The sequence below is a fragment of the Oenanthe melanoleuca genome, chromosome 18, assembly GCF_029582105.1.
Source record: "Oenanthe melanoleuca isolate GR-GAL-2019-014 chromosome 18, OMel1.0, whole genome shotgun sequence".
Classification (NCBI taxonomy): domain Eukaryota; kingdom Metazoa; phylum Chordata; class Aves; order Passeriformes; family Muscicapidae; genus Oenanthe; species Oenanthe melanoleuca.
Window position 1 is genome coordinate 7,173,082 of NC_079351.1, and position 279,008 is coordinate 7,452,089.

The 279,008-nt window shown below is 50.2% G+C and overlaps 11 protein-coding genes, 3 long non-coding RNA genes and 1 other non-coding gene across 29 annotated transcripts; 6 read left to right on the plus strand and 9 right to left on the minus strand.

The window, feature by feature from the left end:
* Positions 1 to 1,377: 1,377 nt before the first annotated feature.
* Positions 1,378 to 63,007, minus strand: UBE2O (ubiquitin conjugating enzyme E2 O). The gene is made up of 18 exons (XM_056505885.1): positions 62,585 to 63,007; positions 30,200 to 30,259; positions 25,041 to 25,151; positions 24,257 to 24,354; positions 22,743 to 22,806; positions 20,910 to 21,053; positions 20,182 to 20,291; positions 19,221 to 19,371; positions 17,950 to 18,452; positions 15,121 to 15,275; positions 14,124 to 14,236; positions 12,918 to 13,043; positions 11,816 to 11,905; positions 8,899 to 9,556; positions 7,878 to 8,014; positions 7,187 to 7,390; positions 6,482 to 6,539; positions 1,378 to 5,089 (listed from the first exon to the last, which is right to left on the minus strand). Exons 1-18 carry the CDS (start codon positions 62,960 to 62,962, stop codon positions 4,344 to 4,346), a joined length of 3,906 nt encoding a protein of 1,301 aa, XP_056361860.1. The 5' UTR covers positions 62,963 to 63,007; the 3' UTR covers positions 1,378 to 4,343.
* Positions 63,008 to 63,039: 32 nt separating this feature from the next.
* On the plus strand, positions 63,040 to 75,818 carry AANAT (aralkylamine N-acetyltransferase). Of its 2 annotated transcripts, XM_056505887.1 has the most exons (4): positions 63,040 to 63,087; positions 73,074 to 73,362; positions 74,117 to 74,271; positions 74,870 to 75,818. In XM_056505887.1, exons 2-4 carry the CDS (start codon positions 73,206 to 73,208, stop codon positions 75,173 to 75,175), a joined length of 618 nt encoding a protein of 205 aa, XP_056361862.1. In that variant the 5' UTR covers positions 63,040 to 63,087; positions 73,074 to 73,205; the 3' UTR covers positions 75,176 to 75,818. The 2 variants fall into 2 exon arrangements, with proteins under 2 accessions (XP_056361862.1, XP_056361861.1); XM_056505886.1 differs by lacking the exon at positions 63,040 to 63,087 and having other exon boundaries at positions 72,946 to 73,362.
* A 406-nt stretch (positions 75,819 to 76,224) lies between these two features.
* On the minus strand, positions 76,225 to 94,828 carry RHBDF2 (rhomboid 5 homolog 2). Of its 4 annotated transcripts, none has more exons than XM_056505890.1 (19): positions 94,750 to 94,828; positions 85,793 to 85,899; positions 84,087 to 84,236; positions 83,896 to 84,002; positions 83,454 to 83,646; positions 83,169 to 83,381; positions 82,517 to 82,642; positions 82,157 to 82,290; positions 81,727 to 81,939; positions 81,503 to 81,614; positions 81,097 to 81,171; positions 80,626 to 80,787; positions 80,386 to 80,486; positions 79,865 to 79,928; positions 79,646 to 79,740; positions 79,377 to 79,452; positions 78,938 to 79,038; positions 78,581 to 78,734; positions 76,225 to 78,030 (listed from the first exon to the last, which is right to left on the minus strand). In XM_056505890.1, the coding sequence occupies exons 3-19, from the start codon at positions 84,210 to 84,212 to the stop codon at positions 77,611 to 77,613; spliced, it is 2,472 nt and encodes an 823-aa protein (XP_056361865.1). In that variant the 5' UTR covers positions 84,213 to 84,236; positions 85,793 to 85,899; positions 94,750 to 94,828; the 3' UTR covers positions 76,225 to 77,610. The 4 variants fall into 4 exon arrangements, with proteins under 4 accessions (XP_056361865.1, XP_056361864.1, XP_056361866.1 ...); XM_056505889.1 differs by lacking the exon at positions 94,750 to 94,828 and adding an exon at positions 94,233 to 94,336; XM_056505891.1 differs by having other exon boundaries at positions 83,896 to 84,236.
* A 9,375-nt stretch (positions 94,829 to 104,203) lies between these two features.
* On the minus strand, positions 104,204 to 120,209 carry CYGB (cytoglobin). The gene is made up of 3 exons (XM_056505892.1): positions 119,575 to 120,209; positions 109,378 to 109,609; positions 104,204 to 108,808 (listed from the first exon to the last, which is right to left on the minus strand). Exons 1-3 carry the CDS (start codon positions 119,715 to 119,717, stop codon positions 108,644 to 108,646), a joined length of 540 nt encoding a protein of 179 aa, XP_056361867.1. The 5' UTR covers positions 119,718 to 120,209; the 3' UTR covers positions 104,204 to 108,643.
* Positions 120,210 to 129,629: 9,420 nt separating this feature from the next.
* Positions 129,630 to 145,486, minus strand: LOC130260452 (uncharacterized). The gene is made up of 3 exons (XR_008841778.1): positions 145,234 to 145,486; positions 143,525 to 143,652; positions 129,630 to 129,698 (listed from the first exon to the last, which is right to left on the minus strand). It is a non-coding gene; the product is annotated as an uncharacterized LOC130260452 (long non-coding RNA).
* Positions 145,487 to 150,545: 5,059 nt separating this feature from the next.
* Positions 150,546 to 153,708, plus strand: LOC130260454 (uncharacterized). Of its 3 annotated transcripts, none has more exons than XR_008841781.1 (6): positions 150,546 to 150,633; positions 151,207 to 151,311; positions 152,333 to 152,420; positions 152,995 to 153,082; positions 153,357 to 153,468; positions 153,631 to 153,708. It is a non-coding gene; the product is annotated as an uncharacterized LOC130260454 (long non-coding RNA). The 3 variants fall into 3 exon arrangements; XR_008841779.1 differs by having other exon boundaries at positions 153,014 to 153,082; XR_008841780.1 differs by having other exon boundaries at positions 151,207 to 151,286; positions 153,014 to 153,082.
* On the plus strand, positions 151,061 to 151,136 carry LOC130260695 (small nucleolar RNA R38). Its single transcript, XR_008841828.1, has one exon. It is a non-coding gene; the product is annotated as a small nucleolar RNA R38 (small nucleolar RNA).
* Positions 153,709 to 154,784: 1,076 nt separating the features above from the next.
* Positions 154,785 to 165,293, minus strand: ST6GALNAC2 (ST6 N-acetylgalactosaminide alpha-2,6-sialyltransferase 2). 2 transcript variants are annotated; one of them, XM_056505894.1, is made up of 10 exons: positions 164,788 to 165,293; positions 159,921 to 160,013; positions 159,754 to 159,811; positions 159,098 to 159,272; positions 157,853 to 158,018; positions 157,624 to 157,762; positions 157,356 to 157,459; positions 157,126 to 157,209; positions 156,499 to 156,598; positions 154,785 to 155,928 (listed from the first exon to the last, which is right to left on the minus strand). In XM_056505894.1, the coding sequence occupies exons 1-10, from the start codon at positions 164,910 to 164,912 to the stop codon at positions 155,761 to 155,763; spliced, it is 1,212 nt and encodes a 403-aa protein (XP_056361869.1). In that variant the 5' UTR covers positions 164,913 to 165,293; the 3' UTR covers positions 154,785 to 155,760. The 2 variants fall into 2 exon arrangements, with proteins under 2 accessions (XP_056361869.1, XP_056361870.1); XM_056505895.1 differs by having other exon boundaries at positions 159,948 to 160,013; positions 164,788 to 165,212.
* Positions 165,294 to 173,231: 7,938 nt separating this feature from the next.
* ST6GALNAC1 (ST6 N-acetylgalactosaminide alpha-2,6-sialyltransferase 1) lies at positions 173,232 to 185,271 on the minus strand. Of its 2 annotated transcripts, none has more exons than XM_056505897.1 (9): positions 185,133 to 185,271; positions 179,770 to 180,403; positions 178,069 to 178,237; positions 177,704 to 177,875; positions 177,201 to 177,339; positions 176,748 to 176,848; positions 176,113 to 176,202; positions 174,814 to 174,913; positions 173,232 to 174,409 (listed from the first exon to the last, which is right to left on the minus strand). In XM_056505897.1, exons 2-9 carry the CDS (start codon positions 180,274 to 180,276, stop codon positions 174,239 to 174,241), a joined length of 1,449 nt encoding a protein of 482 aa, XP_056361872.1. In that variant the 5' UTR covers positions 180,277 to 180,403; positions 185,133 to 185,271; the 3' UTR covers positions 173,232 to 174,238. The 2 variants fall into 2 exon arrangements, with proteins under 2 accessions (XP_056361872.1, XP_056361871.1); XM_056505896.1 differs by lacking the exon at positions 185,133 to 185,271 and adding an exon at positions 183,364 to 183,642.
* An 8,777-nt stretch (positions 185,272 to 194,048) lies between these two features.
* LOC130260456 (uncharacterized) lies at positions 194,049 to 195,923 on the plus strand. Its single transcript, XR_008841782.1, has 3 exons — positions 194,049 to 194,201; positions 194,299 to 194,388; positions 195,859 to 195,923. It is a non-coding gene; the product is annotated as an uncharacterized LOC130260456 (long non-coding RNA).
* A 2,247-nt stretch (positions 195,924 to 198,170) lies between these two features.
* MXRA7 (matrix remodeling associated 7) lies at positions 198,171 to 226,506 on the minus strand. 3 transcript variants are annotated; one of them, XM_056505900.1, is made up of 6 exons: positions 225,943 to 226,505; positions 219,357 to 219,452; positions 217,381 to 217,441; positions 213,540 to 213,639; positions 211,487 to 211,567; positions 204,795 to 204,812 (listed from the first exon to the last, which is right to left on the minus strand). In XM_056505900.1, the coding sequence occupies exons 1-5, from the start codon at positions 226,396 to 226,398 to the stop codon at positions 211,534 to 211,536; spliced, it is 747 nt and encodes a 248-aa protein (XP_056361875.1). In that variant the 5' UTR covers positions 226,399 to 226,505; the 3' UTR covers positions 204,795 to 204,812; positions 211,487 to 211,533. The 3 variants fall into 3 exon arrangements, with proteins under 3 accessions (XP_056361873.1, XP_056361874.1, XP_056361875.1); XM_056505898.1 differs by lacking the exons at positions 204,795 to 204,812; positions 211,487 to 211,567 and adding an exon at positions 198,171 to 200,177 and having other exon boundaries at positions 225,943 to 226,506; XM_056505899.1 differs by lacking the exon at positions 211,487 to 211,567 and having other exon boundaries at positions 203,134 to 204,812; positions 225,943 to 226,500.
* Positions 226,507 to 232,753: 6,247 nt separating this feature from the next.
* On the minus strand, positions 232,754 to 246,783 carry JMJD6 (jumonji domain containing 6, arginine demethylase and lysine hydroxylase). The gene is made up of 7 exons (XM_056505901.1): positions 246,510 to 246,783; positions 245,378 to 245,766; positions 242,275 to 242,561; positions 240,862 to 240,997; positions 240,606 to 240,744; positions 239,879 to 240,006; positions 232,754 to 238,297 (listed from the first exon to the last, which is right to left on the minus strand). Exons 1-7 carry the CDS (start codon positions 246,636 to 246,638, stop codon positions 238,261 to 238,263), a joined length of 1,245 nt encoding a protein of 414 aa, XP_056361876.1. The 5' UTR covers positions 246,639 to 246,783; the 3' UTR covers positions 232,754 to 238,260.
* An 89-nt stretch (positions 246,784 to 246,872) lies between these two features.
* Positions 246,873 to 248,880, plus strand: METTL23 (methyltransferase 23, arginine). The gene is made up of 5 exons (XM_056505902.1): positions 246,873 to 247,348; positions 247,428 to 247,532; positions 247,610 to 247,847; positions 248,160 to 248,244; positions 248,547 to 248,880. The coding sequence occupies exons 1-5, from the start codon at positions 247,268 to 247,270 to the stop codon at positions 248,713 to 248,715; spliced, it is 678 nt and encodes a 225-aa protein (XP_056361877.1). The 5' UTR covers positions 246,873 to 247,267; the 3' UTR covers positions 248,716 to 248,880.
* SRSF2 (serine and arginine rich splicing factor 2) lies at positions 248,701 to 253,570 on the minus strand. Of its 5 annotated transcripts, XR_008841785.1 has the most exons (6): positions 253,263 to 253,390; positions 252,715 to 253,123; positions 251,850 to 252,160; positions 251,390 to 251,493; positions 250,627 to 250,736; positions 249,677 to 250,113 (listed from the first exon to the last, which is right to left on the minus strand). XR_008841785.1 is itself a non-coding variant. In XM_056505905.1 (4 exons), the coding sequence occupies exons 2-3, from the start codon at positions 253,074 to 253,076 to the stop codon at positions 251,857 to 251,859; spliced, it is 666 nt and encodes a 221-aa protein (XP_056361880.1). In that variant the 5' UTR covers positions 253,077 to 253,123; positions 253,263 to 253,390; the 3' UTR covers positions 248,701 to 250,736; positions 251,850 to 251,856. The 5 variants fall into 5 exon arrangements, 2 of the variants coding, with proteins under 2 accessions (XP_056361880.1, XP_056361879.1); XR_008841783.1 differs by having other exon boundaries at positions 248,701 to 250,736; positions 253,263 to 253,550; XR_008841784.1 differs by lacking the exon at positions 251,390 to 251,493 and having other exon boundaries at positions 253,263 to 253,525.
* A 3,443-nt stretch (positions 253,571 to 257,013) lies between these two features.
* Positions 257,014 to 276,047, plus strand: MFSD11 (major facilitator superfamily domain containing 11). The gene is made up of 14 exons (XM_056505906.1): positions 257,014 to 257,236; positions 257,421 to 257,591; positions 259,064 to 259,119; positions 260,088 to 260,195; positions 260,605 to 260,684; positions 260,783 to 260,879; positions 262,579 to 262,637; positions 264,614 to 264,755; positions 265,537 to 265,577; positions 266,333 to 266,398; positions 268,356 to 268,481; positions 269,347 to 269,521; positions 270,508 to 270,643; positions 271,164 to 276,047. Exons 2-14 carry the CDS (start codon positions 257,496 to 257,498, stop codon positions 271,329 to 271,331), a joined length of 1,350 nt encoding a protein of 449 aa, XP_056361881.1. The 5' UTR covers positions 257,014 to 257,236; positions 257,421 to 257,495; the 3' UTR covers positions 271,332 to 276,047.
* Positions 276,048 to 279,008: the final 2,961 nt, after the last annotated feature.

Sequence of the window (279,008 nt, forward strand, 5' to 3'; positions counted from 1 at the left end):
CTGAGCGATAGCAGGGAAGGGCTCGTGGAAGAGGTTCAAGGAAGGGGTCGTTGGAGCTGAAGGGTTTGGCTTTCTGCCTGCAGCAGGGGCCCTTCGGGGGGCTCTTACATCCCTTTTCTTGGGCTGCCCGGGGCCAGCTAGAGCCCTGCTACAGGTCCCTGTCCTGGGGCTTGCCTGGGGGGGGGATTACTCAGCCTCTTTGGTATAAAATTGCAGTAATTAAAGCTCATTTTCAGCGCTCAAGTACAAAGCAGAAGAGTAAACAGTGGTGGCTGTTTGCATTTATTCAACTGCAAACTATGCAATTAGGATGGCAGATCCGGGAAAGAAGAGCACGATTGTCCTCCCCCCATGGCCTCACTTGCTCATGGAGAGGAGCCCTGTTCCTGAGCCAGCAGGGCAGGCAGCAGCTGGGAACCACCTCTCAAAATAAAGTTATTTCCCCCGTGGCATCGGGCCAGGTGTAAAAACAGGCTAAGCAATAACTCTCTAACCCTGCTGAGCTGCTGGAGGGAGAGCCCATGGCAGGGGATGAGCTCTCGCTGTCTCTGTCGAGGGACACGGATCAGCAGAGCGGAGCCGTTCGGGCTCACAGCGCCTGAAGGGCTCCCTGCAGGCTCCTCCCGGCTCCCAGCAGCAGGTTGGCCGGGATCGCCCTCGCCGCCCTTTGCTGGTTTCGCTGCACGGCTCTGCCATCACCCATCTGCTTCCAAAACCTGTTGGACTGCAGCGCAGCCGCGAGTCCCGCGCACCCAGACACTGCCCGTGGCGCGCTGGCACCTCGAGCTGCTCCTGCAGGCTGGGGGGACCAGGGAGGGTCCTCGGGCGGACAAAATCTAAGTCAGGGGTCCCAACTCCACATCGCTGCTCGATTCCAGCAGCACCGAGGTGCGGGACGCCCTTGGCCCCCAGCGGCTCGGACACGGTTGTGTCCAGCCCCACCCATCACACACTTACCTGTGTGCTGAGGTGAGGGGCAGGGCAGGGCAGGGCAGGGCAGAGCTCCCTGTGACCTTCCAGGCTGGGGGGCTACAAAAGGGTTTTTATTTTTTGCCTGAGTGTGGCCATGATCACCGAGGCTGCCAGGAAGCAGCCCCCTGCAAGGACCACAGAAAAAAAAACAAAACAAAACAAAACAAAACAAAAAAAAAAAAAAAAACAACCCAGCCTGACAGATGCCCTGTGTAAAGCAGGGTCTTGGGGAACAGTTCATAGAGAGGCACAGAGGCAGCCTCTCCCTGCCAGACCCGCCTGGATCCCTCCAGACTCCATTTCAGCCAGCGGGAGCCTGTCCAGCCCCGAGGCTGGAGAGGGAAAAGTGCCAGAAGCGTGACAGGGGGTGGTGGGGGAAAAGAAAGAGACAACTCACCGAACCACTCACAGAGGCAAAATTTAATGGCAAGTCATCTTCCCTCCTTTATTACACCTTGGTTAGCCAAACAAAAAAAATCTGCAGGTAAAAAAAGTTTTAATGGTCACACAGCACTTTATACATATAAGCAACCAAGCATCCACATCTGCACGTGAACGACACACCTTTAAGCATGGCCTCAATAGTCAGGTTTGTTTTTTTATTCATTAAATACTGTACAGAATCAAGGCTACAAACTGATTTTGTAATGCTTCTTCCCCCTCCCCAGCACTTAAAACAGTTACAGGCTGCTCTCATTTGTACATCACACAGTCGTGTAGCCAGTTTTAAGGCTAACAATATGCATCATGCTTTGGCTTTTTTTGTGTGTTTTTTTTTTTTTTTTTAAGGTTTTAGCCTTTTAAATTTTGTTACCCTTAAATATTACATACATACACAAAAATTACATAGCTGCAGTGTGCTCACCACCAACCTCATCACCCCGGAGCTTCACATTATCAAAAGCTTTAGAAAATTTGTAAACCTCTGTGCACGCTTGGGTTTGGGACAGCTGCAGAGAGCGAGCAGTGCTGGGGGGAGCAGTGTCCCCTTCCAGAAGGCCAACATCCACCTCCCCGGAGGGAGCCCAGCCTGTGCAAAAGCTCTTGTGTAGGATCAGAGACTTTTTGGGCAAAGGGGAGGACGTGGTGTCTGCCCGACCTCTGCCCTGTGAGATGAGAGCTGCAGAGTAAAGGAGGGGAAAAGGGGAACCCTACAGCTCCTCCATCCCCAGTGGGTTTCTCCCTCCCTCTGTCCCTGCTCCTGTGGGTCTAGGGGGAGCCACAGCCCGGCTTTGGGGACAGAGGGTGTCAGTGTCTGCATCACTAACCGTGGTTGTCTGGAATCAGCCTCTGCCTGTTCCTCCCCTGCCCTGGAGCAGGGGCCTCACCCCTTGCCCCCAGCCCCCGCAGCCTCTCCGTGCTCCGCTCAAAGGGATCCATTCTCTCCCGTAGCCATGGTTACAGCTCCACTCGCCCTGCCCCGCCCACAGCTCCCGGCACCTCTCTGCACCCCAAACAGGCATCTCTGCCCGACCTCCCATCTGCCAGGCAGGGACAGCTCCTGGAGCAGGGCTGGGGCTGCTGCACACATGATCCACCCACAGAGCAGTGTCTGGAAAGCTCTGCAGCTCAGGTCTTCATCACAGGCAAGCCCTGCATCCTCCAGAGCACCGGGAGAAGGACGCGTCTTCCAAAATCCCAGTGGAGGATGGGGACACGAGAAGGGTTTTGTGTAGCCAGCCCCTGGCTCAGGAGCATCACATGGGGACAGCATGAAAGCAGAGAGCTGGGCGGGGAGGGGTGGATTTGGGCTGGTGGGTGCAGCCCTCGGTGTTTCTGGGAGCAAAGAGCAGCGTGACAACGTGCTGGGACTCTCCTGCTGTTCTGCTTCTAACCACAGCCATACTGACTAAGAGCAAAAGCAAAGGAGAGCTTTGGCTCCATCCTTACCTCTGGCAGAGCCATCTGCTCAGCCTGACTCCTCCCCAGGAAGCCTGGCACCACTGCCTCCCTGTGCAGCTGCAAGGACTCTCCTGACAGACTGTGCTCCCTGTGGGTGCCTCTCCAATGCCTGAGCACTGGGCAAAGGCAGCAGGGCTGGAGTGTGACTGCCCAGCTCCAGGTGAAGTGTGTGCAGACAGTACCAGAGGCCTCAGGAAGGGGACTTGACCAGGAGACTCTGGCAAGTCACTGCTTCAAAGTGCTCACTGTCACCAGCTCAGGCTGTGACACACAGGCCCTCACCAGGTGTTTCCCAGAATGTCCAGCAGCACTGTGGTTAGGATTAGGGATGGAAGTGCTGTGCCCACAGTGCTGCTGGCCCAGCAGATGGCAAGGGAAGGAGCTGATAACAGCCCAAAACAGTGCTGCTGTAACAGTGCAGGAACCAGCACAAGCTGGTGCTGCCAACAGGACCTCGCCATGACACAGCTTCCCTGGGGTGACCCTGGCTCCCAGGGCTCCTGAACACCTGTGCACAGCTGGATGAGGGAGCAGCAGCCACACCAGGTTCATCCAGATCACAACAGGATCACTGGCTGCTGCCTGCCCGGGTGAGGCAGGGACCCAGGGTGGGTGTAGTGCTGTGTGACAGCCAGGATGGCTGGGAACAAAAGACACAGATACCTAAGCAAGAAACGAGGGCAGAACCCTGAATCCCATGTATTTCTAGAATACAGGCATGCATGGTGGGGAAAGGGAAGTTTGCCTCACTCTGGAGAAAAAGAAGTGGGGATGGCTAGACTTGCCTCCAGGAGACAAGCTGGAAGTAGCAGAAGTGGATGGAAAGTCTGCAGCACTCCCAGGGCAGCACAAGTGCCAGTGCAGAGCTCTGGCCCTGCCTACCAATCCTGACTGGAAGAACCTTGTAGCTATGGTGAACAACTAAGACTTGAGCAACTCCGTATGGTGTAGACAACTCCAATGCAAACACAATCCAATGTCTAAGTACAGATAAGCTGGGATAGACTTCATAGAACCCAAACAGAAGATTGGGAGGGCATGGCCCTTCATTTCCAGAAACTACAGTAATCCCTTCTCCTGGCTGAAACCCCACCAGAACAAACTGCTGGGTGTAGCTGGGTGGGAAGAGTCCTTGTGTGGAAAGGTGCCCCAAGATGAAAGTGCAGAGGGAACGTGGCTGCAAGACTGCTTCTGTGCAGGTCTCAAATCTTACCATTGCAGGGTCAAACTTGCAAGAAGAGCACGTACACGGGACAGGGGGAAGGAAGAGGGGTTGGGGGCAAAGAGTTATTCATGCTTAAACAACCTTTCCTCAGAGGAGCAATCAGGCCTACCACCTTCTTTGGAACAAACCAAGCTGAGGAAGAAAAGCTGGAAGGAGAAGCCGGTTGATTGGTAACAGCATTTGCCAATTTACTTTCTGCTGCTTTCCCTTCTCCCCTGCACCTGCCTGTCCCTAACCTGATGGTTTATTTGTCCTCTGTCCACTCTGGGATGTTGGCCCCTGCTAAGGCAGCCCGGTACTGCTGCAAGACACCGCGGATGCTTTTAATGAACCCCTTGGACAAAGGGAAGAGGGGAAACCCTATATCAGGGTAACCGCTCTTCTCCGGCAGGAAACTCCTGTAGCTCTTTCTCCTTTTCTTTGGTTTCACGCTGGGCTGCGAGGCAGAGTCCTGGGCAGCCTTCCCCTCGTCCGTTCGGTCTCTGGCCAGCTCCCCCCTGGCCTGGCCTGCGCTCTCCGAGTCCGAGTACTGTTGGAGCTCGCTGGCGCTGGGCGCCGCGCTGGGGAACTCCGGCTCGTCCAGCTCCTCCCTCCCGTCCAGCGCCGAGTCGGACAGTTCAGCAGCCAGGCCGTGCTCCGAGCCGCACTCCGCCAGCGCCGCCGCGTCCCCGGGGCTCTCGGCCGCGCCGGCGCACGGCAGCGCAGCAGCATCCGCCCCGTTGGCCTGTTCGTGGCTGCGCTCCACCAGCTCGTTGGTCTCCAGCCAGGACTCGATGCGGGACACCAGGCGCCAGCCGTGGCAGCGGAAGTGCTCGCGGATCTCGTGCTCGAACACCTCCACGGGCCGGCGCAGCAGCTGCATCATGGACTGCACCACGCGGATCAGCGTCATCTCGTTGTAGCAGCGGCTGTTCTCGTAGCCCTCCTGCAGCCCCCGGTCGCTGTCGAAGCCTGCCTCGTTGTAGTAGGGCTCGTTCACCAGGATGAGACCTGCCGGGGAACGGGACACCCAGGGGTTAGGGCAGGACAGCAGCAATCGCCATCCCCTGCCAGGCCACGCCTGCCAAGAGGGCCAAGCACAGGCTGAACCCCCAGAACCTGCAGGATGCAAAGGACTGCTGTTACAAGGGACCTCAGACTCTGCAGGGAGTGGCACCCAGTTCCCTTGGCTGGCAAGCACAATGCAGAGGGCACACAATAGCAGAGGAGGTGAAAAGGGCAGGAAGGGAGAGGTTTCACAGCTCCTTTCACTTCCCTCCTGCAAAAAACCCCACAGACACAACAAAAGCTTTTATTTTCCTCTTTCTCTTAACCAGAACAAAGGCCAGACTGCAGCAACAGGCTTTGAGTGGCTAGGTTCTGCTCTATCCAGTAGAGTCCCATCAGACAGTGCAGTTCTGAGACAAAGAAGACTGTGACAAATCACCTTTACCAAGATTTCTCCTGCTTACTTCTGGTCTATTAATGAAATTACGGGTATGTAGCAACAGCACCAGCAGTGCCAGCCTGCTGGCAGCCTGCCAGAAGTTGCATTAGAGCTGGGGAGATCATGAGTCTCTCAAAACCCAGGCAGCAGGAGAGGAGATTTTCCCCTAACACCAAGTTGCTCCAGTAAAACATTTAGTGTTTCATTTTCTAAATTTGGATCCATGGCTTTGGACACAAGGGAAGGCTTTTATTGTGGTGTCCTTCCCCCATAGGAAAATACAGGTGGACTGTGGGAGTTCAGAGGTGCAGGTTGCCTCCAGTCAGCAGGAACTCTTGCCCTGTGTCAAAGGTTTCTCATCACATGCCTGAGCTCCCTGCACAGAAAGCTGTCCATGAGGAAGTTATGTGATTTAGTCTGTCTGCTCCCAAACTGGATGGGGCAGAGCAAAGCCCCATGGCAGGAAGCCCTGGGGCCCATCTAGGCACACCCCTGATTATTCTCTGCTTTGGTAGGAGCATAAACACCAGCATCATGTGCAAAACATCCCCATGAAGGATGGGCGGGTGACTCAGTGGGGATAAAAAAAAAGTCCTGCAAACGAGGCCCAGTTTAGCAACTTCAACTAACTTTGGTAACAGGCTGAGGACACAGTGGTTCACCTCTGTCAGCTCAGAGTAACAAGCAGACAACTCTGTGCTTGGCTGCTACAGTGAGAAGAAGGGAAAGCATTGTGTCAGAGCCCTGGGAAGCAGCCAGAACTCTGGGCATGAGAAAAGCTGGCACCTGCTTCCACTAAAGCAGAAGATAAGGACACTGCTTTGTCCAGCAAGGTGAGAGCAAAAGGCAGCACTAACCCAAATGGGGTGGCAGATCCCAATTGTGTGCCCCCATAAGCCAACAGCCCTTTGTCCCTCAGCCTTTTCCTGCCCCACAGGCTTGGCAGGAGCATTTACCTTGGATGGAGATGAGTACTTGAAGGAGACTGGATTTACTGGTCCACCTTTCTGTCCCCTGAAATGCACACATAAATATGTTAAAGGGCTGAAGCACCACCAGTTTGCTCTGTGACTATTGTCAGATGAAGTGAGGCCCCAGTTGCTCTGCATTCCTGTTGCTGACATCCTGTGGCTCACAGCAGGAACAAGGAACTGACTCCACAAGCACGTGATGTGCTGGTGTCCCATCTCAACAAGACATCTCCGTTATTTTTTTACCAGCACCACACCCCCTCAGGCCAGTTCTGTCTGGAACTGTGTAACCTTACACACCAGCCCCTCCCCAGCTGTCCTGTCCTGCTCAAAACGCATTTCCCCGTCTCTGCTTATTCCAAGTCTCCAGCTGGACTTTGTACCATGGCACATGATTTGTGCACAGTGTGGAAAACAGACCTAACCCATAGGCACACCCCATGCTGGTGTTGGCATCTCTGCTATGGCTGGTCTGACCACAGACTTCTCATTGAGGAAAGACGGTTGAGCCAAATACAGACCCAGAAAAAGCCAAACTACACCAATTATCTACTCCAGACACCTAAACCAAAGCCCAAAGCCCAAGCCACCCCAAAAGAGAAGTCACCCAGGTCTGGTAGGAAGTGACTTGTTCCAAAAGCAGCCCAGCATGATCCCTGCTCCCCAGGGGCAGGCGGATGATGGCAGTACCTTGCCTATCCAGGTGCCCAGGAGGCTGACACAGACTTTGCCATTGTCGTACAGGTTGGGGTTCAGCCTCCCACTGCACTGGGAGAGGTAGCGGAAGAGAGGCGGGACCGCGGGGTAGATGTTGGGCAGCTGGATGTCGAAGAGGAAGAGGCCATCTTCATAGGGTGTGCGTGTGGGCCCTTTGATAAGTGCTGAGAAGAGATCCTGTGGGGAGAGGCAGGAGGTCAGGCACTGGCAAACACTCTCTTACCCTGGCAGAGCTGTATTTACACAGAGGGAGAGTGGGGATCTGATTGACTCAGCCCTCTCAAGCAACACATCTCAGGGCACCTTCCCCCACCAGAAGCTGCACCCTGAGAGCAAAGTGAACCTTTGCATCTGAAACATGGTTTTGAGGAGGGCAAACCCCCCAAATTTACTCCCTGCTAACACAGCCCCTCGCTGGCTGCCACCTGTCTTCCCACTCAGCACCCAGAACAGGCTTCCCTGCAATCAGCAGCTCCTTTTTTGCCACCCTGACTCAGGGAATGCAAAAGCAGCCATTCTGGGTAATTACAGCCCTGTTTCACATGCTGCACACATTCCTGCAGCTCTAATGCAAAGGATTAGGGCTAAGCAGGGAATTCCAAAGACAGGGATCTGGATGGTGAGCCCAGCACTAGCACAGAGGCATGTGAGAGCAGGCACTTGCCATTCGATCCTCGAAGGTTTTCACCATGATGCCATCAGGCAGGGAGGTGGCCAGCAGAGCCATCTCCTTCCGCACAGTGCTAAAGAACTTCTTGGCTTCTGGGGGCTGGAACTCCATTTTCTTGAAGGCATGGGAATCTGTGGGACAAGAAAGACAAGAGGATTACAGCCTGCCTTTGGGAACTGACACAAGCTCCTCGTGAAGGCAAATCTACCCATGTGTAATATGCATCATGTGGAAGAGAGGAGTTAACTTGCTTTGGTGCTGAGCCAGGAGGCAGGAGAGATTATTTCCCACGCAGCACAGCAACCACAACTTGCATCTCCTGTTTCACTGTCCCACACAACACTGTCCCCTGTGGCCCAGCCAAGAGCCTTGTTCCACAGCTGGGATAATCCCACAGAGCAATGGCCCTTTCTCTGCCAAACCTAAGCATAGCTCCCCACTTCTTGCCCACACCTACAGCTTCCCAACAGTTTGGTCACCTTTCTCTCCCATGTCTGGCTCATGAGCACCTTGGGCTCCACTGTCACCAGTGCTCCACACAGCCAGATGCTCTTTTTTATTTCTGGCCACTAACACTGGTGCCAGTGAATAAGGACACTCACTCACCAAGGACACCCAGCACAAGAACACTGTTTTTGCTCTGCTCTGCTTCTCAACCAATTCAGCCCAGAAAAAAAGCCCGAACAAACCCTGCAACTTGCAAGAAAATGTCTGCAATGGAAAGCAACTGATGTATGCAGCCCTTCAACGTTAGTCACCACCCTGGGAAAGAAAGAAGCATGCTTCTGAGGCTTGGGAAGGTGCAAGAGTGCTGAGAGATGCTATCTAAAAGCTATGCTTAGGTCCCAGAACATACTGTGCTACAGAAGTTGGCTTAATTTCTCCTTTCCAGTTAATGGGCTATGAAAGGGGCTAAGAAGAAGAGAGGATACAGAATCCAAAAGGTTTGAGGCAAAGGTTTTGGGTAAAGAAGCACTGCAGGACAGCAGTGAAGGACTGAGTATCCCACACTCACCTGGAGCATACTCCAATACAGAGAACACTTCTCCCTTGGCACTGGTGAAGGTGACTCCAGGCTTCCCTCCACTCTGCTGGCAGAGCACTGGTGTCTCACTGGGCCACTCTGACCTCACTGGTGTCTGTGCCTCTGCTTTTTCTTCCTTCTTCTCTGTCTCGACCATGGCTTCCATCTTTTCCTCCTCAGCAATAGCCACATTATCCAAGGTCTTCTTTAGATTTTCCTGCAGTTTTTTAATATCGTCCAAGAACTTCTTCTCCCGAGTGGGTTTTTCCAGTTCCACAGTTGGGGAGGTGGGAGAGCCAGTCAGCAGCTGCTCCACAGTCATATTTTTCAGGCTTTCCAAGATCTTGATGGCCTCCTTTAGCTCCCGGAAGCTCTTTGGGGCTCCATCTTTGCCAGCTTTCTCTGTAGCAAGATCTGCAACTGCCATAGCCACAGCTCCCTGGACTTGTTCTTCTACTTTTTTCACCTCCTCTGCTGCTGGTTCCTCAGGCTCAAAGTCCTCAATTTTTGGGTGGTCATCTTCCATGAGGCCATTATCTGTCTCCCAGCTGTCACTTTCATCCTCCCACTCTGAGGACGCCCCGCTGGTGCTGCCGTCAACAGAATCATAGTCTGACTCCTCAATTTCTGATTCAATATTGTACAAGTGCTGAAGGAGAGCAGAGTTACATGAGATTTAGGCTGAAGCAAAGTTTCAGTTGTTTTTAAAAGTAAGTCACGAGAAAGGAGCTTCCATTTGGAATTGGTTGGGCTGTTTAAACCCATTCCACCTATACTGGCACAGAATATGAAACCACACAGCCCCATCCTCCACTTTTCCAACAATGGTATTGGGGGTAAAACTAGGGCAAGTTCTGGATGGGCTGCAGTCCTCCCAGTGTCTGAGACCCAGCCCTGGAGAGCAGGCAGGTGCCCCACAGCTACCTGGATGCCCCAGGATTTCTGAACACAGAGCTCAGAAGGTGTTTGGTATCATGTGAGGAGTTGGTATTTCTGGTCCTGCACCAGCAACTGTGTTGGCACAGAGCCCTGGTTTGGCTGCCTCCCCACTCTGTCCTTCCAGAGACAATGCTGGAACCAGGAACATATTCCCAGAGCAGCTCTCCTCTCCTGTGGCACGAAATACTTGCCAAGAGAGCACTGCTAGGCTGCTTTAGCTGTTATATGTGGCTACTGCTTAAAATTCAGCTAGGACAATGGAGCCTCACCCAAGTTGCTGAATAAGTTCTTACATAAAATGCTCTCTTCCCTCTCACTACTGGAAGCTGAACACATCCCCACTCCATCTAGCCTCACCTCCTACAACTTGCTTTTGCACATGTTACATCTCAAGAGGTCTCTCTGCAGAGGTTTAGAGACCTCCTCCAGCTTTAAGCACCAACACAGGGGAGCAACCTTTATAGGGCTGTGTTTGTAGTTACAGGAGAGGAGCATTTTCTCCACATGCTTCTGACAGCTGAGTGACAGCCCAAGAATCCTCTTTATCTTGTAAGATATGACCCCAGAGGCTAAAGCACAGGGACCCTCAGTCATCTTGTCAAAGCCTTGAACTGAACCAGTCCTGTTGAGCCAGTCCTATGCCACCCAGAGACAGGCAGCCAGCAGAGGTTAGCTGGGTTCAACACAAGTGACTGCAGGCAGGAAAAGTCATCAAAACTCACTGCCCTTAAAGCTAATCCAAATCTGAGTTGGGAAGTTAATTAGCCTGTTATGCCATCTTTATTTTTAGAGCTGTGAAAAAGCACCCAGACAGCTTGTCTCTGGGCACACGGTCAGGCATTGATAAATCATGGTTTTACCAACTGATAATTCATGCTCCTGACATTTCCCTAACTCCCATAATTACGCAGAGGAGCAGAATGGAAGGGACTGGCGTGACACAGCAGGAGCTGCTGCAGAGCCCTGGCACTGCAGAGTGAGAACAGCCCTTTGTGGGGCACGCATCAGACCTCTGATTGTGCCTGTGATCCAAGCACATGTGACAACAGGGGGAAGGGAGACAGCAGCCTGCTTTGTACACCCCAGTCCACTGCCATAGTGCAGGCATTGACTATTCTACTGTAATTAATGCAGAGCTGCTTGGTTTAAAAAGGAATCTTACTCAAGTACTTTGTACTTGCTAAGGCATCTCTGCAGTGGAGGCAGTGGCTGTTCTGCCAGTGACAGAATGGAACTCTACAGATGTAGGTTGTCTTGTATCTTTAGCTGTCTGCCTTCATTCCAGGCAATAAGGAGAGAAGACATGGGATGAAATTGTATGGGGAGTAGCAAGTATGAGTACAAGACAGTATAAAAAAAGCCTTAAAAGAACCCCAGACAAACCAGTGCAGCTGTATCTGTAGTTTTCAGCTTGCACTCAGCCCTTTCCCTCCCTGCCCTGGGATAAGATTTGAGTCTGATCCCTAGGTTAGCTAAGGTGACAATTCGTGGCTCTGGCCCAGTTCTGGAGGAGTTTCTTTAGCCAAAAACCCCACTATGGTGGCATTTCACAAGAGAGACAGAACATGCAATCGTCTTGTGGCAGTACCCTGGTTGGGCAATGCCCTAACCCAGGCTCCAGTGAGAACCAAGGATCCCTGAGCTCTGCAAAGCACCACATGCTGGAGGCCAGGAGCAGTGCTGTGGGCAGAGCTGGGAGCATGCAGTGAACTTGTGAAGAAAAAACAGCCTATCCAGGCTTTCCTACTCACTAGATTAGAGGGCAGTTATAACCAACCAGTTGTCCAAACCTCCTGACAAAAAGATTTTCCTGTGCTAACAGAATTAGGAAGCCACCTTATCCTAAAGGACTGCACCAATCAACAAAGCAAGAGTCCCTTACCCAGTGAATCTCTCTACACACAGGATTTAAATCTAAGTCTTGTCACTAAGAATTACAGTAATACTGGGAGCTGGAACAGGACCTCACCTGAGGCAGAATAATAGTCTTGGAATTGTCAGCCCACACCACTTCCACCTTACTGCTGACATCCACACGAGCCACCTGTCCAACTGAAGGCTGTGGAAACAAAAGTGGTTTGTCAGTCCCTTTTCTTCCCCAGGCACTTCACTGCAGAGCAGGAAGGATTTCAGAAACACATTCCCCAGCTGGAGAACCACCTAGAGCAACAGCTGCATCCTACATACTGAAACCACACAACTCTGCCATGAAGGTGGGGACAACTCCTCTCCCCAAGGAGTAGGAGGGCTGGTTTGGCCTTGATCTTTGGCCCTGAGATCCTGAGGACCAGTGGCTTTTCAGTGCCAGCAAGGGACAGGTCCTTCATGGAATGGGGGTGCCCTCTAGTGGGGTGCCCTCAGCCCCCCCAACAGCCAGCACCAGGGGCTCCCCAGAGAGCACAGACAAGAACAAACAAGCACAGTTGTGCAGGGTGTGCAGGCAAGGAGCACCTTGCCCTGCAGCAGGTTATTTAGGTCAGCTGAGCAGGCTGGAATGTGTTTTGTGCTGTAAGAGCCACCCTACACCTTTTAACACTTTTTTAGGGCAGCAGGCTGAAAAGCTGGAGGTCTCTCCAGGGGTGTTTCTGCTACAATAGAAACTGTTCCTTCTTCCCCCAGTGAGATCAATCAGCTCAACAAAATTAACATGAACATAGCTCAGTCACCATAGCTGAACCCCAGTCTTGTGTTGCCACGTGAAACCAGTTTCATGACAAATCCACCTTCATGGTTGCTCAGGAGCTCACAGAATATCCTTTTATTACACGTTACTCTGAAATCCTAAGCAAGAGTCTTATGAAAAGCCCTCAGGCATATGTTCAGCTCTTGTCTCAGCTTCACTCTTGCTCTGCTGCAGACTGTCATCAAGGTCAAAGGATTTTAAGGTTACATCCCCACCAGACAGAGATCTGATGTGTTACTCATGACAGCAGGGGACACCGATACAAACTCATTTGGAACTAGGGAGCTTAGGATGCCCATGTGGGGCCTAAAGCCGTCCTATCGACTCTTCCAAGTGTCTCCACCAACAGCTGGTGACAATGTGGTCACAGCAGGTGCCCAGGACCCACCTCATCCTCCTTGGCTGCGGCCCCGTCCGAGTTGCCGATGCGGATGACGATGTCGGTGGTGCGGAAGCGGAAGTCGGGGTGATCGGCGATGTCGTACACGCTCACATCCTCCTCCTCCCCGATCAGCTGCACCAAGACAGTGCAACACATCAGCCCAGAGGCTGCACTGACCCCCCAAAACACACCTTCAGCACTCCAAAGCACCCAGTGTTTTATTTTGTCCCTATTTAGCTGCTCCAACAGCCTGCAAGGGGCTGCTGCTGTCCCTCTTTGTCACCTCATCCAGCAGCACGTGGATCAAGGCACAACAATGAAAGGAAGCAGATATTCTGTCTCATCTGCTCACCCTCACCTTTACTTCAGGATTCATGTCAGCATGACAAGGAGATGTGCAACCAGTATTTTATTCCCTTATGAACACCTGGATTTATCAAAGCAGTTCACTGGGGCCCAAAGGCTGAGAGTTTACTTTTGAAATTATCCAAGGCAACAGGAAGTGTATGACAAAAAAACCTTGTCATTTAATGAAAAGCATCTTTCTTTTGATTTCTCCTGGAGAAAGAGAGCTAGGAACTCACAAATTAAGAGAAATGAGTGGAGCACAACCCCAGGCCAGACTCATGTTCTGCTTCTGCATGTGAAGGGCTCTGTTCAGTTAGGACAATGTGGTCTGGCAGACTAAAACAAAGCAGTGTCAAGGACTCCCTCTCATCTCCAAGTATACTGCAGCCTATCAAGACTCTGGAAAATACAGCATTCCTACAAATCCCAAGAAAAAAAGCACTAGGGTAGCTATGGGCAATAGTACCTGGCAGAGGCAAGCACAACAATGTGCAATAGATTGATTCTCTTTCTATGAACCATGCAAAGATATGGGGAGGAAAAATTCTTTTAATGGACTGAAGAAATCAATTGTCTGTGACAACTTTAGCAAAAATTTTCATCCATACCATCATCCAACCTGATGATACCATGGGATGTAAATTATCTGTCTGGTCTTTGCTACCTCACAGGCATCTACAAATATGAAGTGACATCACCTCTAGCTAAGTCCCCCAGGCCCATAAGCACTGTTCCCTTCCTCAAGGACACACAATCAATACAGAGCTGATTTCCAGGCTTATCTATGTTTATCTGTGAGGCTTGTGTGATTTTGTGGCTGCTTTCTTTCAGCTGGTTGCAGTAGGCACTGCCTCCTGCACTTACCTCCACATCATCTCCACTGGGTTTCAGCTTGAACCACTTCACCACACAGGTACGGCCAATGTGGTCCCCAGACTGCACCACTCCATACAATCCAGGATCCTGGGAGCTCTGAGCTTTTGGTCACAATGGTAGGGAAGAAAACACACAAATCAGGCAAAGGAGCACAGACTCTGCTCAGTGACTGAGACTCTCAGCTCTTGGGCTCTCATGGCTGAAGCCTTTCACTTGTGAATGGCATGAGGAAAAACACTTCTTCCTACACAGTGAAAATTGTTGCCAAACTAGAATGGTAGAGCTGGAGCTGAGGGATAACTTTAGTTTCCACAGACTACATGTAACCCAGAAGACCAGTCAGACTATTACTCATCAGAAATGGCTACATAAAACAGCCTCTTATTTATGAATATTTCCTGCTTCCCAATCTGAGTGTCTTCTGGTCCCCACTGCTGAGGGTCTACCCTTGCTAGAAAAGGAGCTGAGAGCCAGATGGTGCCATCAATATTTCATATCCAAAAGCTGTAAGTGTCCTTGAACTTATCCTGTGGCCCTCACTAGCATCACCAATTGGTTTGGTGAAGAAAAGGGATTCAAGATGCCTCTGGATCCCAAAACTCTCCATGAAAAAAATGTCAGGGTCATGATAGAATAGCTATACAGAGAAAACTGCCTGAGGTAAGCTGTTTGTTTCTCCTCTCATTTGGGGACAGAGCTCAGAGCTGCTGGCCCTTTCAAGGTGGGCAACCCCTGTTCTGCAGAAATACTGAAAATTCTAGTTTGGTTCCTTGGTATTTATTCTTTCCACAGTCTTACTGTTGTCATAGCTCAACTTTGGTATGTAAATAATAGTTCTCTGCTGCCATTCTCCCCAGGTTAGCTGAATCACTGCTGTTCCTGTCAGGTGCCCACCTCAAGTGAGCACTAACAGCTACAGAGCAAATTAGGGGATCCAAACTGAACAATACTTAGCAATTAAGAGCATTGCTCTGGCACCCAATACCTCTTTTGTCCACCACAAAATCGCCGGGGCAGAACTCGTTGTTGTCCAGGTGATGGACAGGGATCAGCTCATTGGAGCGGATGTTTGTCTCCACCGTGCCATCCTGCCACATCACATCAGCTGAAGTCATTGTGGTCACCACTTCCACAGCAACCCTGGAGGCACAGAAAGGCAATGAGCTACTGAAGGGAACATCAGGGATCAAGATGGACCTCAGCAACACAAAGGTGCATGGATCAGCAGGCTGGGAAGCAAATGAGGAAACCCTGTGTAAAGCCCATGGACACAGCTACACAGGAGGCTTTGTTGTGATGGGTTCTCAGCCCCTGCAGGTGTTACACTGCTCAAGGAGGACTGACTTTCAGGGGAGCTCCTGCTGAGTTCATTTTAATTCCTATGGAGGCAAATTAACATCTACCACCACCCACTTTCTGCCCCTGACAGAAACATGACAGGAGCTTCAAATAGTTTGAAACCTGAGACCTTCTCCACTGGAGCACCTTCCAGCCTGACAGCTTTGAGGAGTCTTTGAAACTAGAAGAATACATGACTGGAAAGATAAATCACCACAACCCTTCCAGAGAGAAAAAAAATAAAACAAAAAGAAAAGAGGCAACACATTGAATGTGGGTAAAGCAAAAGGACTTTGTTTAAAAGAGAAAAATGTCCTTCCCAGCTGTTCAAACACATGCATGTCTCTGCAGCTCAGAAATTAAATCCAAACACGCCACAATGGACCACATGCTGGTCCTCTCCTGTGAGGCTTGACAGGGATGCTTGAAAAGGCAAAGTCCTTGGGACAGGAGGGACAGCCTAGCTGGACACTCTTCTAATGAGCCCTCCACTAATTTCATCTCCTATGGCACAGAACAAACCAAATCCCATGCTGGCTTTAAATCCTCCCTTTACTTTGCTGGCCAGGCCTTCCAGAATAACACAAGTGCTGGCTTTATGTTGGCTTCAGAACCAAATCAGAAAGAAGATACAATAGGCAAATACAGCTGTTTGCCACCAGCCCTGTTTTTACAAATGTTTCCACTTAAAAATATTTCTTTGACAAGATGAAGTTTTTAGTAGGGCCAGCACTCAACAGCAGAAATTATCAGAGGAGGGTCTCTAACAAGCCAAGCGTGTGTGTGATATGCAAAAAGATGATTTCTGGGGGACATAGGACATGTGCAGCTGAGGATGGGAGTGGAAAGGCTGTGCAAGGAAATGAGGACCTTGTCTGCAGAAGTGGCTTCAAATAAAAATCAAAACTTAATGTTAATAAAAATCCCTGCATACCCTCACTAAAAGATATCCAGAGGTCTGCGTGCTGCACAGAGAGCTGCAGCAGGTCACTCACTGATGGCAAAGCCACATACTGAGCTGGGTCCTGCAGCCAGACTGCCCAGGAGCTGACACATCACATGTGGTGACTAAGTGCAGGCAGCCCAAGCACTCTGCACTTCTCAGCAGTGCCTGGCAGAACATCTCTGATGGCCTCATCCCCGCAGAGGAATATTCAACAGCACTGGCCCCTCACACTGAGCTGTGCCCAGCTGCCACATGTACCCTTCACAGCATCAGCTAAAAGCCTCTATCTCCTGCTCTCTGTGCCATGTTTGCCTCTGCATCTCCTTGCATGCCCTGATCCAGCACTGGAAATTCTGGGGGCTGCCACAGGGATTTCTCCCCACTGCCTATATGGTGCAGGGAGCCACCAGGTGCCCTAGCTAAGCTCTCTTTACCAAAACCTTCAGTGAAACAGAGACACTCAGCACGGGAGTTAGACACGAAAAGTGAACTAAGAATCTGTTCCCAGGAACTCTATCACACACTCCCATATTTTCTCACACTTGGATACTGCTCTGCTGGGCTTTGTGACCTTCAAATCTAATTTCTCAGAACTCACAAGGAGAACAAGAACCACTCACAGGCAAGGCTAAATAACTACCAAAAATGCAAATGAAGTTCATGACATTCTCAAATTACTGGATCTCTTGAATAACCCCTGATAATGTCACTTTCCTGGGAGAATTCTCGCATGTTTGCTTGTACCTGTTGATGCAGAATCTGTACACAACTAGGCAAACCAGGGAAGCCAGCAGACAGGCAGACAGTTGTCAGATGTCCTTGCATCCCATGAAAACAGTTTAAACACTCCTAAGTTAAAGGCAAAAGCTGCTGAGATCCAGTTTTATCTAGAAATGGGCAGACACATGCAGTGCTCCCTCGCCACATCTACTGAAATAAATTCCTCCAAGGCTCTCAAGGAGTGAGTGCAATTTATTCATTAATAAAATTCTAATACTAAGAAGTATACTGCTGGCAAAAACTGCAGATCTCTGCAGAGCAGGGCGAGGATAACAGAGACCATGGCAGCATTACCACCTGCCAGCTCAGAGCTCTGTGCTGCTCTGGAGACAGCTCTCTAGGATAAGCTGTCCATTCCTAGCGTGGTCTGTCCCCAGCCTCTCTGCAGAAGCTGCCAATAAGGTAACCAATTAGTGTCATGTTTAAGCTGTGTGATCTTTATTCACCTCTTTCCCTGCACACAGAGTCCAGCACAGCACAGATATGCTGTCAATGCCTGAGGCACAGCTGAAATGGAATAGCATCAGTGTCAGGTCACATGGCCCCAGTTTCATCAGAAGCTGGACTGAGATCAAGCTGATTCCACACAGGCCACTGCACAGTCATCACAAGATAATTGCTGTCAGTTACTACCAAGGTGTGCCCAAACCCCCCATCATCCTGCACCTGACTTCAGGTGGTGCTTTACAGCTGGGCACTTGGGTAAGGGAGATTTTGGCATTTACACGTGGGTGTAGAAATCCAGCTCACCTGTCTCCTGGCTTAAACTCTCGTGAAACCTTGGTCTTCTTCTTCTTGTGCTTCCGCTTCAAGTTTTTGATGGAAAGGGGGATGCTCTTCTTGCGGCAGGTGCCACTTCCACTCTGGGATGAAGCAGTGGAGCTAGCAGAAGAGGTGACAGAACTGGTGTCATCAGTGTCATCAGCTGCCTCATCATCAGCATCCTGCTCCATGGACTGGAGCCGGTAGTCAGGCAGCCCTTCATCCTTCAGGAGAAAGGGAGGCTGCTGCTGCCGCGCTGCTCCTCCGCCTTTCTCCTTCCCTGGCTCTTCAGGCTGCTCCTCCTTCCTCTCCCCAGGACTTGGTGCATTGTTGGAAGAGTCATCCAGCTCACACTTGGATTCAGGCTTAAGCTCTTCTGATTTTTGGTCAGCAGCAGCAGCCGACTCTTTGTCAGCAGCTTCACCGGTGCCCTGAGACTCTGGGGAGCACGACATGATCTTCACAATCTGCTTCTTCAGCAGCCGTCTCACCTGGAGAGCAGACATGGGTCAGACCTGTGCCTGGACACTCAGCAGGCTGCCAGCCAGCCTGGGGAATGCTCAGCTTTGTGCAGGGAAAAACAGCACCCATGGGGCTCTGCACCAGACTACTCTGCAAACCAGCATCTTACAGGGCTTTGTTCAGGAGCAGCACTGTAAAGTGAGCTTTACTCCTAGCCCAAGTAAAGTGAGCTTTGCTCCTTCAGCTTGTTTTAAGCATGTTTTGAACTGTTTTGTCATGGACGGTCACAAGAAGCTGCACAAAGTAATCCATGTAACAGGCACAGACTTGCAGAGAGGTCACCATCTACACACTGATGACATCCTGTTATTCTAGGAACACCAGGGCTCTACAGCCAGCAGGTACAGACCATTGCATGACTCACTTGGCTTAGGAAGCAAAAACAACTTCCTTGTTTCACTGTAGCAAGGATTTAACCGAACATTTCAGCTCTGTGAGAATGGTAAGGAAAACAACATGTTTTTAAATCCCAGCTGTCAGAGCACAGTTGATCCCTGTAATGTGACACTTTTGTGTTGAGACCATGTTCATGTTCTCTCAAGGTGTAGCTGCATGCTTCACCCAGAGCAGTCAGACTGCTCTACAAGGTGACTTCCCTGCTGGCAACAACAAGCCATTACTCTTCACAACCATTTCAGGAGTCACATTTCAGACCACATGACTACCAGGAAGATCTCTGCTTTAAAAGCCACAGTGACCACAAATGCTTAGGGCAGTCAATGCCTCCCTCAACTCACCTTTTTGGCAACTGATCCTTCACCCAGGACACAGTTCCTCTCTGGACATTCACAGGTGATTTTTGCAGGCTCCACTTTGTCTGGGAACACGTAGAGGCACCTTTCCCCAAGCTGCCTTTGGGCATGGTCAAAGCACCCCAGACGCTTTACCCTGGTAGAACAGGAGAGCCATGAGCACAGAACAGTAACAGAACCCAGCAGTGCCCAGGGCCTTCACAAGGCTGGCACAGCCTCACAGCAACAGTGCTGCTTCAGGGAGGACAGAGCACCACACCAAATCATTTCCAGGCACACAGTTCTAAAGGAGAAGTGGGAATCTCACCAGGGCCTGGGTGAGGATACAAAGGGTTTGGGGGGGACATAAGTCACTCCTTCCTTCCCCCCAGAGAGAGCTGCCAAGAGACATTTGGGTTTTTCTGCTGTAATTTGAGAGCTGCTCCCCTCCAGCACATGAGCTCCAGGTAGGACCCATGCTGACAGTGCTGCTGCTCATCTGACTTGTCTTTTGAGCTTTCCCAGCTCTCTGCGGCAGCTGCAGCCTGCAGAGGGCACCAGTTACTGCCTCAGCACCAGCCCGGGCTGCAGCCGCACCCCTGAGCCCCACCCCAGCCACACACGGAGCTGCAGCCTGCTCCAGGCAGGAGCCAAAGGACAAGGGAAGAAGGGAGCTGCTGACAGACACCACTCTGTGCACCTGTCAGCTGGAGAGAACTTGGCATTAGCAGGATGCTTGCCCTCGTGCTGGTAACTCAAGTGTCTGCTAAACTAATTTGGAAGTTGTCTCTTATTTCTGAAGCTCTGGGATATGCAGGCATGCAACACGGAGAAAAAAAAAAAAACAAAAAACAAAACAACTCCGCTGGAAACAGCAGCATTGTGTCTCTTCACTTGGTAGTCCTGTCACCCACAGTCTGCAGGGCCTGAGTGCTGGGAGGGAAAAGGGGTTTTCAAGGGATCTTACCTGGACAGCTTCTCCTGGCTGATTATCGAGGGAGGAGGGCTCACACTGTCAGTACCTCCAGGACAGAAGCTTTTAGTGATCCAAGTAACCTTTAGTTCTACCACCTGTACCTACAATGGAGTGATAACAAAGACAATTTAACATTCCAGAGACTTTCCCAGACCAATGTCTCAGATCTGAAAGTTTACACACAGGAAAGTGGCAAACCTGCTTTTATCATTTAATATGGGCAAGTGCAGTTTCACCACATGCAGGACAATCACAATGCCCCCATAGCCTGAACCCTGACAATGGAGATTCTACAGATTTTAACTTCAAGCAAAGACAAGTGGCTTGGGAAGGAAGATATGGTGCACATATATCAGCAGTCCAATGTCACAAAGAGATATGCTAATGGACTTGGAGCTGCTCCTTTAAGCAAAAAATCAGCAATATTTTTCCCTTTTTGGACAGCATGCAACATTAAGTTTCAATAGATGTGCTCCTCCTGCCCTAATGATCAATAGTACTGCCCTCTGAGTGATCACTTTACAGAGTGCCAGCAGGGACCCTTGCTAGGGCGTTCAAAAGTCCTGCCAGTCCCCAATGAGAAATTTGTCACCTCAGAAAATCACAGCCACAGCACATTTCTCTTGGGAGGTTACCATGGCAAGCTGACTCTGCTCCAAACAGCCAGCCAGAGACCATGCAAGCAGAAGGTGGGCATGTGTCAGGGTGTCAGTCCTTACCTCTTCCACCACCACTCTGAACTTGCTCTTTGTGCTCAGAACAGGCTTCACACCTGAGAGCCACTGTACGCTGGAGAACACTTTAGATGGCCCAATGAGGACTTGTCCAGGATAAAAACCATATGAATCATCAAAGAAGAGACCCTGTGGAAGAAATGGAGGGGAGAAAAACAACATAAAGGACTCTAAGATTTAATATTCCAGCATTTCCCTTCCATCTTTTGTGATCAGTAAAATTAAATATAAAGGTAAAGTCTGCAAGATGCCCCTCTCCTGTAGCTTGTCCTCTCCTGAAGGCATCCCAACAGCTCCTACAGCAACCTGCTCTGTCACACATCCAAACAGGACCAGGACTTGGTGCAGGAGAAGCAAAGGTACTTGCAAGAAATAAAAGATATGCATTTCCACATAGGTTCTCAGTAACAAGGTAGTCAAGGTCAGCTGGGCAAGGACATCTCTCTCTTTTCCATGCTCTAATTCAAGCACATCTTTCAGAGGCAGAGGATGTGGGCCTTTACTCCTCTGCTTGTCAAATTAAGTGTTTAAGTATTATTCCTCTCTCAGGTGGATTAGTTAATATGACAGTTCTTTGAAAACAAAAACAGGACAGTAAACACAATTGCTTTCCTAGAGCTCTTCCCACTGATAGTGAGATTCAGAGTGTGGGGGCGGACAGAGCAGTTTAGGGTAGATAAAATACTGAGCACAAAACTGCATCACGTCTTGTAATTTGTCAGAAGGGATAAGAGCAGCATGACAAGATCTAAGTCAGGTAAGCATCTAACACACAGCGATTTTGAGTACAGGATCAAGAGTAACACTGGAGACAGTGATTCAGCCCAAACTGTGATTCCCCAGAGGGCTCTGTACACTTTAAAGGCAGCCTGACTCAAAACAAGACATCTCAAAATCGGGTAACCAGAATCTGAATGTTGCCACAACATCCATTTAGCGAGCAGAAAGCACACAGCACAACCCAAAATAGCAGAGACTGAGGTACTGGAGAATATCGAGTGGCAGACCACTCCTTTTCTGTACTGAACCAGAAAACCACAGCAGCACATCCTATTGAACTGATATCCCATTTACTCTTCAACAAGCTGGCATCAAGTTTTAGCAGAAGTGCAGTTTTAGATCAAAGGGACCTTTGCTTTGAAGGCTGGGAAGGATAAGAGCTCAGTGCTTTGCTAGTTCCTGAGAATCTCACGTCATCAATCCTCTGTCATCTCCCAACACTGCTGCCAGAGGAGTGCAGCAAGGCCTTTTGGAAGAGCAAGCAAGCTGTCATCAGCCTTTGAAGGTGAGAGAGGTTAGATCCCATCACACAGCAAACTGTTTTACCCAAAAGCCAGCAAAACCTTCCCTGCCATGTGATTTGGAAAATGCCAGTATGGTGGCAGGTCTCCATTCAAAAAACCACCATGGACTGCAGTAATGAGATGTTATTTTACATGACCTGAAAACCTGCTTCTAGCAGAACACCTATTAAACAAAACACCTTTTTCCAGAAGAAGAACAGTTTTTAAAAGCAGTAAATGGAGTAAGAGCCTTTAAAGCATGTGCAGATAGAAGGAGTAATGAGTGAACTGTTTGACATCAGCCATCTGACAGCGTGTTACACAAGTTGTTTACAAAGAAACCAGTTGGATGTATCAACTGTAATACTTCCTCAAACCCTGCTCAATACTAACATTACCTTTAAACTGTTACTGTAAGTGATACATTCCTATGATTAATAAATGCCTGTGAATTTTCTCTTCTCCCTTCCTCCTGCACAAAAAGTTTCCAAGACAAAGTTGACCAAAAGGACACTCAAGAGAACCAGCAGCTCACCGAGTCACTGACGTGGGGACAAACGTCATACAGCTTGGCTCCATCTTCTGTGCTCATGGAACACCTGGAAAGCAGACAGGAGACACATGGTCACATTTCCAGAGCCATCCACCCCAAAAGCAAACAGTGCCCAAGGAACTGAACTGCCTGAGCACTTCTGGCCATGCACCCAGCAGTGTATCACTGAGCTTTTATGGTCAAGAGAAAAACTGGTTACAGACAAGCTGTAAAAGCATTAAGAGGCATCTAAAGGTTCCATTCAACATGTGAAAAAACCAAGCTAAGTAACAGGCTGGGTGCTGGACAAGATCTGTCTGCTGCAAAGGTCCCATTTGTTACTCATGCCATACTAGGACCTAAAGGCAATTTGGGCATATTTCCTTCAGTAATAACTTTACTTCCAGAGTAAGTTCTGGTGGCATTTCACATGATTCATTAGGAAGAGGTTTTGCAAGCAGTACCTCACTTTACATAGCTGTGCAGGAGCTGATACAAGATTCCAAGCAAAGTTTTAAATTGCACCAGTAACCACAGGCATTACAGATAGAGATGTGTGACTGTTTTTCAGTCCTAGTTTAATGTACACCTGAGAACCCTCCAGCCTGGGTTAACTGCACAGTAACACAGTCAAACTCTCAGATGCATCCACCAGTCATCTGCTACAACTCCCACATTACTCACTTCTCTCAGACAGACTCAGACCTGGCTGCAGGATTGGGGATTTGATTGTTGTGTTTTAAACATCAACACTCAATTTAAATGACACATGGGTTACTTCCCAGCTGCCAGGCCCATATGCCTCTTGGCCCTCCACTGGTTCCTTCCTTCCCTTCCATCAAGAGTTTGCTGGCCAAGACAGACCTCAGGAACAGTGAATGTAGTGTATTCATAAGGGTTAGCACACAAGTCACTGTTTCACATGGAAGAGGAACAGAATTCAGACCCTTCCACTGTCTTTGCAGAAATTTCACCATATATTTCTTTCAACATCTCTGGTTAAATCTTTCTCTAGACTTTGGACTGTTTTCATTTATGAAAAAACAGTGAAAAAGACAGCTGTTATATCTTGGGCTGCTTTAAAATCTTTGATAAAAAACATTAGCCTGCAAATTTCAACCATTTCAAAGACCCTTTTTAAAGGTAGGAATTCTCCCTGCAGCTTGGTGAAGTTATGCTCTCCTACTGAGAAATGGTCTGGAACAACCACCCCTCTTAAACAGCTACTTTTGCAGAGGAGAAGCACAGTTTAAAGACCAGTGTGCTTTAGCTCTGGAGCACTGATCTGATGGGATTGAAAAAAATTGCCACCTTTCAAACTACAGCTTTTCCAGAGGGTTGTCAATGAATCCCAATGTTTTCAGAGAAAATGTATGCTTTTGCTCTACATCTGAAGATATGCAAGGAGATAACTTATCACTATGTAAATGAAGCCCAAACTGTTTCTAGTTCTCATAAAACAGATCAGGATTGTGAAAGGCAGGGAGGACAGTCTTCCACAGGAAGGAGAGAAGTACCTGGCTCCATTGGAGAGCTTGAGGATGACCTGGTTCTTCAAGTCATAGACCTTGCCCAGCCAGCAGTCATAGGCTATATAGTCACCATACATGAAAGGCTGTGATGAAAACAGGAAACAAAACTTCATAAATAATTGTTGTAGCTGGAGTCAATTTTTATCACAAAGACTAATTTTTCATCCCAGAAGAGGTCATATCCTACAGTCTTCCTGCAGGCTGCAACTTGGGATGAGTTCTGACATTCCTGCTCTTCACTCCCAAATTACCTTTATTTCAGAGGAGAAAGAATGATGAAATCCTAACCCATCTGGCCCCTGGAAATCACCTATCCACTCAAAAAGAGACAGATATGTTTGAGACTGTTCCAGCTCCACAGAAACATGCTTGCTTGACTCATCTCAGCGTTTTTATAGCCTGTTTAAAGGGCAGTGGTATCACAGCTCAGCAGCTCTGGGCCATGGCCATGGGCTGTCCTGGTCAGGTTGCCACACCAGCTTTCCACACTCAGTCCAGGAATTCTCACATAATTCAATGTCAGTCTAGCCCTTCAAGACAATTCGGTCTCAGCAATGTGATGAGAAACACAGAACAGATGGGGAGATGAGGAGATGCTGTATCATCTTCTGCTAGGGAGGTTGCTTGCAGTAAGTTTAAAATAAAACCAAACTGCAGATGCATCTTGCACAACATGGATGCCTTGCCTTCAAGAGAGACTTGAAGTACAGCAGCATCCCTCCAAATCACCAGGCCCTGGCTCCCATGTGTATTTTGGCTGTGCTCTCACCCAGATATGCTGCAGGTCTTTGCTGTTGACAGGGTAAAGGATGCAGTTGGTTCCCACCAGCTTCACAGCACACTCGATGTTGACGTCAATTACAGTTCCACACTGACTGTCCTGAAAACACAAAAGGGAAAAAAGGTTTGTTACCTAGGGAAGGTCCTACATACAGATGGCATGTGTTCTGTGCACATTGTAAGTTCAGAGACAAATAAACTTTAAATCCCCTCTTACTCTTCAGGTCCTTGCTGCAGGGGCATTTCACACAACACTGTGAGAGTCAGAAGGTGAGATCACTATTACAGACCTGTCATGTTTTCTTCCCAGTTAGAATCTGAAATAGCTGCTGAAGCAGAGACTCCTGCACCTGGTCAAATAAGACCATACTATATCAGGTGATTATTATTTACTTGCTTTAAAATCTGCCTGGCTCCCAGCTCTGCAGGACCACTATGCAGGTACTGACTTGAATCAGGCAAAGGCAGGTGTAGATCAGCAACAGAACAAATTCTTTAAAGCTGTTGTGACTTGAACTCACATAATTTTTCAGGACATTAAAAATGGTTCTTATTTTGTATCATACTGGAAAAATAATCTGGCACCTGTGGTCAAATGTCAAGGTTTACAGCCAGACAATTTACAGCCTGGTCTAATTATAAGATGGTCTGTCATTATCTCACTCACTTTTTACAAAGTTTTAATCTTTTTCGTCCCCAAGAAAAGAAGGAATGTTGTCAGGAGCCCTCTGGGGGCAGCTTGGCAGGGAGCACACAATGTGCATGTTGCTCACACATATGGTGGAGGCCTGCAAGGAAAGGCTGCTAACCCAAACACTGTCAAAGGCAGCAGCTGCCCTGGCCCCCTGACAGCTGGGACAATCGATATTCTTATTTATTAAAGACCACAAGTCCATTATCAAAGCTGACTGAAGGCCAGCATGACAAATGCCCTGGTATGAGCTGTCCTTATCTCAAACATCAAGGTCTCTGCTCCAGCAGGACTCTAGCACAACACTCAAAGGGCTTATACCCTGTAAGTGGATTTGTTTGCTCAGTTCTCTTCTTTCAACCACGAGAAATGTTTAGTCAAGGCTTTCACTCAGAGCCCTGGGCAGCCCTTGTGGGAGTTCAGGAGTTTGCTGGTGCTCAGCTCATTCAGTTTCATCTCGAGGACTGGCACTTGGAGTAAAGACAGTCCAGGGTAATTCCTGGACAGACTGCTCAGCCCTTTTGGCTGGCTTGCTTTCCACCTTCCTGCTGCTAGTTCTCTGCTCACACCACACCAGCCCAGTGCCCTGCAGCCCTGAGGCTCCCAAGGCAATGGGATCAGGAGAGCGGGACTGCCCCAGGCAGAGCTGTGCCAGTACAGCCTGGAGGGCTGGGAGAGCCAGGCTGGCAGACCCCAAAGCAGCAGGACCTCATTCCCTCCAGCTGCTCCACATATCACTCCCATTCCTTTCCAGAAGGGTTGGGAAGCAAAGGGAGCCTTTCCCAGCTTCAGCTCCATCACAACAGACTGCAGCTAAGCTTGTTGCCTGCACAGGCTGCCAGAAAAGAGCCCAGCAGAGCTGTATCATCACTCTCACCTGAAAAAAAAAGGGTTGGCCAGAATTACATTGGCTTCACAACAGCTGCTGCCAGCATGATTCGAGCTGTGGGATGAGTGAGGCCTGCTCAGAAGTGGCACCTGCTCAACAAACCCACAGTTTCTGCAGGCTACAGCACAGCCACCTGCCCTGCTCTTCCTCCAGAGGAAGCTAAAACAAGGATACCCACACCATCCTCTGGCTGTGCTCTGCAGTTCAGGCCCTGTGTTTTAGACTGTTTGTTAGTCAGAACCAAAAAACCCTCCAGAAACAAATTCCTTGCCCTACACTGCGCATTTCAGAATTAATTTTTCCTTTATCAGCAGCCAACATGACAGCAGCTCTGAGACATGATACAATCCAACACCTGTGATTTCTGGGGATCATCATGTCTCCTGGTCTAAAATCCCTTTAATGGTTGCTGAAAGTATAGCAAGCAATAATACCAGGACTGGAGTGACTGATGTGCTGCAGCACCCTCTGCCTGTTCTCTAAGTGAGTTTCCCCATGGAGAAGGTACCTGCACCACCCTAAAGGTGCCTCCCACCTAACACAGTTGGGTGCTATCAGTCATGGTCAAGAGCAACAGGTTTAGCTCAGCTTGCTTCTCCTTCAGTTATAAAATAGTTTGAATAAGTGCAGAGCCCTGTCTGTGATTAAAAAAGCAGAGATCAGTGAGCTTGGTCTGGGGTTGTGAGCAGCCCCAGCACCTACAAGGTGTGGAATCACAGCTCTCCCTAACCTGCCACTGAACCTTCCTTCACTGAGTTTACTTATTTCCCTGTCACATGAAACATTAGCCTGTGACAGAGGATGCAGATTTGCAGGCTGAGGAGTTCTGCTGAATCACTCTGAGTTGATAGCAGTGCAGTCCCATAAAGAGATGTTGCCAACTTGTCTCATCTTTCAGGGCAGGTCCTCAGCTGGGCACAGCTCAAACACATCCACCCTTTCATTAGCTGATGCCATTAAAGGAAGGGCCAAATGAAACAAGCTGACATTTCACAGTTTGGTTACAAAAATCAGTTTTCATCAATCCCAACGGGACAACTGGAAAAGGAAGGTGACTGAACTGAGTGAGGAGAGCTGATGGCTTCAAGCCCCACTCACTCCACAACTGAGAGCACTCCCTACACCTTGGTCCTGGTGTAGGTCCTTCTTCTGGTACCCTGACATCATGAACCACTCTGGAGATAACGAATATTTAAGCAGTGAATGGATTCCTTCCCCATCAGACAAGGCTTTAAGGCAGATCAGCAAACTCCCATCCAAGAAGTGCTGCATCTCAGCAAACACAGCCTTCAACCCCCTATCTTCTACCTCCCATCCTTTCCCTTTGCACTCTCTTTTCGAGTAAGAGGATCTTTACATCACCCCTATTCCTTTGTTTAAAAGGGATAGCATAGCCCAGCATCCTTTGAAGCAACAAAATCCAGGTATCTGACAGATTACAAACCCAACTTCTTATCTTTTCCCAAATTAGCATATCACCTGGAAAAATTAACTCTGCCACTTTTCCTGCTTCTCTTCCAGCTGGATTAGACTTTCAGGCCCAACTGCATTCAGTGAAAATGATCTCATTTTATGCATTTCCCCCTGAAGCAGTCTTTTCCCACACACAGTGCTCAATGAGAAGCACATGGATTTGAGTCAGCTCTCCTCTCTTGAGGAACAGAGGATTTTGAGTCCTTCCCTGCTCAAGGTTAAAAACAAGCCCTAAGAGAGTGTGTTGAATACAGAATAAGTTCCACATTCTCCATTTGCCAGGCCAACTGGCGCAGGGCAACCATCCCACATCCTGAATTTGGCAGGCTGACACCTGCAGGTTTTCCTATTTTAAATGCTCCTGTAATTTTTGGAATATATCTGTTAGCAAGTGAAGCTTTTCTTTGGGAATAAAGGAGGTTTATTGTTTAATTTACCACTAAGATTTAAAAACATTTGAGGTTGAGGAAAGGTAAGTCATCCTCAGGTTTGTTGTGCTTTTTAACAGAGAGAAGAAATGGAGTTATAATCTCACTGTTCCATTAATTAAAAAATTAAAGTTAGTAGGAATAATGGTCAAGCAAATACCATTATTTAAACATGCAAACTGACAAAAATGAATGTGCAAGACAACTGCTGTGTACATGTCTACCAAAATACCTACAGCAAGCCAGGGGAGCCAATTTCTGCTCAAATGGGAATGGAAATTGCAAACAAAAGCAGCACATCCATGTTTGCCAAGAGGAGAACAACCTGCTGTCCTGAAAGCTTAAAATGACTTTAAGAAGCACTGGATAACAAACAGTTGAGACAGGACTCAAAGCATCTCCCCTGAGAGAAAAGAATATACTGATGGCTCCAGCTGTGCCAGGTACAACACTGAACAGCTGATAATTCCAGTTTCTACCTGTGCATTGTTTCAGAAGAGAACTCTTTCATAAAGCTGCCGTTTTAGAAAACTGTTGACTTCAAATTTCCATTTCAAACAATAATTAAATTTCTTAAAGAAATACTTTGCTTCAGCAATTTTCAAATTACCATTTGAGCTTAGTTCCTTTTTTTTTGCTTTGTAATATTCTGTGAAAAAGGGGGTGGGTTTACTTGTATTAATTGACAAAAAAAGGCTTTATTTAAAAATAACAAAAACCCAAACAAGCCAGGCAGGTCAGAGAATAGTCCTCTCTATCCCTGCACCAGGCTGCACACCATGTGGTGCAACTGCAGCAGTTAGTGGCCAGCTGCTTCCTTCATCACAGCCTTGGTAGCCACATTGCTGGAAGCAAGTCAAGAGAAGATAGAGGCAAGCACATGGCAGGGCCATATGGCTCAGGGTTAGAGGTTAGCTCTGAGGCACAGCAAGAAACTGCCAACCTTGCTGAGCTCCTAAAGAGAGCACATCCCATCTGATCATCAATACTCAACTCTCTCCCCAGTATTCCCTACACAAAACCCAAATCCACATCTCTGATAGGCACAAGTGCCATATAACTAGAACAGAGTGGCTGGGACACAGAACAGCACTCAGAGCAAAGGGAACAATTATCAGCTGCTGTTTAAGAACCAGCTTGCTTTCTGTCAACCTAGCTGTGTTGGATGTTCCAGCCATTGGGTTTGCTGCATTTCTGGGAAAAGCTGGATAAGATGCTGCTTACTGTAGACTGAGAGGTGTGTCTGAAAATATTGCCTCCAAATTCTCTACCAGAGCACACAAAGAGGCAAAGGCAAGCAGTGGAACTGGGACCTGCCCCCACTCCAACTTTCTTGTTACGTCTGGGAGAGCAGGTCCACAGTCCCCACCTGTCAGAATGGATTAACGTAAAACTTTAAGAATGGCAGGGTAGACAGGCTTCTTGTCTCCTTCCCTGACCATGACCAGGATTGCTTGCTCAGGAGACTTTTCCAGATATGCAACTGCAGGGAGGCAGCCTTAGCAGAATTCCATTTTCACTGGATGCAGCTAAGTCTATCCAACACACTAAAAATAGAAGGTGCTCAAAGCATTACTGTCCAGATCCATTCAGGCAATTTGGCAAGTCCTAGAAATCCATGCAGCAGTATCTCAGTCAAAAAGGGACAAAGAAAAAAAAGCACTTACACTGGAGCTCATATGTCTGACCACATCTCGAGGGACCACTGAGCGATCTTCAAGCTTCAGCTAAGGAGAGAGAAGAGAGATTGGCTTTAGTGATGACCTCAGTTGATACTCAGTCAGAAATAACATGACAAGTACAAATGCACAGCATCCCAACCCTCCAGACTGAGGAGGATTGCAGCAGAGGATGCTGAGGTACTGCCATACACAGAGTTAATCCCCTTGGCACACTCGCAAAATCCAGTTGACAGATCTGACATCAACAACCAGGGGATCCATCCATGACTGTGCTCTAAGTCAGCAGACACATCAAAAAGGGTGCAGACATTGACTCATTCATCCCCTCAAGTCTTCCTCTCCTCTTCCTCTGCCTGCACCACGCATCATTTCCTACCTACATCCAGTCTATGTACACACACAAAGCAGCACATCACACCACAGTTCTGTGTCTCATCCTGCACACTTTTCACCCAAGATACTCCAAAGATCTGTGGAAAGCCTGTTTAACCTGGGACACATAAAGCAAGGTCCTGTACAGTAAAAGTCTTGGCTGGCAGGGGAATAGGTGACAAATCCACTGCAGCAAGCACTTGCCTTAAAAAATAAAAATAAAAATAAAAAAAAAAAAAAAAAAAAAAAAAAAAAAAAAAAAGGAAAAGAAATGGCTGTTTCTTCCTTTAGAAGCTCTCAGGTAATGCAGGTAACAAAACATCAATAAGATCACGGATAAAGTCAAAGCACTGCTTATTGCAGCTCCTGCTAAAGCACTTGCTGACAAAGAGCTCATTCTGGCAACAAAGGATGTGGTTGGACCATCCTTATGTACCCTACAGCAGCTCACACAGGCCTGTGGGCATCAAGAGTGCTCCTGGAAAGGGAATGTATCACTTCATCAATCTCTAGTGATTAACCAAGTGATGTCCTTCCTTCATCCGGCTGTTTCAGTGACCTCAAGACTACTTGCAAGCTACTTCATTAAATGTTTTCAACAAGCTTAAAACTACAAAATGCAGCTGCCATTGAACACACTGCAATGCTACATGAGGGATGATGTCCTACTGGAGGCCACAAGACTGAACTCCAATTTCAGGCTTGCTCAGCCTCCCAGTAACTCAGCTAAAATCTCCCTCTGCTGAGCAGGGAAAAGACTCATTTGCATTTCAGTGGTCCAGAAGTGATTTGTATTGGTACATCACACTGAGCCCTGCAAACACACTAATTACACACCCCATGCTCTGGGAAGTGCCACATGAATGCACCATCAGCGACAGAGCCTCTCTCACGTGTCACTTTCAGAACCAACCGTGCCACTGCTGCTGCATTCCTGGCTTTTCCTTGTTCATCCCCAGCCTGAACTCCACTGTGCTTTGTCAGCATTTCATCCTAACCCACTCCCTGGCTTACAGCCTGCTTTACTAAATTAGACAAATCTATAATCCAAGAACAGGATCTGAAATCAGACCAAAGTACCTGAGTATTTATCATCTTCTTCACTGCATGTTTCAGTAAGAGAGGAAGAGACCCAGCCAGGCAGGCTTTTAGACCCAACTTCTGGGGTCAGAACCACACCAGAGTGGGAAACTTGAAGCCCACAGCACATTTCCACATTGTAGAAGTGTTTCCACTGCCTCCCACATCCCACTGTAGTATATAGATAGACATCAATTTTATACAGCTTTCTAAAATTATTGTTAAAGTAAGTACTGTATAGGCAGCCTTTTAAAATCCAGAATCAGGCTGCAACATTCCAGTAAGTACTCAAGCATGAGCAGCAGTTTGGGTATTGTAACTGAAGTATTCTCACTACACAGCTCCAAGTGTATGATGATACTTTCATTTCAAAATGCATTATGGGCTTAAATTGATGCATTATGTTTCAACACATCACTGAGCCATACTGTTCCCTATGATGCAGCCTCTGAGGAACCCAAGATCATCAAGATGATTCGATGTTACCCAGCAGCAGCAGCAATATCTTCGGGTTAGTCAATGCTGCTAAATCACAGAAACTCTAAACCAGCAGCATTCCCATTCTGTGATCCTTCCTCAAGAATATAAAAATAAAAATTCTTCCCAAAGCAATACATAAAATCTTCTCTCTAGGGGGACTATATTTAACCTATTTTCAGGTCTCCTGGCTTTTAAAGGCAGCACTATTTTCAGATTCATGTGCCAGACCCACCTGTCTCAGTCGCAAGGAAAAGCAAGAAAAGGAGCAGGCAGAATGCCAGCATCAACAATAAATACTTCACAGGTCTGTCATGTCATAAAAGACTCAAAACCCACAAGAAACCCAACCAGAGTAAGCTGGAATGGCTGTTGATGAACAACAGTTTAATAATTCCTCCTGTCCTCGTCAAAACCAGAGCAATGTGATTATCAGCCGATGGACAGCCCCTTCCCTCAGCACTGAGGGAATTCTGTTGCAGAAGCACTTTTAAAATAGGTCCTCACAGCTCAGTTGGTATATTTACCTCCATGAAAGTCAGTATTAACATGTCCAGTTCTAGGCATGTGCCTCAGTAATAGCCTCAAGAATGAGAAATAGCAATTTCCCAGAGATGCTCTGAGGAATCCTAGGCTCCTGTATGCCAAGCTGACCTCCCTCTTCAAATGCAAGATATCTTGTGTGTTGTTTTTTAAAAAACAAATTCACTATTACAGATATTAAATAAGACAAACCAAAGACACTCATCACTACACACATTTTACCCTGATGAAGAGGGATGACACACCCAGCCTGGGGTCACTTATGTTCCTTAGGGCCTTGACTGCAAAAACAAGTGGCAGAATAGCTTTGGCCCCCATTTCTTTCTTTTGCTATTCAGATGCTCTCTTGGTGCTCAGCACTGAATCACTGCCTGAGCTCCACAGCAAATTTACTCATCAAAAGGCAGCAGCTGCAATCTGAAGAACACCTGATACTTTAGCAGGGCTGATGATGCTCTTAAACCACACACAGCAGGAGAGGTACACAAATTCTGATTTTATGCATAGAGAACAAGCACCAACAGGACCACTTTCCCCTTCTCAGCTGAGTCATCTTACCACAAATGAAATAAGGGAGCCATGAGGGCTCACACCTGGAACTGGGCAGACTGGGAGAGGACAGACATTTCCACTGAGCATTTATTCATTAAGCCTTGGGAGCTTTCTGCTTTCATCCACTTTCCTAATTTGCTATTACAAACTTGTCATTTGAAACAAAATCTTTGTGGTTTGAGTTTTGTTTGTTTAAACTAACAGCAGAGGTTGAGAGAGATGTCTGACAGAAAACTAGATCCTCACTTTAGCAAGCAATTTGGCAGTGAGGTGCAAACATCCCCAGGCACAGGTGGGCTAAACTCCTACTGTGACTCTCTGGGTTTAATCTCTCAACTCCATTGAACAAATGCAAGACATGGCACCACTTTTCCTCTCCAACAGCTCCCTGCTGACAAGAACTCAAAACCAGAGCAATTGACTTTGATGATCTGGACTAGCCACAAATGCCAAGTATTATGGCACGTAAATAAGCAACAAACATTTCTCAAGTTCAGTGGCAAATACAGGAGTTGCTGGGATTGATATAGGGACAATAAGCCCTGGGTGGTGTGTATCCAGATAAACTGAGTACTGGAGATACTAAGTAGTGGCATAAACCCTAGGTCTCTCTCTGCATACCTAAAGCAGATCTCAAATTCACTAATTAGCAGTCTAGGTTTGCTTGTAACATCATTGGTACCCAACAGTGGACAAAACCACTTCCACACAGGCTCCAGCTACCCGTGTCAGCATCCCTCAGAATGTTTTATCTAACAAAGGAGAAAGGACAACTCATTCATGCTTACTGCCAGCACATCCCTTCCTTTCCTATTCCCACACAGTTTCTTTTCTGCATGGGGCAGGAGTATTTCACTTGAGAGTAACAGAAGGTGGTAATTCTGCATGCAAATAGCATTTTGGTTTGCTACTGCCACACTGCACTCCAGGTAGACAATATTGTCACAGGAGGTAGGAATGAAAATACTGTCCCCTTATCCAAACATCCCACGAACAGAAGCTGGGGACAAGTTTAAACACAGATGGGAACCTGAATGCATCAAAACACAGTCTTAAATATGCTGGGACACACCTTCCTTCAGAGGAGCTGACTTCTGAGCTGCAGCAGGTTCAACCCACACTGGGACATCAGGGAGGACAGGAGACCTTGGCACTGACACTCAACACTCAGCTACACACAGATTTGGGAGCACACCTTTCACCTGGATCAGCTATGGCTTTACAGCTGCAATTCTGCTCAGCTGCCCAGCAACAGAGAGCACCCTGGCTGTGGGAGAGGGCACCTGATCCACTGTACTGCCTGCCAATGCCAACTCCCCATGTTAAAGTTCATGCTCAGCCACTGCTGTCTCAGATTCTGGAGCAGCTGAGGGAGCTGGAGAGGCTCAGCCTCAAGAAAAGCAGGCTCAGGAAGGAACCTCTTCCTTTTTTGCAACTCCCTGATAGAAGCTGTAGCCAAGTGGGGGTCAGGCTCTTCTCCCAAGTAACAAGAGGATTACATTTGCTCAAGGGAGATAGTGTGATCCCACAGCCTCTACCTCCAACACAATCACTGTGGTGACAACATCACTTTCTATTCCAGACACATTCTGAATTTCATCCTCCAAAACAAGAGCTCTAGAAATAAGCTCGTACAGATGGAGGAGAAAAAGCAGCACACACACATTGGTTTTTGCTTATAAAAATGAAAATACAAGGCACCACAAGAAAAAAATGGAGGAAAGCACAATGCTGGATATGAAACTCTGTAGATTGACCTGAACTGCTGTATGATGGTTGAGATGTTTATCACTTCAGCTGACTCAGAAGGGAATTATCTACTATGAAAGCTGCTTCTGCCTCTTGACTTAAACAAGGACTTGGACAGCAGTGGCTACCACAAGGGTAGAGAGGTCAGGCTGTGACCTGCACAGACCTGTCACTTTTCAGTCTGGACTACTTGTCCATCTCACAGGTCCCAACCCTTCCCTTGCACATCTTGTGTAACTTATCTCACCTAAAGCACTGCTCCCAGCCTCTGCATCTACAACTGTAAACAAAAAGGTTAAAAAAAAAAAAAAAAAAAAAAGAAATTACTTGCAATTTTGTGAAGCCTATTTTGAATTCTCTCAATGGGACTAAGAAAGTGTGAGGAAAAAATAATATTGCCTTTTTCAGATATATTATAATTTTCTGGCCTCCTTTTTAGTCAAGTCAAGGTTTTATCCATAAAAAACATGCCACAGTTGTCTTTTTGTGACAATGGAGAAACATTGTGATGGAGGAGACATGAATTAGGTACCCGATTTCTGTCCACAATCAACAGTTAGAACTTTAGACTTACACATATGGAGGGTTTAAGTGGCATTGGAGAGTTCTCCTGGAAAGTCAGTATCTGAATACGCTCTGGAGTTAAAAATTAATCCACTCCCTGGGACATTCCTCCAGAGTCACCAGGACTGTCAGTGTCCTACAATCACCACATTGGCTTTCTGTTTTGAATGGACAACACCTACTTGAGAGCCTGGAAGCTGTCATGGAAATTTGTAACACCAATGCTCAGAAGATGAAGAAAACCCACAAGTTAAGAGCAAACCACAGGGAAAGCAACTCCTGCAGCAACAGGCAACAAGGTACAACAGACCTCTCCAAACCTCAGGAACACACCAGTTAAAGCTAAATCCAAATGCCTGGTGCTGGGAAAAGGTAAAACCTTGCTTCACTGAGATGACACACAGGCTCCTTGGAGGTATTTTGAAAGACATGGACAGCCTCTCAGCACCTGAAACAGGACATGGTGTACCACAGGTCCCATGCCTGGTTTCTAAACCCAAAAGCTAATAGATGCTGCTCTCCAGTCCTGAAGCTGTGACTTGGAAACCTCCACCAGATGCACTGGTTTGTGACTGGGACCACTGCCAGGCTCTTACTGGAGGTTAAGAGGAAACCTCCTTACTACATGAGGCAGCTCTTGGCCACCACCAGCTCCAGCCCCAGGCAGGAGGAGAAAACAAAGCAGCTCCAGAGCTGCCTTGGGACTGGAATGGCTGTGGGATGGGTGCTCATGGAAATGGGCAGGAGGGAGCACAACTGGCAGCAACCAACCCAACTCAGCATCCCCCAGTTCTTACTTTTTAACTCTAAGGTCTGATTACACACCCAATTTCACTTCAGCTAAACCAGTAGTATAGCAATCAACTCAACACAAGCTGTTTTTATTTTAAATCTAGATGAGGTGTCTAAAAAAGCAAGTCAGCTGTCTAAATATAGCATGGATACACCAAGTTAGATGACAAAGGTTCAGAAATTTGATGACCCAGAAGATCTGAAGCCAAGATATTTTAATATCTTTTCAGTATCAACACATTACCAATGGCATCACATACTACTCTTGGAAAAATATGTTCCACATCCAAAGTTCACTTCCCGTGAAAGATTTGTGTTGCAGATTGTGTTGCACATGAGCAGTTGTAAAAAGCAACAGCAGAGAATCCCCTGGAAGCCCAGAGTTGATTCACACTGTGACATTTGAAGTGGCACATGTTGCTTCACTTCTTAGTAGAGTTTTCCAGCCCTGCTGGGTTTTTATGGAAAAGAAAAATGGGTAAATGGCACAGAAGACAGACTACTAGAAACTTAAGACTCCTGAGAACTAAAATTCTACTACCCAGAAGAGCTGAACAATGAGCTACACAATACAAAGGGTTTTAAAAATAACCCTTGAGGGATGCAGCTGCAAAAATATGAGAATAAATCATCTGCACTGGTTGGTGCAAAAGTTCTGCCTATGACACCTCCTGGCTACTCCTACACAGCAAACACAAGTAGTCTGTGGCTCTTCCAGACAAAAAATTCACAATCTGCTGGAGACAGGAGGCTGTGGAGACTCCTGCATTACTTACAGAAGAACTATACCCTTCTGGGGCAAGATCTAAACTTTTGCCTGCATAAGTATTAAATCTCAGAGTAGTATGTGGCTTTCTACAGCAGCACAGAACTGAGTTGATCACTGTTCTGCTCATACCTTCAATTCATGAAACAGTTTGGGCTGGAAGGGACTGGAAAACCATCTCAATTCACCCCTGCCATGGGCAGGGACACCTTCCACTATCCTGAGTTACTTGAAGCCCTGTCCAACCTGGCCATAAGAACTTCCAGGAATGGGGCAGCCACAGCTTCTCTGGGCAACCTGTAGACACATGGAGATTTTCACCCATTTTACTCTAGCATCATTCTGCATTTTCATAATACGGTATTGCTCAGCATCTGAAAGCACTCAATCACAAAAGGAGAAAACACTTAAGTTCAAAATTTAAGTATATTAAAAATATTTAAGCATCAAATAAAAATTTGTTCAATATGAACAATTGAACTAACTCTCAAGAACCCTAAGTGACTCAGGAACACACAGTTCCATTTGGTTTGGTCAAAGGAAGGACAATGAGCAGGATCTTTGTTTCCTGTATTCTGTGCAAGAGTCCAAAAGCTTGTTTGTGAGGCTGCTTTGGCCAGTGCAAAACACCCCTCTGTGAAAGGTCAGATTGATGATTAACTTCAGCTACAGAAGGACAGAAGAGGGGTAGGCAGTGAGGGTGCTAAACTGCTCCCCTGAGCTCAATAAATGCTTTAGAACACTTCACAGAGGCGAAGATGAAATCAAGACAGCTTTGCATTGAAGCAGCTCTACCTGCAGGCAGTCACCTGATCAGATTACAATTCTTTTGTTCACACAACCAGCAGCTCTGAATCTGCCAATCATCCAACATTCAGCACATCCACTCACCACTAAACCAACCCAAGCAGTGCCTGTTACCTGCAAACTACTGTGAATTGATTGTACAGTTTGAACATAATATTTTTTTCAGAAAACAAGAAAAAGGCATGGCCTAAAGCAGAATTTCCTAATTAGCTGATGAAGATTCCATCAATGGCAAGGAAGAACACAGCAGTTTCCAGCCCCAGGCCAGCACACACTGCTATAAAACACACGTGTCTGTCACCAGCTGAATGCCTACAAATCTCCAAACCTTCTGTACTAAGGGAACATGATTTTTATCTAATTACACACAAATTGTATCCAGGGCTGCCAGAGCCAGGCAGCACTTGCCATCACGTAGAGTGAACAACAAGTGAGTTCGTGGCAGGCAGCAAAGAAGTCTCTGCAACACCCACAGGAGCCCAGGCAATCTGAAAAATGAGAGCCAGATCACTGCCTGCACATCACTATTCCCTTTTGACACTGCTACAGGTACAAGGAGCTTCAAAATCCAGCTGTGTCATTAGCTCTGATAATCTCCCAATGCTGCAAAGCCTCCCTGGGGACCTGAAGCTCTCGTAAGACAAAGTGACAGCTCTGTAATTTGTCTTTATGACACATTATGGAGACAGAAACCTGAAGTCACTCAGCTGAGTCCCTTCCAGCTTCAGGCTGAAGCTTCCTGAGTCTCCCCTATTTTCACATTGCTCTGCAATGGACTTGTAGCTACTTTTGTTCCTGCTCATATTTCTGAACACACAACCTACTGTTTTTTATTTTTGTCTTCCACATTATTTTTGGGTAATAAAGTACAAAACTCCTTCCACAGCAAAATCCTGGTCTTTCAGTCACAGCCAAACAATGCAGGATCTTCCCCTCCTCCTGACAAATATTATCTCTGAGCCTCCTGGCAGAATGACACTGAAAGATTCTGCTTTCCTTTTCCAAGAGGTAGAATTTGGTTAAAAAGTCTGAATAAATCACTGGATGAAACAAAAGTTCACTGTAATTATAACGTGGGTAAATACTGTGCTTTGGAGCAGAAGAATCTGGCTTTAACAGAAATCTTTTGGTAAGCAAAAGTAAACCTTCTGCTTGGATTTCCCTTGTCTAAGAAGTATTATTTATTTTTCTGGCAACAAATCACTTCTGTGGCTCTGCACATTTACATGACATTTTGCAAAACACTACACAGATTCCCCGGCCCAGTGACTGCACCACTCTGAAAACAAAACAAAGTACAAAGCAATAATTCAAAGGAAGGAAGATAAGACAACAGGAAGGTTACTGAGTTATTACTTAAAGGAAAATAAGTAGGTTTGGGAGCATTTCCCAGAAGAGAGAATGTGGTTGGGAAAGAGGAGGACCCTGGAAGTAGACAAGCAAAGCTGCATAAACAACAGCCACTCTCAGCTTTTTAATATCCTCAGCCTCACTCTTCTATCTGGTGTGTAAATGCTCAACACCACCACACACCCACGTGTCAGCCTGGGTTGGATGCCTGAAGAAAGGGGTAAAGCAGCAAAGACAACTGGTATCTAAAGAAAAAAATTACAGCAGTTTAAATTTTGCCAACCTTGTCATCAAGTGCTGTTTGTTCAAACTACATTTCATATACTCACTCTAATCAACTAGGACATTCATCTGGGAACACAATCAAACCATGTGTCTGCAAAAAGGTTTACAAAACTTTGAAGAAAATGAAATTAATAAAATAAAATAATAAAGTAAAAATAATTCAGAAAGCATGAACATAATGATGCTCAGCATAAAGATACAGAAGGATAAAGTTTAAAACTACACGGCTATGACTAGAAAATATGTAAAGATCTTTCAAGAGAAGATTTAATGATAGGAAGACACTTAAGAGTACTACAGGGAATCTTTCAAAGATGTTCCCAAACAAAGGATTTAATCTGAATGTTGGATTTCAGTTCTTAGCAGCAGTTTATAGTAAAAAATTATCTCACTTCTCAGTGTTTATAGTTCTTGCCTCATGTACTCAGTCTTCTGGGTACAGCAACTGTTAAACAGAAAAGACAAAAGGATCATCTCCAGGTGCAATGTCCCAAAACCACAGATTATTACAGGATACTCCCTCCCATCTTCTCTTACACTAAGATGGCAGAGTAAAAGCAATCCTACTCCTGTCACCTCTGCCTAAGTATTTGAGGAAAGCTTGACCAAGAGCAGTGCTCCAGCACCAGATGGCACTGTTACCTGAGGAAACCCGCAGGAGACCAGAGATACAGGCACAGGGGAAGCTGGCTGAGAGCAGTAAGCAGGAAAGTGGACAACATTTTGCCTATACATCAGCCAACACTGCTCACAGAGGCTGCCTCAACACTCCTGCAGTAAAGCCTCACCCAAAGTACAGATCAGAGCCTGCAATCCCCAGGAAGAAACTGCTGTGAGGAACCCAGCAGCTCCACAGAGCCCCATGGCCAGTGTGTCAAGAGATGCCCAGTTCCAACAGGACCTAAGGAATGGCTACAGAGATCTGGTGAACATCTGACCATGCAGGTGAATGCAGTGGCTCTGCTGCTCCTGTGGCAGCATCTGATAAGCTCTAAGGGAGATGCATTTGACTGCTACAAGAAACTCCCCTGAAGAGCTCAAACAAATGCTGACACCATCCAGTGTGATAGGAAGAAGAGATTCCCATTTCAGCCTCCAGTCTGGATTCCCAGGATTCCCAACAGCTCACTGTTTTAACTTGCCAATGAAGCTGTGTTCCTCCTTGTGAGCAAACACAGTCTGTCCAGTAACTCTTTCATTCACCTGAAGCAAAAGAATTCCTCAAATTGTTGCTTTGGGAGGGAAATGGCAGTTGTTATGCAACAGGTTTTCCAGGTTCTTGCTGGACCTGGATGGATGGGAATGCCATCTGCACAGCATCAGCAGCACAGAAACTAGTCACTGGCCACTCTGAGCTGCATTTGGGGCGTACTGCCAGGTCTAGAAGAAAGAGTGGGGAGGACAAAAAGCATGTTGTGAGGCTGTGTGACTGTTGTGGGCCAGTTCACTCCCAAGGCACAACAGGTGTACCTCACCTTTTTACATCTTTGAGAGTTGAAGTAAAGAGTGCATCCATGAAGAATATTCCTTTGCTCCACATTTCTGGAGCAAAGCAGGTGGGCTCTTTTGCTGAGCTAAACTGGACTCTGCTGAGTTGGTGGTAACTCTGGGCACAAAGCATCCTCTTTCCCCTTTGCAATCTGGTCAGCAGCGTGCAGGAGAAACTCCTTAGTAGCAAAAAATCCACCTTGCAAAAACTGCCGGGGAACAACAAGAGGGAGACATATCAACAGAAAATAACCGTGTCTGCTTTCCAGCTGGTTAGCTCATTTGCTGCTGCCGTGAATACAAACCAGCCATTTAAATTAGCTTCTAATTGTTCACAATTATTCAGACACAGCATAACCTGCAAGCTGGAAGACGTCAGGCAAGTAGGAGAGAAAGAATGGTTTCAGATGCCTTGACAAGATTCACATATTCATGCCTTGCAAGTCTCACAGCCTGCCATCTCCAGCAACACAGCCTCTCTCACAGACCCCCCAGATGTATGGTTGGCATTGCAGAGGAAGGAGATAATCCATGGGTGTTTCTACACTTCAGGTTTCTACTCTTTCTTGCTCCCATTTTTGGACTGGTTCAAAAATTAAACCAATAATATTTTGGTCTACCCCAGTCGTTCACAGTCTCTGCACACACAGGCTGTTTGAGCAACACTATTTATAAAGCTGCTTAAAATTCTGGACACAGCCAGAGCTCTTTGATGGGATGTCAGCCATGCGACACCCGAACGTAGGAGGTTGACACAGGATGGTTAGTGTAATACAGCCCACTCTCCTTTCCTTTTCTTTCACCCAGAGCCTCCACTACCACCCTCACAGGAGTCCCTTCCCCCACAAACAGCAATGTTTCACAATTGCTGCAATTTTCTCTCCGAGGGAAGAGGAAAGATATTAGTGTGTTATCCTTAAATCCCTAGTGTGCCTGTTTTAGTTCACACAGGAGGCTCAATGCAAGTCCAGGCTGCAGGTCAAATTACTTTAGGGAACTGAATCCAGGCATATCTTAAAGAAAAAATTCCCTCACATTCAGCCCTGTTTGAATCCAGAGCTACAGCACTGCCACAGAGCCAAAATACTCAAATAGGTCTAGGAACTTCAACAAATTCAATAAACTTGAGCAAGAATATTTTATCAAGTACAGAATCTCCTAGAGGAGACAAAATAACCCTGAAAAGCAATGTATAAATAGCTGTAGCTGAAAGCACAGCAAATGCTGTGTCATGCCACATTCCCAATCAATCCCAGGCAGCAAGTGCATGAAGCTGCCCAGCCTCCCTTGTACCTTCTCTGAGTTTCATGCCTGCTCTGGAATCAGAGCATCCCCCTGGAGGAATATTCCTGGTTGATCTCACATGCAGAACACTCCCCCCAAACACACTGCAGAGCCTTAGTGTTCTGTTACATAGGAGGAATGCTGCATGGACAGCCAGGCTGCCTGCAGCCTGAGGAGAAGAGGGCAGTAGATTCCAGAGGCAGATCAGGACCTGGCCAGCTTAGCAAAGAAATACAGGATGCTCAGGCTGGCCTTGGGAGCACTTTCCACAGTCAGTGATTAAGAGCACTCTGGGGACACTCAAATTTAGCTGACAAGGACCAGTGGTCTGTCTCCTCGTGAGGACACAGCCAGGGGTCAGGGATCACAGGTCTGGGGTCACCTCACTCCCTCCTGGCACAGAGCAAAGGTGAACACTGCTTTAAGAGGTACAATGGCCAATGCTTGCTCCAAGGCAGGGCAAGCATTCTTCCTGTTAAATAACACACCTTCTGAGCCAGCTGTATCCACAGTTAAGTCAGACATTGCTTAAAAGAATAAAACATTTACATTCAGCTGAAGCAACCTCTGGAATGCTAGAGAGAATCCACCCAAAATTCAGTGACAGCGTGGGTACCCTGTGCATTTCTGATAAACAGCAAAGCCACTCCCCCAGCTCACACTGCAGAAGAGTATGTGAATGCTACTGGGACAATGCAGCACAATTGCATCATTGCCCAAAAAACCTCAGCTGCATTTTCTATTCACTGACAGTTTCAGTTATCCCCCACATACGTAAATGCTGTATTGGCCATTACAAAAGGAGGAACAGCCCCTACTGAATCCATACACCAAGCTACAGAAGCCCAGATATTTAATGACTGGATTTGTGCAACCCCTGCACTGTGACATCCCTTTCTGTGAGGGGTGGATCCACCACCTGAGGAATGGCTGGGGGAAGACTAAAACATCTCCCAGCCACCGCAGTTTAATTCACTGCCTTCTGCTTACACACTCTGTAATACAAAAGCAACCAACTTTCAATTCCTTTCAATAAATCTGAGAAAAATCTCAACAAGAAATGGTGACAGTTATGATACAATAGACACAGAAATATAAAAGTCCTGCAGAGTCTGACTTATCACCCCTTGCACAGGTAAGTCTATTGGACTGAATTTTTCCTCCTTCCCATCTCAGCCAGAGCACAAGGCTTTCAACACTATATTTAAAACTCATCAATGTCATCATACAACACTCCTGTATAATTTTGCCTTTGGGTGTTTTCTTGGCTGACTTCTAAACCATTCACTTAAGCTCTCCAGATTCTGCCAGCAGCCTGAGACAACACAGCATTTGCCCAGCAGAACATCCAGCATCCACATGGAAACACCACTCTGCTTTCCACATTACTCTGCAGGTTCAGTTATTCAGCAGCATATTTGATGTGACAATAATTCAAGGTTATAGCTTGGGGAATCTTCTTTTCTCCCCATCTCTTCCTTAGGAACTAAGCAACCAAGCAGCACATCCAGAGATGGCTCACAGAACTCACTGAGCCCCTGGTGTATGTAAACACTTGCAGCAATGGCACAGGAACCACAGGAGCAATCAAGCCAGATGTTCCCTGGTTTTGTACAAGGTACACACCATTCCCATTCCAAAGGGTAGGTTGCTCAAAGGTAGATTATTAAGTTCTCATCTACACATCTTTTAAGGCAAAATCCTTTCTATGTGCATTAATCCTTGCCAGTGTGGTTTTCTTCTGGACATAACATACAGAGAGCTACAAAATTCCTGTAGGAATACATCTTTATGCTCCTCTGGTCTGCACAGGCTCTACAGCCCAACAGCTATAGAGCAATCACAAACTACTGGGAAAAAATATCTCCCAAGATACTCAAATCCAGTTTTCCAGGCAGGCTTACATGTTTAGGAGACTCAGCATCTGAAGAGTCCTCCACAGGGGAGTAACATACTTCTAGACCGACCAAGAAGCTGTGAAATATTCCATTTTTAACAAGAGGAGTGTTTCTGAGAGACCTGGAACTGCCCCTTCACTAAAAACATTTCTGAAAGGTACCACTTACAGGCAAGCAAGGCGAGATTGATTGTTAGCAGAACTCACCTCAGAGCTGACAATTTCCCCGTAAATGTCAGACTAAAGCTGCAGAATTTTCCAAACTGGGGTTTAAAACTGTTTTAAGGGATGCTTTGCTGCATCTTTTACCTTACATACAGATCAGGAAGCTGCTCTGAGCAGGCAAATTTCTTTAGTGTCTTCTTGGCCCAATGTCACAAATATCACACAGTAACATCACCTGTAAGGTACTTCACTGCAGAGCTGGTTAGAGAAGATGCTAAAATAGCACTGGGACAAACAGCATCCTGTTTGACTTGGAAACTGTCAAATGTTCCACATTTACAAAGTGCATTTGTTCCCCTCCTGTCCTTCCCACCCCTCCTTCAGACATGCCAGCTCAGCCTAAGGTCTGAGATGAGCCAAGGTCTTTCACCTAAAGCACCTTCACTGCCTCTGTGGACTCTCTCAGGTGTAACCCTATTGGATGTAAGCAGCTCTAATGACATGTCCTTAGAGAATAAGTGCTCACTCTAGGCAGCACAAACAAAAATCAGTAAAAGCCTCTTTGCAAAAGTCAGCAGCACTGCCTCCAAATGGCCACATGGCCATGCAGTGAGAGGCTGTTTTTTCCCCTCTAAAAAAGCAGCCAGAGCACCTTTCAGAGCAGAAAGGTACCAGGTCCTAGCAGAGATGCAATACAGAGCCTTGCACTGTACTTGGTCTAATAGCAAGTAATCTTAACCAAGAAGAAAAAAAGACTAAGGACAAATGATAAAGCAAATCCATTACAAAGCCACTGATCCCTGTCCCTGCAGTGGCTTGACTCCAAATGCATGCTTTGTACATCTGGATGCCTTTGCATCTACACATCAAACAATAAAAACAGTCTGGTGAACAACTAATCAATAGTCTCCTCCGCAAAATAAATGTTACCTTCTTAAGCCAAGTCTGTTATCCTTGACAGCGAACCCCATATTTCCTGGAACTATAATTCACTTGATGCCTACTTCCTTTAAAAGTACCTTTTTTGAGGATATGTTGCTATGCACATATACAGCAGGTAAGTGGGTATTTTGCTTTAACACCAGATTCTGTTATGTGCTGTACATACATAACACACATAATACATCCTTTGCTTTTATGACTTCAGCTATAAGAGAGGGATTTCAGCTCATCATAACCCCAGTGAAACACTGAGCCATAAACACAGAGCAGATTTGCAAACACTATAAAAATACCCTTGCAAGATGATTGAGAGGGCTCTGCTCCCGTGACAGCTGGAGCAGTGCTCTGCCTCTTCCTCTTCTGAAAAACTGAGGTTAACTGAACTCTGCCTTCACCCAGCACTGACAAAATGTCACAGTGAGGACTGTTCTGAAAAAGCCTTGAAACAGGGACAAAGCTGCAGGCCTGTGACCGAGGAAAGGAATGACTGGACAGCAGATTTCAGAGTTGCTGCAAAGTCACATGGCATGAACTGAACAGCGTTAGCACAACCGTAAGCAGAACTGCTCCGAGGTGCTGAGCCCCAGCCATGTTCTGGGAAGGATCCATGGGTTGATAAGCCTTAGGCTGCATTATATGACCTGTCAGTCCTAATTAAACACACAAACTAAGTTCCTCTTTAAAACTGCCCCTGCTCATTAACTGCCACTCTACACTACTCAGATGTGGCAGGCTCCTGAACAGGAGATGTAACCCCCAGCAGCAACTCCAACCAAGTCACATAGGGCACTGCCAGGACACTCCTATGCTTACAATAGTGATTTCTACTTTAAAAAGGTTGCTCAGCTTTGCAAGCATATGCAGGGTATTGTGCCATCAGCCACTGAAATGCAGCAGCACTGGAGTTGAACATGGTACCTATGAAAAACCAGGTGCACTGTTAAACTGGGGACAGTAATACACCAATAAAATGGCAGTTCCCCATGCAAAGGTGAACACTCTGCATATACTCAAGTATCTACTCATGTACTCAAGATACTGTCAAGATTAAAAAGTATGTTGAGTATACAAAAAAAAAATAAAATAAAAGGAATACTTTTGCTAGGAATATGAAATTACCCACATAATCCAGAAAGCACCTGATGCAGTAGAATCTTTACTGAGAAGTCCCCAGCCATGAATATCTGCATAACAAACACTAGCCTGAGGCTTGCTGCTGACAGGCATTCCTCACCCTCCTGTCAGAACTTTTTGGGGTTCTTATCAGGTGTGCAATAGGCGGTCCTGTACATGCTACAACACACACCTTTGCAACAAAGTAAGCACAGAGTACCTCCTTCTCTCCACACAGCCAGCTTCCATCCCACTAATTCCTGCATTTGGATTCATTTCTGGGATTCATTTTTTCATTCATTACCCTGCAGCTCTGTACCTGTCTCAGACTGCCATGGATGCACTGTTACCTTTATCCTATCAGACACTTAACAGGGCCTCAAACATCACTGCTCTCCTTTACCCTGGCTGTGGGCTCTGACATCTGAAAACGGATTTGGACAGCGAAAACATGGCACACAGGAGGATGGACTGGCCAGGATGCCAACACTAAATCCTTAAGGATTGTATGTGCCATGCCATTCAGTAAGGCTGAAGCTGCTGTTTAATTAGGCTTGCTTAATGAGTCATATTGAATAGCATATATATAAGAGCAGGTTTTCTAGCAGTGCAAGGACCTCACTGGATTATTGTGGTGAAATGCTGTCACTACAATGGAGTAGTTTTTCATTTTATATACTTAACCATGACCTACATTCCTTTGCCCAAAGGAGCTCCATCTCCAGAGGGAATGTGCCTCTTTAATCAGCTCCAGCATTTTTTCAGGGTTCAGCAAGGATGGATGCAGTGGCCTTATGTCTCTTCAGATAACATAGCTCACAAAAGCTCCACAAGAGAGTGGTAAAAAAGCCATCAGGTTCAAATAATGGCAGAAACACCTGCAACCTGATCTGATGGGCACCCTCTGCTCCAGAGACCACTGGGACTGATGAACACTAATAAAGCTTTCACAAACCCCCAGTGAGCCTGGCCAGCTGCTTTACCTTGGACAAAGGCTTGTCTCCTGGAGAAACTGCAGTCAAGATCAGATTTGAGTAGGAAGACAAAGTCAGGAGCCAGCTTTGGAACACTCAGCAAGCTCAACTCGTCTCCACAGGAAAAGAGCCTGTGAGCCATTAGTGAAACAAAGACAAGCAGACTCATGGGCTGCATAAAAATAAATAAAAAGAGCAGCAACTCACATGTAAGGATTACACCTAACCCTTGTGTTCCAAAAGTTCTGGGAAATTCAAATTGCTTTCAAGATCCAGCCTCTACTAATGCAGAGCTAGCAAAAGCCAACTATCCAAAACACACCCAACCTACCCTAAGAAAGTCCCCAAGAAACCAAAAATGAAACACAGAAAATTCAAAAATAAGGAATTTGTGTAAAGCTGCTCTGGGGCAGCATATCCAGGGAACTGGGCCCATCCCTTAAAGCTGCAGTCTGAGCTGCTCAGAGCTTTCTCTGGGCACACCAGGGCCATGGACCCAGTCTGTCAGCAGGGCATCAGGGACAACAGCTCACACTGAGCTCATCAGAATGCAACAGGAACTGAAAAAAGGCAGAAGAGGCACTGACAGAATAACACACCTCACTGTCACAGCCTTTGGAAAATACACATTTGAACAGCGCATTCTCCCCACTGGAATTGTTTCAGATATGTTTTTCAATCCCATATCAATTTTAGACATTCAAAAACCCAACTGTTTTTACAGGCTGAACCTCATCATTTTTCTGCCCTCTCCATCACCAGCAGCAGTACAAGGCCCTTATCCCTCTGAAGGCTGCTTGCTTTGTGGATGCAGAACCAGGATACGCCCAGTGCTGCAAAGCTCAACACCACTGACAGCAGTAAAAATAACTCCTGCTTTGGTACACACTAAGCAGTTAAGAGCAGGAGATGCACAAAGAATGTGCACACAATAAGCTGTCACAAAACAACAAGGATTGTGTTGCACAGAAACAGGTCTCAGATTTAAACAGATATGAGATCACCAGGGGCGGGGTAAGAAAAATCACACATGAAGAAAATCCCACGATTTTTCCACTGGTTCATATCACTCCAAACTGAACAAACTAAGGAAAGATCAAGCTTAAAGTTCCCTGTAACTGGAAGGAAACAAGCACATCCTCTCCTTTTTCATGGTATATACTCCTTCCTTTTTTTCAGGCAGCTCTTCTGAGACACTGATTGGGAAATGTCAGTGAAAAGAACTTTGCACTAAGACAGTGGTCAGGCAGGTCTGGCAGCCAGAGCCCATCCAAATCCAGGCTCCCTAAGGCAGGACAGACCTGAGTCTCTCTCTGCAGCAGCAACCAGCACCACAGACACCATTTCTATGACATCCACCCCCTCACTGCAGCACCAGCACTTCTCAGGTTCCTGGTGCTATTCCAGCACTGCATCTACTCTAAAACTTCTCCATCCTGCGGGCCAAACTTGGGGAAATGAAACAAATCTCCCAAACCCAGTTGTGTGCAAGCAGTCACCCTCACTCTGTACAACATACATGCTGCTTCAGCCCCAAATTCAGAGCTCTTGATAGCTTTCAGTCTGGTCAGCAGCCCAGGCTAAGATAGATGGCAAAATAAAAAAAGGAACTCCTAAAAATCATTTATACAGAGGTGTGGTACTCTCTTGCCCATCAGTGCTTGAGTCTGCCACCACAGCTGTGCTCCAGATCCTTTTCAGGACTACACTGTCACCACAATCCATCACCCACAGGCTTCTGCACTAAAATCCTCCTTGACAAACTAAAGCAGAGCAACACAGGGATAACTTCCATGGGCTTTGAGTGTCCAAGTTCTCCAGCCAGGTGCTCAGAAGCCTCAGTGTTTAAGCATTTAAGTATCACACACCTTTTGAACTGGAACAGCCTGAAGATCTGAAGTCTGCTTAAAATCAAAGCCTGTAATTTAAAAGTCCCAAATCTATTTCATCTAACAAGGATGTTTTTCATAAAGTAGCTTTCAAAAAAAGACATCAATTAAGTTTAAAAAGAAGCTGCTGCTGTCATCTCAAGAACAAGTGATGAGTAGTAGAGTTCATCTCAGTAAGTGACTAATAATAGTAATTTGCAACTAAATCCTACTTTTCTTCCACCACATGTACCCACCTCAGACCCTTCCACAAAGTTCAAGAAACACTCCAGGGCTGGATGGATAGATCAAGACAAACTAATTTTCCTCTTGTAGGAACCGTAAGTGTCAGAAGTACAGTCCCACAACAACACTGCAGAGACAGCATGTGACAGATAAATATTCCATTGGGAAAGTCACCATGGCTCTTTCAGAGGACAATTATAAAAACAGAACTGTGAAGATACTTAGCAGTCCACCAAAAAGCAGCCTGCCAGATGTTACCAACTGTCTGGGCACTCAAACAACACTTCTTTTGATAACAATGGGGAGAAAATAACCCCTTGTGATGTGCACAAAAGTAGGGAACTGAAAAGCAGTTTCCTGGGGGAAAAAATCCCTTATGGTGGCAGAATAAGGTGGGATAAAACCAAGACCTACCTAACAAGCAACAATTTAACAACAGCAGCTTTTGTGAATGGAGCACCGAGATGATTCAAGGAAGTATTAGAGTTTCAAAACACTTCAAGAGTAGCTCTGATCGATATCTATCTCACCATTACAACATCTCTTGGCAGAGAAATGAACGTTTCAATACATCCGACAAAGACAATGCCTCTCTCGGCTCTGAGACACACACTCAACATGTCACTCAGATTTCACCCAAGTGACATTTCAGTAGCACCTGCCCCCAGTGAAAACAGCTATTTATAGCAAGGTGGGTGTTGAGAAGGGTGATTTCACCCATCACTTGAGGCCTGGGTGTAAATCACAGACTGCATGTTGTCATTTCTGATTAAAAGCTCTTCCTGGTCTCTAATGAAGATTTGCCACTTTGCTAAATCACACTGTGGCTGAACGAGGCAGGTGCCTGGTTTTTTTGAAAGCAGAAGATAAACTCAAAGGCACTGTTTGGATGAGACTAAGCTTAAATAGCTGCACTAGGTATGCACACAGCACATGCTAACCTTGCAGTGCTCCTCCCAGAGCCTCATTTCCATGAGAACAGAAGAAACATCCTTTGTTTTATTCTTCTTCAGAACACGGATAATCCTGCTTCATTTTATACACCCTAAAGCAATTTAGTGGGGAGCAAAATGCCCTTTTAGCTCACGTGTCAGTTCACTAGCAGGAAAACCTAAAAGCTCAGCTCAACATCACTCCTCAGTTTAGATACAACATTCCCAGGCTAAAGGTCAATATTAGTCAGTTAAGCATTCTGAGACTATCTAGGGATCTTTTTTTGATGAAACTGGAAAATTGAGAGGGCAAATGGATGCCCTGCTAGCCATCCAGACCAGGGTAGGGACTGCACTCAAAAGCAATGAACTTGCTATTGCCCTGAATAACTTAGTTCCCAGAGAACAATGGAAATAGCAAAGATAAGAGATGTGAAGAGAAAGGGTCTTTGAGACTCTCCCGGTGTGGAGAGAAAACTAAACCTAATCAAAAGGCACGAATGCTTCAGGAGCTCTGAAGAAGCCAAACGGTATCAAAATCAAAGAGCTATGAAAAAACAACCTGCTACAACAACACACTTTTGTGTACAGCAGCAGTACCTGATCCTCTTACAGCACAGCAGAGGAACCAGCTGAACCAAGAGTCCAGTAGCAAATACTTAAGGACTACAATTTGGTGTCTTTTCTACCATGCTCAGTTGAATACAGGTTGGACAATGATGCTGTGAATATCATTTTGCCTCTAATCCTTGATTTTTTGTTTTAAGGCTTTATTCAAGCGTTGCCAGCACTGCAGATCAGAGATGAGCAACCTGAACTGTGCTAAAGCTGGGCTAAGTTAGCAGTGCTAACAAGAACACCTGGCACTTCATAAAGACTCCTTAGGCTGCTTTCCAGAACAAGTATCGAGGACTCCTTAGCTCCTGGGGTGTTCAGTTTGCTGCCACCATCACAAATTCTTCCAGCACCAAGAAGAAGCAGAAAAGAGACACACAGCAGAGCTAAAATTGCTCATAAATGCTTTTACAGAATAGCTTGCTAGCCCAAACAGTACCAAGCAGCTACAAAGATCCCAGTTCTGGGAAAGAACTCTCTACCCTGAGTTTGTTGCCCTCTCAGTAGTACAAGAGCAAACCACTCATTCAGAGACCCAGGTACAGAGATGGGAATTTGCCCTACAAACACCACCTTCAAAGCTGATTTTTCAGTCCCTTCATTTCTCATCACAGCTCCCCTGACAGCAAGCACTTATCACTGCCAGATTAGAAGAGATTATCACAAGAGAAAGTTAAGGTTCTTGTCAGTCACCAGGAGTAAAGTGCACTCAGTGGTTACTATCAGAGGTAGGGTGGGTGATGAGACCTCTCTACCCAATTGACCATGGCCAAAGTCAAACACTGTTTGTCAAATCCAACAGGCTGGGTTTCCAGCACTGCCAGTTTCCAATCTGCCACAACCACTAAAGAGGAAAAATCACTTTTGCAGCTTTGGGAGTTCTCAGATAAGAGCATTTCCTCCAGAGCTGCCCTGCATGGCTCTACACGGGCTAATCAAAGACTGCTGGAGCTCAAGAGAAAGTAACTGCATGGAGCACTAACAAAAGAAACCAAAGCATCCCTGGGAGGGGACACGAGGTGTGAATACACATGGTGTGTTTGCACCCAGTGTCAATTAAGCAGCAGAGTACAAGGAATTAGTGCAACACACACACTTGGGCTGCATTCACTATACTAAGCACAAGGAAATTCAAACCACAATTATTTTAACCATTGTGCACAAGCAGATAAATTTCAAACGGTAACCAATACACATGGATGGCAATTTGGTACTAAATTATGTTACTGAGAATAGAAAAATAATGCACACAGCACAATTAAGAGGAAGCCAAGAATTCAGCCTGGATTTCTTCCAAAGTTCAGAATGTCAACACTGAAAAAAACCAGGAAGACTCTTCTAACTAAAAAGTTTACACACTCACTGAAATGATCAGAGCAATTACCATATTGGTGATTTTATTTTCCATAAATTATATTTTCTTTAAGCTCCACAACAGAACAAGAAACACAAGAGCAGATAACATAATATTCCTGTGAAATTACAAGGAGTGCTTGGTGTGGGAATTGTTTTCATCTACCACTTGGGCTCAGGAAAGAAACACTAATAGCATTCAACAAGGCACTTGAGGCTGATCAGGCCACCTCTGCTGAAGAAAGCACGGTGTGAGCTGGAGTAAGTGTGGACAAGAGTTGCAGGAATAGTGGGGAAAGAGCCTCTCCAGGAAGGAAGATAGTGATATATAGTCTGAGGGTGAAAAGGGAGAAAATAATTTGGCTTCAGCACATAATAGCACATTTATAAAGACAAGCAGCTATTTAGGAGTTAGATTTGCTTTCTCCTAGAGGAGATGGGTGTAAACTGTTTGCATGTTTATGCTAGAAATTACAACTTTTCTCATCCAGACTGGGACAGGTTCCTAATTCAAGGAATCAAAGCAGAGAGTTAACTCTTTAATAGAACTTCTCTGAGAGACAGAGCAGGCTGCTCCTGCAGTGATGCCCCCAGCAGCACCACCCTAGAATGCTCACAGGGAGTTCCTGCCCAGCACACATTTTGTTACAATAAAGTCACCCTGCACTTTGCTTTATCATTACAGGGCAGATTTCATTTGTGAACCAAATGACATTTTTCTCCATCATGTACCAGCACAATCCCCACCACCAAACACAACTAAACAGAGGAATTTTCTGGCCCCAGAGTCAGAAGCTTCAAAAAGCCGAATCAGCTATACAGGTCAGATGTTGTGGGTGAAAAAGTAGTTACTGAGTCAATGACACACTCTGAATCTGCTTGTCCAATTTGAATATAAAGTGAGATCCCACAACATTGACATTAGGATGATAAAAATATCACTTAACGAATTAAGAAAGCCATCGTGGAGTTTTTTTCCTAAACTAAGCAGCCAGGAATGCTGGTGTTTCCTGTACAGTGTCACCTTCCCTGCTGTGGCATTCCACAGGGTGCTCTCTTCTTTCTTGTATTTCAAGAATGTACAGAGATGCACAGTCAAGGAAGTACTGTGATTATGTAGTACTACAATGAGGAAGAGCTTCCCAAGCTCTTTGGAATACACTTGAAACGTTGGCTAGAACATCCCTTACAGGAAGCAAATGAATCATCCACATGTGCAGACTTCAAGAAACAAAAAAAAACAAAAGCAAGTTTTAAACAAAGGATGGAGATTCCTCCTTCTTCCCTGCTCCCACTTTCTACTTAAAATAAACCCAAGGACAGTTCACTAAGACAAGGGATGGGAAATCATAGCAACTTCAATAACCTGCAGCACAAATACAGAGAAAAGACTTCTGACAGAAGTTGCATGTGCTAAGGACAAAACAAATCTGAAGAGGCAGTTCATGATGTATCATTTCCAGCCAGTTATCCAACTGTGTAGTAACTCTAAATTTAGAAAATGTGGCTATTTTGTCTCAAGACTAATGTTGATTCAAGGAACTTGGACTCACAGGCTGAATGGAAGCATAAATATTACTTGCAATAGTCATGAGATTTATTCACTTGGATTAGATACATAACCCACCTTCCAAGAGGAAAAAAACAACTTTCATCTTCAAAAGCAGACAGATGGGCAAAGCCAAAGCACAAGCAGGGCCTTGCTGGAAATCCCATCAACTCTCAACAAAAATATTAAGCAGTGCTCCATGCACACTCACTCCAAATACTGAAAAGCAAAGATGTGAGGGCAGAGAGCAGAGGCAGCACTGGACACCTGGGATGGGCAGCAGCCCCTCACACTGTTGACACCTCCAGCCCCGCTCCAGCAGCAGGTAAAGCAGAAGAGCTGTTTTAGTGCCATGAGGGTAAAGGAAAATGCTAAGGTTCCTTGGTGATCAGTACTACTAAAGTTCCAACTATTTCAGTATAGCTGCTGCCAACAATTTCACTGAGGACTGAGATCTAGGACCAGTTCTCTAACAACAGATCTTGAGCCAAGAGGTCTGAAACACCCACTTGAAGCACACTATGAACTAACTTAAGAGTTAATCTCGGCTGCTCTTCACCGACTACACTTCTCACCCAGCTTGCAAACCCCCAGCTCACTAGATTTACACCTAAACTAACTTTTAAAACACTGGGTTACTCAGTTTAGCTCCTCACATAAGTGAAACCAAATCAAACTTGAGTTACTCAATGCCAGGTGGTGAGTTTCCAAGCATCCCATTTCCCACATATGCCAAATAACCAATGTATTGTGGCTCTGCCTGAGAGTAATTTTCCCAGACAAATCTCTAGCTGTAACTGCACAGAAGAATGTCAAAAAGTAGAACATTTTTTTCCACTGAGCAGCCAACTCAAGCTCTTGAGCCCTGAAAATGGTCAAATAGAGAAAGCACTGAGCACACACCAGGAAAACACCACCTGGCAGCACTAATGCTGGCTGTCTTACCCAGAGTCACCTGAGGGGAGAGTTTTTGTCACCTTTCCAACACCCACTGCCACATCAGAGCCCAGGAAATGCTTTGAAGATGAAAAGTGCTACTTATTTGCTAAGTATCCTTTATCAGCAGAAAAGCAGCACTATTTCTTACATCCAAATGATTCATAAGCAAAGTTCTTTTATTCTCAAAGAAGTTACAGACTTTCAAAAGTAGGAAAAAAATAAATCAGTCATGATGGAACTAATTCCAGCTCAGCGTATTAATGTATTTTACTAAGCAGAAGACTCATCATCCACTGACAAATGACAATTGTACCCAGTCACTTCCACAGGAATAAAGTACCACAACTCCCAGCTCCAGGCTAAGAAAAATAGTTAAAAGCTTTAAGCTCCTCATCTTTTCAGCTGCTGATTAAATAGCCCTCTTCACCTGTCTCCAAACCCCCTCCTCACAAGCAGAAAAGCTAAAGGGTTTACAGGCAGCAGTAAGAGCAAATCACACAGACTGTGTCTGATGTGTGCTGAATACAGAACCACACAGTACCACTGCTGCAGTTTTATTGTACAAAACCAATCCTGCTTAATGGACCAAGGGTATGGCTGTGCAGTTTCTCTTCACCTCAAGAGGCTGTAACCAGAGGCTGTGAAGTGATACCATTGCAAATGCAAGCTGAGCATGGTTTCCTCGTTCCTAATGTACTCCTGTGAATTTAATTTTTTCTGGCCTGGAAGCTACAAGTAAGACACCAAGTGCTCCTGTCCTCTCCTGGCCCGCTCTGCTGCTAGTCCTTGGTCTCACCTCCTGCCAACAGCCTTCACACTGCCCCTTCTTTCAGCACCAGCTGTTGAGGAAAGAAACAGAGGTCATGATTTTAAAGACAGTGGCAAAAGCATGGAAAAAACCCAGCTTTGCAATCCCAAAGAAGCCTACCCACCTAGAGCATTCAACATACATCATCAGGGAGCTGGTTGTTCAAACCCTTTGAAAAACTGGGCAGATTATTTATGGTATAGCTTGATGTGTCCCACTTTCAAGATCTCAGCCTATGTGCATAAAAAGCACTTTGTACCTTGGCTTCCACTATGTATATCCAAGCAACCTCATATACCAGCCAGCAGCTCACACAGCAAGCAAATCCAAAAACCCACCAAAATTACAGAGGCACATTGAGATACTGGCCTAAGACACCACTTCTACACATTAACTACTCATTTGTTAAATTTTAGACCAGCAGGTCAGCAGGCACACAGTTCACACTCTTACCTCACAGCATAGAAGCATCAATGCTATTTAGCTTAATTCTTCCCAGTAACCTGAACTGAACCACAGCTCCTTGCAGTTAGAGCTTCTCTGGTATAACCTGCACTTGACTGAGAAGGCTGAGCAAAGCATAAAAGTGATGCCATTTCTTTAAAAAGCAATCCAAAACATGCACAGAGGTACTGATTTCTTAGTCTTCAAATCTGCCCACTCTCAACCTGTGGTTTTGGAGGTGATCTACAGGTCATTCTGGGGGAGGAAGAAATTCCATCTGCAGGTACTTCCTGGATCTGTCTCTCCATTAAGTTACTCTAAACCCTAATACAATTAAGGGCCGAAAACAAAGATAACATCACCTGTACTTCCCCTTACCTCTCCTGCACATGCACATATCCTACATAGTTATCAAACCCACATCCAGCACCACCATATTTTTTTCCATCTACACCACACACTGAAGATTTGAGCCCAATAAACGTCCACAATTTCCTGTTGTGTCTCTTCCATAGCCTGGTCCAAGTGCTCCACAGGGCAGAAAGCACAGCAGACATGACTCCATCCCTTTCTTTTGGCCAGATGTGCAGCCAAACACACATGGGAGGTAACAATAACCTTGAAATGCACAGGAAGAGATATTATCTACCCAGAAATGCATCCAAGCCTTGAAATCTCCAACTGCACCAAGCTGGGCTGTGTGTCCTCTGCACCACCACAGGCACAGGATCTTCCGAAATTCAGGCAGCACAGACATTCAATTTAACATTAAAGCTAAAAAGACAGCTGTCAACTTGAAACTCAGACACATCTGAAAATGCTGCAGCTATTACAGTAATCAACAATCCCTAGCATCTTTACTGTCAAAACCACATGCTGCTCATAGTATTTAATGTTTTTAATCACCTCTAACAATCACTACCCCTCAAAGTTTCCTGCTCCCTTCACAGAAATATTTGACATTCAGAAAGAAAAAACCCTATCCCAGTCCTGAGACATCATCCTCAAGAGAAACCCACTTTTGCTTAACTTCACAAATTCAACTTAGCAGAATATTTTTGATTCAGATATAAACATGCACATTTCAATGTAGCAGCCTATAAGCAAATGGCAGAAAGCCCAAACATTACCATGGAGTTTCCCCTCAGGTTTTTCCCCCCTAAGAGTTAGCATTCTCATACCTTCCACCGGTCTAAAGGTCTCAGCAATGGGACACACCAGCTACACAAGGTAGAGCCTGAGCTGAGTCAAGTACTCTGGAGAACTATGCAAAATGCAGAAGCCAAGCCATCATCTCGTATGTCTCAGTTCCAGGAAAGTCAACCAACCTCAAAAGCAAGTGCAAGGATTTCAGCTCAAATGATCAGCTCCTGTACTTAGGATGACCTAAACACAGGTCCCTTTGGGCAAAGACCCTGCACATGGTGGGAGGTAACAGCAGTACAGAAAAAATGAGACAGGGTTTTCCTAAGTAGCATTTAGGAAGGTGTCATCACCTTCTGAGCCTTTGAAATCCCCCAAGCAATTAAACAGTCAAAGGAGAAGAGGCTTTTAGCTTTCCAAACACCAATTATTTCCCACACCAACACAGATGTTGAACATTAAAAATAATGTCTTTGCTCTGAAGAGAGGAGCTGAGGATAGCTGCCATAGGCAAGCAAGACCTTGTCCCAAAAAGCATCTGTCAAAGCTGCTGCTATTTAACTTCAATAAAGAATCTTCAGCCAAAAAAGAGACTTTATAAAATTGCCTGAAGTCCCTTTTTGCCAAAGTCTGCATTGGAGCTGCATCGCATCAGCAAATAAACTAGTATGAGAAAGCTGCAGCAAAATGTCTCAGCCACACAGGTATTTCAAAGCCTGTCATGGGCATTGATTGATTCCTTCTAAGGCTTTTAGTGCACATTAGTTTGTTTACTAGTCCTAAATGCATTACTAATTTAGTTTGGGGTTTCTTTAAGCTATAGCAGCACATTGAAAGGGAGCACACCTTGGAAGAGAGCGTATCACAAACACTGCTTGCTTGAGGACAGGCTTCGTCCATTTTAAAAATAACACTCCTGTCTACATTTGGAATAATTATAATAAATGGCTTAGCCCAGATGGCCACTTTCAACTCCTGAATTACCAATTCACTCTGCACACAGTACACAAAGCGCTAACAGTGTACAATATTTAGTACTCCTGAGACTTCCACACTGTGAATTGTGCCGGATTCCACTTTTGCAGTAAAATATTAATGATTTTCCCCAAGTCTGTATCACAAGAGCCAAACAAATCAAAGTAAAGCAGGGAATTGACCCAAGGGTACCTAACCTTGCAATGGATACTTACAGGATGGAAAGGTCACACATTAATTGGTTCTATATTATGCAGAACTGCAAAAATTCCAGTAAGCCATTTCTGTCTCTAACAGCTACAAACATCAGGTGGTTTCAAAGAACCCCCCCGGGAGACTCACTGAAATGTCAGATGCAAGAAGAGGGTTAGATACAGCTCCCTCATGCAGTAAAACCCACTATTAATAGTTTATGGGCATGGAATTTGTGTGCAGCAACAGAACCAGAGTTTGGCACTGTGGCCAGCATTTCCTCACGGCCCCGAAAAGGATCTGCTGTCTCTCTTCACCTGCCCAACGTACCCACACTGCATCACTGCACTTCCAGATGGCCAACACCTCCCAGGTTTGAAGATGGAAGATTTTTAGGGTTGTTTTCATGCCTCAGTTGTAAATAAGTTGCAGAGTCACTAGCTAGGATTAAAATCTGAAGGGCACATGCTGGTGAGCTGGAATCCCAGCAGTGAGGGCTCAGAGTGGCTGTGAATGGACCTCCAGAAACTCCTCCTGTGACCTTGTAGTAGACCTATGACCCAATATCCGAGGTCAGGAAATTACAGGAGCAAAGGCTGGAAAAGAACAGAAGGTTTGTGTGGGATTAAGCAGAGCTAAACTCAGGGAGAGCCTTTTGGAGATAACATCAGAAAATTTCCAGGTTTATCAGCCACCAGTTTATGTCTGAGGACTCTGATCGTTTGAATCTGTTTCCAAAGCAAAGTTGAATGAGGTTAAGAGACTCATTCAAACTAAATCTTATTCTGGACCTTACAAAAAAGGCTGCTAAAAACTTCCTTTAAATTGCACCTGGACTCTCAGGGCAAACCTGGGGTCTTGCAATGGCCCCTACACATATATCAGTTGTCTGTGTATCACAGCATCACACCAAACCTTCACTCCCAGAGGCAGCACAGGGAGCTCTGGAGGCCTGGCTGGCTGAAGGCCTTCAGATAAGGTGCTGAAACACAACACCTGCACTTTCCATTTCCCCCAGCTGCACAAGAGGCCCAGGATTTGTGAAAATGAAAGGTGGCAGAGAGCTCTGAGGCTTTCAGTGAAGAGGCAGAAGGAAGGGCAGCAGCATTTTCAAGTCCCCAGAGCCTGACTAATACCTAGTATGTTCAAGTATTTCCATAAGGTTCCCAAAACCAACTCTAGTGAGCAGTAGGAATGCTGAACTACAGCAGAGAGATCCTGAAATTAAAATTCAGCTGGGTCCCAAGTACTTCTGTTATTTGTTAGAATTTGTTAGAAAACACATCTGGTGTTCACAGAACTTCCAAATTACATACAGAGATACTGCTCTAGCCAACCAGAGGAACAGCTCTGCAGATTTGTTGGGTCAGGCAAGATCTGGATGGCAAATACACTTGGGAAGGGAAGTTTTCTCCTTCCAGGTCTGCTTAGGTTTTACAATCCTCAGCAACAGTGATTTCCCAGTGTCTTAAGAGGGTGATATGGCCATGGAAAGCAGAAAAGGAGCACTTGAAGCCAGAGAGAAAGAAATCCTGGCTCTTCTTTTATTCACATCATTGTTATGCTGCTAATGACTGTCAACAGGGGAACCAAAGGCTGGAATGTGCTCAAATATACAATTCTTGGAGGAGCTGGTGGGGCTTTGCACCAACTGCTAAAGCTCTATCTCCAGAGAAAGTTTCTATTAGTGATTAACATCAGTAGTTGTCTGCCTGGGTTTAAGTGGCATTCTGCCTACCATTCCCAACAGGAAAGAGCAACAGCAAGTGCTGAACTTCCAGAAGCAACAGCAAAAATGACTAGACAACCTACATAAAAAAAACCTCCCAAACTGTCCAAGAAAAGAAGAATGCTCAAGGATTGTAACTGGGTACATAAAGTTGCTTTTGACCTTTGCACTGGAACCCAAAGGTGCTGTTTCACTGGACTCAAAATTTCCAACAACTTTATTTCTCCCTTGGTTACAGCACTCACTCTATCCAATTCACAAACCAGGATTCCCAGATCCTGACAAACAGGAGGTAGACAGTCAGCCAGCCTTCTGTGTGGAATCAGGGTCTGATACACTAAATAGATTCAGAAAAGCCTTGGCCCCAAGAGCACCTTTACCCTCTGCCCATTTCAGATTTAAGAGAAATAAAAGAGTGTAACAAGCATCCTCTGGAGTCCAGGGTTTAGCAGTCACCAGGACTGGTTAATAACCTGGACATCAAACAAGACTCTCATAGCCAAAGATGCTAGAGCCAGACATAGTCAAAAGATGTAACAGCACCAAAAAGCCAACAAACTTTAGACCCAGAATAACCATATAATGCCTATTGTTTGTACCCCTCCCAGCACAGACAATGACAAGCATGTCAGGCTTACCTGGCTGGTTCTCACACATGAGTGCAACCCAAAGGGGGCTGGGTCAGCAAACAGCTAAAAAACCCGATTATAACCACAAAACCATGATCAATCCCACTGCATGTTTCCAGTGGTGTCAGGTTTGTTTTCAGCAACCCCAAACTGCAGTGCAGACTGTACACAATGCCTCTCAATTTGGCTAGTGGGCAGCTTTCCAAAAAAAAAAAAAAAAAAAGAAAAAAAAAAATCAATAGAAATACACCTAAATTTCTCAAGCACTCAGGAAACTTTTCCCCAGGGTCCATTACCAGAGTGGTAATGGCACCTACACCAGGGCAGCAGCACTAAAAGGGAAGACAAACAGACTGTTTATTTACATAACTGTCTTTGATTTCTGATCCTCCCCAGTCCAGCTTTTTTTAACACTGCAATGAGTGCAGTTACCAAGTGACTGAAGTCAGAGCTAACACTTCTGGATTTGGGAACCCAACAGCACAACTAAATCCATGTTTACTTACGCAAAAGGAGGTGGCTTTGTTTAGATACTGAAAACCAAACTCAACTTGGGACAAATTTTTGCTGCAACAACACACAAAGATTTTACTGGAAGGCTGTAGTGATTGAATTATGGTGTTTTTCTAGAGAAAAGAGGTTCCTTTTTTTGAAGACATAAATACATAACGTGGCAGTATCTTTCAGAATACCTGTTTTCATTTTCCTTATCTCCAAGCAGTCACGTGTCTAATGACACTACCAACTAAATTTAGCTCATTCTGTAGCACTGGCAATCCTAGCGATGCCTTTAGGACTGCAACACACCTTTCTTCCTCTCAGTCTCCCCTCTCTCCTGCGGTGTGTAGGGCCATTTCTGCAACAGCAAAGCAGACGGTTCTCCAGAAGCCTCCTGCTTCTCACTGCCAGCCCACAGGAGCTGGGGGACCCTGCAGGGACAGTGCAGGCACCGTTCTGCTCAGTGCAACGCCCATCCCTGGCAGCCCCTTTGTGCTCTATTACAGTGCACCCCTCGCCCGCTTTTGTCTCTGAACTGTCAGTCAGCCTGGGCTAAAACCCCAGGCCAGACCAACTTTGGGAAGTGGGAATATTCCAATGCAGATCTACACCTTGCGCCTCGTCAGATATAATTAAGATGCCACAGATTTACGTGCGCCTCATTAGCAAGGGGTAAATGCTCACGTAAAGAAGGGCAGATCCAAATCATGTTTGCTTCCTGCTGAAACCTTTATCCAGGGGAGGTTTCCCTGCTCGACTGCTGATTCCCCTACAACAGGCGATGACGACACTGTGCAATAAAGGCTGAGACACCGGCCTACAACTCCAGCAAGTGAGAGATGTCTGGAAGTTCGCTCAAATCACCTTCACAGGCACGCTTCTCCTTACGCCAGCAAGCCCCACCGCCTCAGCAGAGCAGCCTTGCTCTGCCACCAGCGCAAGGCAGCAGCAGCATCCACGCTGGGCTGCCAGAAGGAGCGCGATCAAGGGAGGGAACGGGATTTCACAAGCTGGAGAACACCGTCCGCCTTCCCCGCTCCGGCTGCACGGGCAGACAAGGACGGGCTGAAACGGGGCACCAACCTCCTGCTCGGGAGCCTCCAGCACACCCGACCCCGCAGCCCCGCAGGCCGTGCAGGCCCTGCCCCGGGAGGCCTCCAAGGCGGCGCCCCGGTCCTGCAACCGGCGCCAGCCACCCGGGGAGAGAGCCGGGCCCGCGCAGGCCGCGGGCCGCCCCCCGCCCCGCTTACCTTGGTCTCCTTGACGTGCTGCTTGATGCCCTCCGGGTACCACTGCACCCGCACGTAGCCCCGCCGCAGCGGGCTGGCGCGGCCCTCCTCCCCGCCGCCGCCGCCAGGGCCTCCCGACTCGGAGCCGCCCGAGCTGGCGGTGCCGCCGGTGGCGGCCCCGCGCCCGCCCTCCTCAGAGTCCTCCTCCGAGTCCTCGCCGTGGATGAGGCGCACCAGGCCGAAGCGCACGGAGCCGCGGTAGCGGCCCGACACCAGGTCGTGAGAGAAGAGGAGGCGCTGGGAGCCGCCCGGCGGGGCGGAGAGGGGCAGCGCGGAGGGGGGAGCCGGGGGTGCCGGTGCCGGCGGTGCCGGTGCCCCCTCCTCGGGCTGGTCCGCCATGGCGCCGGTGAGCGGGAGCGCGCGGCCGGCAGGAGGGGGAGGGCAGGGGAGGGGCGGCAAGTAACGGCCCAGGGGCGGGGCCAGCGGGGACCACGCCCAGAGCGGCAGCAGGCCACGCCCACAGCGTGAGGGGAGAGCGTGAGGGGAGAGCGTGAGGGGAGGGCCCGGGGCGGGGGCCGCGCTGCGTTACCGGCCCCGGGAACGGGGGGGGCTGCGCCGTCTGCTGATCGCCGGGAATCAGGGCATTGCATCATCGTCCCCGGGCGTGCGGGACTGCATCGTCCCCAGGGATGGGGGGCCGCGCTGCGCCATTGGCTCCGGGGATGGGGGGTGTGTGGGGGGGCTGGATCGTCCTCTAATCCCCAGGGATAGGGGGATTGCATCATCGTCTCCAAGAATGGGGGGGGGCTGCATGCTCCTCTGACCCACAGGGATGTGGGGCTGCTCTGCATCATCCCCAAGGATGGAGGGGGGCAGCATCACCATCATCCCCAGGGGTGGGGGGGAGGTTGCATTGCATCATCCCCAGGGAGGGGGGGCTGCACTACATCATCCCCTGGTGCCCAGGGATGGGGGGGCTGCACTGCATCATCCCCTGGTGCCCAGGGGATGGGGGGCTGCACTGCATTGTCCCTGAGCCCCACTGCACTGCATCATCCCCCAGTTCTCAGTCACTGTGGGCTGCAATGCATCATCTCCCACTCCCCAGTGATGGGGCTGTGCTGTTTTCAGATCCATCTGCCCAGGCACAGGGGGGCTCCACCCTGGCACTTGGCACTGCTCTATGCTGGGAGGTGCTCTCCAGCTGACATCAAAGCCTGGTCTTGCTTTTCATGGCTCCTGGAAACCTCATTAGGGTGTGCAAATGAGCCAAATATTTGGCTTCATTGACTCTAAGGATTTTTCCCCTCTGTCTGCAGAGATTTTGTAAATAGAAAAGTTTTTTTAAGCAGGTCCTGCTGCTCTGGCAGGCAAAGGACTAAAGGAATCCAAAATAGCCTTCATTGCTTATCTTTTACCACAACACATCCTGCCTCTTCTCTCCCTAAACCTTCCTGCCTGTGCAGCATTGGCTTGAATATCAAGAAAATGCCTGAAATCCTCAGCCTAATTTGTTCTCTTGCAGAAAAGACCCCAGGGGCAGCAGAGCAGTGTTTTCCCTCTTGCCCTCTCCCTCCCAGACTGCTCTGCCTTGGCTGCATCAACCAGCTGGCTTTCAGTCCAAGGTTTCTCCTTTTAGAAAAAACAACCAGGATAAAAGTCTGCCCATGCTCACCTCCTAAATTCTGGAACCCTCTCCTCAAGAATGGGATTTTCCAATCTTGCAAAAAGCCCTGAAGCCCTGGGAAGCAGCTGAGAAGAGGCTGGGGAAGGCAGTGTGTGGGTGATAGTGCATGGGGAGCTCTGCCCAGCTCCTCACTACCCCTGGGTTTGGGAGGCAGGGCAGCAGGATGCTCGAAGGGATGGAGAAGTACAAACAATTCCTGTCCTGCCTCCAAATCAGGGAGCTGCAGGCAGTGAAGCCTTCCAGCCCATCTTCTCCCAGGCCACCCCAGCATTTAATCATTCCTCACAGCATCCTGTTAATCACAAAGGCAGTGTGTTGATGTGATTCCTTGCTGGAGCATTTTTTTCTTCAGCTCCAGGGATAAGAAGCAGAATAGAGCTAAAAGGGACCATTCAGTGGCTTAATAGCAGTATGCCCCATAGGAAAAGGCAGTTTAAATATCCAGTCAGTGTCACTGTGGGTTTACAGATGTTTCTAGGGATATTCTCCTGAGAATACAGACCTGTGCTCCTGGGAGTACAGACCTGCATCCACATGCCCTGACCTCTGAAGTGGATAAGGTGTAGGGTTGATAGACAGCATTCAGAACTTCTAGAGCTCATGAGTGCCTCTGCCATGAGGATTTCACCCTCTGACCATCGCTGTGCTGGAGTGGGGAGTATGACACATCTCCCCAGGGTGTTCATCCAGCCCATCTGGAGCTGTGGACAAGGCACCAACCCTTCTCCCTCTGTAGTCAGGGAGAATTGTGCTTTTATGGAAGCAGAATCAGGCCTTTGAGAAAGGCAGAAGGTGCCCTTTGACTTCATTTAATCTGATGCCACGTCTCCTCGAGGTTTCAAAGCAGAGCTTTATCCAGCACAGTGATGCTCCTCATCATCTCCTTAATGTACATTGCAACAGCCACTAATAAAATATAGATACAGTAATGTGCCACAATCATGTGTGGAGATGGAAGCTGTCCCTCTTCAGGGCAATTATGTGCTGAAGAGCAGTGGTGGGATTTCAGGTAGCCACAAATAGCCATGAAAACAATCACATTATACCCCTGACCAAGCTCACGGCAGGGGGATTATAATGGGGACAAGCCAGGGCTTTTTGCTCGTTAGCAGGAGTCGAGCTGGGTGTGTTTTTGTACTCTGATCCCAGCTGGAGCTCTGATATGCTTCCATCAGGAAGTGGCACTGAAGGACGACTGATTGCTTTTTTAGGACACAACAGCCCAGGGCCTGGGCTGTCACAATATTGCTGTCCTTCAGATTTTACTGTGCCTGGGTGTCAAGATGAGCATCTCCTATTTAATATCACTATTCAGGGTGTCCACTGAGGCACCTCTGCAAGTCCACAGCACCCAGCAAAACACACAGGACTTCTGCAAAGTGACACGTGTCAAGCAGCCTCCCTGCCCAGTTTAGGGACAATTCTTGCTGGTAAGGCTGTTTTGAGTAGGGATGGCCTTTACTCTGCAGGAGAACATCCTCCCTGGAACCAAGCTGTCCCTGTGATCTAACCACCTTATGGCACTTAGGTTAGATCACCAGCATCTCCCTGCTAAGATACTGCTGCTCAGAGGGTGTGTCAGAATGCCTGGAGGGTGCCAGAATACCCAGAGGGTGCCAAGATGCCCAGCAGGTGCTGTAATACCCAGGACACCCTTTATCTCCCTGTAGAGAAAGTGGTGAAAATCAAGCCCTGTCCTTCCTCCTTGATTCTCTCACAGGGCATCTTTGCAGAGGCTCTGCAGGTTTTAAGGGGCAGGTGCTGGGGAGCCTGCCAGGTACTGGGGATACCCACAGGATACAAGGAGGCATGGCAGGTGCCAAGGGTGCCAGCAGGGTAGCAGGATGTCTGTTGGGTGTGTCAGGCTCTGGGATGTCCATAGGGACTGGAATGATCGGGATGTTCACTGGGGATTCCCGGAGGGTGCCGAGTGCCCAAGGGTACCGCGATGCCGGTAGGTGCTCAGAGTCCCGCGATGCGCTCTCGGTGCCGGTGCCAATGCCGGGCTGTCACGGGGCTCTGGTGCCACCTCGTGGGCTGTCGCCTCCCGGCGGCTCCGGTCTGGCGGAGGGTGCGGGCGACACCGGCCCGTGGCTCCGCAGGGGCAGCAGCTCCGCTCGGGGCCCCGGGGCTGCAGCCGGACTGAGCGCTCCACCTCCCTCTGCTCCGCTCTGCAGCCGCTCCTTGGCCAATCTTCCCAGTATTTGCCTCTTTTGCTGCTTCGCAGAGGCACAGAGTCCCTGTGCTTTTCCTGCTGGGAAGAGCTGGTGCCTTCAGGAAAGGTCTTTCAGAGCAGCTCGTGTCAAAGGGAATGCCTCCAGATCCTCCCACAGGGAGAGTTGGGGGTTTATTTTCATCATCACGCAGACAAACAGCTCAGCAGGAGTCCCTGTGTCCCCATTAACATCAGGGAACAGAAACATGAGCAAGTGATGCAGCATATGGCAATCCTTCATCCTGTCTCTGTGATCCCAGAGAGCCTCCCGAGGCTGGGTGGGCAGGGAATGAGATGGCCTGTGAGATCCCTTCAAGCCATTCTGTGATCCTGCAGGAATCCTGATTTCCCAGCCCTTCCCCTCTCTGTTGTGCTGCCCTGACCAAACACTGCTGGCTCTCCTACAAAAACCTCAGAGCAGCATCATCTTCTACATGAACAACTCCATGTGAGCACAATCCTCCTCTGCTCCCTCCTTTCACCCTTTTCACTGACACCAAGATCTCAGAACACCCTTAAAGGGGCTGGTCCAGGCTCAGCCTTGCTCTCCAGGATTTTTCTTCCCCGTGGGTGGCATCTGGTCCCCACCATCTCACCTGCTCTCAGTACAGTGTGCCAGGGTCAGGGCTGGATCGAGGGCAGCACAGCTCCTATAAGCAGCAGGATGCCCCAACAATTGCCAGACTGCTGGAATCTCCTCTTTCCAAAGCCAGACTGGCTCTAAACTGCTTAGAGGTATGGATCTGGAGGGTGGGGCTGCCTTTGCTGAGCTCCTTGCCACCTGCCTGGCCCTCTCCTCCCAGAGAAGCTCCTCAGCCCCCACTGACCCCCTTCCCCCCAAGGACTGTGCCATGAGTGGCTGTGACCTAGTTACAAACCCCAGACCACAGAGAGGAGAGGAGGTTAATCACCAGCAGTGCTGTGCTCCACGCAGGGGACAAAAGAGGTCCTGGCTGGGTCCTGGCACCCAATCTGCTGCTTTTGGCTGAGGTTGCCATGGCCAAGCAGACATGGCTGAAACTGTCTGGCAGACTTGTTTGTTCTCCTTTCTCAAAGGTAGAAGAGCAGCAAGATGCACCAGCCCTGCAAAGGCATGTGTTTATCTACTGCAGGTCAGAGCCAGAGTTCAAAGCCTTTTCCCCTAACCATTGCAGAGAACCCAAACAAGCTGTGAAGTAGCATCCTTTTATCCTTTCATCCCTTCCCCAGCTCCCTGAGAGAGTCTGTGGAAAGAATCAGTCCCGCCACTGGTGAGCCAAAGGGAATATGCCAGAGGAAAGACATATACATGTATATTTGCATGTTATTCATATTATATATATACATATATAAACACTTCAGAGCACAGAGCAGAACTAACCCCTCCAGGGCCTGTTCATAGCGTGGAGCTGGGAGCTGGCCACCCTCCATAGCAGCCTTGTATTTCTATTTTGAAAGAGCAGCAGCTGGCAGGTTCCTAAACCACAATGTCCTGCTCCAGAGGAAAGGCTGGAAGCACGCCGGCTTCTCAGGGGCTGCTGGTGAATTAAAACCACTCCTGGCAGCTTGAGAGGGAGAACTGGGGGATAGAAGCAGCAGGTGGGCAACCGGGCAAGTGCTGAGAATAACTAGTGTGTCCAGAGAGCCACATCCTGCTGGGAAGTTAGAGCAACAAGCACCAGCACGAGTGATGAAAAGGAAGGAGGTGAGGGAGAAGGAAATCAGAGCCCACAGCTGACCTTGCAGTAATGCCAAACTGCAGAGCCCTGCTGTTAGGTCATTGTCAGGAGAAAAGCATCACCCTCCTGGAAATGTGGGTCCCTATGGCTAAGCCAGAGGAAGGTGCTAAACAGGGATGTAAACAACGTCCAGCTTGGGAATTATGCAATTACGTGAGCCTGAGAGAGAGACCTCTCCAACGGCGTCACACAGGGAAGGATCCCGATGCCATCTGAATCCCGTGATGGCAGACCCTGCCTCAAAGCCGGGGCTGCAGACACCACAAGCAGCTTAATCCGCTGAGCACCGGGATAATGGGGCACGGCGGGGCTGGAGGCACAGCAGGGCGCAGCTGAGGAGCCCCCGAGCTGCCTGTGCGTGGCTTCATTCCCAAGCCCCGGCAGAGGGGGGGCCAAGCCGTGATTCATCTGCCTCCCACATGTCGCCCCTCGCTGCAAATCCTCCCCGGAGATAATTGCTGTCTTCCTGAGTGGGTACTCCAACAGAGGGACCAGCCCGGCTGCGGGGCCGCCGTGACAGCTCGGGGCTCTTTGAAGATGCTGAGAGAGCTGCTAAATATGCAAATCTAGGCGCACTGCTGTGGCTCTAATTTAATGGAGTTGTTGACCCTCTGCAGCTGTGTGGGAGCAGGAAGAGACAGACCCAGCTAAAACTGTGGAATGCGGCATCCCTGATTGACTATTCTAGACAGGGGATTGACTATTCCAACCTCTGCTCTGCTGGGCTGTTTTAATGGCTAGGAGTTGCTCCAAAATGCCATTTCTTAAGAGCAAAAAGCTGCTGGGTCATATTTTTGTTTCGATTCCATGAAAAAACTTAAAAGAGAGAGATAAGGGCATAGCTCCAGGTCATTTTTGCCCATGGCTGGAAGCTAAAGCAGGTCCAGAGCTGCCCTGGAAATGTCTCCAGTGGAGCAAAGCCAGCTCTGCCTCCTGCTCCAGGCTTCTTTCAGGGCTGCATCTGGTTCCCAATGATAATGATTATGCCAACATCATGCTCCTGCCTGGGATAATCTCCCTTTTATTACACGTGTCCTGGTGGGGACAAACATTACTGGTTCTGCCTGTCCAGTTTCTTATGTAACAGCACCCAGGGACAGAGGGCTGCATGGGGGAGAGATGCTTGATTTTTGGAATAAGCTTCTTGGACAAGAAACCTTAGGTCTGACTCCCCATCCTACAAGGAGTCAGCTGATTCCCTTGAGAATCTGCTCCCTGCTCAAGCCCAAGCACTGATCATGCCTGGCACAACCAGCAGCCTCCCCATCCTTCCCCAAATGAAGCTCATCCACTCTGGGCAGGGCTGCCTTTGGCTTCCTATGGGCTTCTGATGCTGTTGGAGAGGTCAGGATGAGGCACAGGACAGTGCTCCCTTTTCTGGCTAAGTCCCTTGCTCGCAGAGCAGAGCAATCAGCTAAATGCTCTAAACGCTTTATCCCTCTGCAGCCAGGGAAAAAAAAAAACAACAAAAAACCCACCAAACCCTGAAGTGATCCCTTTGCTGGCCTGATACCTTAAAGCCTCTCACCTCTCCCTGTCTTTCATCGGAGTTTAAACTCCTTAGAATGTCATCACGTGCACCATGAATAACAAATATATATAAGCAGGGGCTGTGGAGGATACAGCAGACAGAGGAGGGGAGGCAAAACCCCAGATCCTCCTCTCCTGCCAGCACAGAGACGGCAGCCCCGGAGGCAGGCGGGCAGGGAGCGGCTCGGGTCCCGGCTGGTAAGCACCCACATTCCTGACACATCCCGGGGGTACTGACTGCCTCGGGGACAGCTGCGGGACCCCTGGCCACTGCGACTTGCTCCTGTATCCCAGACGGCAGGGTGGGAGGTTGGGAGCTTAGCTTGCTGAGAAGTGGTTTTGGCACAGGGAAGGGTGTGACTCTCGTCTCAGTCCCTGTCTCACCCCTACACTTCCAACACGTGCTCCAAAACCCAGCTGCAGGGACTCTTCTCCCTGAAACCCTCCGTGTTCTGGATGTGGGAAGAACTTGAGCTCTTTTGCACAGAGCATTTGACTTTAAGACTGGGTGAATAACTCTGCGCTGTCAACTAATTTAAAAAATCCAGCTCCAGACCCAGGCAGACAATGCATAATTTGATAAAAGATGCACCTGCCTATTTACCTGTGAACATCTCTCTGGACTATGGGGATGCTCTGATTTCTGGTGCACAAACACAAGTGATGGCAGGAAAAATTTACAGAGCAAGCTCTTAGTTCACTGCTATGACACACAAACAGAGTGGGCTCATCTCAGGCAGGTCTGGCAAGGAGTCACAGCACAAAACTCAGCCTGGAGTATAAGTGACCTGAATGAATACAGGAGGCTTTGCTGGAGCATCAGAGGACAGATGGGCCATGGAGAGACAATTTTCCTCATCACTGTTTCTCACTTACTCTGGGACTTGGGCAGAATTTCCTTCACTTCTGAAGGTTTGATGCTTCCCATGGTACCCCCATGGCTGTACAGGGCTCGTGGTTTCCTCCAGAGGTGAGGATCACTTTTGTTTCCTCTGTGCTCTTCAGGTTCTATGCACCCCCCCTCCCCAGAAGACCTTCCACTCTATAGGGAGCTGAGAAGCAAAGCAAGAAGTTAATTTCCAGAAAACAAACATAAATATATCATCCCTTCAGCTGTATAACCTGGGTTGCCAGGAATAACGTGCTGGAGGAGAAAAAAATACAAGGAAAACAAGCAAGGAGTGACCTTTTCCCTTCCCTGACTACTGCTCCAGGGTGATATTAGCTGGGGTCTCAGGCAATTTCTAAAAATAGCTGGAGGGATCTGATTGCCCTTTCCCAGTTTTACCTAATGGGATTGGAGCAGCCACTTAAACACAAAGTTTTGAACCCTTCAGCTCTGTGGATGTCCCTGTAGAGACTTCCTGTGACTCAGTAGATTCCAGCCTTCATATGCTTCATTGCTCCTGGACAGGGAGCACTGAATGGTGGCTGTTGGAAAGCCAGCACCCCTGAGCAATGTGAGCTGGTGGAAGATGTCTCTTCTCACTGCAGGGGGGGAACTACTTTTAACAGCCCTTTCCAACCCAAACTATTCTATGATTCCACAATCTAGCTCCATAATTCCCATGGCAACTGAAATGCTGGCCCTGCCTGAGGCCATATTCAATGGCCCTCCTGCCCTGCCATCCCTGCACAGCCTGATCCAGCAGCATCTCCCCAGCATCACCCCCAGAACTCACCCCAGGCACTCAGCACCCCCCAGGATCATACCACCACTGCATTTTCAAGGTCCCCTGAGCTTACCCTCTTGCCTACTCCGGGATTTATTCATGTAGATGAGTCCCTAATCCAATTAATAGGATGAGGAGTTCCAGAAGATTTTATAATAAGGTCTACAAACACTACACACACCCCCTACTCTCTCAGCACCCCACTTTCCCTGCCAGCTCACCCAGTTTCACTTCCCTCCTGCAGGAGCATGAGCCACCCATTCCCAGCATGAGTTCAGTCAGCTCTTGGTGACTGGAATGAGCACTGGGATACTAAATAATTCTCCTGACAAGGAAACCCTCTCTCCCTGATGGATCTGATCCCTCAGATGTATAAACCAGCAATTCATTGAAAATAAATCCCAAGACCACCCTGACTCACCTCAGACTGGATAAGACTGGCATTTCAAGCATCCAGTCCTTGGCATTTTGGGATGGAAAATTCCCAGCTTGCGCCAGTTGTGCCCGGTGCAATGTTTGTGCTGGTAATGCTTTTGTTTCCATAAATCCTATTAGCTGGAGGCAAGCCTATAATTAGCAGGGAAAGCCAGCACCTCTGAAACAATAATCAAAAATGACCCAGCTTTACTCTGGCCTCCCTGGAAATTGCTTGCATATTGGTCTGAGTTTGGCTGGATGGTTGAATGGATGGCTCTGATAGCCATCCCCACTATTTCTGTCTGCAGGATGCATGTGCTTAGTGAAGTTATTCACTAGTTATAGAACCAGTTTGTGGTTCTCTCTGGGTTTATTAACTCAGTTCACTCACATGTGAAAGCAGAGGCAGATTGAAGCTACAGGCTCTGATCCAGGTCAAGGGATTTGTCTGGGCTGTGCAGAACGGGTGCTGCCAGATGACCTTGGTGACCCTCTTGGGGGAACCTGTGTTGAAGGTGGAATGTCCTGACCTGGGCTGTGTTTGGTGGGATCAGGCTACCCAAAGCTCCTGGGGCAGGGGGCAAAACCTGAGGGCACCTCACAGGAAGGACACCCTAGGCTTTCAGCCTCAGTCACCTGCTCAGCCCTGCCAGGGACCCCTCTGTGGGCGTGGACATGACCTAAGAAGCCAAGACAGGTTGAGCTGTGTCACTCACCTGTTCAGTGAGTCAGAGAAGGGGGTAAATCCTGCAGCTTGTGCCTGCCAGGTGTGTCCCTGCCAGGGCACCTCTGTGGCCTGGCACTGACCTCTTTCTGCAGCACAGCTGTGCTGTTCCAAGAACACTAGAGCACTAGAGGGAACTTTCACACAGATAATACTTGTTTTACAGCTCTTGGCTTCCCGCAGGCACATCCCACCCTGCCTGTCCCCGGGGCAGCAGCTGGACTTGCTCCAGGGCTCTCTTGCCCATCCCACTGCCTGTGGCTATCACGGGCTGGGCTGTGCTGGGCAGGATGCTCAGCCCCCCACCTGCTCCAGCTCTAACAGCTCTGACCCTTCTCCCTGCCCTGTCCCACCACCTGGATCACTGTGCTTGTGTCTCCCTGGCCCTGGGGTTTGCTCAGCTCCCAGCCGGTGCCACCCTCCTGTGCTCCCCAGCTCCCAGCCAGGGCAGCAGGGGTCACTGTGGGCGGGTGTTTGCTGTGTGCACACACACACAGATCCACAGGAAAGGGGGACAAGCACCCTAATGCTGTCTGTGACCAACAGATACTTCTGCTGGCCGAGAGTGCTGGAGGAGCTCGGCTGGAATAAAGGGTGCGGGAGCCGGCAGAGGCTGCCCCGAGCAGAGGGAGCGGTGGGAAGCCAGGCAGGAGGAAGAAGAGGAGGAGGAGGAGGAGGATGTCGGCGCTCAGCGCGTTGCCCTTCCTGAAGCCGGTGCACCTGCGCTCGCCCCGCAGCTCGCCCGGGGGCCAGCGCCGGCACACGCTGCCCGCCAGCGAGTTCCGCTGCCTCAGCCCCGAGGACGCCGTCAGCGTGTTCGAGATCGAGCGCGAAGGTAAGGGGCACCGGGGAGACCTCTGGAGGCATCAGCTGGAGCCCTTTGCATCTGTTTCCAGCTCTGTTTCCAGTCTCTTGTGCTCCTTGCAATGGCGAATTCCCCTCTGTGCCCTCGCGGGTGGGATGCTGTGGCTGTGACTTGTGGCCAGGCCACCACGGGCTCCCTAGTGAGGTGGAGGGACTGCGGTTATTGAGCTGGAGAGCCACGGCCTCAGCTCACCCTGGGATGGGGATGGTGGGAGGTGATGCTGAGGAGGACCAGGGGGGTGAGGGGCAGCTCTCCCAAAACAAACCTGTGAAACACGGTAGGAAAAAGGGAAGTGGGAGGAAGGACACCATGCTCTGCCCCTACTGAACAGGGGCTCTTTGAGGTGTCACCCTGGCCACCTTTCCCATTTCCTTCACTATAGGATCCCTCACCCAGACTCACCCAGCCTATTTCTCCGTCCTCTGCAAGGACAGGGGCAGCCAGGGAGATGCTGAGACAGAGGGTTCAATTCAGCATCCACTTCTGTAGCTCTGGAATCAGCAGAGTGAGGTCACTGGGCCATGGGGGTAACTGCTTTTGGAGAAGCAGAACTGCTCCCTGGAACCATCTGTGTCCCTCAGAACTCCTTTAGACCAGCAGGCAGCAGGACACATGCCATCTCTCCCCATCACATCTCACTTTCCCTCCCATACATCAGTGCTGGGAGTTTTTCTGGTTGGGTGTGCTGTGTCTCTCTCACTGTGATCACCACTGCCCCCTCCAGCCTTTATATCTGTTTCTGGGGACTGTCCCCTGCACCTGGATGAGATCCGCCACTTCCTGAACCTGTGCCCGGAGCTGTCCCTCGGCTGGTTTGAGGAAGGGCGGCTCGTGGCATTCATCATCGGCTCCCTCTGGGACCAGGAGAGGCTCAGCCAGGTACGACCCAGTCCCTCCCACTTTGTGCACTGCCACACACTCAAAGTGAATGGGATGGCAAGTAGTGCAGGGAAATGGACCAAAACTTGATAAAATTACTCCTAAAAACATCCTGAAATCACGGAGGAAAGGAAATAAAAGAGCCTGTTGAGAGATTGCTAAAAAAATAATGGAAAATTCTGAAACCTAGTGAAAACACTAAAAGCGAATGGGATGACAAGAAGTGCAGGGGTATGGACCAAAGCTTGCCCAAATGATGCTCATTGAAATCGCAGGATTTCATTCCCATTCCTGAAAGGAAGAATTTCCTAGCCTGGGGACTAGGAGAAGCTCCCTGGGGCCCTGAGGCTACTCCCAAAATCTTCTCCCAGGACTAACTGCTACAGGGCTGCTCTGGTGGAAATCAACCTCCTCATTAATTAATTTAAACGGCGCTGTTAAAAAATATGCCAAGTAATTCCCCTCAACATCCATTTTAAAATGAAAAACTTCCGAGCACGATGGGGGGAGGTGAACAGAGATGGGGGGAGGTGTGCACCCTGATTTTTTGGGGTGCAAAGAAGCAGGATGGGACTGCTAACCGCTGTCCCCCCGGCAGGCAGCGCTGACCCTGCACAAGCCGCAGGGCTCGGCCGTGCACATCCACGTGCTGGCCGTGCACCGCACCGTGCGCCAGCAGGGCAAGGGCTCCATCCTGATGTGGCGCTACCTGCAGCACCTGCGCTGCCTGCCCTTCGCCCGCCGCGCCCTGCTCATGTGCCAGCACTTCCTCGTGCCCTTCTACCAGAAGTGCGGCTTCCAGGCGCTGGGGCCGTGCCAGGTGAGCGTGGGGGAGCTGGCCTTCGTGGAGATGCAGCACGCCGTGCGGGGACACGCCTTCATGCGCAGGAACAGCGGCTGCTGAGGGCCCTCGGCTCCGGCCTGCCCGGGGGATGAGAGGCTGCAGCCCCTCTGCAGCCCCTCTGCTGTGATCCACCTTCCCCGGCTGGCCCTGGCCACAGCTACTCCCTCTGCCACATCAACCCGGCCCCATCCCATCCCTGCAGGGCTGGGCACAGAAATTCCTGCTGGGAACACAAAATCCCTGGGCTCTGCTTTAGCCAGGGCTGTGCTGGCAGGTCTGGGTGGGCTGCAGGGCCATGAGCCCCCTGGGATGGAAAGGCTTTGCCCTGGGAATGGCTGGGGGCTCTGCTGGTTTGTGGGCACTGCAGTTTGCTGAGATACACTGCAAACACGTGCCCCAGCCTGGCACCCTCCCACCATCACCACCGCGAGTGGAGCACACCACGGCCAAGCCCTCCCTGAGCAGCCCCCAGAGCAGGCAGGGGCCCTGGCAGCCACCCCCTGCCCGCAGACATCCTTCCAGACCCCTTGGAGCACATTCCCAGCCCACAGCCATCCTCAGCAGCACACTGCAGAGCCTCCCCAGGGAACCAGTCCAAACCATTTGGTCCTCCTTGTCACAGAATCACAACCAGTTCAGGACAAGCCTTCTGCAAACAACTCAGGTTGTTGGAAAGCAACCAATAAAGATGTGGTAATTTTCTACACAGCCTGTGTGTGTTCCTGCCCTGCTCTGATCATGACCTCACCACAATGGCCAGAGGGAGGGCACCAGCTGGTATGAGGGGAGCAATCCAGGACCGCCTGGAGACCTCAGCCTCTAGGGAGAAGGAGCAAATCCAGCCTCAGGTCATTCAGTGAAGGGTGGGGATAAAGGCAGGGGTGACTCTGCCCTCAGGCAGGATCAGCAGGTTCTACAGATCCAAGTGTTTTTCTTCTTCTGCTTGAGACCCTCCAAACCCTGTCTCCTCCCAGGGAGGGGCTTGAGTGGCCCATCAGGGCACCAGCCCCAGCTTGCCCTCCTTCCCTGCCACACCAGCCATCACCAAAACCCCACAAAAGTGCTGCGTCCCCAGGCCCAGGAAGGGAGAAGAGGCTTCATGCATCTCATTAAATACAAGTAGAAATTTATTAAGGGGGCAGGGAAACCCACAGCTTTTAAAAAAAGTATCAAAAAGAGACAAATGAGGTGAAGTGTCTTGTCTTTGGCTGGAGCAGCAACTGGAGGGACAGAGGGGGGCTGAAAACTGGCCCAGGGTGGAGGGAGGGATGCAGGGATGGATGCAGATGCTCCTGGACTCACTCAGCAAGTGGTTGTGGAGAGGGAGCCAGGCTCTCAGCCCTTGAATATTCATCCTAGGACACCCTAACTGGGGCATTCCCACCTGCCCCCACTTAAAAGCACTGAGGCCTCCAGCACCAAAGCAACACATCTCAGGGGAGAGAGAGCCTGGCACCAGCCTGGGTCCAAACCAGCCCAGAGGGGTCACCTGGACCCCAGGAAGGACCTGCCTTCGTGCCATGGCTGGTGGGAAGCAGGAGGAGATGCTGGGGAGAGCAGCCCAGGGCTGGGGGTAGGTGGGAATGTGCAGCCTTGGGCAGGGAAGAGGGAAGGTGACTGCCCCATCCTGGACCTCTCCATCTGACCAGCACCACTGCAGGAAGGGCTCCCTGGGTCTCCATGCTTTGAAAAAGGGAAAGGGGAAACAGCAGGGACTCAAGGCAGAAGGTGGGAGCACCAACAGCTTCCTGAGAGGTCTGTGGGCTCCAGAAGCAGCCACATGAGACCCCCAGAGGGTTTTTCTCCATGTCTGCCTCCCACCATGGCACTACAAACCTGGTCCTTGCCACCTCTCACCTTCCAAAAAGAGAATTTCACTGAAATAAGGAAAAGAAAAGCCCCCTGTCCCAAGTCCTGCCTCTCCATCCAGTGAGGAGCCAGGTGGGAAGGCACAAGCCTCCTTGGGGGCCTCAGGGGGAACAGGACTGAAAAATGTCTTTGAAGCTCAGCTCTGAACATCTTGGAGCCACGACAGAGACTCCAGGGAGCCCAAAATGGGGAAACCCTGGGCCTAAAGAGCTGTGGATAAAAAAAAGTGCCCCTGCAAAAAGGGGGTTGTGTTCACAGTATGAGCTGCAGGGCACTGAGGTGGGATGGGACCCCAGGCAGGAAGGGGCACAGGCTGGAGACTTCAGCAACTTCACCCCAGGACTGGGAACCCAGCCTGGCCATGGATACACCAAAATCCCACTTCCCTCAGCCCTTTCCCCACACAGGCAGCAGCCAGAGTCAGTCCCCAAACCAGTTACAGCTTTCCAGCATCAGGAGGGAACCCCAAAGGGGTTCAAGGCTGGGCTGCATCCCCAGCATTGAGCTAGGGGTACCCCAAACCATCCCTGAGGATGGAGCCATGCCCCATCCTGGAGCAGCCACCACCATCTCCCACAGGCTGGGGAGGACCCACCCCACGGAAAACATCACTCCTGCCGGCAGGGTCAGTGCAGGACCTGCTCCAGCCCGTACTTCTCGCAGAACTTGCTGGTGAAGGGCAGGCAGGTGAGGTACTCCACCCAGCGCCAGTTCACGGGGTACACGTAGAGCCACACCACCAGCGAGGCAAAGAGCCCCAGGAAGACCAGCAGGGACACGATGATCATGGCGCGCTTGCGGTACTTGTCCAGCGTGCCGAAGGTGATGTAGGGCAGGAAGGCGAAGGACAGCAGCAGCCCGCTGAGGAAGCCAAACAGGTGAGCGATGTTGTCGATCCAGGGCAACAGGCCACAGATGAAGAGGAAGAGGACGATGCCGAAGAGGTTGAGGAAGGCTTTCCAGGGTTTCTCCAGCACTTGCCAGCTTTGGAAGAGCTCCACGAAGAGGCAGGCCAGCAAGCCGAACTGGGACCCGGCGGGGCCCACCTGCAGGGATGGGCACTGTGTCACCTCAGACACACCCCCTGTCCCCCAGGGATCACCCCCTCCCCTAGAAAAGTGCATTTGGCTCCTGCAGGCCTGTGCAGGATGTCTCAGGGGCTCAGGAGGATAAGGAGGGGAGCAGGGTGGTGCTGTTTTGGCAGAGATGATACTTTGTGTGACTCAGCACCTAGACAGCATCACCCCCTCCCAGACCACAGCCCATTCCTGGCACACCCTGGGGGAATTAGGGCCCTTGGCATGATCTCATTTAAAGGCTGACAGGGTTTGGCTGGCAGCAGATTAGCCATCTGCCTGCCCAGGGACCCCGCACGCTCACGGACACGTGGTGACATGTGACACACATGGCATGTGCCAACACCACACGTGGGGCAGGGATACCCCCTCCCCCTCTCCCTGCAGCAAACCCTGCCAGGGGGTGAGAATCTGTGCTCCAGCCCCTTCCCCAAACCTCTGCTCAGAATGGGGATGGAGAGGGGTGCCCTTTGGTCCCTGGGAGCTGACAGGATTTGGGACAGAGCTCCCAAACCCTCACCTCTGCCCTGTAGGGCAGGAAGATGGCACTGGCCAGGTTGCCCGTGATGCCACTGAGGATGAAGATGATGGAGATGCGATGCCAGCCTGCCAGCTTCTCCAGGTCCCGCAGCACCGTCATCTGGAACGTCACCGACACCAGGCAGTGGATGATGCTGGGGGAGAGGCTCTGTGTTAGTGACCCCTGCCCAGCCCTCCCACCCAGCACCCCAGGGCACGAGACAGTTCACAAAACACCCACTGAAGGTACCTATCACTGTAGTCTGGGAGTGCCCTTCCCTCTTTTCTCCCACCCCATCCCAAGGGACACTCCAATCCCGTTCCCCCATCCCTGGGGACATGGGGGGCTGTGGCTCACCCAGCATGCAGGAACAGGGACAGCCACAGGCGGTAGAACTGGTCAGGAACCTCTGGGTTCAGGAAGGGCAGGAGCCCACATACCTCGTCCAGGCAGTGCACCTGCAAAGGCAGCAGGGTCGTCCACAGAGCCACAGGGAGCAAAGGATGGGTCACAGGGATGGGTTGCCAAAATGTCATGTGGCAGCTGTGAGGGGATTCTGGATGGTGTGGGGCACCCACACTGCTGTGGTGCTGGAAAAGATGCCTCCAGCAAGGTGGGCACAGCAGTAGGAGCCCAGCCAATAGCTGGGCAAGCCCCTGCACTTTGCATCACCCCTTCTCATACCCATCCCAACCATGTCCCACTCCTGGTAGGATACTCTAGAGCCCCTTGGCACCAGCATGGCTGCTAGCATTGCATCCCACACGCCCTGCCACGCCTCCCTGGCCCTGCTCACCTGCGAGCAGAGCGTTGCCTCCTCGTGGAAGTAGCCGTGCATGAAGTCGCAGTACTCGCGCGTGGTGATCTCGCAGCTGCCAGGGGGCAGGAGGGGGCTCGCTGGGGGCAGGGCACACTCAGGATGCTCCTGAGTATCCCCCTCTGCTCCCAGCCTGCTGCCACGGTGCTTCCCACCCCTCAAGGCTCTGTGACCTCCCTCTCCCTCTGGACACTGATGGGACAACACAAGGCAGAGCCAAGCCAGGTGCTCCCTTTGGCACGACCCACCTGCCCTTGGTGCCGATGCAGCAGGGCCTGCCCTTGATCTCACAGTCCAGGTGGGCAAAACCTGTGTGGTTGGTTTTGGTCTCGTAGGTGCAGATCTAGAAGCAGGAGGCAAAGGAGCCCTGGTCAGAGCCCAGCCCAGGCTGTCCCTGCAGCCCCATGCCAGGCTCATTGCCACTGCCACCATGGAGTCACCAGCTGACGGTGGCACCAGGCTCTTACCGGCCACTTGGTGATGTCATCTGGCCACACATGGGGTGGGTTGGATGCTGGCTCCTCACATGTCCTGGCAGGAGGAAGGGGGTGAATCAGGTGGGTTCCCCCAACATGTCCCCCCTGCAGACCAGGAGCCCCCTCAGGCACTGACATCTCTGAGACCTGCCTCGGTCTTGCCCAGCAGTGGGTGCCCTAAAACACCCCACGGCAGCTCCTTCTGCTGGTGAACTCTGCAGAACTCAGAGCTGCTGCACAACCCCACTGATGCCCATGGATGTTCCCATCCCAGCAGGACAGGCCAAACAACACAACAGCATCACCTGCTGCTGCCTGTGTTTCGGACAGGCCCTGCCTCAGTTTCCCCACTGATTCCCTCTTCTTTATCACTCTCCTACAGTGTCCAAAAGCCTCTCCCATCCTCTTGGACTACAGGATTCAAGGCACCCAAGCTGGAAATGCAGCCCCTTCTGCTGTGTCCCCCACACAGCCAGGTGACCAGGCCACCTCCACCCAGCTGCTGCTTCTACCTGGGGTCCTGGTGACACACAGCCCCCGAGGTGCGCTTCTCTCCTGAGCCCATGGCTGGTGCATTGCTGCTCGGCCACTTGATGAACGTTGCCAGTGTCTCCTGCAGGGAGCACGGAGAGACTGAGCATGCAGCAGGGAACGCACGGCTCTGACCCCACACACATCCTGCCCTGGTGCAGTGCAGGGCTGAGATGGTGTCCCCAGGGATCCCCAGCCCTTCCCACGGCAGGGGCACACACCGAGCAGTCCTGTGGCAGGGTCTGGATGCAGCCTGAGTTGTCGTTCTGCACACAGCAGCCGGAGCCGCGCTCCCGGTCGCGCTCGCGCTGGATGAGCCGCTCCACCTGCCGGTCCTTCCGGATGCAGGGCGAGAACTTGGCTCCCAGGTGGATCAGGTCGATCTAGGAGGGAGATGCCAGTAAAGGAGATGCTTTATCTGTGCACCTCCCTTCACTCCAGCCATCCCCAGGGAGAGTTTAGCAGGGGCAGGGGTGTCCACAGGTGTCCACAAGGGTCTTATCCCAGCGGAGAGAAGAAGGACCATCCCACTGTGATGCCACATGTCCCAGTGGGATTGGGGCCAGGACAGCAGGCTGGAGTGAGGAGCTCTGGCCCCCTGAGGAGAGGAGCACCTCAGAGAACCCCTCAGTTCAGGGCAGGGGAAGCAGAGGGCATGAAACCAGGGGCCAAGGGTCTGGCACGGTCCTTACTGAGCTGGGCCCGATCCAGAAGTTTTCCTGCTGGATGTACTTGACACTCTCGTAGACACCCTTGTTCCTCAGCACCTGCCAAGAGCGGTCAGGGTCAGCTCCCACTGAAGGGGAGAGTGCTGAGGAAGTGCACCCCTGTCTCCCTCCACTCAAAAGGAGATGAGCAGCCCCTTCATCCAAGGGGAAGCGCTGCTGGGTCCCACCAGCAAGGCAGGAGAGGGGAACAGCTCTGCTCCCCACCACACATTTCACTCCAACAGGGTGCTGCTCTTCCCCTTGCCCTACCTAATTCACAGAGCCTTTCAAACGCTGGAGCCCCACAAAGTGTTCCCAGTCCTTGCAGGGAGCATGACACCATGGGACACTGGTGGTTACAGTCCCCCCAAAAGACAGCTCTTAAACTTACTAACTCTGTCGTCACGTGCTGGGCGAAGCCAATGGGGGCGATGCCGTAGGTGCCGATGACCAGCAGGGTGATGAGAATGTGCACAAAGGTGATCCAGTACGTGAAATACGGCCTGCAGGGGACAGGACCCAAACTGAGCTGCGCAAAGGGGCACTGCAATCCCCCAAACCCTGATCCCCGAGCACTGAGGGGGACACACGTCTGAGTCGGGGTGCCACCCTCACCGGTGGCTGTCGGTGATCTCCAGCTGGGACTGCACGATGCTGCTCAGGCTGCGCCGGTACGTCCTGTTGAGCCACTTGCCCACCACGCCCAGCCCGTAGTAGCGTTTCTTGCGGTCGAAGGCGAAGTGCTTCACCTTGGAGGCGATGCGCCTGCCGCGCCGCGGGGCCGCGCCCGCGCTGCCCGGCACCGAGCTGAGCCGCGCCCCCTCCCGCCTGTGGGGAGGGGAGAAACCCGTCACACCCGCCAAAAACGACCCGCTGAGAAACACCCCGTGGCCAGAGCCCTGCCCCGAGATGGGGCTCTGAGCACCTCCTGGCTCCATTCTCTCAGGATCACTGTCTAAGTGCCTGCTGCCCACAGCAGGGAGGGCTGGGGACGTTGTCCTGCCTGCAGCCTCAGGGACAACACCTGCTGAGGGTTGGTACTCACAGGGTGGGCTGCTCCACCTCAGGGGACACCTTGGCATCCTCCCCCACCTGGTGCATGCGTAAGTACGTGGCTGATAGAGGAGGAGACTCAAAGACGTCATCGGGCATGGAGTATGTTTCATCGTGCATGTCCATCTGAAAAGGGGATGGATATGTGTCCTTTGATATGTGTGATGGCTCAGAAGCCCCCTGACTGAGCACTCCCCTGGCCATCACCAAGGCTGGGGCACAGCAGCCACTGTCACTACTGGGTGGAGTGCCAACACAGGGGTCCTTGTGACAGCCCTGTCCCACACCCAGCCCCTGTGCAGGGCACTGGGACACGCCCCAGCTCCAGCAGCCAGCATGGAATGTCGCTTGCCTTACTGAAGAAGGATGAGTCCAGGGTATCAGCAGCATCCACCATGTCCTCGTCCATGAAGCTGGGGTACAGGAAGCTCCTCTTGCTCCTTTGTTTGGGAGCCAGTGGCTCCAGGACAGAGCGCCCCTTTGGCAGTGCAAGCAAATGAAGATAAGCAGCCAGAAGCCCTCAGTTTCTGCAGCACTGAGGGTTTCTCAGATCTTCCCTCTCCAAAGCCAAGTGGCAAGGATTAAATCCCAGTCAGCCACCATAGCCCCTTGTGTGGGGAGGAACTGGCAGAAGATGCTGCATTTAGCTCCTCAGAACCTGCACTGGGCCATGTTAGTCAGCGTGACAAGTGACCTCTGAATTCATCTGTCTCATACCCACAAACCTATCCCCAAGGTTTGCCCAGGACTCCTCAGAAGTAAGAAAATTGCTGTAGAGGTTTCCTTGCCCCTCAGCAATGGAACCCAGAAATTGTTTTGTTCTCAGATTGTCCAATTTTCACCTAAACTTCTACTTTTAAGTAGGTCTCAGGTCAAAACACCAATGACCCTGGAGAGACAGCAGTCTCCATGCAAAGCAAACAGCCAAGAAACAAAGACGACGGGTGAAGAACAGAACGGAAACCCAGCTTAGGAAGATGATCCCCCTCACTCCCAAAACTCACACGGAGAAGGGCTGCAGCTGCCTTGAAGCTCATGTGGGCGACAGACTCCCTCTTCCTGCGGGGCAGGCGGCCGTAGCCCGAGCGGATGCTGTTGAAGGACGCCAAGGACACGACGCCGGGGGTGAGCGGGGGCAGGACGTGGTGGGGCGTGTGGGGACGGTCGGTCTCGTCGGGGTGGCGGAAGGGACGGCCCCTGGCCAGCGGGTCCACGATCTGGGCAGGGAAGAGGCGTCAGTGCTGGGAGAGCAGGGCTGGGAGTGGCACCCCTCCTCACCCCAGCTCTACCTTGGGCATCTTGGCTGGCTTGGGCGACTCGGTGGCTTGGAAGGAGGGCACCTCCTGGCTGGGCAGCTCCATGTCGCGATAGGCAGGCTTCAGCTTGCCGTACCTCATGCTGCAGTGCTGCAGGCTCTTGCGCTGCCACTGCTGCCGCTTCCCCTCCCAGTCGCTGCTGACGCCGAACCACTGCGCTGTGCCCCTGCACACACGGCTGTCACACAGCTGGACCCCCACACCACCATGGGCACCACCATTCCACCCAGGCAGGCGGTTGGGGTGTCTCAGCCCAGCCTGCAGCAGTTTTGAGCAAAAGGGAGTGAAGTGATTCTCGCACTCCCTTCTGAGACACACCTCCCCAACCCCACCCCAATCCTCTGCCAGCACCCACGAAGTTCTGACACAGCCCCTGTGAGTGACCCAGGCTCGGCTGCAGCTGCCCTGCGCTCACCTGCGGATGCTCTGGGACAGGGATGTCTGCCGGCGGAAGCCGGGCCGGCGCTCGGGGCGCGGCTCCTGCAGGCTCCTGCTCTTGCGGTAGATGGGCACCTTGGAGGGCTGGAAGGCAGAGCAGGGCATCAGGGACAGGCTGGCACCAGCAGCCCCCCAGCACGGTGGGATGACCACAGCTCCACCACTCACCTCCCTGCGGGCACCGTCCTCCTCCGCCTCCCGCGGGGGGATGACGATGGACAGGTTGGGGGGCTTCTTGCTCTGCAGGCGGCTGCTGCTGGAGCGGCTGCCCCCGTTCTTGTCCCCCGCTGACATCTTGGGCTGGTGGTGGTGGGCAGGCTGGCAGAGTGCAGGGAGTCAGCCACAGAGGGAGAAGGGTTCCCCCAGGAGCTGCTGTGTGAGGAGAGGCTGGGTCCCAGGAGGAGATGGAGCCTCACCAGTGGGACATCACCAGACTGAGCCCCCTGTATCCCTGGCTGTGCTGGTGACACCAGCTGCTGCATCCCCAAAACCCACATTCCATCCCTTCCATAAGGAAGGCTTATATTAACCACTCACTCCCAGTCTCCTGGGAGTCACCAACTCATTCACCTGCTGGAAGTAGGACAGGGATGACAACAGTGACCAGGTCAGAGCATCCCCACCATTGCAGCCTGTGGGACACCCAGGGTTCACACCCGGCCAGGATGAGCCTCACCATGTGCCTCTGAAACATGGGGAATCCCAGAAAGCCCTGGCCAGGGCCATGGCACACAGCTGCAGCACATGGGAACACCAGCCCTCCCAGTTTAGCAAGAGAGCCAAGGGGAGATTGCAGGGGGTGTCTGCAAGGAGCTCCTCTTGCCTGGGCAGGGTGGGAAGGGAGGGGATGCACAAGGCCTGAAAACACCTGATCCACATCCCCACATGCACCACAGCTCCCACATGGACCTGCCACGTGGTGGGATGCCCCATGAAGGGGAGATGCAGGACATTCCCCTCTGGCACGTGCATGCACACATCAGGCTGGGAGACTGAATCCTCCCTGGCACCACGTGCAAGGAGAGGGAAGCTTAACAGCAAAGATGTGGTTAATTCCTCAAGAAATCCCCTCCCAAGGGTCCCTGCAGCCAGCTCTACCCGGCAGGGCTTTGCAGAAAAAGTAATTCCATCTGAGTGCAAGAGAACAAGTCCCAGATCCTACTAGGGATATGAGGGCAATCAAAAGGGAGGCACAGCCCTCTCTGACCTCTTCCCGTCCTCCTTGACCATGTGCCAGTGCCCAGGGGACTCACACAGGTGTCACAAGCATCTCTTGCTCCCCAGGACAGCCACAGCCATGGGAATGGTGTCACCTGCCTTGTTTGCACAGTGCCACTGGCTGCAAAATGCCAGCTTGATCCACAGGCCTGGTTTCTCTCCCTGCCCAAGATCCCAATGACCAGACTCCCACAGCTCTGCACTCCTTAGGCAACATCATTTGAGCAACCAGATGAGTGACTGAGATCCCACCAGCCCCCTCTGCAAGAGGATCCCATGGTCAGCCCATTCCCAAAGCAAGAGTCAGGCACAGGGACACTTCTGCAGCTCCCTTAGCACTTGAAGTCCTGAACATAATCCTCCCCTTAGACCACACCACAAGCAAAGCCTGGCTTAAGTAACATGGGGTGCCTAAGGGATCAGCTTCATGGGGATACAGGAGTCCAGAAGCAGCTCCCCAGGGATGGGAAAGCCTGGAGTTGGCAGCACTAGCTGGGATTGCTGTGCTGCATCAGTTCCTGGGCCATGTGACAGCCTCTGCTCCTGCATTAAAACAGGAGCTGGGCTCCCTCTTCAGCACCAAAGCTGGGAGCAACCAAATCCCAAATGTCCCCCATGGGCTCAGCCAGTGCTGGTCACCACGAGCACCTCCTCACCTCATAAGAATGCCAGGGATCCTGTGCAGCGATGGCAAACACCCAGGGCAGCCTCCTCTGCCTCCGTCCTTCACGCACGGGAGCCCTGGGACACGGCCCAATGCCTCCTGCGGGGAGAGGCTGTGATGGAAAACCACGCATGGCAAAGCAGGCAAGGGCTGCAGCAGCACCCTGCATGGGGGAGAGCTGAGCTCAGTGCTCCCTAGACCTTGGGGACAGGGCTGCAGGTGGCTGGACACCAGGGACAGGGCAGCAGCAGGAGGAAAAGCCCCCATTTACAGCAATGCTCCATGGCAGGGAACAGCATGGGGCAAGCAGAGAGCTTTCCCCTGCTGCTGCCAGGCAAAGCTCTTGGGAAGCAGGACACCCAGGAAGTGCAGGCATGGAACATGAATGCCTTACTGGGTATTTCATAGCTGCTAAACTGGGAGAGTGCCAGCTCCAGCAAGTAAAACTTTCCGTGCTGCTGGTGAGCTGGAGACTCTGTTTGTTTTCCTCCCAGGGCAGCCAGCAATGAGCCCGAGATGGCAGCTGCTCTGGAGAGCTGGGAATGGGAACACGCTGGGGTCAGAGCCATCCCTGGGGCACCCTCATCTTCCTCCAGCTCAGAGTGGTGAGAACCAGCACAGCCTGAAGCACAGAAATTGCAGCCAAACTCTTACACAGCCCCACTCTTACACCCCCATCCCCAATTGCTCCCATCACACCCTGGACAGCCCCAGATGTCTGTGCTCCCCAGAAAAACAGGTTTGCAGCATGTTTAAAATCCTGGTCTCCCCATGCAGGGAGGGCTGGCCTGGCCCCCTGGGGTGACTCAGTCCCGGGCAGCTGGCACAGCCCGGCGGGCACCTGCGGTCCAGTCACGGTCACGGCGCGGCCGCAGCGCTGTCACGGCTCTGTGCATCGGCACTTCTGGCATTGAGCACGGGGGGAGAAGGGCAGTGACCCCACAGGGCTCAAGGCTCCTTTGCCACACAGGCTGGAGGCAGCAGCCACCCCCTGAGCACAGATCAGGAGCCTTCTCCTGTGCCAGGCAGAGAAATCCCCAGTGGACGGTGCTGGGAAGGTGTTTTCCAGCTCACCACGTGTCTGCTGCTGGCATGCTCAGTGTGGGAATGGCCAGACAGTGCCTCCATCCAGAGACAGCCTGCCCCAAGCTTGGCTCCCTAGATCCCCTGTGCTCCCAGGTCCCTGTCACCCCCCAGCCCTGGCATGGAGGGCTCTGCCACCAGGAGCACGGCTCCCTGCCTGGCAGCCCTGGCATCAGCCACCCCATCACAGGGCACAGCTCGGCTGCAGGTCCCCAGGGAGCCCCAGCCCAGCCCTTGGACACTCAGGGTGGACGTGGTGGCTTTGTCCCAGGGACAGAAAAAGGAAGTGAGAGGCGACTGTGGAGCTGGCACGGGGGCATGGCTGAGCACATGCCCTGCTGTGGGGACAAGGCAGGTGACAGCAGCAGGGGGTGACAGGCATGGGACTTGGCAGCCACAAGCATGTCCTGAGCTTGGTAGCAGCTGTGCTTTGGGCTGGAAGAAGGGTCCTGGGGGCAGCACTTTGTCACTTCAGTCTGGAAAATATCTCCACATGCTGGGGCTGCTTCCATTGTTGACCCTCAGGGAGAGATAAATGAACAGGGTGTGGAGGGAGGACCACCTGGTCTGGCTGGTAAGAAGAGATACCCACTATCACCATCTCCCCTCCCAAAGGTCTTGACCACTGAAGGCCACCAAAGCCTGACATCCAGCAGCGAGGGACACAGTCAACAGGGGGGTGAAGTCCACACCCTTTCCCAAGAGGACACATGGGCTGGGGTCACTGGGGAGCAACTGGGATGAGGTTTGAGCCTTGAACCAAAAAAGGCTCAAGGAAGGTGACCAGGGCTGGCTCCCAGCCCCAGGGCAAATCACAAGGACTGATCAGAGGAAGCACACCCAAGGAAGAAAGTGATGGAAAAAATGATGTGGTTCATACAAAGTGTGACTGCAGGACACACTGGGATGGTCCAAGCAACACAAAGGGACCATCAGCAAGGCCAGGAAAGCAGAACTGTGACAGCCAAGCACAGCCACAGCACAGGACAGCAGAGACAACCCTGCAGAGCAGCCCTGGCTGCAGGGGAGTGCATGCAGTGGGTCATGGATGCTTGGAGAAGGATCAGGATCTCTCTCCCTGAGCTTGCTGGCACTGTGGAAGGGACATTACTGGAATAACCATGTCTCCAGCTGGTGCAGTTCAGCTGGAGGAGAAAGCAGCTCTGAGCCACCCAAGGGTGTGGGGCAGGAGTGGGACCCCCATGAACACCCATCACCCTGAGCACAATGAACCCACCTCCACAGGGCAGTGAGAAAGGGGCAGCAATGCCACAGAGCCCCATAAACCCTGGCAGCTTCTGCAGCTGCTGCTGGCACCCAAGAGCCCATCAGGCAGAGCTGCTGCTGCCCATAAATGATTCACAAGCACGTTAAAGACCTCTCTCAAGGCTGGAGCCCTGTTAAAAGGTGCTCCCAGTTATTAAGAGCTCTGGATAGGAAACTCAATTTGTGCAACTGCTCTGAGCATCGAGCTCCTGCAGACTCACACCCGAGCAGAGACCCAGCACCTTCTCTGCTTCCTTTCAAAAAGCTTTTCACCATTTTGCAGTCTCAGGTCTGGAAAAAAGGAGCCAAAGTACAAACAGCTCTTGAAATAAAAACATATTATTGGAGAAAAAAAAAGAAAAAAACTTCCATTTTTTCCCCACATGTCCCAACCCTGTGACAACGGAACTGGATGGCAAAACTGTGAGATGCAGAGTTTCACTCTGAGTCCTGAGAAAGGCCCTCTGAGCTCACAGGGTATGGTTAGCTGCCCTCTCCCTTATCACAGAGCCACAGGGTCAGCATGGACACCCACAGGGGCTTTAATCCACGTCTCCCTGATGGCTGGGGTAGGAAGATGGGCTATGGATGGGTGTGAGATCCTGTCTGATCCCTGGGGCGTGCAGGCAGCCTGCACACACCTCACACCTCACCCACGCCACCACCAGAACATCCTCTCCCATTTTCCTCTGTCGGGAAGGACATTGGGCAACGGCAGCTGAGCTGGGAACACGCCCCAGGAGGAAGGGAAGTGGCTGGGGAGATAGAGCAGGGCGGGCGGGGGAGCTGTGCTGGGCTGATAAGGAGAGCCCTGCAGTGGGGAGGGACACAGGGACACTCACACACTGCTCACCCCTGCAGCCTGGGCTCCCCAGCAGTCCTGGGTGACGCCATCCCTGTGGGCATGGCGAGGGAAGGATTTGCCTGCAATGCCTGGGAAGGAGTGGGAAAAGCCACGTGGAGGATTTCCCACATGCCAGCCACAGCCCATTTCCCACTCTCATTAGCTCTTACCAGCACAACAACCCCCACCCACCCCAGCAGAGCCAGTGCTGACACCCAAAGGCTTCCCAGCCTGCTGGGCTGGGGTCCCTGTGTGCCACTGGCCACCCACCCACATCCCCCCATTTCCCTGGGGTGCACACACACCCCGACAGCACAGCAGCCCTGCACAAACCCTGCTCTGCCTCCTGCAAAGGCACACTGGCGTGGGGACCCTCAGCCCTTGTCCCTTCCTCAGGCTGGAGCTGAAGACAAGTGAGGAACGAGCCCGTGGGGACTTTGAGTCACCCCAGCGGCTTCGGGGACAGCAAAGGGCCAAAGTCCCCCCGGGGCGAGGGAAATGCAGCAGCTGCAGAGAGTGCAGGGGGGCTGCTCCACGGGCAGGGGCACAGCACACACAGGGAAAGCTCTTTTTTGTTTCCTCCAGCCTACCAGGATTGATTTAACTTAGGTTTTACCTAAGAACTGATTAATTACTCAAATCTACTCCAATTCCTTATTAGCTTGGCTTAAACACAGAGTGCACAGACATGATGGTGCAAGTGTTTCAGCCCTGGCTGAGGACTCCCAGCTCGGTATTTACCCAAGGGAAGGGGACAGTGTGCCTGCAGGCCATGTGCCTGCCATCCCCATGCTGCAGGTCATTTCCGAGTTCACTCCCACTTCCCTCCTCGAAGCAAAATTCTTTGTATGAAAGGTTAATGGGGCTGGAGGGGACACTCCTCCCTCTGTTTCTTTTGCTGAACGCTCATTCTTCCAGCAGCTCTTGGTGCCAGGGCTCTGGCTGGGCTTGCACACTTCCCCAGTGCCCTGCTGCCTGTTCCAGAGCACACTGAGCCATCCAGAGCAGCACAGGGCTGGCAGAAATGCCCCATGTTTGCAGAGGGTTCCCCTGCCCGAGCTCTGACCATCCCCACGCTGTGTGGGATGCAGCAGTGGGAGATGGTGCTCAGCCCTGTGCAGGAATTTGGCTCATCCCAGGGACGAGAGGAGCCCTGGGCTGGCAGCAGGATGAGCTCCCTGGCTCTGGGAACAGACTCCTTATCTCAACACAGCCTTGGATAAAGTGCTGACAGCCCCTGTGCAAAGGGGGAGTCTGAGTGGACACCAGCAGCCTCCTCCTTTCCCATTCCAGGGCCAGCAGCTCCCTTAGGAGAGGGGAAAAGGACCTTGTGGTGTCCCTTTGGGCTGTGGATGGTGACACCTGTGCTGGCAGGGGCTGGAGGCTGTGCCCCAGACACCCCATTAAGTCTCAGGGCTCCTCCCTCCTCCCAGCCAAGCGTGGGTGGGCCACTCCTCGGCTTCCTTCCTTTCACTCCCGATTTCAGGAGGCCTGAAGCACCCAGAGCTGCACCCTGCAGAGGAAAGCCCGGCTGGGAACAGCTCATCCCCATCCAACACAGTGCAAGCAGGCACAGGGAATCCTACACTCACTGGTGCCTATGGAATGTGATGCTTTCCCACCACAGCATCTCATGGACCTGTGCCAGCCAGGCACTTTGCAGCCTCTCAGCTGCCAAGAGATGGAAATGGGGTCTCCTGAACCATCTTCACCCTCCTCCTGCCTGCTATCCCAGCCCTGGGATGCTGCACCCATGGGAAGCCATGCAGCTCAGCACAGGGGCTGGAGATGCTGCTTTTTAAAGAGCCACCTCCATGTCCTGCCCAGGAGAGCCTGGACTGGGTTAAGTGACCACACACAAGAGGCAACTGGTTATGGGATCACCCTTGGAAAAGCAGAGCTCTGGTGACACATCCCTGCTCATTCCATGGAGGAGCTGAGGCCAGGCAGGAGGGCTGGGGATTTGGGGATTCCCCCTGGCTGCCCACAGGCACAGAGTGCAGCCTTGGGGCTCACATGTAGCTGGGAGGTCACTCCCACCCCTGCCTGGTGTTCCTGCAGGCTGGCAAATTAGAGGAATAACTCCATCAGACCCCCAGCACAAGCTGCAGCATGACACACAGGGAGTGAAGGCAGCCCTATGGCATGGGAGGGGACACTGGCACACTGGGCACCTTGGGGGACACCAGCCACACCTCTTCTGCCCCAAATGAGTCTGTCCGACCAGAGGAATTACATCAGGAAATATTTCTTTCAAGCAATAAATCAATAAAACACAAACCAACAGAGGCTGCTCAAAGGAAGGTTCCTGGGAGCTGCAGCAGCCAAAAAAGGCACCTGCAGGTGGGAGGGATGGTCCTGTGGGATGGCTGTAAGGCAGGAGCATCCACTGAGGGAGCACACACACACACCCAAATGGGTCCTCAGGGCTAGACATTCAGCACAGACCATGTGCCCTCCACACTGGTGTGTTTCTACCTCTCATCCACTGTCAGCAGCTTAGGAAAAGGCCAAGGAGCATCTCTGGGCACTGTCCTGCTCCCTCCTGCCCCATGTCCCACTGCAGCCTCTGGCAGCACAGCATCAAGTGGGTTGGTTTATACCTGCACCCCCAAGGCACAGCCACAGCATCAACCCTGCTCTTGTGGCTGCACAAACCATCCCCAAGGTGACAAACTGCAGTTTCACTGGACTCCTCTGTGCTTTCTGACTCCTTTGTGGCATTTCTTACATGGGGAAACTGAGGCACTGCCATCCAGTAAGGCTCCCTCACCCTGCTGCAGCTCCACAGGCAGGGAGCTGGCTCCTTCTCCACTGAAACCCACACAGCTCTCCCAGTTTTAAGTTCCTGGAGGACAAGGGTGGAGGAGGAAGCCCTCACATGCAAACCTCATAAATATTTGCTCCCCTGCCCTCCCAGAGCAGTCATTTAGGGGTTGTCCCTGTTCTGTGCTCAGCTAAGGGGACCAGCACCCTGCAGTGCTTGCCCTTGGAGTGTGAGTCCCCAAGGATGAGGGGGCACAGGGGTCCTCGGTGGTGGGCAAGCAGAGGGCAGGGCTGGTCTGGGGTCCTCCTGGGTCTCTTCTCCACCTTAAATGCCTCTAAGACAAACAACTGCCTTTTTTTTTTTTTTTTTTTAAGTAACAGGGATTAAGTAGGAAAAAGGGGCAAAGGTTTCCTCCATACCCACCAGCACACACAGAGCTCTCCAGGACGACTCAGAGGCCAGGAAATGGCCATAACTCAAAGCACTGCACGCTCCCAAATGACCACAACTCCTGGATTCCTGTAATTAAAAGGGACTGTGCCCACCCCCGTGGGAGCTTGTTGTGTTATCAGACATCTCACGGCCAGCAGGACAGCAGAAACCAGAAGTCATTAGGTAAAAAGCTCCTCAAGAGGAGGAGAGTTCATGATCCCATCACTTGTGGGCTCATGGAGATCTAAGTAATTAATTTTCAGCTTTCACTAATTGACTCCTTCAGTGCTGGGCCCCTGACAGTACCAAGCCTGCACTCACTCCTCTGGGTCAGGTCCCTGCAGGACTCCCAGTGCCCATGGGAAATGTGGAAATGCCTCACGTTGGTGTGGGCAGCTCTGCAATCCCCCACCAGCTGGTTCTCCATCACCTGTCTCCTACTTTTTTTGGTAATGAGCTCTGTTCTGATTCCTGGTTGTCCTAAGGGCTGTTAACAGCTCAAGAACAACTAAGGGAAGTAATAAGGATGTATTTGGGGGATCACTCAGCTTCACTGTAAGAGCTGAACAGGAGCAGCACCCAAGAACAAAACACAGACCCAGAGGACAGCCACGTGCTCATTTTGCATCCCACCCCAAACACAGCCCACACTGCCCAGGTCCCCCAGTGCATCCCAAAGAGTGCATTCCCCCTGAGGCAACCCCAGCAGTCCCTTCCCCACCGGATTCACGCCCCCCTGCTCTGCATCCCCAGCATCCACAGGCATCTATTGTTCCTGCTGCTCTCACACTGAGCACTCACACGTGCATCTGAGAGCCAACACCAGGCTCAGCCCCATATGGCAGAATTTACATCAGGGCTGCGTTGTGGTGTCAAACCCCACTCTGTGGTTTGCCCTTTCTCACTTGCAACACCTCCAGGTGCCCCAGCACAGCTGCCAGAGAACCCCCACAGCAGGGAAGTGGTAGATGGTCAACACTTACAGCAAAGGGGAGCAGGGCTGGCAGAAACCCTGCCACATGAGCAAGCAGCAAAAGGTGCTGATCACCCCACAAACTGCAAAGGAGCTGGGAAGGGCAGAGCCCAGGTGCAGCAGTTGGGAGCCCAGCTGTGAAGCCAGAGCTGACCAGGGTAGCACAGGCAGCTCTGGTTTCTCCCACACTCAGTTGCAGTTGAACCCTCCAGCTCGTTTTGGAGGTGGGACAATTCCAAGCTGGTTATTTCCCACTTGGGGAAAAGGCAGGAGGCAAAGGAGGCTGCTTCAGAGGGACAATGGAGGGAGCTGAGTGGGCAGCATTTCCTTGCTCAGGATAGCCATGGCTCTCTGGTGGGCTGCACTCCCCAGTTCCCCAGCTGGGTTGGAGGCTGTGTGCCCAGGACAGCAGCAGTATGGTGAGTTCACCCTGGAAATCCCCAGCAGCAACCATCCAGGGACTGGGAACGTGCAAGCAGGAGAATGTCCTGGCTCCTCGTGGCCAGGATGACGCCACGCTGGGGAAGAAGGCGGACACTTCCTCTTGCCACAGGGACCCAGCAGTGACACTGCGGCCTCTCAGGTCCCCTTTCCCCTGCAGAACGTGGGCCTGGGGGGCTGAGTGAGAACTGCAGGGTCTCAGATCACCGTGGGCACCACAACCCGGCTATAGGAAGCCTGGAAGGACGGTCTCTGCCCGGCCCCGATGGCCTGGCAGCAAGGCAGGGCAGGATGGGGTAGAGCTCAGCCCCACCCCTCTGCCCCAAACCTGGAGCACCAACAGCAGAAATCTGACTAAAATATCCACGCATAGCGCCCCTCTGCTCCCGGCGGGACGCACACACAGGCGGAGGATGACCCGACCTCGCTGCTCTGTAAGGGTTTTGTTCGCCTGCGAAGCGCTGGTGGCAGCACTCGCTGAGTGCTCACTTCAGAGCACGTGCGAGAGTCCCAGAGCCCTGAACCAAACCTCAAACCAGCTACAACAACAAAGCCGCGGCGGGCGGGAGGGCAGGGGGATGCTCGGGGTCGGGGACCCGGCCCCTCCGCCGCCCACCTGCCCTCACCTGCGGGGTCCGGGCTCTGCTGCTCCCGAAGGGCGCCGCTCACCTGGGGAGGGGGAAAACCAGCAAACACAAACAAAAACCACCCGCCCGCCTGGTTATCGGCGCCAGAAAGTAGGTTAGAGCTTTCCTCCCTGCCTCGGCCGGGCAGCGGGCAGGGCTTTCCCTGCGGCCGGGTCACCCCGCCGGGCACGCACCCACTTCCCCCTGTGATGGAGAGGAGGAGGAGGAGGAGGAGCGCGGCCCCCGCCATCCGCCCCGGAGGCGCCGGGCAGGGCGCGGGGCACGGCCCGGGCAGGGGGACCCGCGGGGCGCCCCCCCGCCCCACAGAGGGTCCGGGGTGGGCAGGGACAGCGCCCAGGCAGCGCCGCGGGGCCGGGCCGGGCCGGGCCGGGCGGGAGGCGCGGGGCGGAGGAGGAAGCTGGCGGGACGCGGCGCTCACAAAGCAGCGACAAACCGGGCGGGCACGGAGGCACCGGGACCCCCGCCCCGCTCTGCTCCCCTCCTGGGCCCCGCTCACCTCGGCCCGCTCCGGCGCTGCCCCGCCGCCGCTCCCGGTGCCGGTGCCGGTCCCGCGGCAGCGCCGCCGCCTCCACCTGGGCCGGGCGGGGCTGGGGGCGGGGCCGGGGCGGGGCCCGGCAGGGGCGGGGCCGGGGCGGGGTCTCCTCCCGGGACCCTCCCGCGGTCCCGGCGGGCGCCGGTCCCGTCCGTGGGGAACCTCCCGTGGGGGATGAGCCCCTGCGGCCGCCCCGGTTCCTGCCCGCGGCACCGGGAGCTGGGACTCGGCACCGCCGGTCCCGGCACTCTCAGGGCTGGGCGCTATCGGGACCAGCCACTAGAAGAACTGGTCACTATCAGGACTGGCCACTGCTAGGACCCGTTGCTATTAGGACTGGTAACCATTAGGAACGGTGACTATTAGGACTGGTCAGTGTAAAAACTGGTCACTATTAGAACCAGCCACTATTAGGACAAGTCACTATTAGGACTAGTCAGTATTAGGACTGGGCGTTAGTGGGACCAACCACTGTAAGCACTGATCACTATTAAGACTGGTCACCTTAGGGACTGGTCGCTATTAGGACTGATCACTGTTAGGACCAGCCAGTATTAGGACTGGTCAGTGTTAAAACTGCATGCTTTTAGGACTAGGCACTGTTAGGACCAGTCACCATAAGAACTAGTTACTATGAGAACTGGCCACTATTAGGACCCATTAATTACTACTAGGACTAGTAACCATTAGGAATGGTCATTACTAGGAACAGTCACAATTAGGACTCGTGGTCATGAGGATTGGTCACCTTTAGGACAGGTCACTCACTATTAGGACTGGTCACTGTTAGGATCAGCCACTCTTAGGACTGATGGTTGTTATGATCAGTCACCATTAGGACTGGTCACTGTGAGAATTGCTCAGTGTTAGGACCAATCACTGATAGAACTGGCCACCATTAGGATCTCAGGCATGGCCCCCTGACCCCACACCCAAGCAGTGGGCGCTCCAGGGTGCCAGGCAGTGTGGCAGGCAGGGTGCAGGCTGGCACAGCCCCTGGGCTCTGCAGGCCCAGGCGTGTCCCGCTGGTGACTCACGGCCGGGCTGGGGCAGCGGGCAGCGGCCGCAGGGCCGGTCCTGTCGGCTCCCACAGCCTGACTCATCCCGGGGCTGGGGGAGCTGCACCTGCTCCATCACCATCAGCACTGGCCTGCTCTCCTTCCACAGCAGCCTCACATTCCCTCCCTGAGGGGAACTCGGTGCTGGCAGGGCAGGATGTGGGGCTGAGGAGAGACCTTTGCAGATCGGGTTTGGCACGGCTGTATTGCTGAGGGGTCTATACAGGACACTATGCCCCGGATTTTGCCACAAAATAAATTCTTGATTCACAACTGGCTACAGGTTCCAGGTGAGCACCTGAATTTACAGCTGGGACCAGGCAGGACCAGGAATTTTATGTCTTGCTACCCAAAACTACAATTTCCCCTTATATTTCTTTTACCTGCACACCCACTGTGCTAAACCTGACCTTGGGTGGTGCAGCCTGGATTCACTGATGGCTGTCAGGGCACTGAGCTCATCCTCTTGTCAGCCCTCTGCCTTTCACGGCTTTATGCTCAGCAAATCTGCTCCTGGTTCCTGTAGAAAGGAGGGTGGAGGGAGCTTTTGGGTCCTGCCGGCTCCTTTGAAGCTGTGGTTGGAAGGGTGGAGAAGGGAGAGCCCAGCAGGTGCCAGGGTGGGTGTCTGGGCACAGACAGGGCTGGGGGTGTTCCCTGCCCGTGACTCAGGGGTGAGCAAAGGGTGAGGTGCAGGTGGCAAGCAGAGACCTGTGCCAAGGTGCCAGGTCTTGCCCCTGCATTTGGGAAGAGGGACAGAACAGCTTTTGGGTGGCATAAAGAGCAGCTGACAAAAACCATCAGGGCCATGGCCCTGCTGCATCCTGCTCCAAGCTTGTGTCCTGTGAGATGTGTCTTTCCATGGGGGAGCCAGGTGGGGTGGTAAAGCCCACAGAGGGGAGAGAGGAGGGTGACTGCCACCTGTGCCAACCCTGCTGGGCATTGGGCAATGAGGAAGCAAAAGAAATGACCGAAAAACCCCAAGGCAGCAATGACAGGGTGTTGTGTCACTGCTGAGAGACGCTCTGCAGGGCACTTCTCTCTGTGGAGAAAATGGCTCCACAGCCTGGCCAGAGTGTCCTGGCTGCTCTGTACACCAAGGAAAGCAGGGAGGGCTCACACACTGTGTATCCCAGTGTTGGGAGGCCATCCTATGCAGGGTGCTGGAAGCCCCCAGAGTGATGTGCTGGGCCCAGGGCTGGGATATCCCAGCAAGAGACATTCCTCCCTCTTAAGCCATGAAACCCTCCATGGTGGGATCTGTCCCCAGCAGCCCAGAGCCAGCAAGGTCCTGCTGTTCACTGCCCACCAAGAAGGGGGCTGCTGCTGGGGCAAGTCCTGTCCCTGGGTGTGGAGGAGCATTGTAGGAGACCTGAGCAGCATCAGGCTTCTCCAGAAACCACAGGAGGGAAGGTTTCAGGGGATTTAAAAGAGGATTTTCAGGGGCAAACTGAGTTCCACTTTCCTTTGTCTTGTACCCTGTAGCAGCAGATGAGATTTGTGGTCCCTTCCAACCCAAAGCATTCTATGTTTCTATTGCTAGTCAGGTATGTTGTAAGAAGGCATGGCAGCTAATTTTCCTTCCCAAGGATGCTGCCTAACAAACCCAGGTGCCGGTGAGGCTGTGACATGTGGCATCAACCCTGTTGTTGTGTTTTGGGAGAGCTGGTGGAGCCTAGAGGCTCCTGCTCCCTGTGGGAAAGGAGCTCTGCATTCTGTGGGTTTGGTCTTCCCCCTCAGCAGAGATCTCCAGCCCTGGCTGGGGGACACAGGAGGAAAGGGACAGTATTATTGGATGTGCTGGAACTGGATGGAACTGGGGCAGTGGTGTTTTGGGTGGTCTCCACCTGCAGAGGAGCTTCAGGAGCTTGGCATCAGCCCCAGCGACTTTTCAGAGGAAGCATCACAAGAATGTTGGGACCAAAGCTCCCAGTTTCCACAGCCTCAGAGTTTTTGTGTCATAAAAACTCCACATCCCATCCCAAGGTTGCAGTCCAAGGTTTTCTAGTCTTTCCAACTTCTTCCTTAAATATCCAGGTTCTCCAGCATTCTTTTCCCCATTATTGGCTTTGTATGAGCCCCCACATGGATGTGAGACCCCTCTGGTTGTCCTGAGTTCCTCCCACACGAAGGCAGAGGGGTTTGGTTTGTGTCCCCGCAGCCCTGGACACCTGTTCCCCACATCCCTTCATCCCCTGGTCTCTCGGGACACAACCTGGGGGAAACAACTGGAGGGGACACACCTTTCCCCATCCCTCACCACCGGTTCGGACCCTCCGTGTCCCCCTCCCACGCTGTCTCACCTCGCCCAGTGTTACAAAACGCATGTCCCTGCTGCCACCATGCCCCGGGCCCTCTGGAAGGCAGCAGAGCCGCCGCGGGGCAGTGCTGCAGCTGGATGTGCCACAGCTGGATGTGCCGCAGCTGGATGTGCTGCAGCTGGATGTGCCGCAGCTGGATGTGCCGCAGCTGGATGTGCCACAGCTGGATGTGCTGCAGCTGGATGTGCCGCAGCTGGATGCGCTGCAGCTGGATGTGCCGCAGCTGGATGTGCTGCAGCTGGATGTGCCGCAGCTGGATGTGCTGCAGCTGGATGCGCTGCAGCTGGATGTGCTGCAGCTGGATGTGCTGCAGCTGGATGTGCCGCAGCTGGATGCGCCACAGCTGGATGCGCTGCAGCTGGATGTGCCGCAGCTGGATGTGCCGCAGCTGGATGTGCCACAGCTGGATGTGCCGCAGCTGGATGTGCCACAGCTGGATGTGCTGCAGCTGGATGTGCCACAGCTGGATGTGCCGCAGCTGGATGTGCCGCAGCTGGATGTGCCGCAGCTGGATGTGCCGCAGCTGGATGTGCCACAGCTGGATGTGCCGCAGCTGGATGTGCCGCAGCTGGATGTGCCACAGCTGGATGTGCCACAGCTGGATTTGCCGCAGCTGGATGTGCCGCAGCTGGATGTGCCACAGCTGGATGTGCCGCAGCTGGATGTGCCGCAGCTGGATGCGCCGCAGCTGGATGTGCCGCAGCTGGATGTGCCGCGCTGCTGTTCCCGGTGCGAACAGCAGAGGCCAGCCCGTGCCGCGCTCCGAGCGGGATGGGAGCTGCTCCAGCAGCAGCAGGGGATGCTCAGCCTCTGCCGTGGCTCAGCTCTGCCTTCCGTCTCACCTCCATCCCACCAGTGCCACGCCGGGTGTCGCAGCTGTCACCTCTGGTGACACGAGGGACCCTGGTGCCTCTTGGTGCTTTGATCAAAGACAGGAGTTTTCCTGTCGGGCAGACTGGGAACTCAGATCTGGTTCTGGGAGGAGTGGAAAAACTTTCTGGATGGAAAAACTTCTCCAAGGTCTTCCCACCAGCATCACAGAGCTGGTGGCAGTGGTGTCCCCCGGCTGTGAGTCATTGTCACCTCCCTGTCCCTGCTGCTCCTCTGCCGCAGCCATTGAGGGGCTGGGACATGGGGACCAGCACCCCCTGCCCACCTGTGCCGTCCTCTGCAGCTGCCCCCACGTCCTGGCACCCCAGCAGAGATGGGGATGCTGCTGCTCACCCCGAATTCACAGCCTGGGCAACTGGGGGACCCCACACCCATCCTCAGAGCCACTGTTACCCTCACATCCTGACTGAGCCACCCTGAGCCACAGATATCAGTGGGAAAATTTGTCCATTTACCCTTTTCAAGTACTGTCTCCTCCTGCCCTCTGGTCCTCCCTCACTCCCTCCTCAGCCAGCCTGCAGTGGGAAAGCTTAAGAAATAAAACAATATCAAATGTAATCAAAGGCAGGCTGGTGGGAGTTTGTCTTCTGGGGTTTCCTCCTCTTTTATTGCTTTCTCAAAGAATAAACACTTGGGAGGACTCTGGAGTGATTTAGTGGAGCAGGAAAGGGCAGGAGGCTGGGAGCTGCCTGCTCCCTCAACTCAGCAAATTCCGCGATTGTCTGACTTTGTGAAATAACCGAGGATAGTCCAGCCTTGAGAATTTCCCTTCTAGCGACTGCCCAGTCGGATAGCGAAGCTGGGAATAGCTCGGCTTGCTGGGGAGCTGCTTCTGCCCCGGCTCTGGGGCTCGGTCGGAGGATGCTGCCCTGGAGAGGAGCCGGGATCCGAGCGGGCGAGCTCACAGCAGCGCGGAGGAAGCGCTGACCTTTGAGAAGCGATCTTGCTCGCCCACTGCTATTTATCCAGCATTCCCAGTGCTCCTCCTGCCGAGCCGGGCGGTGTGCGGGGCTCGGCGCATCCGCGGCGGGCTGAGCAGAGGCAGCAGAGCGGTGTTTGCCCGCGTTCAGCTCCAGAGGGGCTCTGCTCCTGCAGCAGAGCTCCACCAGCCCCAGTCCCGCTGACTGGGGGCTTCAACATCCCAGGGGAGAGAGCAGGGCTGGACTGCCAAGACAGACACTTCCCTATTCCATCCTTAGCAGCCCCCTCATGTCTGCTGGAACCCCTTCCCTCCACAGGCACCCCAGTACCTGTAGGCACAACACCCCAACCCTGCAGGAAACCCCTTCTCTCATCAGCCCAAACCCTCTGCCAACCCCTGATCCAAAATAGAACCACGGCACAGGGAGCTTTTCACGGAGCAGGGAACAACCACTGCCTCACTGACCTCCTCCTCAGCCACCACCATGAGGATTATTTTTAAATCAGGTTCCCAAAACTGACAATACTGTTTCCAGGATCTGCTTCCTGCATTTTGCACCTCTCTACCTGGTGCAGATGTCACCCAGTGCCCTGGCAGATGCAGGTCAAGGACTACATTTTGTGTAGGCAGATATAAAATATATAAAAATAGATTCAATCCTGAATAAAATCATAATTTGCTGGTTGCAGAACCTGAAGTGGTGCACAGCTCTTGGCAGTCAGATGGGGCATGGACTTTCCTAAGTTCAAAATAAAGTAATTTATCTGACCATGCACTGCTGGGCTTTTAGTCCAGCTAATCCTCTACCAAAAAAACAATGAAAATAAGTGAAAGCATTTGTGGTTATTTACTTAAATATCCAAAGAAAGTGAATGAAAACCACACTATTCCTTAGCACAGTATCCTCAAACCAAATCTCTGCTGTATAAATATAAACCATAGCAATGTGGCAGAGCCCGATGATTATTTTATTTCAGGACCTGTTTGGAACACCAGCCTCACAACAACAGAGTCCGTGGGGCAGTTTTCCAAAGCTTTCCCTTAAAGAAAATACATTTGTCGATTAATGAAAAGGATTTATAATAAACAGCAGATAAAGTCCCACCTATTTTGGCTGGGAATGCCCCTGGCAGCCAAGTCCTCGGGTGATCTCTTGGTGTTTGTGAGAGAAGGGGATATTCAACAGGAATGTGGGTTTTTGGTGGTTTGTTCCCCAAGGAGGGGGCGGTGGGTGCTGGTCAGAGAGGGGCTGGGAGTGGCCCCAGGCCAGCGGGGAGCAGGGGGGGCTCCTGCCGGCGCCTCTCGGTTCAGGTGCCCGGAGCATCCCGGGGGTGCCGGGGTGACTGGGCTGGGCTGGGGGCTGCTGGCCGTGGCCCCCACCCCACCGTGTCCCTGGAGCCTTGGGGACAACTGCTGCTCATGGGGAAAGAGTGGATTCACAATCTCCCCCCTCCCTGGGGTCCCAGTTTTTTCTCAGCCACTCTCCTGCTCCTGCTCCTCTCCCCATCCTCCCCCTGCCCCCGGCTTTGCTCTCTCTCAAGAGTGCCTGCGAGAAGAAAAACCCGGCTGTAAATTAACAGGGAGGATTTTTCAGTCTGAGATGTGCACTTCCCCCCTTTCTCCCCCCCCGCAGCGCTGTTATTTCATCTCGGCTGCCAAACTCCCGGGAATTAATCCCGGCCGGCGCTGACAGCGTTTACATTCGGCGCTGCTCAGATAAACCATATCAGCCGCCGCAGCTGAAGAGGAGCCGGCCGCGGAAGCAAGGGCTGCCTCCCGCTCAGTGTCAGCCCCACGGGGCTGCCAGGGGATTTTCCTGCCTTTTTTTCTCCTCCCTGGGGGCTTTGCTCATAGCAAGGAGCCACCAAAACCCCCACACAGGTGAGGGTGGACATGGTGGGGTTCATACAGCAGAGCCTGGAGCTCCTGGCTCCTCTCCTGGTGCAGATAACAGAGGAAGAAGGAACGTGTCCTTCCAGCTGGTGGGAATCTGCAAGCTCTGTCTCCCAAGGCTTCTCACCCTGTGGCACCCCACCCCCATGGGAGCACCTCTTCTTACTGCCAGCTTCCATGGGATGGGGTTTCACAGGAATTTCAGTGGCCATATTAAAAACTGCAGTGCAGTTATTGCATATTCTCTTTCCTGATCTCCTCCCTGCAGCTGTATTTCTGCCTGTCCCTCACAGTGACCTCCTGGCCCTCCCCTCAGCTGTCACCAGGTGCCAGCAGGATACAGACACACGGTGCAGATGTGTCACCTCTGATCCCACACCAGCACCAGGGTGGTGGAGCCATCATTTCCCCAGCTTGTGACTGGTTTGGGCAGGAGCACTGCACCCTGTCGCCAGTGGTGTGGATGGAGGGGCTTTCCCGGAGCTGGGACTAGGAACACACCCTGTGCCATGCCTTAGATACCAAATTCCTCCTCCCCTCCATCTCCCAGCCCACAGAACATCACTGGGGCCATCAAGGGGCTTTCTCAGAGCTGCATCTCCACCAGCTCCCTTGGGTGAAGGGTGGCTCCTGGGGAGCAGCATCCCCAGGCCGGGACACTTGGGAACAAGGTGGGTTTAGCACTCCAGAGCACAGGGCAGTGAGGTGTGAGCCCATTGTCCCAGCCCTGGGCCAAATTTGCAGTGTGGTGTGAGCCTCAGCCTCCCACTGTGTCCCTTCCACCAGCACTTGCAGAGCACTGGCGAGGCCACCGTGTCTGGGTCAGGGTGATCGTCACAGCCACCCTGACGTGACAGGATCTGGGGGTAAATATTAGTATGAAGTGAAGGGCTGTGTACATATTTTCTCCCTGCAAGGTAATGCTGAAATTCCCTGCTCCTTTTCAACAAGCTGTTGGAAAAAAAAGCCCCATTTTAGCACCCTCTGGCCACTGCTGGTCCTGGCTGCTCTCAGCTCAGCGTGCAAAGGTCTGAGAGCTTCGGGTCCCCACTCAGCCTCCCCTCTGCAGAGCTGAATCCTTTTGCTCGTGGTTTCCCAGCTGATGTTTCCCATCTGGAGCAGAGCAGTGTGCAGGCTTTGCTGACTGTTCACTTCCGCCTGGAAGCGTGTACAGGATGTGGCAGAGACTCCAAGGATGGCTTATTAATCACATTAACAACACCAAGTGGTTTTCTACCCCACAAGAAAAGACACAGCAGGAGAAGACAGATTGAACCAGGCAGTTTTCCCCCTCCCCATATGAGTAGGCTCTGGATCCCTTCTCTGGGGTGGCCATGGCTTGTTTGGTTCAGTTTTGTGAAGCTGTAGGCGAAGAAAAAGGTTCCCCTGCAAGGCCACCCTTGTAATTGTGGCTTGGGGATTCCAGAGTAGCTCAAGTGCCTGCCCATGCAAAACTACATCACTCAATTGCTGGTTTTTTTCCAACATGAAGGGCTGGAGAACAACACTGCTGCCCTCAGCCCAACAGGAGAAGTTGGCACTGGGCTCCCCAAGACCCTGAGCTGCCCCCAAGGCACCAATCTCTGCACTGTCCCTCTTGGAACTGGGTCCCCCAGCCTCAGTCCAAAACTGGGATTGCTCCCCTTAAAATTGCTTGTGGGCAGGTGCTGGTATTTTCTACCACCCTGGTGGGATGGGAAAACCCATCCCTGAAAGACTGTTCTGTACTGGGGGTAAAGAGGAGCACGATAAACAGGACTGCTTGAATTTGTTTCCAAGCCTTGTATCCCACAGCAATGGAGTTTATGGGACCACAGCACGAGTCTGTCTGTTTGTCCATCCATCCTCTGCCAGCAGCTTTGGAAAGGTTGGCCAGTGTCAAAGCTGCCAGAGACACAGGAGGAGCCACCAGCGACTGAGACGTGGAAAACTGAGCTGCTGCTGCCCAGGGAGCTGATTGTTATTTTTACAGGCTGGGAACAGTCTCACAGTCCTTGGTGATCGTGGTTGCTGCATGTTGTGGCCATCAGTGAGCATTTTGGACTGGCTGGGCTGCCAAAGGCACATGGATAGCTCCTGATCCAGGTTCACACAACATACCTGGAAGCCAAGTGAAGAGCCTGGAGGATTGGCAAACCCTTCCCTCCCCACCTAGGTGCACTGCTAAGATGCCTCCAGCCGCTTCTACCACCCTTGGTGGGCACATCCTCTCCCTTTGCTGCTGCTTTCCAGCCAAAAAGCTCCCTCAGAGTGAGCAGGAACCCCCACAACCACAGGGCAGCCCCCAGCAGCCCCTCACCTTCCAACCACCCCAGCAGAAAGAAACCAAGCAGAGCTGGAGGGGGTTTGATTGATTTATCCACTGAAGATACAAGTTTCAGTTTAATAACACCATTTTGTCCGGTTACAAACATACTAAAAACCTACAAAAAGAAAAACAAGTTACACCCATAAACACGGAAGGCAGGTATAAAACCAGCACGGAAGCGCCGAGGAACACGAGACGTGAACAGGATCTGCAGCAGGAACAGGAAAGACACGGAGTCACATCAGAGCGTGCACGCCCACGGCTCTGGGGCTGCTTCAGACATACTAACAGTTAGACACAACTTCAGCTATGGAAAGTAATTAGTGCTGCAGCCTGGCAAAGAGGTCAGAGCCAGGCAGGTGGTTTTGTCCCTCCCTTTCCCTAAGCTGGTCCAAGCTCAGCACATGGGTTTGTTTCCCTTTTTTCCCTCTGTCTGGCATTGATGGTGCTGGCCCTGAGCAGCCCTCACTCCAACATCCCTGCACCAGGACAGCAAGGGGCAGGCAAGGCTGAGTCCTGGCACCAGAGTGCAGCCAGGTGAAATCTGGTCCCCTCTGAAGTCTCTGAGCATCTCCTCAGAGAGTGGGGACACTCTTTGCTGGGACAAAGTGGCAGAGATGGAGAGGACTCCCCTGGGAGAGCTCAGTCTCGGCTGCCTTGGGGATTTGTCACCCCCCAAGAGAAGATGAGGTTGGTGGCACAGGGCCGTAAGGGTTCTGGTGGTGTTGGGGGGTGTCTCTAGCTGAGTGCCTGCAGAGCTAAACCTGCCATGGATGTTGGCCATGGGAGGGGGAGACATGGTTGGGGTCTGTGCCCCCTCCCAGCCCAGTGCCTCCCCTTCCCTCCAGTGCTCAGCTCCCTCTGACCTTCAGGGGAGGTGACAAGGGTTTGTTGAAAGGAGCAGGTGCTGCCAAAGAGCCAGGATGAGGTGCTCGAGGGGCACCCTGCCCCAGGGACTGAATCCCTCCATCACTCAGCATTTCTCTACCTCTGGCAGGGAGCACAAAGGCTTTCCCACCTGGATCACAGCTCCAAGCCCAGCCCTGATGATAATGCCAAGGGGCACAGGGATCCTCCACAGGGCAGGAGAGAGACCAGCCAGCCCCCAGTGTGTACTGGCAATGATGCTCTGAGCCTCAGCTTCTCACCTGTGAGGTTTTGGGGAAAAGACTTTGCAAGTTGGTCCCTACCTGCCACCACCAAGGAGAGTAAAGCTCAGCCCAAAGTGCCCTTAGCTCAGCCTAAGTGTGCCAGGAAGCGAAAGATCAAGGCCCAGAGAGCAAGGCCTGCACAAAACAGGGATAAAGGGGCCCCAGTCAGCTGTGGAGGGGGAGCAGTGGGCTGGCAGTGACAGGGAATGGCCGTGCATGGATGTGTGTGTGCAGAGCCACGCACAGAGCCAGGACAGGCCCCCCTTTCTGCTCTTCCACATGGCATTTATCAGCCCTGTCACTCTGGAATGGTACTTTTTCCTTACTGTGTTATCTTCATCTCTCCCCAGATGAGAATGTTCCTGGGCTGAGGCAGTGCCTCCTGTGCTGCAGGCGGCAAGAGGGGGCGTTCGTTTCATCTCCGTCTCCTCCCCTCCCGAGCTCTGCCCCGGCCGCCCTCCTGCTTCATGTCACTTCCTACAAAGCTGATAAAAATAAACTTGTTTTTGTTTGCATCTATTGGAGTGGCCTGCAGTTTGGCTGATGGGGGTGCTCCTCGAGGGACAGCAGCTGCACACATCTGGATCTGCTTTAGGAAAAAGTGCCTGGAAAAAGCCCCAGGCCCGGCACACGCACACGTAGGCGCACGAGGCAGCGGGTCAGCTTTTCTAGGGATGTAAAGGAAGAAAGGAGAAACCAAAGCTCTGTTTAATGAGAGGGGGGAACCTCCCTGCTGCTGCTCCCCAAAAGCCAAGGCACATGGGTAGGTTGGGTATGAACATGGAGAATTCCCAGACACTCCAAAGTGGCTTCTCTGTGGACTGGGAGCCCAGTTTTGGTTGTGGGGAGGGAGGGGAAAGGTTTGCTCTGCAAAAATAAAATTCCCACCTGGAGATTATTAACCTCAAAGGTTAATGTGCAAATGTTGTCTAGAGATGAAACATCCCTGTAGGGAAACATCCCTGGCCCAGCATCCACAGAGCACAGGGAGTACATGAACTCCCCAGAAGTATGTGCTGCTGGCCTCAAGGTCCTGGCAGGAATCAGCAGAGCTGTGCTCGTGAGAGTCCCGTGATGTGCACACACACAAATATCATCTAACAGTCTTGATCCAAGAGATCCCTCTCCAGTCCTGCACTGGAGGGAAGTCAATGGCTGAACAGGCTTTTCCCACCCATCCCTGCCCCAGGCAGCAGCAGCTGTTTGAGAGATGCCTCCACTGACCCTCGAGGGATGAGCAGCTGCTGTGACACCCCAGAGTGAGCTGGAGGCAGCAGCTCCTGGCACCTTCACCAGTGCAGGCTGGTGGGCTGAATTTTGGGGGTGCTGACTCTGACAGCCCACCCCATGAGCAAAGCAGCATCAATGTCACCCTGTGCCTGTCCCTTCCTTTGACAAGCCCTGGATCCTGCACACTGCCATGCCCAGGACAGCTGTGCCCCAGCTGTTATTGCCACTCAGCTCTCTGTGGATGCCCAGGAGGTGCCATTGCTCCAGGCCCCACTGCTCCTCTCCATCAGTGGTAATGTGGGATGTAGGAAAGACATAACTGCAAGGCCAGAGTGGCTGTAGTGACATTAGTGGAGTCCTGGGGCTATTTTGAGACATAATAAACCTGTTCCTGGGGATGATTAAAAGCACAGGTGAGCAAAGCAGGAGTTCCTGGAGTTCCTGTCTGTCTGTTTGCTCTGGAGGAGGGAGGTCAGCCTGGGGAGTGACCATGCCCCCTCCTGCAGTGTCCCCACAGAGGAGGGATGTCCCCAAGGTGGCTGTAGAGATCCCAGCTGGAACTGTGGGCTTGTTGCCTGTCCAGCTGGCATCCAGGAGAGGAGCTGGTCTCTCTCAGGAAGCTGCCAGCTCTCCAGGACAGCGGTGGAGCCAGGCCAGAGGAAACCTCAGGAGGGAACCCTCCTCCCACTTCAACAGATAACATTGCCCTTAATGCTAGAGCTCTAAAAATAGCATAGGCCTTTAGGGAAATATTGGGTGGCAAGGATTCCAAAGCTTCCCAGCACATCTGACATTTCATCCTCAATCCTTTGCCATTCAGTTCCCAGAAATCTTATAAATCCAGCCACATGTGGGCAGGAAGGCAGCAGGGCTGCTCCTCCTCCCTTTCTCATAATTGCAGGGGAAACTGAGGCACAAACCAGGCAGACTCACCCAGAGGTTGAGGAGGAGTTGGTGCTGGAGGGGGGATGAGTGCTCCAAGCCCTGCAGCCACGTTTTGGGGGGAGTGGGAGAAGCCTTTGTCAGGCACAGGCAGGAGCACTGCTGTCCCCAGGAGGGACACAGCTCCTGCGTGGGCTGATTTCTTCCAGGCACTTTATTTGGAGGAACCCAGTTTTACCACGAGGGCAGGAATATGTTCTATACAAGGTATTTATTAATTTTAACAGAGAAGGGACCTTTCCTCACACCCAGAAATCCCTCCTGATACGTCTGTGCCATCTTTCCTCCTCCTGGTCACAGCCTGATCCCCGTTCTCACGGAGAGGGCACAGCTGGCAGACAGACCTACACACATCCTGTGCCACCCAAGCCCATCCTCAGGGAGCTGAAGGGCAGTGGGTGGACTCACCAGCTCCCCACATATGGCACAGGGATCCCACCTACACACCATGCTCTGAGCCATGAGGGGAGGCAGCCCAAAGGCCTCCTCCTCCTCCCCACTCTGCTGTGGCAGTGCTTCTCTCCCACCCCAGGAGGGTTTGCAGCAGCCAGCCAAGGACAGGGACTGTGGGTGACAGGAGAGGTGAGGGCTGCTGCCCACCTGGAGCCCAGGGTGGTGGGCACCCAGAGTGGCTCTGGCTGCCAGCCCTGCCAGGTGATACAGAAAGTGCAAAGCAAAGCGTTCTCAGCCAGTCAGAGGCTCCACGTGTGCCCCCAAAAGCCAGGTCTACCCAGGGGCTTTGCAAGGAAAATGAGGGGTGTGTTCATCAGTGAACAGGGCAGCAGCACTTGTACAAGGGACTTTGAGATGGTGCAAGTGAGGTGCAGGATTTGGGAGGTGGTGGTGGACAGGCCAGGACAGGAAGATGGAGCCAACAACCAAAGCTCTCCCCTCGCCCTCTGCATCCCCTTCCAGCGTCCCCTGCAACTGCTTCACCCCAACCCACCCACACCCTTCGTGCTTCTGTGGTTTCTTTTGCTTATTTAGTTTGTTTTTAAACCCCATGGAGATCAAATTGTGACTTGGCAGCTGACAGAACTGGCCCTACCGGGCTCCCAAACCTAGCAAAGATCTTGAGAAGAGACCAGAGTGAAGTCCTGGGGTGAGCGAAGCCCTCCCTGCCCCTCTGGTGGCCCCCTGGGCGCTCACAGGGTGGCAGTGGGGTACTGAGCCCAGCCCACCTCCTTGTAGGCTGCTGTCACATGGGTGTAGATGAGGGTCTTCATCTTGGTCCAGGCTCCGTGTGCCTCCGGGGTGAAGTCGTTGGGGTATTCCTCAGCAATGACCTCCAGCATGACACCAGTGAGTTTCTGAGGGGAGGCAGACAGCAAGCAAGGGGTTAATAACTCTCCAGGGAGCTGCTCACAGCGAATTCAGCTTTTCCCTATGAAAAGACTTGAATGCTGATGCTGCCTGTAGGACACAGATGTCCTGGAGGGAGCAGGACAGGTCAGCAGCCTGCCCAGGCAGCAGGGCAGAGACCCAGGCATGAGCTGCTTGCAGGCTGAAGCATCTCCCCAGTCTGAGAACCTCAAATTATTCACATATATTCCAATCTGGAAGGGACCATCAAGTCCAACTCTTAAGTGAATGGCCACGTGGGGATCAAACCTGCAATTTGCAAGAGAAGTGGGCACAGCCACAATCATGGACACAGCCAGGTGGGTTTCCCTGGGCAGGGGGAGGCGCTGGGTGCTCTGGCACTGGCTGTATGTGGGGACGGGGTCTGCACAGGGCAGTGTCACAGTGGGACACTCCAGCTGTGTGGGGAGCAGCCCCACATCCTGCCAAGCTTCTCCAGCTTGGACAGGCAGCACCAGCTCACCACAGCTCCCTCTTCCTAAAGCAGCCCACAGGTTATCTTGCTCCCACCCTTTACCTTAAAGTAGATGGGCTCCACTTTGTGCTTGAGGGCGTGGGCCTTGCCCACCAGGGCCAGGACAGAGGAGACCTTTTCAGAGTCGTTGAGGTTCTCCACCACAGTGTTGATGGCCCCCATGACCCTCCGGGCGTGCTTGCGTAGCTGCAGGCTCCTCTCCATCTCCAGCGGGTCCTCCATGTGCTTAAACTGGCTGAAGTACTGCTTGGCCGAGGGGAAGTTCACAAAAAACCTTCCAGAGAGAGCAGACATGAAATGCCTTCAGGAGGGACAGAGCAGGCTGAGGGGTTAAAGCAAAGCACAGGGGATGGAGATGCAGGAACCCACCCCCTGCGTCTCACACAGCCAGGGCTGATTTTCCTATCGAATTCTCCAGGAGCTGCAGCATTCAGCTGTCTGAAAACCAGCAGGTTGATGCCTTTTTCCCAAACCCCATCTGCTACAAGGTCATCACAGCTGGATATTAATTCTCAAAGCAGAAGCAAGACTGAGTTCTCCATGCCCAGAGATGCCACCCAGGCGTGCCAGATGCTGGATACGTGCCCACATATATCAAAACATCACATCCTGCCTCAGAGAGCTGGAGATGAGCCTGAAAACCTCTCTTTATCCCATCCAGCCTCTCCTTGCCCCTCTTCCTTGCAACCATGGGCTTTATTTCTGCATTGTCACCCAGAACAGTCTCCCCTTGTCCAAGTTGCCCCACTTTTCATGGATCAACCCCACCAGAGTCTACAGTGGAACCTAGCGCCTGAGCTGATATCACTGCTCATTTGAGACATTTTTCCCAGCACAAGGATATTCCAAAAACTCACCAGCCCCGCTGGAGGGGAGGCTGAGGATCCTCTTTTCTGCAGGAGTAAATCAACTCCAATAAAATGCAGCTGAAAAAATGAAGTTGTGGTCACAGCTTATATGCTGAGCTCCCCAGGGAGGTTGAAGGCTGGAGAGGGCATGGGGTTTAAGGGCACAGGGTAACAGGGGCCAGGGCTGGAGCCACCAATGCCAACACCACCCATGCCAGGATTGCAGCTGGGCCTGACACTTGAGTCACATTAACCACCCCTTCCACCTAATTTATGCAGGAGAGCACCACATCAGTGTTTGTTCCCTGCTTTCACCCAGCTCCCTCCCTCCTCCGGGGCTCTCCATGGCTCCTGGACTGCTGGAGGATGCTCAGGAGGCAGCAGAGTGCTCCCAGGCTGTCCCCCATGGTTCCTGGCTCCAGGCAGACTGCCTGCTCCCCTCCCTGCCATGGGAACCTGAACCCATCCCACCTCTCTCTCCAACCATCACTACTTCTCTCCAGAACCAGGTGGGATCCTCTTCCCCACTCACCACTCCATGAATAATCACAATATTGAGTACCAGGCTCCTTTACCAATTTGTTATCTTCCTTTCCCCCCTCCCTTCCTTCCCCCGCTCCTTGGCTTGTGAAAGCTTGGGGGCATTGCCAAGGAAGCGGCTGAAGCAGCGCCTGGAGTGCACCACCACTTCTGCTGCTTCCCCAAGGCATCTGGGATTCATCAGATGGCCCAAAATAGGTTTTGGAGGTGTGAAGAGTGTGCAGCAGTAAGGGTGGGGGAGGAGGGAAGGTGGAAGGGGGAGACAAGGTGTTGCTTTAAAACCCAGAGGGGACCCATGACAAAACTCCTCTGGTTGTGGCGCAGCCTCCTCCCCCCAGCACAGCCCCTCCTGACACATCTGCTCCCTGTCGGGAGAAATCTCTCCCAGGCCTGGTTGTCTCCAGCTCCTGCTGCCACAGAGATGCTCAGTCCTTCAGCCCAGAGCTGTCAGAGAGGTGCTGGGGTATGGAGCTGGCCAGGGCTGCATGGGTAACATCATTCCCAGGGTTTAAACCTTCTGCCCTGAGCATTTCCTCACAGAAGGGCAAATGTTCCACTCTGGCTTAATGGAACCATTTTTTCCAGCTGGACTCAGCATCCCTCTGCCCCCATCCCATCCCTCCCCATCCCTCTATTCAAGCTGTTGCAGCTCCAGTCACCCAGCAAACCCCTCCAGCTCCAGCAAGGATCGCCCTGCTGGGGTCAGAGTAAAGGTTTCACCATCCCTGCCAGTGGATTTTTCTCCTTTGCAGGCTCCCCCCAGGCACTGGGAGCAAGGGATGTCACTGGAAGTGGGACCTGCTGCCCCAGCCAGGGGATGGCAGCTGCCAGCTGCTCCCTGCATGCCTCAGCCTCTGAACCCCAAACCATGGGAAGCTCCCTGAAAAGCTGTATTTTATCTCAGCTGAAGGGCAGGATATTCTGAAGGCATGGGAAATGAGTTGAAAAAAATTCATGGTCTGAGCCATGAAGGGAATAGCAAAGGGGCACTGATCTTTGCATTATGAGGATTTACAGTGTGTCCCCAACAAGAGAAGGGCCAAAAGGAGACCCTGGGACCATCACCTCCACCTCTCCCCACTTTTGGCCAGATAAGCCAGGAGCAAAGACTTGTTAAACCCTCAAAATACCCCAACCTGTGTGAGGCCAGACCAATGAAGGATCCAAATCCTCAATTTCCAGCCTTTCCCTGCTTTGCAGACCTTCAGGCTGATGCCCCTATGGGAGCTGAGCCCAGCAGCTTTCCCAGGGTTCTGCCATAAGGACAGCAGCAGTGCTGGGGGTGCAAAACCAGCAAACCCTTAACTCATGTGTTCAATCCTGTGTCTGCTGGATTTCCTTGGTGGAGAACTGAAACAGAGGAGCCCTAAAACATCTTCCCTTCAAGCAAAACCATGGATGGCCAGAGACCTGCAGCCACCTCTCCTCAGAGAGCAGCAGGCGCCTGCAGCAAGAGCTTCTGCCTGGAGCAAATATTTGAGCTGTCAAACCACAAAGAAGGGGGAAGGAGGTTCACTCAGTGCTAGTTGTTAATAAACAGAGAAGATTAATTTAACACAAAGGTTAAATATAACCAGAGGAAAGGAGAAAAAAAAAAAAAAAGAAATAAAATAACTCCAACAATAGTGAGTTAGAAGAGGTGTCAGTTGGGGTTTTTCCATCTACAGAAAATTTTGAGAGCTCAAACCTCTTGGGCTCTGGAAGTTTTTTGGATCATTATGCATGTGCATGTGTGGCTTGGGCTTTTTTTCTCCATCAGAGTCATTAAAAGATGATATTTACCATTGCATATCACACAAAATGATGATTGATAGGAACCAGATGCCTGCATACGATCTCATTAAATTTCTTTTTAAGCGGTTCCATTCTCCACCCGCTAATTTGTACTCTGCCAGCTACATCTGGACCCAGTGGACAGGATGTCAGGATTGCTTTTCCTCTCTCTTTTGCCCTTATAACAGCTTTAAGGACACAACCATTCCCAGTAGCAGAGCCAAAGGAAATAATTAAGGTGCAAACCCACTGCAGTTACTGGAAACCTGTTTTCTGTTAGGGAGGAGCAGCATCTCCTCCATCTCCCCCACCTTCCTCCCTCTCCCCAGAGCATGCAGAGAAAATCCTGCATGGAGGAAGCCTCCAAGCCCAGCCACCTCCTTGTCTCCTCAGCTGGAAAGAAGACATCATCTGGATGCTCTCTGGTCCCCCTAAGCACCTAAACCCTTGATGCTTCACTTACAAACTGTGGAGTGAAAATGTTCATGAGCCCTCAGATCTGCTGGGAGGCTTCAGCTGAACCCCCAGCCAGCACTTGGAGACTGCTTTTTTCCTAGATTTTCAAAGAATCATTTAGGTTGGAAGACACCTTTAAGATCACCAAGTCCAACTCTTAACCCAGCACTGCCAAGCCCACCACTAAAACACGTCCCCAAGTGCCACATCTACACATCTCTTCAATCCCTCCAGGGTTGGTGACTCAACCTACCAATGCTTTCATGTTTTCTCTCGCCTCGTCCCTCTACGTGGGAGAAACTCTAAGGCAGCCTGGAGCCTCTCATGTCCCTTTTCAAACCTCTCCTTCCAGCTCCTCTCTGGGGTGCCTACAAAGCAGCTGATAATGGGTAGGCAGGTGGTGTGTGATGCTGCTATTTATTATATCAAGGGCTGTCTCACTGCTTCCCCTGCACGTTCCCCCTGCCCCTCCCAGCCACCTGTAGCCCACCATCCCCTTTCCAGGCTGGGGAAAGGCTGCTGGGTGTTTACCCAGCCCAGGGTGAGGAAGGTCTCAGCCGTGTCAATGCCAGAGCTCAGCAAGACACAAGAAGGCAAATCTAATGAGTGAGAAGGCAAATCTAATGAGTGAGAAGAGGATGGTGCTCACCTGCTCCCGTGTCCTCTCTGTGACAGCTGCTGGACAGGTGGAGGTGGTGGTGGGCAACATCTCCAGCTCTGCCATGGGAGGGCTGGAGGGAAAGCCCCCCATCCACACACTATTGCCAAATTCAGCTTCTACAGCTGAGAGGAATGTGTAGCTGGCCTTCCTCCAGGTGAAACCCACATCCAGCTGCAAAGCCTTGGGAGCAGAATCCAGCACAACACTGAACTGTGCTCAGAGGCTGTGATGCCCCAATGCCCAAGGCAGAGGGACCAGGACACACCACTGAGGCTGGGAGTGGGCTCAGCAGCAAAGATTCCACCAAATACATTTGGACACGAGCTAGAAACTCCCAGGAGCAGTTCTGTGTGCACGACTCACACCTCCAAGTCCTCATTGCTGTTGTTTTCCTCTGCCACATATATGGATTCAGCCCAAAGCCTCTTGGCTGCACGGATGAGCCTTTAGGGTAGGGGTAAGCTTTCATGGGAGAAGGGAAAAAACATCACCAAAGTGGCTTTTCCATGTGTCTGGAGACCTACCTCCCCTGGAGATGGAAGAAGCCCTCACATCCACAAGGACATAGCCCGTGTTGCACTAACCCTGGATCTGCGTGCTGCTGGTGCCCACCACCCCCTCTCCCCTCCAACGCTCCCGTGGCGATTTCCAGCAGCCCCGGCTCAGCCTTGCCCTGCTCGGGCGGGATTGCCAGCATTCCCCAGGCACCCTCAGCGCTGCCAGCCTGGCCAGGGCTGTCCTGACATTTCCGTGCCGCTAATGAGCCCTTAGGCTGCGCAGGCGAGCGCTCGCCCCGCCGCTCCGCGGAGCAGCAGCATTGACGGGGCCGGTGGCACAGCCGAGCCCTGGCCCTGGCTGCTGCTCTGCAGGAGGGATTGCCACGGCTGCTACCCACCCATCCTCAGCCACAGCCAGGTAAACTGCCCGGGCAAGCTGCTCGCTTCTGTGCCTTGGCTTGCATTGGTCATGGATATCCTCGCGGCTCTTGGGGTGTCGAGTGGGGTTTTTCTACCCCCACGTGGCTTGCAAGTGATGCAAGGGCAGCACAGGGACAAGGGACAGGCTCTTCTCTGGACATCCCAAGAGCTGCTGGCAGCCCTGAGGTCGTGGCTGGGATGTGCCACAGGGATCCCCACACAGCTTGGCCATGGAGAAGCCAGAAGGGCTGGTCCCAGGAGCTGTGATTCAGAGACAGCACAGTGTAGGAGAAGGGGCTGTTTTGAGACTGAGCTTATTAAACCCTCACTCGCCCCCTCACTGCTCATGGAGTGGTTGTTAGGTTGGGAAATGTCCCTTATGTGTGCCTGTGCCAGCAGAGCAGAGCCCTGCTGCTCCCTGGCTCTCTGTGTCCCCACAAAAACACCTCCCTAGCTTGACCACAAACATTTGTGAGCATGGGACAGGGACACTGCTGCTGGTCATTCCACTGGGCCCTTTTCAAAGAGAGATATTGCATGTCTCTGAGCAACTTTGACCTGAATGGTGCCCTTCATCAGCTGGGAACGGAGCCTTTCCCTATGGATGCCTCTGCAAAACACATTGGCTTTGGGGGCAGCTGCTGTCTTTAAATGACATTTTTGGGTAGATTCAACCCATACCTTTTTGATTCAGCTGGGGGAAAAAAATAAGTTTTCTGCATTGCCAGACTCATTACTCAGATTTTTTGCTATTTTAACTGTGAACTCACAGTAAAGTCTGGCATCCAAGAAGTGCTTTCATATTTTAAAGCTCTTTGCAAACTTCTCTGAATCCAGGTGTGTTTGCTCAGACTGAGCAGCCATCGAAATCCAGGGGGCTGATCCTGCCTTGGCAAACCTTTTGCTTCCCCATTTACACCTCTTGAGAGGGAAAGAGCACATCAGGAGTGATGGAGAAGGTGGAAATTTGGAAAGCTGATGGCTCTGAAGTGCAGATGGAGGGAACAGTGAAGGAGAAGCCCTGCAGAGGAGGCACAGCCAGTGGTGGCTGAGCCAGGTCGCATTGCCTGCACTTGGCATGGCATGAACATTTAGTCCAGATTCTCCTGGGATGTAACAGAAACTGTCCCTGGGTTTCATCCCCTGCTGGAATCCATAAAGTTTTGTGGTCTGAGATCTGTGACCATGGTACGTGTGTGTGGGTGTGGGAGCGAGTGTGTGTGCTGGCCAGCACAGGCTGTGGTTTTAGCCCTGGGGTGCTGGGCTTAGTTGGGGTCTGCAAAGGACAGAGGGTCCCAAACCCCTCTGATGTTCACCCCTGGGTGCTCTCAGACCCCATGTGCTGTGGAGGGCTGAGCATCCCCCAGCTCTGTCTCATAGTATTGCCAATAAACTATTGGAAGGAAAAAGGTGGGGCCCTGGGGAGGGACAGCACATGCTGGAGGGCTCCTGCACTGCACAACGAGGGCTGATGCAGGTTCTGAAAGCTGCCCTGCTCTCCTGTGAGCTCTGTGGTGAGGGAGGGCTTCAAAAGGACTGATTTCTAAACAACAGATGGGAAACTGAGGCACAGCAATGAGCCTGGGGCTTGGGGAGGCTACAGAGGAGCTTCAGCCCAGGGCTCCCAGCCGACCCACCTGGGAACCACCCAGCCAGGAGGCACAAACCCAGATGAGCAGCCCCAGGCTCCAGCTCCAGCCCCAGCTCCTGCTCCAGCTCCAGCAAGAGTTAAGGCAGCTGTGAGATGGAGCCTGCAGAGGCCCCTGAGCTCCCGAGGAGGAAGATGAGCGTGGCGAGGAGACTCTGCTTCCTCCGGGGCGAGGCTCCCCACCGAGGAAATTGTCAATTAGCGACATAGTTTTAACCACAGAGCGCAGATTCCCAGGATCCGGTGGCTGCTCAGCCGTAGTCCCCATTATTCTTGTTTGTGTCCCCTGGGGTGCCAGAACTCTGTGAGATCAGGGACCCATCATGCTAGGGCAGGACCCTGGGGGTTTGTTGTGGGATCAAGCACCAGCAGCAGCCACGAGGGATGGGAACATGATGCCCAGCTCTGTGCCTCAGTTTCCCCATCTGCAAAGCATGGAAAGGCTGGGGAGGAGGGGTGGGGTGCTGGTTAGAGACAGAGGGAGCTGGGCTGGGTTCCTGCAGGATGGCAGCACTGCAGACCCCTACAATCTCTGCCTTTTGGTGGGCATTGCTGCCCCCCTGCCTCCACCCGTGGGGCACAGGATCAGGCCCCACATTAATTTCAGTGGTGCTGCAACACCCCAGCTCTTCCCACATGGGAAAATGTAATTCCCTGCCCTCAGCAGCTCTGAAGGGATGGAGAGAGGATGGAGCAGGTGAGCAGGGAGAGACCCTGTGCCAGCAGACACAGCCAAGACCCTGGTCACGGAACTGCTGACAGATTTACCTGCACTCACCAGTCTGCCCATGGGGGTTGCACCAAAAGGGGGATCCACAGCCACGCATCCCCCTTCCTTCTCCCTGGCCAGACCTCTGCAAACCCATTTCTGCCTCAGTTTCCCTAGCAAGGCGAGCAGGAATCCCAGGCGGGCGCTGACCGGGGCAGCTCCCAGCTCCCGGCACTGTGCGTGTGCCCACCCAAAATGTGCTGGGCGGGTCACCCCGCGCCCACCCCCAGCAGCACCCAGTGCCCCCTGCCCAGCCCCACCTCTGGAGCTGCTGAATCATGTCTTGGGCAGGGGCTGCTGCCGGCCCGCGCTGCCGGCGGCTCCAGGCGTGACCCACTTCTCGCGGCTGCTGCCAGCTGTGAGCACAGCTGGAGCAGCGGCAGCGCCCGCGCTCCCGGCCCGGCCAGGGCTGCCCTGCTTATCCCGGCACGTGCTTCCCCCGGGAGCTCAGGTGCAGCTCAGAGCAGCAGCAGCAGCACAAAGACATCTTTGGGGACAGCTCTGTGACCAGGCTGTGCAGGTGCAGGTGGCTGTGCTGGAGGGGATGGTGCTTCTCCCAAATTGCATTGCTATCCCCAGGGCCGTGCACAAGGCCAGACCTCACTTTAGGGATCCCAGGGAAGCTCTGGCTGAGGTGGCAGGTGGTGGGTTTAGCTGGGATGTGCCAGGGCACGTGCCATGACTAAGGATGTAAAGGCTCCCAAAGAGCCAGGGTTCACCCTAAAAGGCAGTTCTGTCTTGCCCTGTTGTCACAGCAGGAGAAAACCTTCCCCACAGTGCACAACTCTGCCTGGATTAAAAAAAACAGACCCAAACTGGACCAAAAACTTCAGCTGGGAAAGTTTGAGCTTAGACCAAAGCTCAGCCACCCTGTCCCCACTGCCTCACCTTGATTCCCCTCATGCCCAGCCCTGCTCCAAGCACCATGGGGACTCCAAAAGCAATGAGTTGTCCTGGCTGAATACCCATGGCATTGCCACGAGTCCCTCAGTGCCAGCTGTGGGCACACAGCCACCCTCCCTGTGTCTGTGGGCAGTGGGCACCTGGAAGTGCTGGCAGATGGAGCCATGGCATGACCCAGATGCTGGGCATAGGGCTGGCCATGCCTGGCTGGTGGCCAAATCCCGAGCTGAACCTCATGGGATGAGGCTGAGGAGAATCTTCTAACCCCAAGATCTCTGCCATTTCTGCTTCAAACCCAGCCTAGGTAGGCTTGGTGTCCTCAGCCACGGAACTGTCACACCTCCTGACTGCCCTGACTGCCTACACAGAGTGGGGGCCAGGGGAGAATGGGCTCAACCATCAGCAGGCTCTGAGAGAAGGAAATGTCAGTGAAGGAGGCAGAGAGGGGGCTCCAATGTCGTTTTGGAACCTGCAGAGGGGTCTTGGTCAGAAAATCCCATTGCAGTGCTGGCAGTGAGCCTGGAGGGGAGCTGGCTCTGCTCATTGTGATGTCCAGGGAGGCTCTGCTCCCTGCAGACCCCGTGGGCTCAGGGCTTTAGCTCAGTCAACTGGAAAACTTTCAGACGCTTATTAGTAAACAGCACATCCATCCAAGGGGTTCCCTGCACACCCACACTCCCCTGCTGCAGGAGAAACCTGGAAGGACAACCCAGTCTCAGGTCTCCTACCTGGGGTGCCTGGTGTTTGGTCCAGCTGGGAGTCTGACAGGGCCATCCCAGCATTCCTGACCCCAGGGATGAGCGCTGTGGCTCTCTGGACAGATCTTTGCTGTTTGCCAATAGGTCATTGCCCTGCCCCTCTCCTTGCCCTGCCCGTCCTCCCATCCCTTCTCAAATAAGGGAAATGGCCTGTGGGTGCCATACCCCACTGATATCCCAAACTCCCAGTGCCAGTGGGACCTGTGGGATTTCCACCCGGCTCTTTCCTGATGTACCTGGATACAGGTTTTCTCCCAGAGAACACAAGAACCCCCACCTGCCTCTGCTCCCCACCTCCAGAGCGTCTCCCCTGCTCTGGCTGCGGGTGCAGAGCTTTGAGCTGCTGTCTGTGCCCCACTGCCATCGGGAGATGCTCTGCGCCCCCTCCCAGCGCTGCTGTCCCCCCCTGCCCCCCTGTCCCTCCTGTGCCCCCCACAGCCGCCTTCCACCGCCAACTTCAGCGCTCTCCTTCCCGCCGACGCTGCCGCCGGAGGGACAGATGGTGCCCTCGGAGACACACCTGCTTGGGTTTTATCTTGGCTCCCAACTTGCATTATTTCACCCGCCAGCCTGCTCCGGGCCCGTGCCATCCGCACGCTGTTCCCTGGGGGGGCCAAAAACCCCAGAGCCCCAAGGCACCCGAGCCGGGCTGAGCTCCCCCGCCCCGCCGCCCCCAGCCCCCAGCAGGTTAAGGTGACCTTTGCACGGCAGCAGCTCCCCACAAAGTCCCCGGCGAGGCTCCCCCGCTGCCCCCGCCGCTGCCACCCGGCTCAAAGGTGTGGGAATCCGAGGAGCGCTGCGAATCCCTCCCTGCTCCCAAGGCAGCAAATACACCCAGCCAGCTCCCCACTCGCTGTCATTCATCTCCACTCAGTTCTATATATTGTTCTGCCTCTTTCTCAGCTATATAGAGATTCACTTGGTTTTACTGCTTCCTTATTTTTTTTGGGTTTGTTTTTTAAATACCTGATGAGTATGGAGACCCCAACGTCCTCGCAGTTTGCATATACTCTGCTCCATATCTCTTGAATAACCTTTTTTTCTGCGTCTGAAATCTCTTCACTTCTTTCCCATCTCTCAATCTCCATTTCTCCCTGGACTTTCTCCATGAAAAACAGCCGGCAGGATCCTCCGGGAAGCCAGGAGGAGATAAAGAGAGATGTGTGTGAGCGGGTATATCCTGCGAGAGGAGACAAGGTGTTTGCTCGGCGGCTCTGCGACGTGTGGATGTGTGTGTGTGTGTGCGAGTGAGTGTGAGTGCAGCTGCCTGTCAGCCTGTTTAGATATGGAATTTAAAAAATATCCCGGAGGAATGATGCATGCGATTAGATTTGAGATCTCCTAGTGCTGTCCATGGCTGTAGTTAGCTTCAGCTCGCCTCGGATGTGTGTGGCTGACTGATGAGGAACTGCCTAAAAGTAAAATATTCAAAGGCATTGCAAGACCAGCCTCTTCACCAATGTGTGAACGTGAGCTCACTTTCTCCCTCTCTCCTCCTCTCTCCCACTCCTCCCTCCTTTCCTTTTTTTTTTTTTTTTCCTTTTTTTTTTTTTTTTTTTTTTTTTTTCTCTCCCTGAAAGGGAGGGATGAGAGAGATGTTCTGGGCAACATCAGGACGGGGCTAGCGGGGGGAGGTAGTGCTGGAAGTTTTTTTCTCCAGCCCTTTGTAAACAGCTCAGAGGAAATTCAGAATCCAGAGTGATGAGTTAAAGTTAGCCCAGCCGCCGAGCTCTGCCCCGGCTCTGCTCCTTGCACTCCCTGATTTTGCAGGAGCTGCTGTTTGGAAGCACAGACCCCTCACCTCCAATTCTTGGGCTGCGAAGAGGGTCGGGCAGAGAGCGGAGGACGAGGCTTCCCCACTGCGAGAATCTCTCTGCCCCCAAAAGACATCACGGTCTGTCCCATAGGGACTTTTTTAATGTTGAGAATTTTATCTCTCTTCTTGTGGCAGGACCCAGCTGAAAGGGATCCAGAGTTAAGGCACTTGTGAGATGAAGGTATTATTGACAATTGCAGGGCTCCTGGCAGCGCCTTGGCAGGGAACACCTCCACTCCGGCTCCCCGCCGCCCCCGTGGGTGTGTGTGCTTTTGGGGCTGCTTTCACCCAAATGCCGTTCCCAGCTCCCTGACAATCCGGCACGTTAAACCCTCAGCACAGAGAGCAGGAAAATCCTACGGAGACTTGTAATAACCTCGAGTTCCCCAGGGGGGGAATCAGAGACCAGAGAGCAGCGGCTGCGCCCCGCCGCCTCCCGCACCGCTGCGCGCCCTGCCAGGGCGGACACACGGACACACGGACACACGGACACAAGGACACACGGGCTGCGAGTGCCCTCAGGCTGGGGGATGGCCGAGCCCCTTGAGGGGCTGGAGCTTTGTTATTGCAGAGCTGTCGAGGCTTTTTGCTGTGTTTCTCCTCCAATCCAGCCTCGGCCACCTCCCCATTAGCAGCCGCCAGACTGGTGGTGTCAGCAGATTTGCTCTTGCAGAGCTAATGAGAGCTGGTGGAGAACATGCTGCCCACGGATCCCCCACTGTGGGTCCCCCAGGGAACATGTGCTGGGACAGACTGGGAGCCTCAAGCATCCATGAATCCCTTGGTTCAAGAGCAAAGCTCAGCTCGAGCTGCTGATCCCACCACAGAGCAGTGTGGCCAGCCTGACCCTGCCAGAGGTCAGGAACCGATCAATAACACCACCAGCAGCTGCTGAATCATCAGATTTTCACCGAGTTTGGATTTGCATTGTGCCCATTAGCCACTGGGATGAGCAGCCATGAGTCCCAGCTCAAACATTAACTACAGTGGTTGTCACCAGGCAGCAGAGAAACCCCTCTGGACCTGGTATGGCACAGCCACGCTTATCACCTTCCTGTGAGGTGCAGGGGAAGAGGTGCTTTAGGCTTAGCTTAAACCCAGAGAGACCCAGCTTAAACCAGAGCAAAATTGCAATGCAGTGCAAGTGCTTTTGAAAAGGGGAAAAATCAAGTACTGACCAATGTGAACACTGGGGGGATAATCTGGGTTGAGCGCTGGTTACCACTTGCTGTGTGTTTATAGATATCTTCAAGCTTTTGTACCTGGTGTCTTAGTCCACCCTGGGCTCCTGGGTGCAGCAGGTGCTCCCTGGCACCTGAAGTCAAAATGTCTGGGCTCAAAAGTCTCCATTTAGAAATATTAAAATATTAGAAAACATTAGAAAAGTAAGTGAGAAATCCCCCAGCCTTCTCCAGTTTTCTGCCTCCTTTGAGCTCATCACGTCTGGCCCTGGCTGGAGCCCAGCCCTGTTCCCTTGTGCCATCCTGCTCCTCAAAGGGAGATGGGGGGTAAAGCAGTGGTGGTTCTCCACCGCCTCGAAATCCCAAATGATCCCACCAGCCCTGCCTTTCTGTTCGTCCCAGGGGTGGGACATAAACCAAGGGCAGGAGAGCAGGCACACGCTGTCACGTGCTGCCACCCGTTTCCATGGTTTCCCGTGACTGTTGCTCTCAGGGGCTTGGGGTTAGGAGGCGACTTGTTCCAGAAGGAGGAAGGTGCTGTGGTGACACCATTGCTGCCTGCTGGCCCAGAGGGGATCTCAGCATGGTGCCTGCTGCTCAGTCAGGGCAATCCAGGACCCTGGGGCTCAGGGAGGGGACAGAGAACTTGGTCCCCATGGCCAGTGCAGAGACTGGGATGGGGTCAGCCTGTATAATCTGTAGTGAAGAAATCAATCCATCTCTCTCAGATCTTGATTCAACACCCTGATCCCTCTCCCCTCACCAGCCCTCCTGCTTTCCATCTCCTCCCTGTGGACCTGCCCCTATGATGGGGTGACACCATGGTGCCCTGTCCCAGCTGAGCTTCTGCACAGCAGGAAGAGATCAAGTGCTTGTTCAAGCCATCCTTCCTCCCAGCTGCAGAGGGTGAGGATGGGTTTCCAGGCCCTCCAAGCCTCTGCCTGTGGCATGCCATGCTCCTGAGGGGTCTGTACCCACCTGCAGACCGCTTCTCCCACTCCTCCCGTCCCCTCCCACGTTGCTTCTCCTCCTCTCATGTGCTGGGTGCAATGAGAAATGTACTTGGCTCCTAATCCTTGAGTGGGAGGTGAAGGCAAAAAAACCCAAGACTTCAGCTCCATAGCGTGTGGGATGTGGATGATGGCAGATCCCCACCTTTGACTTCTCCACTCTCTCTGGGGTGAAGGCAGACACCCCAAATCCAGACCTTTGGGTCTGAGTCCCCCCTTCCTGGTGCATGGGGACAGCCTTGTTATTGGGTTCCTGGAGAATAACAGGTCACTTGTTGTGTCCCTTGCAATGTCAACTCCCTGGGACCTTCTGACAGACACCATTCCTTGGGGTGGTCCCAGGAGGACACCACATGAGATCCATCAGGCAGTGCTTTGGGAAGGAGCTGCAGGAGCTGCCCCAAGGCCTTGGTGATGGTGGGATTCCAGGGGTGCAGGGAGGATCCTTTCTCCAGACCCTCAAGACACCAGCCTGACCAGAACAGGAGCAGTCCTGAGCATCCTAGTGGAATGGGGCTGAAGGCACAGTGTGGTGCATGCCAGGCTGGGTGTTCCTCCTTCATTCTCCTCCCAGAGCCATTCCAGGCTGCTGCAGTATCTGACCTGGAGATATTGGATTGCCACCCTGACCTTTGCTGAAGCAAAGCCTCTGGTTGCCAGCCCAGCTCACCCAGCAATGCCCTCAGCAGGCCAGGCCTCCCTCTCCCTTTTCCTAATCCAGCCCTGCTGCCAACTGCAAAGCCTCAGCCTGAAAAGGAATAACAAGACTTTAGGAAATGGCTTTGCAGTGCTGCTACCCAGAGAGGGAAGGATTTAGCCTAAAGCCTGTACAAATGCTCTGTGCTTATTGCAGGTTTCCTTCCCCCAGCTTCTCTGATCCCAGGAGATCTGTGTGCAATCCTGATGCTCTGTGCTGGCAGTACCTGTGGCCTGACCCATCTCTGCTGGATCAGGCAAAAGGGGCTGCAGGCAGCAGGACCCCCCAGATCCAGCTGGGGTTGGGTTGCTGCCTGAATCTCCATCCCAAGGCAGGGTGATCCCAGTTTAATCGCGCAATCATTGTCCACACTGCTGGAAGGCTTGGTCACCAATTTACTGGGAAAGACCTAAGTACCAAGAAACTGGGATTTCCTCAGGTACATATCTTCAGCTTGGCTGGGAAGAGATGTGCCAGGGAAGTGACAATGAGGGGAGCTGCTGTCCCCTCCCAGCCCTGGGCAGCTCTGTGATACCTAGGCTGTGGTGAGAGGCAAAGCTGGGAGCAGACATTCCTCTGCTGATGAAATCCAGACTGCAGGCAGTGCTGCTGGAGCTGTGGGGAATGTGCTTAAAGAACCAGCCCCTTCTAACATGGGAACAGGGCTCCTCTGCTCTGGGCTCTAAGTCCAGCAAATGTGGCTTTATGCAGATTGAGGTGCCCCCAAAGCAAACCAGCTCCAAGCCCCCAGCTCCCAGAGGGGACCACAGACCCTGCAGGCACTCCAATCCCAGCTCAGCAGCCCCATGTGTGGGAGCAGGGAGGTGTGGGGCACTGGGGACTGGGACAGCAGCAGCACTGAGGTGATGCCTGGGAAGGGAATACAGGATGAAGACCCTTGGCAGCAGCAGGCAGGGTGGAGGCACTGGGTGGGATGGGAAAAGCACAACCTCCTCATGACCTTAAACCTTATGATAGTTTTTCTGGTTTCCTCCCCCAAAAATCCCTACCAGCCCACACAATCTAAAACCTCCCACGAACCCACACAATCTGAAAACCCCCAAGGATTAGGAAATCCAGGGGAATAGGAAGAAAGGAGCCCTGGAAGAGGAGCTGGTGCTGCCCAGGGCTCTCTGTCAGGACAGGGCAGGGCAGGGCAGGATGAGACACTGCTAAGACAGCCCTGGAGAATACTTCCAACCCAGACCAACCTGTTCCTGGACTGGGAATGCTGCAAAGACTCCCAGTTCCACACTGGGATTTGAAGACACTGAAACCTTGTGATGCAACTGGGAGAGATGAAGCAAGAGATTCTCAGGAAGCAGATCCAGCACCACAGAGCTCCATGAACAAGGCATTAGTCAGCTGGTAAACTTCCCCAGACCCTGACCAGCCTCTGGTGTCACCACCTTCTCCAGTGCCCAGCTCTTCCCCCCCAGACCCTTCAGTGGCAAGCAAGGATGACAGGGGTATTGGGAAACAAGTCAACACTTCCAAACTGATTCTCTTTGCTACTCTTGTCCTTCCTAAGCTGGTCTGAGCATGGGGCTGCTCAGGAAAGCCAGTAAGCTAATATATTCATATCATCTCACATTTGGTGCCAGGACATGAAGTAAACACCGTCAGGGACTTCGCTCTGGTTCAAAGACAAGCCCTGATTCTTATTCTGATCACATTATCCCTGCTCCTTGTACAGCTTCATTGATTCATATCTCAAAAAGAAAAGCCTTCAAAACCCATTGTCTGCCCTGTCATTCCAGCCCTGCTCCCAAGGGCCAGGGCAAGAAGCATTAACTAATCTGCTCACATTACCTTGCCTTTGAGCCAAGCACCTCTCAGCATCACTCAAGAGGGTTTGGAGGTGATATGTTCCTGCACAGGGGGTGAGTTTTGGCTGCCAAGGTCACCCAGTGACCTCAGTGCCAAAGTCAATCAATTCCAGAAGATGTGTTTTGCATTACAGAGGTCATCCAAGTGAGTGCAGGGGCCAGCACTCACTCAGGTGCTGACTGATACTCAGGCATTGCTCCCTACACCAGCCTGCCCTTCACACTCAGGGGGGCACCCAGGGCTCACAGGTGGATGTTTGATGGTGCCCTGTTTGGTTAGAGAGAGCAGTGTGGTTATAAACAAGTAGAAGGAAAAAACTCAGGGCCTCAGGCAGCATCTGGGGTGCAAGAATGGGGACTTTGGTGGTGTCAGCCTGGCTGGGTCTCGGCGAGGGGAGGTTGGAAGCAGCAATGACCTCCCAGGGATTACGAAAGCCAGGCTGCTGATTGCCAGGGAAAAGAAGGTCCTTCAGCCTCCTGGGCTTCAGCTCAGCCAGAAGCCGCAGTTTGTTTGGCTCCAGTGACTTCCCAGCATACTGGCCCGTGCTCCTGGGGGCTCAGCCTGCTCCAGGGCTGCTGGCTGGGACAGGGGCTTGGCCACCCCAGTGCTCCCCAGTGCCTTGCATAAGGCAGATCTGCACCCTCCGTCCGGCCTGACTTATGCTCAGGAAGGAATTATTCACTCTTGTCTCCATCTGGCCGCAGAACACACTTGGGATGTTTGTTCCACCACTCTCACAAAGGTTTCCCATCCTGCCGGTGCCAGTAACGAGGCCAGGTCCATCCCCTTTGCTCCCAGCTGACCCCCAAGTTCAGCAGTGGGGACTGTTTACTGGACAGCCTTAGAGGAATTTGGTTTTACTGACGTTTCAAGTGCTGCTTGAGACTTGTTTTCAGGGCTTGGAGTACTTTGGGAGGACATGTCCACCAGGAGAGAATTAACCACAGCTGCTCCAGACCCCTGCCATGGCTGGACTTAGGGGGCATCTCTGGCCCTGGCTGGATGGGGAAGGAATGGCTTCCTGGAAAGCTCAGTTTTGCTTTCTTTCAGACCCAACCACTGAATGAACCCAGACCCAACAACAAACAACCAAAACAACCTAGAGGTTGTTTGGATTCAGTTCTGGTTTCAAAACCCTTTTGCAGGAGGAAGCTGTTTTCTGTCTGAGTCACGGGAATGCTCAGATTAGGGCTTTTCTCAGCTGCCCTGCTGAGGCCAATGTCCATCCCATGTCAGTCCCTGTCTCATGCTGGGGGGTCAAAATGGAGCTAGGCATGGGGAGAACCCTCAGGGTTGTGTAAACAGCCCCAAAGGGAGACATATCCCAACTTTGATGAGCACCAGTGTTAGACTCCATGGATCAGAGCCCACTGCCATGGTGTCCATGTGGGACAGGCAGTGCTGGGGGTGGGGGAAGAGAGTATTCACTGGAGGAGCCTCATGGCAAAACCCCACCTGGGGGCAAAGCCCCACAGCTACTGTCTGCAGCTCCCTGCCTGCTCCAGAGCTCTTCTCCAGCTCAGCACCATCACCACCACCAAGTCCATCCACAGATCTGCATGGCACACACAGCTGTCTTCCCCCTGCCCCTGCTGCAGAGGTGCTTCCCAGTTGTTCTCTTTAACCTAAAAACACAAAGTCACTACAGAATGTGTTCTGCTTTGCAAAGGGCTGAGCTGGGACAGGATGTGTGAAGATGATTTCACTGTCCATGGAGCTTAGAATGGAGGGATGGGCAAGGAGATCTGGGGGAGAGCACAGGGCCAGAGCAGCTCTGTGAAGAAAGGTGTGTGTGCAGCTGAGCCATGGGAGAGCAGGGAGGAGGAGGCAAACCCAGCTCGGGCGAGGGAAGGATGCAGACAAGGTCTTGGGATCAGCAGGCTGAGATGAGTCCATGGGGAATTACAGGCAAGTCTGAGCCTGTCAGATTACTGGAGCCAGGAGGGGGGAGCGGGCTGAGGCAGGTCTGGCAGGAGGAGGGATGGAGGAGCTGGAGGGAAAGAGAGCAGCAGGGGAAGGTGGGCACAGAGGAGAGGGAGACACATGGCAAAGGGGCAAGAAGAGGGTAGTACCCGGGGGCAGTACTGGGGGTACTGGTGGAGTTAGGTACTGGTACTGGTACCCAGTACTGGGTCTGATGGAGGCAGGAACACACAGGGTGCCATGGGTGGGTGGGGTGGGAACCAGCCCATGGCACATAACTCCCAGCACCCAGCTGGCCAAGGTGCAGGGCTGGGACCAGCCAGGGCAGGAGCACCACACTCCAAAACCAATTAAATGCTCAAAGGGTCACTGACCTGTTCTGGGGCTCCCTCCAATCCAGAGGTCAGAGGAGACCGTCCTCATTTGCTGCCTCTTAAATACATCTGATCCTGCCTTAATTCCTCCTAAAACCTTCCCTGAGAGCTTTCAGGTGGCTGCTGAGGAGATGTGCCCATAAGCTGGGGTGACAGGCCAGCCAGCACGGGTGACAGCCCTGGGCTGGGCAGTGGCTCCAGAGGGACGTGAGGGGCACTGGTGGTGATGGAGGAAGCGCCATGTGCACCACCATCCTGATCCTGGGTCCACTGGTCCTCATGCTGCGGCGCCGCTTCTGCAACAAAGTCGAACCGTACGTCCTCTCCTGTCCCCTCCTGTCCCCTCAGGGCTCTGGGGCTGGGGATGGATGGGTGAGGGGGGCCCTGGGGTGGCGAATCTCACTCCTCAGCCTATTCATGGAGATGTTTGGGTTCCTTCTGGTTTTGGTTCTCTGGATGATAACAGGAGACATTTGCTCGAGCTGGTAGAGGAGCCTTCTGTGTTGTGCTGTCACCTCCTCTCTGTGCACCAGTGCCAGTAAGGAGGAAAGCAGGATTGGTCCTCCTGTTTGTCTGGTGCAAAGGGCCAGGGATGGACCACTGGGATGCTTTTACATGCACTGATCGAGGTGTTTCCCAAATGGGGCAGTCCTGCAGCCTGGCTGCCTGACTGTCTTCATGCCTCGCCTTGGGAGGAGATTGAGCAGTGATTTCAGCTGTGGGGACATCACCAGGCTGACATTGCCATTCAACGGGTGTTAAACAGCCCTGGGGAGGTCCCGCTCCACCCTTGTGGCTCCGGGAGGTTGGATGAGTGTCTGGCTGTGTGGAATGCTTGAGAGCATCAGCTAAACGTTGGCTCCGAAAAGAGCCAGCAGGCACCACCCCGCACCCTGTTGCGCTGCGCTCCGTGTTCGCACACACGCTCACACTCATCCCGGCTCCAGGGCGAAGGCAGGGAGCAGATGGGAAGGGACTTGCTGCAGTCCCACACCGAGGCAATGACAAAGCTGCGACAGGAGGGCAGGGTCACCTCCCGCTCGGTGCATCCCCGCTGCGCCACGGGCACGGTGCCGGCGGCTGCGGCTTCACTACCTGCAGCTCGCCGTGTCTTTTGGGAGGGAGTCCCGCTCCTGCTCAGCGCTCGCTCGGCTCCAGCTCGGTGGCAGCCCGAGCATCGCCCTCGCTCGCTGTGCAGCCGCCTGCTCCAACAGCAGGCTCGGCTAGGGAGGTTTCCGCTGGAGACGCACAAATCTATTTACCAGCGGAGACTGGAGACATCTGAAAGTGGGGAGGTCAAATTGGCACTTAATGAGCTGATTAAGTCAGGGGAGAGAGAAACAAGACTCAAAGCAGAGAAGGCATCTCCTGGCCTCTGTGCCCCTGGCTGTCCTGTGCTACCTGCAGCACCAGCTGAATTAAACACTCATTAAGTGTCTGAGAAAATGAGCTGCAGAGGTGGGGGCTGTCTCTGGGCAGAGGCTGCAGGGGTGACTGGCAGGGCTGGCAGACTGAAGGTCCATCCCTTGGGAAGCAGGATGAATGGGCAGGTGCATGGCTGGGGGACAAGTCACCTGGAATGATGGCAGACAGCCCGGTGGCCCAGCTCTGGACAGGCAGATCCAGGTGCTGCACAAGCCCTGCCCTGGGGAGCAGTGTGCAGGGTCAGCTTCTTAGGAGCAAGCAGTGAATAAAGCACGAATCTGTGCACAAGGAGATAGGAAGGAGCCTGGAGCTCTAAAAGCTGGGGCTGGGACAGGCATGGTGCTGCCCTGGCTACTTCCACTCAACACTCCTTCCACCACATTTAAACTGTGGGCCTGTAGCCTGGTCACCCAACTGGCATCAGCAGCAGCAGCAGCAGCAGCAGCTCAGAAGACAGAGAGAATGTGGCTGGTGGCAGCACCACCAGCAAAAAGCTGGAACGAGCACAAGGGCTCCCATCACAGCATGGACTTGGGAGCATGAGGAAGACTCAGAGCTGGACGGCCAGGAAAAATTTCCTCCAAGCCCTGCTGCAGTCTTCAGACAGGCACCTGATTCTGGATGCAGCCCATAGAAAAGCTGTACACTCCTAGATTAGTTCTTTTGCTAATCAAAAGGTTAGTCTCACCGTTAAAACCAGAGGCTATTAACAGCTTTTCTACTTGATCTGTTTTGGACATTCATCTACTCACCTTGCTTGGTGCTGGAATAAATCAGAGCTGTTCCACTGACAGCTTTACACCAAGAGAGATTCTGTTTCCAGACTTTCATGTCCTGGAAAAGAAAAGCAGCAGAAGCAAGAGAAAAATGTGCTGCTGAGGAGAAGTGGTACAGGAGACCAAGGCACAGTGGACCTTGTGAAGGGCAGGCAGCATCCTCAAGACCAGAAACAGACCCAGCAGCAGAGCCCCACTGCTGTGTTGATCCAGCTGGGTTTTGGCCAGCTAGACAACCAGGCTTATGCTGCTCAGGCACCAGGACCCCAAACAGCAACAAAGACCAGGATTTTCCATACGTGCACTGCTCTGGATGACTGCTGGATTAAAGACATCCCTGAGAAACAGCACATGCTAAGAAAAAGTCAGTAGCCCACATGTTCCATGGGATAAACCTGGCTCGGTGAAGGATCAACCCTCTGCCTCTGACGTCCCTGTGTGCAAAGCAGGGCGTGCATCCTGAGCAAAGGACACAAATGAACAGCATAGGCAAGATCAGATTATGTGAAATCCCCTGCTCACTTGACCTCCTTCACGTCCCTGTCTTCTATTTATATACCTTGGAGCTGCCAGGAGTGGCACAGGTTGTCCTTGGCCCACCCTCACAGCGCTGGGGGGCTCAGCCATGGGATTAGCATTGGCACTGGAGCTGGCTGCCACCCCCAAATGAAGGGATTCATGCCAGCTGTAGGGTCTGTTATCCCCACCCCTTGCTGGAGCTGAAAAGCAAACTGGAACACTATCCTGAACTAACCTGCTGTCAAGAGACAGGAAGGTCAAGAGGGACTCCTTGGGCTCCAGTGCTTGGATTTCCTCAACAAGCAGTGATTTATTCTTTGTTTTGTGTGATATTTAACGAGAAGGTCCTGGCTAGGGGCCAGGGCTGGCTATGGATGTCTGCTCTGTTTGCCTTTCTCATGCTCTTCCCCTCCAGTCTCTTCCTGGCAGGAGCTGCTCACTGCCTGCTCCTGGGTTTGGGAGGTAGAGATGCTGATGGTGTGGAACGTGGGGTTTGGTCTTGGTGCCAGTCCAGCACGGGGGATACAGGGGACTGAGCACCCAAGGGGGCACAGGTCACACAAAGGAGCCTGTCTGTGAGATGTCCTCCATGGAGAGCTCTTGGAGAGGTCTCAGGCTTTGGTGGGACAATGCTGGACTATAACAAAGAAAAGAAGGTGCTTTGGGAAGTGAAAAGTGGGCTTGCTTTATTGCTGATTTTTGAGTCCCCTCCCAAAAGGCTGGACATGAATCCCCTGGGTTTTCCTGGAACTGGGAGCCAGGGCCATGGAGAGAGGGAGTGTTTAGTGCCTGTGCTGATCTCCCCCAGAACATTCTCGTTGTACCCCATACACTGCACAAGGCAGGAACAGACACCCTGCACTTCAGGCTGGGGAAAGCAGAGCTGGTAGCCTGGCATCATCTAGATTAACCTTCCAGCTTATTTCCCTCTGGGAAGCAGGACATGACCTCCTCCTTTCCACTGGCCAGGCACGGCTGGCAGCCAGCAGCGGTGGCACACGGCTCTGCTTCTCCAGGCTGGAGCAATCAGTGAGCAGCAGGCAGGCAGAGGCAAGTGTCAGCCGAATTTCTGTACACTTTAAATACATTAGCAAGGCCACAAACACAGCCCCAAAGTGCTGCAGGCACAGGTGAGCTGGTAAATAAACCCCAAACCCACCAGGAAGGGAACACCCCTCTTCTTTGCACAGGAGATAGGGCTCAGCACTGCTTTCCCCCCATATCTGCAGAGCAGCTGAGCAGATCCATTCTCTCCCTGGCTGTTTTCAATCCAGTACCAGAAGGGTCAATTCTGTGCCACTTCTGCGGAGTCATTATCCTGTTGGTTATATAAATGTCTGGGCATGCACAAAAGGCAGTGCTGATACAGTGGCTCTGACACCAACTCTCTCCAACACCTGCTTTTCAGCTGGGGAGAGAGCTGAGCACAAGAACATCTCGAGAGCTGTCACACAGAAAGCTGCTGTCTTTCAGGCTGAATGGAGGTCTAAATAGCTTTCACTTCTGCTTTAGAATCTCATTTCTAAATGCAATTAATACTGGCACATGCATAATGAGAGACTGACGAGTGAATACAGACTCTGGCAATAAAGAAGCCAGCCCCAAGTGCTATGTAAATATTACAAATCCTCATAGGGAGCTGACCTGGGGAAGACAGCTCTCTGATCATTAAACCCCAGTGACAATACGACTGCATTCCTACATCTGTCACAATACTACCTGCTGATACATAATGAGCCACGCTAAAAGAACTTGCTCTTGCTGCTCTTCAGTGCAGATAAAATGTCTATTTGTAGAATGTAATTAATCTCTTCTTCAAAATCAGGAACCTTAGTGTCCTTGGTAACAACATGCCAGTGACTCAGAGAGTGTCTCTGGTTTTTCCTCCTGATTTTGGAGCAAGTTACTGAAAGTGACCCCAAATTTTATCACTGCAAAGGAGCACAAGTGGAAAAGCCAATGATATGTGGAGGTAGGGATAGGTTTCACCCACCTTTCTGGTCTCTGCAGGGCTGCTTTGGCAGCTTGAGGAGGTGCCATTTCAGCCATGTTCCCTGTGATGAGACAAGCTCTGTCCCAAGATCTGGTCCCCAACCCATTGAGAACAGATTCCCTTTTACCATGGGGTATAAGAGGGCAGAGAATAAACTGTCAGAAGAGCAGGGGCACAATCACAGGATGAGGCTGCCCCCTCTTTTGCCTGGTTTCCCCAGCAGTAAGTGCTGTGTGCTCTGTGTGTGTGTGTCCATGCCTGCTCCCCCAGATGGCTTTCGAGCCTGCTGCCTTATTTCAGCCAAGTTTGGCAGGGGATGGAAGTTCAAAGACATCCAGTCCCTACAAGTAGCAAAGCTATGAGCACCAGTGTGGCAGAGGGATGCAGGAAAGTGCTGCTGGTAGATCCCTTGGTCTCTCTGAGGGTTGTGCTTGGGCACAGCCTGCTCCTCCAGCCCACCCCAGGCTGGCTGAGATTTGTGCTGAAAAGGCAAAGTTGCTGCAAAGCAGCCAGGGGCCATAACTGCTTTCTATGAATTTCAGTGGGAAGAAGCAGTGCTGGATGTTGCTCACTGACCCAGTTCCAAACCCCAGGGGAAGCATGGGCCGTGATACGGGGACAGCTGCCTGGAGAGTGGGTGATGGAAGACTTGCATGATTTATTTATTTCCTGGGAAATAAAAAGGAAGAAGAAAAGAATTGTTGGATAAAATCAGCATATTCCAGGCTAAACTGTGCTGCAGCAATTCCTTGTGGGGATGGAGCTGAGCTGCTTGGTCCCCTGTAAGGGAGATTCATCCCTGCTGCTGCACAGAGCTCTGCAGGGCTGGGAGGATGTGGGGAAAAGAAGGGTTTGATGTTACTGAGGGCTCTGCTCTTCAGTGCAAAAATGCCCTTTTACTGGAGCAAGTTATCACTTCCCTTTAGACAGGGACTGCAATCAGCACCACTGCTCACAGCTCACCCCTTCTCCTCTGTCCCCAGGTACTCGGAGGGAGAGGAAGAGATCAGGAGAGAGGCTGGCTCTGACCCTCACACCACGTAGCAGCACTTTGGAGTAAAGGCCAGGTGGGATGCAGCAGTTATCTGGGATGATGCAGCCCTGAGGAAACTGGGGGAAGGACATGCAAAAAGCCTGGTCTTCACCTTCAAGTATTTCAATGGTGATTTTTTGTGTTTCACCCAAGATTTTATTGGTTTTCCTGCCTATTGGTGAGGCTATAAAGTCTCAAGAAAAATATCTTGCTCTGGAGAAAGGAAATTAAACCTGGAATGGCTGGATTGGAAGGGAAAATCCCATTTTTTTCCATTATTTTCAATAGCATTTCAGCTCCCAGGAGAGGGCACACCCAGCTGTTTCTCTGGCCTCCCACCTGCTGCCTGGAGCATTTTGTGGGGGCAGAAAAGGCAGCAGAGCCAGTGGTGATCCAGGTGGGATGGGGGGGCAAGGGATGGGTGCAAGTTGCCCAGAGAGGATGTGGGTGCCACACCCATGCAAGTGTTGATGGATGGTGCTTTGAGGAACCTAGTCTAGTAGAAGAGGGTTGGAACAGAAGGTCTTTAAGGTCCCTTCCAACCTCAGCCATACTGTGGTTCTGTGTGGGATTTGGGACTGGTGCGGCTTTGTGTCTTGCTCAGTGACCCCAGGGACTGAGGGCTGGCTCTGGGGTGTCCCTGGCAGCTCCCAGCAAAGGTTGGGTCACTCACATCCACAGCCTTGGCTCTGGGAGGGAATCTTTAGCACCAAGGGTAAGGGGACACTGGGTTGGGCTACTGAGAGAAATTGGGGTCAGAGTTATCTTTCCTAATCCCCCCTGGGCATTGCTGAATGCAGTGGACTCACCACGCCCTGCCCTTTCTTTAGCACATCCTCCAAGGCTTCTAACCTCCTCTGTCCCATCTCTCAACAAACAATTAACCACAATTCACCTACTAACCATGACTCCTCCTCGTCCTGCAGCTCCCCTGCGCTCTGCAGCCGGCACTGAGCACATCCCAGCCTTGGCACCTGCTGAAACCCTCGGCAAAACAACCCATGACAGCAACAAACCCACATCACCCAGCTGCCCTCCCGCAGCTCAGAGAGGACCAAGCTCTGGGCTAAACACCGGGGCAGGAAGGAAATTTGCCTGGGTGAGGCTGAGCCCTGGGTGGTGGCCAGCAGCCCCAGCTGCAGGCACGGAGCGATCGGGGGTCCTGCTCCCTGCCATGGGGCTCTCACCTGCTCCACAGCTTTCCCATGGATGTAAATCCATTAATTATTAATTAATTAATTAAATTAATTAATTAAAGGTCAGTTTGCAGACACAGCTCACTGTAGATGACAGCACTAGAGGCACATCAGCTTCTCCTAAGCACCAGTCTCAAACAAACCCATGCTGGGTTTATTTGGTCCATTTGTGGCAGGGGAAGAGTTGCTTTCGGCATTCAGAGATGACTTGTGTCTGTGAGAAGTAGCAGGGTGAGATATATTTTTGGCTCTATTTAGCCACAAAAATTTGGGTTTAGAATAAAGAGAAATATTCCTGTTTGCTGCCAAACTGAGGCAGACGATCTCTTGTGCAAGTCTTCGTTTGTTTGAGGACTCGGTGTCCTGCTGTAAAAATAAATGCTCTGATGGGAAAAGTCTATTGGGGTGTGCTGATCAGTCATTGGGAGTGGTGGGCTCACAAACAGCTTCAACCCAGCTGGAAAAGCAGCTCCCAAAGTTTTGCAAATACTGTTAGACAGAAGGAGACAAGACTTTAGTTTGTCTGGCTCCCAAGGCAAGAGCTCCCAGCAGCTTGGTTCTCCATACTGAGAATTTCACAAATGTCTACAGAGTTTTCCTAATAGAATATTTTCCCCTATAAGTTTTTAAATTAAGCTTCTTCAACCTCAACTCATGTTAAACATTTTTCTTCTCTTCTTTTTGGCAAAAGAAGTATTATGATCAGGAGGAATAAAACTGGTTTTATTTCTAGCAGATAAAAAGCAAGATACAGAGTCAATAATGCCGGGAAGGGGGGTCAGGGGATGAATATAATGCTGTGCTGAAGGCAGCACAGAAAAGATTGGAATCTGAAAAGACAAAGGCTTACCAAGATTGAGCCTCAAAAGCAGAATCAGCTTCTCTGATGATATGAATCACCTGGATTCCCCTGACATGCTGGTATTGCTGTAGAATAGCTTTTATGTATTGATTTAAGGGAAAATAAAGGTCAAGGGCTTAGCTGAGAGGTGCTGTTCCATCTGGGTGGGCAGAAATGAGCAACAAGGAGGATCTGCAAAGTCAGAAACAGGATGGAGAGGAGCCTTAAGAGCAATGGGTGCATGCTGGAGTTATGAGACCCCCAAAGACTGGAGCAGAGCTTCACTGAGGGGAGCCCACTGGAGCCCTGATCTGCAGGGTTAGCCCAGACACAGTCATTCTGGGCTTAGTGAAAATCCAGATTTCAGTCTGGACCTTTCCATCAATAACTCCGACCTTTCTCCCCGTCTGGATTAGCACTAAAAAATCCCAGAAAGGACAACATGGGGAGGACAACAGATGGAAATGGTGCCTGCAAATGTCAGGGTGCTGCTGGGACAGGGTCACTGCCCTGCAAGCTGGGTGTGCAAACAGTGCTCGCTAAATCAGCTGCAGGGGACTGGTGTAGATATGGGGGATAAAGGTTTCCTCAGCCATGGAAAGGCCAGCTCTGTGCCTGGGGACCTCTGAGAGGGTGGATTTCGTGAGAAATGTTCTTTATTTACACAGCCAGCAGCTGGGCTCAGGGCGGGTGAGTGCCTGCAGCCAGCGGCTGCGCAAGGCTTGCTGGCCATGGTGAGGTGTTTGCTGTTTGCACCGAGATTTGGGATGGTCCCTGGCTGGGTGGGAGTGGGAATTTGCTTAATTTGTTCATTGTGTCCTCTCTGCTGGCCAAAACCACTTCATGAGAAGCATGAAGGGTTGGTGGCCGCCCTCACAGGTCAGGAATGGTGTCACCAGTGTTTTTCCGAGGGATGCTGGAGGACATGGTCCCCCCATTGTGGTCCCACTGTTGTGATCCCACTGAGGAGATGTTGTTTATTGGAGGAGGAAGGAAGGATTGTGACATCTCTGCTCTTCTTCTTTCCATCTCTGTCCCCACTAAAATACAGTTTGGGAAAAACTAAAAAGGGAAATGAAACGTTGAGTGGCTACCCCAGCTGGGGGGTGGAGGTGGTGTGGGACCAGCAGTCCCACACATTCTGGAGGAGGGGCTGAAGCTGTGGGGCCTTGCTGGGCCCAGCTCCCCGGGGTTTATCAGGCTGTCTGTTTTCATCATTTCTCTCTGAGAAGGGAAGTGGACCACACAGCAGCAGAAAGTCCTGGAAATCTGTGAGGGAGACTGTTCCCAGCACCCTTCCCTCTGCTGTCGCCCCTGTATACAGTTGGCCATGGAGGATGTATGGCTCTGTACTGCTCCAACTCAGTGACATAATGCCTCGGAATTCAATTCCTTCCCAATTAAATTCCTAATCACAGCCAGCATGTGCACTTTCCCAGCTCTGACCCTCTTGTCTCAGTTGCACATGTGGTCTCTGACAAACCAAGTGGACCAGGACTGGAGTCACCTCATCTCAACTGCCCTGTCTGCTCCATCCCCTCCACATCAGACCCTGCTGTCTCGCCTCTGCTCCCGCTCCTGAGGCATCCTAAAGGCTGTGTGTGGCCTGTAACTTTTCCTTTTCTCAAAAAAAAAAAAACAAACCAAAAACCCAAAACCAACCGAACAAAAGAAAACCAACCAAAAAACTACAGTAGAAGCAAGTAGAGGAAATTGCTTCAAGTTTCTTAACTATCTCATGGAACAAAAATGCTTCATGAGGCTGTTCAGGGAAAGAGAGGGTCAAATGTCCCTCATTAACGCTGATTTACTTACTGAGAGGGCTGGGAAGTGGAAGGGGGAGACAGTCCAGCTGCCTGTCCCAGTGCACAGGGATCCTGGTCTGGGATCCAGGCTGGGATGGGAGGGCTGGATCCTCAACACAAGATTGGGGTGGTGGGTTTACCAGCAGCAGGTACAGTGGGGCTCAGGCTGCCATGCACCCATACCTAGGGAAGACCTGGCCTGCACTAGCACAGCAGGGATGCAGCACACAGCTCCCTCTGCTCATGTAGCAGTTTGGAAATTTCATGGCTTTCTGAGGAAAAGAGCAGAAGTTGAGTCCATTCAACCCAATTAAAACTCCAGAGGAAGTGCAGAGCGGCAGGATGTAATTACCCGTGCTGGAATCCCAGTTTGGAACAGGAGGCAGAGCTCTCCGGATCAAATTAATCCCTGGTGTAACTCTGCCGAAGTTACACCAGGGCTATAATAGGCCTGAAACATTTTAACTATCTCATTTAATGTTATTCATGCTCTGCTGGAGATGAGAATGTTTATCCTAAATGAGGGACTCTAATGCTCTGAAGCAATAATAGAGTGTGAGGCTTATGTGGTTTCTCATTTACAAGGATGCTGGGGAGGCCAGATTGCCACAGAAGATGCAGTAAATCTGGATTCCCCAAATCTTTAGCAATTTCCATAGCTCCTGTGGTGGCTGGCTATGCCATTGTCCTTCCTGCAGTGTGTTCACCCTCCCCACACCCAGGCTACTTTTCCATCTCTTGGAGATATTGGAGGCTTGTACCCCATACCCAGCCCGGGGCAGGAATAGCAGATGTAAAGTGATATGAGAGGGAATGGAAAGCACTGAGAGAGGCCTTCCAAGATTAAAGCTCCCATAAATGAGCAGCAGTGAGATTTCCCAGGGACAGACTTTGATTCCTGTGATGCTAAAAGAGGGGATTTCCATCGATGAGGGCTGGCTCCCTGAGTGACTCCAGGGAAGCAGCCTCCAACTCCTGCAGGAGCAGGGTCAGTGCTGCAGGTAGCTCAGCAAGCACACAGAGCACCACAGGACAGTCCCTGCTGCCAGCTGGACACCCCACAAGCAGTGTTTCCAGCTGCCAGTGCTGGGTTAACCAGGATGATCCCTTGAGCTCCCATACCAGAAGAGACCTGAGCATGTTCCCCCCATGAGAGACAGCCAAGCAGTGCCACCCTCCATGAGGAACATCCCCCAGGAATCACAGCCTGTGGTGGCAATGCCATCGGTCGGCCCAAGCACACATCCTGCCACTTGCAAAGCACAGCCTGCAGGTTCCCTTCCTCCTTTACCCAGCTGTACTCTGCCTGGTGCCCTCCTGCCAGGGATGCCACTGGGCCCCAAATCTCTGCTGTGTGCCCTGAGTCCCCCCTGACCCAGCCCTGGCAGGTACCACTCACTGTGGGCTCTGCACCATCATTACCAGGCTTTTGGAGATTGCAGTTATCTGTCTTTAAATCACACTTCCAACCCCCAAGCTGCTTTTAAGCCAGACCCCTGGTCTTTCCCTCTGCTCTCATGCCAGTGGAAACCGCAGGAAAGGCAGATCTGTTTGTTCTGAAGCAATTTTTTAATGCCCTGTAGCTTAGAAGCTCAAGCATTACAATTCATTCCAGCTCTTCTCTGCTCCTCAGAGGATATTAGATCCTTCTTTTGATACTTCCTCACTCTTTGTAGATGTTACCCTAGTTTTAATTTTCAGGGCTTCCAGACTGTTTTAAACAGTGCTGAGCTTTCAAGTTGCTTCCTTCAAACTTTCTCCAGCCATGCTTTCTCGGAGCCTAAATAGCTTTGATTATTCCCAGATGTTTTTGGTTTGTTAACCCCAGAATAGTATTGTGTAACAGCTTGGAAAGAAGACTGGCAGCAGGGGTCCTGGGCTCTCTTTCCTTGTTCACCAAATCACTTCCCAAGCAGAACATCTACGGGATTTCACCCACAGAAGGAATGTCATTAGCAGCAACAGGACTGAAGGTGGCTGAAATCCTCTTGCTGATAAAGATAACCCTCTGAAAAGGCATGGCTCATTTTCTTCACCCAGTTCCCTCTGGTCCCCTGTGCTGAGATTTCCAAGCAAGATGACATGACAAATCTGCAGGGAAGCCTTTGAGCAGGCATTCCTGAGCCTGCCAGGCTGTACTTGAAGGAAAATTGCTCACCTCCAGGCCAGGCTGGGCTCAGGCTGTGGCCATCCCTACTCACCAGCCACTCAGCTCTGCTCTGCTGGGGCCAAGTTTTCCTTGGCTTGGGAGGATGCATGTGTGTGTCCTGACAGGCCAGAGAGTGGGGAGTGAGGAGTTTTACACAACTGGCTGTGCTCCTAACAAACCTCTGCAGCCCTCCTGACTCCGGCAACCCTGCCGCTCCCATGTTTGAGCCATTGCATTGCTAAACACTCATAAAAAACATCCCCATTCCCACTAGAAGAGAGCCAGGGTGTATCTGATCTGGCAGGAGATTCTTCTCAACCATCCATAAATCTTCCCAAGGTCACCCCAAATTCACCATATCTCTTGGTGCCTCCACCCACTCTGCTGGATCCTTGCACTTCCCTTTCTCAGCCCTGTGGTCAGCTCAGTGAAGCCAAAGCTTCCTGGGATGGATGTGAATACATCCTGTGGCATCTGCCTCCCATATGCAGAGGACCACACCTAGGCAGGGCAAGGAGCAATGAAAGAAAGAGAAAAACAAGAAGGGAAAAAGAATAAAAGCATCAAGAGAGAATATTTTTTTAGCAGAGGAAAAAGCTGAGGGATAAGCCAACCTACCCTGGCACATCCCCATAACAGTGGTGTGGTACCCACGCTGCCACCAGTACCAGCTGCAGCTGGGAAAGCAGGTAAGAGACAAGCCACCACCATTTGGACAGCCAAAGTGACATGCTGTAGGAAGACCCTGCCCCAAGGAAGACACCCATGCCTCTGCCTGGGACACTGAGTGTCTCAAAAACCCAGCCCCATCACAGCTGGCCACAGCTTGTGCCGAGCAGATGTGCCTCAGGCCAGCCCTGTGTGAGCTGGTGGGACCAGGGCTGTACCCAGAGCTGCTCAGGAGAGCAGGGAGGAGGCACAGGGAGGAGGATCAGCAAGACAAGCTGTGAGTGAAGAGTGTCAGTGCTTGGAAAGCGCAACCAATTTGCTTTTAGTACAGTTCATGCCTCTCCAACAGTGCCTAGAATAACAAATTCCTTCCACCCTCCAAGCCTGAATGCTGGAGGAAGCTGCTGAGAAACTTAATTGATTAGCTGGATGCGTGCACAGAAAAAAATTGCTCAGCATCAAGGAAATCACTGTCTTGACAGTTAATGCAGATGCTGGTGGAAGATTAGAAAGACCAGCTGCAGCTTTTTATCACAAAACCCCTTCTTTCAGTCTGGGAACAAGGCAAGATCTGTTTTGATGGGACGACTCATTTTGCAGTGGCATTGAGGGGCTGGAGCACCAGGGCTGTGGCCCCACACTGCACCCACCCAGGGCTCACTGGCCCCATGGCCAAGGAGACAAGGTTTGGGCTCCTCTCACCCCCTACTCTCCAGCCTCAGAGGTTCCTATCAACCTCTGAGCAGCAAGAAGAGATGCCCTGAGAGCAATTTCAGCATAGAGGGTGCAGAGCACAGAGCTGAGCATGCTGGAGGAGCTGAGTTTCCAGATGCCTCTCCAGCCCTTGCAGAACATCTCCCTGTCCCAGTCCCTGCCTAGGCTTGCTGCTTTGGAGATGCTCTCAGCATCTCCAGCTCTGCCCTGCCTGCCACAAGGTCACCACCTGCGATTCTGTCACCACACAGGATTGCTTTCTCTGTTTGGCAAAAGAAAACAGGAAGGCAAAGGCCTTCAGGGGCTGTGAACTTGCCTGTCATGTTCTCTGACAGTACCAAAACCTTTTGCTGCTTGTGTTTTTCCCAAACTGTCGTTGCTTGTCACACCCCTTGTTTAAACTTCTGATCCTGAAAGCTTTCCTGAGCCCTTGGCAAAACAAATGGAGATAGCATGGTCTGTTCTCCACAGGGATCAGCCACCACCTCAAAAGCAATGAGACTGACAGTGTCAAAGCTTCCCAGAGCAGGAACAGGCAGAGCCAAGTGTGAATGCCTGTGCTCTGGGGCTGCCAGAGGTGGGAGGAAGCAGCCTGCTAACCCCCAGCTTCCTCCTCTCCCTCAAGCTACTCGGCTCCTGAGGTATTTGGCTCAGGGAAGGATGAAAGGGGAATGAAAGGGCTCAGCCCTCCTGTTTGCTCTCTGCTGAGCAGAACTGCTCTCCTATCCCCCCGTTTCCCTTTTTGCTGCTATTTGACCTGAGCAGCCCAGAGGCATTTCAGTCACGGTACATTCCTAGCACAGCATCGGTTTTCTGGAGCAAAACGGGAACAGCTGCCAAGAAACAAATCTTCCCCTGACGCCTGGTACTTTTCATGGGTGGAACAAAACTTTTTGAAACCCCAGGGGGAAAACCAGATCTCAGCAGCAGCAAACCCCATCCCACTCCAGCCCATCCCCTCCAGGGATTTTGCAGCATGAGGGGGCTCAGACAGAGACTAATGAACATCGTGATCACATCCATACGGCACCACTTTGAGAGCTTTGAGTCAAAGAGGAGGTGAAGAGAGATCTGATCCTTAGCTGGAAGCAGTGCTGTGGGGAACAGTGCACTCTGGCTGAACCCCCCAGCATTTAAGTCCAGCTGTGTCCACTGTCCTCCTACCTGCCCAGGCCTGTTGTCACTATTGTAACTGGGCAGATTAGAGCCAGGTAGGTGATGCTGATTTGGAGCACGTTAAGTTCACACATGACTTGCTGTGAAAGAGTGTTTGAGGTTTGTCAGGGTTAAGAGAAGTTTGTCCCCAAGTGCTGTGAGGAAATCTGGTGCTATCAGAGTCAGACTGGTGAGGAGGGTAGTACACAAGGGGTTGTGTGGGCTGAACATGGATTGCATGTGGAGGTATCTGTGTCCACAGGATTTCTGTGTGCTTGAATAGCAGAGCTCCCAGATGAATATAACCCTTTTCCCATGAAGGTTAATATCTCTCCCAAATGTGGGATGAAGCCTGCAATAGTCTCCCTGCCATGCTCACCAATTTCTTCACAGATTGCTGTGGTTTGGCAAGGTTGGAAGCAGGGAGATAGTCAGAAATAGCCAGAAGAAAATTGAGGAAAGCGTTTCTGGAGGCCTGGAACCTACTGAGATACATAAGCAGCCTCAAAGCACATGGCTTCTTGCCCCTTTCAGCTGAAGGAACAACACTTGCTCTGTGTTCACTCACATCTTGAATGTGATAGATAGAATAAGGACAGAAATATTGGCAATCCAGTTTCTTGGAGGGCTTATGCCAGCTGACACCTGCTCCTTGCTGATAACAGGGTTCCACCCTCAGTCATGGTGCAGAAGGCAGCCTTCAGATGATATGAAGGCAATATGTTTTTCTTGTTCACCCTGATTGAGACTGAGGCTTATCTTGAAATCATCCACGGCTGTTAGTGCTCAGCAGTCTCGGTCTGACAGAAATGGGTCTGATGGAGGTTCAGCTTCACCTTGCCAGTGATCATTTTAGCAGGATGTGCAGGAACAGGCTCAGTCAGCAGCACCTCTAGTTTGTTCAAGTCAGGGCAGTTTCTCTGACCACGAGGATTTTTAGGCATGAAGCATGTAGAGTTCACAGCTAGGACAGGTGCAGCACTGATCTGCTGAAGCCTAAGGCAGCAACACCAGGTTAGCCCCACGTGGGATGCATTAAGGTTTTCCGTGAAGGTAACATGAAGTTCACATTGCAACACGCATCACCTCCCTGCTCACTGAGATTCCTGGGAGATTGCTGAGAGTGCTTCAGAGAGACTGGAGCTGCTGACTGCAGGCAAGCCACAACAGCACATTAGCTTGTAAGCTGGAGATGATAGAGAAGCCTAGTCCTTGAAAAATCAAGAATTCCTTTGTGATCCAGGATTTCAGGCCAGGTTTACACAGCAAGCCTGTTCCAGCAAGCCTTGACTGCAGCTTCTCCTTCTGTTTCTTGGCTAGCCCATGCCGTTCTGCTACAACACAAGCAAAGTCCACTGTCACAAACACCATCTGCTGAAGAGGAGGAAGGTTTCACACCGTGTCAGTCTCTTTTATCTCAGTGTAGGCTCTGCACAGGAGCTGGCTGAAGTTAGAAAAGCAAAGGAGACCCCAGTAACAGCTTTTCCTTGTGCTGTCTGTGGGCAGTTACTGATTTGAGTAGAAGAGGACTCCAGGGAGGCAGGACAGCACACAAGCAGCTGGTCCATCACATCACTCTTCAGGCTTGGGTTGAAAATAGCATCAGTTTTCCCCCTCAAACTACATGAAATCCCAGGCAACAGGAGCAGCCCTGCTCAAGAGCTAAGCTAACCCAGCTGAGCTCAGTCTTTCTGTTTTGGATCAGGTCACTCCAGAAACAGAAGCAGCAAGAGCCAGGCTGGGACTGGCTGTATGAGGAACCATCATTTACATCCTCCTCCCATATCTACAGAGGAACAGCCACACATACCTCAGCAGCAGCAAGGCTTCTTTAACCACCCAACAGGTACTTGAGCTTCTCTGGAAACACCATCTTCAGATCACAGCCCAGCACCATTGTCAGACTGAACAGCTGAGGCAGGAATGTCATTCTAGAGGCTGTAGAACAAATACAGGAGATACACGTTTCTGTAGCACTACAGGTTGCACACACTGGACAAAGCAGCTCAGAGCAGAGAGCAGCCACCCAGCCCTGGGTACTGAAAGGATCTACACACCACAGCTGGGGATGGGGTGCTCAGGATTGGGCCAGAAGGACACCAGGGCAACACAAGACTCAGCAGGAGCACAAACTCCTTCCCTGGCTGGATAGGAGCAGGTCAGGTAGGACTGGGCAGAAGCAAGCCCTGACTGGGGGCTGGGGACAAGCTGAGACCTCTGGCAAACTGGTGGGGGGTACAGTCCTCCTCTGCTCCCCAGGGACCTGTTTCTCATATGTCTTCCTCATGGATGAACCCTCTTTTTCCCAGGCCAAAGTCTCCCTCATCCTGAGCAGGATGCCCTCCTTTCCCTGAAAGCCCACACAGATGATAGTCCTGCTCCAGGGTTTGGGATCTGGGGCCCAGGGCATCAGATCTGAATGGAGGATGGAGAGCAGCCATGGATCTCCAGCAGCCCACAATACCCAGTGCTTCAGATCAATTCCCTCTCAGCCTGGAGCCAAACCAGGATGCAGCTCCAGCTCTTCAATAGCAAAAAGCTGAATTTGTTGAAGTCATGGTGCCAGCTGTAACAGGAATTACATAGGTTTGTGCTGTGGTAATGCAGCAGGTGCTGGCAGTGCTGCTAAGACAGATGAGGAAAGAAGGGCAGGCAGTGGGCTGGAACTGGGAGAGAGGCTCAGGAAATTGGGGGGCTCCTGATTCCTGCCCTGCTCACATGTAGGAAGGGTACCCCAGCAGTCAGCCAGCCCATAACACCTTGCTCACCTTGCTCACCTTGCTCCTTTGAACTCCTGGCTTCTGCTAAGCTTTGGCCACCATAAATATTAGGTCTGGGAAAGCAAAACACCATTGGGAGTGAGCACTCACAGCCACTGATTCTTAGCAGACGTGCCCTCCATCCTTCCCTCCTCTGTCAGGTACTGAACTGGGGCCCTGACCAAACACAGATATCAAATGTAGTGCCCATGCCAAACTGCAGCCTCTTGGAAGAAGATGTTTGGGAAGTGATTATGAATTTGGAGCCTCCCAGAGCGGGCTAGCAGCTGGATCTTCTGGATGAATAAAACCCTGCCAAAAATTAAGATCTGTTTCTGCAAAGCTGAAACAGCAAACTTGTTTGTCTTTCCTCCTTCCCCTCACAACCACGTTGTTTTAAACATTTACAGAGACCTTTATACTGTTTAAATAATGATTGGGGTGGAGGGGGAATTGTTTCCAGTTTTTTTGCCAGCTGCTCCAAGTCAGCAGCACTTCACATGCAACTTCTGGAAAACCAGGTGCTGTGGTTTGTGACAGCACCACCCTCGCTGTCCTGGCTCCCCCTGCCTCACCTGACCTGCCCCACAGCTGCTGGGGCAGAAGGGACCCCGCCACCCCCCTAACACTCAGTCCTCCCCCCAGAAGAAGGGTGCAGCCCCTGGTTTGGGGGATAAAGGAGTGCACATCCAGCTCCCCACACACACCCCAAACCCCAGCAGCACTTCCCAGGCAGCCACGGCGGGGCTTCTCCGCTGACCTTGGGAGGAGAGGAGGAGGAGGAGGATGGCGGAGCAGCTGAGCGCTCCCATCGCCGAGCACAGGAGGATCAGCCATCTCCCGCGGTGCGCGCTCTGCCGCCCACCTCCTCCAGCAGACAGGAGATGACAGCCGAGGGAAGGGAGCACAGCGCTCGGCAAGTGCAGGGGGGAGATGGCTGAAGTCAGACCGACCTTGCAGCGCAGCACCGCAGCGGTGTGGTGGCAGCTCGGTCAGAAAGAAAGGCATGTGAGCCTCTCCCTTGTAGGCAGGTCTCCAGGAATCCGGGGGTTGTGTTGGGCTGGCTGAGTTTTATTTGCAACCTGTGGGGACAGAGAGTGAGGAAGGCTGTCCAGGAGAGCTGCAGGCTTTCTGCAGGATGTTTGGATTGAGTGAAAGGACAGAGAAGTGAATGTGAGACATGCTGTGGAAGCAGGATGTGGGATAGAGAAAATGTTTATACAGTCAGGCTAATCCTTGGGAGGCTTTAGAGACCATAAAAGCCATCTGCAAGTGGATAGATCACATTCTGGAGGAAAACAATGGTTTAAAACAACACTACCCTCTTTGATCTACCCTGAAGAGATCACACTTGTGGGACTGAAGACAAGGTTAGGATAAGCAGATCCATAAGCTCTGCCCATCCAGTGAGGGTTGATAGAAAAGGCCATTTATGGTCTCTTCCTGTACAGAACTTGGGGCCACCAAACAAAACCACCAGGAGCCAGACATGGAGCAAACAAAAGGAAGCTGGACCCTCTCCTCCCCACAGGAGGGAATGGCTGTTACAGATTCACTGAGCAAGCTTGTGGAAAACCAAGCTACTGAAATCTCTGTTCCAGAGAACACTCATCAGCAGGGACAGTGAACTCCAGCTCTCAGAATCTGCACCCCTCTAATGGCTGGTGGCTGGAAAGGTGCTGGGAGATGTATTGGAAGTAATCACTTCTCCTGAATTCCCTAGGCACTCATTTTGGACATCTCTTGAAAAAATGACATGAGTCTGGGTGGCCCTTGGTCTGATGTCCTGCAGCAGGGCTCCTTCAAGCAGATGTCACTGAGAGACTGTTCTCAAGAAACCCTCTCACAGGCAGCAGGAGGAATAACCACTGTCCTTTAACCAGCTGCCCTCTGTCATCTTGAAAATCCTCAGTTTACCTTCAGACTTGGTCAAAATAGGCATTTGTCCTGCTTTCCCTGCACAAGGGCAAGAAAAATTATCTAAAAGGTCCTGAAATAATGTGACCTTTCATCATTTGAACAATTTTTTCCCCATTAAGCAGTGAAAGCAGCAGACATGCTATTCTTGAAAGTACCTCAAAACAATTTTCTCCTTCCTCTGGAATAAATGGTGGGAAGCAAGAGGTGAGCTGGAGATATGGCATTTGCAATTCTCCATTTTCCATCTGCAGTGGGAAGAAGTGTTGATTTGCATTGTGCTCTGACACAACTGCTTGACCTCGGTGCAGCATATGCTAATTACTTGCAAGAAAATGCTTGTTGGCTCCGTGCATGCCCAGCATATTTCTGGTATCTGAGCCTGATAGATGAAATATTGCTTACAGCACAGTGCAGAGGGGGATGGCTGGACCAATGGCTGGTTGGCCAAGTAATCCAAGCAAACAGAAACACTGTGATAAAAGAGGGCCTGAGAAGTTTCCCATTAATATCACCTGGGTATTTTTATACCAGCTCACTCCCTTTCTGCTTACTGTGCTGTAATCACTCAGGCTGACACAGAAAATAGAGGATCCATCTCTTTGCCCAAAGCAAGGACAACTCTCCTTTCCTTGCTCTTCTAACTTTGCCTGAAAGGAAATCTCTCTCCTGGTCTCAGTAGCTTTACAATGTTAAAGTTTTCCTGCTACCTTTGGGTGCATTTGTGTAGCTGTACACATCTCCCATCTCTGGGTATGCTCAGAGGGTGTATATTTCAATTAAACATACTCATCCATGGAGAAGATGGATTCCTGCTGCTCCTGTTCAACAAATGCATCTGTCTGGCCCCAGGATGTATCTGTGCATGCACTGCCATTGGAACATTTTGTGTGTGTTCTGTGTTCTGGTCATTCCTCCAAGGAGCTGGGAACAGAATCTGGCTCACTATGACAAGATGGTCACTTTGCCTGGCTGGGACACAGACCTGAAGGATCAAAAGTGTTGATCAGATTGTCTCCATCACACTGACACAATCTCCTCCAAATCCATTCTGTGTTGCACTCAAAAACCAGTACCTTGAGACTGGCTTTATTGCACTGTGCCCCAAACTCAGTTGAGAAAAAGGGAAAAAAGCAGGAGGAACAGCTGAGTGGCTGGAGCTGCAATTTCTTCTGCACCATCAGGAGAAAGGGGAACATTTCCTCTTCTCAACCTGCAGAATCCATCCCAGAAAAGCCATCCCTTCTTGCACAGATATTCTGTAAGCATAAAGCTCTTGTTATTCAGTGCACAGGCCTCCAGTTACAGCAGAGCATTCCTGAGCCTGCTGAAGTTCTACATAAGCACACGAGACATGCTGAGGAATGGGCTTAGGTTTAAACGTGTATTTAATATTAAATGAAGGCTTAAGAGCTTTGCTGGCAGGAGCAGGGAAGGATGTTTTGTTTGCAGTGTGCCTTGTCCTGTCTGGGAAGACATTGCTTGTCTGCTGCTGAGCTCCAAAGAGCCTTTCTGCCATTTCAGGGGACTGATTAGAAGCAACTGACACCAGGATCTAGGACCTTGTGGCAGGCGTTTTTTTTTTTTTTTTTTTTTTTTTTTCCCCTTTTTAAATAGTACCGATCTTTTCTCTTGTAAATCTGGCACCTGAAATACCAGCAATCTCCAGCCTTACCTGAAGGGATTATTTTTTTGAATTTCTGACAGAAACAAGCATCAATCCCTGCACCTCAGCATCTTCTCCTGCTCTGTACACTGAAGCCTGGCAGGGGGCTGGGGACTGCCAGAGGGAAATTGGGCTTTTAATGGGTTCAAACACCCTGGCTGCTTCCCCCTGGCCACATGTCAAAGATAACCACAGCAAAGCATCTCTGAACTCCCAGATGTTTTGTTTCTCCAGGCTTTGTGGAGCCCTGTCTGCAGAGTGGGACCAGGCCAGGCAGAGGGGAAATCAGGAGGAAATCAAATTAATGTCAATAAGCATGGAGAGTTTTTCCCTCGAGGGATTTACAGGCAGCTAAGAGAAGAAATGAGTGGAAAACCGAGAGATGACCTTGTCCTTCAATCTGAGCATGGGATCAAAGCCCAGCTGAAGATGGAGTGGTTCTGTCATTGATTTCCATTTGTTTTTCAATCCTTCCCTCCTCTGTCAGATACTGATCTCTCATGTGATTTGTGGGAGGAAGCAATCCCCTCCAAATCCTCTGCAGGGAAATTGAGAACAGCTCCCTAATGTTCACGTGTAGAATATCTACATGCCCTTTTCATAGCTTTTCTTACTATCTCAGCCTTTCAGAGCAAGAAAATGCCATAACTGATGGAGATTGGCCATGGGAAATCTATCCAAATTATGTCCAAACTGCCCTTGGGAGCAGCACTGCAGCTGCCTGAGGAAGGAGAGTATGTCCAAACACAACCTTCAGACCAGGCTGTAACCTCCTTCACATCTCAGGGGGTTCACTGGCCCTCAGAAAAGCCACCACATCCTGCTGAGCTCGGGGAGGCTCTGCCTTGTCCTGCAGCTCCCGGTGAAGGTTCCATCGGGAGATCTGTGGGACGTGGTCGCCCTCTAAAGGGGAGAGCAGAGAAAATCTGATTAATTCCCACACAGGCAAAGTTGCAGAGAATTAGGACAGCGTGGGCATGGGCAAGGCAATGGCTCTTCACCCAGAGTCTTTGTTCTGACTCCAAGATATGCTTGGAAACATTATCTGTGCACTGCAAACATGAATTATTATGATTATGAGCGCACTTAGCTCATGCTGTTCTCCCAAGTTTTAATTGTTGAGTCCATTCATTACTCGGTACCTGGCAGATCTGATCCTTTTATAGGCACACACAGGCTCTGTGGGCTGACAGCTTCCACTCAAAAATCAAGGCACTGGCAAATCCCTCAGCACATCCAAGTTACATCTCCTCTCCTTCCAGGATCTCAACTCTGATTAAGGGGGATTTTAGCTGCTTTATTTTTTAAAACTTGCCTCCCTTGGGGCCTTGAAGGGCTAATTCTATTAGCATCTGAATTCAATGGGTTATATTTGCTTATTTAGGAAGCTAAAAGCAGCCAGGCAGATCGCCAGCCAAATCTTCATGGAGCAAAGGCTGCTTCAGCAAAGGCTGTGTTGATTACTGCTGCTCTGTGCCTTCATCTGCCTTCCTAGCAGGCCAAACACTCATCCCACTCCTCCTGTGGGGCAGGGACACTCTTGTGTTCCCATGGCAGAGCCCAGAGCTCTCTGCAGGCTGCTCTTCCCAGCCAGGACAGCATTTGGGGTTTCTGCATCTAGCAGGGGAGCACCACAGCCAGCTGCTCCTGTTGGAAGCAGCTCATTTAGAACAGCAATTTGGCATCTCTCTACTTGCACTTGTTGGTTTTGTTTGTTTTGTTGGGGTTTTTTGGTGTGTGTGGTTGGTTTTTTTTTTAAAGCTTCCTGTAGCCCATTGAGTTTCTAAAAGAAACTTGAAGAAACAGCATGGGCCATTCTGAGAGAGGAGAGCAAAGGGAATGTGGGAAATTGCAACTTTCCATGAGCACACCTCTGATCCAAGCACCTCAAGGGACGGTGAATCCTGCAGATTCTGGTGTGCTGGCTTTACATTCCCATCCACTGGAGCTTTTTATCCCAAGGGTGGATAAGCCTTTGGGGCAAGAAAGTAGATAATAGCAGTGCTTACGTTTTCTTCTCCTTGGTTCTGGTTGCACTTTGTCAGTGTTCAGGCAGACTTCATATACAAGCTAAATAGAATCATCCATAGTTTCATGTATAAATTATAATTTCATTTCTAGTTTCATTAATAAGCTAAATAGGATCCTGTGGATTTCATGTCAGGTTTTAACAGCAAAGGACAATCACAGTACATCCTGGAAGCATTGCATATTCAAATCTCTGACTAATCCTTGATTTCCAGCTAATTAGCCTCTTCCTCCATGAGCTAATGCATGTTCGGCCTTTTGAAGCATTTGGCCTACTACGAACAATTATATGTGTCTCCCTAATGAGCGAGGGACATGAAGAATTAATAAATAATCAGTAAATACCATTAAGGAGTGGGATGAGGGAGGAAAGAGCGCTCTTCACTCCTGAGGGAAGGGACTACACTTCCCGTCAGCCCCTGCGCACCTCAGGAGCCGGACTACAGTTCCCATGCGCCCTCGCGGAACAGGACTACAGTTCCCATGAGCCCCCGCGGTCCGCCCTCTCCCCGCGGTCTCTGGGACAGCATGGCGGCGGGGCTGCGTGTGGTGAGTGGGCCCGGCCGCCATCGGCCGCCATCCGCGGGCACGGCGGCCTCAAGGGGCGCGGGGACGGCGGGACAGTGTGCGGGGAACTCCCGTAGGGCTGCGGCGAGCGCTCGAGGGCTGCATGGAGGGGGATGGAGAGAGCAAGGCCTGGGGCTCCGGGCCCCGCGGGTTCCGGCCCTGCCATTACCGAACAGGAGCCGCGGCCTGGCCCAGCGATGCCCAGCGTTTTATGGGGCGCTGCTGTCGCGGCCGTGTCCCTGCAGCCCGAGGCGGGGGTTCAGCGGCCCAGACCCCGCGCACAGCTGGGGCAGGGGAGCCGCTGTACCTGCAGGCGCCGGTGCTGCCCGGCTGAGGAGCGCGACAGCCACGAGGGCAAGAGCAGATCTGCGATTTGGGATGGCCCTCCACTCTGTAGCTGCTCTGGAAGCTGAGCTAGTGATGATAAAAGTTATCCCTGTCTGAATTTGATCTTTCCTCTGTGGAAGCGTAACTCTGAGGCTCAGTGTTAGCGACACAAAGGTAAAGGAATGGTTTGTTACCTGAACTAACTCTGTCCCCTTTTCTCGGTTTCAGAGTACGACACCGTGTCCAGAAGGGGTGACGACACTCCCTTGGCTGGGGAGCTGATTTACCCACAGTGCAGCTGCACAATGGTGAGGAACAGCAGCATCTGTCTTGGTATAGTCTGTTTGTTTTTCTTCTCTTGGGGTGGTGATGGAAGAAAGACTCTTTCTGCTGTCTCAAATTATACCCTCCTGCATTCCTGGGGCTCCTGGGAGGGGATATAAAACCCCAACGGCTTAATGAATGTAATTAGGCCAATTAAGGCTGTAGCTTTGTCACAGCTGCCACCTGTGTGGCCCTTTGCTGCCACTGAGCACAAGCTGAAAAGCAGCGTGGATTGAATGTGAATTTTACTGGTGTTGGTGCCCAGCAGAGTACCTGCTTGTCAGCATGGTCAGAGATGAGCCAGAGTAGAAGGATTAGAGGTAGGAGGGATTGGATGACAGCCCATTGTGGAGACACTTGACACAGCTCATCTCATAACTGCATCTGTCACAGAAATAGGCCTAGTGACAGAGTAATTGCTCTGTTTGCCTACCTGGGGGTGCTCTGGGACAGTTTCAAACTTGCATCAGGTTGCTGGGGGTGGGGAGGTGCAGCTCACCTGCCCCAAAGAGTCATTGGGTGAAGGACACACCCTGAGGAATCCTTCACCTCAGGGGATGTGGCTGTCCTAGCTCTGATGAACGCTTTTTTTAAGATAAACCCATAAACAAATTACACCATGGATAGATAGGTTATTCTTGTGTGCAGGGAATGAGTTGGATTGAAAGGTTTCTGGAAGATCAGGAGGAGAATGCCAGGTTGAAACAGCTTAAAAGAGTCCAAATCAGTAACATTTCAGAGCTGGTGGGTTGTTTTTTTTCCCTAAGTAAGGACTTAAATAGCATCCACCTCCCAAAGTTTCTTGTCTGTGAATGACACAGCCCCCTGGCAAACATGCTCCTCTGTGTCTTGAGGGACAGGTTTCTGCTGCTAAGTTTGAGACAAAAGTTGCCTGTCTTTGAATGGAGAATTTTTGTCTAATTCTTGCTCTGTGATCCAGTGGTGGAGTTTTTTCAGGAAAGATGAGGAAAAGAGAACAAAGTTTATTTGAAGTGCTTTTCTAACAGTGTTCATTGCAACTTGTATTTAGGAGGAGATGGTCCTGCAGAATCCTGGGGCTGCTGTTGCCCAAAGACAGCTTTGACCAGAGGGCAGCTGTTATTCTGGGCTTCAGGCTGGTAAGAAAATTGAATTTTTCAGTATTGAGTGCTTGTTTCTAATTCATTAATTATACTCCAGGCCTGTGGGCACATTGAGTCACCTGGTGAGCCTGATCTCTGAAGGTTTAGCAGGAAAAATCCCAAAGGTACCTGTACTGTGTGTGGCTTTGGGGAGCATGAGGGGTTGTGTAGCCACACTGAGCCTGTGATGTGCTGTTATCCCTGTCTGACACTCAGCTTGAGGAGGAAAATGTCCACTGAGGCTCAGGTGCTTCCCTCAGTGGGTCCCCTGCCCCTTGCAAAGAGTCCACAGGTGTGAGTGGCACCAGTGTGACAGAATCTGTCCCCTGTGCTGTGTGACAGCAGCCAAGTGCAGCCCCAGGTGCAGAGCTGCTGTTGTCATAGCACAGTTTAGAGCTGCAAAGAGCTTTCAAGTTCCTTGTGCAAACAGTGACAGGTTGGAGGGCAGATAAGAAATGCATTTTTTATCTTGCCTGATGTACAGTCACTGAGCACACAGGCTGGAACAGCACTTTGTCTTGGGCAGCTGACAGCTGCCTTCTGCTAAATGATTTTATGCTTTATTGAGCAGAATTTGGCTTTGTTTGCAGAAGGTCAGTTGCAGCTTCTGACAGGCCGCCCGGCAGAGCTGGTGACAGGGAGCGTCGGCAGGAGCCAAGGTTGGTTTGTGAAAGGGGAGGGGATGGCACCACAAATCAGGCAACTGGGTCTGGGACAGCACAGATGTCTCCCAGGCAGGACCAGGCACTGGGACAAGCACCTGGAGCTTTTGGCTTCCAAGGTGTAACAGGGAAAAGAAAATGGAGATGCAGCCTGATGATAAATGGGAAAAGTAAAAGTTACTTAGTGCTTTGAGACCAGAGGGGCAGGAATTGTTTCAGAATGGACTTTTTTAGGAAAATAGTTACAGCCTTGGTTTGTGGTTTCTCACAGATCTAGAGGAAGATTGTTGTGGATTGAGTGTCACAAATGACTGCTGATAAGTCATGTGAAATGGCCACAGGCTCCTCCTCACTGATCAGTGGTTGCTGCAGCCACATCTTGGGTAAGGGATCACTAAAACCTAAAAGGATTTGGGTACTAGTGCCATTGGCCTGGGTGGGAACAATGCTTTGTCTCCTGAGATCTGTACTCCAGATTAAATAGTGCAAATCAGGAACTTTCAGCTGCTGATACATTCGTTTTTTGTTTTTTTTTTTTTCACCAGGACCTGATCTACAGTTGACTGGAGGAAAAAGTGGTTCCCTGCTTTCTTCTGTTCCAGAATAAAATAAGTTGTGGAAAATCTTGTGAATTGAAGTTGGGTTTTATTTGGTTATTTCTGTAAAGGTTGGAGTCCATGCTCTTAAAAGGTGTTTTCCAACTGTAATAATTCTGATTCTTCTTGGACAAAAAATGGTTTCGTGCAGGTAGGACAGATTTTGGATTAAAACCCTTCCTGAGGCAGTGATTGTGAGCTTACCCTTCACAGCAAACCTGGTAACACAAAGACTTCAGTGTCTGCAGATCCTGTCCCAGATGTAATTCATGGGGACAGTGTGACAAAACTAACTTATGGCTAAGTCCTGGTGCCAGACAGTTCTTGTGGTGTGCTTGGGAGTACAGCCATGAGTAAGTCCTTAAAATGGAGTTAACTCCAGCAAAGCTCCACCCTTGGCTGGGAACATCCCTTTCTGAGAGGGGAAAGGAAGGTGCTCATTGTGGTTCCCAGTGTTTAGTTCCTGATGTGCCTGTGAGCTGGGTGATTCCAGGCAGGATTGCAGCACCATCCTGCTCATCTTGCCCTGAGTGTCACAGTGCTGGTGTCACCTGAGGCTTGGCCAGAGCTGGCATGAGGAGATTTCAGAATATCTTGGCCAGAGGATGTGAGGATCAGGTTCATTCGTGCCACAGAAGGTTTTGCTGAGTGTCTGGGAACACAGAACAGGCCTGACAGGCTGCTGTGGTACCAGTGAAAGGTGGCTCTGGTGGGAACAAAGGTTAATTTGAGACGTGGGAACACAAGATGGGCCCCAAGCTAGAGATTACATCTGGAACAGGCTTGGAGCCCAACCTGCCTGTGAACTGGCTAGGAGCTGCCTGCTGGAGCTTCAGGGGGTTTGGAGGTTCCCTGGCTCAGGGCCAGGGTATCTTTTGCCATCTCTGTACACCAACCTAGCAAATAGCATTCCAAGTGTTACAGGGCTGTGCTCAGAGCTAGCAGGTCTCCCAGTCTGCATCTCCATTATTTAAACCAGTTTCCATCCCCATCTGCCTCTGGAGCTGTTCCCCAGTTGAAATCTCCCTGTTACTGCTCCTCTGCTGTGGGAGGTAAAGGGGGGGTGTAACCCCCCCAGTTCATCAAAACAACAGGAACAGGTGTTAAGGAAAACAATCATTCAACATTTATGTAATTACACAAAGTGGGAAAGTGTCTTGGATTACACTGCTCTGTCTCCAGCCCCCAGCAGCTGGAGAAGCCTCCCCAGGTGCTGTTCCTGAGCAGTGCTGGTGTGTGAGGGACAGCTGAAGGGTTCAGGACCCTCCCCTCCCTCGGGGTTTGGGGGAGAGAATTAAGAGTGATCATCACTTTGACCCACCTGGTGTGGGGCTGCTCACAGAGAGCACCAGAGTCCCTGTGCAAGAAGAGGCCAACAAACCCAGTGCCACACACGTGGCTGAGGCCAGTGTCACCTCCGGGCTGCTCAGAGCCTGGACATGTTCTGGTGTCCTGGCTGAGCTGCCATGACCCTCCTTGTAGCTGATGGCTTTTGAGCCCCTTGTCAGAGAACAGCAGACCTCAAGGAGGGGTCAGTGACAGGCCCACTGTGTCTGTCCTGCTGTCTGTGCCACTGACCAGGGAGGCAAACAGATCCTTTGGAACATGGCACACATCCACACACAGCTGGCTGGAGCTGGGACCTTCTGCAGTCTTTCTGGAGGGAGGTGTTCTCCAGACATGTCACCCCCTGTCACCTGGTCTCCAGTGCAAGGATTTACCATGGTGATGAGCATTTAAGGTGAAGGGCATTTTCCAGCATCCTCTTCCAGCATCATCCTGCCCTTCCTGTGCTCCACAGCCACATTCATAGGGCTGGCAGGGCACAGCCACGTGCTGTGGTGCTTCTGGCTGCCCCAAAGGCCATGTTCAATCACACTGATCCCTGAGGAAATGCAACATTCCTCCACCAGCTCCAGCTTCCCATTATCCTCACATCACTGCTGGCTGTGTGCAGCAAGCCTGCTCCATGAGCTGTCTGGCCAGCTGGGAAGAGCCCTCAGCAGGGAGAAGGTGACCCTCAGGATAAAGGAGAAGAGCCACAAGAGTCCCTGGACTGGCCCCTGTGGGGAGGCGGCCTCAGCGCTGGTAGAGGGTGATGATCCCTGCGCGGTGCAGGCTCCTCCACAGCGCTGCCTCCAGCATCATGTCATGGTTGGCATAAAACACCAGAGGTTTCTTCTCCACCTCGTAGTAGTGGTCTGAGAACTGCTCATAGTTGGCCGTGATGAACCCGTAGGCACTGACCTGTGGGACAGGAGGCAAATAAAGGACAGGGTCAAGGCTTCACCTCGGGTGGTCCATCACCACCACCTCTCCCTTCAGGGACAGGGCACATGTAGGACTGTTGCATCTGGTGTTGTTTGGGGTGAAAACAACTAAGAAAGCAGGAAGGGCCTTTGTAGGGGTTTAACAGAGATGTTTATTTCAGCCACGTGTGCGCATCATCCACGGCTCAGAGAACAAAGGCCAGGTACTTTGTGAGGGTCTGTGTTAAATACATGGGATGAGCAGGGCAGGGAGAGCATCAGAGACCAATGACCAGGGGACATGGGGTGTCACAAGGGTGGGGTTAGGGCAAAAGGCCAACAGGGAATCAGGGCGGGAGTGACCAGAGACTGAGGGACAGGGAGAGGGGCTGGCCCAGGGAACAGAACAGGAGGATCAAGAGAAGGCAGTGAGAGAGGCTCTCATTTTCCCTAACTGGGAATGCCTGTTGGTCTCCACATAGCACAACCACCAGGATCTGGAACCCCAGAGCAGCCAAAGGGGGGATTTCCCTCTCCCTAAGGGAACAGTGGCCCTGTGAGGCCTTACCTGGTCGCAGGTGTGGAGTGCAGTGAGGAGCATGAGGGCGCCGGTGCTGGGCATGTAGAGGGAGCCATACTGGGTGTTCAGGATCTCTGAGCGCAGGAACCTGACCAGGACACCGTGCTGTGGGGGCTCAGGGCTGGCACAGCACTGCAGCCCCCAGACCCACACCCTCCCAGCCCTCTCCAATCCCAGTAAGGCAGGAGCACTGAGTGAAACACAGGGTTCTCTGATGGCTGCTCTCATTGCCAACAGAGGTTGGTAAAAGGCACCTCCCTGCTGTTCGGAGCCACCCCAAGCCGGGCACCTGCTTTTGTGAAAGGCAGCAAAGACCATCCTTTGGGCCCTACCTGTGCTCCTGTTAGACTGGGACTAAGTATAATTTGGGGAATGGGAGCAAGGTGAGCACAGGGAGGCATAGGAGGGGATGCGAGCTGTGCTGCAGTGAGCAGGATTGGCAGAGGAGGGACACCTCTGCTTTGTGTGCAAACAGCAGGGCAGGGGGTGGTTCCAGTGTCTGGGGGAGCTGGGCAGCCACTGGTCTGTACTGGAACAATCAGAGGAGAGAGGGAAGAGGTCTAAGCCCAGCCTAGAGCAGAGCCAGACAGCAGCCACAGTGCTCATCACCCTCACCTTGATGTCAGGTACTGCAAGAAATCAGGATGCAGCATCTTGAACTTCTCTGCAGATGCCTCTGGTCCAAAATACTTCTGTGGCCTGCAGCAAGGCAAGAAGGGCAGAACTTTGTCATGGGAGTCCTGGAGCTCCTTGGGGTTTATCCCAGTAGGGACAGATGTGGGGTGAGGACAGGCGAGTCATGCCTGCATCACCGGGGGGGCTGGGGATCCTGGGGTGCTACTCACTGGTCCCCCTTGTCCGAGCCCTCGGGCACTGGGCTGCCCTGGATGGCTGATTTCAGCATGACGTAGTCACGGATATCCGAGGGGATGAAGATGTACTTCAGGTCCTGCAGCAGGGACACACACAGGGCACTTGGAGGGGCTTTAAGGACACTGCCCACGCTTGCAGGCGAGGACTGAGGGCTCCCGAGATGGGGACAAGGTCTCAGAAGCAAGCCCAGCCTGAAGGAACAACTTGATTCAACTCCCCAACAAGCCCTCAGGGTCTCACCTTGCCCTGGGGGATCTGGGTGAAGCCGTACTCCTCGTAGGAGATGAGGGAATTCTTCATGGTGTTCACCGTGAAGCCGTAGAAGGAGACCTTGGTGCCAACATCCTCCTCGAAGCCTTTGATCACAGCACCGTTGAGCCTGCAGGAAAAGCAGAGAACACGTGTCCAGGGCTGGCATCTCCCAGCACCCATGGCCCCATCCTGGGCCTGCAGCGGGGTTCATGCTCACCTGAAGACCAGGTGGTGGCTGTCGATGGCCTTGCCCTGCCGCGAGCCGTTGAGGATGCCGCCGTTGCCCACCACGGCGCAGCGCACGCAGCCCCCGGCCACGGCGGCCCTGTCGAAGAGCTGCCGGTTGGCCGAGGCGTTGAGGAGCTGCAGGGTGCTGCCCACCACTGGAATGGAGCAGGATGTGACCAGCCAGCAGGGGTGTGTGCCAAGCCACGTGAGCACGTGCGGCAGCACAGCCAGGAGCAGCACACAACAGAACTCACGCCAGCGCCATGCAGGAGAGATGGGGCACCAGACAGACCCTGCTCTCCCAGCTTGGGGTCACCTCCTCCTATCTCTTATCTCCCCATGCTCCTCACCTTGCTGCAAACAGAGGCCACCCAGTGCTGTTTTGGGGTCATTTTCAGTTTGATTTTTAGGGGATTTTTCGTTTCTTAGTGCAAATTTTCAGGGATTTTTCTGGTTTGTTAGGCTCAATTTTTCCTGGATTTTTCCTGATGCTTTTCCCAGCAATCATTGGAATTTTGGCCGAGTTTAGCTATTTTAGTATGGATTTCAGGAGTTTTTGGGCCATTTTTCATGTGATTTCCAGGCTTTTTGGGCCATTTTAAGTTACATTTCCTCCGGATATTTTGCCTACCCATTTTCCCAGTTTTTTCCTCAGAAATCCCTGGAATCTCAATGGATTCACGGGCCATTTTTAGTCCTATCTCTTATCTCCCCATGCTCCTAACCCTGCTGCAAACAGAGGCCACACAGTGCTGTGCAAGGCACAGGGATGAATCCAGATATCTGCAGCCCCAGCCCTGCAGATGCTGCTGCCTGTGCTGGCCATGTCCCTTCCTGACAATGTCTCTGTCACTGGTTCTCTCCTGCCGGCCATTCCCAGCATTTCCCAGCCCAGGGATTGAAGCCGGCAGCTGCCAGGGAGAACAGAGAGTGGGTTTGGGGTGGGAAGGGAAACAATCTCCTTGCACAACAATGGAGCTGGTTGTCCGAGCTCCTCTGCCCCCAGTTAATAATCACAGACACACTGGAGCTTTTATTCAGGGAAAATGTCACAAGATGCAGCAGGCAGCGTTTGCAAACCGCACCCTCTGCCCTGTGCCTGGGAGGTGGGGTGGGAAGAGATGAACGTTCCTGGCTCCTCTGCAGGGTTCCTCTGCCTGCCCCACATCTCCAGTCCCTTCTGCTGGGCTCCCCAGTCCCCTCAAGCTGCCCCACATCCCAGCTGGGTCTGTACCTGCGAGGGACAAGCCCTTCCAGCCGTAGGGGACGTGTCGTGTCTTCAGCCTGTTCCAGGTCTCCAGGGTGAAGTGCTGGTCCCACATCAGCACGGGGGTGTTGAAGCGGAAGATCTCCCGAAACTTGGGGTCTGCCTTTGCTCTGGCCATCACTGAGTGGAGGCAGGGGCTGGGCTGGGGGGGAGGAAGGAGGATCCCTGCTCAATCCCCAGCCTGGGTCTGCCTTCCCTGTGACACCTCCACCCCTCAGCAAGCACCAAGGTGAGGACAAACCCAGGGGCAGAAATACTCCTGTCCATCACATGTTCTGCTGGGTCACACAGGCAGGGCATTGCCTCATGCCTTGGTTTTGTGCTGCAAAACAGCCTCTGGCACCCAGCTCAGTGGGGCTGGCAGAACCAGGGCTTACAGAGTCACCTGAGGGTGGGAAAGATTCAGCCCAGGAGTCAGAGGTTTGGAGGGGGTGGTGATGCTGGCTCCAGCCTCCACACTGGGGAATGGCAGCTGGGAAAACTGGGGAGAATCTCTGGTGTGGATGGACAAGTTTGCTCCTCTGTAAAGCCCTTCCAGAGGATGCTGCTCCTCCTCAGCCTCCCCACACAGCCCTTCACCCAGCAGAACCCAGCACCACGGTCATTACTGTGCTGACGATTACCTGCTTTCTGCTGGGCTCCAGCTCCTCCAGCTCGGCAGAGGGCTTGAAGGAATTCCCACTGGAACAGGGGAAACATACGGCAGAGTTAAAAATCCATCACTTGGGCACTGGGGAAGCCCTCAGTGGGCAGGGAGCTCCCAGGATGGCTGAGCACCTTCCCTCCTTACCCCTCTGAGCCGCCTCCAAGAGCCCACCTGCGGCTGCCGGCTCCGTGCGGGGTCCCTGAGGGAGCCAGGACCAGCGGCTCTGCCTGCAGCAAGCTGGGACAAAACAAGGGATGGCTCAGCTGAGGAGGTGACACTGAGCACCCTGACATCCCCCACCTGTGAGAGCCCAGGGCAGGACCATGACCCCTCCCTCCATTCATCTCCTCTCCACCGCTGCCTGCGCCCACCCACCCCCATCTGCGAGTGGAGAAATGAGGATTTGCAAAATACAGGGTTTGTGTAATCACCATCTGCTGGTGGGTCCCACCTCCAGGACTCACATTTATCAAAAATCACACCCAGCCCAGCCTGCAGCCTTGGGGGAATCCTGCTGAGGACTCCCTGGCTTTTCCCACTATCTCACCATTCCTGGGATAAACTGGACAGGCCAGCAGGACACATTTTTATATACATTTATTTATACTGAAGAAGCAATCAGCAGCTGGAGGCTCTCGGGGTGCATGGGACCCCCTCTGCCACGGGGGCAGCTGGGGCATGCCCTGATCCTTCTTTAGCATCAGGGGCTGCCCACCCTGAGCCACTTGGGGTGCCCTGAGCCCCATGGGGCCAGGCTGAGCTGACCCAGCCCCTGGGGGCACCGGGCTGGGGGTGGGCAGGCCAGCAGGAGGTGGGAGCCCACCGGAGGGGAACAGGCTCCCATTCATCCCTGCACAGAAAGGCCCTTCAGAGCCCCCGGCCCCGCCAGCAGGCAGGTGCTGTGGCCAGAAGGGGGGGATTGTGGAGGAGACAAGGGCTCCTTGTTACAGGATCTCTGCCTGGGAGCCTGGGACAGGTAGAGGCAGGTGGGGAGCGGAGCTTCACCCCCCCAGCCCCTGCCTGGCACAGGGCACAGCGGGCGTTGGGTTTCTGTCCCTGCCACAGCCCTGCCCAGGAGCAGTTCCAAACCTGTCTGACACCCAAACCCTGCTCTCTGCCACTCTGGGGGCATGGCATGACATAGGGCTGGAGCTGGGGGCTGGTGCATTTACCCAGGCATGGATGGAAAGACAGTGCCAAGCAAGTTTCAGTCCCAGCACATTCCCTGCACCATTCCAGTGCTGCCAGCTCTGGGCAGGGGATGCTGAGGGAGCAGCAGGCTGAGCCCCAGCTGCAGAGCAAGGGCAGCTTTTAAATCAAGGCTGTGTGTCCTAACTTGGTGTCCCAAGGGAAGTCAGGCTCCCAGCAGGAGCAGAGCAAAGCCTGCACCACTCCAAACACAGCACTACAGCCCAGGGCTCAGCACAGCATGGGCCCCACCAGCTCACCCCTGAGGCTCATCCTGAGATCTGAGCAGGCAGAGAGAGGAGGGAGGGCAAATCCCCAAGAAGGTCCACTAAGTTGGGGCTGAGCCATTCCAGAGAGATGCAGAGCTGCAGCTTCCTGCAGGGCCTTTCTGCTGTTATCCTGCCATCATCCAACTAATCCCAGCCTCGCCTGTTCCCTTCCTTGCAGGGGGCAGAGCTCAGGGTCTGTCACAGCAAGGGCAGGGCCATCAGAGCTGTACCAGACCTGGTTACACTGGGAGCTGCTCTTTCAGCCCAGGCACCAACAGAGCAAAGCTCTCCACACAAGTGTCCCACAGCCAGGAGCTCTGCACCCCCCGTGGGCTCAGCCCTGGTGAGGGACTGGAGGCGCCCCAGGGAGCTGCCCAGCCCCACTTGCTGCCTCCATCTCACAGTGCAGGTGACTCCAGCCCCTGTGCCTCAACAGCAGAGCTTATCAACACCTCCACCACTCAACTGATGAACCAGGGACTGGGGAAATGTCCAGAGCTGGCTCCTGCAAAGCACTGAAATCCCTGCATGCAAAGCCCCTGGGTTGGCCACCCACCCATTTTCTGGCCACAGAGGTGCAGCCCCCCCCAAACCCTGAGGCTGTTACCCTTGTTCACCATACCCAGGCTTGAGCTGCATCCCAGCAGCCTCTCCCAGCCCCTCACACCAGGTTCACAAGCCTCAGCTGCACATTTCTGCTCCCCCAGCCCCAACCCCAGCTCTCCAAGGTCTCCTGCTGCTGTTTCTTCCCTTTCCCTTCCCCAGCTCATCCTTTGCAGCACAAGGCAAAGCCCTGGGCAGTGGCAGTGGGACAGTGCTGCACTACTTTCTGAGCTGCCAGGGATCTGTGGGAGCCCCAGGGAGCTCAGCCTGGCTGTGCCCAGCATGGCACAGCCCCAGGCTGGCTCCTGCTGCCCTTCCATGGGAGCTGGGCCCCACCTCCACCCATGGCCGGACACAGTGGGTGGCACCTGCTCATCGTTTCTTCCCGGCTTTGTGCTGAGCTGATAAATCTGTGCCAGCACCTCCCTGCACTTGCTCGCCAGCTGTGGGTGCTGGAGCCAGCTCCCCGGCGCTGCCGCTGCCCCAGCCCTGCGGGAAGGGCGTGGGGCTCCCGGCCCCCCAGCAGCTCGGCCAGGGAGCCCAGCGCTTTGACGTCAGCGGGCAGGATGTGGCGGGCAGCCCGAGCTGCTCGCTGAGTCAGGACGCCGCTCCTGCCCGCGCCGGCCGCCGCACAATGGGGCTGCGGGAAGGAGCGGCCGCGGCTGCCCGGCTCCGGCTGGCAGCACAGCCACCCTCGCACCGTGACATTCACACAGGTGACGTTTCTGGTCCAAGGCCATCCCTCGTTTCCGGAAGATAACGCTGTGCTGTGAGTGTTGTGAGCACATACTCCAGCCTTATCTTCAGCAAATACTCCCAGGGCCCCACAGATATTTTTGAGGGAGCCAAAACAGCAACAAGAACCCGCTCTTGCTCCATCTCACCACGAAGGGCTGAGCTCCAAAGGCATCTTTCCCTGGTGCAGAGCAGGAATGGCACAGTGAGGCTGTGCAGAGCTCCCTGTCCATCCCATCTGCCCTAGTAATAAAGCCACGAGTGCAGCCAGCAGCTCACCAGTGGGGTTTGGGAGAGATGGACAGGCAGGGAGTAGGACAGGGCTGTGTCCAGCTGAGCCCCAAGGGATTTGGCTCCCTCCATCCCTGCTCTGCAGGGAACAGGGCATTTGCCCACTTCCATAGGGCAAAGCTGGAGGGGGACTTGGCACTGCTGTGGGGATCTGGTTCTGGGGTGACCTGGAACATCCATCAGAGGATCAGCTCCCCCTGTACCTCTGCATGGAGGCACTGCTCACACAAACCTCCTGCTGAAACTGAGGCACCTGCACCCACAGGTGAGGACCCTGGCCCTCCTGCCCCACTGGCAGAGCAGGAAATGAGTGTTCTGTGGTGGCCCCTCAGCCATGTGAAATGGCCAGCCCAGCTCCATCTCCGGACCCAGCCACACATCCAGCAGCAGGGCAGTGCCAATTCCTCCAGGGACACAGCTCTGTTGGGATGGGCAGCACATGGGGTGTCATGTTTGTAAACACAGGGAATCAAAGCCAACAGACTGCACTCTGGTTTGGGTTCAGCTTTAGGGGTTGAATTAAAGCCAAGAGGAGAGTCCAAGTGAACTCTGGAGCACAGGTCAGCTCTGTGTTACCTCACCCTGGACACCTCTCTGGGGTTGGTCCCATCAGTCAAGGGGCTGGAGCCTGGGCTGGCTTTGGGACTGCAGCAGGTCCAGGCAGGGTTTGCCTGACATGTGGTGGGGGAGCCTGCTCCCTGCTTCCACCCCATGGGGTTTCTCCACACCCTGCTCTCGCTGGGTATAGACTCTGTGTCAGGGCGTGGCTGTTTCCATTCCCAGCTCCAGTGTGGTCCATGGGCCCGTTTCCCCTCTGGTGGACATCAAGCTCTTTGTGGGGAGCAGCTCCACAGCCCAGCCGTGACTGCCCCGAGCAGTTCTGGCTGTCGCTGCCGCTGGCACCGCTGCAAACCCGGCACGGCGAGGGTGGGAACAGCCAACAGCCAGCCCGGGCTGCTGCAGACACTCCTGATCCACCAGCCCGGCAGGACAGGGAACCTCTTCCTTTGGCACGATGGGATCGGGCAAGGAGAGCTCCCAGCTGGGGAAGAGAGAGCTGAACCCCAGGGCAGCTCAGGCGGCTGCATCCTCAGCAAATCCCGCTTCAAGGACCGGCTGCGGTCCCCACAGCATCCCCCATGCCCGGGCAGTGCCCAGGCTGGCGGGCTCTGTCACACCCAAAAGCACCCAGCACCCAGCAGGAGGTGGGGGACACGCACAGAGCTCTCCTGGCCCAGCGCCTGATGCTCGCAGGGCACAGGGCAGTGGTCCCGCAGCCCGAGCGCTGTGCGGGCTCCTTCCCCCGCCCGCTCCCCGGGGCTCCCAAGCATCCCCTCCCGCTGGGCACGGGGGAGGCTCAGCCAGGGCTTCGGGAGGTTTGGAGGATGCAGGGAATGAAGACGAAGGGAAGTTGCAAATTGCTGGAGTTTGGAAAACGCTGCAGCCCCGAGTTCGTGAGCGGTGTGGGCAGCCCGGGGGATCCGAGAGCGGAGCCGTGCCCTGCCTCTGCGAGGGGACCCGGTGCAGCTCCATGGGGCCAAAGCTCCCCAGGACAATCAGCCGGCGGCGATCCCGCAGCGTCCCGGCGGCTCTGGCCGGCACACGGAGCGGGTTGGATCCTCACCCTCTCAGCCTCTCTCAGCCCTCCCGCGCTCAGCAATGGTTTCTTTGCGCTGCGATGCGCTGAACCCACGCGGGGACCCCCGGAGATCCCCCACGGCCTCGGGGTCCCGCGCTGGGCTCGGCTGGTGACCAGGACTCCTCAGAGCGGGGACAGAGCCCGATGCCAGCGGATTTCCAAAGCGGGCGGGGGCAGAGCTGGGATCACCTGCCCTAAGGCACCCCGATTCTCCATCCCAGCGCACCTCGTGCTGGATTCACGGATCCCTGCCTCCCACCCCTCTCCCATCCCCGTCCCCCCTTACCTGGCTATGATCCTCTGGCTGGTGGGCGCCTCCACCGTAGTGTGGTAGTGGCTGTAGAGGAGCAGGGAGGATGTTAAACCTGCCAGCAGCAAAAGGCAGAGCCTTTTCCAGTGCGGGGACCCCATCCCGGGCAGCTCAGGCACTGGAGCCGCGCAGGGAGCGGGAGCGTGGCCGGCCCGGGCACACGAAGTTGCCGGTCCCTCTGCCCTCCCAGCCCGGGGGGCGCGGACAGGGCTGCGGGCTGGCTCCCTCCTGCCCCGGGTGCCCAGCTGCACTTTGGAGCAGCCGGGGATATTCCTGCGGAGCAGTGGGAGGGAGGGTGTAAGCCAGAGGGAGGAGGCACCAGGCTGACTGGTTCAGACTTGCTGAGAAAAAAAGCACTTTTGAGCTGCTTTTTCTCCGAGCTGGGGATTAAACATTTACCCAGATCAGAAGGGAATTGAGATATTATTTTTTTCTTTTTTTTCCTCTTTTTTATTTTTTTCCCCTCCTTTTCATGCCACCCACCCACGGCTCATAAACAGGGTTCCCCTTTTTGCAACTTTCGTGTCCGACTCGAACACGTGCATGTTTGGGCTGCACCCACAGGCGCTTGCTGATATTTTGTGCTTATCAGAAACTGCGGGCTCTGAAAGTCGGGACCTTGGGCTCCCCGATAGCAGCACCCTGTGACGCCCCCGCAGCCCCACGGTGAACCCGCCAGGAGGGTGCAGATGAGGGGGAAAAGGGAAAAAGGGGGGACAGCGGTGGGTGCTGCCACTAAGGAGGAGGGGGAGCACGTTTGGGGTGCTGCCCCCGCCACGTTCTGGCTGGATGGGTCGTGTGCGTTTGCAGCGAACAAAACCTTTCGGAGCTTTGTGGTAAGCTCGACGGAGAGTTTAGGTTGGAGGAAAGGAGAAACGGGTTCGGGGGAAAATTTGCATGAATTATTTTGGTATTTTCGGAGAGGATGTGCTCCAGTTTCGTTTTTGAAAGAATATCTCGGCGTTATTTTAGTTCATCTCCGAAAGAACCAGCCTGTGAACTGAAGGATATGCATACCAAAATGTTTGTTGCAGCGGGGGAAGGGACTCAGCAGGCAAACAAGCATTTTCAGTTCAACTATTAGGAATTTTTGGGGTCGGATTTTTAGGAAGTCACCAGACTCAGGAAGCAGCACGATGGTGAGCCCTGCTCCGTCCAAACCCTGTGCCCGTGGTTCCTTGAGCACTCGTGCTGTTCCAAGCTGTCACACACCTCTAGCCCCTCCACAAACATCCTCTTTCATTATTCAGCCCCAAAACCTGGGGCCGCACCCCATCCCTGTTCCTGAGTCCTGCTGTGGCTGCATTTTCCCCAACACTCGTTTATCCCCTCAGATCCAACCACTCCCCGCTTCCTTTCCAGCCTGCCCAGACAGGTTCAAAAGAAGATAAAAGCAAAACACATTTTAACAGGAGTTTGCTTCAGTCTCCACGTGCTTCCATTACTACAGATGCCTCCATTGCCAGCCCTGGTCCTCTGGGAATTTTGGCTGTGTGGATGAAGTGCCCAGGCTGTGTGAAAACGGGAGCAGCTCTGTGCCTGAGGCTGGCAGTGGTGTCACTGCTGGCCTTGTCCCACTGGGAGAGTGGACACTGGACCTGGGACACTGTTGGGGAGGGAATAGAAAAATCTTATGAGTGCCTAGCAAGTAGTTCAGAAACAATAGATGAAATAGAGATGTTAGCAGTCTTTGATATAGACGCTGAAAATAGTTATTTTAAGGTTTGAGGCCTCTTCCTTTGTTTAGAAAATACCAAATGTCACAAATACCAAAGAACCAACAGGCATCCTGTCCCAAGCCTGGCAGGAAAGGTCTGAAGATAAGGGTTACAGATAAGAAAGCCAAAAAACATGGTAATTTAGTAGTTCCTATAGGTTGCATGCAAATATTAGGAAATTAGTATATTGTATTAGATTGGTTATTGGAAATTAGAATATTCATCGTAGAAGAATACTTATTGTATTGTAAAAGGGAAATTGCTCACTTACCTCTAACCTCTCTCTCTCTAAGCTCTCTCTTACCCCCTTGCTCTTATCACTCTCCATGCTCTACACTCTCTCTTACACCCACGCCCTTATAATATAATACAAACCTGAAGAACAGAAAATAGTAAGCTGCTGAGTCTGTCCAACAACCAACCCCCACAGGACACCACAAAGGGATGGTGGCCAGGCTGATTTTAAAGCAAAGTTGCAGGGAAGCCTCCCTGCTGTTGCACAGGGAGCTGTGGCAGGAAGGTTGGCTGGGCATGGGTTGTCTCAGGGAAGGAGAGAAGGCAAGAAGCAGGAAGGGCAGGACAGACCATGGACACACAGGGGTGAAATCGAGCTTAAAGCCCAGCTGGAGCTAAAGCTGCAGAAGGAGGGGCAGAAAGAGGGGGTCACATGTAACCCAGTAGCAAAGGCAGCTCAGAGACATAGGGCTGCATCGATGGAGGGATTTGGTGCTTTCTGCCTCTATCACTAAAAGCTGCTCCCAGCCCTCAGGGGTACAGGCATTTTCTGGAAGACTCAGGGCCAGCAGAGCGTGGTTAAGAGTCTGGGGTCCTGTCAGAGGTCCCCCAGCCTGGAGCTGTCCCCACCTGGTGTGACTCAGGGTCTGCCTTGCTCTGACCTGCTGGATTCACTCCCAGCTATCCGGTGCCTTGGCTCACGTGCTCTTGATTCTGGCCCTTCGTTAACCACAGCTAATTATTACCAACTGCTCGAGTAAGTCACAAGGGACAGAGCAAGGCTTGGCTCCAGATGGATGACCAATGCTCCAGAGGAAGTGACCTGGGGAGAGTCAGGGATTTGCCATTTGGAAACATTTATGGCCCAATCATGCAAATCTGGTGGAGTGGCAGCTTCAAGGGCTGGAGGAGCTGGTTTCTTCACATGTCTCTGTTTCCATGATATATGGCTTTCTACTGTTGGTTTTATTTTCAGCAGGGTGAAAATGAGATGCACAGTTCTTCATCTGCTCTACTTGTTTTGTGCTACAATGCATTTTGGACTATGCCCCAAAATTAAGTGGTGCTTAATTTAGATGTTAAATAAGTGTGAAAAACCTTTTAGGATGGCAGTTGCCAAATAAAGATTAGGAAAAGAGCATAAAAGAAATTACAATGGAAACCAGCAAGTATAATTTTTAGCCTGGGCTTTTTATTCCAGTGATTACTTCTTGGAAACAGAACCCAATCCCTCCCCATGGCTAGAGAGCACAAGAGGAGAATAAACATATTTTGCACCAGCTGGCTGCCAGCCACAGGTTGGTGGAGGAAAATCTCCTGGTCTTTGCCATGATGAACTGTGCAGGTGGGAGAATGAGATCTCCAAAATTCCCCTGGAGGATTTATATACCCAAATTCATTCAGCACGGGTCAGAGGTATATTTAAGACAGTGCCAAAAATCTGCTGATGGAGCAGGTCCCTGAACTGCAGAGCTGGCGGCCGGAGCGGGTGGCGGTGTCACCCCTGGGGACGCGGGGCCATATGGCACGGGCTGGCAGCATGAAAAATTCATCAGCAGATGTCCCGGGAGGCTGAGACACACCCTGCCTGCTGGGGCGGGAGCAGCTCAGCCGCAGCTCCTCGCCAGGCTCCCTGCCCGGGGGAAACGGGGCCAGGCTGCTGAGGGAGCTCCCTCCACTCTGTGCTCGGCTTTGGGCTGGATTTGGAGGTGCTACTACAGCCCAAGTCGGGAGAAGTGACCGCATGGAGGTGATGGGGTGACAGCAGGGCGGTGGCTGCGGGAGCAGAGATGCTCAGATGCTCTGCCCTTCTCAATCCCCTGTGCTGCAGGTGGGGAAAGGGGCTCAGGGGTGCAGCAAAACTGCTCACAGAAGGGCAAGGAAGCTGGTGAGGGGGATGGAACAGTGGTCTGTGTGTCCCCCAGTGTCACAAATGTCTATCAAGTCCTCTCTCAGATGTCAGTTCCTAGCAATGCAGATCACAAAGGTGAAGAACTTAAGCTTTTGAGGTTGGTCCAAGAGGTTTTTGTCTCTTCTGCCTTCCTATAAATTGAATCTCTTCAGTTTGGGTGGCTCCTTTCTGTACCACAGTCCTCTGTGATGGATTTTGATAGCTGCAGTGGGGCACATTCTCACCATTCCTGTGAGGAGAGGCTTAGGGAGCTGGATGTGTTTAGCCTGGAGAAGAAGAGGTCACCACTCTCTACAACTCCAACAGTTGGGTGTAGCCAGCTGGGGGTCAGGCTCTTTCCCCAGCAACCAGTGACAGGATGAGAGGACACAGTCCTGTGCCAGGAGAGGTCTAGGTTGGACATTAGGAGGAATTTCTTCACAGAAAGGGTTGTCAGACATTGGAATGGGCTGCCCAAGGAGGTGGGGGAGTCACTGTCCCTGAAGGTGTTTAAGGAAAGGCTGGATGTGGCACCCAGTGACACAGTGTCTAGTTGACAAGGTGTTCAAAGGTTGGAATCAATGACCCAGAGGCCTTTTCCCACCAGATGGATTTTGTGACTGTGATCTTTGTGCCAGCTTGGCGGGGTGTGGCCCATCAGGAAAACACACCCTATAGTCCCCTGCTGCTCTTCCCCAAAGCAGGAAGGTTGGGACAAGCTGTAGGCTGAGGTGGCAGGTCGGGACCTCACGAGCAGTGGCAGGATGTGGCTTAGGCTGGCTTGTGTTGGCTCAGTCCCCGAGGCCCTGCTGGCCCAGCCCGGCTCTTATCTCAGGTGCCTGCACATGGCAGAGCCTTGGCAGCCCTGGACAGCTGACCCAGGCCAGATAAGCCAAACACACAGTTCAAAGGCCATCCCCTCTCCAGTGCCTGGGGCAGCCTGGGAGCCTCTGAGCTATGCCTGGAGGGGTGCAGAGCTGGGAAACACCTCTGAGAAATCAGGGTGACTTTGCAAACCACTGCCTTCCCCCTTCTTGCCAGCTCTGGACCAGAGATCCAGGGCTGATCCTGCCCTGCTCTTGGCAGAACAACCAGTCCCTGACATGTGCTCAAAGCCACACGTGCCCGGGGTCAGGCCAGGCTCTGTCCCCAAAGCTGGGGAGAGGGGACACCATGTCTGAGTGTGGGTGGGTGACCCAGCCCCTTGTCCACCCACCTGTGTGGTCCTGTTGGACACTGCATGGCTGCCATGGGAGGGATGGAGGGAGCCTTGGGATGTCCCCAGGACTCAGGAAGTGTCTTTCCAGAATTTACCACTCCAAGGGCTGGCCAGGCCAAACTGGGAAAGCCCTGCAGCACCCAAGGTCCTGTTAGTCAGCCTGGCAGAGAAGCCCTGCTGCACCCCCTGGAGCTGTTTACCTGCAGGGCCCTGCTCCAGCACCTGGAGGTGAGGGCTCCTGGCAGCTCAGCTGGTGCTTTTTGCACAACAAAGCCATGGGCTGCTCCTTTATCTTGTTCTCCCTCCCCTATTATCAATAGTTTTTCTGGTCCAACTGGATTTACCTGCTACCACATCCCCAAGAAAGGGAGAAGGTCCACATAGAGGAAAGGAGGGGAAACCTCCCACCCTCTGCCCTCAAGGCTGCCCCAAGCCTCTCAGCAACTGAGGAACATTAACAGTACCTGCTAAGTTCCCAACACAGAGCTTTTAGTGCTGACCTGGAGCAGGCACATAGCTCTGCCACACTCCCACTGCATCCAGTCAGCCACAGAAGCTTGAGAGTAACACATCCAGAGGGAGCAACTCCAGGCTGGGAAGCTGGGTGCTGTTATTCAGCTCTGGCTGCTCTGTGCCTCAGTTCCTTGCCTGGGAAGGAAAGAGACAGGAGTGACAATGTGGATGTGCCACGACAGCACTAGGCTGCCCTGGAGCTGTGTGTGGCACAAACCTGGTGGGGTTTGGGGTTGGCTGGCACCTTCAGAAGGTACCTCAAACCCCAGGACATGCTGCAGAGCCCACCTTGTCCCTGCTCCTGGTGAGGCCAGACCCAGACAGGACCCAGAGAGCAGGGCTGCACTGACCAGGAGCAGGGACAAGATGGGCTCTGCACCACTCACTTGTCCCCAAGATGCATCCCTGTCCCCCAGCAAATCCATGGCTGCTTCCCCCTGCTGCATCCACAGTCAAGGAGCTGTGAGAACACACAGCAGGACAGGGTGGGCTCTGCTTCTGCTGTACAGGTGAGCAGCCACACTGAAAGAGGGAAGAGGTGGAAATGAAGCAAAAAAATTGAAGCCCTGCCAAGAAGGTGACACCATGAGAGTTTCTGGGTGGTTTTGGTTTCTGCAATCTGGTGGGGAATATTTAAAGGCTGTTAACTCTTGAGGAACCCCAGGAGGAGTCTGGCACAGCTGTAATAACAGTTCATGGTACTCTCCAAGAGCTTTTGAAAAAAGGCAGAGCTGACAAAACAGCAACTTCTGGACATGCTGAGGCACAGTGGTGTATTTATCCCCCAAATCAAACATCTTTGTTTAAATCCTGCAGCCCCCAGAGCTCCTGGCTAGCAGTGGGGAATCCACCGGTCACTGGCACTGGGTGTTGTGTCTGTGCAGGAGGAGGAGTTGCTGTATCTGAGCATCCCTCAGGATGTCAGACCTGATCCCACCATCAGTCCCTCTGCTTGTGTGGCCATCAGCTCCATGCCATGCTGCAGGAGCCAAGGTCACACCTTTGCACACACCTTGTGACTGCAGGGTACCAAACCTCTGCTCTGTGTGTCCCTGCACACCCCAGGGAGCCCCCAGGCCATAACAAATGGCAGCGAGCTGCAGGGCTGTGCCCAGCACCAGGACACCGTGACACACCAGGATGTGCCAGACCCAGCACAAAGACAGATCCCTGAACAGAAGCTGCCACCTGGAGGCACAGGGACAGCCTTGATGTTGTCCCAACCACAGAGAGCTGGATTTTGGATGGCCCTGCACCATGGCCAAGCAGGCTGGGGCTACTACAGCACAGCCCAGCAGTGCTGCTTTCACCCTGGGACACCCACCCTGCTGGGAGGTGCCCAGTCCTGAATGCTGGCTCTTGCCCAGGCTGCTCCAGCTGTAGCTGCTCTCTGCAGGCTTTGTTCCATTAGCTTGTGCCAGGCTGGAAGTTGGCTGGGAAATGCCTCCTCCAGCCCTGCTCAGCTTCCTGGGGCCACTCTGGACCCGATGCCACAAGATCAGTGGCTCTGGTGAGACACAGCTGGACTTGTGCTCCAGGAAATGTGTCCCAGTGTGTGCCACACCTCAGCCAGCCACAGTGGGATGGGATATCTTGGTGCAGGGGGACAGGAGCAAGGTGAGGAGGTGAGGGGACCATCAGATCAGAGTCACTTTCCTGGGATCAGGAAGGATGTGGCTTTGAGCTCACTGGGAAACTCCAGACCATAGCAAAGGCCCTTTTCTAGCCAAGATTATCCCTGATAACATCAGACTTAGCTGTGTTGAGAGAAAAGGAGGGAACAGGCTCTGGGGAAAGCCTCCTGGGAAGTTTCCTTCCCTTGACTCTGGGAAGCCTCAGCACTGGGGAAAAGCAGGGGCTGGGGGCTGCCAGCCCCTCCCCAGAGCCCCCTCACCCACCGGGGAGTCCTTGCTCAGGGGGACTCAGCCCCTTCCTGCTTCCCACAGGACAGAGGAACAAAAGAGGAGAGGGGGGGAAGGGAAAGGTCTAAGAGAAACTTCTTCCAACTTCTCGGGAAGAGAAAAGCGCTATTCAGGCAGGAAGAATACCCGGTGGAGCCGGTCACTAAGCAACCCACAGCAATGTGCCTGAGGGACAGGCAAGGAACAAAACTGCCTCACTGCCCACCCACAGCCGTGGGGAGAGCCTGCAGGGCCTGGGGACAGGGACACCACCAGGGCCACCTAGGGATGGGGTGCACAGCCACCACCCTCTCCAGAGAAGCTGAGCTCTGCATTTAGATTCTCAGTGTGGGAGGCTGGTTGTCCTTCACAAACAAGCTCAGTGAGACATCAGAAACTGCCTGGCCTCTCAAGCTAAAAAGGGGGAAAGGAAATCAAGCCTGACAAACCCTGCTACAGTCCCAGCTGAAATGCCTTCTTTGGACCCCAGGGAGTCCCTGGAGACGCTGCTGCCCCCAACAGAAATGCTGCAGGAATGGAAAAGCACTCAGAACCAAAGCAGGTCCAGTGAGTGTGCAGCTGGTTAACCCCAGGGACGTGCACTGGGCCTGCTGGGACACTGGAGGTGGCTTTTTGCCCTTCATGCATTTGCCTTGAGCATCTGATATACTCGGAGAGCAGTTGCTGGGACAAAGACAAGCTCCCAGTGTTCACCCACTTCCTCAGGGAGGTGTTTGGCTGGTGCTGATCCCTGTCCTGCAAGGTGAACAGGTGGGGAATGCCCAGGTGTGTCCACACGAGCTGCAGAGCTTCTCCAGGTGGAGGTAATCTCATTACCCCTCAGTGCTGCCCTTTCCTGGCTTTGCCATCTGCTGTATCTCAGCCTTTAAAGCATCAATTCTGGGCACACTAAATAACCACAACTCACAGGGCTGCACGAAAGATCAGCCTGGCCAAAGTAATGCCATTTATTTCGCTTACAAAACCCCTTCCAGGAGGCCAGCACACTCCAGGTTTGCTGGCTGCAGCTGGGCCTCTCTCAGCACCATGGGGAACAGGCACTTCAGCCAGCAGCAAGGACAGACAGCATCCATCCCTGGACTTGGAGAGCTCCTGCCTCTTCTGGCAACAGGACAAACACAGCACTCTGGGCACAGCTGGGAGCCAAGCATGACGAAGTCCAGCTAGGCAAGGACTTGGCACATCAGGTCCATGCCACAAAATTCACATTTTATGCAGGCAGAGGAGCCCTGGGGCAAGAGGCACCAGCTACAGAAGGTCTATTGCACCATGGAGAGCAGCTACCTGCCCTTGACTTGATGGCAGTGCTCCTCTGGAAGTGTCATAGCAAAGTCACACTGGGGAACAGATGTGAAACTCATTCTCTCTCAAATTAGTCACCTGGAAGTGTCCAGTCCATCCTTTTTATCTGCAGGGAGCAGAGTGAGGGCAGCCCCCTCCCCAGAAATTAAGTCAACCTGAAACAGGATGTCTTTCCCCCTCCATGCATTCCAGCTCCTCAGGGAGTTTGTTTAGACAGTACCTAAAATGGGCATTGCTAATGGAGAGGATCACCCAGAAGAGAAGTGGCCCCAGCCTAAGGAGCACCTCATTGCAAAGAGAAAAAACCTGGATTACACAAAGGACACAGGACCATATCCATCCTGGATTCTGCTCTCTTAATACCCATGCCTACCACAACCAGCAGGAGCCCTGCAGCACAGCCAGATGGGACTTTGTTGGCATGCTGCATTTTCTCATTGGTCTTTGGGTCTGCAGCATTCACACATTTGTTGAAGTGTTGTGAAGTAACAGAGGTGCTGAAGGAGGGAAATGTCTTTGTGGGGATGAAATGTGCCTGGCAGTCCAGAGCTAACCTTGGCTCTGATGGTCTTCTTCTCTTCACAGTGAGGTGTTGTTGAGATTTCACAGGCAATGGCCCTTGCCACAGTCAGGTTCTCTGGTAAAGTTTCATGATATTCTCATCATGAAGCCTTTTCCACACCTGCTTCTCCAGGTTGAAGTCATGGTTAATGTAGAAAATCAGACGTTTCCAGTCCTTGTCATAGTAGTGATCTGAGTACTTCTCGTGCCCCTCTGTGATGTAGCCATAGGCACTGACCTGGAAAAGATGCAGGGCTCACTGGGCAGGGGTACCAGGGATGGAGGGAGCAGGTGAAATACAGGACACAGCTCCCAGACAGGGAGTGAGCACAGGACAGAGATGCCAGCTGGGGCTTCTCTGGTGGCCCTGTGTGGGGTTCCAGAAGGACCAGACTGAGCACTGGCTCCAGAGATCCTGCTGTCCCCTCACTGCCTCCCTGGGAGATCATGTGCTCTAGGTCACAGCAGGCTTCACCACCTCTATGGGAGCTATTTTGGGGCTGTTTCTCATCTTCAGTCTGCTCCTCCACAGCTGACATGAGCCCATATACTCTCAAGGCAGACAGCAGCCACCCCTGCTCTCCTCTGTCCCCTGTTCTCACTTCCAGACAGTTCTGGATGCAAGAATCACTGTACCCTTACCCGGTCACAGAGGTGGAGGGCAGTCAGCAGCAGGAAAGCCCCTGTTGTGGGTCTGTACAGCCTCCAGTAGTGCTTTTCCAAACTTTTAGACTTTAAAAACCTGCAGCAGGAGAGAGGAAAGCACCGAGGAGTTGCTGGCTGTGGTGTTTCAAGCAGGGCATACCTTGTCCCCCTGTGGTCCATGTGGCATCTTCCCCCCAAGCAGCAGCTTGGGGCCATATGAGGCATTTCAGAGAAGCCATGAGTGTGCCCAGAACTCTCCACCACCTGCACTGCAACCTAAGCCCAGCTCTGCCCCAGCTGTGTGGAAGTGGTAGGTAAAGAGGGGATGGATTAAAGGATCTCATAGGTTAAAGCCCACTACTCTTAAATCTTCCTTTGCTTTGAGTGCAGAGGTGGCTTTGAAGCTCCCTGGTATATCCTGCTCCCCCATCCACATCTAGGAGTGAAACAAGACATTGGGGAGGTGCAGAAGAGTGTCACAAAACCTGCCAGGAGCTGAACTGTGTTATGCCAGGAGTTGTTAGGAAAGCAGGAGTAAACAGTGGGAAAAAATAGCATGGAGTCCTCTTGGCCTTGGAAAGGACCCAAGTCAGAGGGGGGACAGCAGAGCAGGCAGGCAGTGCTGGCCATCTGGCTCCAGGGAAGGCAGCAGCTCTCAAGGAAACTGAAGGGTAAAGGCAGCCAAAGCAGGGCACAACAGGAGCTCCTGTTCCTCCATCTCTCAGTCCTGTGTGGCCCATGATGGGCAGATCCCATGGTGACAGAGGCCAGCAGGGTTGTGGAAAGGGCTGGAGAGGCACAGAAGAGCAGCAGCCAGGCCAGGCAAAGGGGATGCTGAAAAGCCTGTTGTGCTTGAAAGCACAACCAACCTCCCGAGTCTGAAAGAATCTCTGGAGAGAAGGTCTGTTACAGAGCCTTGCCCCAAGTGCTAAGCAATGGGGAACATGAAAGGCTGGTCCTGAACTAGAGATCAACAATTCTGGCACTTCAGCAACATTCTTCCTACACCTAAAGTTGCAATTGGTCCTGTATCTTTTTTTGGATGCAGAAAACCAAGCTGTCTGATGGTTGTTGTTTCTCCAGCTCACAAATTCTGTATGTTTATCCACCACTAACATCCCAGTGCACCACCACAGAGAGTTTCAGCTGAGCTCACACTGCTGATGCTCATCCCCAGGCTGCTGGTGTGGCTGATCTGTGCTTACAGGGGAGGGAGCTGGGAGGAGAGGCCAGAGACAAAGAGATGGTGCTGGCCAGGAGAAGCAAGCCTGTTAGAGCACACAACCCACAGCTCACCTGTTTTTCATGTATCTGAGGAAATCAGGATGAACCACCAGGTATTTGTCCATTGTGAAATCTTTACTGAATTTCTCCCGGGGCTTCTGCCTAAGGACAGGAATTGGGAGACTCAAAACAAGCTAGAAAGGATCAGCCCTGATGCACTTGGTGGTAAGAGAAGAACCACAAACACTGTGAAGATATTCTGGAACATTTACCACATTATGACAAAGCCTCCATAACCTATGTGCATTGCAGAGGAAGAGATCAGGGAGGAGAGGCAACAAAAGGAGATGAGAATATCAAAAGCATGTGTTTGTATAGGTAAAAATTGGAGAAACCAGGCATTCATCCATGAGCAGGCCACACCAGACAAGCCAGTGTTCATCCCCAAAAGCCACAAAGCTTTCTCTAAGCTCTGGCCACACATCATTGAAATTAGCTACCTCTGGGAAGGAGGTGTATTGACTACAGCAGTGCTCAGAGCTGTGGAGGAAATGGGAGATTTCTGCCTGCCAGTCTGCCAGGGGAGGGAGGCTTTTCCCTGGCTTTACCCTGGCCTGGTCCTCCATAGGGTTGAGCACTGGGAGAGGAAAAGAGCACAAAAGAGAGCTCGTCACTGGAGGGGTAGAGGAGGCTATAGTTTGTTTTACCAGAGGTTCAAGAATCCTTTCCTGATGTTCTTGTTGTACAGTAGAGCCTCCAGCCACTCATAGTCTCTTGCTCCCTCCATGAAGTGAATGTATCTGACATGCTAAGAAAACAAATGAGCATTAGTGAATGGCACTTGGAAAAACAATGCAAGCAGACATCTTGCCTGACTGAGTCTCTTGGACACACATCTTCAGTCTGCAGCTCACAGCAGCAGAATGGAGTTACCATCTGCTGTGCAGCTCCTTCTACATGCCACAAGGCTGGAGTGGCATTGACACAACTTGCCACTGCAAACACTCACTGAACCAAGGCAGTGCAGGTGCCCTCACTGAGGGCTATGCTAAAGGGCTGCCTCAGCCCCTTTGCTCCTCAAGGCAAGAGCAGAACTGAAGCACACAGACAAATAGCATCCTGTCAAAGCTGTGCATGCACACAGCAGGAACCTCACTTACTTTATCCCATGGGATGTTGCTGAACCCTCTGTGTCCCAAGATCTGAAGAGAGGAAACCAGGGAGTAGGCTGTGAATCCATAAAAGGAGGTTTTTGTTCCCACATCCTTTTCATAGCCCTTGATTACAGCCCCGCTCACCCTGGCCAAGGGAATCAAACAGAAGAGCAGAGTTAGGTGACCACTGAAACCCCTCACATTCACATTGCTAATAGGAAAAGATAGTATTAGTCTGGAGGAAGGGAAGACTAGGCCCTTTCTGATTGGCACCCTGATCTGCAGCAGAGCCCCTGCTGTGGAGATGGCTCTTTATGAGTCATTTGTGACCACAGGCTTTGGATATTTAGTAACTGCCCAATTACTTTTGGACTTTTTATCTCCTGCCATCCATCATGTTGGCACTTGAGAACAAGTGGAATACTAGAAGAAATGAAGTGATCCAGCCACATTAGGGGCTAGCCACAATAAGCTAGCTGTGCACCTTCTGAGAAGGGAAGCTGCCTTACCTAAAGACATAGTCATGGGAGTCAATCTCCTGGCCCATCCCAGAGTTATTCAGTATTCCTCCATTCCCCACAACAGCACAGCTGATGCATGTGGGCACACTGCTGTCATGGCTGGCCAGGAGCAGCTGCTGGTGGGGCTTTGGGGGCAGCAGGGATATGACCTTCTTTACCTCTGTGAAGCAAACACAGTGGTGAGTTATCAAGAGCCTTTGGGATGGACACATTGGAAACACCAGAGTTTCCACCATGAGATCCTCCTAGACTGATGCCTTTGATGGGGAGATGTTGAAAACCTCCAGCTACTCAGCACAAGCTTCCTTTTAGGAGTCTGAAAGTCCCATCCTGCCAAGCCCTGAGGGACTCACGTGAATAATTCAGGTCCATGAAGCCATAGGGGGGTATAAAATGCTCCAGGCGGTTCCATTCACTGTCATTGAAGTATCTCTTGTCTATGAAGAGTGTGATGTTGGGCAGGAAAAGATCCCTCAGCCAGTCAGACTTGGCAGCCCTGGCCCTCACTGATTCAGAGCAGGTCTTGAAAAATAAAAAGGAAACAATACTGCCTGATGAGCAGAGGTGGTAAACATGACTGAGTGCCAGTGCTTGTGTGCCTGTCTGTGGCAGGACCAAAGAGAAACACAGAAACTCCAGTGGTACCTCATTCATTCCCCTCATGATCCCCATCACCAGGAACATGAAGCCAAATTTTAGCATTACATTCATAACCAGCTGGTGAAAAGTCACCTACAAGGGAGCCAGGATGACTCCAAGTCTCTGAGATTTTCCTCTTCAGAACAACAGGCCTGTCATGCTTAAATGTTTTACTGGCTTTGGGCCTCATTAGCTGATGCAAATTAACATTTGTAATAGATCTAACCTAGATGCATCAAATAAGGCTGTAAACACTAAGAATAGGCTGCAATAATATGTACATGCTATAATGAGCAGTCCCTGTTGGCAACATGCCTCATGAGGTCCAAAGAGTGCATCCGAGGAAAAGCTGACAATTGTCAGATAACCACTGCCACTCCCATTAAAGGTAAGAAAAAATGTGCAACAACTTGTTCAATGTCATAAATAAATCAATGAAATGTGCAGCTGAGAAGGGAATCCAAGCCAGCTTATCCTACAAGGAGGGGAGTGGTCTCACTGCAGCTGGCAAGAGTGAGGCTGTTTGTGCAGATGCAAAGCAAACAGCTCCACTGCACTGAATTTTCTGCTGAGTCAATTTGGGCTCTACTTTTTTAGACACCTACTGAAAGACAAAATAGAGACCAAATAGACCCTCATGCCCAGCTCAAATCCTCAGAAATTACTTCATTGCCAAAGCCTTGCTGAGTGCTCCATGGCTGAGCTGGGCTCTCTGCAGTGCATGAGGGTGACAGCCCTGTCACAGCCTGAGCAGACAGCCTCATTCTGCCTGTCACCACAGCAGTGCACTGAGGACAACATTGTCAATTGGTGGCATCATTTCACTTGCAACATATTTCCTGTCCAGAAATGGGACATTCCCTTCCTGATCAAGCAGGTACTGTCCAAGGATTGCTACTTCTTGTGCCTCCAGAGCTAGACAGAGGAACAAGGGAAAACTCTGATCATGCTAAAAATTAATTTCTAGTGATTCCTTCTCTCTGCAGAATTACAGATCAGGTTTGGGAATGAGACACAACATGTGAGAAGATGACCCACCTGTTCCAAGCCTTCCAGAAACAGGGTGGCAGGGAAAACTGCTCTGGGTAAGTTTTACAAAGAATTACCAGCGTAGGATGGGGGACAGAGACAGTATGAGACACCACAAGCTGTCCCATCTGCTTGCTGAGACATTTACTGTAATTTACTACTTTCCTAAAGGCCCTATTCCTGGACATTAGTAATTATGAGATGCTCAAATTTAATTAACCTGAGTCATGTGAATGCACATGTTTTTTATAGAGATCTTCCTGCCTGCATATACCAATGAGTGACCTACCAGCTCTGAAATCATCCCCAACTGCAAAGGTGCCCAGCAGACAAGGAGGTCAATGGGGAGGCCCATTCTTGGTGGCCATCTGCACCATCCCACCTACCGAGGGTGGGGATGAGTTATCCAGCAGGTACACGTCCTCAAAATCCCAGTGTGGCTCAGATGGGAAGTCAGCAGCACTCAGTTTCCTCTTCTGTGTCACTGCAGCAGCCTGAGGAGAAGGTCTTACAGTTTTCATTGATGCAGGAGGTGCTTTGGGTTTTGCTTGGTCTTTGGATGTGTTGTTCTCATGTGCTCCCTTCACCCCAGAGGATGGTTTCACTGTTGTCTTCTCTATGCCTCCCTTCTCCCTGGGGAGTGGTTTCACTGTTGTCTTTTCCTTGCCTTCTTCCACCCATGGAGCTGGCCTCACTGTGGTTTCCCCCTTGTTTCCCTGCACCATAAGGGTTGTTTGCACTGTTGTCTTCTTGATTCCCTCCAACTGGGATGGTGGTTTCACAGCCATGTTCTCCTTGGCTTCCTTAATCCTCATACCTGGTTTCATTGTTTCCTTCTGCTCCTCCTTTCCTTTCCATCGTAGTGTCTTCTCCACCACATCTTTGAGTCTCATGATGTGTCCTCCCAAAGCCACTTTGAAAATGCTCCTGGAGTTCCCATTATGAGAATAGTTTAAACCCTGTTGTTCTTGGGTGTCCACTTCCTGTGTCTCTGGGGAATATTGGAAAACGTTCCATTTCCTGAATGCCATCAAAGAAAAGCAGAAACATCACACACACTTAAAACTGAACATCCTTCAGCCAATTTCTAGTGCTCTTGAGTCTGAGCCTCTCTCTGTGCTTTAGAGCAATTTAATTTTAAACTTTGCCAAAATGTTATTCAACTTCCTACACCATTCTAGCCTGAAAATTTCTTATCTCCCCACCAGGCAAATCCCAGAGGCACACGTTCTCTCCTCAGCACTTGGCACATGGAACATTCACACTGCAGTACAGCCAACCAGGAGAGCCCAGCTTTGCCACGCACTGGGCAGGCTCCCTGGCAATGTCCCCAGAGCACTGGGGTGGTTTGGAGATGCTGGGCTCAGGACATGGCACACACCATGGAGGCAGCCATCTGCCTCTCTCCTCTGCCAGCAGAGCCCTGTGCTTCAGCAACAGAGCATGAAGATCTTCCAGAATTCAGAAAGGAATGTGTAAGAAGAAGTGAAACTCACTTCTTTACCCTACATCACCTCTTGAGCTTTTGGGGCCACAGGGTACTTCTTTCTCTCCTCCTCTGCCTTGGTCAGCTAATGCAAGGGCAACACAGCACTCACCAGGCACGTGTCTGAAGGCAGACACTGAGAAGCTATTAAAATGCAAAATCTCTACATTTTTAGCACTTGCCTCTAATATTGCAGCTGCCCTGTTGCCTGATTCAGAAGCACAGGCAGGTACAAGGTTTTGTCAGGAGGACACATCTGCCAACAGCAGAAGAGCCACCTGCAACAAGACTGTGCTGAAACACAGGGAAAAAAATCCAGGCAGAAGTGGTAGGGTTTTGTCCTAAACATTCCCTCTTCTCTGCACATGGCTGGAGGGTAGAACAGGAAAAAGGAAGGTGAACAATATCTCCAGCTGAGCTTTTATGTACAGCAAAGCTTTTCAGGATAAACCAGCGTGGTTGTGGCAGTCTGATTCCACACTCATGTTCAGCCTTTACATGACACACTTGTTTCAGAATGCTGTGGATTGCTTCCCAAGTGATAAATGGGAGAAAAAAGCACTTGTGCAGATAACAGGCTGCAGATAGCAGTTCAGTTGCTGCTGAAATTTGATGGATGTCATACCACTCTGAAAGCGTTCAGGAAATTATCAACTAAGGAAGCTTTTAAAAATAATTTCATATCAGATAAATCCATGAACCTTTGCAAAGCTAAGAAAGAGAGGTTGTAGCAAATGGCCTATCAGCTCTGCCTCTCTCATAATCATTAGCCAGTTTCAACCAAGTTTGCAGCATGTGCTTTCTATCATAGTGCTTCATGTATAAACTTACTGTTACTGTTTACTGCCCAATAGGAGGAAAGATTTTATATGGACACTCTAAATAAAGAGAAATTTGGTAAGGTAACTCAGGCAGATTTTAAATCCCTCGTTGAATTTCTGTTGCATTTTTAAGATGATGTTTAAAACTTTAAGTGTAGAAAACAAATGAAACAGCAATTGAGAAACCATACCCCACTCCAGGCTTTCCCTATGTGCTGTCTTGCAGGGCAGATTCCACCTCAGTCTATTACACTTTAACTTCAATGCTGTGCCAGAGACCAAAGTGTAAAAGTGAGGGCTCTTCATACCTCAAACCTTCCTCCCTGCACTCAGGCCCACATGGCCAAGCACTCCTGCTTTTCTGACAGGACTCTGCTTTTCTGACCAGCATTTTAAATCCAGACAAATTGTCAAAGAAGCTCGGTGAATTTCAGGCTCTAGAGTCCAGCTGGCAAACAACTGCAGAAGCTCAATGACATTTACTGTCATTTTCTTCCCCTTTTACAAAGCCCAAGGACAAATAGAGGATAAAGCCATGAAAATGCTGCTTTGTGTATTCTACCTGACATACAAAGTACAGAAATAGAACTGCCACACAACCACACTCAGCTCATACCTTGTTGTGTTTTAGTTAAGTTGTATAAATACAGGCATTTCCATTCTCTGAAACTACAGGAAGGAAATGGCTTCAAGCAGCTGAACATAGAGAGCCACTTCTTGTTCCAGCTCTGCCACTGATGGGCTCTGGGATCAAGGATAACACTTCACTTCTCTACACCTCCTCCTTCTTTCCTTTCCCTCCCACCTCCCTTGTGCAGATTCCAACCTCTCCAAATTGACAGCTGTCCTCAAAGTGTGGTCTCAAGCTTCTAGAGCTGAGTTGAACTCATCATCTCCAGAAGAGCTGCAGATGTTCCCAGCCTCACTCCTCCTGCTGCCCCCACAGCACCAGCCCAGACATTCAGCTGAGAAACAACCCAACCAGCCAAGCCAGATGAGCTCACTGGGAGAGCTGGGACTAGGTGAGGGTGGTGGGGAGGCTGGGGAGTGGTGCTTCCTATACACAGCACCAACACATCCATGAGCCACACCTGTACTGGGAAAGCTCAGGTATCTGCAAGGGCTCATGCAAGGAGCAGTGCTCCCTGCCAGTGATGCTAGAGATATTCACTGCAAATCCCTCCACACTCATTCCTGTAGGATTTACTTGACCATTTATATAAAATAGATATCAAGATATCATGACATTGGTGTCCCAGTATGCAGCATAGCTTGTGTTAGGAATCAGCTGCTGAACTTGCCATAAATTCAAAGCAATCCCCCCAAATTCACTGTCCAGCAATGCAATCTGGATTAGGGCTGAATAAGGTTCTTCCGGGAGCCAACAGGAAAAGCAAATACTATGTACTGCCAAAGCATGAAAACAGGTAGGATTAGTGAAGTAAAAGCTGCTTTAGACAGCTACAAAAGGAAACCCTGGAAAATAGTGAGCCAAGAGAAGCAGGTTTTTGACTGTGGATCTTCCAACACCATGCTCTGGTAAGGTAAAGTGGTCACCTAACTCAGCTCAAAAGTGCAAGTTTCAGGGTAAAAAAGACAGAGAGAAAGAGAGAGAAAGCAAGCACAAGCACCCACACCAGACAGTGCATGCCACGAAGGAACAGGTCCTTTACCTGAAAATCTTTGTCTTTGCCAAGTCAAACAAGGAGCTGGAATTGACAATGAAGAGGCAGAGTTGTGTTACAACAACGAGGCAAATGAGGGCTTTGGCAATTTTCAGGAGCCTTATCCTGGAGCAGCACATGGTGAGATCCCTGTGAGTGCTGCTGCCCAGAGGTGCTCCCCAGGCACTGCCTCACCAAGGTGTGTGGAAGGGCTGGGCTGGTCTTCCCTCTGGAGCTCCCCAGAACAATGTGCACACCCTGTCTCCCAGCATTCCCACACATTCTGCACACAGCTCCAATTTCTCAGGCAAGATATCAGTTTTGTACTGTTCCCGTCTATCACCAGAAGCTTATTGAACAAAGAGCAGGGAAAGGAACTTGCTTTTTATGTAAACAGTGGAGATTTCCAATATTGTTCTTAATGACATTGGTCTGCCCTAAAACGGAAACCCTTTATCTCTAACCTGAAAGAAGCATCACTGGGAGTGCACGTGAACTATGTAATTGGCCATAGTTAGAATCCAGGAAGCTTTCATACCACCACCTGCCCAGGGTTTTAGACATAACCATAAATATATATTCTTCATGCAGTAATTGCTTGCAGCAATCCCCTCAAATGCTGATGGCTAGATACGCATCCATTTTACCTTGTGGTTGGTTTGAAACAAATCAAAGTAAGGCTTGGTGCAAATCCACCACAGAAAAGAGGACTCTGTGTTATGAAAATCTCCAGTCAGTGTGAAATTGTGAAATCAATCTTTGGCAGTTCAGAGTACATCACCTCACCAGCAGAGGGAAAGATTTGCAAAGATGGACACTACAGTCAGAGAAATGTTTACTTCTATCAGGGATGTAGTTTTACAGCAAAGGGCTATTTTAATTTTTTAAGTTGTTAAACACGAGCCCTGAGAGTTCAAGGGGAGATGACCATATTGCTTCTCATGCATAGGCTATTTTTGCACATCTCTTACAAAAAAAATGAAGCTCAGATATAAAAAAGCTTTTGTTGACAGTATCTCAAATCTCCGAAGCACTCACGCTGTTACTGAATACCCAGAGAACTGAAGGTGCCTGTTTTGTGTCACAGCAAAGCCAGTCAACAGGTTTCACAACTACAAGACTTTTTTTGTTAATAGGGGTCCCAAAGGGAAATTCTGGAGGCAGGAAACATTTTCCTACAATCTCCTCCATGTAACATTACTGCAAAACCAAAAGCCACAAGAGATAGAAAAATTCCTACAAGCAGAAAAATATGGATTTCTTTGCTTTTCAGGATCTGTGCTGGTGATTGTGGAGAATTTCTCTGTAGCACTCTCTGTTCAGGAAGGATTGTGCTTGGGGGAATATCCAAATCTCTGGCAAGCACATTAGCCAAAAGCAGCCTTGCCATATGCAAATCAGGGCTTTTCACCTTCTTGGTGTAAGAAAAGAAAACCTAACCTCCCCTCAGAGTAGGGACTTCCACTTCCTTGGAGCATCATTTCCTCACCATCCACCCCCACTGCTGAGATCAGTCTGTCAGAACTGAGGCACCAGGCTGGTTTGCTCAAATATGAGGTCAGATTGGGAAATGGGGATGTATTGGAACTCTCTAGGGATTACCTGATGAAAACTGAGGTTAAGAGCAGAGCTGGTCTCTTAAACAGCTGTGTGTAAGATTTTTGGGATACACAGCCCACAGGCAGGAAGATACAAAGCACAGACTGCACAATGCACAGGGCCTGGCCTCTCAAAGGCCACAGCATCCTTCTCCAAATGCAGTTTCTCTGCAGTCCTACCTGTAGTCCCACCAGCAATCCCAGGAGATGCTGCTTCATTTATGGTGTAGGGACTCCAAACTCAGAACTGCTAGTGTGTCCAGTCTCAGCATCAATGCCCACAGCAAAAGTTCTTCTATTCTTCAGTACTGTAAAAACAAGGTGACTTTTTTATTTAAGCAAACTGTACCTGGAATCATCAAGATTGATGATTGGTTTTCTGTCAGGCCTTTTTGATCTCCAATAGTCCATTTAATTCTACTTCACTACATCCTTAATTACATCCTGGACATATAAAAGGCAGGTTTGGCTGATTTTTTTTTTTTTAATTCATAAATACACATGATTGTCGTTAGATCTTACACTGTGTGCATTGAGGGTGTCAGCTGGCATTCGAACCGTGCCATAAACTTATCTGTGAGCACGTTCTTCACACACCTGTGTATCAAACCTTGTTTACTTGCTTGTGCTCTGTGTGCTTTCCACTCTCCCATGTCTCTGCTCTACAGAACAGAACATCCCAAGATGTGCTCTAAGAACAGAACTGTTCTACAGATCGATCTGTCTTTGCTGCAGGATAAACTTGTCTTTCAGTGATGTCTACAACCCACCAAAGGCAGTGTTTGACTGCAAGCCAGTGGAATAAAGCTGCTGAAGAAGCTGGGGCTGTTTGGATGTGTTCACAGTATTATTTGATGATATAAGAACAGAGTTATAAGTGGGGGAGAAAAAAAAGTGACATTGTCTGCAGCATGCAACTACTCAATGGTCATGCCTTGGGGCATGCAGAGGCTTGGCTTGGCAACCTTAGGTTCTTGTTTTTCCCTCCCTGTTCAGCAGTCATCTTCAGAAGCAAATGCTTTCAGGCTGGGAATCTGGAGGGGAAGAAATTACAAGAGCAAACTGCACAGCTGTTTGTCTTTCACCAAATGAAACTGATAGCCCAGAAACTCCCAACCTTGCCATAATTCCACACTCACTGGCTGTTTTCCAGCTAGTTCCTTCCCTTCTGCACCAAACCTTCTCTCAAGAACTAAACAAGCACCCAGAGACAACAGCATTTGTTGAAGCAAAGCCCCCACATCTTATACAGTGGCACTTTCAAGAATACCCAGAGTTCTGTCACAGAGCAAAGCCCCAGTAAACTGTGGCAGGAGTGAGGGAACAGCTTAGTGAGCCAGCTTGTCTGTGCTCTCCATGAGCTGAAATGCTTCAGGAAGGAAAGACACAGTGGTTTGGATGGTGGAATGAGCAAGTGGCTGCTCAGTGTCCACAGGGCAGAGCTGCAGAGATTGCAACCCCTGTCAGGTTTTCATTAACACTGATTTGTGTGCTTGGTGTCCAGCCCCAGCCAGCTCATACCTCCATAAAGAAACTGTCTTGGATCTGTGTAGGGACAGCAGATGACATGGGTGCAACCCAGAATATTTCTCCTCTCTCCCACTTGGAAATGGGACCATGGGCAGGTTCCTCAGCCAGTGCCCACACACCATGGAATGTCCTTGCCTGGAGCAATCACTGGGAGATGGGGGTGAGTGCTCTGAATCTGGCCCTATTACAGGCTCTGGTTGCTGGAACTTGTTTTAGTTCTTCCTGTAAGCATAGTGAGAACTCAGCTTTTGAGCTGTTCCCTATGGCCACAGCTCTGGGTAATAATTAACCTCTCTGAGCAGAATGGAGCAGACCACATCTGCCATCACACAGCTCCTCACATTCACCCCATCCCACTGAAATGCTCTGCTCCCAGCATTCCTTTCTCAGACACACAATGCTGAGAAGACTGATGAGCCTCTTCATTTGTGAGAATTTTAAAAAAACACAGAAAAATGCACTCCCAGCAACAATGGCTGGAAACATCATCTGGAGTAACACAGCCTGGAAAGAACCAGGGAACCTTTATCCAAATGCCTCCCTCAGCAGCCTTTTGTTTGTGCCATCCCAGCAGGAAGCCTAGCACATCACCCCAGAGCTGACAGACACAGAGACAAACTGACACCACTTCAGGGCCAAGATGGGTTGTGGAGTTTTTTCCCCTCTTTTAAAATCTGTTTGATGGAAAGGAAGAGAAAATTCTGTTCCTTGACTGCGAATCTCTCAGAGAGCTGGTCCTCCATGAGAAACAACACTCACTTTTTTTTTTAATTTCAAAGATTTATCAAAACCTTAGCCAAAAAAAAAAAAAAAAAAAAAAAACAAAAAAAAAACACCACGATAAAAGACCAAATATGGAGGGGAAAAAAAATCAGGGTTGGGAGCACAGGACTAAACTGGCATGTGCTCCCTTGCAGAATGGGTGCTCTGCCTTTTATACCCCTCCCAAAGTCTTGTTGATTAACCCCTTCTTTGCTGTCCATTGGTGGAGACTACTTCCTTACATCTTGATTGGAGGTCAGGTGTAGTAACAAGCCAGCCCTCCCCAAATGCCTTAAGCAATCTCGTGGCAACAATACAAGGGGGAGGAGAAAGAGGACTATGGGAGGATATATTACCATAACAGAATTATATATCCACAAAACTTATCTTAACATACACACAATATTCATCCTATAATTGTGAGAGCCAACCATCACATTACTCATTTGTAACATCCTCCAAGGAGCACTGCATACAGGTGAAGAGGTAATTTATTAAACTCATGGCTCGTTGGCTCCCATCAGAAAAGCAGCTTCTCCAGCTCCTGTCCCTGACAGCTGCCAGGAATAGGAGCATTCAAGGACTCTCCACTGCTCCAGAGAAAGAAACACAAGAATCACAAAGGCCAGATTCCTCTCCATACCCCTGGCAAAAAAAAAAAATGCAGGCATATTATCTCAGCACATCACATCTGGCAGCAAAACTCAGGCTCTGCACAGATATGCATTACAGAATCACATCTCTGCAGGGATCCACTAATTTTAGAGCCAAAAGTGAAATATTTCTTGGTAAAGGTCTTTCCCATACTCTTCCCACTACCTTAACATCAGAAACCATCACTCTTGACATCTCTGGCAGGACAAATGTGCCATTTGGCATCCTTTGGGGTGAAAAGTGCTGCAGGGAATGCAAGACGTAAGCCTGCTTCTTGAGTGGCATAAATCGTCCTGCTCCTCTCTTACACTTGGGAAAATCTGTTTAGATTTCCTCTATGTTCCTGACTGACAGGAGCATCAGAGAAATGCAGTCACATTTTTAGCTGCAAGAGTGGGACAGCCACAGGGTCCTGTGAGGAGCTGCTGAAAATCAGATGTTTCTCTTCCTTTCTCTCCCTTTTGTGTATTGTTCTCTCTGTAACAGTTATTCTCCTGCTTTATTTAGATACATACCTGGTGCTACTGTTAACTTGACAGAACCTTTTGTCAGCCATGGAGAAAAGGGAAACCTTTGCCACAGCACATACACACCACCTATCAACCTCATACTTGGAAATCCCCAGGCAAAGTAATTGCTGGGCAGGAGAGCAGCACTGTGCTATTGTAGTGGAAATGTGAGATCCTGGTGCTCAGGAAGGGCCACACATTCTCTCCTGATTCCCTGGGAGCTCTTTAGTGTCTGTTTAATCCAGGTTTGTCTCAAAGATTCCAGGAAGAACATCTCTGTTGCAGCCTCAGGCAGGGCCAAGAGGATGAGCCAGCCTGTTTCTACTAATGATGTGCAATGACATTCATCACCTCCTCCATGAGCTGTCCTTCCAAATCATGTGCCATGGAGAAGTCAAGCAGGACATACACTGAGTGTGGTTCCTCCCAGCTCTGCAGCTTGCACCTCAAGCCTTGGGTCCCTATTTGCAGTTATCAACTGAGAATGATCAGGCCTACAACAGGAACAGTGTTGTTTACACACCATGTCAAATGTAGGTGCTGTTGTTAGCAGCTCTTGTGTTAATCTCTGTTATCCTGCCATTACCAACCCCACGATTCCAAGCAGATGACAGCTGGGTCCCGTCTATCTTTCAGCTGCCTCTCCCTAAGCAATCTCCACCACTGCATCACACTCTGCTGATCCACCCCATATGGCAGCCTGCTCACTAAGTTCATATTTACCTCCTGATATGGTCAACATAAGTAAACACAAGCTCAGTTAACTAAAACTGCATTATAAATGCATAAAACAATGAAGAGCAATGAAGAGAATCGTTCTGTATTAAAATATGAACTATGAAAAGTTATTCTGCTTCTTGTTTAACTGTGTGTGCTATTGGTGAAACCACATGGTTAAAATGCTCTGAGAATCTCCAAGAAATACCAAGTCCTTGGTTGACAAACTTTGTTTAATTTACCTTAAAGCACTTGCAAATTACTTTACAGTGGGTCCTTGAGTGGATGTTGAAAGGCAGTCCTGGCTGCCAGAAGGATGAGGAGCCATCCTACAGCACCACACACTTTTCCAGACAGACCTCTGAAATAAACAGAAAGGAGACAGAGCAGTAAAGGCAGTTAATCACATCAGAATTTAACCAGGGATGGTGCCAACCGTTCTGCTTTTGCCCAAAACTACACGAGTGTCTTTTTACTTTCAGCTTTGTCTGTCAGCTTTTATCTTTCATGGCTCCACCACAACATCCTTGGAGCCCTGATGGCTGAAGCCACCAGGCTCCAGCAGCCCACAAGTCGAAGGTGGGTTATTTATTCTGTCAAAATATTTCACCATTGTTCAGGAGAGCAATCCATTAAAAACACATTGATGTGTCAAGTACCCTACAAACACATTGAAATAACTGCACTGTTTGATGGATGGAAGTTCATATACTATTTGATTTGAGAATTAGCTTTACCTCACATCTACAAAATGTACATTTGTCTCTTTGAAGAAAATAGGTGGGATCTTATTTTTGGAGTTTCACATGGTTTGCTATCTAATCTAACTGGGAAAAACTTCCTGACTTGTCATGTGGTTAGTCTTTGGGTATTGTGTTATACTGTGAAACAATTTCATGTCTAGGGATTGCAGCTGAATTGAAGGCTAGTTTTCCTAGAAGGCCACTTCTTTGAATTGTTTACTGTTCCCTGTACAATACTGTATTCAGGCCAGCCTTGTGCTTTTATTATTATGAGCATTTGACAAGGTCTGTCCATACAACTTCAAGTAAACCAGAAGCCTGCAGTTCCATTTATCAGTGCATGCTTCATTAAAAAGGACTTGATGGTCATCAACACTGTCAGGGCTTCCTGCAGGCCAAACTGACACATTCATGCCTGCAGACACTTGGTCACCAGTTTTATTAACCTGGTTTGACTCAGAGCAGAGCCAAGATGATCAAATTTTGTATCAACACTGCAGCTGGCAAGTGGAATTCATACCTGGAGAAGACATGAGCAGATCACCCTTACACCATCCCTTCCTACATGCACCTAAACACAACTGTAAATAACCATGGTAAGTAACTGTGGACACTCAGTACCCCAGCCAACTTTTTCTCCAAAATTAGGTACATATGGTAAATTTTGTCCTATTTTGCACTCACAAAGAAAGGAAAAGATACCCTGTCCTCTGGAAGGCTTGTTTAAAGAAAGAAGGTTTGTCTTGGATAATGCCAAATGCTGATGACCCAAGGCTGCTGGGACAGAACCCTGCCATTACCATCACAGCATGGTGGCTGAGTCCTCCCATATCCCAGCCCCAAGGCTGGCATGTCTGTGCCCCCAAAGACATTCAACAATCACTTTTCCTCAGCTGAGTCAGCTGCTATCAGTGCAGAGAGCAGGATCATGCTCACACCATTTTGAGGCTCTCTGCCTCATTTCTTGTTGCAGAAAGGTGAGCAGGGACATCAGCCCCACCATAATGGGCTTTTCAGTACAAATATCACCAAACTGTCATGCAGGATGGAGATCACTCCTGGGTGCAGTATATCCATGTACAAACAAGAATAATCCACCCTTTAAGAAGAAACCATTTGCTGCAAAAGGCCATAGGAGGAGCAGGCTGGCTGACAAAGACAGACTTTTGTTATGAAGCAGCCTGGGAATGGAGGCACCTTCCAGGACACCACTGCTGATGGACACCTACATAAAGAATACAGGCATTGGAAGAAGGTCAAACATCTTCTCTGCCTGGGTACTCAAACATTTTATGAACAGGCTGCTCTAGTGTGCATCCCCACAAGATCACCTGTTCCAGCATGGGCTCCTCTCACCACAGGTCCCTGCCAGGACCCTGCTCCAGCTCAGCCTTCCCAGGAGTTCCTTCAGGCTCCTCCTGCTCCAGCGTGGGCTCCTGCAGGGGCTGCAGGTGGATCTCTGCCCCCACATGAACCTCCATGGGCTGCAGGGGCACAGGAGGCACAGCTGCCTCCCCATGCTCGGCACCACAGGCTGCAGGGGAACCCCACCCCAGTGCCTGGAGCATGTCCTCCCCCTCCTTCCCTGCTGACCTTGCTGTCTTCTTTCTCTCACACATTCGGACCCCTCTCTTCCCTGAGTGTAAGTACTTCTGTGTAATAACTTTTTATTCCTTCTTAAATATGTTACCACAGAGGTGTTACTGCCATCACTGACTGGTTGGCACTGCACAGTGGCAGCTGGTGTTGGCTCTGCTGGACATGGAAGCTTCTGGCAGCTTCCCACAGAAGCCACCTCTGTAGCCACCCTTCTACCAAAACCTGGCCATGCAAACCCAACACAACCCGCAAGGATCATCAAGTGCAACTCCAGAAATCCCACCCAAACTGAAATCATTGTCCAAACACTGCTTGAACTCAGGCAACCTTGGGGAGGGGGTCCTGAGGAGCCATTTCCCACCTCAGCTGTGCTGCCAGCAGTTTTAAAAAGCAAAGGAGGTGTGTAGGACAGAATACCATTTCCTCAGGAAATTCAGGGAACCATCCCATCAACCCACTCACAGCACTGCCAATTTAACAGTGCCACATTGAAACTGTCATGGTTTACACACAAAATGAGGCCCAACACTCTTGGCTGTTCATAGGCAGCTTGAAAATAGGTAGAAGATGACCTTCCCCCTAAAAACAAGTTTTCAGAATGCCTCTGCTCTTATCTCAAGGCCACTGGGTTCAGACATGGTGACACTCCCATTCTTCACTAAGGTCATCCAGCTCTTCCCTGCCACAAGGAAAGGAGATGAGGAGTTCTTTACTGCAGGACAAAAACACAGCCCACAGATGAGAATGAATTGGCAAACCTAACCTAAAATTTTCATGTAGTGCTGCCTGAAATAGAAGTTTTCTTGCTCATGCCAAAAGTCAAACTTCACCACTGCAAAGTTGATTCAAGTGTGTGGGTGTGAAAATTTCAACGTAGTCTGTACAGAGGAAAGCTGGGGTTTCTATTTTCTCAATTTGGTTTCTGCTGCTGTTCTACTGCTGCCATGCAGATAACACCCTGTGTAACTCATCCACAGCCTTCACATCAGAGTGGAAAAACAAAGAGAACAAAGAGCATGGAAGAGGAGCTGACAATATCTGGTCAGACCCTTCAAAACTGAAGTATATAAGCACACAGAGAGGAGAGCTTCTGACAAAAAGCCAAAGCAAACAGAAAGTTCAGAAATCAGCAGGTGTGTCTCCCTCACAGCCATTCTGACCACATCTTGTAAGTATCCAGAAACTATAACTCTTCCATTTTAGCTCTAACTTTTAATAAAGAGTCAGATGCTGGGACAAGCCTGAGCAGTCAGTCATTCCATCTCCTTGCAAATGTTTCCCCAGGCAGTCTGCTCTATCCCTCCAGTCCCATCTTCACTAAGTGCCTCTTCCCACCAAAGGTCACAGTCATCTCCATTAGCTGCTGGGCTGTTTCTCCTCCAAAGTTCAACAGCTGAATTTTTCAGTGGTCCTTGCTGGCATGAAAGAACAACTAAAGGGAATTCAGGGTGACCGGAGGGATTAAAAAGATCCTGTGCTTTGCTCTGCTACCACAGTTTGGGGTGGCTGCAAAGAAGGAAGCTGACAGCCAGTTCTCTGCTGCTGGAAGACACTACAAAGTCAAAGCACCACCTTTCAGGAGTTACTGAGACAGTGAGATTTTCCTTACTACAAACGAAACACTTCCACCACTCCTTTACCACCTTCCCATTTCCATAAAAAAAGTATATTTTGAGTTGATTTCTACCTCCATCAGTTGTGAAGAGTAGAACTGAGTCACAGGCAGTCACAAAACAATACCTTACACCACACAGGCTGCTGGTTTTCTCTCTGATAAAAGGGTTTTAACAGTGTTGACAAGAAAGACAAATGACAGAGGCAATGATCCACAACGTCCTCTCCTCCGTAAGGATTGTGGTTATATCTTTATGACAGAGTTATAAAACAAAACAATAAAGTTCCAGGACCATTAGAGAAAGGTCACACACATTACAGTAGGAAATACCTATTTTAGATCTTATCTGGAGCTACAAAGACAAACAACATTCAAATACCAGAGTCCTGGCCTTTTGAACATCAGCTTCCTCAGAGGCATGTGCCTTCTCTTCCTCTGTTTTGAAGTCTAATCAAGACTAAAAACAAGCTTTTTTCCCCTGTGACTCCAACCAGCTCAGTGCACTCCCTCAAACCAACAAATACTCATCCCACAGGTGAAACAGAGCTTAATTCTTGGTGGCTGGGAGACTGAGGGAAGTGTTAAATAAGATGCTAAAAAAACCTCCAGGAATTGCTCAGAAAATACGAGTTTTCTCATCAGTAGTCATTAGCTAAGTTTAGCCAGTCTCAGGAATGCTGGAGAGCAGGTGGATCACAACATACGGGATTTGTGAATAGAAAAGGACCGAGCACATCCTTAACCCTCCCGGAGCGAACTGCACCTGAAATGTTCAGTCGGAGCTCTGCGGGCCCTCTCTGCTGTGTGTACAACACAACAGCACCATCCAGAGGATAATCACTGCTGGCTCTGCCTCTCCCACCACGCTTCCTTTCCCCACATCTGCAGGATATGAGCTCCATTCCAGCCGGGAGCACCGCAGGGTTCAAGTTACCCCTGGCTAAGCAAACGTGAGCCATTGCAGGAGGGCAATAACAAAGATCTGGCATTTCCCACTGCCAGGCAGCACCAGCTCTGTCCAAGTGCTCCTTCCTGCAGGGCTGCAATCTCTTCAGCAGCGCAGAGGAGGAAAATCTGACTGCTCTGTAAGGATTCATGATCCCTCACCTCGAGGTGTGCGGTGAGTCCCCAGGGCGCAGGGAGGAGGCTCGCAGCCTCCTTGGCCCATTCCCACTGCCGATTTTGGAGATGTGCTGAGGCTGTTTGTGCTTCCCCAGGGTGATGTCAGCCGGCTGGCTCCTCTCTCCCTGCAGCAGCATCCCTAACGACTGCCTTCGATGCCTGAAAAGTCATAATCCCCACAGCAGGTTTGGCACCAGCTTCTCGTGGAAAACAAAATCAATTATCCCCTTCCTTTGAGACAAATTAAGATGAAACAAACTATGAAATACTTCCACTTCGTGTTTATTGTTCCCAGTGCAATTTAGCAGTTGATGAACGGGAGCATTCCCAACAGCTGAGCACACCGTGACTCACGGCAGCACAAACCTCAATGGCTGCATTCCTGACCTACTTTGGGAATTAAGAAAGTATTTCAGACAGGAGAATTTCCCCTTTAGGTTAAAAAAACCCACCAAAAAACAAAAAACTGTCTTACAGCTATTCCAGAAGAGTTGGCTGGGATCCACTGACTGGATGAGCTGAATAAGATCTACTCAAAGTTTAAAAAAAAGAAACAACAGAACAAATCAGAGGGTTTTTGTTTTGCTCTGTCCCTGTCCCTAGTCAGATTCAAATCCATGGAACTGGCACTCCATCCTGTCTCCTGAGCCTATCTTGAATATCCTGAATTCCTATCTTTAGGAATTCTTATCATCTATTGCTGCCTCCAGAACTTGCAACCTCTGCTGCTTCATTTGATATTTAGAGGACTCACAAGATGATTCCTAGGACATGTCAAAATCCCTATGAACACTCACTTTTGTGAGAAAAACTTTTGTCATATGGAGAATATGGAGAAAGAATTAAAAAACCAAATTACCACTCAGTTGCCACAACCAGGAGGTAGAAGACACCACTGTACATTTTTCACCATTTCTGAGGTTATGTTGGTCAGAAAACTTCCAGAGAAATGCAGCAGAAAAGGCTTCAGTGCTGAGGGGGTTACTTTTTATACAGTCCTTTTATCAAAATGAGATTCACCAAAAAAAGTAAAGGCAATAAAGGTGAAGCTGATTTCTTAAAATAAGAGCTGCTTGTGCCTCACACTCAATGCTTGGTTACTGCCCAAATTCCCCATAGGCACCAGGTACAAAAACTTCCAGAATGAGTTATTTCACCTTCCAGGGGAAATTGTCATCTAAAATGGATTGTTACCCACATGATTTTTTAACTTTGCTCTTTTGTTCTTATGGGGATAAATCCCGACTGTTTTAAATTAATTCCCTGCCTGGCAACAGTGATTAAGAGACATGAGGGACTGGAAGGGTGAGGCAGGAAGGAAATAGTGGGGTGGTTTTCAGTGTTCTAAATCCAAAGCTGGTCTGGAAACTCCTGCTTGCTCTCCTCTGGTGGGTATTAGTGAAGAATTTTGCCTTTGGTTCATTCTGAGAGATATCCCTGAGGAATTTATTCAAAATATTTGACATAGTTTGCAAAAAATCCCAGAATGTCCCTGAACAGCACAGGAGGCAACACCAGGTGGAAAATAACCTTGCAGGTGCAAAAAGCAGAGGGTTTATGATGTGTGTGGAGGGGAACACTCTTTCCCATCTATAACTATTCTCTTTTTTTTTTTCCAAGAAAAGGACAGTGCAAACCCACCTCTTTTCTTGCAGAGACTTTAACAGCCAAACTCCCAGAACTGACACCAGCTTGAGAGGGGGAAACACCTGCAGTCACCTCACAGAGCACAGGGTTCACCAATTCCAGAAGCAACCCCTGCAAAAAGCTCATTTAGACAATCTGTAAAGAAATCTGAGATCCTTATCAAAGCTACCTGTACAGCCAGAAGGGAATTCTGTTCATTTTTATCTTCTCCTGCTTTCACCTCCCTTACCTATTAAAGTTCCTTTATCAAACTATTCCACTTTTTTTTTTTTTTTCCTTCCAAACCTGGATCTCTGATGGATATGGATGATGTCTTCAAGCTGGATTATCTGTCCCCAGGCTGAATTTTCTCACCTTTTGTAAACACAACTGATGTCATCAGGTAAATTCTGTTAACTCCCACAATAGAAGATGCTCAAGAAAAGACAAACTTTTGCTTCTCATCCTCTAAGATTCACCCAAAGAAAGCAAGAATTGAGTAAAATTACATTATCCAAATAAACATGCATTAGGCAGGCAGTGAATATTAATTAGATAGGTGGGTTTATGTGAATTTTACTGCATAGAATTTTACTGCCCCTTGGTGTGATTTGTAGAGATCCCCACGTCACACCCTGTGCAAAATAAACAGCCTCCTTGATACCTTCAAGTTGGATTATCTGTCCCCGAGCTGAATTTTCTCACTTTTTGTAAATCTGATATCAGCAGACAACTTCTACAATAGAAGCTGCTTAATGAATAAAAGAACTTTTGTGTTCCACGACCAACCACCCAAATATTTATGTATTAGATAGGTGAATTCATGCGAATTTTACTATATAAAAGAGGTGACTTTTGGGCGGTTTGATTTGTGGAAAGCTCTCCCGGGCGCTCTGCGCACAATAAACAATGAGTCCGTGATTAGAGCGCTCCGAAGACCGGAGCCCTCGAGGAGCCCTCAGAGCCCTCACGGCGCCCTCAGCGCCGCCATCGCTGTGAGGGCGGGACCGGCCTCCCCTCAAGCGGCGCCCGTGTGACGTCATCTATAACAATGACATCGCGCACGCGCGCTGCCGCTAACGGCCGCCCCAGCACGTCTTCAGCCAGCCCCCAGGGTACGGCGGCCCCACAGGACCAATCCAAGCCGTTCCGCGTTGCCGTATGGGGGCCCTATGGGGACACATCAGTCCAATGGCGATCGTCACTTGTTGCCATGGCAGCGAGGCCCTCGGCCGTGGGGAGCCCCCAGTACCGCTGTCCCCTCACGGGGACACCTCAGTCCTGTCAGGGGAACCCCCAGTACTGTTGAAAACATATCAATTTTAAAAATTTTGTGTAACTTTAGTCAAGGGGTTTGTTCTACCCCAGACTCTGCCTCTGAACAGGGGGAGACATCTCCGGAAAAGACTGATAAGAGAATCAAAGAATGAAGATCTAATTAACATCAGAAACGAAGAAATCCAGATCCAATAGGGGACCAAATACTGAGAACAATGAACACTGACCCAATTAGTTTCTATGAGTTTTGACTATAAAAGATGTGAAAAATCTAGTGAAAGCCATGTGTCATGGAAGGCTTCTCCCTGCACACCCGGGTATGTGGATGAGATTATTTCTGTGGTACATCCTGGCCAGATAACAAAGTAATGCCTTGACTCTCCAGTTAAATGTTTTTGGGGTTTTTGTTTGTTGGAGGTTGGAGGGTTTTTGTTTTTCCTGAGGACCCCGAGTGAAGCCACTTCATCATGGGGACCCCCAGTGTCACTGTCCCCTCATGAGCGACCCCTCATTGCCATTATCCTGTCTTGGGGACCCCCCAGTATGGCCGTCCCCTCACAGGGACCCCTCATTGCCATTATCCTGTCTTGGGGACCCCCAGTGTTGCTGTTCCCTCATGAGGGACCCCCAGTGCTGCCATCCTCTCCTGGGAACCCCCTGTACCTTTCCCCCCACAGGGATCCCCCAGTGCAGTTAGATCACCTCTAAGGTCACTTTAACACAAATGGGTCTGTGAAGGATTCGGTGCTTCTGCAATTATTCACAGGACAATACCCAGAAGGGGAGATTCTGCAGCAGCAGCTGGTGAAATTTCCTGTATAAAGGGACATCCCACCATAGCATCTGGTGAAGTTTCCTGTATAAATATTGATGAGTCCAGTGGGAGAAGCGCCTCAGAAGCTGCCCAGCCAAACCAGGACATGCCAATGGCTGCAGGTCCCTCCCCAGCACCTCCAGGGACCCACAGGGATGTGCCCAGAGGGATGCTCTTCATTACAGCCAATGCACAGGATGCATGCACTGCCCAAAATCTGTGGGTTTTCCATCTTGACATCTCTTCATATCATGTCTTGGGCAGAGGTTTTTTTATTTATCTTCATTTCTTTCTTAAATTTGAGCCTAGTAAATAACAGATTTTTCACCATTATCCTATTACCAGCAGCACCTGAACATTTTGGTGAGGATGCTCAGAGCTGGTATGGACAGGACAGGTTTAATTCCAGCTGCTGTCCCTTGTACAGTGTTACCATTGCTGGCATAATCTGAAGCTGAAAGGTTTGAGGATTTTTTTTTTTCTTCCCCAGAATGTTCCCATTCAGAGAAGACCCAACCATAACATAAGAATTATAAAAATATTTTGGAAATAAATCGTGAAGTCAGCAAGACAAAGACTGAAAATCAACTACACTTTATCTCTTCTTTGCTTGCTTTGATGAAAAGTTTTGGAAAAGATCCTGATTTCAGTTTTGAGCTAGGGACAAGCCCCAGTATAAATTTTCTATATTCCTCCCTGACAAAGGAAACAGTCCTAGGGACACAGCAAGCTAGCATGATATTTCACATAATGGGACTACTTTTCCCACTTAATTAATTCTTGTTGAATAAGAAGAGGTAATTTTCATTTTAAATTTTAATAATAATTAATAACTTTTAAATTTAAATTAAGTCATGATTGGTAGTAAAATCAGCTTGATCTCATTATAAATATGCCTTGACCTAAGTGAAAACTATTAGAAGATAAAATTATTCTTAAAAATCTAAGTGTCTGATATTACAGAACACACTGTACTGGGGGACAGTTACCAGATGATGAGATATTAGGTTTCTCGGACTGAAGAAGATTACACAAAATAAAGCAAAACTAATTTTTTAAGTGATCATTCCCTAAAACTGGGTCAGAAAATGTTGCCTCCCTTTGTCAGCAGTTACTAAAACCAAGAAAATCCTTCCTGATAAGGAAGTATTTAATAGGATTTCATAGGAGAGATAAGCACACCAGAAGACATTTAGTTATAATTAGGAATGCTCATTGATTTACTCTATTCAAACCACCAAGGGCTGGTCAAGACTGCTCAAAACACTTGATAAAATGACAAAGATTTCCTAAGTATATCATTTCCCACATAATTTTGTACGAGAAGAGCAGGATGTGAAGTGAACCATCCTTGTGATAAATCCAGCAGCCTTTCTGTGGTCCTGTCACCAGTGTCAGGAGATGTTTGTGTTTCCAGGCTGGAGTTTGCTGCTGCTTCCTCAGGCGTGAGGATGATCTCAATGAGGTCAGCCAGAACCAGCTTGGATTGCTTTCAAAAGCCAGCACGAAGGAGGATGAAGTGTTCTTTGCAGGGAGATGAGGGGCAACATGCCCCTGATCAGAACACTGATGCCTTGCTTTTGGCTGTTTGTTTCCTAACTCTAGGGTTGGAAACCTCCCTGCCAAGAGAGAGAATGTGCAATCTCCATCTTTAGAGCTTTTCAAGACCCAACAGGATAAAGCCCTGAGTTACCCACCTTGGTCCCACAACTGCTTTTAGCAGGAGGTTGGACTACAGGACCCTTAACCTGAGTTATTCTATTATTTTCATCTATTTTACACCTATCATCTTTGGCTTTTTTCAGATATCAAACTGAGAAAGAGTAGGCTTGAAAGTTCATTTGCATAAAGCATGGCCAGAAAAGAAAAAAAGAAAAAAAAAAAAATAGTTTAACTGCTTTGTAGGACTGAGACATATGACCCAGCTAGAAAAAAGTAAAAAATCGCTGTATGAGATGATAGCTCTGCAAAGAAAAATTATTAAAAGGCTGAGGAATTACAAGTCTTTTGAAATACATATCACAGGCCTATATGTGTTTGTAAAATAACTACTGAGATACTTTTCAAGCACTACAGCCTCCAGTGTCCTGCAGAACAAGGGCCAAGATGGCTTTTGGCCTCAGCCTGCCCTGGCTGCAGGGTTATATATCGTACAGTCTGAGCTGCTCCTTCATGTCTCCTTCAGACATCTCTCCAAACGTGTCACTTTTTTCCTTCATCAGTCTGAAGATGGCAGCCAGCTGCTCCCTCTGAACCCTGTCAAGAAGAAAAGGAGAAGTAGGAATAGCCAGTCCAGGAGCAAGAACACCAGTGTCAAATGAAGCACAGAGGCAAAGGCAGGTCACTGTACAAACTGAGTGGCTGCAGGAAATGTGTCCCTGTGAGATAAGGCAGAGATAGCCTCTGGTTCTCCTTCCTCCCCCTTCCCATCTATCCCATCATCCTGCACGTCTCTCTGCAGCTCCCTAAACGTGGAGATAAACCAGCCTGCTTTAACTCTACCTTTGGAGCTCCTTAGGGCTTATCTATGTTCAAACTTTCAAGATAACTCAACATGTGGAATTTTATAAGACCAACATTGACCCAATTTATGAACCTGGATTAAGATTCAACAGCCCAGTGTGCTTTCCTTTTGTAATGAGAGGACGTAGATACAGAGAAATTCAGGAATAGTTATTAAATTTTAAATGCATATCCTAACTTAAAACTAGAAAGCAGGCTACCTCCCAGTGTGGACATGGCTTTAATCAGCCATGGAGTATAAGGTCATGGATAGAAATTTATTTTTGATTCGAGTTTGTCTGCCAATGTCCAATGGTGAGATGGACTCAGGGAGCCAGTCCAGCAGAGAAGTGGTCCCCAGAGGCTGACCACTGGACCACCTAGCTCAGATTTTTAATCCCCAGGCTGTCCCATAGTAGATGATTAATATCCTTCTCCCCCTAACAGAAGATATCTTGATTTTTCCCTACCCTGAACCAGTTAACCATTGTACATCCCATGAAGATTGGTGTCTGTGACAGGGCTTTATTTATAGGAGGACTTATGCTGCTCATCACTGAGGGATGCAGGAGGGTGGCAGCACAGGAGTGCCATTTGTTTGCAGGTAGCTCACGAACTGTTGTAACTCTACAAATTCCCTTTTGGGACACGATGAATGTGCACGTGGCTCCAGGCAGGGCTGGCTGAGGGATGGAATGTTCCCACTGCCAGAATCCTACCTGATTGGGATCAGGCTGCTCTATTGCCTAGCACAGCTCATTCCTGACATGTGGGACATGGAAAGAACTAATGGGGATGTGGTGCTTTGTGGCTGTAACAAGGCAGATGTAGTTCCTGTTACTTCAAGGCTCATTTTGTCCCTGCATGAGTGTGAGGCCAGAACTCAGTGACAGCTCAGAGCTCAGACCTGCCACAATCCCAGCTCCTCCTGCTTGTTCAGCACCCTCAGACCTCCTCTGGGCTAAAACCACAGAATCTGCCTTTTACTCCCACGTGGTCACCCTGTCAAGAGTCCTCTTTCCTGCCACAACAGGGCTTTAAACCATTTAATTAATCCATTTAAATGCACCCCACTGGGGTAGTCTTCCTGCAAGGCCTGTGTGGATGAGCTATCAGCTGTTCCAGTAACAGGAGGGGCAGTAATAACTATTGACAGGCAAAACCCAGGCACAACCTTTGCTTGAAAGGAAGGACAGCATCAACCCACCAGCAGCCACCACACCACGAACAAGGTCAGAGGAAGACAGGAATGAGCACAGGAACATTCTTCCCGTGCTCCTGAGCTCCTGCTCTGCATTTTCCCCTCTCCTGAGCTAAGCCCCAGCAGAAACAAGAACAGCAGCCTGTCCTCTCAGCCCTGCTGAAGCAAACAGGGTAGGAAGAAAAGCAGATCCTGGCTAAAGCAAGCTCATTTGCCAGTTCTTTTCTATTGCAATTAAAATGCAATGGTCCTACAGCCAAACATATCCTGATAATGATGTGGTGAATTTTGTTTATGGAAGGCTGGATTTGCCTGTCTTTTGTATAATGTTTTGTGCTCACAGGAAGAGCATCCAGCTGCCCTTTCCAGATGAGAGGATGGGAAGCAGGGTCATGAGTGATCAATATTTTATTTTAGATCACCACTGGGCACCACAGGGCACGCTGCCAGTCTGGTGTGGGGAAATTCAATACACAGCTTGGCCTCCTGTGTCTGCAGTGCATCCCAGCTGGGAGTGCTCACACAGGGCTGCATCCCTCACTCCTTATTTCACAGACATCAGTGCTGCTGAAACCTCTCCAAAGGCACATTTCCTCATCTCCAAAAATCAGGATCACAGACAATATTCACTCTCTTTTTTTGAAGCACAACATCAATGCATTTTGGCTCCCCCCTCAACTTTAAATATTATGACTGTGCATTTAGAAAATAGAAAAAAGAGCTGTTACTGCTGTTACTTCTCTGCACTACATAATCTACTACAAAGGGACAGCAAAACAAAGATAAAGAGAGAAAATAGCCTGGGAATGAAGAGTAAGGCACCACAAACACAAAACTGTCTTTGAAGAGGAGCTTCTCCTATCAGAGGTGACCTTGCAAAACAACCTCGTAGTGCTCTAGCTTGGTTTGGTTTTGGGTATTTTTTGCATGAATTCAGATCAAACACTCCCCATTCACAAATAAAATTATTCTCTCTTCTCATAAATGCTGTCCTCAAAACTACTTGGATTCAGGAATTCAAACAGGATTTTACTTATTGCTAACAAAATACATAAATCAAGGATTTTCAAAGCAGCCTAATTTTTCTTCACAGGCAATTACATTTGCATACTTAGCTCCCTTAGGCTTTTTTGAGACATTTCAGGCCAAGACTTTTAGCTAGAGGTTTGGGGCAGTGAGCCATAGGTATGTTAGAGATCTGGGGTTTAGGAACTGCTAAGCACCCGTGTCCACAGCAGCTGAAATCCTGGGCAGAGCTCTGCACTGGGAATGTTGTTAATTGCTCTGCAGCCAAACCAGGATCCTGTTGCAACTCTGTGTTGCTTCAGCAGAAAAAGGGGAATATCCCTGACTTTCCCTCTGATCATTTATGGGAATGCAATCATTTATGGGATAAAAGTCATAGAAGGGCAGAATGTACCTCTAACCTAAAATCCAGATTTTCAACACAAATCTCTTGAGGAAGAAGTTACAAGCTGCTGGAGGTAGGGAGAACAAGCACAAACCAAATAAACTATTCAAAGGTTTATTGGACCAAACAAAGGCAATTTTTACAGATTCAAGCCACTAGAATTACAGTCCTTTGTATAAGAGCCACCATCAGATACAAAACAAACAAAAACAAACAAAAGTAAAAAATACCCAGACAGCCATTTGAGTTGAAGAAAGAGTCTGACTTGCTGCCACTAGCAAAAATCTGGACTTAACTACCAACTTTGCTGGATGTACATATTGCCATGTAACTTAAACACAACGGATATAAGGCATTCTTTGCATAGTTGGGTGCTTGGGACACAGTCAGCCAGCCAGCACCGAGGGGAGACAGCGGCTGTACCAGTGGCATGTTGAAGCAGAGGGTCCAGATGTGCCTAAATTCTTATGCAAACCACTGAACACGCTTGCAGTTGTCGGCTGGGAAGGGCCAGCCCAGCCTCTTCTAAAGCTGAAGCCTCCTGCTGTTCTTTAAATGAGCCTGTTTATGAAGAATTTGCCAACCCCAGGCGCTGGAAAGGACAACTGTGTACAAGGTTTCAAGTATTGTCTGCATAGGAATTAAAAGGGGGGGAAAAAAGCAGCCTGTTGGGTTCTGATATGTTTGCAGCATTAGCCAAGAGGCAGTGACAGAGAAGCTTTGGAGGACACATTCCCACCCAGCCTGGTGTTTCTACAACATCACTAAAGGACTTGGAACCTCTTCTCTCTCTCAGAAACCAGCTGGGTTTGATTTAAAACCGAGTATGTGCCCAGCCAAATGAATCTGCTCTGTGTGGCAGAGCTGAGGGGCAATGCTGAGCTCTGGCTCCCATGGACCAGCAAGAGAAGAGGGCACTGGAACAGCAAGCAGGCAGAGGAATGGGGAGTGTGCCCCTCCATGATCTCATCCCGAGCCAGAGGGAACCCCTGATGCCACAGCTGCCTCCCTGGGTCTCTCCCCTTGGGAGCTGGAGTAGGCAAAGTGAGGATGCAGAAAATAACAGCAGCCAAAGTGTGGTCTCTCCACTGCAAGCAGAACAGCTAAACAATCAAACTTCATCACTTCTTGAGTCTCCTGTCTACCTACAGAACCAGCTCTCTGCTAAAATGACTACAGAAGCAAGATTTGAGTCAGCCCAGCCATCATCTGCCATCCCTCACAAGGACCCCACTTTGTCCCTCCACCCCTTGGAGTAAAGCAGCTTTGTACAGCACTGGAAATCACAGGCAGTTACCAGCCCCCAGCAATAAAGAGGTGTTTGGCCCCAGGACAAAACAACTTGAGATTCTGGTACAAGGTCCCAGCTGGTCTGAGAGCAGAGCTATGGTTTGCCCACCCAGGAAAGGAACAACATGGATTTAATGGCCTAATATATGTAATAAACACAACTATAGACTCATTGCATATTTAGTGTTCACTTTGGGTTTTGTTTGGGGGAGAGGGAGGAAGGTTCTTCCCAGTCCCCCAGACACAACTCAGGTCAGTGCTTGGGCCCAGCCCCAGTCCGTGGAGCCACACAACAGGATATCCTCAACCTTGACAGGAGTTTTTGAAGAACTCAACTTCAGACCAAGAGGGGATCCCAAGTTTTGAGGGTTTATGGATTTCTCTTATGGGTGTGTTTGGTTGGTTTTGGTATTTCTCTCAAGCCTTTAATGATGCCAAGGGATGCCTTTAGGAGGAGGCTAGGGACAACTTCATATAGTCTTCAGGTCTGCAAAGAGAAACAGGGAGAGAAATCATTTCAGTCATTTCACCCCTCAGCTTGGTTCATTATTATTCACATAAACGAGCAGGGAGAGCCTTCAGTGTGTGTGCTGGGGGAAGGCAAGGCAGCTTCCCCCAGGGCAGGACAAGCTGCTGTCTGCAAACCTCATGCCTCTAAGAAGGACTTTGCTTCATCTATTGCAGCAGGATAGTCGAAACCCAGTCAGAAGTGCAAATCCTCTTGTCTGGCACCGAGCTAAGTTACAACCCTTCTGAGCTACTAATAGGAACTGGAGAAGCCAAACTGATTAACTGCAGGGGTTGCTGCCTCACTGTCCTGTGCAGAGCCCCCAGGGCTGCTGGCACCCTCGAGTCTGGCAGCCCAGATTCCTTTTCCCACCTGTAGCCAGATGAGCCAGGAGCAAATGCTGATTTCACAGGGTGGTGTGCCTGAAGTGCTTGACTCTTCTCAATCTTTCTACAGACAAGTCTGTTCAAGGGAAGGAGGTAAAATCCCTGCAGGCCACTCCTTTTTGAAAAAGCTCTCCCAGTATCCCAGGGAAGGAGATGTATTTGATGTGTGGGGACATCCAGGCACTCCCTCCACATCTTATTAACAGAGCCAGGGTCTAAAAAATGTGGTCCCTTGATCTTCCAGACACTCTGCCCTTACTGCCCCAGCATCTCTCATGGGTGAACCATCCACATCAGGAAACACCCAACAGAAGGCTGGACAGCTACCCATGGACACTGAGACCTGCACTGGAGCAGAGGGAAGCTACAACACACATCACCTACCCTACAAACACACAGAGACACCCCCCAGGCTCATTCCTCCTGGATTCAATAGGCTTCGTGGTCCATAACACCTGAGCCATGTTTGGAAGCCCCCTACTCCTGCCAGCCACGGTGTGTGGGTGAGGAACAGCCTCATTTCTTCCTTGCTCTTCTGCAAAATCTTGCCTTCTCCAGCAGCCTTCTGAGCACAGCCAGTGACCCGGATCCTGGGTGGGAGATGCTGGGGAGGCACCACGAGGGACTGGGGTTACTGGGGATGGTTACTGGGGAGGCACCACGAGGGACTGGGGTTACTGGAGCGACGTTCTGAGGCTCAGGGGGCTCCCGTTGGGACAAAGAAAGGAAATTTTCCGGAGTGGATAATCACTCTGCGGGATTGGCGGCGCTGAGGAGCGGCTCATCCCGCTCAAGTCACGCAAGCATAATCAGATTTCACGTGTCAGGACATAAGCTCGTTGCCACGGGGGCCCAGGAGGGGAGGCACAGTTGGAGTGGGCAGGGATGGGGGACAGAGAGAGGGTGGATGAGTCCCTCACAGGGATACTCATCTCCACAGGGCCAGGCTGACAGCTGGCGTGAGATCTCCAAACCAGCAGGACCCTAATGGAGGATGTACATCAGAGCCAGGAATTCCCATCTGCACTAGAGGGATAGCCCTTTCTGGGCCTGGAGCAAACTGTGAGGGGAATTGGAATAAAGAGCATGAGGCAGTCTCTCTTTGGGGCCAACCCCCAGGCTGAGAAGCTCTGGCATTTCAGACTTGAAAGTCTTAATTAACTTGGGATGGAAGCCCAGAGATTTGAGCCACTGCTTTTCCTTGGCTCTTCCTTCCTTTCCACTCTCCTTGCAAGCATGCTTGCCCCCAGCAGTTCATCAATCAAACCAGGTTAGGGTCATCTTTTGCCAGAAGCTGTATCCTTTCTTCAGATAAAGATTATCCAGGTGTCTCTGTTCCTGCCCAAGCCAATGGCCAAGATGCTGAATCACATCATTTGTCAGCTGGACATGGTTCTGTGCAAGGAAAAGCTGGAGAACAAGGAGCCCAGACAAAAGCAGGTCCTGGAATACGAGGGCAGCTCAGGGACTGAAGGTCTCAAAGAAGCATGGATGGACACTGCATGTCCTTCTGGTGGCCTCAGGAGCAATCCCTTCACTCCAGCTCACCCACAGCACTGACACAAGGCTTCTTGCTTTTGAGAGAAGACAGCACCTCAGCTCTGAAGAGCAGGGGTTACTGGTAGCATTCCAATGTGCATCTCTCTCTTGTGTGTGCAAAAATCCACAGCAGGTCAGGAAATCTGGAGCCCATTCATAGGCTTCAGCTCTCCAAAGGAGTCCTGATTCACTCTAAGGAGAGCCCAGAGCATCCTACTGTAGCCACGTTTGGTAACTGCTTGTGCCCTTTTCAGGAATACTTTCTCTCAACAAATGATTTTCAGAAGCACAGAGCATTCCCAGCTCCATTCCCTGGCTCAGGACCTTGTCAGGACCATCAGTCCCCTGCACTGAAATCCTGGCAAGGAAGATGGACAGTAACCTGGCTCCAGACTCTGCTCACTTCATACTAGGATTCACCCTTGAGGATGAAGAGCAGGGAATAAAAGCTCTTAGTGCTGGGCAGACCTGGCAATGGGTGGTTGAGATCTCCCCAGGAAGTTCCCTCCCATCTCACTGCTGGGGATAGTCCCAGCACCCTGTCCCTGTTTCTTTACCATGGGGGCAGCTACCAACTCATTTCTGGTGGTGACTTGAGGTCTTGAGGTATTGCAGGAAGAATATGAGGAATGACACATGAATTCTAAGCTTTCCTGGTGGTCCCAAAAGTGTGAGCCAGTTGCTTCAGCCAATCAGCAACACAGAGAGAGGACTTAAATGCAGAAGAGGGAGACAGTGCTTAGAAAAGAGAAAAGGGATTGAGTGACAGGTGCCAAAAGGAACTTCATCAGCACAAATCTGAAATTCCTCTACTGGGACAGAGAAGTTGAAAGGTGCACTGGGCTTTGGAAAATACCTATTGTGCCTCAAGGCTGCCAGAATCAGTGACCAGGGAGCACAAGGCTCATTGGCTTTAGAACAGGGGCTGGTGAGGAGTCAGTGGGACTGGGGGCTGTATCACACCCAGCAGACCTTGCCCACAACTGTTTTGAAGCAGAAGCTTCCCACATATCCCAGCCAGAACAGCTGACAAGGCCAGAGCACAGCCAGGAAGGTGGCTTGGGCTCCTGACCAGCTCATCCATCAGTTGTGTGCCCATTCCCTGGCAACATTCCTGACCACCCCAGCCAACACCACAGCAGTGGGAAAAGCCACAGACAGGCTGGGCTGTGCTTTCCTCCACCCCTCAATGTTTGTCACTCTGCTCCCAGCCCAGTGAGATGCCCCAGTTCCCTGCATCCCTGGGTCTCACCCAGCTGCAGGGGAGCCCAGGGCAGGCAGAGCAGGGCTGCCAGGGAGTTAGCATGCAGAGAACAGCCAGCTGCCCATGCTGCACAAGGTTAAGCAGAAGCAGATGAAGACAAGTCATGAGTGCTGGGTGAGGGAGACACAGAGAAGCAGCCACAAGCCAGGACAATTCAGGACTTGAGCAAAAAAAGACAAAGCCCAGGAGTTCAAGCAGAGTTGCTGTCTGGACTAAAATCTCATGCCAAGGCAGGGTCAGAGACTCACACCCTGCACAGGCTATGGGGGAGTTTGCAAGGGTTTCCTCTCTGGGAGGGGAAAGGAGGAGATGGGAAGGGGCTTCCTGGCCTCCCTTTCCCTGGCTTTCTGTGGGAGGCATCCTGAGTTACTCTGGTTTTAAAGCTTTTGGGGATTCATGACTCAATCAGGACTATAAATAGGGCCAGTGCTCCAGTCCCCTGACATCTCATAGGTCAGAGGACTTTTCCCTGGGGATATGGAGGCAGGAAACTGCACCAGACCACCAGCAAACTCTCTCCTCATCCAAGTGGAGCTGGGCACCTACAGAGTGAGCTCAGCAGGGATCCCCAAACATCCAGGGCCCTTTACTATAAGAGACAGGTGGGAAGCAAACACACATCAAGCCCTGGGTGTTTGACAGCTGAAAGCAGCCTTGCCCATGGCTGGTGCCACCCCCGTGGCTGGTGGCTGCAGTACAGCAGTGGCCACCCTGCCCTGCAGAGTGCCATGCCCTGGGCTCTGCTCCCCTCCTGCTACTCCTCCTCCCTCAGCCCAGGACCACTACCGTGCTGCAGCAGATGAGAAGCAAACAAACAAAAACACCCCTCCCACCCCCCCAAAAAAAGCCCACACTTACCAGCTTCCCTCATCCAAAAGAAGCACCATGCTGAACAGGACAGGACAGGACAGGACAGGACAGCAAAGCCACTGGGTGGGGGGAAGGTTAGCAAAGAGAGGGAGGAGAAAGAGGCTCCATGCTGGAGGGAGAGGGGAGCGAGCAGGCAAGCCAGGGTTATGTGATGGCAATGCAGGGGGTGGACAGGGACAGATGCCAATGGACAGCTCTCCCAAAATGCAACCCCCCCAGCTCTGTCCACCCACCTATTTTTGGAGGGCTACGAGTGGAGATGTTTGAAATAGGTCAAGGTCTGTCAACACAGTCATTAAACCTTTGCAGCTGCTTCCTGCCCTTGTGTCTCCAGGGCTGTCATCGCCAGCACTGTCTCATTCACAATTCAAACTTCAGCACAGTTGTCCCTCAAGCCACAGCTGCACGCCACTTTCATTCAGGATGCCTTGCAGAGCAGGGAAAGGTCTCTCCTCTCTGACATTTCCTAGCACCAGGGTCTACCCTGCCTTGCTGAAACTCCAGGGTCCAAGTCCAAATTTTTTCAGTGCTCTATAACCAAGAGGCACTCTGAACCCAACTGGGGAGGAGGCAGGTTTCCATTGCTAAATTACCACTAAGAAAAAAGCTGAGCTTGATATTTACAGCCATCCAATTTCCCTTGCATGAATTCCAATTTGCAGTTGAGCCTTAGGCTTAAGTGCAGTCTGTATTCAGTGTCACCTCAACCCATCTGTGGCTGGCCAGGAGTGAGAGGAGAGGACTGAGAGGCAGGAGGAGAGTTTGCTCCTTGAAAGGGTCACCTGGCTGTGGGAACTGAGCCCATTAGCCAGGGAAACTGGGCAGCTATTCCATCTTCCCTGCTCTCTTCCAAAGGCTGACAGTGGTCTGGGGGGTCTCCTGCTCCATCCAGGAGTGCCCCTGCCAACAGCAGTTTGGTGCCATTCATCAGACCCTGTTCAATGGGTCTGCCATGGGCAGCTTCTGGCTCTTCACCCCCACCTCTTCCTCAATCCCAGACAGAGGACAGAGAGACCTTTCTAGAGCCTGTCAGATGGGATCTGCTCTCCTTTCTCCCACCAACACACCTAGCCAAGAATGACAAGGAGAGAACACAGAGAACTCAACCCCTTGACAGCACTGAGGCCAACCAGGGCTTGGCTGGGACCTGCTTTGCCTCATGGAAAGAGAGAACTGAAAGCAGAGACCCAAGGGGGGCACTTCTCCTATTGTTTTCTCTTTTATTAGGAGTGGAGCCTTGCTGCAGCTGTCAACACTCAGCAGAGCCCCAGCCACACTCATTTCTAACAGAAAAAACCCCCACTAACCTCCTTCAGCCTTAAGGGAGGCTTGAAGAGCATCTGGCAGAGACCACTCCAAGCCATCCATGAGTGCAGGCACTCTGGGGAGCTCTTCCTGCCTCCTCCACAGGAGCAGCCCAGCCAGGACAGCAGCACCTCTCACACCCACACACCTCAGCCCTGTCTGAGCAGGGGCAGCTGCACCACCACAACTCCCATTTCCTGAGCTCCAGCTTTGCACCGTGGCAGCTACAGCTGGCAACAGATGGCCAAAAGCCTCAGGTGCAGAAGAGAAGGATTTGGGAACAAGCTGTGCTGGCTGGACCAAGGGCTGCATCCTTCCCCTGCACTCTTCCCCTTCCTGCCCAGGCTGTTTTTCTCCCCCGGGGGGGCAAAGGCTACGTGCTTCTGTTCCAGAAGGACTGGTGACCCACCAGGTGTGACCAAGCACAGCCACCAGCCCAGCAGATGTATTTGCCAACAGGATTTACTGCCCTACTCCCTCAGTGAGCACTCTAATTTTTAAGGCTGAAGTCACCAGAAGCAGGAAGTTGCATCACTCAGTGAAGGTCACATTCCTTCCCCTTTTAGTACAGATTTAGCACCAGTTGGAAGCCACAAGACTCAAGTGAATTGTAGGCAGGACAACCACAGCTTCTGCAGGGGTGCAGGTTAGAACAGAAGTGGGTGTTTTTCTTAAATAACCAATTCTATTGCATGCCTGTACTTTCCTGTCTGAAGTCCTACAGCTCCTCCTGCAACAGGCAAGGAATATTTTCAATGGCACCTCCAAAATCAAGGAGTCCCAATATTCAAACTTGTGAACTACTCAGCAAGCAGCCTCTGAGGACCCACTTGCATTTTTGGGATGTTTCACATGGGAGCCTGTTGGTCCATGGGAAAGCAGGAGTGACAGGGCTAAAAGCAAACACTAAACCTGTCTCAGTTTTGATAACACACCTTAGGACTAAGCACCCACTCTGCAGCAGCCCCAGTTTCCCAAATCACTACAAAGAAGTGGCTGTGGGATGTCCAGCTTCAGGCATCCGAGATGGAAGAGGTGAGCATCCAAACATGAGCCCCTCATTTGCCCTGGAGTGCTCATGAAAAATGAGATGGAGGCAGAGGGGAGTGGGCTCATTAATCTGTTATGAGGAGGGAAGGGGAGGGAGGTGGGGAGGGAGGTGGGACAGGCAACCAACTGCAGCTCCAAACAGCCCCTCCCCTGGAAAACAACCCAGAAGCAAAACAACCCAAGACACGAGCAGGTGTTATCAGTGGTACCACTACCTCTAAGCAGCAGTGTGTCCTTACCAAAAAGATTTGCAAGAATGTTTGTGGCCGAGGACCTAAGGTACTTGCTACAGAGATGTGAGATCAGAGGTCAGCTCAATCCTGCAACATAAAGGTGGCAAACCCGGGTCACAGCAGGTCAGCAGCACTGTCAGGGCGTGTGGAAAGGGGGAGAAGGGTGGAAGGGCAAGGAGAAGGATGCAGGACAAGGCAGAGCCGCTGTCCCAGCTCACCCAGCTTACCTGGCAGCAGCCCTGCCCCCTTGCACCACCTGCGAGGCCTGCAATGAAAAGCTGCTGATGCCGCAGTGAAGATTTGAGGGGGGGGAAAGTAAGCCAGCAACAAAGCAAGACAAAAAAAAAAAATTCACAAAGCTGCCTTAAAGAAATGAACAACACAAATATGGAAGAGAAGAAAATAAAGGAGCAGTAGGAAAAACACTTCTGCCTGTGGCTCTCGGTGGGGAAGCTGCTGAGAGCTCCAAGGGACACAAAGTCCATCAGTTCTGGGTGCCCTATCCTGCTCTGGACAGACAAGGGCAGCAGTGCCTGAGCTGTGCTGTGTGCCCAGGACAGGTCCATCACCCCTGGAGCCTGAGTACAAAACCCCCATGCCACTGCTGTCCTCAGGCAATGTCCCCTCAGTGTCCCCAGATGACAAGGGCATTTTTTGCCACACAGGACTCCTGGCCTTGAAAAGCCGAGCAGTGATTGCTCAGCTGGTTTGGATGGAGCTGCTGGTGCAAAGGGTTTGAATTTGCCAGCTGCAGGTAGATGTTTGCATTGGTGTTTAGCAGGATCCTGAAAAGCAAATCCCATCTAGCCCCATGGGTGTCCCTGACATTCACTCAGTTCATCCCCCCACCTCCCTCCTCCCCCAGTGACACTCACAGCCCTGCTCAGCAGTTTACAGGGAAAAGAAGAAAGCAAACATTTGTTCCTAATGCCACCAGTGCAGAATCAACCCTGTGCCAGAGGAAACCAGAGTTCATTCCTGCTGCTGACCCCAGAGCAGGGCAGGTCTCTGGATTTGCTCTCCTCCCTGCCACAGTGCCCTGATCCCCTCACACAGATAAACCTCAGCCAGCCCAGCTGGTGGCATCACAAAGATGCTGCCCAAGAGCCTCAAGGTGTGAGGTGTGATCCCCCATCCCTGCCTTCCTTGCTGCACTAAAGTTTCTGCTTGGCTCTTTATACCAGGCCAGCTGTGGTGGTGCTTAGACCAGGATTTGACAGGCAAGGGGTGACAAATGTCCCTAAATCATTCTCTGCAGACCTCTGGGTGGAGAATTGGGTCCCACAGCCCTTGGGACAGCAGTGGAGAGAACACCATCTCCCAGGCTTGTTGAGACCACTGGGAAATCAGTTCCTTGGAGCTCACCCTCAGGGAAGGGGTGAGAGCTGCAGACACCTGGAAGGGAGCAGAACCCTCAGCTGTGGGATTATTCCTTGTATAGGCTGGGGAAGCTCGAGCCAGAAAGCTTGTTTTAAGTGACAGGGCAGGTTCCACCTTTCTTCATGCAGGGCTCAGGGGGATACTTCAGCAAAAAGTGCAAGATGGACAATTCTCCATCTCTACCAGGCCCACTTGGTGAATCCCCACCAGGTCCAGCTGAGGAGGCAGCCCTGGGGATGGACACTGCAGTGTCAGCCCCATCTCAGTGAGCTCTAGAACCTCACACTCCCTCACTCTGCCCCAGTGTTTGAGAGCTGTGCCCATGTCCTTGGTTGGGACACCATCCACAGGGCCAAGGGAGGGGAAGTAACCAAAGATCAGGTCCTCAACAGAGAGGTATCAAGAACTAATGGGATCAGGGCAAATATACAGCTGCATCAGCCAGAGAATTTGGTCTAAGCATCCAGAGGAGCTCCAAAGGTATTTAGGGTCACAGTGCCTCCATCTCCTAAATCAGTGTGACTTTATTTCTTCTTATATCTTCCTGGGTGGGAGAGCTCTGGAGCAGTGAGATGCTGAGGGCAGTGTGGGGACAGAGAGGTCTGAGCACACCCAGACTGCTCCCAGGGCATGTCAGCCAGCTGGGCTTGGGCAAGAAGAAAAAGGAAGCTCAACTTACCTTTGTTCTTCCTCTAGCTCTTCTTTGGACATCATTGACTTGTACTGGTTTCCCCTTAGCTTTCCAGGACTGTATTTAAAAGAAAATGTCTCATCTGCAGCTGCAGAGGGGAGACAAAAAAAGAACAAGAGATCTGTGAACCAGAGACCTCCTGAGAGCCACAACCAACAGCAGTGGGGTTGTTCCCTTGGGGTGCTCTCTGACCTCTGCTCCTGCACCCCAAAGGCTCTGGCCACCCCAGCACATTTCCTGAGTCAGCCCCAATCTCAGAAAGCCTGGCCACTGTCAGGGAGGCAGTGTGGGTCCCAGGAGAGCCAAGGTGCTGCTGGCCAGGGGATGGCAGGAGCCCAGCCACAGCCAGCACTGGGAACAGCGAGGACACTGTGAGCCAGCAGCCTGCTGGAAGCAGATCTGAGTAAATCCTACTGCACAGGAACCATATGCCATTGTTCTCCCTGCATGCAAAGCCTTGCAGGCCCATCTTGCCTTATCAAGACATGCTAATCCTGCCCTGATTAACTGGCAGCATTTTCTGCTCTCCTCTCCAGACCTGCATTCCTTCTCCCCTCCCTGCTCCCCAACCTCTCCTCGTCCAGGGGCCCTTTCCCAAGCTGGGGGCTCATGGATGGTGCCACGAGCAGAGCTGCCCCAGGCCATGCAGCCCTTGACAAAGCTTGTGAAAAGAAGATGCCACATGGCAAATCCCAGGGCTGCATGGCAAATCCCAGGAGCACCAACACAGCCCAAGTCCCTCTGTCACCAGCCCAAGGTCTCCTTCTCCTGGGAGCTCTCCCAGCAGCTCACCAGCCTCAGCCCTGTGCTAATTAGAGCACCAAAGCTCAGACTGAGCCAAAGCCGATCCTTTTCCAATCGGATTTTGTTCGAGCACTATTTGCTTTTAAAAACCTCTCCCGTGCTTTATCTTCCTGCAGATGGGAGAAAACAACAGGAGAGGTCAATCCTAAAGGTGGCCCAGGAGGAGCTGCTGCTCTGGGTAGTTGTCTTTGTGTTATCTGTGGGCTGCTTATCTGAGAGCCTTTATCTCCCAAGGACTGCAGGACTTGGCTGCTTCATGTCCTGCCATCCAGCACTGCAGTTTCCACATTCCCAGAAACATCTGCTGCTTCCCCCAACCCTCAGAGCCCTGGGGATGCTTCCAAGGGGTGCACAAAAGGAAGATGTTACTTCATTATCTGCATGGCCCTGAAAAAGTGCACATTATCACACACCAGTATCCAGGATGACACCAACCAGCCCCAGCAGGACCCCTAAAGGGGTGAAACTCCCCTGGCAGGAGAGAAAGCCCCAAATTGTACCTAACACATGGATGTTATGGAACAGGAACACAGGGGACCCCTTCCCTTACTCTCCACTGCTATTGTGGCCATATTCATGATTGTCTCCTCCTCCACCAGCCCAAATGAAAAGCCCCTCACAGCCCCTCCCTTCCTCACACACAGGATTCAGCAGCAGCTTCCTTCTATTTTCCAATCAATACTGCCCTTAAGGATTTTTCTCCTTGTGTCCAGCACATTGATTTTGGGATTTCTCCAACCCCAAGCTCGTGCCCACATTCAGCTGCTGCCAGACCTTGGGTACCCCCTTGTAAAAGATAAGTCAGAGCCTGATTTTGTAGGTGGAGAAACCAGAGAGCTCAGAAACAAGCAGTGCAAGGCTTCACTGGAGTGACTGTGCCTGGAGCAATGGGAGTGGGATGGGAATTTCACAGAGACCTGCCCCCTGCTAATGCCCACATTTCCTCACTCCTTAACAGCTCCAGGTTCCTGATCTTGAGGAGCTACCTTGGGAAGTCCTGGTGGGTTCCTGCTCATCTACTGATCTGCAGTGTTTCTCTAATCCTTAAATGCCACTGGGGCTCCCAGGGGATGCAAACCCTTTATCCAGCTTTGTCACAAGTGTCTGAACACAAGCAGCCCAAAGCTCTGGTCTGCAGCCCCAAACATTCAGCTTGGCCATATTCCACTTCCCTCAGTGGGAAACCCTCCCAGTGGGCAAACAAACAAACCAACCTGGCCAGCTGGAAACAAGCAGTCATGCTGCAGCTTATCAGCACTTTGGGTGACCATAAAAGTGCATGGAAAGAAAATTCAGCTGGCTGCTGCTTTGGGAAATATTAGGAGAAAGAAAAAGAAATTAAAAAGAGGGTGTAACATCCTGTTCCTTATGCTGGTGCAGAGCAGGGGCTGTTCATTACCTTTGCAAGGCTCAAGTGATTTCAAGGACAATTAAGATTGTTTCCCTCATGTGGTTTTCTGCCAAATCAAGTGAGATTTGGGATTTAGACTGGCCCATAAAGAGCAGTTTGGTTGCCATCTCACCAGAAAATAAGGGAGGAGGGAGGCAAGGACGGTGCCAATCTCCTTGCCCACATGGTGTGATTAAAAAAAGGAGACACTGTGTGGCTTTGGAAACCTCTGGCTGTTTTTGAGCTCAGGAACTCTCTTTGCAGATTGAAAACAAACTTCAGGAAACACACAGAAAAGGGGAGGCTGGGTTTTCATGTAGACAGGGAAAACACTACAGGAATAGGAGGTGACCTACTTACTGAGAGCCTCCATGAGTTCATATTAAAGAAAACATTTGTCTTTCATCTCTCTGCCCTTGCATTGCCAGTGCTGTGACCCTGAGCTGGCAGGGTGAGAGCAGCCCCAAGAGAGCACCTCTGCCCTGAACATGCTTGCTCTGGCATGATCCACATGCTATCCCTGCCCAAAGTGGAGGGAAGGCTGCTCTGGTGGCTTTGGTCACAGGGCAGCATCCCAGGCTGGTGACAGATGCCTGCAGGATCCCCACATGCCCTGGGGCCAGGGCACTCAGGAGACACTGAAGGAAGGAGCAGGGCTGATCCCAGGGCACTGCTGGTATTCCCAGCTGCCTCCCACTGCCTCCTCATCAGCCTGGGCCATGGCTTTGCCCAGCCACATTATAAAATACTTCAGAAACTGGGAATAATTCAGGAGAGGAGCCAGGGGCTGCCTGCAGGAGGGGCTTAGGGAGGACACAGGGCTAGGCAGGACTCACAGCCAGGGGCCATCACCTTCTCCCAGTTCCAGGTCACAGCCACTTTGGAACGATGCCCTGCAGTGCCAGGGCAGCCCAGGAACAGAGCTGAACCCACAGAAGCAGACACTGGCAGAGTTATTGAGCATCCATCTGGCAGGATACACCCATCAATCCTCAACCAGACCTCCCACAGCCCCCCATGGTGACATCCCCAACACCAGTGCTGTGAGGAAGCCTGCAGTGAGTATTTTGGGAACCCAGTCTCCAGAGATGCTTCCCCTGCCTTGCAGGAACGGCCCCAGGATTAAAATTTGATTCTCTGTGGCATTAGGCATAATCCTCCCGAGCCAGGGGATTGCCACACAGCACCTTCAAACAGCAGAAAGTGGGGCAGGGAAGGGAGAACACCCCAAGGGCTCCTGCTGTCCCAGCTGTCCCCAGCCACCCCAAGCCAGGACTCCTGGGGACATCCCAGCCTCTCCAGGGCTGCTCAGGAGAGCAGAGTCCCCTTCAGACACTCATTTCAGCACCATCTGTTTCATTTTCTTAGGAGTGCAGCAGTTGTCACCCCAATTAGTCAATTAATCATTTTCCAATCAACTAATTGGCTAATCAGTTAAACGTTGCTCTGACTAAAGCCCCTGGAGATTGTCCTGGATGGAGCAGCTGCATCACAAAGCTACCCCATGGCAAATAGCCCAAGGGCATCTGGGGAAGGGGTAGCAATTTCCTGGAGGAAGGAGACCATCCCCAAGCACTCAGCATTCTAGACCTGTCCATAATTTCTCTGCAGAGTTCTGGCTTGCTTGGCACTCACCATCCTCATCCTCTGGCTCTCTCACCACCAGCTTCTCGTTTTCTGAATCCACCTCTTCCTCCTGGAGGAGTTAAAAACAGAACAGCCATGAGGAGCTGGTGCAGTGCTGAATAACTCATGTTTGGTGAGGGATGCAGAGCCTGGAGCTCCAGTGAGAGGGCTGGGCACCCCTTCCCTGCTTCCTCCAAGGAACAGGACAAAAGGATGCTCACTAATGAGTGATGTTTATTAGACTGCTTTCCTCTCACTAGTCAGTCACAGTGATCTGGCCCACCTAAAGGCTGTGAAATGTAAATGTCTCCCCATAATCAGAGATGTTAAGGTTTTTAAGAAGAGCCTTGTGCCTGAGCACCTTCCTCCCAGCTGCACTCCTGCCACCCCTCCTGCCCAGGGACAGGCAGGGACTGAGCCAAGAGCCACAGGGACTCTGTGTGCCCCCAGGCCAGGCTTGGACACTGTCCTGGAGACTGTCCTGGCAGTAGGAACAGGTGGATCCCCAGCCAAAGCCACCCTGCAGCTGCTCTGAAGCACAGGAGCATCCACCAGTGGGGCCCAGGGGTCGAAGGCAGCACTGAGGGTTGTGCTGAGACCCCTCCAGGATCCATCCACAGCTGGTGTCTGGAGCACAGGCAGGAGCAGCAACAGCACATTTCAGAGTTTTTTTGAAGGCAAAGCAATTTTGGAAGTTTTGGGGTTCCCTTCTACAAGATGCAACAAACTTCATAAAGCCCAGATTCCTTGTCCTGTGCACAAACTCCAAGCAGGGAGAGAGGGGAGCACTCCAGCTCTGGAGATAAGATAAAGACACATGGCAGAGCCCCTGCATGAATGATTTCCTCCTGCACAGCCCTGTGCTCCAGCTGCAAACCCTGGCCCTGTGCATCCCATGGGCTGGCAAAAGGGCAAAGCACCTGCAGAGAGGGGAGGAGTGTGGAGGGAGGCTGCCAAGCCCCTCATTGCCGAGGGACACGTGGCAAAAGCTGGGGTGAAGCAGCCCAAGGGGAAGGATGCTGACCCATACACAAGAGCTGAGGGCTGGCTGTGCAGTGCAGAGCTCTGGAGGAGCTGCTGGAGCACAGCCCCAGCCCAAAACTGGGTTAGTTTGTCATCAGGGAGGAATGTGCATTATTCACAGCCACTTGGCTCCCTCTGGCCACTCTGTTCCCCAGAAGGAGATGCCACTGGGACCCCCACCCACTGCAGCCAGGGCTATTTTGGGCCACGCTTCCAAACATGGGCACTTCCCACTGGACACATGGACTTCCCCTGAGGATGGCTGGGGAGGCACCAAAGGAGTGGCCTCAGGGAGGGCACCAGCTCCCCATCACATCCATCTCTCCCTGTGAGCTGGGACATCCCCTGGGAGACCCAACCCTCCAGGAGCAGACACAAGAAGGGAGATTTTAGCCTCTTCCTTGCCCGCACATTAGGAACTGAGCATTTAACAATGAGAGCAAGCAGGAAATTTGGGTGGCAAACCTCCAAGGAAGGAAAATAGATCTGCTCCAGCACAGAGGAAGAGACACTTGATGGGAGCAGAGGGAACAGGCAGGGATGCCAGGCTGGAAGGCAACAGCAGCGTGCTGGGGCCATCTGGGAACCCCTGCTCCTGCAGCCAGGAGCTCCCTGCAGCACAGCTCCTGCTTGGATTGCTTGGAGGCAGATGCCAGCACCTCCCTTCCCCCCAGGCTGTGCCCAGACTCTACATCCCCGTCCCTCTGCCTTCCTGGGGCTGCTCCCTCCTGCAGCCATTGTGGTCCAGCTGCCTCACTGACCCCCATCCCTGGACATCACTCCCTCCACCTCCGAGGAGCAAAGCTGCACCTGGAGCACTATTTCTTTCTGTTTTAAATGGGCTGAGTCATTAAGAGGCCACCCAACCCCAACAGGGGAGAAGAGCAGGCAAACTTTGTCCCCCTTGCCATGGCCACTGCCACGCTGGGACAATGTGTGCTGTGCCACCCTCCCACACACACCTCTGCGTGGCTGGAAAGTGCTGCATGGCCACTGCTGTCCTCTGCTTGTCCCGTGTGCCCCAGGCTGGATCCAGGAGAGGCAGCCAACAGTGGTATCTGCAAAAGGGCAAAGCTGTGAGCACAAACACCCTGAGCCCTCCCTGTGCTCAACCAACCAGCCCTGGCAGCTTCAGCACACATGGGCAAACCCTGAACGCGGCCAATAGCCCACCTTGCCCCATGTGCTGCCTCTGATCCATGTGCCAGCCATGACAAGGCTGCTGAGTGAGGGACACTCAGCAGTGCCCAGCCCTGCAGCCAGGGTTTGGAGCTCAGGAGCTGCTCCCTGTGGCAGCCCCAGCCCGTGGGATGGGAGCCTCGGCCAGGGGGTGGCTCTGCCAGCAGTCCGTGTGTCCTGGCAGGGCTCAGGCAGCTTCCCGGGATGCTGATGCAGCAGCTCAGGGAGAGGACACGCTCAGTTTGTTAATGCTCTGCCAGCTGCCCTCTCCATCACAGGCAGGTACCCCCTGGAAACCCCCCATCCCATCCTGCACTCTCAGCCCCCCTGCAGCTGTGGATGGCCTCGACCCCCGTGCACAGCCAGCCTTCCCTGCCCAAAACCTTCACGGATGAAGGTTTCCCTGCTGTGCCTGGAGGGCTGTGGAGGAGGATCTGCGTGGGCAGGGAGCAGGGACACCGTGTCCCTTGGCCTTGCAGTGAAATACCAGCGTGGGGCTGGAAATGCCAGCAGGGACAAAGCCCCACCTGAGCCTGGCTGTGCCTACAGCCCCTGTGAGCCAGAGAGGAGGGGAGGAGCAGCCCCCAGTTTCAGAGCTCTCAGCCCTGCCATGGCCAGTGGGTGCTGCTGCCCTGGCATCCTGCAGCCAAAGCAGGGAGGGGGAAGGCACTGGGACAACACTGGGAGACTTGGGCACCACAGAGGACACCATGGCACCCCAGGAGCTGCTCTTCTGTAGGAAGCACAGCCCAGGGAGAATGCAGGGAGAGTTTTTGAGAAGCTGGGAATGAGGAAGGAACAACTGGAGAAGAAAGGATCTGAGTGCTCAGTCCAATAGCCCACAAATAAAATTAAAAAAAAAAAAAAAAAAAGCGAGAAGCAGCGCTGCAGGGAGCCCTGCACGTCATTATCCGGGAGCATCTGGAGGAGACTTGACACGGGCCGCCCCGAGCAGCTGCCGCTGCAAACAAAGATGTCATTGCGGAGCCGCGGGGCGGCAGCTGCCCGGCCCCGGTCACAGAGCCAGCCCAGCGCACAGCAGCCGAATCATACCTGGGCACAGCTCGCCCGGCGCCCCGAGAGCCCAGGGTTAAAATGCACCTCCAGTAACAAGGCAGCGATCCCTCTGCCTCGGCTGCTGGCAGCTCCCGGCTGCAGAGCCGGAGCGTTTGTTGGATCATCACAAACGTGCTGCTGCCCTTTAGCTCCACGGCCAGGAGAGTGAGGCTGGCTCTGGAAGCGAGGTTTGGACCAAAGCAGAGCGAGGACAAGGCTTCAGGGACATTTTGGACACAGCCAGCACTGCCCATGGACAGCCCTGAGTCTCACAGAGAGCAGCTTGGCATCGTGACCCAAAATGCCCCCTCGAGGCTCTGCCACCACTGAACCCTCTCCCAGCTATGGGGGATAGAAGCCAGGCTTCCCACTACAGCATCATCTGGTTTTCAGCTCATCTCTGGCCATTTCCTCCCCACTTCCTCCATCCCCAGTGCACACCCCTCTGAGCAACAGGCTTCTTTCTCAGAAAGAACAAGAGGAGACTTTGGGGGTGGTGTGTCCCTCATGCTTTCTTCAGGGACAGCCCTGGCACTTATGAGCAGGTTGAGGACAAATAAGTGCCCTGTTCCAGCTTCAGGAAAAGGGAAGATCCCAGGCTGCACAGCAAGAGGAGAAAATTATCTTGGATTAAACTCCTGGGCCCTGTGTGTTGCCATTTATGGCTGCACTTTCTGCTCCAAGCCTGATGCAAGACTTTGCAAGAGGGAAAGAAAGCAGACAGGAGAGAGCCAGCCAGAAAGAAAAGAGCCAGGAGAAAAGGGGAAGGAAGAAACCTTAAAAAAAAAAAAAAAAAAAAAAAAAAAAAGATTAAATAATAGTATTGTTGGGCAGAGTTTAGCAGTGCAAAGCAGCTGCTCTGTCAGCAGCTCCCCCTCACCCACCACTGGGGCTCTCCATCCTCCCACTGGCCAGAGAAGCAGCTGCAGATCAAGAGCAGTTTTCCAGCCCTGCTGATGGTCCTGCCAGCTCTGGGGTGCCTGGAGAGGATGTCCCTCATGTGGAGATGGCATTTTGCAGGTCTGAGCCCCCCAGAGTGTCAGAGCATCTGCTTCTGCCACTTCCTCTGTTGCTGCTACGGGCAAGGACAAGCAACAGAGTGGGCAGAGCATTTCTGAACCTCCAGGAACATCTAGACCTTAATGAGGATCAGGCAGCCAGGGCTGGTGAGGAAAACACTGGTGTGTCCCAAAGCAGGGTGAGAGCCCAGCTCAGCAGCCCCCATCCCTGCAGGCACCATCACATCCCAGCGTGGCTCCCCTAGGATCACATCCAGCTGCCTCATTCCCTTTTTGCTGCAGCCTCTGGAAAGCAAACACCACACTCCAGGATGTCCCTTGCTGCCCAGGTGAGCTGGATTGGTGATGGTGAGATCCTTGGGAGCACTGGCAGGCAAAGCTGGCAGCCCTTCACACAAGTGGGCACTTCAGGAGGCAAAGAGTGCTGGTGGCCTGTGCTGCAGCAGTGCCCTGGCTCTGGCACAGCTCCCAGGGCAGCAGCCCAACCTCCTGGACCCGTGCAGGGACACAAGGCAGACCCCAATGCCACTGTGCCCCACAGCACATGCCAGCACTGGGATTCAGGGCGGGCATGACACATGCCCAGGCCCCCTGGGGGTGACACACGTCCTGTCTCACTTCCCAGTCTCCAGCCACTGCAAGAGATGATGCATTTGTCCCTGGCACAGGCTGCTCTGGGTGAGAGCTGGGCACATCTGAGCAGGCAGGGATCTGGGTGGGGAACCCTGCATTCCCTGGCAGTGCTTCTGCCAAGGCTGTGACGGGCTAGACCATCACCACATCCCTCTCCAGGGCACTGAGGGACACTGGAGCTCCTGCCCCAGCCTGCAGGCAGTGCAGACACAGCCTGAACAGCTGCCAATTACAGCCAGACTTAATTAGGCACCCTCTCCCCTCCAGCACAGGGAGGGCAGGCAGGAGGTATTAGAGGGGGAAATGATGACTTTTTAAATGTAAAGAGGGCTCCGGGTGGGAGCTGGGTGGTTTGTGCTGCTTGGTGTGTCCAGAGGCACTGAGAGCTCCCAGGGAGGCACAGACTGGGGTGGGGGGCACAGGGAAAATGCACCAGGAGCTTGGCAGAAGAGACAGATGAAGCCTTTGTGCCTCTGCTCTCCAGGTGACAGCCCCACAGGCTGCCCTGCTCAGGCAGGGTTTTCGTGTCCCCTCTGCCCACTGTCACCCACTTGCCCCAGCTCTGTTTGAAGCCCTCAGCTGCAATTAACCCTTGGCAAACCAGCCAGGCACTGCCCACTCACCCTCCCCATCTTCAGAACATTTTGGCCAGGTTGGCATCTCAGCAGTGCTCTGGTCCAACACTGAAAACCCTGCTCGGTCCCTGCCACCTGCCCCTTCCAGGACAGAATGGCTCATTAGAGAGTTGAAGTTTCTGACCGTTTCTCACAAGAACCACGCTCCACAGCCCCAGCCGTTCCCACCCAGCAGCTTTTCATTAGGGGATTGCTTTGACAGCACTGCCTCATCCATTAACGAGCTGGGGATGGGGATGAGAACAGACAACGAAGGACTAATTAATTTTTTTTTTTTTCAGTGATGGGAGCCAGCAGAGACAAGGGGAGCCACTACCAGCAGTTAAGGGAAACAAGGACTCCTGCTCTGCCACTGCTTCATTTTGTAGCCGTGAGCACGATGCTGCAATGAACTGGTCACGGGGCAGGGAGAGGGGCAGGGAGGCTTCAATTTTAGCGATTTTCCCAGCCGTGGGGGAGATGGAAGCAGGAGGGAGGCTGAGACACGCAGCTGCCCCTGCAGTTTGCACGGGCAGGGGGCAGGGAAGGAGGAGGCAGCGGGATGCACGGCTCCAGCCTGTCATTAACACACCGAGGCTGCTCTCCCTGCGCGGGTTCATCCATCAGCATTTTGGTCGAGTGGCTGGTTAATGGCTGCGGGCAATCCGAGCCAGCCTGGCACCGTGCGTGCTAAGCACTCAGGAGGGGAAGAAAACAAGGAAAGAAAAATAAATGAGGAAAGAAAATAAATATGGAAAGAAAGGTCTCTGAGTGCCGAGCACAGCCCTCTGCCTGCTGATGCGCTGAGGAGCCCTGAGCCTGCAGGAGCCAGCAGGAGCCAGCAGCCGGACAGGGTCTGGAGCCTCGTCTGCTGAGTCACATCAGGGGACTGCAGCCCTCGGCCGAGCCAAGACAGGCTGGAAAGGGAACAATTCCATCAGCAGCCGCCTGCAAAGCACTCACTGCTCGGCCCAGGGCCCGTCCCATCCCTGCCTGCAATACCTGCTGGGCTTGGGGCTGAGTGCTGCTGGAGGAGGGAGGGATGGAGCAACTTTGAGGATGCTCGTGGGGAGCAAAATCAGGGAGATTCTGCAGAGCTGTGGATGGTCTCTCCCACCCTGCCCACAGGACCAAGCCTTGGATCAGCAGGCTGGGCACTGGCACACGTGTGTGGTGCCTGCTGGAAGTGCACGTAGTCCCTCCTAGTCCCTCGGCCGTGCCACCCAGCCCCGGGGCCAGGCGCTGGCAGCCGCGGGATCATGCGCGGGCCACGGCTCCCAAACACTTACTCAGCAGTGGAAAGCATTGTTCCCCCTCCACTGCTCCCCACCAGCACCCAGAGCACACGTGCCTGGTCCCTGTCCTTCCCACAGGGATGCTGCTCAGGCCCAGGTTCTGCTTTGCTCACACAGTGAGGGAACAACTTCCCAGGAGGAAAAGCTGGCCAAGACCCTATGCAGCTCCAGTGCTCCCTTTGTTGTAAGAAAGGAGGGCAGTGAGGAGCCCAAATCCCACAGAGCCCAGCCAGGCTTCTGGAGGACACAGAACTCCCTGTTTCTCAAGTAAGAACTCGTTCCAGGCACACAAACCCCTGTTACTGCACCTATGCTGAGTGGGGATAAAAGAGCTGAGCCCTTCTCTGAAGGCAACAAGCATTTCAGCAGTGCCTGCTTAAAGAAATCAGGGCTGAAGAGCAGCCAGAGGGGAGGAAAACATTCCCAAGATGTGAGCTGGCAGCAGAGGAACCTGTGGGCTCTGGCAGCCCTGGATCCAGCCATCTGTCCTGACGGGTGCTGCACCTGACCAGAGAGCAGCTCCAGCCAACTTTGGTGCTGAGCTGGCCCAGCCAGGACCCAGCTGGCTAACGCAGGCCCGGGAGCTCTCCAGAGATCCTGGTACTCACAGGAACCGATAAATCACACGACAGGGAGACAAATGTGGTTCTCATGATGATGGGACAAGGGACAGGACTGCTCTGGAGCTGTATCCATGGGCAAGGGGCACTGGGAAGGGAAAAGGGAGAGCTCTGAGGCTCAAAAAGCATCAAGGGAGGTGCTGAGGAGCACAGGGAGGCAGAGCCACATCCCAGCCTCGAGAGCAGCTCACCCCTGGGTGTTGCAGAGCATCCCAGCGTGTGCAAGCCCCCGCGACCTGCCCAAGGCTATCCGGTGAGTCACTGGAGATGCTTTCCAAGGCAAGGGCTGTCTACGCACTGCCCGCAGCCTGGAGACAGTTGCTGAGGATTACAAATACTGCTAATAATAGCCAGGAGGCGACTGGGCCCCAGCCCTGCCCGCCCCGGCCCAAACACGCTGCCGGCACACGGCGACGCTCCCATGGGAGAAAGCCACCAAGGCAGGGAGTTCAGCCGCCTCAGGTTGTCACCGAGTCCCATCCAGGCTGGGCAAGAGCAGAACAAGATCTTCCCATGGACACGGGGTCGCCCTTTTATTTTTAAACAAGATCCGGTGGTGGAGGAGGATTTATGGGGCATTTATAGGCATCACTGCCTCCCCCAGCCCCCCCAGTTCAGACAGGGGTCAGAGCTTGGGGCCAGCATCCTGCTGGGGCTGGGAATGAGTGGGGCGGCCCCTTCCCTGGGGCAGGCAGGGACAGCGCGAGGAACCCGCGCTGGCACGGGGACAGTTTCTGTAAGCCCCAGAAAAGGGATGCGGACGGGAAGAATAAACACATGCACACACCCCAGCACCTGGATAAGCTCTCGGGGAAAGGAAAAGACTCCCAGGGGTTAGATGTACACACAAGAGAGGCTCTCACACCGACACACGCTTCTTTTTAGGATCATTCCTTGGGGAACGGTGGAGGAAAGGAGCCAGGAACACCCGAACCGCTGCCTTCCCCGGGGACAACGGGCTTGTTCCCACCCGAAGACAAAACACAGGTTTTGCCGGGACCTCTCTTATTTTAGGGGAAAATCCCGAGCGCTGCTCCCTCCCCACCACCCACGGGGACGGAAGGATGGAGAAGGGACACAGCGGGGAGGATGGGGGGACCCCGGGTGAGGCTCCTCGGGGAGCCGGCCTTACCTTGCTCTCCGCATCCTCCCGGTGCCCGGGCTGCCGGGGCTCCTGGGGCGGCTGCCGGGGCTCCTGGGGCGGCTGCCGGGGCTCATCGGGCGGCTGCCGGGGCTCCTGGGGCGGCTGCCGGGGGATGCTCTCGGCCGCCGGGGGGATGCTCTCGGCCGCCGGGGGGCTGGGCTCGGCTGCCGAGCCCGGTTCCACCGCAGCGTCCCGCTGCTCGGCGGCCGCCTCCTTCCCCTCGTCACCCACCCCGACCTCCTCCACCGGCACCCGGCTCCCCTCGTCCTCCGGCCCCGCCGCCGCCTCGCCCTCGGGGCCGCCCTCCCGAGCCGGCTCCGCCGCGGGCTCCCGGCGCCGCTCGCCGCCGCCTCCCCGCAGCCTCAGGAAGGCGGAGGCGAGGACGAGGGCCAGGACGGTGAAGAGCAGCGGGACGGCCAGGTACAAGTCCACGGGCAGCTCCATGCTGCCCTGCCGCCGGAGCCCGCCCGAGCCGAGTGCGCGGCCGCGGGGGTGCGCGGGCAGCGCTCGGCCGGCGGCGGGGCTGGGCCGGCTCTCGGCTGGCTTTACCCGGCGTCATCCGCCGGCCCTGCCCACCGCCACGGCCCCCCCGGCCGGCACCCACCGCCCCCTCCGAGCCCGCAGCCGGAGCCAGGCCCCGCTCCCCGCCCGCATCCACCCGCACCCGGGGTGGGATTTGGGAAGTGACCGGGAGAGGAAAGCTTGGGCTGCGAGCAACCCGGCTCTGCCTGATGCCAGAGTCCAGCTTGGGACAAGGGGATCTTTCATTAGACACTGCCTTAGAACTACAAAGTCATTCCCAAACTGCTCGGCAGAGGATTGCATCGTTAAATCCTAGAACCATTTACATTGGAAAAGACTTCTAAGATCATAACCCCTTTCAGTGAAGAAATTGTTCCTAATATCCAATCTAAACCTCCCCTGGCACAACTTGAGGGCATTTCCCCTTGTCCTGTCCCTCCTTAACGGATCCCATTCGAACAATGGGAAGGTGTCAGTCAGGGTGATCCCTGCGCAGGTACTCAGGGCTGGGTGACACTGGGGTGTCGGCTGGACTCCGGGCAGTGTTTAATGAGCATTTGCACCTTGTTAGCCCTTGGCTGGGTGTCGGAGGGGCTGGCAGGGCCAGGAAGGCTGTCCTGACTGCCCTGGGTGAGCAGCATCTGGCAGCACATCCATGCCAAGCTCCAGAGCATCACTCCACCTTCCCCACAAGCTGCAGGGGATATCACTGCTAGAAACTGCTGTTATAGCCACCAGGGAAAGTTGGTGCTGAGAGCAGCTGGGCTGCCACAGCCTCCCCCCGAGCATTTTGCTGCTGGGAGGTCTGAAAAACAGGAGACTCAAAAACCAGGATGTGCCCAAAAGCCATCACAAACTGGCAAGCAGAGTGGCCAAGGAGTTGTCAGGTCCCTCCAGACTCTGCCACTGAAGATTTCCTGTCTCTCGAGACTGCTGGGAAGACTAGCCAACCTTTTACAAAGCATACTGAAATTAGAAAGCCCAAATTATTCCTGCCGGGGTGAAACCAGCATGGAGCGGGATGCATGCGAGGGGGGCAGGCATGGGAATTCACCCCGGAAAGTTTCTTCCAGGGAGAAGGCTCAGGAGATACCAGGAGTGGAGTTCTTTTATTGACTGACCAAAGAAAAAACTCCAACAAAGATGGGATTAAATCCCCGGGTGGGAGGAAGGAAGTGAAGCCATGATCCTCACTGCGTTTGTCTTTATTGGTAATCCTATCAGGCAGGCAATCGTTAGCGTATGGATAATTGTATTCTTAGCAACAACCAGCCACGGTACTTATCTCCCCTTCTCCCGCAGAGCTTTGCATTTCCTGGGTCCCATTTCAGAGCTGCTCTAGAGCTCAGCCAAATCACCCGGAGATTGGCAGCGTCACAGGGCTCTTGGGTTCAGCAGCTTTTTCCATGTGTATTCGGTCCCTTCTTTCCCCTAGTTGCCCTAATTCTGGCAGCCAAGAAGGCATCATCCCGAGTCCAGTGCATCACTTGCTTTTGGAGGCTTCCTCTGAGCCCTGGAAATTGCTCATGGCCAGAGTCAGAACCAGGGTGGGGAAGTTCCAGGGTCTGGGTCCTTGCTCCGTGCTGACTGGACTGTCACTTCTGGGCACAAAGAGGAATTCTGGGTGAGACTGAGAGAAACCCTCACTGGGAGCTGCTAATAGAGTGACATGGAGTGTTTTGGTGTTGCACACACTTCCAGCTGTCACAGTGCCTTTGATTACTGCCCATACCCAGGACACCTCCTGCTCTTTCTCCCTGGCAGTATAAATTTTCCATGGCTCTTGCTTGGAAGTGTGTTGGAGGGTGTTTGCCCGCTCAGGAATGCAGCAGCATGTGGCTTGCATTAACCCAGCAAGGAGACAGAGCACTTCAGCCAGCACCCTCCCGAGCAGGATTTATCACTGCCTCAAAATAAGAGAGGCTGGTCCTGACAGCTTCTCCTGAGGTTGGAATTCCTGGCAAGGGAACCAACAGGAGCTTCAGAATCAGCAGCTCCTGGCTCTGGACCTGCAGCAATTCCCTCTCAGGTTGCTGGAACCTGTGGCACTCACAGTTGTGAGAGCTGCAGTGAAAAACAACACTCCTAGCCTTGAGAGCAACAGAGCAGCAAGGACACGTCTGCCAGAAGAGCCACTCAACCTGAGCCAGACTCATGCAGTAACGAGGTGACAGGACCAGCAATAGAGATCAGCTCCTCATGTCCAGACTTGGGGGGAGAGCTCCTGCTCTGTATGTATGTAATGTATGTATGTATGTATGTAATCTGGTGGGGATGATACCCCAAGCAGAATTTGGGCCCAGCAGGTCCCGTGTGATGCTGACTTGTCCTCTCCATGGATCTCCAGAGGGAACTAATGGAATAAACTCGGCCTGGTCCCCAGCCAGAGCTCTCACTGGGAGGCACAGAGGTATCTCTGGGGTTCCCTTATCAACTTACAAGGCACAACTGATGCCTCCGGCTCCATCATGCACGCTGCGGGGCGGGAGGGATGGATTCACACACCAGCTCAGCCGGGCAGGCTCCCAGGCAGGGAACTCCGCCCTGGGGCTGCTCGTCAGCCCCGGGACAGAGCTCGGAGTCTGCAGGCAGGGGGGACTCGGGGAGGGGCTCGCCTGGGCACGGCACCCCCGCCCCAGCCCCAACCCGAGCTCGGGCTGAGCCCGGAGCGGGGCAGCAGCAGCAGCAGCTGGAGCGCGCTGCCCTCTCTCGGGAGGAGAACAGCCCTGCAGAGAGGGAGAGCAGGGGATGGATGGGGACAGCCCCCCAGAGCCCCGCAGAGCGGGGGATGGATGGGGACAATCCCCAGAGCCCCGCAGAGCAGGGGATGGATGGGGACAGTCCCCCAGAGCCCCGCAGAGCAGGGGATGGATGGGGACAGTCCCCCAGAGCCCCGCAGAGCAGGGGATGGATGGGGACAGTCCCCCAGAGCCCCGCAGAGCAGGGGATGGATGGGGACAGCCCCCCAGAGCCCCGGCAGAGCAGGGGATGGATGGGGACAATCCTCAGAGGCCCCGCAGAGCAGGGGATGGATGGGTACGATCAGCAGAGCAGGGGGGATGGCTGGGTACGGTCCCCAGAGCCCCGGCCCCGCACAGAAGCCGCTTTCACACGGCTGCCAGCTCCGGGCCGCAGCCAAGGCGGCAGCAGCTGAAGAGCTTTGCCAACAAAGGGGGATTGAGGAGAGCCGCGGTGACAACTGCTCCGGGAACAGCCCCGGCACGGAAAACGCTGCGCTGCAAATCTGCCAGCGGGAGGGACCGAGCCGGGCTGGCTCCCGTGCCCAGGTCACTGCGGGTGGCAGCGCTCCCAATGCAGGAATGGGGTGGGACCGTGCGGAGAGCCTCCTACAGGCACAAAAAAGATCTGATCGAACACACCACACGTTCTCAGTGTCCGGCAGCCTGTGAGCTGTACAGGCAGCTGCTGTTCCGAGGTCCTCTGCTTCCCTCCTACACAAAGCAAGGAGGTCACTGAGCTCCAACACCCGCCTCTGCATCCCAGCCATAACCCAGGTGAGGCTCCACAAGCCCCTGTGCAGTGAGGTGTGCAGATAATTGCTGCTTCCCAAGGGGAAAAAACAGGATTTTTTGTTCCCAGATCCTCCCAGAACCCATTTTCCCTCACAGAAAGTTTGAGTCTTATAACTGCTCCAAACTCGGATTATTTCTGCAAGCCCCAGTCATCTCGGAGTCACAGATACACTTTTTCCTTGCCAAGAACACAGCCCTCTCTGTCTTGTTGCCAGTATGAGAAGCTATCCCAAGAAACTCCCGTTTCCTCAGGCTTGGAGGTCACTCCCCTACCTGGCTGGCTTCTCATTTGCCTTTTGACATCTGGCTGTGTGCTGGCTCAGAGATATTTGGGTTCAATCCACAAAGGGCAGAGCTCAGCCCAGGGGTGGGGATGGCTGTACCTTGGTTCCAGTGGAAGAAATGATCCAACCCAAGAGCTCTCCTGGAAGTATTTGTTTCTAGACCTTTTCCCTGAGCTCCTGTCACTACCCTCTCTGCTTGTGAGGCTTCTGCTCTCACCCATACAGGTCTTCCAACAACTTAATTCATTTTACAATCTAATGCCTGACCCAGGGCAGGCTCTGAGTTGCTGCTGAGGGTTTCCAAGTCTTAAACCAGTACAACTCACCTTGCCCTTGACAGCACACTGATACAAGCTGATATTCCAAAAGCTCCTGGACACTGGCAGCCATTCCAGCCCCAGCTGCAGTGGAGCAGCTGAGCAATGACACAGCCTTGGGTCTAAACAAGGCAGTGCTGCAGCAGAAAAGCCCAGCCCACCTGTCCCTGTCAGCACAGCTGGGACAGGCAGGGCTCACTGCTCACTGCTGCTCCAGCTGCCCTGCCCCTCCTCCTGCTCGGGGCAGGCTGCACGGATTGTTCCCATGGAACTGGGGCCAGTTCCAGCCCCTCTGCTGAAGGGCAGGATGGTCACAGTCACAGGCATCACACACAGGTGAGAGCCACCAGGTCTCAGACCAGAAGGGACATGGAATGATTATTTCCCTCTGAACACATTCCTGACAAGCTCTACTTGCCTTGATCCACACTTCTCCAGAACCAGAGGAGGTGAAGCTGCACAGAGGAGTCTTTATGTGCTTTGAAGGAAAAAAAATGTGCTGCAACCCTGTTCATTCAACTCCAAACCAATCTTAAACTGCTCAGTGCCATGCCTGGCACTGCAGGAGGGACTGGAGACAGGAGATATGCAGCCCTGATCCATGACTTGCTTTCCAGCTGCCACAAAAGAAAAAGCAGGAGTTATTTGTTTCTGCATCAGACTGGAGGAAAGGAGCAGGAACATTGGTAAAGGTGCAGCACAGGCTCCCCAGCAGTAATTAAAGCATCAGTGTGTCATCCTCCTTGTTGAAATAAAATTGCAACTGTCACAAAAAGAAAGATGTGGAGATAAATCAAGAGGAATAAAAATAAATCAAGTCCTGATTGCAATGCCACAGAGGGACTGCAGGAGGTACCAGCAATACCTGCAAATGAGGAAGAATGGTGAGGTTGTCTTGAAGCACCTAAATTGCCTCTCCAGACTGAAAAGCAAGAGAGATCAATTATAGAAGCATTTCTACAGTGGCTGTACAGTTTTCAGCCACCATTAACTCACAGCATTTTCTGGGGCTTGTTAAATGCCAGGCATGGACACACCCTGATCATCCACAAGGAGAGGAGGGGCTCATTTCTTAATTGTGCATCAGCTGGGGAGGTGAGCTGGGCATGGGGAGAGCTGCTGGAAAGGAGAAAAAAAAAAGTGGCTTTATAGGTGACAGTAAAGAAGAAGAATGTTTGCAGCAGTGTCTGGGAAGGGGAGGACAGAGGTTTATGTGGAAATGAGTGAACTGCCTGTCTGCTGCCACAAAGCCATTTACTCTTCAAGGTGTTTCATTTTACAATATATTGCTATAAATATTTCAAAAGCCTTAGGGCTGCTGTCCTACACTCTGTTCCAGCTTATTTACCTACAGTTACTGGTTTCAGCAATGCTCACTGATAAAATATACAAGTTTTTCCACCTTCCCAGTCCTTGTTCCACCTCACAGCCAGGCTCCTTGAGGCAGCTCTGCCCCAAACCTCTCTGACTGGAGTGCAGCCCTTCCACAGAGCCTCTCTGCACTGTGGGGCTTATTTAGAATCATGGAATCACAGAATGGGTTGGGTTGGAGAGACCTTAAAGCTCATCTGGTTCCATGATCCCAGGCTGCTCCAAACCCCATCCACCCTGGCCTGGGACATTTCCAGGAATGAGGCAGCTACAGCTTCTCTGGGCAACCTGTTCCAGGGCCCCACCACCCTCACAGGGAAGAACTTCATCCTAATATCCACACTAAACCTGCTCCCTGTCAGTTTGAAGCCATTCCCCCTTGTCTGTCACTCCAGGCCTTTGTAAAATGTCTCTCTCCATCCTTCTTGTAGGTTCCCTCCAGGGAGCAGAAGGCTACAATGAGATCATCCTGGAGGCTTCTCTTCTCCAGGCTGAACAATCCCATTTCTCTCAGCCTTTCCTCATGGCAGAAGTGTTCCATCCCTCTGATTACCATGGTGGCCCTCCCAAAACAGCACACAGCACCTGGAAGATGAAACCCCCTCTTGTCAGTGCAAGGTGGCATCAGAAACACAACACAGAAACCAGCAGCTTTCAAACCACACCTCCAGCACCCCCAGAGCTGTTCCTGACACATTTAGCATGTTTGGGAAACAGAGGTGCACACCTGTAAGTTTTTTTTCAGATCACAGTATGAAAGAAAGTGACAGGATAATGCAAAATAATTGATTTTATTTAAAATAAAAAGCAAAACCACAATCATCCGAACAAGACAAGTATCCCAGCTCTGCTGGATGGGTGATAAAAGCAGCTAAGGGCAGTGGCAGGGCTTGGAGCTGACAGTGGGACTGTCCCATGAATGGGTAACATTTCCTTCCCCCCTCTGCAAGGGGGATGCCAAAATCCTCCAGTTCCAATGTGCCCACACAGGCATTTCAGACTGGATTCAGCCAACAGTCCTGCTTCCCAGCCCACAATGGCTGGGCCTCAGGGAGGAGTGGAGTTTAACCATGAAAGAGGGTGCTGCTGTTCCTTGGAGCATCTGGAGAGGTTTGATGTAACTGAGAAGACAAACTGGACTAGCACACACGAGCTGGAAGGGGAGGAAGTCTGCCAGAGGCTCCAAGCACTTGTGCAGAGAACAGGTGCTGGGACTGGTGCCTCTTGCCCACATTTGTGGTTCTGATAGAGTGTTGGGTTGTTTCCTCCTCAACTCTCACTGCCAGAGCTCCCAAATCCCATCACCTTTCCCAGAGCAGGCAGGACTGTGACAATGACAGCCAGCCCCCACAGCCCCAGAGAGGTGAGGCAAAGCTGTGCTGCTGCTCTGGGGCTCAAGGAAACGAGGGGCCCACAGGGTGCTGGACCAGCTGCATCCAGGGCCTCTAAATACAAAAGCAGCAGGGCTGGAACAAGAGACAAGGATGCACCAAGAAGCACAAGCCTGGAGAAATGAGAGCAGAGCCCACTCTCCCCAGCCAGCTTCCCACAAAGGATGTTTTCAACTGTTCCTCACTCACTCAGCCTGAAATGAGGGCCTGGGAAGCACCAGCTCCCCCCATTCCTGTAAGGCCAGTGAAGCTGACTCCCTGATGGGAAAATTGCATCTAGTCCTATTTAAAAACAGATCCTGCTTCAGCAGCACCTCCTGTTTAGAGCAGGCCAGCAACAGTTCAACCCTGGTGAAAACAAAGTGTTGTTCTGCTACAATTTATGTACCACACTGCAGTTCTGGAAGGGCCACCACTGAACACCACGTGGCCAAGAGTGTTGAACAACATCCCCAATGTTTTCTGCTACAAAAAGCTGCCACCAGGCTCAGAAGTCTCAGGTTGCTCAGGATGAATGAACAGCTTTTTTGGGTGGATGGCTTCAAAGCATCTTGCACAGCAATTACAGTTCAGCCTCACAACAGCCCTTCGAGGTAGGGATTTTTCTCACTGCTCAAAGACTCATCAAAGTGGCTGAGGCAGAAGCCAGAAGTGGAAGAACTGGAGACCATGGAGTCCTGATCCCCAGGCAGCCTGCACAGACACTGTTTCACAGCAGAGTGCCCTGTGGAGCAGTCAGGAGAGGGTTGCTGGTATCATGATGTCTGCAGTCCACTGTAAACGCTGCTTTTCTGTGAGAGATGTCACACCAACACAGATTTCACTGGAATTGCTTTATTTCCCACCATGGAAGAGTTCACAGGCGTGGAAGAACTGGATCTTCCCACTGTGCTTCTAGAGGCAGAGGTGTGGCTTTCCCAGCACAGCAATCAGGCTTTCACATTAGATTTGAAGACTGTGCAAACTGAACCACATGTGCTAAATGCAGCTGCATCTCACTGAGGTGCTGCCCAGACACCAGAGAGGGCAGGGACAGCTCTCAAAGGACTCCCCTCACTGTGACAGAGCTGAGTCTTGTGAGCCTTTGTCTCTCCAGGCCCCACATTCTTCCAAAAGGCAGCAGCTGCAGCCTTCTCTGACAGGACACACACAGACTGTGCAGGCTTCCAGGCTGTTCAGCCTTGGCCAGAAATGACAGCAGTTGGAGAAGCTGGAGATTTAAACAATCTTGTGGAAGAATCTGCAATGGCTACAGAGCAAGTGAGCTTGCTTATGCCTGGCTATCACAGAAAATTTGGGAGTCTGGACAGCTAAAGAACATATCAATAAACCTTCCCTCTCTCCATTTCCCCACCACCACACTGCTCTTACACAAACTGGCACAAAAGAGTCAAAAACAGAGATCCCGACAAACATATTTAAGATTCCTTTGTACAAAAGGATATGGCCCAGGAGTGTTTAAATAAGGACTAGATAACATTAAAAATGGACCAGAGAACCCAGAAAAGCAACACTGCAGGTTCCACCAAACCCAACACGTTTAAGAAAGTCACAGTTGAGGCTTTAATCTCTCTTTAATTTGCTCTTTCATCAGTGCCTGGGTGTTGCTGTGTGTTTATTTCTGTAGTTTTCTCTCCCAAAGAATGGCTGAAGTGAGTTCTACACCCAGCTCCTAGGGCTCAGAAGAGCAGCCACTGAAGCAGCCCATGGGAAATTCTGATTTCCTGGCAGCACCTTCAGCCACACAGAGACACCACCAGCACAAGCCCCTGCTAATACAACAAACCAGCAGCTCCAAAAGATCCCTTGGGGACAAGAGCTTTACCTGGCATAATACAAATGCATTTACACAGACTTAAGCAACACACTGCATTTTTAAAAAGCATAAAACAACAACATGTTCCCCTCCTCAATCCTTTAAAATTGGCACTGCAACTTTCAGAAAGGTCTGAACACATAATCTCAAAGAAAAGTCATTTAGGGATGTGAACTGCACTGGGCTCAGCAAGCCCACAGCCCCAGAACTGTTTGGTGTTTCAAGCCCAGCAAATGTGATCTTGACAGAGTCAGACTTTGTCAGCAGTTGCCTTGTGCTAAACATCACACTTGCACCTGAAGGATTGGAATTACTGGCAAATGCTGACTTTTTTGCCACCACAGTTTTTGCTGTGCAAGAAACTCCAGGATTCTCCTGCTCCATCGAGCTTCCCATCACAAGGTGCTAGTGCAGCTTTGTTACCTGTCACTGTGACAGACACAGAGTGGAAGCAGAAGGACTGCTGCTGGTTCAGGTGTTGCACCCCAGGTGTGTGAATGGAGCATGCAGAATCAGACCACAAAAGATGCTTCAGGTTGGTGGTCACCTCTGCTGAAGTTGCCTCAGTGCTTGGGGCATTTCCACCACCTTCCTTTCCTTGGCTGAACAGGGATCTTCTCTTGGAAATAAGATGAAGAAGGAAGGTGTTTGCCCAGTAGAAGCAAGATCAGGTGACATGGGAAGAATACAGAAATGCTGCTGCCACTGTAGGGAGAAAATTCATGTGGCCAAAGCTCAACTGAAGACAAAGCTGGCCAGAACTGTGGGGGAAATAAAAAAGAGTTTTTTCAAATATATTAATGGCAAAAGGCAAATTAGAAATAACACTGGCCCATTCCAGGATGAGGATGGTCACCTCACAAACAGGGACATACATGGACATGGCAGAGGTGTTTAATGTTTCTCTGCCTGTGTCTTCAGAACAGATGATGGACCAAGGGGGGCTCAGTGCCTTGAGCTTGAAGACTGTGACTGTGAGAATGTTCTCAACCCCAAAGCAGCAGGATCTGCTGCTCCAGATGGATCCTATAAATCCATGGGGCCTCATGGGATTCATCAGAGAATCCTCAAGATGCTGCTGTTGTCATCACAAAACCTCTTAATGATTTTTGAGCAGTCTTGGGAATCCAGAGGGGTTCCAGCTGACTGGAAGCTGGCAAATGTCCCAGTCTTCAAGAACAAGGAGGACCCTGGAAACCACAGGCCTGTCAGTCTCACTTCAGTGCCCGGCCACATCATGGAAGAGATGATTCTGCACAGTACTGAAAAACACCTGGAGAACAATGCAGGCATCAGTCACAGCCAGTACAGCTTCATGAAGGGAAATTCCTGCTTGTTGAATCTGATCTCCTTCTGTGACAAGGTGACCCACCTGGTTGATCTAGGACAGCCAGTGGATGTCACCTTTTGGACTTCAGCAAAACTGTGGATATTGTCTCTCCCAGTGACTTCGACAAACTGTCCAGCCCACAGCTGGGTAACTGTGTTAGCAACTGGCTCACAGGTTGGACACAAAGGGTGACAGTGACTGGGGTGACACCAGGCTGGCACTGCTCACTAGTGGGCTTCTGCAGGGCTCCATCCTCATCCCTGTGCTCTTCAACATCCTAATGACTTGGATGTAGGAGTGGAAGGAATATTAAGTTTGCCAACAACACTAAATTGGGAGGAGCTGTCAACTCCCTTGAGGGTAGAGAGGCCTCAACAAATTAGAGAGATGGGCAATCACCAACCGTGTGGAGTTTAACAAGGGCTGGATTCTGCACTGGGATCCAGGCACTCCTGTTGTGTGGACAGACTGGGGAACCAGAGGCTGGAGAGCAGAGCTGTGGAAAGGGACCTGGGGGTCCTGGTTGGTGGCAAGCTGGATCTGAGTCAGAAGTGCCCTGGAGCCCAGAGGGCAAACTGTGTCCTGGGGGCATCAGGCCCAGCATTGCCAGCCAGGAAAGGGAGGGGACTGTCCTGCTCTGCACTGGGGCAGCCTCACCTTCAGTGCTGGGGACAGTTTTGGGAACCACAACATCTAACAGACATGAAGCCATTGTAGAGCACTCAAAGGAGGCCATGAGGATGGTGAAGGGTCTTGAGAAGCCATATGAGGAGTGGCTGAGGTCACTTGGTCTGCTCAGCCTGGAGGAGACTGAAGTCAGGCCTCATTCAGGTCTTCAGCATCCTCATGAGGGACAGCAGAGGGTAAGGTTCCAATCTCTTCATTCTTGTGACCAGTGACAAGACTCAAGGAAATGGCTGGAGCTGAGTGACACCAGGTTTAGGCTGGATATCACAAACACATTTTTCACCCAGAGAGTTGCTGGGCACTGGAACAGCCTCCCCACAGTCACAGCACTGAGCCTGTCTGAGTTCTTGAAGTGTTTGGACAATGCCCTTGGACACAGGGTGGGGTTCTTGGTTTATGTGCAGGGCCAGGAGTTAACTCGATGATCCTGATGGATTCTTTCCAAGTGCCCATACTCCAGGATTTTATGAGACACACACGTGGAAGAGCCAGCCCTGACAGCAATGCTCTTCTGCAGCAGGGTAAGACCCAAGGACTCATTTTCCACAGCTCAGCTCTTGCAGAAACTCATTTCTTCCTTGTTCTTCCCAAAATTCTGGTGTGATATCCACCAGATGTTCTGATAGGCCAAAAGAGCTGGTGTTCCTTTCCTCAAGTGTACAGGACAACATGTAAACATACGACAGTGTCAAAGCAAGGCAGGTTCTTACATTTACCTGCTGGTTTTAAAAAGAGCTCTTTAAAAACTGACCGTTGTCTTCCTTGCCAGTTCCATGACCCATTCAACACTTGGCATGTCCTTCCCCACAGCTGGGTTCTAGTGCACTCACCCGGGGGCAGAGGGGACAAAGCATTGCACAGAGGGCACAGTCAGGGCATTCCCCTACAGCTTACTCAGGAGCCAACCTTGGACAGCACGGAACGAAGATGGCTGATCGAGGAAGAGTGACACAAACTAAGGAGTGTGAGATGGAAGCAGGAGGGGTAGAACAGAGCTGGCTGGCTGCTAATGGAGCTTCAATCTGCAGCTGCCTCTGGGCAGGTGGTGCTATCCCTCAGGGGTAGCTGCGGCCTCCACAAGATTCCCTAATCCTGTCAAAAAAAGGTACAACTGCCTTTCAGCATTCCCCTTGTATCAGGGCACAAGATCCCAGCATGCAGATTAATCTCAGGTTTATCCTTCCTCCAGCATTGTACATGCAGGGTTAAGATTTTATCTTTTCTAGCTACTAAGCCATCACACAGCTGGAAATGAATGCCCACCCACCCTCACAGAGTGAAACAGTCAACATACAGGAGAAAGAACAGTGAAGCCCAGAAAGCAAATGTTCTAGGCAAGGTGCTAATTTTTAATATTTAGGGTATTCATTTCAAAATTTGAATGGCAAATAATTTAAAAATGCATGGGTTTTTCAGAAGAACAGATGTGCATCGTGATCTGCATTTTTACAGCTTTCTTTTTAAACCAGGGTCTGCATTAAGGTTTGTTCTTTCCTGCTGCTCATTCCCTGCCTGAAGTCACACTGGCTGTCAATATGGCATTTGACAATGTCATAACAAGCAAATTGTGGAAACCTCCAGGGCAAAATAAGCAGTTAGTACAGTTCTCCCCAACCTTTAATGATGCTCTGTACTTGTAATTCAATTGTATTCAGTTATGAGCAACTGCTGGAAACAAGAGAGCAATCTACAGGAGCACAGAGGTCTTCAGGCAGTCCCCAAACTGGGAAGTCAGGCTGGAATCATGCTGGAATATGGACTTCCTCAGGTAAATGACTGCTGCACACCTTTAGCAGCCACACACTAAGCCAACACAGCACTTGCATCCATGCCAAACCTGGAGCATCCAAGAGCTCAGGAGCTCTAATGCAGGCAGGCAGCCAATGCAGCAGCACTGGTTAACCGAGCTGCAAGGAATTTGCTTAAGAATTTTGGCAAGCCTCTGCTATATGAGAAAAATGCTTCATTTAGCAAAGAATGTTTAAGTTCTTCCCTGCAGTATACTCCCAGATTCCCACTGTTCCACTGTTTTTAACCTGGCCTGTCCAGAGAACTGCTTTCCTCAGCAACTTTACCCTAAGCATATCTATCCTTGATTTTGCAATATTAATGTTGCCTCCTTCTATGCTGAAACTTGCTCAATATTTATGTACCTATTTATTTTAAAGGCAAACACAGACATTTGGAACTTGGGATGAATTTTGCCTTTAACAGATAAAGCAGTGGAAAAAACTGAAATAGTCAAGGCAGCAGTAAGAGAAACCATACAACTAACTGAAAGTTTTCTGTTTGAAAAAGATAGTGAAACCCAAGTGTTGCCTGATCATTCTTCATGTTTAACTGTTCACTATTCATTTGTGCTCTCTGAAGAGCAGTTAAAACATCCCACCTCTCCCATTAAACAAAGATAAAATCCTTTCATCTATTAAAAGAGACAACTAGGAAAAGTAATAAGACTGTTTATTAAATAAAAACCCTGATTTAAAAGAAAAACATCAATAATCTTAGTTTTCTGTTTGGAACAATTAAAATAATTGATGGAGGGAAGACTGCTTTATGTCCTGTAAGGAATCCCTTGCTCTCCATCCCTCTCTCCTGAGGAATCCCCTATCTGCAGTGTGCCAGCTTCCCCTTGTGCTGTGCTGTTTAAAGGCAGCAGCTGCCCTGGGTCACCTGGAGGAGCTGCGCTCTTTGCTCACGCAGTCGTCCTGGGAAGTCGTGTCCCCGTTGCCCATCATCCCGCACGTCCTCCGCTTCTTCCTGCGGTGCATCATCCCCTCTGTCTCGGAGCCAGAGTCACACTGAAGCATGGAAACATGAAACCACAATTCAGAGGAACCTCATGAGCTGCCTGTGCTGTGCAATTCACCACAAGAGCTACTCAGAAACCCTGAGCTCAAAGAACGTGCTGTTTTAGGCTTGATGCATCAAGGAAATTTTAAATTAAGCATTTAAAAATCAGGAACAGAAACATTCTTGGATTTCATCACTGGCTAAAGCTGACCTGAGGCAAGACAATGAATGCATTCCTAGAGGGACCTCATCTTCCAAGAGAAGACTCTGGCTTCTGAAGGATTTAGGTGTTGAGAAGAGTCCTAAGTCATAACTGATCTGTTTTAGAACATTTTTTTGTAGCCATTTTCAACAAGCTAAATGAGTGGCAGATTTATATATAGACAGACATGGATCTAACAGAATGAATCCATTTAGCAATGTGAAGAGAGGCTTCAGCAAACAGAACCTGCTAAGATCACAGGCTCCTCCACCATGTAGATTGATTTAGCTGCTTTCCATTAATTTATTCCATATGGCATGAATATAAGGATGAAGGCACTGATCAGATATGGAAAAAGAATGTAATTGCAGAATATGGATCACCTATTGCAGTAAAAAGCATTACCTCTGAATCAGAGTCTGAGGAGCTGGAACTTGATGAACTGGAAGAATCACTAGAACTGTCAGAAGCAATACCAGTAGATTCCTGCAGGTCAACTGAATCAGCCAAGGCTGCCAATTCAGGATGCTCCTGCTTTAGGATCCTAAATACAGTTGAAATTTCAGGGTTAGCCTTTGAATTGTAACACTGCACATTAGTGAGTACTTGTAGCTTTTGTTTTCAATGGAGAATATACAAAGAAAGCTACTGAATCTCTTACCTGTACCATTTCCGTGACAGTTTAGGTCTCCCTCTTACTGTCTTGTGCCACACCACAGGGAAGTTGGTACAGCTGGCAAAGTTTTGTGTGATGGCAATAGTCGTGTCAAGATTGAGGACTACATGCCACCAGCCACCTAAAACACAATACAGTGATCAGTGGTAGCTGCATGGCAGAGAAAAAGTTCAAGAACAGCCAAAAACACCTCTCCCACAGTGCAGGTGGGGCTGGACCTTATCTCCCAAAACAGGTGAATTTTCCAACACATCATCTTTCCTGTCTTACTTCAGCTTTCACCCCAGTGCCTGACAGGTTCTTGTTACAGAAGGCAGCTCCACCAATTACCAGGCAGCTCTGACCAAATTACCCAGCTCACACACAGGACTGAAGATGTGACCTGACAGCACCACGCTGGCTGCTGACAGTTTATTTAACAGCAGCAGCCACTGTGACCCAGACTGCACAGAGCCCTTTCTGTTCAGCTGCAGAACACTTTCCACGCTGATTTTGCAAGGTTCTTAAGACTACAGACTAACCTTTCATTTAAAAATAGATGCAAAATTGTTTCTCCACACAGGATAAAAATAGTGGAGTTCTTACACCCCCCTCAGAGCCACAGAAAAGACTGAGGGAACAGTTTAATGGAACCCGACAGCTACAAACTCTTAACAGAAGGTACACTCAGGAGTCACTAATAAGTGCCAAGACAATCACAAGGCACCCTTCACACACCAAGTCAGCTAGATTTTAGAGACAAGCAATGTGGACAGAAACTATGGGCTGTGCTGCACATAAATGATGCAAGTTCTGAGGTTACAGTCTGGTACTGAACTCACCTCACCCCCATTTACAGTGGGCACACAGTGTGCAGCCACTCAGAGGGAATGGCATCTTTAGCAAAGCTTTACTTAGCTTTTGATTTCAAATGCAAGATGAAGCATAACCACAGAGAGGTGGGTGGAAGGTGTCAGTGCCTTTAAGTAGATGGTTTCCCACAGCTAAGAAAAATTCATATGCAAAATTCAGCCATGAATTTGCTCCAGCATGTATAAACTCAAACACTTTGTCTAAGAGTTACTGGGGCTCAACCACCTCTATTATTTCATGCCATTATTTTATGCCCTGACAGCTTGCTATTACTGCAATTTAGTTGACTTTACATTCCTGTGATGCTGCAATATAAATCCCACTTGTTTTGCCATCTGTATCACATGCAATCCTATGGCACAGGTCATACACCTTTTGTGACATTCAGGAAATAACTGAAAAGTCTCAAAATGAGCTCAGTTTGGTTTGTTAGAAATGGGCTATACAAGAAAGCTGAAGTGTTCCCTTCATCTCTATTACACAGGAATGTTACAAATACGCTTTTTTTCCCTCCTAGATTTCCTTCCTGGAGAGATTTGCACATACCTGGCACAAAGACTGTCTCTCCTGGTTTCTGTAAGACTTCCAGGGGTTTGAACTCGGGGGGCCAGGTGGGAAGCTGTGTCCGAGGATAGATGACATTGAACCAGGTGATGGCCTCGTCCTGCTGGTTCCCTCCCTCTTCCCGTGTCACTTTGATCAGCTCTCTGGGAGTGCTGGTTGGGAACAGGCACCAACGCTTATGTCCCTGCACTAAGGCATTCCATGCACTGGTTCCCAAGGGATCAATGTGAATTCCTGTTCCAGAACGAGGTGGGCCCATCACAAACCATCTGCATGGGGGGAAAAAAAGTGCTTTAGTCATAGAGCAGGCAGGTAGCTCCCTTTCTTCATGTTAGACAGAGAATTACAGCAGTTCACTGCACATTCAGTTAGAAATTAAAGTAACTACAGTTCTCTCATTTACATTCTTGATTTTGTTAAGTTCACACTGCATTGAAAGGACATAATAGGAATTTAACCTAAAAACCAATATGAATTGGGACAGCAATGACTGTGGGTAAGTAAGTGAAGATGATTTTTTATATGTCATAACTCTATTTTGTTTTAAACAACTTTTCAATAAAATGGTGATTTCAAAGTTTAAATCCCAACAGCCCATGCTGGGATTCTTCCTAGGCAGGAGGATTCTCCTGTGGTTTTCTAAAACTTGATGCTCAAACAGATCAGAACTGCAGAACAATGAGGAACAAAAGGCAAAAACAAGGAACAGAGCAAGTTATGCAACCTCAGCCTCTCTGTGCCTTCTGCTCATTCACAAGAGGCTTTTCATTCCAACACTTAACTACATGCAGCTTATTCTCCAGTGACCATTCAGAATTTGAGGTTTATAATCCCACTGCCCATTTACAAGGTTTATTTCTCCCAGTGGAGAGCTTTATCTACTGTACATGTTTAACTGCAGCAGCACCTTCCACTGCTCATTTCCCCTGGAACAGAGCAGTAAGACCAACCACACCAGAAAAAGCAGTGTGAGGTGATTTCATACCAGGCATCAAGAGGAGAAAATGATAATAATTGTTTCACTGGCAGCAGAGAGTGCAGAAACTAAAGCACTAACACACTCTCTCCATGGTGAAGTCAAGCAAGTGATGCCCAGCAAGAGGAATGCAAAAGTTCAGAAATTACAGCAAGTTCTCCATCTCCCCTTCCCCGTGCAGGTGTAAATCAAGCTGGTTTTGAAGAAGCATCTGCCAGCATCAATTGTAGGACAGTAAAGTTTGATTATCAAGTTCCTTTCTTCCTGCTTCACAAGGGAGCTGTAAACAAGCAGGTGTTTGTCATTTTGAGTGCCAATTCACTGTTTAGATTTATATTATGCTTACAAAGCTCATTCAACTACAGGTACAAAGGCTTTCATTAGGAAATCAGAAGAAATTATATACATGAAGATCTGTCTGGCACAGACAGATGCACTGTTCAAATATCCCTTTTCTGACAATAACCTGAATCTACACACACACAAAAGGTTTTTAAATCCTAATTAAGCAACACTGTCATTTGCCAGCACCTTCCTCCAAATATTTAACTTACAGTGAACAAAACAGTTTGCCCCAAGACATCTAATTTACCATTAAAAGCTTCACAACTCCTAAATTCAATCTGAAAGCAAACACCAGCCCCTTTCCCCAAGTTAAAATAACTGCTTCAGTAAATGGCTTCCAAAAATTACTGTTTTTATTTTAAAGAGGAGCAATGACAATAAAAATGTCCTAAACAGCACCAGTTCTTCTTTTTAAGATCTACACACTATCACACACCTCTCAATCCAGAGATCATATCCTCCTCATACAATTAGCTCCTCTTCCTGAGAGATTTTCAATTAAGCTCTAGAAGTACTGCACACTCATTTCTGTACCCAGATGAACCTCTAACTTCAGCAGACATTACTGTGCTCTCGTGCATCACTCAGCCCTAAAAAAACCTCAACAGCCTGAAAAATACCCACATTTTCCAGAAAAAAATACAAGAAGTTGGACACCGAGATCACAAGCAAGGAGCTCAGCATGTGTCTGTAGGTGGGGAGGGTGTGGGGGACACAGAGAGCAAAATCAATGAGTCACAACCAGATACTCTCATTTACCTCTAACTTGGGTAAATGATCTCTAGTTCATTAGGTGTATTCTACTACACCCAGTGTGGTTTTGTGTTCGACCACGGTGTTGTATGTTCTTAGAAGAGAATTATGAAAAGCACTGCAAAAACACCTCCTTCAGTGATCTCAAATGGAATCAGGTTCTTGTTTCACTCCTGCAGAAGCACAACTGGACTACAGACACATGAGAGAGTACAGAGGAAAGTGCCATTACTCATGAGCTCTTGCTCAATTTTATTTAAATAAACCACATCACAGCCTCATGTCACTCAAAGGGCAACAGGCATTGTCTGACAATTACAATGTCACTGTAAAGACTTTAATTACTTGGGAGGGTTCAACTTAAGCTCATACTGCTATGAAGTGTCATAGTAACATAGATAAAAATGGCTTTTTTATCTAGAAGCCCAATACAAGGTTACTGCAATTGAATTTATGAATGAAATGTCACTTCACCCTCTCCCAAGCTGAAGCAAAAATAAAGAGTTGAAAAGACTATGTAGATATGAAATATTGTTCTCTCTCAAAACCATTTGAAGGGGAGCTAAGGACTAGTGCCCACACTGGATCCTAATCTAACTTAAGATCTTTACCTTAAAAGGAGTGACTCATAATTAAACACAATTCTACACTGTACATAAGCCACTGGTACAAAACCCAGGAGGTGTTCCAGAGGTATTTAAAATTTGAACACCAGAAGGCACACACAGCAAGAAACTGATCTTTATACCTCTCAGTAACTATGTAATTTCTAAAAAATCTAAGAAGTGATGTAAACTGACCCCTATGCCACAAACCTGTAGCAACACTGGTGAAGGAAAGAAGAAGGACAAATTATGATATAAATCTGCCCTTCTCTCCCACAGGACTACAGATTTACACTTACTTCAGAGATGATGTAAAAATATCCCTTTTTTATGTGAGACAATCCCAGGTGTTTAGGAACAACCAAAGAGCTGCAAAATACCCAGTTTTGTTTTGCTGTCACTCTACCTGTAGGGTGGCCTCCGTTTCTCCCCTGCATACTGAAAGAGATCATCAGTGAAGAATTTGGGGACCTTGTAGTCTTCCAGGAGCTTCCTTCGCTTGGGGTGCTCTCCATAGCTGCTGTCAAAGATGTAGAGGGGGCTGTCATCACGTGTGGTTTCCATGTACTCTATGTAATATTTCATCTTCATCTTCACAGAGTAACCGTCATTGTCCTCCCCGCACTTGAACTTCTGGTTCCTGTACTTGCGTTTCAGCCGCTCCAGCGTCCACTTCTCCTGGGCAGACCAGCCCACCTGAGCGTTCAGCAACACCACGGGCTTGTAAGGCTTTTCATACCGCTCAACAAACTCCTCCACTGTCAACTGGAGTGCATCTGCCCTCTCCACGTTATCCTGCGAAACCAAAGGAGGAAAGCAGGACAGATATTAGGACAGACTGACGTCCTAGGGCTGCGTTTGCCTGTGGAGGAGCTTCACACGTATCCTTTACTCCACACACCACGAGGGTACGGAGCTGCCTCTGTGCTATTTTAAGCTCCCCGAGGCTGCAGCCCCATTTCTCCTGGCCCGCTCCGTGCACACATCAGTGACAGCGGCCGCTCCAAGCCTTTGGCACTGCTCCGCACCGAGGCGGCTCCCCGGGCGGAGAGGCCACCCTGCCCTTTCGGTGACACATTAACACATCCCCTGCTGCTTTTCGCTCCCTCGGGACACCGGGAAGCGCTCCCGGGAATTCTGCGGGTGCCCGCTCCACCCTGGCGGGCCCTGACCTTCCGCACGCCCCGCCACGTGGAGGGAGGGAAGTCCTGTCCCTGACCAAACCTTTCCCTCCCGACAGCTCTGGGGCAACCCAGCCTCAGCAAAGGGCCGCTTCCCATCAGACGTCCCGCAGCTCCCCCTTCACCTCAGGCATTCCCAATGCCCCCAATCGCCTCCTCCATCCCTGTCCCCTCAGGGCTCCCCAGCCGCGTCCCACCCCATTTCCCTCAGCCCCCCCCTCCCCGTTCCCCTCAGATCTCTCCCCCGTTCTCCGAAACTCGCTCAGTCGCGCCCCCTCCATTCCCAATTTCCCCATTCCACTCCCCATTCCCACCCTTTCATTCTTCATCCCCCTCTTTCCCCTACGCCCGGCGCACCTTGCACGCGGTGGGGCTGAGGGGGAAGGTCTCGCAGTAGTTGTGACGGGTCCAGTCCAGCGAGTCCTTCAGCTCGGGCCGGGCGCTGCGCTTCGCCTCACGGATCCGTTTCTTGCTCTTGTGATTCATGGCGGCGGCGCTGGGGGCCGTCACTGTCCGCCGCCCACGGCCCGACCCTGATCCCGATCCGGATCCCGGCCCCGCTCCGGCCGCACCTTCCAGAAATTTCACCCCGTGCCGCCGCTGTCGCCGCGGCCCCGCCCCTGCCGCGCTCCCATTGGCCGGCTGCACCCCGGCTTCCGCCACGCCTCAGCGCTGATTGGCCAGGGCCGGGGAAGCGGCACCCCCGAGCCGCCATGTTGAGGAAGGGCAGCGCGGGCGGCACGGCGGCAGCGCGGGCGCCGGGCGCTCTTGGCCGCGCAGTTCCGCGGCCGCTCCGGGAACCCACCGCCGCCCTCGCCGCGGCGGGCCCGCGCTCCGCTCCTGCTGCTTCCCTGACAGCGGTGGGCCGACCGCGTGCCATACGGTTTTCTCCCTTCGGGAAGCGGCCCACGGAAGCGGCCGCCGCGCCCCGCCGGGGCAGCGGCGCGGGCGGGAGCGGCCCGGTTTAACCGCGCCCCCCGGGGGAGGCCGCGGCTGGGCGAGCGGCTCTTAGCCATCAGCGCCCGCGGCGGCGCTCCGGGTGACGTCACGCCGGGAGGAGGCGCCGATTGGGCGGTGCGGCCTGGCCCCGACACGTATCCGCCTGCGATTGGCCCATGGCGGAGCCGCGGCGGCAGCGCGCGCGGCGGTACCGATTCGAGGAGGGTCCGGCGGCGCTGGCCGTGCGCGTGCCCGAGGTACCGGGGGCAGCCGGGACACCGGGAACAGCAGCAGCTCCCGGGACCCCGGCACAGCGCCTCGCCCCGTGTCTTGCAGGTGCTGGACTCGCAGTATGGCACGTACGTGTGGCCCTGCGCCGTAGTCCTGGCCCAGTACCTGTGGGCGCACCGGCGGAGCCTGCCCGGCAAGCGAGTGCTGGAGGTACCGCCCGCTCCCCGCTGCCGTGACCCGCGGGTCAGGCTCCGCCCGCGGGCTCCACGAACGCGCTGTGCTTTCAGATCGGTGCCGGTGTGAGTCTCCCCGGCGTGGTGGCCGCCAGGTGCGGTGCCCAGGTGATCCTGTCGGACAGCGAGGAGCTGCCCCAGTGCCTGCAGAGCTGCCGCAGCAGCTGCCTCATGAACCGCCTGCCCCACGTGCCCGTCCTCGGCCTCACCTGGGGCCGCGTGTCACCAGAGCTGCTCTCTCTTGCGCCCATAGACATTATTTTAGGCTCAGATGTCTTTTTTGATCCTAAAGGTACGTTAATGCTCTTAGGTACCTTTGGTTTGTGTCCAAGTAGTGCTGGGAACAGTGTGTCAAAAGATCAGGTGGCACTGTGCTACTGACCTTGTTACTCGGGGGTAATTCTAGTTCAGAGCTGTCATAAATGCAGCTGAGGGTGTGGGAATAGAAGAAGTACATAACTAAGTCCCTTTATACCATGCTTGGGTCTTTCATACAGACACTGTGCTTGCATTGATTTGTAATCATCATTTCATAGATTCAGGCACTTATCCGCAGCTGGAATTCAGAGTTTAACCCAGACTGCTTTATCTCCCCAAACTACAGACTTTGAAGATATTTTAACTACAATTTACTTCTTGCTGGAGAAGAACCCACAGGCTCAATTCTGGACAACTTACCAAGTCCGAAGGTAAAATTTACATATTTACAAAACTCAAATCTTAACTCCTGTCTCAGCTGTGGATGAGCATTTGCTCCTCTGTAGCACCACCACTCTGACTCAGAAAAGCTCTTTACTGTGAGTCAGGCTGCCATTTACCCAGTAAACCCTGGAGGTAATAAAATCTGAAAATAATCCAAGAACCACCAATTTGCTCTTGAGTAGAAAACTGTTAAAACCCAGCTGTGTTGTACTAGTTTGGTGAGAGCCTGCTCGAGTTCCTGTAGCAGTGATAACCCTGGGCTAGGTTTTCACTCGTTTCCTCCCCTCAGTGCTGACTGGTCTATCGAGGCTCTGCTCTACAAATGGAACCTGAAGAGCATCCACGTTCCCCTGCACTCCTTTGGTGCAGACAAAGAGCACTTGGCCAGCTCCTCTATGCCTGGAAGACACACAATCGAAATGATGATCATCTCACTAGCACAGTCAGAGGGCACTTAAGTTTATTCCACTTTAGATTTCAGTACAAGGTGATACTCAGCTGTTCACTGCAGCACAGAGCTGCAGAGAACAGTCCTGGTTACAGCAAACCTCATGGATATTTTGGGGAAGCAGCAATTCTTACAACATGCAGTGTAAAAATAAAGCTGTTTGGTTTTTCAGCTATGGCTTTTGAGAAATTTGTGTTCCTCCCCCCAAGTCTGTGAAAGAGTTCAGAGCCTCAATTCCATCATGTGAGCCACAACACAACAGTTTAACCTGGAAATCCACATGATCCAACCTAAATCCACAACTTCAGCTATGAAAAGGTAACTGCACTCTTTAAAAACCATCCCCATAAGATCCCTTTCCCAGAACTGAGAATCCTTCCCAAAGATCCACATACAAAAGCCAGCCCCCTCTGTTGATAAATGAGGGTGTGGAGACTGTGCTAACCTGGAACATACAAACTCCTCAGTTCGTAGAAAAGTACTTTTAATCCTCAACAGAGCCATACTGCCAGTGTTCAGATGTTTCCATTCCCATTTAACATACATGCATAAGATAAAACAAGGCATTACAATACCCCTTGACACAGGATGTTTGAAGTTACAAGTCATTTGGTACCAAATCAAGAGAAATCATCACTGTAAAGATCAGCCCTCGTCAAGCAGCAGCCTGGTGAGCCAGGGCAAGCACACAGCAATGTAATTATTAGTACTGCTCAGTGTGGACCTCCCACACCACCATCCCAGGACCTGACTGGTTCTGTGTTCGTGGCCTGGTGTGTTACCACGTGCCACACAGCACTGGGTTAGTAACAACACTAATTAAAGTTTGCCCACAGTAATTTAAAAGCAACCCCAGTGGATAAAAATTTTAAGCAGTAGAATGCATTTAGTTACTATATAGAAGTTAAACATTGACAGTATAATTGCAGAAATCTTTTCAAGCTAAAAATAAGCTGACCCAAGACATTAAGTTGAGAAAAGTTAACACAGAAAAAAATGTTTAATATTAACTACAGAGACAGTGGGTATAGTACAGAATGTCTTAAGCAAAAGTTACACCAATCAGTACTTACAAAGGAATGAACCATTTCTTTGCTTAACATTACAATTCTCATATGTAAGTTCATATATGTAGGTTGGTAAGCTTTACCATTCTGGAAAAAATAAGGTGTGTATATCATCAGCTAGATGTGCTCACTGTATGCTCCATTTTTTTTACGCAAGGCCCGGGTGACTGGAAGTGCAGTTGTCAGGCATTTTAATTAACTGGACAGCCATTTGTTTCTGCACGACAAGGCATCGTTACACAGGAGCAATCAGGAGACAACAGGAAACAGCCAAGCACTCTGCACTGCAACACGCCACCTTAACAGCTAACCAGCATTACTCAACTGCTACACAACTGCGCCTAGTGCACAAAAATACATAAGAGAAGAGATTAGAATTGAGTCTGATAAAACAATCCTTGCAAATATCAACTGTCACCTGAAAAGATTTCTACCAATTTGAATTTGATGATGCTATTTTAAGTCAAAGTTTTTCTTTCTTTAAAAAAAAAAAAAAAAGCATTTACAATAAGTTTCAAGTTGAAGTTTTGCGGACTTTTAAGAAATCAAGATAAAATTGAGAGTACTTTTTGACAGTTAGCTATCAGCATATAATGGCTGCATGATTCCTCAGTATGAAACTGGAGGCAGCAAGGTACCATCGATTTTAATTTCCAATAGAAGTCAGCACTATATAAACAAAAATGAAGTTTTACCTCAAATATCCAAGCCAATAATGAAATCGGTAGTCGTTCACTTCACTAAATTACAAGAAATTTGAATAACAGCAACAAAATGGCACATAAAATGTAAAATCTGCCACTTCAGGCGCAACTTAAACAAGTAAAAAGTTAGACAAAATGTTACAAAATAACCTTTTCAACAGCTGGTTGCTCGGCCAGGGTCTCTCCAATGGGCTGAAGACTCAAGCGATCTTTTCCCCCCAAAGGCGTCCTTTATGTGGGTTCTCTTTTAGCTGAAGCATCTAGGTTTGAAGAGAGAAAAGTTCAGCCAGGTTTCTACTTTGTCTATTTTGGGTGTAGACGACTTCAGGGATACTTCTAGTTGTGTTTCAACTGGCTTTGCCTAATTTAATTAAGCTTTAGGAATTTCCATAGTGTTCCACCTCCCCCCCCGTGTGTTGCTTTACTTCAGAGGCCAAATGTAAAGTTCAGTCAAAATATTTAGTTACAAAGCAGAGTAAGCACCAGGCTGTAGATCAAGCCACCATTAACTTCAATTCAGCCTGTTCACCACTCGATTATTCAGAGTTCTATAAAAGTTACAAAACTTAATACTTCTTCATAAAGACTTAACTAAGCTCTAATTAGCATTCAAAACCGGAAATGTGACTAATTTTGCTACAATTATCTAACTCCAGAGCTAGCTCAGGCCCTTTCCTTTTAAAAAACAGGACCAAACAGTTTGAAGGGTTAAAGACACACTATCCTTTCCCCACCCGGTGTATCCTTAGATGCCTCTTCAAGATGTCGAGGAAAAACTAAGTTTCCGTGGTTTTCTCGTTGCAAGGAATTTACCACTTTTCTAGGACAGTTATTACCTCCAGTCAGTATAACGGCCACTGAACCGATCTTCCGTTCTAAAAGGATAGTGTATCTTTAACAGTGTAAGACAAACCTGCTCCAACACACGCCCACAGAAACTGGTCCCTGGAGGATCAGCCAAATCAGTTAAAATCTGCAATACTGGCCAATATTCTTTTAGCAAACAGGAGACCGCAGCTTTAAAGGGGAAAATGCAGATGTTGGATAAATACAGTAAGAAATAGTCATTTTCATCATAGGTTGCGTCTCATACAATATTTTATTAAAACCAAGGCATTAATCTTGCAATAAAACATTTTCTCTGTTTAAAAAAAAAATATTTCTCTGTAGAAAACCCTTCAGTAATTATTTCCCTAAATCAATAACCAAAAAACCACTGCTCAAGAAAAGAAATACCAAAACCAACAACTAACAATGTGCCCCACTAGGATTCTCTTGGTTCAGGCTATTAATGTTCCAAGAACTACCCAACACCCCGCCTAAGTGCTATAATAAAGTAACATGCATCCTATACTGATCCCGAGGTACATTACCATATTCCTAGGAGGATACAGCTCCTTCTTCTTCCGGAGACTTGGGAGGGCTCTTAGACCTGGATCTAGAGTTGGATTCCCTCTTTGAGGCAGGGGGTGGGCTTCTAGATCTGGACCGGGATCTTGACCTGGACCGGGATCTGGAGACAGATGACGACTTTGACTTGGATCTCCTGGCAGATCTGGACTTGGAGGTGGAGCGAGACCGAGAACGTGTGCGAGACCGGGATTTGGATCGACTGTAGCGGGACCGACTGCGAGACCTAGAGCGGCTCCTGCTCCTAGATCGGCTGCGACGGCGTCTTCTAGGGCTAAAAAGTACAAGGAGAAAAAAGAAAAGAAAAAAAAAAAAAAAGAAAAGGGCGCGTTAAAAGTTGCTCACGGGTGACGCATAGACTGGAGCGAGTGCTGCGGGACAGGGAAGGCGGAACAGGACGCACGTGGGCAAGAAAATGAGTGTTACGAGGGCGCCATTGTTCAGAGCGAGTGGCCGGGGGCTAAATCTACTACAGGGCGAAACCCTTCCACTCCGAGGAAACCCCACGTGCCTTTGCTAGTAAACCATTAGTGAACCCCCACCTCATCTTCCCAGCTCCACCGCGAAACTCACTGGAAAACAGACAAAGAATCCCACAATCGGTCCAGTTGGAAGGGGCAACAGTAAGTCATCCGGTCCAACCTCCCTGCTTAAGCAGGGTCGGCCTAGAGCACATGGCTCAACTGTATCCATACGGTTCAGTGACTAAGACCTCACTACCTCTCTAGGCAACCAACATGAAAACAAACGGCTCCCACTGCACAGGCGCACAGCTAGGGCTCATCTCATTTACCGCCCAAACTCCGCTGCCCGTTCCGCGGCGCTCACCTGCGGCTGCGGCGGCCGTAGCCGCTGCTGCTGTACCGGCGGGGCGGCGGCCCGCGGCGGCTGTGGTGCGAGTCGGGCGGGCGGCCGTAGCGGGCCATCTGCACGCGGAGCTCCCGGCCGTCCAGCACCGCCCCGTCCATCGCGTCCATCGCGTCCTCCGCGTCCCGCTTGTCGTGGAAGCGCACGAAGGCGAAGCCGCGGCTCTCCTTGGTGTAGCGGTCCCGGGGGATGTAGACGTCGCCCACGCGGCCGTACTTCTCAAAGACCCTCCGGAGGGTGTCCGGGGAGGTGCGGTAGGTCAGGTTGTCCACCTTGAGGGACGTCATGCCCTCCACATCGGGAGGCGGGCGGCCGTAGCTCATGGTGGGCAGAAGCCCCTGAGGGGCGGCGGCGGCCGAAGAGAATAAACCTGAGGGGTTGAAGAGGGTCAGCAGCCGGCGCGGCCCTGAGGGCGACGCGCCTCACACCGCAGGGCGAGTCCAAAAAGGAGGAGAGCTACAGCGCATACATAGGGGAAAGCCGCGGGGTCCGCAGGGAGCAGCACCCACCTCAGGGTCCGAGGGGCGGCCCGAGGCCGGAGCGAAGCGCCAGGAGCGGCCGCCCCGTCCCGCCGCGACGAGGAAATGAGGGGGAACCGCCCGCGCGCGCGGCTTAACGCCACAAAATGGCCGGCGGTGCCCCGGAAGGGAACGCAGCTCCGCCCCGCCCGCGGCGTCGCGGCAGCGACCCCCGGTCCCTTTTTCCTACTTTTCCCCGAGGTGGTCCCGGAGACAGCGCGGCGAATCCCCCTCTCAATTAATAATTCGCCCTGCGTTTGGAAAGTGGCTGTTAAAACTCCGCCGCCGTGACCCGGAAGGGCTCGGTGTAGGCGGGGAAATTTTTGAACAATGTGTGTTGAGAAACGTGAAAAAAAAACCAACAATACCAATAAGAATAATTAAAAAAAAAAAAAAAAAAAAAAAAAAATTAGGGCAGAGCAGTGTGTATGGGGGAAGGAGAGGGGCGACAAACCCCGGCCGCGGGAAAAAAAAGCGAGGGTGAAGTGAATGGCTTGCGGGGCGGACGGGCGGGCACGGTTTAAAATGGCGGACGCGGAGGGGAGAGCCATGAGGGGAATGGGCCCGGGGCTCCGTGAGGGAAGCCCGGATTCTGCCAGGTTCTGCTGTGGGAGCTCGGCGCCCGCGCTCCGCTGTGTGCCCGTGGCGGCTCTGAGGGGCGGGCGGCCCGAGCGGGCTCTCCGCGGGCTCTCCTGCACCCCTGCGGGCAGCGCTGCCCGGGGAAGCCGCCGCCAGCTCTGCATGTGCCGCGATGGATCCGCGCGGTGCCTGCCGGCTCCTCGCTGCCTGTGGGGGCCGAGCAGGGAAACATTAAAATCATCCTCGCTCCTGCCCGCTCTGCAAGTTCGTGCTGTGGCAGGAACATGTGGGAAGATTTGCACAGTCGTTGTGTAAGGGTGACAAGCAACTTCTCAGAGTCCCGGGAATTCCGTGAAAGCTGCTCCCCCACCCCAGAAGTTGTACTAATTAGTTGCACTAATAAAATGTCCGAACTCCAGAACTGTAATACCTGGTTATCATCTCAAAACAATGTTAAAAGTTTCTACCCAGCTGTACTGTTAAAAAGAGAATAGAAATGAGACTATTTTCTACTGATCTGTTTAATCCAGTATTATTATTGACAGTATGAATATATATATATATATATATTGTTGACAGTATCAATAAAAAAAAATTTCAGTATTAGAATTTAAATTCTTACTTTCACTATAATTTTGTTTAATTTTTTTCCACTGAAGAAGTATTAAAAAAAAAAAAGCAGTGGCATGGATACAAATCCAGAAGCAACAGTTTGTTTCCTGCTACAAATTACTTCAGAAATCAAACTAACTAATTGACATTTTGTATTGCTTTGTGTTTGTTCTTTTTTTTCACTAGAGAATTTTGATAAAAAAGTTCGGTGGAATTTGAAGTTTGTCTTTACAGTGATTTCCCTAAAATGACAGAGGAAGTTTCCTATGCCCCTTTTTCCCAGTTTTGGTCACTTCAGTGTGTTGCTGTTGCTGCTGTTGCCAAAGGAATTGTTCCAGCCCAGTTTGCTGTGCAGCAGGATGGAAGCTTGTACTGGCACAAGGGAGAAAAGATGTCTGCTATATAAATTAATAATATTAAAAAGGAAGAAGAGAGTTTTTCTTGTGTTAAGACCCCTCACCTTGATATTTTAGTTGCATCTTTGTAAAGCAGCCTCTGAATAAACACACTGACTTTCCTCCACAAGTGAAAATTACACGCTGTTTTGAAAAACATTGAGTTTAAAAATAATACAGTTTGGGAATTTTAAAAGCATGTAATGCATATATTAAATATATGTAACTACAGCTGGGGTGTGGATTTTATTTCACAGAACTACAGGGTGAGTCAGGTTGGAAGGGACCACAGTGGGGTTATCTGGTCCTACCTCCTGCTCCAGCAGGGTCATCCTAGAGTGCATGGAACGTGATTCCAGATAGCTCTGGAATATCTGCAGTGAGGGAGACCCCATGCCCCCTCTGGGTAATCTGTCCAGGTGGAGTTTCCTGGGCACCACTTTGTGTCCCTGGCCTCTGGTGCGATTGCTGGGCCCTGCTCTGCCCCTCCCTGCAGACAGGGACAGACGGGGTGAGGGCTCCTCTCAGCCCCAGCACCTCAGCCTTCCCCAGCACAGAGCTGCTCCACCCCCAGATCATCTCTCCACAGGGCCCCTCCAGGAGCTCCGTGTCTCTCTCATCCCAGAACTGGACACTGCTGCAGGGGAGGCCTCGCCAGGGCTGAGCAGAGGGGCAGCTTCACTCCCTGACCTGCTGGAAATGCTCTTCCTAACGCTCCCCGGGACACCAGAGCCCTTCTGTCCCTCGGGCACGGTGCTGCTCATGGGCAGCTCATTGTCCACCAGGAGCCAGAGCTCCTTCCCCACAGAGCTGCTTTTCCAGCCGTCAGTCCCGGCCTGTGCTGGTGCTGGGGTTGTTCCTCCGCAGGTGAAGGACCCTGCACTCGCCTCTGTTGAATTTCGGCCAGTTCCTCTCTGCCCTTCTCCCAGCCTGTCCAGCTCCCTCTGAAGGGCTCACAGCACTCTGGGCTATCGGCCACCCCTCCCAGCTTTGTGCCACCAGAGAACTTGCTGAGGAGGCATCGACCCCTTGTCCAAGTCATTGATGAGGAAGTTAAACAACCCTGGGGAGCACTAAGAGGCCTCCAAGCAGACCCAGTGATTGTGACTGGGATTTTCTATTCAGCCAGTTCTCAGTCACCTCACTGCCCACTCGTCCCACCCACACATCCTGAGTTTCCCCAGGAGGGTGTTGTGAAACAGTGTTTGCTGGAGTCAAGATGGACAATATCCACTGCCCTCCCCTCATCCATCCATGCGCTTGTTTTATCATAGAAGGTGATTAGGTTCATCAAGCAAACCTTATCCCACTTCAGATCTAGTTTAAACTCGCAATGAGCCTTTCAAACTCCTGCATTAATATCCTTTTCCCCCTTTGAGACCTCTGTTTCTTTAAACCCTTTACTGTGGACAGCAGGGGTAAAATGTGGTGATTTGTCGTTTACTTCAATCAATTCTGCATTTCCTTCTCTTTCCTTTTGGCCAGCATTCAACTGATTCAACTGATTTAGTTGAATTCTCTAATCCCAGAGGCCCAACAGAACAGGAAAAGGATGGTAACAGGAAAAAGCAGCCATTTGGTCAATATCTCGTCCTCTCTCAGCTTTGCTGATGTTTTAACAGAGATCTTCATGACTCAAAGATCGAATGGTCTTGAATTTATTATTTAGAAATACTGTGAAGTAAAAGATTAATGGTATCTCTCCCATCCCTGGAGGTGTTCAAGGCCAGATTGGAGGGGGCTTGGAGCAACCTGGTCTAGTGGAAGGTGTTCCTGCCCATGGCAGGGGTGGGACGAGCTGGGTTTTAAGGTCCCTTTCAATCAAAACCATTCTGTGATTCCATGTTCTGTAGTTGTGTAGAGTTTTTGAATTTTGAAGGTTTTTTGTGTGGGTGGGCTTTTTTCCTTTTTTTTTTTTTTTTTTTCTTTTTCTTTTTTTTTTTTTCTTTTTCTTTTTCTTTTTTTTTTTTTTTTTACCTTACCAGGTATTATATAGCAGCTAGAAATAATTACAATTCTCAAAAAACCCGGTACAAATAACTTTATTTTAAGGACGGGGAGATTTTCCCCGCTTGAAATAGGAAAAGGTTGCTTTGCTAAAACTGCATTTCCCATAGTGCACGAGGGCTTTCAGGGCTGGGTCAGCTGAGCGAGACGCCGAAATGTTCTTTATTTCCTGGGCAGTGCATGGAAATGTGCGGGCGGCTCATCCTCCCCTCGTCAGGTGATTGAGAGGCCGGGCACCGCAGTCCTGATCCCTACAATGACAAGGAGCTGAGCCCATCCACCTGCTCGATTTTGGGAGAGCTGATCCTTCGGGACAAAGGGATGCCGTGAAATACCACCCTGCAGTCAGCCCTGGAAACTTCATGGGAACAGGTAAAGGAAATCTTGGCCTTTTCCTTTTGTACAAACCTTGTTTCTTTCCCCAAGTTACCGATTTTGTTGCACATTATTTAAAAGGTTTATCAGGACTCTGGATTAATTGATAAGTAGCCCTAAAAAATAATTATTTTTCAAGCTTTGTTTTATTCCTTTTTTATTTTTCTTTTCTTTTTAACAGAGGTTAAGAGGAAACTTTTAAAAGAAAAAAGAGTTTTTCCAGACTGAAACTGAGGACTTAGGAAGAATACACAAAATGTCTTCGGAAGGAAAAAAGCTCTTCAACATCATTATTTTGGGAGTCTCATTTATGTTCATATTCACTGCTTTCCAATCCTGTGGAAATATTGCGGTAGGTGTGACTTTCAAAATGTGCCACGTTTCTATCTCAGTTATTCTGGCTTGTCTTTTGTGTGCTTTGATGTTGCTTTATTTGGGATTTTCTAATGTTCAAGATACTTTGACATTTAACTTCTTTTGGTTTATTTTTAAGTAGATTAATATGTTTAACCAAAAAATTCAGCAGCTTATTTCTTTAAGATAGCATAGCTACATATAAAACTGAGCCTGATTGCCTAGAAAGTAGAAAATTAATCTTATAAAATGGTTGAATTTTAAAATAGTGTCTACTTTGACACTTGCCATGTTGACAATTGAATTAACCTTGCATAGTCTATATTCTGTATCGTTCCTTTCAAAATATTTGCCTAAGTTTTTATTAACCATGCTATTATTAACTAGATTTTCATAATCTAACAAAGTAGACACTGAGGGGGAGTATGAGGATAACACCTTACAAACAGATTTCTACAATTGCTAAACTGCCAAGTCACCTTCTAGCTGAAGTTATTTGCTGCTATTTAGTATCTCTTCGCTGAGCAAAAATGGAGCACAGCATAATCCAAATTTACTGTTACTATTTAAATTTTTAGACTCTTGCTACTGCCAGGTTTGGCCCTTTAACTTCCTGAGCTGTTTGCAATGTTATTAGTTCTGTTCCTGCAGGGCTGTTAGATTTCAACATCCCTGTAGGTCTTACAGCTCTTTTCTTGTGTGCAGGAAGGATCCTTGTTGGGTTCAGACAGATAAATATCTTTCAATGCATTAGATATTGTATTATATTACTATATAGATATTATAGAAATAACTACTTGGGGTAGTTTTTGTGAGTCCTAGTGCTGTGTGATACTTTCTGTGAGCTCTTAAGTGCAGCCCAATGATCTCAGAAATCCTGCAATGAATTCAGCACCTCACAGAACTGGACTTTGTGATCATGCAATAATGTAATTCATTGTCATAAAAGTCTTTATGAGTGACTTTCCATCAAATCTGCCTTCCAGTCCAACTAACTACATGGTCTCATGACCACTAAAGCTGATTGAAGGGGAAAAAAGGAACAGGGAAATAACAGGATGCTGAAAAGAATGGAAACTTATCAGAGATTCATAGTTAGGTCAGGTTAAGATCATTCTGAAACTTCTCTTTTTTTCCCCCACTTTTAAAATTAAGATAGTCATACCTATCTACATAAGAGGTCTTAAGTGAAACAAAAGTTTTGTGAAGTATTTTAGATCTCTTATGAAATCATGATTTAATAATAAAGTACTAATTTCTTCTTCAAACATAGATGTTTTCCTGCCAAATATCTCCTGCATCTTTGTTGAGGAGATGGTGTGAGTTGTAATTAGCATTTTAAATTCTTTTAAGTACTTTGTAGTGTCTATCAATGAATAATTCTAATGTTTAATACTGACTTCAAACTGATGCAGATGTTCTTAAAATGCAAGATAGATTCTAACATTACAATGTATGATCTTCTCACAGCAAACTGTTATCACGAATTTAAACAACACAGACTTTCATGGCAGTGGCTACACGAGGTAATTACACAGATTTTCTTCTTACTTTGCTCCTTGCAGGGTGAACTTAGTTACAGTTTCTCCAGTAGAGAGACACTCTCAAGAGATTGCAGTGTTCTGCTGACTTCACAATTTACTGACACACTTAAAGCAGTTTAAAACAGGCTTCTCACAGTTCTGCTCTGAATTATTTCCAGTTGAACTACATATCTGATTTGCATGTTTTCTTTGTGGGGAGAAACCACTATCATCACATTCCCAGCATTTTGCCTTAGGAGGCAAAGAGGTGGAAGTTTAAAAATAAAACTGCTAACTCAGGCCTTGGTTGTTTGCCTTTATAAATTGTGTTTGTGTAGGACAGGTGGTGTGGGTCAGCTCTGAGGAAATAAAACACAAATGTGAAAGGAGCAGTTAGAAAGACAAGCAAAGCCACAAAAAGCCATTCTCTTGGTTGCATTGGCACAGTCAAACTCGTCATGCCTGACCAGGGACCTTTTGCATGTCAAATTCATTTGTCATGTAGGAAAACCTGACTGCTCCTTTGAAGGGTTTACTGTCTTAATTTTAAACTAAAAATGCCACTGGCACAAAATATGTCTGTAAAATTTCTGTGGTGTATTTGGCAGAAGATGAAAACCTCACTGACAGATAAGTGGGGTTCTAGAACATTCTCTCTAGACATACAGGGTACAAAATACAATAACTGCTCTTCAGGCAGTTTGACAAATGCATGCTGTAAATTACAAGATTTCATTGCCTGCAGTAGTTTGGGACTCTCCTCAGCAATCAGGGAATACTGTACACTCCTGTATTCCCATGTGGGGTGCCATGGGTGAAAGGAGCAGAAGAAAGTAGGGAAAGGTTTGACCATCAAAGTTTTGCATGTACTTAAATGGATATTTTGAAATCCAGTGATCACTTCTAAAGCAGTTGCAGTGATAGCCTATATTTTATTTTAAGTAATTTTCTTTGTTTTTTTATTTTTGTAGTATGTCCATTATTTATGGAGTATTGTCTGCATCAAATCTTATATCACCTTCACTGGTTGCCATAGTGGGTCCTCAGTTCTCTATGGTTCTTAGTGGTGTGTTTTATAGGTAAGTATTAATTTTGAGGTTTGCCTGCTTTCTTGGAAATATTTCTTTAATATTTTCACATCTAAGGCTCCTGGGCCATACATTAAATTGTACTGGCTAAGAAAAGCCCCTCACAGAGATACTGCAGGTATGTAACTCCAGAGTGCTTCAGCCTACTGGAAACATTTTTTTCCAAGCATTTTCAGACTTTGCTGACTGTGGAATTGAGGTTATGGTCTCAGATTAATAACTATATAAAAAAAATTCTGTATGCTTAGAAGGGTGAGAAGATTTTTCATATACAACCTGTTTTTCAGCATCCCTTAGGAGAGAATAGCTTATTTAGAAGCACCTAAGTGAGGTATTTGATTATTAAAGAGCACTATTCACTTTAGGTCAGTATTGAATGAACTGATCTGTTCTGTTCTAGCTTATACATTGCAGTCTTTATCCAACCATCTACATGGGCTTTCTACACTGCCTCTGTGCTTATTGGCATTGCAGCTGCTGGTAAGCATTGTTCTTATTCTGCTGACTGTTTTTTAAGAGGTTTGACTATACCTTTAAAATATTTTTATTTCCTGAGCAATATATTCTCTCTGTTTCAGTCCTCTGGACAGCCCAGGGAAATTGCTTGACTGAAAATTCTGATGAAAACACCATTGGAAGGAACAGTGGAATATTTTGGGCACTCCTGCAGTTCAGGTAAGCTTTATTTGGCTTTTTTTTTTTTTTTTTTTTTTTTTTCCTCTGTACACTTTCTGCTTTTTTACATATTTTTATAAGTGGGAGACTGCATAGAAAAATACTCCCCTGGGACCTTGCAGTCAGGGGGAAGGAGAGATGGAAGCAATGTTTTTATTGGTGTTGTGCATTACAGAACAGGGAGTGAAAGAAAGTGGAATATTGCAATCTCAGCTCTTGAGCTGCTAAAAGATACATTTCTGTTAGGGGAGCATTTCAGGGATGTAACAGCAATCTTGTTGGTTGTGGAGGGCTGTGCCAATTTGTGTTTTTTATTGAGGGAGAAGCTGGTTCTCACTGCAAAGTGAAGGTACTGAAGTTGGACCTGGCAGTCAGAAGCCAGAAAAGAAATCTTGTTTTTGACAGCTCTCTGATATTAAACTTTGAGTGCTGCTTGACTGAAAAAAAATCAACAAAAGGCTCAGCATCAGTAAAAACAAGGCAGTGAATGCTGTGTTGTGGCCATTAAGTGTTTTGTGCAGGGATAGTTAATGCCTCTCATGAGAGTGAAATACAATTAGGATATAGAGAAAAATAATGAAATTATGCAGGAAGATAGAGCTGATGGCTTGAAGAGAGACCGAAAAGGTTTGGACTGTTTCCTGTGGAGGAGCAGCAGCTGAGGGGGATTATACCAATGTGTTACCCAAAATTATGGCAGCAGGGGAGCTGATTGTAGAGCTGTTGGTCACCAAATGCTGCTGTGCTGGAGCTGGGGTCACTGGCTGAGAATAAGGAGGACTGGTTTGAAACAAATAAAAGTGTTTTGTACAGTGAGTGATTAAACTTTTGGAGCTTGCAGCCATGGGAGTGTGTAGAGTTGGATGGTGTGAGCAGGATTGAAAAGGAATCAAACAAATTCATGGGAGACAGGTGCACAAATGGTTCCTGAAGAGATATCCTTTTACCACCTCTAATGCAGCAGTTCTGAATATTCTGCCAGAATATATATCTGGGAGATAACCAGGGGAATGAGCTGCAGAAATGCTTTAGGGTGCTGAGCCTGCATTGCTAATGCTGCTGTGGGGATGGGATCTTGGGCTGGGAGAAAGTCAGCCTGAGCCAGGGGTTGTGTTCTAAAGTTTTCAGTTCCAGAATTAACCCTCAGTGTGGCATCAGAGTAGCAATTTCCACAAACCCAGCTGATTGTGTGTTCTACAGTGAGTAAAATAGATGGGTTAATAAGAGGAAAATTGGCTCTAAAACTGCTTTAAATCATTCATTCTGAATGACTGTATTTTGGGAAATGGTAGTTAGGGACACAGAATTTCCTTGAGCTGAAGCAATACTTTAGACAAGACATATGACCCTGCAGAGGAAGTATTACAAAATCACCTCCAGAAATATGTCAGCCTTCTAACCTATAACCTTCCAAAATTAGAAGCAACTTAGCTGCAGATTTCTTAATTTTTGCTACCACCTTATGTCTTGATTTATGAAAATGAATAGCCAACATTTTGGGGCAAAATCCTCAAATTTGTTTGAGTTTTATGTAGAATCAGCTGACATGGAAATGACTCTTATCTTTATTTCTTTCATGATTGCACAGCATTGGTGTTTTTTTTTTTTAAATATATTGTATAGAATAGTAGTACTGTGGTGCTACAACCCTAATTTTTTCACACAATGTATTGTTCACCTTTGTTCTTTTTGTTTGCAGCTTGATTTTTGGAAATATGTATATATACTTTGCTTGGCAAGGAAAAACTCACATATCAGGTGGGTACTGCTTGTTTGTATGGCTAACCTTTAAATATAGCAGCATGAATTAACATATAAAATAATGAACTCCAAAGTGGCAGGAACCTTATACAAAAGCAGACTTTTTTTTTTTTCCCCCTTCCAATTTATTGTAGGGTATTGAAGATTTTCCACAACACCTACTCTGTATTTTTGTGCCAAAATACTCCCATTTGGGGGAAAGTTGTTCTGGCTGTATGTATAATATTATACACACTATCCTATTCCAAATTAAACTCCTGGAGTGTTCTAAAACATATTGGAGATTGATAAAGCTATGAAATAAAGGAAAATAAAGGAAAACAAGCCCAGTTTACTTCATGTCTGCATTAATTGTGGTGGCACAAAGCAGTGTAGGAGGCAGCACTGCTGGGAGAGTGGAAAAAGAACTTTCTTGTTTTCTTGGCATAGTTTATGAGATGAACTTCCTAATGGGATTGTAATTAATGATGTATTTTTTTTGCATTTAATGTTGTGCTAGATTGGCAAAGGGCAGGAACTGGGGAACAGTGGACTTTATTCTTGTTCTTGAGCTAGAAAGTGTTGAGATTATGTTTTTAAAGCAAAGATTTCTGTCAACTGTTTAACCCAGGCAAAGTGGGGGGACAGGATTCACTAAGAAAAGTGCTGAAAACAGATTTTAATTACAAAAAATGAGTGTTGCAGGGAAGTCAGTGCTCTGGAAACAGATAAGTTTGATTTTCCTGTTCTGTAATTACTGATAATTTTCCTTATTTAGTCCTAATGTTGAATATCTACTAAAATGGTCAATTCTTTTAACCTTTAACAGATTATTTAATTCTGCTCTAGTCAATCAGGAGTAAGATGGTGACTTTTAAATTATAATTATCAGGCTTCAGAAATAACAGAACAGAAGGAACAGTTCACTTCTTGTTTCTGTTAGCTCCTTCTTTTCAGGTTCTCCACAGATCAGGTTTGGTAATGAAACACTGGCTAAATTTAAAGGTCATTTTCTGCCTTGCCTTAACTGTGACACAAAGGTTTGAGTGTTATTGGAAATATTTGAGACACTTTCAACCTGGGGGGGGGTCTCAAATTCTGTGCATTCCAAATGTCACTGCTCTGCTAACCACAGAATATAGCAATTAACTATGAGGCCATTCTGCTGTCACATTTCCCTCCATCTTAAATGTCTTGGGATTCCTCTTTATTAGAAAATTTTATATCAAACTATAACAGCACTTAAAAATCAAATCTTATTTTACTACCTACATAGAAATAGCACAAGCATTATAAGCTGTGAAGCACACCTCTTTTTGGATCTGTCATCAAGCACAAGTTATTTTTAGGACAAGTTTGCAATTTTGGGGAAGTAAATACAAGCATAGCTAATATCTTCAGGGTCATGCATTAGTTCAGTCACAACTGCTGTTACTTTTTTTCTTGTTTAGTACTGGTAAATGGGAATGGCTTTTATATTAGATGTGTCTGTGCTCTGCTGCAGCAATCAACTTGTTCAGCAGAGTTGCCCCCTCCAGCTGCTGTGACAGTTACTGAGGTTTTGGTGGTTTTAATGCCTTTGTAGATTCCCATCCTACAGTTTATGATGTCATGGTGCTCATGGTTCTCATGCTGGTCAAGACATTCTCTTAGAAATCTGAAGGGGTTTTTTATGGGAGGCAGTTTATGTCCACTCTGAATTATATAAGTCTTCAAAGATGTACTTTCTTCTGCTAATAATTTATGCACTTCCTTTAATTGGCTGCTCCTTGGTCAAAGCCTTTGCATGGCAGAGAATGCGAGGGACCTCTTTAATTTTATTAGCACCATAAAACTGAGACAGGAGTTTGCCAGCAGCTCCATGTGGAAGGTAAGCTAGAAAATTAGTTTGTGTTAAACACTGTAGCATGTTTGTGTTAGTTGTTTGGAGGTAGCTGGATTGGTTTGAATCTCTTCTGCACATCTGGTCATGGCTCTTGTTTGTTTTTCCACAGAGAGCGATCGCAGAACTGTCTTCATTGCTCTGACTGTTATCAGTCTTGTGGGCACAGTTCTGTTCTTTCTGATTAGGAAACAAGAGGACACAAAAGCTCCAGGGGATGATGATTCCACTAATGAAATCCTGGGGGAGAGCTCGTAAGTGTTGATGGCAATAACATGTTGTCACATCTCCTTGTTTGTGCTCCTGCTCTGCAGAGGAACACTGTGCATTCACTTCCCTCTGTGCTGGAAACATGAATGTTATCAACACCTGTGTTTTAACAATGAGAATTCATGAGAAATAATGTTCTTGATATGGCATATTCTAAAGGGTGAAGTTCAGTGCTGCACATGAAGTTTTTCCTTTGATAAGCAAGTGGCTTGCAAAAGATACCCTTCACCTCTTCTCCACTGATTATTATTATTAAATACTTTTATGTTTTATCTTGCCCTCATCAGCCCATTCAAAAGGCTGGAATAAACAGAAAATACTCATTATAGGTTGTTTTACAAACTGGAACATGTTTTGCTATCTTTTCTAAATATACATGCCACGCTGATAAATACATTAGAAATGCACAGTTACACAGATTCAGTGCAGTTTGGCCTGAGGCATCAGCTTAAATATTTTTGCTTTATTTAGAGAACAATGAAAATGTTAGAAAAACATCAGTGAGCATGCCTGTGGAAAAAATGTTGAAAGCTTAAAATGTTCAAAAGAAAGATTCTGTTGAGCAAGTATTCACTACTACAGGCAGCAAATAGATTTTGTGGTTACTTTAGATCTCAGAAACTTTTAAAAATACATTGACATATTCCAGTATGTAGTGCAGGGTTAGAAAATATACAGAAGGTTTGAAAAATGAAGGTGCCTTCCAGCACAGCAATAAAATGTGGTTATTCTTTTCCAATTTGACCAAGTAATTTGTTTACCCAGGTCTGCACGAAACAAAATGATGAGAGCAGTGGCTGCCTTCAGTAAGTACAATTTCACATCAGGGTTGCTTCAGCAAAACCTGGCATCTCCTTGCCAGCTCCCTGTATTTGTGCTGATTATATGATCATGTACAAACCACTTCAATCACATACCTGAGTAGCCCAGGAGAGACTGGAGTGTTCCTCCTTTGATGTGAGTTCAGATCCAAACTGCTTTACAGCAGCATCCTTGTACAGATGAGCACAAGAGGAGCAGGTTACTACTGAGAAAGGCAGTGGGATTGAAAAATGAAAATCAACAGACATATGAAGATAAAAAGAAGTCACAGATTGTTTGTTTTTGTCACCAGTTGATACCAGTTAACAATTTATAACAAGCATCTGCAGTCCCTTTGAAGCTTCATATGTTCTGCCTGAGACTGTTAAGTTTGTTGTGAGGATTTGGGAATCTTCACTGAAATCTGTTTATCCTTTCAAGAGACAATTGCCATGAACTGAGAGTACAAAAATACAGAGAGCAGAAAATTGTCTGATAATTGAAAACTCTGTATCTGCTCTTGAATATTCCCCCCACTGCATTACTTACAAAATAAAATTTTTGGATGGCACGTTTCTTCTAGATGGCAGGTCAGGGTTGGTTTATTTAGCACTCTGCTGTAATAAACACTAAATAAAACTTTAATACACAGTTTGTATAATAACCAATTTTTGCTTTAAGCAAAGAGCAAAAGTAAGTGTAGATTATCTTAGTAGTATTCTCAGAAATTGTATTGATTTTCTTTATTATTTCTTTACAGAGAAATCTATTACACTGAGCTTCACCAAAGAGATGCTGCTTCTCAGTGTTACCACAGCCTACACAGGTATGAAGCCAGCAGAGTTTCACCATGGAGCAGTGGCAGGGCATTGTTTGAAATTTTAATCCCAGACTGGAATTCTAACCTGTATCTCTGCAAACATTATCTGGATATTTTAATTAATTTTGGGTTACTTGTGATGTTTCTGTATCCTGGGGAGTGTTTCTGTTCAGGAGGAGAGGTGCATCCAAATCTGCAGGTGCTGGTTCAGTAAAATTCTGAGTCTCAAAGTGAGAGGCAAAATTTACAGAGCTGGTTTTTATGGGATTTGATATTGCACTACATATTGCACATTTTGCTCAAATCAATAGTTTGGAGATTGTTTAATGACATTGCATTGCATTTGAATTAAAGGAATGTTTGTACATCACACCTTCATTAAGGCATGGGAGATTCCTAATGCTCTTCATTTTAGTCTTGGTTCTGTTGGGAACCATCTTAGTAATTTTCAACTGTTTTTATCAATAGGATTTGCTGTGGCAAGGGTTCTCACTCTTTTTAGCAACTTTTGGGTAAACTTGGTCTGCTATCCTTGGACCAATGTATGAGTTGTAAAATAAAAATGTATTTTTGCCATATTAGTGATTCTTCCACCAAAAACCCTATAAAATCCTTGAGTTGTTTTTTGGGGGGTTTCTTGCTCCTTTTTTAGCTTCAGATGTAGTTTTGTTCATGATCAAATTAGGTTTTTTTTATAAAATAGATGCACTTGAACCTAAGCTCTAAGTCACCATTAGGAAAAACTATTGTTATGTGGGAAGGAAAACTTAGATGTGAACAAAATTTAAACATTGCAGTTTACAGCAGCTCCTGGTAGAGAAATAGCCTGAGTACCTCTGGAGTTGGGCTGCTCCAGCCACTAATCTGAGTTACAAATTACTCCACAGCATCTCCAGTGTTCTCTTAGCCCAGATTTACTCACATGAATTCCTCTGGGGATGGGAATGTGGAGCAAGGTAACAAGGGAAGGGAGTCAGTCAGGTTTTGCCTGAATATCCTGAAATTTGGGGTTACAGGTGGCATAAAAATAATTCAGTCCAGGCTGGGGAAAAAATATCTGCTGCCATCTTCTGGATCTGGGTTGGTGTTGCTACTTTCTGTAGGAAACCAGAAAATTCCCTAAGGCCAGCAAGGGCTTTTATTCCACAATTCCTGGTCAGGTTAAGATGCTCCAAGTGCACCCCTGTTTTTGAAGCCATGAGGTTCATCCAGGCAGGGCAGGGTGTGCTGTACCAGGATTTAGCTGTAGCCAAAAAACAAAGGATATAAATTAGAAAGTTTTATTTTAAGCTGGTTTTCTCTGTTCAGGAATAACATTTTGTGTTGTTTTCAATACACTTTTTTTATTGAGTTGGTGTTTTTATATTAATGGTTGCTCACAGTCATGTTAGCTGGGTCAGTGGTGTCACCTTTCCTCACACTAATGGCAATAGAAAGAAAGAAGGAAAAGATTTAAAACAATTAGCAGTTGTTCTTTCTAAGCTTGAATTCATTATGTATGTATAAAAAAGATCATTTTAGGATTCTTAGCTCCTTATTGGTATTTGGGGCTGCAGGGACTTTTAGAAATGCCATAACTTGAAGGTGGGAATGCTTAAATGAAATTGTGCTTTATTTCTTCAGTTAATTGGAGTTATTTCACGTGGCATTTTTCATTTGATAAAATTCCAAAGTTCTTGAGAAGTAGAAATATAAACTGTGTATATAGGTGTTGGGTCAAGAGTAGCAGCACTGAACCTGAGTGCCTGTGACACCAGGTAGTGACACTTTTCTAATGTGGCTTTTTGTATAGAGAATATAATAATTACATAGTTTAAAATTGTCTCTTTGCTTTTATTACCCCATCTCATTTAAATATATGATTGCAAAGATACCTGAGGGGAAAGCAGCCTTTAGACAGAAAGATTTTTTTCCTTGTTTTTATGAGAGTGCATCTATCAGTTCTGTTTGGTTTCCTTCCAAGGTTTGGTGTTAACATTCTTTTCTGGAGTGTATGGAACGTGCATTGGTGCTGTGAATAGGTTTGGCAGTGAAGAGAAAAGCCTGATTGGTCTGTCTGGTATTTTTATTGGTGTTGGAGAAATCTTGGGTGAGTCTAAATTTGCTACCTTTTGACAACAAAAAGGATTAGGGTGATGTAGTTACTCAAAATTTTTTTTTTTTTGTGTTTAACTCAATAGTGTGTTTTGAGCTTCCAGCAATAATTATGGAATGAAATAGCAGCAATATAATTGGCACTGTGGTCCCTTACTGCACTGTGAATTATACCTTACACTGTGTAAAGTGGATGCAGACCAATTCTAATATTCTGCATTCTCTTTGGATTAAAGTGGAGGAATACACAGACTTCAAATGTGAGAAACTGTAGGCTGCAATGTTAGTAGGGAATTGACACCATTTTATTATTTTAAATGCTATTTTGAAATAGCATTATGTTTGCATTTTTATTACTTCTGGAGTGATATAAGTTTAAAATTTTTGAATAAATGCTTACACTAAGGATTTCTTTCTTTAAAAAGTTTGCTTGTGTTAAATGAAATGTGATATTTGAATAAATTTGGATACAGGTAGTATTCATTAAGTAAATATTTAATTTTTTTCTGTAGACTCAAGTACTGAGGTGTTTAACAAAAATCCACTGTTCATTAGCAGCTCAGATCCATTGAGTTGCATGTTTTTACAATTAAGAGCTGAGCACAAGGCTGTCTATTTTCACTTAGTGCTGTTGCAATACTGAAGGAAACTGGCTGCTGGTTAAATACTTGCCAAAAGGTGAAATATGTTCATCAGCAGCCATCTGATCAATCTCTTGCCCCATTTCCCTGACAAACCCCTTGGGGCTGTTTGCAAGTCAGTCAATCTTTGTTATCCAATGTGGGAACGTTTCTAATTTCAATTGTCAGTATTTAAATCTGCACTTCTGATTCAATCCTCTCCTTTTTCTGCCCCTGCAGGGGGAGGAATCTTTGGCTTGCTGAGCAAGAAGAATCGCTCTGGCAGGAACCCAGTGGTGATGCTGGGCATCCTTGTACACTTCATAGCCTTTTATTTAATTTTTTTCAACATGCCAAATGATGCCCCCATTGCCCCCATGGAAGGAACAGATCAAGTTGCTTATATGATTCCAAGGTATGTGGGATTTTTTGCCTTTGGCTGCTGTAGCTCAGGATGTGCATAAACAGCTTGTTTCTCTACAGAAAATTTCTTGAAGTTTTTTTCTGTCTGGTGACTAACTCCCTAGGAAAAGCTTTCAGGGATTCTGTTTTTATTAAAAGTAGATATTCCACCAGTGTGCACCCAATTTAGGGACTTGAATGACATAAGAATAAAAAGCCTGGGGATGAATAATAGCAGTTGTGTCACTTGACAACTGATGTTTCTGACATGTAGCACAATAGCATCTATTGTAGTAGCTGTTAAAAATTCAGTTTATTTTAAAACAGTCTTGGGCTCAGTTTTACATCAGGGAGCACCAGCCTTGCCCTGTTGCACTGGTTTCCAAAGTCTTCCAGTGCTTCTTGTTAAATTCCACTTGGTCTGACTGCAGCCTGTCCCTTACAGCACTCAGTGGCTGGGGTAAGAATATAGAAAGTTTTCTTACCTCATCATTACAACTTGCTTTTGGGCTGAATTTTTACCAGTTTGTGTGAAAATCCTGTACTGTCAGTTTTGCAGACCCAGCTGCTAACTTGCAATTCTAAGCATTTGTGCCTGTGCAGGTGACTGGTCTTAGCTGGAGTATTTTCCTGCCAAATGAATTGGTATTTCTCTAACATTCCTGCAGATTTTGTGAACTTACCATGTGCCTCAGCTTTTAATCACTGCTGTGTGGGTTTTGTGACTCCAAGCACTAAAATGAGTTATTTTAGTGATTCTAATTCAGTATAGAGTTGACTGCAGGTAACAGTAACAGAAGTCTTGGCATTCAAGAAATTAAAGCTGATGAAATGACTCCTTTTGCCAAGTCAGGCATTCCCAGTTCTTTTCTAAGGAAATTAAAAGTGTGATAACTTTCTTCCATTTGCAGTTTCCAAATAAGTCTGCCAGAAACAGTTTATAGATGTGTGAGCTGTTTGAATGAATGACTTTTAAATTGGAATTGCTTTCTCCTTCAGCAAAGAGGTGGCCATGCTCTGCAGCTTCCTGCTGGGGCTGGGGGACAGCTGCTTCAACACCCAGCTCCTCAGTATTTTGGGATTCCTGTACTCAGAGGACAGTGCTCCTGCCTTTGCCATCTTTAAGTTTGTGCAGGTATTGCCTAAAACAGCCTTTTGGAAACAGGATTGTTGGGATATTACCGAAGTAGTGGGTTGGGCTTTTTAATCAGCTGAGAAAAACGTTTCTGCAAATCATTTCATCCTGAATTTTGGTGGAAAATAGTTTTGTGAAGCTGGAAACAGTTTCCTGGGCTATGATCTTAAAGCTTTGTCTGTGTTGTTTCTAGACAAAGTGGTTTGAAATACCAGGGATTTTGGTAGTGTTTTTACCAGTTTGAAATAGCAGCTTGCAATGCCACAAACACTTTGGAGTTTGGTGTTTTCATTTCCTACAATTGAACACTGTTTAAATAACAAGTAAAAATGAAATCTGTTGTGGGACACACTGAGACATATGTTGAGGTATAATGAAGCCTTAAGATTCTGTGTCTTACTAAAAAGCATTCTGAGAGCTGCATATTAAACTGTGTCTATGTCAGTTTGATAATCCTTCTGTAGCAGCAGCAGCCTGGAAATCTCCACTGATAATCTTTTCACTTTGATTTTCCTCTCAGTCCATCTGTGCTGCAGTTGCCTATTTCTACAGCAACTACTTCCTGCTGCAGTGGCAGCTCCTGATCATGGTTCTTGTGGGCTTTTTTGGAACAATCACCTTCTTCACCGTGGAGTGGGGAGCAGCAGCAGCCCTTGCTGCCCGTGGCTCAGACTACAGCAGCATCTGATCCCTGCTCTGCCAGGAGGAGCAGCACAGGCACGCTTGTTGGGAGGTGTGGAAAGGTGAAAGAGGTGGAGTTCCTGCAGAGATTGAGGTGGAGGAAGCTGCCACTTCAGTCCAACTGAATGTGAAACAGGAGGGAAAAAAAAAAGCCACATTTGAAAGGCTTTTTTTCCTTGCTTTGATCATCTGAGCGTGGTATTGTGTTGTTAAAAATCTGGTATTGGAAATGGAAGGAAATATAGGGACCCATGTATTGAACAATTCTCTTCTGAGATGTCCCTTTCAGAATGTAATTGCCTAATTTCACTCTTCCATGCACTACAGAAATAGTTTGGGGTTCTGTCCCTTAAATTATTTTTCCTATATTCTAGTTCTGCAGACATTTGAATTCCTGTATTGAATGAGTGATATTTTTATAAGGTAGATTATATTGCAGATCGTGTCTGCACAGCTGAGAAATCAATTTGGCATTGAATTTTTCAACAATTAGATGTGAGGAAGTATTTCTGTGGGAAATGTTGCCTTATTCTGTAAACCTCAGCTCCTTGTTTCCCAACCATTTGTTTATTAATCTATTTCATGTGCTTAAGTTGTCAGATCCATGGGGGGTTTTTATTTGGTTGGGGGTTTTTTTGTGTTTTGAGCTTTTTTGGGTTTGATGGGGTTTTTTTGTTTGTTTTCTTTTTTTGTTTTTTGTAAGGAAGTCGATTAGGTTATAGTGTCACATGATAGATTTTACAAGAATTTGAAGAAATCACCTTTGGCCATCTAAAGGATGGGATCCCAAGGCCTATGAAATATTGATGGTGGAAAACAGCTTCTGGCTCAGCATCTCAGAATTGAACTGTGTTGGAAAAGGTGCTGAACCTTCCTCAGGGAAGAGCTTTATGAAGGACCATAATCCATGGCTTCCCTCCCAGAATCCCAAAATAGTTCTTTGGAGTTCAATGGCATTTTCATCATAAAATGATGAAAATATGTGATGGGAGCACTAAGACAACTTTTAAAAGAAACAGTCTCAGAATGTGAGCTGTCAGAATAATATTGCAGTGTTTATTCTACTGCATAACCTGAAACACTTGTCCCAAGTTGTTTTAGTCAGTCTGTTTTGGGAAAATTGAGCTGCAATCTTACTCTTTACAAACAGAAAAGCAAGGTTACTGGCATAGTAATTAAATTTTAATCCAGAACTGTTACAGATGATGTAACAGGCAGTGACTTTATCTGCCTACATAAAACTCTGAAGCACTTGCAGTTGTGTTTGGTGGGCAGAGAGCAGGCATGGAACACTGAGAAGGTATTTTTAGACACTCCATGCAGCAATTTTTAGAAAAGTATCGTTCACCAACCTTCTTTTATGCCCAGTCAGAATGTAAATGTCTTTGAAGAAAGGTTAAAAAAGACTCACTGGTTACCTGTCAGTAGCTCCCATGTGTTGTAACTGTGTAGGAGCTCCCAGGTTGACCCTGGGGAGGGAGGGTGGCATCTCCTGTGACATTTGCTGTCACTTCTGCTCTCCAGGAGCAGTGTCACAACTCCTGTGGAGCACAGCCCTGGCTGTGCACAGCCAAACAGCCCAGGGTGATCTTTTTACAGGGATGGAGAAAGGGATTTTTAAATTCAGGTTTTTGCTGTGAGATCAGCAAGGTGTTAATGAGGGGATGAGAGGGCACCTGAACATCCAGCAGGCTGAGAAATCTGTGAGGACAACCTGGAGAGAGAGGCTTGTGTGTATTCCCAGGAGATTTAATGAATGATGTGAAAGAAAATGAGGCTGAACATGTATTTGAGTGAGGGGTTACCAGAGCCATTCCAATCTGTCAGGCAGCCTGGAAAAGCATTCAGTGCTCAATCAATAAGTGATTAATGGGACCAGCAGCACTGCAAAGCCTCTCTCACCCACTCCTGTTATCCTGCAATTTCAAGCATAAGATTTTTATACACTGAGCACTACAAAGGTGTGGATTAAAGGGTGCTGCCAGTGATTAAAATTCTCTTGATGCTACACATTTTTTATTTTCTCCAGAGTACCAAAAGGGATAAAGAGCTTTTTATTCCAGAGAGGGAATTACTGAATTTTTTTCCTCCAAACCCTTTAGGAGCCCTGTTTTCCTCATCACATTAATGAGAGTAGAAGGACTTGAAAGTTTACAAGGAGCAGTTTCTTCTTACACTGTATTTGGGGAAAAAAATGGGTCTTGTGATGAGCAACTTGTAAGTGCTTTTTAAACAATGTCATTTAATTGTAAGTAGGTTATGGCTCTCATGAGATTGCTTTTTAAATTAATCCTTTTTAATGATGAACTTCTGTGATGTTCATTTGCCATATAAGAATTATATGAACTGTTTTATTAGAAATTAAAATGCTAAGTTTATGTAGTTTCAAAAAACATTTTGAAACCAACTCAGAGGGATGCTAATGAACAAGGACTTGTGGGTTTTCTGTACCTCTGTGAATCTGATGCTTTACTTTTTTTTCTTTTTCCTCTGTTCTGATCTGACTCAGTATCAGATAATCTTATAAGGCTGCTCAGAACTATTTATAGGGTCATTAAAGGGAAGTATTATTGCTCTGTGACAAGTTTTACAAGAAGTCATGACATTCTCCGAGCTGCATCATGGTTAGCTATTCTTTTTTACTATTAACTATATAAATATTGCTTTTGACATTTGATCTGAAGAGAGAGACCTCAGTTACTCAGGCTGCTGTGACATATGATTGCTTTTCACTTACTCATATTCTTTAATATGCCAAGAGGTGAAAAATCCTCTCCAGTGTACACAGTTGTTCTTTTGAAACTTTTGGTGTATATAAAGAATATATGCACTATATATATATATATTTTTTTTGTTAATATAAAGAACAGTAACACTGATATCCATTTATGATTCCATCTCTTAATCTGTTAATCAAAATTTACTAACAGTGAGGCTGCACCCCCTTCATTTCACCTCAGTGGCCTTTGAACAATTACATGTTAATCTGAATTATTAAATTAAGAGGGATTTGAAAAAAAGGCTTTTGCTTCATCTGTGGTTTTCTTTTATATCAGAGATTTCATCTTTATAAGCAAAATTATACATTAAGTTGCTTTGGTTTATTAAAAGGTCCTCTTTAATTTTTTCCCCCTCATTCTTTTAGGGTGTTACTAAGGTTTAATATCTTGCCATACCACATCCTCAAGTTTTTCAAGCAAGTGCTAAACAGGAAATGAAAACTGCTCTTCTTGTCAACTGAGTGCCAAATAAGCTGCTACAAATTAGTCTTTAATGAATCTCATGTAAACATATATGTATTTTGTCTTGCCAGTTGGTTTTCATTTTGATACATGAATGCATGGACTGAGAATTTCTACAACTGTGGAGTTGCTTCCTAATTAATGATGTGGTTTTACTTCTGTTGTGTTAATTTAATTAGGTACAATCTATGTTAGCAAGTTGAGAGAAGAAAGAGAACCATTTATAAAAACATTTTTTAAAAATCATTCAAATCTATAATTTTCTGCAAGCACTGTTAAACTCTTAAAGGATATTAAAAAAAAAATCCCAAACAACCAGAGCCCCCAAAAATCCTTAACCAAGGTCCCTATTTTAGGAGAAACCCTTCTGTGGTACAGTTATGAAAAACAAGAAATCTTGTGCTGGTAAGTTCTTCTAATGTTTGTGACCATTTTAAAATATACTGGAGAGAGAACTTCCTGCTGGGGTTTGCTGTCACTTTATGGAAAAATAATTTCAGTGTGTAAATTCAGTGTCAGTTAAGCAGACAAAATTCCTCTGGACCTTCTTGAAATTCCACAAGTTTACTTCAGCTGCTGGATGTGGTTCCCAACCTAAGTGTCAGTAATTAATGCACAGAGGGGTGTGTGAACAGAGCACTAAATTCTGTATTTCAGGGCAAACACTAATTGTTTGCTCTCAGTATAAATAGGAAATGCAATGTGCATCATGCCAGGAGCCACACTACCCACCTTGGACCCAAACTGTGCAAGTGTGTTAGTCAAGGCACGACCTGACAATCACAACCATCAATTTTCCTGGGGAAATGTGTGTTTGAAGGCTTTATCCACACCTCTGTTTCCCTGGTAGACCCACAAATGTTAATTGAGTGGCAGCAGCAGTTAATACCATGTTTTCTTTGATCCCTGTCTAACATGCAGGCTGAAATATCAAAAGATGGGATAATTTAGAGATGGAGCTGAGCTGGGAAGTTTGCATGCTGGTTCAAAAGCAAGATTGAGACTTTTGTCATTTTCATGGATAAATCCAGAATAAATTTATTTACAGAGGTCGTGTTAGTACCACGGAGAAGCACCAATAAGAGTGAGGATAACATCCTTAAAATGCAATAAAGAGCAAATCTGGAAGTGAGAATTAGTCTCAGTGGGCACATGAAAAGGGTGCTTTGTTCAATTGAGTTTGTGCATTGGAAATTGAGATTTCTGTTTAGTTCATACTGCTTCTGTTAAATTGATTTTTTCAGCTGTTGAGAGTCTTCCTCCAAGCTCTCCTTTCTCTTTTTTTTTTTTTTTTTACATTTTGACACTGTGAGAAGTCTAAATGATGGAAACTTTTACCTTTAAAAGGTGTCCTTGGGTTGGAATTAGTGATAATTGAGACCAGGCTCCCATAATGATTATCCCTAATGGAAATGCTGATTTCAAGTAAGTGTACTGACTTTCATTCTCACAGCCATGCAAATAAAAGCGAATTACAGGCATTGTTTTTGTTAATAGCTCGTTAAGTTGTCAGGATTGCTCTTGTCACTGTTTTTGGAGAGGGAGACACAGTCTGTGGAAGTGCTTTGCAAGATCTGCCTTAGGGAAATGGAAGTGTTTGGTTTCGATTTTAGGTTTTTATTGTTTGGTTTAGGGTAAGTAATCCTTTAGAGATGCTTCATTCTGGTTTAGGTTCACACCAGTGAAGTGTCACAGGGAAATCAGTGGCTGCTTCAGCCTCAGCCTGTCCCCTTGTCCTGTCTGAGAGCCCATCCTAAGGAAACTGATGCTGTTGTTGAGAGAAGTGTCTGAATGTTGGTTTGGGGATTTTTATTTTTTGTTTCTTTTGTCAGCATCCTTTCCCACTATTTCAGTTACTTTCTTTTCAGCTCAAGTGATCTTGTCTGAAAGACTGCAGAAAATCAATCAGAATCATGGAGTGCTCGTGTCCTGTTTATCTAAATTTAAATGTGGCTGTGGAGGGCTTTGTCCAGGCTAGAAGTCAGGATTCACTGCAGGCTCCATCCTGCAGCTGAGGGGAATGGAGGGAGCAGCAGGAAACAGCTCTGCTGCCTCTCATTTGGCTGGATAATACATGAAATAAGTGAAATGCAGGGGTGCAGATGCTCAGGGTAACAGGAGGGATGCCAGTACAGATGAATTCTGCCTGCTGCTGTTTTCCCTCAAGATTCAGTAGTTTGCAGATGGACCAAAATCCACTGTGGTTTCACCAGTGTGATCTTTGCATAACCTTGGCATTCTGATCTCTGAGGAAAATAATCTGTATTCAATATCTGACTGTACAATCCTTTATGTGAACAAATAGAAAAGAACCTTGCAGGTTATCTTTTGCTGTGCACAGCCCTTTGAGTCCTGGATGAAAGGAGATTCAGGAGTTTGCACTTCAAAGTTAATCATGGAGGGAGGAAAAAATAGAAGGTTTGTGCCTTAAGTGAAAAAAAAAAATTAGTCATTCTGTCATATGAAAAGGAAATTGCTATTTAAGGTCACTTAGTGAAATTAGCTTCAATTAAGCATCCTTTCTAAATGCAGTGCTTGTTGTCAGAGCCACTCATCTTGTGCTAATGCCTGACCTGCTGAGTTTATGATTCATAATCTCTGTAAAAAACCCCTAAAACATCTAAAACCAAACAGGTTATTATCTGTGTAATCAGCTGTTGAAAGGAGCTTTGCCACCACACATCATTATTTGTTTTGTCAGAGCATGTGTTTCACAGCTCCAGAGCTGAGTGATGGTGCTGAGGAGGAATTTCCTCAGCTGGAAATCCTCTGAGCTGAGCTCAGGGGGTTGAAAGCAGAGGCAGTGGAGAGGATCAGAAGCTGCTGGAGTGTTCCCAGTGTGACTGGTGGAGGACAGCAGGGAGTGCTCAGCCTTTTCCCTCACTGGAAATTCTCCAAATGCTCATCAAAAATTTCCAGGCCAAACTTCTTAAACTGCTTTTCTTCCCATTATACCTATTGCTATAAAATACCTGTCCAGGATACAAGTGACCACTGTGGTGTATCCTGTGCCCAGCTCCACACAGGGCAAACACTGTTCAGCTGCTGCTTCCATTCCAGTGTTTTCTCTGTGTGGAAGTGGCTGCTCTTCCTCCCTGCTGGGCTGGGATTCAACAGGCACCTGTGCTGGAATTGGAAGTTCTGGAGAAAACAGGACACGAGTGATCCTGAAAAATGAGTGTTCCAGCACTTGCATTCATCTGCCACCCTGACCCCCCTGCAAAGGGAGAGAGCAGTGATCACAGGCACGTCTTGATGGCATTTATGAATAATTATAATAATTATACTTCACAAGAGCCTAATTCTGCTGGTTCTCAGAGGTGTCAGTGAGACATGAAGCACTGCCCTTGGCAGGGAGAGGCAGGGACAGGGCTGGGATCAGCGTGGGACTGTGCCTGCCCACGCTCCCAGTCCATGGACACAGCAAGGAAAATGACTCCAAGGGAAGGAGAGAGCATTGAGCTTCACTTCATGCAGAAAACAACTGGATCTTAAGTTTGCTAGCTGGTGGAAATGTTTATGATGTGCAGCAAACCACCCACCCATGGCAGGGATTGCAAGGGGCTGATGGCTTGACATGCTTCAAGGCTGAAAATGTTCAAGACTTGTTTCCTGGATAAAACACCTTTGTGCTGAGGCACATGCTGGTGTGTTTGTAATGCTGGTAGTGCAGGGTTGTTTGGGATCCTGGGCTGTGCCCTTGCTGGGGCTGGCACTGCCTCAGGTGTTGGGCAGCTCAGCCTGCCTTGGTGACCAGGTGAGCTTGGACACCCCAGGGGATTTGCTGTGGATGGAGCTCCAGGCTGGTGGATGCATTCCTGGGGCTCACACAAGGCCATGGACAGCCAGATCCTTTTTTTTTTACCCTTGAGGAGTTTTTTCTTTCACCAGGCAGGGGAAGTTCTGCTTGGCATTGGTGACTGGGCTGGTGAAAGGGCTCCAAGGGCATAAACTGGGCAGTTTTACACACCCCAGTCTGTACTGTGGGGGGAAAAATATATACATGGTGTTTCTTGGCTTCCCAAGCTCACCCCCACTGTGGGTCTGGATTCTCTGCAGGATCAAAGCCAAAGATTTCAGTTTGTGAGGGAGCCAAAGGCTGCAGCAACATGTGGTCAGGAGAGGCTGGTAACGAGCCAGGTGGGAAGCAGAAGGGAGTGCTAAAATATGTAGGAGGAAAACAAGAGGATTATTTTTCATATTCAGGCAACCAGGAGTTCTGAAATGATGATGTGTTGATAGGTAGCAACAGAGAGGGATCAGCAAAGCAGGTTCTGCTGTCTGTGAGGATGAACCTGTGAGCAGAGCACAGAAAGATTTCTCTGTGTCTGCACTGCCTTTTGAACTGGTGTGGTTTGGTTTTCCTCTGTGTGAACATGTGTCACTTCATTTGGAGGGGAAAGAAAGGTCATGGTGCTCCATTAAAAATTAAACTCTTTTTC

Bases quoted from the DNA above. Each gene is read 5' to 3' on its own strand.
- UBE2O (XM_056505885.1), bottom strand. From the start codon at position 62,962: ATGGCGGACCAGCCCGAGGAGGGGGCACCGGCACCGCCGGCACCGGCA. The intron at 19,372-20,181 runs GTAAGATCCCTT...CTGTTCTACCAG, and splicing joins AGCCAGGAGAAGCTGTCCAG to GGTAAAGCGTCTGGGGTGCT. The intron at 18,453-19,220 runs GTGAGTTGAGGG...TCTGCTCTCCAG, and splicing joins AAGGATCAGTTGCCAAAAAG to GTGAGACGGCTGCTGAAGAA.
- AANAT (XM_056505887.1), top strand. From the start codon at position 73,206: ATGTCGGCGCTCAGCGCGTTGCCCTTCCTGAAGCCGGTGCACCTGCGC. The intron at 73,363-74,116 runs GTAAGGGGCACC...TGCCCCCTCCAG, and splicing joins GTTCGAGATCGAGCGCGAAG to CCTTTATATCTGTTTCTGGG. The intron at 74,272-74,869 runs GTACGACCCAGT...TCCCCCCGGCAG, and splicing joins ACCAGGAGAGGCTCAGCCAG to GCAGCGCTGACCCTGCACAA.
- RHBDF2 (XM_056505891.1), bottom strand. From the start codon at position 84,212: ATGTCAGCGGGGGACAAGAACGGGGGCAGCCGCTCCAGCAGCAGCCGC. The intron at 82,291-82,516 runs GCAAGCGACATT...TCCCCTTTTCAG, and splicing joins ACTCATCCTTCTTCAGTAAG to ATGGACATGCACGATGAAAC. The intron at 79,453-79,645 runs GTGGGTCGTGCC...GCCCCCTGGCAG, and splicing joins TGCATCGGCACCAAGGGCAG to CTGCGAGATCACCACGCGCG.
- CYGB (XM_056505892.1), bottom strand. From the start codon at position 119,717: ATGGAGAAAGTCCAGGGAGAAATGGAGATTGAGAGATGGGAAAGAAGT. The intron at 109,610-119,574 runs GTATTTAAAAAA...TCTCTCTGGAAG, and splicing joins GGGGTCTCCATACTCATCAG to GTTTTTTGTGAACTTCCCCT. The intron at 108,809-109,377 runs GTAAAGGGTGGG...GCCTCCCCTCAG, and splicing joins TGGAGCCCATCTACTTTAAG to AAACTCACTGGTGTCATGCT.
- ST6GALNAC2 (XM_056505894.1), bottom strand. From the start codon at position 164,912: ATGGGGTCCCCGCACTGGAAAAGGCTCTGCCTTTTGCTGCTGGCAGGT. The intron at 159,273-159,753 runs GTAATCGTCAGC...CCTCCCCCCCAG, and splicing joins TGGAGCCCAGCAGAAAGCAG to CCCAGCCCCTGCCTCCACTC. The intron at 155,929-156,498 runs GTAAGGCCTCAC...CCTGTCCCACAG, and splicing joins CACTCCACACCTGCGACCAG to GTCAGTGCCTACGGGTTCAT.
- ST6GALNAC1 (XM_056505896.1), bottom strand. From the start codon at position 183,494: ATGTGCTGCTCCAGGATAAGGCTCCTGAAAATTGCCAAAGCCCTCATT. The intron at 177,876-178,068 runs GTGAGTCCCTCA...TTTGCTTCACAG, and splicing joins CATGGACCTGAATTATTCAC to AGGTAAAGAAGGTCATATCC. The intron at 177,340-177,703 runs GTAAGGCAGCTT...TCCCTTGGCCAG, and splicing joins TCCCATGACTATGTCTTTAG to GGTGAGCGGGGCTGTAATCA.
- MXRA7 (XM_056505898.1), bottom strand. From the start codon at position 226,398: ATGGAGCTGCCCGTGGACTTGTACCTGGCCGTCCCGCTGCTCTTCACC. The intron at 219,453-225,942 runs GTAAGGCCGGCT...GCCCTTTTGCAG, and splicing joins GGGAGGATGCGGAGAGCAAG to ATACCACTGTTGGCTGCCTC. The intron at 217,442-219,356 runs GTGTGTGTGGGA...TAACTCCTCCAG, and splicing joins CACTTTCCAGCCACGCAGAG to GAGGAAGAGGTGGATTCAGA.
- JMJD6 (XM_056505901.1), bottom strand. From the start codon at position 246,638: ATGAATCACAAGAGCAAGAAACGGATCCGTGAGGCGAAGCGCAGCGCC. The intron at 240,998-242,274 runs GTATGTGCAAAT...ATTGTGTTTTAG, and splicing joins AGAGACAGTCTTTGTGCCAG to GTGGCTGGTGGCATGTAGTC. The intron at 240,007-240,605 runs GTAATGCTTTTT...TCCATGCTTCAG, and splicing joins CCTCAGACTCTGATTCAGAG to TGTGACTCTGGCTCCGAGAC.
- METTL23 (XM_056505902.1), top strand. From the start codon at position 247,268: ATGGCGGAGCCGCGGCGGCAGCGCGCGCGGCGGTACCGATTCGAGGAG. The intron at 247,349-247,427 runs GTACCGGGGGCA...CGTGTCTTGCAG, and splicing joins TGGCCGTGCGCGTGCCCGAG to GTGCTGGACTCGCAGTATGG. The intron at 247,848-248,159 runs GTACGTTAATGC...CCCAAACTACAG, and splicing joins TGTCTTTTTTGATCCTAAAG to ACTTTGAAGATATTTTAACT.
- SRSF2 (XM_056505905.1), bottom strand. From the start codon at position 253,076: ATGAGCTACGGCCGCCCGCCTCCCGATGTGGAGGGCATGACGTCCCTC. The intron at 252,161-252,714 runs GTGAGCGCCGCG...TGTACTTTTTAG, and splicing joins TACGGCCGCCGCAGCCGCAG to CCCTAGAAGACGCCGTCGCA.
- MFSD11 (XM_056505906.1), top strand. From the start codon at position 257,496: ATGTCTTCGGAAGGAAAAAAGCTCTTCAACATCATTATTTTGGGAGTC. The intron at 257,592-259,063 runs GTAGGTGTGACT...ATCTTCTCACAG, and splicing joins AATCCTGTGGAAATATTGCG to CAAACTGTTATCACGAATTT. The intron at 262,638-264,613 runs GTGGGTACTGCT...GTTTTTCCACAG, and splicing joins AGGAAAAACTCACATATCAG to AGAGCGATCGCAGAACTGTC.